Source organism: Acipenser ruthenus, chromosome 22, assembly GCF_902713425.1.
Source record: "Acipenser ruthenus chromosome 22, fAciRut3.2 maternal haplotype, whole genome shotgun sequence".
NCBI lineage: Eukaryota > Metazoa > Chordata > Actinopteri > Acipenseriformes > Acipenseridae > Acipenser > Acipenser ruthenus.
The window spans coordinates 6,050,892-6,339,249 of NC_081210.1; the positions used below are offsets into that span (position 1 = coordinate 6,050,892).

Here is a 288,358-nt window from a genome sequence, read left to right on the forward strand (position 1 = left end):
TGTGCTCCAATACTTTCTCAGTTTTTTTTTGGGGGGGGGGGGGGGGAAAGCTTGTACAGCCTGTGAAAGAGACTTTGTTCAGAACTCCTGAAGTTCTCAAAATGACCCGGTTTTGCTTGTGCCAGCTGCAGTTGTTGTTACATCTGCATTAGTTTAAATGTGATTGTTTTGGAGTCAATTAAAAGAATGGCAGATTACATCTGTGAAGGCGCTTGGCTGGCAGGAAGTGAGCCAATTGCAATCGGCTAGGGGGCCACGGCTAGGGGTAGCTGTTCAGCCAAAGCAATTACGCTGAATGTATGGCACAGGCGTGAGCTGGGCCATGCTGGCCTGTCACTGGAATGCGATAGGGTCACATTTAAAGGAAGGACGGGGCATACCATAGCATTGCATTCCAGTGATGATTTGAATTCCACTTCCTCACAGAGCAGCAGCTTGTTTCACTTAGTTATACAAATGCCTGATTGGAGAGTTTTATAAATTAAGCACATACACTAACTCCTCGTGATTCACAGGAAAAAATCAAGGTAACATTCAAGGGAACCAATCTGCCCCCCAACATCCAAACACTAGAGTGAATTCGATAGTCACCCAGGCCCCAAATCCTAGAAGAATAAGACTGGTTAGTCATAGAATAAAGGGCTTTGTCTTTTAAACTATGTATCCATCTGCACATCTCAGAGTGAGTGATCGGATCAGTCCCCAATTGTGTGTCCCATGCATTCCTCTTCTTACCATACCACTGTTTAATGTATAATAACTTGGTCATCCTTGTGTGTTTCTCCTGCAGAGTCCTGCAGTGTGTACGGTTAGGTCATATTGAAGTCTGGCGCTATTTGATCAGCCAGGTATTTGCTGACATCCACGACCTGCCAAGGAATCTGGAATATTTGCTTTATAAGGTCAGTATACATAGTAGCTGCTTATTTGTCTTGAGAAACTAACATAATCATGTTGGGCCACATTTGTAAAGATTTTGGTCCTGTGAAAAAGCTGCACTATTATTATATGCTTAAAAGACCAGATGTTGTGACATTAATGTCAATAAAATAACTCATCATAGCTTATTCTTTTTACTGTTTGAAAAATGGAGTTGACTGTAAGAAAAGCCTAGTTAATCTGTAAAAACAAGTTCCTCTGCAGAAGGTTTATCAAGACAAAATGTTCCAGAACATTGGCTCAACACCCTAAACTCCTGTGTTTTTAGCGTGGATCAAAGCGGGTTGCCAGATCTTGATGTCTTGCAGTCGGGGGTCACGGATTGCCTCTTTTTTGGGGGATGAGGCCAGTGATTTTGCAGTATTTGTGGGTGGAGGGGGCTGATGGAAAGTTCAGCTGAATCATCCGCTTGGACTGTGCGGCTGGCTGCTGATCACTAGCAGACCCTGGCAAGCATGGGACACATGGGAGCTCCTCTACGCGCCATCCTCCCCCACACAACCATGCTGCAATGATCTCTTTGTAGGGGTGAGGGAAAAGTACACCAGAAAACTGTAGAGAGGGATGAGGCACACAGATAAAGATTTCCAGATGGACAAGGAATAGCAGATGGATGATGGACTAATACAAGAACATATTCAGACAAAAGATGATCTGATTGATTTGAAAGGACCTGATGGACGAGAAATACAAATTTCTCTTAAAAAATGTGCTTACACTGTCCAGCCACCAGGAGATTATGAAGTGGTTGGTATCAACAGGTGATTAGAAGGTAAACAATAAATTAAATGGCAGATTGATAGCTTTTTAACTCCTTGGGTGCAAAGACATGACTCATTTGCTTTGTGTCCCTCTTGATAAAATTCAAACTAATGTACTGTGCATCAGTTTGTCTCCAAGGTGATAATCTATGAATATGTTTGCCATTGCTTTTAGATTGCATTTTTGTTCCTGTTGCCTTGGTAGGTGGTTAATAAACCCATTGTGAACCAGCTGCTGACTCGGGGAACTCCGCTGTCCATGCCTCAGAGAATGCTGGGAGTTGGAGTCTTATGTCTTTGCTATTGTTCTTCTCTGGAATCAACGTCAATGGAGAGAGTGAGGGGCCACTGCTCTGCGTCTCACTATCCTGCCCGGTAGTGACTGATTCCCATCTTACTTTCAGTTTATTTAGGGGGGCATCCACTAAATGTAACAGAAGTCTTACCTGTGCAGTAGACTCAGTAGACCCAGTTCTCCGTTTCTCTTTCATTTAGTTTGCATTGCACAAAGACTGTTGAGCAACCATTGTCTTATGTGAACTGGAAAATAATAAAACAAATATTATATTTCTGGTTGAAACAAAAACCTGGTCAGTCGGCAGTAGAGGAGCTGGTTTGAAAGGCCCTGCTGTACTGGGATTAGGCCAGGACACCTTGGTTACCACTTCCTCTGTTCTCCTTTGAAATATTGCTATGGAATCTATAATGTACACAAAGTAGATAAGGCCTTGTATTCTTTGGAGGTCTCCCTTTAATGTACTGACTAATGCCCAGGGCTTACTCTGCTAGCTTATTGAGTCTGACCCGGTCCTAATGCAAGGTGATATGATGTGACAGGAAGATGTATACAAATTAGAGGACACACCGCCTGCAGGATAACTGCTCAGGAGAATGGAACAGAGTGATATGTCTGGTTTTCAGTGGATACAGAAACATCAGATCTCATGCTTGTCAAACACAGGACAAGGTTTGATGTCTCAGCTCTATAGACTTATAATAATATATACTTATAATAATGAATAAACACTGAGAGGTCTTTGTCAGAGTTTGAGTGGCGCCCTAGTGTAAGTCTGAACTGAAAAAGCAAATCCTAAACTCATAGCTGTTAGTGTAAGTGTGCCCTTTTGTTCTTAATTGTAATACGGATTTATATACAAACCAGCATAACAGACACACAGGCATACTTCAATATAATACTGTGTTTAACAGCAAGGAATTGTAGAACTGAAGATTAGTTGCTGAAGTACAAACCTGCCCGGCCTGCTGGTACAGTTGCAATCCTTGTTGACATTGCCAAAGTCTTAGCTGCTTTCAATTTGCAATCTGCTGTGTGGAACTGAGTGTCCAGACCTTGGGGGTGCTCCTGGTATGCAAGCCCCAGGCGCTTGCCTTGATCTGTCTATGCCTCGTCAGGCCAAATATTGTGGGCTGCTGCCTTTAGTAAATTGTGATTTTTTTCCAGGGATCACATGCTACCCGGTTTTGTCTAAAGATTAGGAGAGAACTAATTCTGCTGACATATCTGACAGATTGCATTCACATACCCAGAATGATCATGGGACTTATTTTTTATTATTAATAATATATATATTTTTTTGGAGACCGCTGGCCGCTGTAGATTGAAACTTGTTTTCTTTCTTCCCTTTTTAAGTATTCATGTTTTTTTTAGTGTGCCTCCTGTGTTTCACAGAAGACAGGCCTGGGAGTTAAAGAATCCTGAGAATTACAGAAACATATGGTAAGGATTTGTAAATACAATATTTTCATATCTGCCCCCCTTTTAAATTCAGATGGCCAGCTTTCATTTCATTATTTTGTGGTTGGCATAGAAAGCTGGGCTAGAAATGCAATCCAACATTGTGACCAAAGATTTAACCACAGAAAATATAGCATGAGTGTGTACCACAGTGTTTTAGAAATACGCTATAGGCTTTACCTTTGTACATCCATAACATCAAACGTAGTCATTTATTTTGTTAACGTCAGGCAGTTACAGGATAACACCACAGTAACACCCATTAATAACATGGAACAGCCAGAACATTAGTGGTAATTACCACGGTTCCTGTTTTTCCACAGTAATAAATTTTCTGCGGGTTTAATGGCCAGTAAAGTAGAATCAATGTTTCTACAACAAGGGTGATACTGTAAGTGGGGTATGAGCTCAACATGCAGGGCTACTTCTTAGAAAATATAAAATATTTGCAAGTTTATTACCATGCTATTACAATGTAAGTATGTGGCTGTTTATGCTCTGCAACTTAAAGTTATATTATGGGAATGGTAGACTTCACTTTCCTTTGAAACTGTTTCTCAGTGCAGAATGTATTTATACATACTTGCCTGCCTTTCCCCAACACCTCCCCGAAAGCCAAAAGCTCTGTTAACTAACTTCTGGTGGCTTGTTAATATTTAAAGGAGTGAGAATCAAGGCTTTAATCCACTATTATCATGAGTTATCACTGTTCCCACACAACCTAATTATTAACACAGCACCCAGATGAAACACTACATCTCCTTCAGTCACTGTGTACATCATTGTACCACATTAAGTTTCCTATCGATGTATCTATTTTATAATGCATATATGTTTTTTGCAAAGCTTTGGCAGGGCAACTTCTGGAACTCACACAAACTGTTTTAAAATATCTTCCTTCTTTCCTTCAGAAATTGGCTGGTCCAACAAAGAGAAAGAAGTTTGTTTACCAGTCCAGGCCCAGAAATAGGTTAGGCCACTGACAGTTGGATTTGTGCAGCTCTCTCTCTCTCTCTCTCTCTCTCTCTCTCTCTCTCTCTCTCTCTCTCTCTCTCTCTCTCTCTCTCTCTCTCTCTCTCTCTCTCTCCTTGCTCCTCGCTGGGTCACACAAATTATTGACAACAGTGGAAAAACTAAAACAAGCCCTCATTGGCAGGCCTTCTGTTGATAAAGAGTGGACAATCACTAGCTGATTAGAAGCTCTTTTTTTAATGCCATAACCTCTGATGCAAGACCTCTATATCCACATGAAGAGCTATCTCTGGTGTGGTTTTATTTATAATCTTTCACCTCAGTTATCTTCTGATGAAACCACGTTCCATGTTAATGCAGCGTAGATGTGAGAGATACTGTAGCATGGGTTTTTTTGGCACTGCAAATGAACTTTGATCTTTTTTGTGGTGTTTCCATGGTAATTGTTTTTTTTTTTTTAAACTGCCTAACATTCATTTTAGTATTACACTCCAGTGCTCAAAATTAATGTACCCACTTTAGTAATAAATAAATGGATAAAAAAATAATATTAAAAAGTGTTAATCTACAAAGGGAGCTTTCATTGTAAATCAGTGTTTGAGTCTATTAGCATGTCTACAGTGCTTTTTTATTCTGGAAATTATTGTAGGGGTCTCAGTTTATTTCCCTATATGTCCATCTGAAAGTTAGATCTTTAATGCCTATATGATAAAAACAGTTAAAGGATATAGGGCTATATGAAAGAGATAAAACACCTTACAAAACTAGAATCAAGCAACTAACCAATCTAATACATTCTCTTCAGCACTCTCAGTGCGTTTTTATTTCTCATTTTGAAACAGTAACATGATTTAAAGAATGGAGGAGATGCTTTGAAAGTATGGCCATTGTATTTTATTAAAACGGCATAAGTATTTTTACTTCTTATTATTTTTAAAAAAATACAATATATGCAATATGCAATGTAAAGTAATCAGCAGGACACTATTCTGACCACAATACTTACAAAAAAATAACAAAATAATTCAAGACAAATCTAAAGAACCAATAAGATGTCAGAAAGTGGTATCTGTTAATGTTTAATGAACAATGCATACTGAGTGACCGCCTGCATTTCGGAATAATCAGCTGACCAGCTGTCTTACCAAATATGTGACCAATTAAACATTTAGTTTACAGCTTTATTTAAATGACAACATTGGACCAAATCGATTTTGAATGCTTCTTTGAGTTTGTTCAGTATTGCATGAACCATCGCAGATTGAAGGTTTTAATCGTCCGTGTTTACAGTACATATTATTTTTAAAGTTGTAATGCATTTATGCGTTTCTTAAGTTATATTGCGTGTGCATATGTGTGTTTTGGGGACAGTGATGGTAAGTCCCTGCTATTTAGTATTTTGATTCCTATTTACTTTGTTTAATGTAATTTAATGTAATATGTTCAGAAAGCCATACACATAGAATTGTGAGTTTACGTGGTATTTACCCACACATAAAAATGTTATTAAGGTTTAAAGAATATGTATACAGTGGTGTCAATACTTTTAAATATGAAATGTACAGAGATCAGGTTTTTAAGCTATAGAATGGATGAAAGAGCCACAAGTGAAGTTAAGGGTGAGGTGATGAGATCAGACACTGACCCAGTCTTGCCTCTCCATGAATTACTGGATATCCCCCTGTGGCAAAGTGGTTTGCAGTAATGTGGTTGTGAAACAGAAGACAGACAACAAAGTTCACGATCTAAACAGGTTTTATTTTATAATCCTGGTCTGGCGACCACAAAGAATAATCCCAGACAATATACAGCAATGCGTATTGCACTGTTTCTAAACAACGGGTTGCAGTCCCCTTGGTTAGCGAGTGCAGCTGTTTCTCTGCCAATTTGCGGTTGCCACATCGTTTTCCCTCTGGAGTGATGACTTAATGTACCGTAGCTGTGCCCCCTTTCTAGATGGCCGACTTCCACCTAACCCTGGGAATGAATTGTCAGGCCATCCAGTCCAGGGCACTCTGTTCCCTTTACACTGCGTCCTCACAGGTCGGGAGGAAGATTTATAACCAATAATCATTCTGTCTCTGTCACACTCCCACAGTGTTATTTATATGAAACATTCTTGCATGCAGCAGGACAAATCCATGTGCTAGAAATGTGTTGCAGTGTGTCTCTGTATTCCAGGAAAGGAAACTCGGAAATAGTGAACTAGATTTTCCTGTGAAATAAGAACAAAGTTTTGAACTATACAGAATACACCCTTCCCGTTCTGGGGATTTTGCCAGCACTTGATCCAATTCTTAAATTTATATGAAAAGTATAACAATGAAAGTGATTAGGTAATATTTTAAATTATAAATAGGATTGGTACTCCTAATCCTAAATTGCAGAAGCATTCCCTTCCTCTCGCAGCCCTGGCTCGCCTCCCGTGATATAAAAAAAAAACGAAACAAAGCACAAAGCAATGTCTTATTCGTCAGAATAATGAGGCTGGGTGTGATTGCCTAAGCTGTCTCCTAGTTGAAAATGTTTTTCTTCTGAATTTAGTGCTCTTGAGGGCCAGTGACACTGACTACAGGCAGGTACCATGTGATCTTCCCCTTACCTCAGTCCTGATCTGCACACCCCCAGCTATTCCACTCTGGGCTTTGTGTAGCAGTTCTGTGATGTGGACTAATTTCCACTGGGGCTAAGCTGACAAATGTGTTGCATTTGTGACCTGAGTTGGGCGTGACTCTCTCCAGGATACCAGACATGAAGCATCGCAACACTTTCTGACCACTTCACTGGAAACACCCCCATCATTGTGCACAATGGTGGTTTCCTTCCTGCCAGACCTCCCATTGACGTGGACTGTTCCGACACCTGAGTTTCTTAAACACACAGTTCTTGTGTACTCAGAGTGGTTGGATATTTCCACAACATATGTACTCTACTTATGAAATTGTAATAATATGCAAAGGCTTTAGACCCAACATGTCTGCCTCTTTTTGATTGAGCTCTTGATCTCAAGTCCACCTTCTCTGTCTTTTCTCAAAATGAACAAAAAACTGGATGTTTCAGCTATTCTGCCTTGCAGTATTTTTCTGCCCAGTGCTTAATTTTCCTCTTCATTCTGAAAGTGAATGCCTGGTGAAAGTGGAGATCTCGTAAATGTAACATGCATATGTCTAGCGAAGCAACATATTTAACATGCATGAGCACACTTGTCCCAATGCTCATTGAAAATGTATTTAGTCCATATGGGCAGCTATTATACAATAACAGTGTAGTGAATCGCAGCAGGAACAATTAACCAGACACTGCAGTTATCAAATGGCAGCAGGAACCACTGGTGACTTTGTCACTTCTGTCTAGGTGGCTATAGGAAGATACTCTCTGGTGGCAGTGTGCAGCATGGCACACACACACACACAAGAGAAGCACCTCTCAAACGCAGAGACTCTTCTGATACATGGCTTGGATTACACTGCCTCGTATGTGGTATGCTGATAAGCAGTAGTCAGTTATATCTGCTCCTTGGCAATTGTATCCCACACTTTTACAATGCAGTATGCAACCTTCTTTGTGCTGCAGTCACAGTGATTCACGACCCCTGCATTATGGCCCTGAATTCTGGCTGACCAAGTGACCTTGTTTCCACTAGACTTCCACGTGTTTATTGCTGTGCAAATAGTGTCTGTTTCAAAGTACAGTTGACTCCAGTATTGGTATTCAGTATACTGTACACTACTATACAGAATAAGAATTCGACCATTGCACAGGGCTGTGCTAATAGCAATGTTGTACCATCCTTTTTTGCATTCACAGGAACATCCCTATATCTGCAATAATTCAATTTTCCCACTGCAGCATACTGAGAAGTGCCTTTATAGCAACATTATAATGTAGTACGATACAAGGAACTTGACGATAACAATATAGATTAGTATGTGGATTTTATACTAGGTACTATATCCATATTTAAGACATCTAATCTAATCTGAAGCAGATTGAAAAAAAACAAGTATTTGAAAAAACTGTATTCTCGTATTTAATGTAACTTTCAAATTTAAACAGCATCACTCTACCTAGATATTTCTATCATGCTATCTGCCGAAGACGGAAGCCAAAACAATTATTAAAAGATTGAGTTTTTAGATTATCAATTACTTTTCTTTTTCATTAAGTATGTCTAGTCAGTTGGATCCTGATTCTCCTTGGCAGTTTGCTGCTTTTGAATTCTCTGTACTCAGATTTAATGTAGATAATATATTAAATCTTCCCATGTATTTGTAGAAGTATCCTCAGGCAGTATGTTAATTAGATCATGGGGGTTAGTGAAGAGATCTATTTACTGTTGAGAAAACTGCTAAACAGGCATGAATGACCCTTTATCCAGGACTCGTGTGTCATTCTGTAACCTCATTCAGACTTCCTGTTAGTCTGTGAACAGACCAATCCTGCTCCTATTGACCTGTGACAAGCCCTAAATGGCAACTGCTAATTTATTAGCCTTGGCTGGAAGTAAGGTATTGCTGCTCAACAAAAAGGTGTTTGATGCAGCCGAACTAAATTTGAAACAGAACAGAGATGGAGACAGTCACTTTTTTGTAAACCTTTTTTTTTTTTTTTTACACAGCTACAGTCTCAGAGTCCTGTTAATTTATGCTTAAGGCAATTTATTTTCGTTGAGGAGAGAAATAAAAAACTTGAAAAGACATTTTCTATTTCAGTGGAAGGGCATGTTTTCATAACATGGTTGTTTTTGGTTCGGCATGTCTCAATCAATCAATCAATCAATCAACCAATCAATCAATCAATCAATCAATCAATCACAGATTAATATATGGATTATCTAAACAATCATATTCATCTCATGTATAAATACATTTTATTTATCATGGCCTTGTTCTTATAGCAGTCATAAAGAGTGATGTTTTTTTCAGTTTTAGTCTACCATATATTTGTCGTCTCTTTTACAGCTTTTACAGTGATAGCAGTGCCGGTATTAAAATGTCACACAAGACTAATTCACCTGAAGCTAACGTGTTCAAGCACACCAGACTGAAAGCGTTAACTAGGGCTTTAACACACAATGTGCTAATCGTGTCCCTCACTCAGTTCTGAGTTCATGTTTCCATTGGAACAGGACGTTACGGTGCCTGCAGTGTTATCAATCATTTTGAACCCAAAAGTGCTTCCTTATGGGTGGTTACTTCCTTCTCTGCCCCTAACTCTTAATTAGCCCTCCCACTGTGCTGGGGTGCTAACGGACAAAGTGTATGCCTGTCAAACTGAGCTGTGCTCGGTGAGCAGTAAACTTAGACAAATGTACCCATTGGCCACAATATTAGATACAGTGCTCTCCCATGAACTGTTTGTATTAGATTAATGATTGGGTAGATGAGTGGCATTAGTATGATATTTCAAATTAAGCATTTGGTTTCATCTGAATGCAAGACTAATGATCTCTATCCTAATTTTATAGTCAGAGTAGCAAATTTTGGGGATGAAAGAGGTAGCATTGGCATGATCTCTAAAATAATTACTTCCTTTGGATTAGCCCCCTGGAACCTGTTAGGCAGTATATCACTATTATGGCTTGCTGCATCTGGTCCCGACCAAGACAAACTACAACCATTGCAATTTGAATAGGCTGAACCTGGCAATTACAGCAACATGCAAAATCCTAGTAATTGCTGTACAATAAAACGCATTCTGCTGGTGTGTTGCGCATCACGTGCTGGTTGGTCAGGGCTTGTCTAATGTGGTAGGAGGAGTGGTGTAGTGACGCATGGTGAAGATGTCGAAGCAGCAGATCCTCCGAGCTGTTGAATCAGTTGGCAGTCTGCGCTTGTGTGAACGACAACTAGAAGAGACCAAATAGTAGTATTGAAAAGGAATAATAAAAAATAAAAATAAACAATATTATATGAACTTGGGGTTCAAAATCTCATTAAACTGAATTACGAAATCTCACAAACTTCTGAGTTATTCTGAAAAAAAAGAGGTTATAATAAATAAAAATAAAAAACGTCTTCCACATTGCCTCTTGTTGTTTGAAGTTGTAACTATTATCAGGTATTTTTTGGGACTGTTTCTTACAGTGACAAAAATGGACGAAGAGAGTTACGGTAAGTGATTTGGTCTGTTTCATTTCTAGGGTTTGTTTGTGTATACAATACATTTGTTATGGTCAACATCAACAATAATATGAATACAGGTCGTTGTTTGTTTATTCTGTTGTTTTACAATCTAATGAAAACTTGGCATTTCGATCGTAACTCTTGGAAATGGATCAAACATACAAATCTACAAAGAAATAGTCGTTTGAGTCTTGCTTTTTGAGCTGGGTTGAGCAAGTAACCGCGCATCTTTGGAATGTCAAGCAGCCGGTTAAATCTCGACCTGTTTAATTCAGTATATGTATGGTGCAAGCAGCTGTTTGTTACACTCTTGTACAGTATCTATGGGCTAGAGAGGTTTTTTTTTCTTCTGACACTTGGCATGGATTTTTTCGTAATGTATGTTTAGCATTTTAATTTAATTAGATATCGGGGAGGGTCTTGTGTTTTTTCGCATTTGGTTTAATTTCTAAACCTCGAGATGAATACATTATTTTCAAGTGGTACATTATGTACTTATACATGTTATGCGGTTTTTTCGATTGTTTACTATAGTGCCTTATTCTACAGTAGTACTCGTAGGCTACGCTTGTGCAATATACGTGGTTGTAGCATTAACGCACAGAAGGCATCGTTGCTAAATGCTGATTCATATTTATATACAGTATTTGCTTAGATGCTATGGGTTAGAGTACTTCGTTTGAAACCTGAGGTTTGTAATAATAATGCTGTTTTCAACAATAGTGTTGAAAACACAATGAGATACTGGCCTGTATTTTCATCATTATTATTATTATTATTATTATTATTATTATTATTATTATTATTATTATTATTATTATTATTATTATTATTATTAATAATAATAATAATAATAATAATAATGTAAACTAAATTAAGATACAAACCTCAAGTATAGTCAATTTGACATGCAATTTCACTCTGCATTGAACTAAGTAAAAAACATGTTGAGCAGTCCAGCAAGTACAGTAGTCATGGTGTGTTACACAGTACTGGATGCAACCAGTCCTACAGAAGCTGAAACATGGTATTGCGATAATGTACATTAGGGGAAAAAGTAATTTTGCTTTATTAGTCTGGGAAAGAGTTTCTAAAATGGGGGTGGATTAGAAGAGAGAAATAAGTTTTAATCAGCTGCAGGGGATTGCTTTGAAAGATTATGATTTCAAGTAAAATAAATTTAAAGGCAGGCTCAGCAATGGGTACGTTTGGTTGGAAAAGCCAGTAGCTGTATGGCATGTAATGTGAATTGAAGGTTGTCTCTTTTGCAATGAGATTCTTGCTGTCACCGTACTGTTCTACCTACAGTAGCGACCCCCTGCAGTATTTTTTTCTAGTGAAGCAGAAGAATGCATTCCTAGAGCAGTAAAATCAGAACAATTGTCAGGGATTGATTTAGACGTTTTTATATTGTGTTTAATTGTGCAGGGATACAAAGATAGATCTAAGCTTTACAAATGCAAATAAAGTTTGTAACTTTTTTTTTTTTTGCATTGGAGTCCAGTCAGAACTAGTCATTAGATCAGTCTGCTCCTTCCTCTCCTCAGTTTGAGCCTGTACCAGGCAGTGCTGCAGCAGTGCTATGCCAGCAATTTCTTCCCCTTCACTGATTTGTGTTTGTATTTTTATGCCAGTTCTTCAGTGGCATGGCAGACTCACAAAAGCTGAAAAATGCATGCTTATCAAAAAGGTTACAATACCAAGTTGAAAACAATCCATTACATAAGCTGCACTGGAGAATTCATACTAGGTTATAGAAAGCTGTTTCTGTGTAATAAACTTCTCCACCCCACTGATTGGCAGCTCTACATTTTCACTGGTGGTACAGTGCAGTCTTTGTGTTTAATTGACACTAAACAGAATTCAGACACACTTTGGTCTTGTGAGGCATGGAGAGATTTCTAACTGTGTGTGCTATGAATTGCTCTACTGTAATATAAAGACCTCTCATCAAAACGTTGACATGGCATTTACGAGAATCCGTATGATTGAGTGTTTTTAAAGTTATGGATGTGTTTGATCATCATTATTATTATGAACAAACTGTATGCTGTTGTTGATTTTAAAGTCGCTGATGTTCAGTATTAGCGACTTGTGCCGTTGATGTTTTTGTGATGTATTTTGCATCCCATTTCATCTTCTGTGATAACTAGTATTTTTTTGTAGCTTCAAAGTTACAAAGAAAGGCAAATTCTGCCACTTTACATTGCTTAATGTGTTTACTTTATGCTGGGTGTATTCTCTGTGGTATCAATAATTATTCCTGTGACTGTGCTGTGCTGTGTAAACCCACATTTATAAGTAGCTGATTGTAAGTCAAAGGGAGTTATGTAACTCATTTTGTTTGGTAAAAATTGCAGTGTGATGTCAGTTATTTCAAGCTGTGGAATATTAAATTAGCTCAGGAAATGTCACCTTCAATTTAAAAAGAATAGGGACTTGACAGCTGAAGGGTTGAAGTTCTTAATTGATGTTTCTTTTGAAAGAACAGGATCTACAGTATTGCACACAGGACCCTTGCGAAGAATGTAAATTAGGCTGTACATTACAGACACAGCTGCTGTAGGTTATACTTCGGTACCATTTCCAGCCTTATTTTATGCATTGTGAATGTCTTGTATACAATATCAAAATGCATTTACTGGAATACATTTAGAATAGCTTCACCATACAGTAACCCCAAACCCTTGTAACTGCATGAATACAGGATACATTGACAAAAAAAGAGAACACAGCTGAAATGAATGTATTATCCACTCAGACTATACTTTAATCAGCCTAAAAGCTTTGGATCATGTTACAAGTAAACATATGATAAAATCAGTAGGTTACTTACTAATGACATAGAAAACATCTGTAAAAGTGTCCGAGAATAATGACACATTCTCCTCTTTACTATCGTTATACCCTGCATCAAATAATGTATCCATTTTTCTTTCACAGTAATCCAAGTAGTTCAAGGAATCATTTTTAATACATTTGATTTATTGCTTCACATTCTATTAATAGGGCAGTTCTGCAAAAGGAAAGGGACATGGTTTTCTGTTTAGCTAATATAATTTGTGTGGTGAGCATGTTTTCCAGACTTCACATGTGATTGTTATTTGGGTGCGCCAGGAGTTATTTTGCATACAGTAGTTGTGTGTCTTGTGGTACAGTCAGTGAATGCTGTATTGATGGCTGCGGTGTGACTCAAAATCGTGTTCAGTTTTACACAAAAGTACAATCTGTCTGTAAATTGTTGATTGATGCTTTGGAGATTACACACAAAGCCAGGCCAGGAAAGATCACAATCTGAAGGGTACAGCTGAGTGATGCTACAGTAAAAAGGTATTTTAGTGAAGCCAAGCCCTGGTTACACAGCATGGTGTGCCCTCTTCACAGTTGCCACCATTCTGTTTTTTGTTTTCATGTAGTGCAAACACCCCTGCTATACCTGAGGTCGCTGCAACCTCAAGAAACCTAAGCTTATCAAATGGTTGTAGGTTTCCTTAACTGGGATAAATGATATTAACCCCACTGAAAAGGAAAAGCACTCTCAAACTGTTGACAGGCAGCTGCTTTACATTGCTCTTATTTATTTTTATTACCGCTAAGCCCTGGCGTGGAAAGTTTAAACATTAAGTCCTGCGTAAACAGTAATCGTACTGTAGTCAGCTAGTCTGCAGCATTCCAGCCCGAACAGGGCATAAGTTCAGCTCCATGCACCTTGCCTGCCGGGTGAGGGTCACAGAGGTGTGAGAAGAAGTATCGTTTTTTTTAATTTTTATAATTTTATTATGTTGATGATACTGGACCGTTTGAAGCTGGATATTTGCTCCCCAATTATTTAATTCCGCATCGCATATAATTTGAATGCGGATCAGAAAAAGGTATGTTTGTTGCATTGGATCAGGCTAATGTTATGATGTACTGTGTGATCTGACGATCTTATTACACAAAAGATTGATGATCACAAAGTCTTGGGCTCACCAGTTATCTGATATTGATGAATTATCAAATGTAACATTCTTTTTGCCTCGTGATCAATATTCATTTGCAGTATGTATTTCATTAACCCTGAGTAGAAGCCTTCAGAATAGTTTAGTTAAAAGGGTAAACAACTGTGATTGATGTGATATTCCACAGACACATGGTTTTAACTGACAGAGACGTAGCACAAGCTGTGAATTTTGAAAACTGAGCCTTTTGTATAAATGTGTAGATGTTTTTAGAAGCCTGCTGTGGCCTCTTCCAAAGAAAGTCTGGAACAGGACAAGCTTCATCAATCCCAAATGCAGAGTCTTCCACGAACATAAACTAAAACAGCTTTGATTGAACATTGTGTAGCTTCAGGGGCTTTCACAGACATCAGGCAAATATGCACCGAAACTTTTTTTTAGGGTTTAAATGGAAAATGTTTATTTTCCCCAGAGTGACCAAACCTGTGGTGAAAAAGCACTCTGAGCCAAACCAAAACCTAACTGTCTATATATATATTTTTACAACCTTTCTTAGTGGGTAGTTCAGGGATGGCGACACTGACATTAATTCTTTGCAGATTTTAACAAAGGAAAAAGCTGTGTGGGAAAAAAAGTACTTAACAGATCCTGCTAAAGCTGCAGGAAATAGGTGTATCCCAGAATCCTGGGACATGCATTACCAAGTTGAGTTTTAAACGAGCAGAGTTTCCTTTAGTTGGACTGACCATGAACTGCAGCACTTTGAAAAACAAGACTATATTTCATAGAAACCAAACTGGTTTAGAGGGGTTACAGCCATGTTATTGTGCCGGTTATGTTTAATGTTTTGTACCTGGGGTTTGCTTTGTTTGTAAGTTTTCGTTGTTACTGTATACACTACCCTTCTGGACCCTGGTCTCTCTTCACAAAGCTTCAATATTTAAAGGCTGTTAATAGTATGAGAATTGTGCCTTAGACCCCCTTGGTTCCCCTTACTCAAGCTTTTACGATCGCTCACACTCTACAATAAAAAAAAGATCTGGTCAACACAGCATTCATAATGCTCAGTCTGTCGCAGGCAGTGGGAGCTTTCATTCTCGCTGTCTGCACCCTATCTCTTTTGACCTGCTCAGATCACATGGATTGGCTATACTGCATATTTGTGGCTTTGCTAGTTCTGCTGCTGCTGATGCACTCAGATCTGTTCTGTAAAAAAAAAACTGGGGGATATTTACAGGCTTGACAAGATTTAGGCCATTGGATTACATTGACCACAGCTTCGTCTGAATTTGAACCTGTGACCTACACAACTTTATTTGGATTGATTTATTTAAGGTCATGTTTTTCATTTTAAATCTAGTGACCCTCTCAGAAACAAATGCAAAAGACAGGCAATCGTCACAACAAAAGGATGTTTTTTGGTATGCTTTCATTCTAAAAGACCATTCAAGAAATACTTCAAGGTCAAAATAAAAAGGTCACCCAACACATGTGTGGCTTCTCTTGGCTTGTGTTTGTTTTAGCCACCTGCTAACATTGTAAGAGGAGGAGTTCAGGGCTGGTTGTAAAGACCAGTGCTGAAGGTTGCAGACAGGGGTGCTTGCAGGTGAGTTTAAACCTTGCTTTTCAATTTTTTTTTCATCTGTGCTCAAGGTTTGTGTGTATTGATGGCTGCAGCCTTTGTAGGTAATTACAGGGACTATGTGTGCTGACATAAGATACAGTTATAAATCCGCAGCTGTTTTTTCTGCTCTTTCTTCACATACATTTTGTATGAATAGAGGATAACTAATGTAGAATTGCTGATAATACTGTACCTGTGAGATCTCTTTAGGTGCAGTAGCCTGTGTACTTCGTTCCCTTGCTAATATTTTTTAATGTACTTGTGTAGAATATGAAATTTGAGATATTACTGTACCAGTGGTTTGGTATTCTGCGGTGTAGTTTGGTGTACAGTACAGGGCACATTCCCCCTTCCTGAGTCATTATGGCATTATGGTTAATGGTTATAGTTACTGTACATGCCTTGCGTGTGAATCGGACAGTTCTGCCAGGGAGATGATTTCCTGATTAAAACTGAAAAAGTCATCAGCTTAACAGTGGGTTGCTGATGCATAAATAACAGTGTGAAGTGAAAATGATCTGGGATGATTTAAAGGAAGCGTCTGTTTCCAAGTAGTGTTCTGAAACATGTTCTAACATTCAGACGCCACCTTTTTTTTCTTTCTCTGTTTTCTGCTGTTGTGGGATCTTGCTGGGTAGTCCAAAATACAGCGAGTTCATCATCCCACCAGATGCTATCGCTGAATAATGAACGTCTGTTTGTTCAGTTTCTGGTTCTGTGTCAATGTATGCATAGTTGCAGCCATTTGTTCACGGTGACCCCTATCAACTCTGCTTCTGGCACGCATGTTTAGTGACATACAGTGCATGTAATAAGACTATTGGACTAGGAAAATGAACTAATTTCATGACCCAGAAAAGACCATGGGGGTGGTTCTCTGGCTAAACTGTATCTATATTTCAGTTTATCAATGTAGAAGCCAAATGTTTCTTGCTAAAACATCCTTCTTCTGTTTATTTTCTAAGGATGTTTTCACCAGACCTCAAATATGCAGCCCGGAGGGGCAGTCTGAGGACACTAGTTACAGCTGCCTGCTTTTTGGCCTAATTTTGGGATAAAGGAATAAATTTAGTCAACCCACTTTTCTTATGTGAGCTATCAAATCAAAGAAGATACTAGTGACTTTTGCAGTGAAATAAATTGATTAGGATTGACCAAAATTCATCAAGACATTTTTTTTTTAAAAGTGAACAATCATAGAAATGTATTAGAACTATCAAAGAAAGAGATACAGTACAGCTCTCCTTAACCCATTGGTACTGTAGACTGCTTTAGTTACAAGTTATACTTAGTATACAAAAACACAAGTGTGTTCTTACCTGCTATGTGACGAACACTTGATACAGGGCCACTGGTCAGTCACCGATCAAAATAACCATTTCACGATTTGAGCATTTACAAATGATCAAAAAACGAAATTAAAGGTTATTTTGGTCTTTGAGCAAATCATTTTGCTCAAACTGCGAAATGGAAAATACCGAAGAAGCAAAGAATGAAACAGAAAAGAACAGCCAGCGTCTTCGGTCTTTGTGTAAAGCGATATAATCAAATTGCAAAATGTGTTTTGAGCAAATGCAGTTCCCCAACAGATTTTTGAAGATGCTGCTCAATAGCAATTAATTGTGGGGTGTTAAAAATGGGCATCAAGTGAAATAATATATATATATATACTTTATTGAATGAACATGAAATCAGTAAATTATATTCATGAGATACACATCATTGATTCATTATTTATTATCTATGCAGGAAGTTAACCCATTGAGACTGTGGCATCGTTTGCAAGGGGGTCATGGTAAGCAATTTAGGAGGAAAGTGACCTCAAACATTAAACTTCAAGCGAGTTTGAAATAACGTTCGTAATCTTCTCGCCTTGTTGTTTAGAAAATACAGTTTTAGAGGAAAAAACGAACACAATTAAAAATCTATTGTTTTATTCATATTATAAGACTACTGTATACAAAATCAAAAAGCTGCAAAATCAAATGTCAGTCCATGTTTGTCTAATCACTGTTTTTTAAGTGAAAGAAAGAAAGTATGCTTATTAAACGTTTAATATTCTCGTAGGAAGGGGTGAACTACCACTTTTTAGGAAACAGGTTTTGCAGACCCGATCAGCACCAGACAGTGCCGCACCTGTGGAATAGAGAGACTGCTTTTAAGAAAACCTTCTTAAATGTTTTTATTTTAGAAGATGACAACTTTGGTAAATAAACATTTTCAAAATAAACCATATTGAGAGCGCCACTGGGCTACTGAGCCTCATTTTAAAACACTGTTAAAATATAAAGTGGTTATAAAGTGGTTCAATCAAATTAGAACATATAAAGAAACCACAATGAGAGCTAATTAAAACAAAATCTCAATTTAGATTTAGAAACATACAAATCACTGTGTTTTCATTTGTGTTTGCAGGGCTTGCTGCTTTGGCATTTAGAATTGCACTCAATGCCCTTACGCACACAGAAGCACTTCTTTGTTTGACAAAACTTGTTGCACTACCAAGAAATTAAGCCGCCTTCAAAATCTGTAGGAAAAAATCTGGGAAACTCTGCATTTGCTCAAAGCACATTTCGCGATTTGATTATATCTCTTTACTCAAAGGCCGAAGAAGCTGCCTGTTCTTTTCTGTTTCATTCTTTGTTGTTTGATATTTTCTATTTCACAATTTGAGCAAAATAATTTGTTCAAAGACCGAAATAAATTTCATTTCGATCTTTGATCATCTGTAAATGCTTAATGGCAGAATTATTATTTTTATTGGCGATTGACCGAATCCTGACTCTGAGTGTAACATACATATAGAATGAAAAACTGGAAAATACTTCAGGAATTTAGATCAAACGCTCATAATCAAATTTCATGAAGGAAAAAAAATCACAGTAATTTTAGGAAAACACTGGCCCTTTTTGTTACCATAGAACATTGACAGTAATGACTTCCTCTACAATCCTGTTTTAGTTTTATAAAGTTATTTCTGCATTACAGTAAATTAAGATGGTCTACATTACAGTAAATTAACACATGGAACCAATACTACAGCAATAGTGCTGGTTGTAATGTAATATAGTCACATAATTACACTAGCAATAAGAATATAGTAGCAATCTTACTATGTACTTGGTAAGATTTATCACCACTTGCTTACCAGTTTGTGGCTGTGTATAAAACAATTGGCATATAGAATTTAGTTTTGTTGTCGGCATTTAATTCCCCAGATTAAACAATATTAAAATGCTCATTAAAGTTTCAGTGTGCTTGCCCATATACACAGATAGTTGCAGTAAAGCTGAATTAGGTACAGTGCTGGACTTGAAAAGTACACAAACTGCATGCTTTGTAATTACGTTTCTCCAACCTTTAATAATGACATCTGTCAGTGGTTGAAACTGACTTTCACTGAAAAAGGTCTGTGTATGATGAAATATTTAAAAAAACATTTCTTTCTGGTAAGAATAAGTGGGAATGTTTCGAGAAACGACTGGTATTACCGGACAGAGTGGTTTTTAGAAATGCAGGTTATTTCCATAGATTTTCATAACCCTGTCTGTAAAGGTGCTTTGTTCTGGGCTGCGTGAGACTCGGTGAAACTGCCTGGTATCGCTCTCTCTGAAAAACTAATAAACATTTTAATGTCGCTCACATGTCAAATGGAGATTGGGGCTTCTGTAGTGCTGTATAGTGCACTAGTTGTTTTGAAGTTTGCTGCTGATTGTGTCACATCACCTGTTGCTCAGGTGTCGCAATAAAATGACAGGAAGGTTCATCTCAGATTCTGTTATATCTAAGCTCAGGGCTGCTGTGCAGTCTCCAAGTCTAGTAAGGATCAAGTGCAGTGTTCATTTGCAAATGGAAGACTTCTATTTGGAGCATCGAATTTGTCGGTGCCCATAAGCACCAACACCCCTGTCAAAACTGTGCTACAGCATGTCTAGTGGAACCCTGTCGAATCTGCCTTGACTGAAGATCATGCTTTTTCTTTTGATTGTGGAATGTATTCTGCTGACTTCCTTCCTGAAAAGAAATACAATATTCAATGTGCACTTCGTGGATACGACCCCTGCAAAACGTTTTTTACATCAAAGATTCCTCTTCGGAGCACATGCCCTGCTTAAATAATCAACTGTAGTATTAAAGGACACTTGGCTAAATGGAAGTTCTTTGCTGTGAAGCATGGTATTCTGCACTCATGTCAAGACAAGTGGAAATGGCTATTTATGAAGTATTGAACCTGGGTTATCAAAGAGCCACACAAGTGTCTTTCTGTTGTACCTACAGCTATTGCCAGCTTTGGATTTCGTAGTCTCAAGGCCATTTATTAACGTTTAGTTTGATTTTCATCATATTTCATTCATGCCTACTGTACACTTAAGACTTCCCTTCTCAATTTGAAGCCATCAGAGGGCTAATTTACTATGCAAATGACTAACATAATTTGAATGATCAACAGTCGGTCCCAATTCTGCCGTTTTAATTAACTATTTTTATGAGCGACTGTAACTGGCAGTTTTAAAATAAAGACTTCCACAATAAGCTATTGGCACAGGAAAATTACGTTTTAAATCAATACTATTAAACAGAGGTTTCAAGTGACTTTTCAATCTATTGCTTTCAGTGCCTTTGAACCACAGTGTGGTGTACGCAATTTACATTCCACACAAATGTAGGGTACAGCCTACAGTAGTCTTCCATTGTAGGGTAAAGAATGCAACCACAATGAGCACATTATTGGTACACTGTGTGTTTTTAATTCTTGACTATTTCTAGTGAAGCTGTAATACAAGTGAGGGGGATTTCATTAATACTGAAAAATGCCTTTTTAGCCTGCATTACTATAAACTACAGTTTTAATCCGGAGAAGAAATAATGCATCTCTATTTTATCTGCTGTTAGGGTACAGGAAATCATACCAAAGCACCCACAACACATGTACCTAACTACAATTGTTATCAAACATGAAGCACACATTGAACCACAAAGCTTATGTTAAACAAGTGAATTTTCAAATAGAAGAAAATATCCCAGAGACACATTCATTAGGACTGAAAGAACCACAACAGTTCTTTAGCTGAATGATCAGGGGGATGGTAGTGTCTGTACGCACTGATTTTAAATCACCCACATTTTTTGCATGCCATCAAAAGAAACAAACTATAGTACAGAGCATACAGTAATTGGCAGCAGACTTCACAGTGATATACAAAGGCTATGTGTGTCGGTTTGTTTTGGTTTACTCTTTCTATGGGCAGTCACTTTGATTATGTTTTAACTAGAACCCAGTGATAAAGCTGTTTTTTTTTTTTTTTTGTTATTCAACGGAATGCTCTTACTGCAAGAGATTTAAATAATTATTTCTGGTGTTTAGGTTAGTTGTAGCATGTAATCCAGCTGGCAGGAAGGGGTCACAGTGGCACAATGGCATGTACTGTAATGCTACAGTAAACTTTTCATGCACACAATGTTTTTGTTTTAATGTGTTGTACCAAACTGTGCATTAAACGATTTATGATCTCAAATTACCCAGTGTTTCTGATGTCTGTCTTGAAAGAGCAAGCCTTTCTTTGCGATGGCTGTTAACAAACAGCATGGATTGTTTTGTATTGTGTCCTGGTCAATGGAGCTGTTTTAATTGTTGGCCAGTTCTTTTAAAGTGTAGGAGGATTTTTATCGAGTGCACTTCTGGCATAATGTATGAGGCTAGTTGCACCACAGGGGCAAGCTTCACAATAAATGTATTATGCACTAGAAATATCCTATACCATTGTTTGGAAGTGCAGAATACAGTCCCCTAAAGAAAGATAATGGTACTGTACAGTAAGTGGAGGAAGTGAATGTACACTAGTGGTCATAAAACAAGGAGGTTTTGAAATTGATGCATTTGTCTAGTGGCTGGGGATAGTTCCGTTAATTGTACAGACATTATTTAGGAATTTATGGTATTTATCTCTCTTTCTGAAATGGCTTTGTTATATTTTATGCTGCAGTTTTCTAACAAAATATTTTAGAAGGTTATCAGGCTGCTGTACAGTAACACTTCACACAGCAATAGATACGGAGAACATAACCGCCTAGGATGTAGAAAATGCATTAATCTGCTTCAGCTAAATTTCAAAGTGACCTAGTTCACTTGCCTGGTTTAATGCTTAATTTGATTGTCTGAACAGTTTCTAAATTAGAATAAGCAGGACAAGCCGGGAATGTGAGCAAAGTACTGGTGGTGTTTTGGGGTTGATGAAATCTGGAGTATGGTTTCACTATTCATGACTGGATGGTGTACATTAAGCATACGATATCATATTCTTAAAGACTTAAACACGAATTCCCTTTCTACAGTTACATCAAAGTGAATGGAAAACTGTATGGAATAGAAGTGTCTGACGTTCATTTTTCCAGATGCTTGCTTGCTTGCATTTTTGGTTCCAGGTCCCTGCTGTAATTCTTTGTAAGGGGGCTTGAAATTCAATTTTGAAGTAAAAAGAAACTCAATTCCTGGAACTGAATTAATGTTGTTTTAACTACTCCTACCATCAGTTTTACACATTAAAAAGTTTGAGGCTAAGTTATGAAATAAATATTTTGTAAATGTTTTACTGTAAAATGTGTGGCTGTGTTTTTTAAGTCTTTTTTTTTTTTTTTACAGTTTTTCTATTTTTGTTGCTGAATATATTTTAAATATACTAATACAGTACATATTTTTTTAATTTGTAGTGCCTGAGGATCTCTCCCTAGATGAAAAGGAAGAACTGACAAATATACGACGTCGAAAAAAGGAGCTTTTGGATGATATCGAGGTATGTATAGTGTAGAGTAAAATGGAAAATGTTTTTTTGCTTGTATCTGTTAAAATCATTTGGAGCTGCAGTTGACATTTGTCGTCTCAGAAAAGTTTTTTCTAGAACGCTTGCCAGTGGCTATATGCTTTTTAATTATGGGCTTGTTGATTCCTTTTGGTAATCAATTTAAGAAGATGAAAAGGATACATGCACTAATGGCCATTCTAGAATCTAAAGAGCCAATTGGTTGCCAGTTTTACTTCTTGTATAAATAACTACTGTAAACTAAATACAGTTTGCTGTTAATATTCACTTTTTGTGTGATGATTCCGACCGTAGTACAGTGCTGAAGAATGGAGTTTATTTCTCATTCTTTTGCAGAGGTTGAAGTTTGAGATTGCAGAAGTCATGACTGAAATTGAGCACTTGACTTGTGTGGGGGAAAGGTGAGCATTCAGAAAAGGGTATATTTCCAACTTTGAATACAGTTGTCTGTGTTTTTTTAGATGCGCACACCCAGTTTTTTTAAATCTATTTTCATTGTTGCACAAACATGCACAAACCATCTGCCTGTGTGGATAAAGCCACTGTTGCAAGCAGTGCCTGTGTTGAGTAAAATGTTCATTGTTTTAAATTTAAAGTCATGTTTGAACAGAAGCATCTAAATATTTGCCTTATCCCTGTTCAGCTCAGACATTATAAGCCTAGTGCACCTGCTCACTAGTCAAGGCAGGTTGTGTTTGAATTACAGTAGAGAGTTCAAGCTCAGGTGAGTTACTGTGCTCCTGGATTGCTTTACTCTAGTCGTGTTAGAAACTCCACCTGCTCTGATCTGCAGTCAGTAACTGGACCACAGCCTGGAGGTATGAAATTCTACCAGCTTCTGGAGATCTACATTGTTTTTATTTTAAAATGTTGAAATCATTCTGAGGGGCAGCAGTGTAGGGTGTCTGTAGATCAATATGACCCTTTGTAACTTCTGTGATGTAGTTTAAACATTTAAACTCAGTTAATCTGCAATGCCCTGCTTGCTTGAGTACAAGTGGGATTGTTTTAACCTGCTGGGTTGCTGGTCTGCCAGAAGTGAACCGAGTGGGAACAGCAATCTGTGAGCCTTGTCATTACTAAGGTTTTTATTCATTCTCTACAGCAAAACCACACAGAGAAATAAACAAATTTCAATGGGAAGGAAGAAGTTTAACATGGATCCTAAAAAGGTAGATACATATACTGTTCAACAATTGCACTTTTAATCTTTGACAGTGGCTGTAAAACTCAAATCCGTGTTTTATTTTGATGCAAGTTAAATTGAATGATTAAAACACGACATCCCACTTTTGAGCACCAGAACTGAATAACAGCATTCTGCATTTTTATAGATATTGTGCCATGTTTGGGAAAGTGAAAGTGGGTTATACACAATACAGTATAGTCGATGGGATTATCAAAGACCATACCAACTGGCACAGCAGCTGTTATTTTGTGACCCACTCCTTTTCTGATTACTCCTGACCTTTTAGAGCATGCATTTTCACAGTACATGTCTAGAATCCTAAACAGACAGTCTTGGTTTCAGTTGATTCATGAGATATGACCTTTATTATACTGCATTAAGGATAGATAAAGATCTCCTACCCACTGGGAAAATAAAATTAGGAGAACTTTTTGAGATGAAGCAGTCAGTGTGTGACTCAACCTCGGTTTAACATGATTTCATGATAAAATTGTCCTGCTTGTTTATGACCTGTGAAATCCCACCAGGCCTCTCTCCCCCCGATTATCTACTCCTCTGAGCTCTCCAGCGGCTCCTACTGGTAGAGATGGGTGGAGGAGCATGCTGGAGGTTGTTTGTTCTTGTCTATCTACCTTGGGCCAGTAATACTGAGAGCCCCTATGGCCTAACTCTATTTCCACTCACGACAAGGTTTGGCTATTAAACTGGTATCACAGGACGCTCTTGTAAATAAGAGGATTAAAAAAGTAGACTATCGGTAATCCTGGTCAGTACCTTCAGCAGTGCATGTCCTGTCTTGTAACTGTTCCCTGTCACATAACCCTCTTTACTGACTAGGAGCTCTTAAAGATGAACAAGTAGTTCCCTGTGTCCTGCTTTTCCTATTTGGGTTAACGGAGGGGTACAGTGGCAGGGGAGGGCTCTGGAAAGAGGGATGTTACTCAAACAATGCCAAGAATTCAGTTTACTAAATAAGAATGATGTTATAGAGTCAACATAAAGTTTAAAACTCTCCATCTTTGCTGTTTACATAGATCTCTATCAGATGGTAAAATAGCAGCATTATTCTATGAGTGTTCTATTTCTGCTGCAAAATTGTTGTTTTTTTTTCTCCCAGGGAATCCAGTTTCTTCTTGAAAATGACCTTTTGCAAAACACAGCAGAAGATATAGCCCAGTTCTTGTATAAAGGGGAAGGGCTGAACAAAACGGTTATCGGGGATTATTTGGGGGAGCGGTGAGTGAGAGGCTCTTCATTATACGCAGTATAGGCCTTTTCTCTTACTTTTAGCTGGTGTAAGACGCATGTCCAAATGCATGGATTTTGTTAATGGCTTCAGGAACTGAATTGTTTGGATTCATTGAGCAAATTGCTGAACAGTTTCCTCTGCTATTCAGATCTTGCAAAACGCAGATGTTTCTTATCTTTGGAAAGCAAATGAGCCACCTCTCGAGGCAGCAGCTTACAAGCCCCCTTTCTTTTCCCTCCACATAACATGACTAAAGTAAATACAGTAATTCTTGTTGATAATTGTAGTTACAAAAATGATACTCCTGGTTGTATTTTGTATAAATTAGACAGAAAGGGCTCTGCTACTGTATAGACTTCCTTAAGCAGGGTTTTACCTGAAACACCAATAATTCAGAAATAATAATGAATTGTTTGTCTGGTAATGTCACTGGTTGAAGATTACTGGACAGGTATATGTGGCGTGGCTATGGAGTGGTACTATTCGCTACCAATTGAACATGTAAAGACCTGTGCCTCTTGCATTATGCCATAAGGAGATGTGGCTTGCTTTTGATTATGTAATTAAAGTAAAGCCGCATGCATGGCGGTGAAAGAAGGATCCCTTTCCCTTGAATTCTATTTACTCTGCATGTCAGACGTTGATTTATGTAATTTACTGTGTGTCACAAGCTTAAATATGTAAAATACAAAAATAAAAAAAAAAACTCACCCTTTTTTCGTATTTTTTAATTTTTTTATTTAATAGCGACGACTTTAACATTAAAGTTCTACAAGCTTTTGTGGAGCTTCATGAGTTTGCTGACCTCAATCTTGTACAAGCCTTAAGGTATGCCATTCATCTTTAAATATTAGAGCTTTGACCTCAACATAATAATGTTCTAAATTAACAGTGGTGACCTCACTGGATAGAACTAGATGTTTTAAAGACTATTCTTAGTGTTATTTCTTCTTCACAGTCTGGTCCAAAAAATAACAAATGTGTAAGACCTCCAATGTGATCTAAAGGGTATGGGCCTCATCTGCTGATACACAGAGACCAGGATTAAAATTGAATCTCACTGTTTTATGTTATAACTGAGAAATCTGTGTTCACACACACAGCATGCAATGCTCACAGCGTTGCTTTCTGTAGAGTATAATTAGCAGTGTGAAATGAGTGAAAAAGGCTCATGAATTTGAAAACGGGAGCAAGCAGCAGGAATCAGAGCTGTCTTTCTATCAATAGTCGGGTGGGGAAAGCTTAATTCTTAACTTGTTGTTTCTGTAACAGGCAGTTTCTGTGGAGCTTCAGACTTCCTGGAGAAGCACAGAAGATTGATCGTATGATGGAGGCCTTTGCCTCCCGGTACTGCCAGTGTAACCCTGGTGTCTTCCAGTCTACAGGTGTGTAAAACACATGCTGTACAGTAACCCATCTAGTGTGTTGGGGTCTGCCTACAGTATCTCTACATCAAGTAAAACTTTTTCTTTTAAATACTGAAAGCTGAAGACAGTACTTTCTGTGACTTTCATCCCGAAGCCATGGGATAGGATTTAAAACAACAAGAACATAGCTTGGGTTGTTAAACTTTGATTTACACCGCATCACTAATGCTCGACATATGAGCAATGCAATGGTGAAATCACTTATTGTTCTCGAAAGACCAGACTTTAGTGAATAGAATAGGTCCTGACGTCTGCAGGGTTTAATGGGCATGGAGCTGTCAGCATGAATTGACTAAGCAAGATAAAACTATGCAGGCACAGTTGCTAGCATGCTGGTGAATGACTTTCACTCCCACCAAAAAAGTATGTCAGCAACAAACAAAGTAATGATTTATTTAAGGGAAGCGGTTTTATAGGTTTGGGAGTTTGTATACCATGGTCTTGAATTTCTAAGGTTTAGCTTCATTGAAAAGGGATATGGTACCTGTAGAAGTGCTAGAAATATTATACAAGTGATTCTCAGGTTTCTTTACTTTGAGAAGGCTTAAAAACCGGGCTCTAAATATCTGTTCGTTCTTCCATCTGTTCTAGACACATGCTATGTCCTTTCCTTTGCCATTATTATGCTGAATACAAGTTTACACAATCCCAATGTAAGGGATAAAACAGCAGTGGAGAGGTTCATTTCTATGAACCGTGGGATTAATGAAGGAGGGGACCTCCCAGAAGAGCTACTCAGGGTGAGTACAGCACCTCCCTCCCTCCCTCCTCACCGCCCCCTTAAATTACAATTATTTTTGTTGTGCTCCTGTTTGAGCAGCCAGGGATTCGTGGACAAATTTTAATAAATATTTCCGAGAAACACTGACTGTACGATGTGTGGATTTGTGCATGCTTAATGAGAATTAATGACTTGGTCCCCTCCTCTTTTTTGCAGAACTTATATGAAAGTATTAAAAATGAGCCGTTCAAAATCCCAGAAGATGACGGAAACGACTTAACGCACACATTTTTCAACCCTGACAGGGAAGGTTGGCTGTTGAAACTAGGTTAGTAATCAATAAAAACACTTAAATGAAAATGATGATGGTATTGCTGTAATAAGCCTCATCGTTTTATCTATTAAAATTCCCCAAATCAAGTCGACTAACTGAAATCAGTAGTTATATAATAAGGAATCTATTTTTGATGCTTTTATACAGTACTACATTGCAATGAGGGAGAAATATATTCATATTTATGTAAATAATTTAAGATGTGATTCAATACCTGTGTGTGCTCTCTTTTATTACTTAAGTTTACAGATCCATGCTTGGGACCCAAGCTCACAGTTGATGCTAAAGCAGCCTAGAGTATACAGTCTATGCAATCCCCTGCAGTATTGCAGAACAGATTGCAGGGAGGCGTACAATGTAAACAGGCATTTCAGAATGCTGAGAAACTCTGTGCCATCCTTTTGGTATCTTTTATAAAAACAAAACAAACAAAAAAAAGCAATGCATTTATCTTTTTATTTTTTTAATATATTTTTTTGGTGTCTTTATCCCCCCCCCCCTGCATTGTATTGTGACTTTCTATTTGTCTGTGTTTTGTTTTTGTGGTCGTTTTTTATGAAGTGGTTTAAATGTGACTTCTTGTTTTCCTTATGGCCTATGACCTATTACCTTTCTGTTCTGTGACTGGCTGTCTCTGCTTATTCTGCACTAGGAGGTACGTACTCAGATGGCTACCAGCCCCTCTCATCCTGTTTCTTTTCCCTATTCATTCTGATCTTTTGTTGATGTTGATTTCTTTAATAAACATTGTAATTGCAGTACAGAGCCTCACATTTAATTGCTAAGTTACAGGAGGTTGAGGTTAACCATGACCAGACTCAAGCCAGCACATTCCTGCAGCCGCATGTGATGTCTATGGTCTGATTTTAAAATCACTGTTAACTAGTTAGTACATTATTGTCTCCGTATAGATAGGAGTTACTTTTGTATGCATAATACATACATGGAAATCGTTTGGTTTTACTTTCTTGTTTCTTACACTGTATTTTCAATGAAATATTTCTTTCAGAAATACATTTTTTGGGAGGTGTAATAAAATAAAACCCAATTCCCCTCTCAAGTTGTTCGACGCACCTGAAACAATTCAGGTTTGTTTTTAACATACCTTTAAACATGCTTACCATGTGTTTGCTCAGACTCTCTGGTGGTTTGTGCAGTTACAAACGCATTTTGTGGCCGCTCCACCCTCACAGACCCAAAAAACCACATATAGCTATGCTCCATTATAAAAACAAATACCAGGGTCTGTATTCATGGGGCATAGTCAGATGGAACAAATGAATGGACCAGCCCTGACGCATCTGGGGTGTGTGTCTGCAGCAATGTTTGCCCTCAAGGCCTGGCAAGCCCAGACCCGCGGTGCTGAAAAATCACAATAGTGTGTGTCAAGCGGCTAAGTGCTTAATTTAGTTTCAGATCGATATATTATTCTGTAAAATCACACAATACAGTTAAGTTTAACTGACATTGTGGCGATATTGAAATGAGGTCTTTCACACAGTACTTCTAGGCTGCTCTGAGGCTTAGTAATTAAGTGGAAGGCATTGTACTATACAATTATATTACCCTTTTCAACTTTGTATGGTGTTACTTTGTTCAGTAGACAACAAATTAGATGATATGTCGCATAGGCATTGCAGATAACCCAGAACAACAGTCTAAAATAGCGTTCTTGTAAAAGGAATATGTGTTAGTGCCCTGTGATCTCCAGATTAGTGCTTTGAACTTTGGAAACATATTTATAGTTATGTTAACAAATTGGCTCTTGGGCTCTTTCTACAGGAGAGCTGTGTGACAGCTACCACATGGATATTTCTAAGGAATCTGGGACAGATCTCCAAGGCCAGAGCTCATTATAAATGAAGCTCTTTTTAACTTCATTCAAGGCTTCATATAACATTGTTTGGAATCTGTGCTGTCTATATTTGATGTTGACTTCACTGCAAAATCAACACATGACTTTCTGGGCACTTAACATTATTCCTATAGCTACAAAAAAAGAAAAACATTGGTTTCCATTGGGACTGTCTTCAAAATGGCTCATGCTGATAAGTAACATGATACATGGTTAAAAAGAAAAGGGTTCAGATTTTGTTTTGTTGAATGCATCACTGCTTCTAGCAAAAAAGGGGTCTGTGTGTGTGTGTATATATATATATATATAACATGCTTACCATATATATATATATATATATATATATATATAATTTTATTTTTTTTAACTTACAGTTTATGCTGACTTTGCGAAGGACCAGATTCATCATCATATTAATAACACTAAGCTTTTTCTTGCCTGGGGTAGAATATTAGGATGGGTGTGGAACTGATAACATTTTAATGTTAATGGCTGTATTATGGTTCAGTGCATGCAATCACCCATGAAAGACTTGCACAAAAAATATATATGCATTTTTTAAAATTATTTTGTTAAATGCACTCTTTCTGCTAACAAAGGTTTAGTAGCAGTGTTTGAAATGGTTGCTTTTATAAAAGAGGGACGGATGATTTATGAAAAGAAATGCATCAGGACAATTTCAGTATTTTGTTGAGACAATACTTCATATATTGTATCCTGTTTTGACAAATTCTATGTATAATTTAAACAACATTTTTGAAAATACTGTACCTGAACAAATCATCTTCCTCACATGAAACATTTTTGTCCATCCTAATGCTAATATATGCTTTCAGGGGGAAGAGTGAAAACCTGGAAACGAAGATGGTTCATACTGACTGATAATTGCCTCTATTACTTTGAATATACAACCGTGAGTGTTTGTGTTGTTTAAATTGGTATAAATATATCATTGTAAAATAAAATGTATTGTTGTATTGAGATATTGTACCTTTTATATGCAACAGGACAAAGAACCAAGAGGAATCATACCTTTGGAGAATCTCAGTATTCGTGAAGTGGAGGACCCTAGAAAGCCGGTAAGGTGATTCTTTGTTTAACACTATGGTTGTAACACATTATTTAAACTAAACCCATGGATTGTGCATGATAATTGGTTCATAGTAGGATGCAGTTTTTTTTTTTTTTTTTAAACTGCAGGACCAATTTTGGTGAAATCACCTTGTTTCACCTTGTCCCAGTGAAGACATCATAAATATTAGTGATTTTGAAGAAAGCATAACTGCTCTATAAAGCCATCCACAAAACTGGTTTCTTAGGCAAATCTAATCTAATGCATGTCAATTTACTTTACATAATTGTGTAATACCATGTTTCCCTACATGTATCTAAGGAAACACTCCTTAATAAAGGGGTTTAGTTATTTGATATGTTCTGTACCATTGTTAGACGTACTATTTCTTTATGCTGCAATGCATTGCATTGGAGTGGTGAATTTGAGCTCGAACTGAAAAAAAAACTCAACAAAAGTCATGACTTTAGTCTAAAATGGATTAGCAGATGTTTACTCCAAGTTGACATTGAGCTTTTAAAGATGTTGTTTTCTTTTTAGAACTGCTTTGAGCTCTACAATCCTAACCATAAAGGCCAGGTGATCAAGGCGTGCAAGACAGAAGCCGATGGCAGAGTGGTGGAGGGGAACCATGTGGTGTACAGGATATCGGCACCGACTCCTGAAGAAAAAGAGGAGTGGACCAAATCCATCAAGTAAGAAGACGTTATTCTGTTGAATAAAACATACGCCATTTTACAGTACAGAACTATCCCTGTACAGGGGATATACATCCATTATAGACACAATTTAAGTTGAGCGTGGAAATCGGAGCCTTTTTTTTTTTTTAAATCAGGGGCCTTAGGATGAACTGTTATGAAGCCAGAGCAGAAGATTGTATTAAGTTCTTGTAATTAGGGTCACATCTGTTTTTGATTTCAGCAGACATTTTGAGCTGGTAATGAACAATTGTGGTAGCCATTATTGTAGCCATTTCAGTTTGTTTTGCAAGAAGAGAAACCATATTATCTAAATGTAGAGTATGCTGCAGGGGAGGGGGAGGAATGTGGAAAGCACCAGGCCATAGGTTAATGTTCAAGAGCAATAATTATGTTTCTGGAAGTTAATAACCCCCCACAATTCTAAACCTAAATGTTTTTTGAACCTATAGTTTTTGTTTAATCACCTGGTAGTCTTGTGGTAGCTTTCCAGTACAGTGGCTGTCACATGTTTTCCTGTGTTGGGATTAATGTTGCTTTGTACTTTTTATTGAATTACTTGATTTTCTCATGTTTCTTCTCCTTTCAGAGCAAGTATCAGCAGGGACCCTTTCTATGACATGCTGGCTACCAGGAAAAGGAGAATCGCCAACAAGAAGTAAACTCAACTGAAGAGGACAGTTCAGCAGTATTTACAGTGTAGACTTCAGAAGTGAATGGATTTGTTAAGGTAACTACGAAAATGGACTGGGAGAGGGAGACTAATGTTAATACTGGACCAGATATTCTGGCAAGTGGAAAAGGGAAAAAAAAAACAAGCCCCTCAATTCTGGTGTTTTCTGCAAATATAAAACAGTGAAGGCCTTTGTACTTTGAACACTATCTGGCCATTTTCTTTTGAAAATGCAAAGAAAAAAAATAAAACTACATAGTGGGCATTCTGACTACATTGAAGAAAAACACTGTTGAGCAGTGAATGCGAATGTTTTGTTTTAAGAAAAAGCAATAAGTGCTCTTAAATAACTTATGCTGTACCGAAAAAAAAAAAAAATGCAAATGTAGGTCAGCGAATGCCAATATGCCTGGGGACAGGCAGGATTTTAACTGCAGATAGCTGTGTAATCACACTTGTTGGTTGCAGAGTTTAGTTGTACAAAATGTTGACACCCAAGTGACTGGATCTAACCATTAAAATAACTTTGAAAAGTCATATATATATATACACATACAGTATATCCACTGTACTGGCAATTCTTATATTTTAAAATGTAAGGCAAATTCAATAGCTTTTTGAGTCAGCTGGCTTGACTTTTCATTATTTATTGAAAAATAGCCTGTTTAACACACTATATACATTAAGTGCAACACAGGGTACCAAACAGTTAATTAAGCTTTTCATGAATAATTCCATCTGTAAATGGCAGCATGAGTAATAGTCACAGTACAAAGGCAATGCATATGCAATGTAGTATTTTCATAATGTATTACTGTACTACGTATGAAAAGTTGCTTGCTGCCAGAACATGTATTGTAGATCAACAGCTACAGTTGTATTTCATCAGTGCTTATGTCTTCTATATTTATTTTTTTGTGCAATTGCAAAAATGTTGTGTTTTTTTAAGTTATGTGTAAATACTGTACAGATTTGTGTGTTGATTTCTGTATTTTTAATGCATGTAAAATCTCTTGGCAGGAGCTTGCATCAGTAAATAGCAAGGGGGCCACGTGATGTAAGCTTTTGTCAAAAGTTTTGTACAGAATCTCTTTTTTTGGAGGGGAGGGGGTGTTTATAAGAATTCAAAACACATTGACATGTGCATTGCATGCTTGATGCAGCCAATACCAGCAGTTTTAAGAGGGGGGGGGGGGGGGGGGGGGAGGCAGGGTGGTTACACAACCACAAGAGTAACACAAGTTGTTCTTCCTAAAGACAGAAACTGTTTTTGATGGATTTTTGGGGTTTGTTTTACACCTTGATATACTAAAAAAAGAAATAACAATGTTTTAATCTTCCTATGTAAGTGTGTAAAGTCTGACGTATGAATTAAAAGCCATCTACTAGATTGCTGAAAACAAAAACTTTTGGTTTGTGTTGATTTCTTCCCATACTTTCTGAATGATATAGATAGATAGATAGATATAATATCTATATATAATATATATATATATATATATATATATATATTATATATATATATATATATATTATATATATATATATATATTATATATATATATATATATTATTAATATATATATATATATATTAATATATATATATATCTATCTCTATATCTATATCTATATCTATATCTCTATCTATATATATATATCTATATATATATATTATATATATATCTATATATATATCTATATATATATATTATATATATATCTATATATATATATATATATCTATATCTATATCTATATCTATATCTATATCTATATATATATCTATATATATATCTATATATATATCTATATATATATCTATATATATATCTATATATATATATATATATACAGATATAGGTGCACTCCTCTTGTAATGGATCCTGTTTACAACGTATTGAGGAGGTGTGTCCCTACCAAACAACATGGGCTTTAATGGAGAATTACTCTGGTTAAAACAGATTCGTTTATAACGTATATACTGTTTAATTCGTACAGTTTTCCTGTTCCACAGGCAGATGTTTTGCATTTAATATGTACAGTGTTTGTGTTCCACAGGTAGGTCTTTTGTGTTTAATAAGTACAGTTTAATACATGGTTTCCTGTTCCACAGATAGATGTTTTTCGCAAATAAGGTACAGTCACGGCAGCATTTGTGACGTCAGGCAGGAAAAACAGCTGCTGTTTACTTTTCTTTATGTTTTTGTTGGCACAGCCGTTGTACAGTTTCAGTGTATAAGGTATACAATTTTAATTACATTTAGCGAAGATACAAATTCGTAAAATGGTACTACCTATTACATTGTACTGCCCACAGGGGCGTGTTTTTACAAATAAACTCCCGTTCTTTGGCAGTTAAGCTTTCTTGCATTGTTTATATTTAAGGGGAATGCAGAATTTCTATTTTATTTTTTTATATATATATATATATATATATATATAGCTTATTTATGCTAAAGGCCTAATTACAATTTAAGTCAAACTATTACTACATGTCAAAAACACTTCAAAAGACGGACAAAATATTGCTTGAAAAATAACAAATGCTCATTTATTTTATTTTTCTATTCAAAGTTTTTGACAAGTTTCTTCAATCATTTATTCTGCTTTGAATACTTTAAAGCAGCCATCTACAGAGCCAACAGTGGTCTAAAACAAGTGTGAAAAATTGCGGTTGACTTCTCTGTACAGTGGCAAACCTTTTTAAGGACCATTCAACTTTGTTTCCTAGATTAAGAGCAGAGGTGTCAAACCCAATTCTCTTCCAGAAGTGCCTTTTTGCAAACCCTTAAAAAAATACTATAACTGATCATTTTGATTTTACTTATTTTTTGTTAGAGAGGAACATGAATTGCTGGTACAATTAATCTTGTAGTATATAAGCTCTTTCATGAGGACGGACGACATTCTCTGAAAACAATAATTGTTGTCCTGTACCCAAACAAAAACCAAATCAATCCAAACGGTACGCTCTGCTTTAGAGGGCTGGATAAAACTGTCCAAGGCCTTGGCACTGCTGAAAGGAACATGTGATTTGAAACAATAACACTACTGTGCATTTAAGTTATATATATAATTTTTTCCATACATTTATATAACTGTTACATGCTATAGTACAGTAAGGGGTAGAAGATAGTTTTCTTTACAACTAGAAACAGGCAAATCAAACCCATGAAATAAGCATACTGTAGTACAGTTGTAAACCATAGTTGAATTAAAAAGAAAAAACTAAAAAATAATTTGTTTTCCTGATACAGGACCGTTTTTACAGTAAAATACATCAATACAGTACGGTAGTATATTGAAAATAAATTCACAGTATTTTCATTTGCAACTATAAACATGGAGATTCCCACAGAGTATTATTTACAATGTACATCCATTCCATTTAAAAAAAAAAAAAAAAGTGTGAAAAAAAATGTAATACATGATTATTTTAAAGTCATTTGTATAACATTATTGGTAATTATTATTATTATTTTAATTTTTTTTTTAGAAAACATGAAACAAGATAGATGTTCTTGAATTACTAAGGTCAATAAGGTTTATTATTTTGGTAAAGCAAAGCACCCAACTAGATTAGTCTGTATTTTAAGATGGACAGAAACATAAGATAATATCTTGACTGACCTATAAAAAAAAAGGGGATTACTGTCACAAGTTGTTTGGACGCCTTGTGTAATGAAACAAAGCAATGTTTTAACAATTCCGCAATGAAGATCGTGGTTTCTTTTCATTCTCTTTTTCTTACACATTTAAACACAAGTAGAAATTAATCCTGAGTCTGTAGTTGAGCAGCAATTGAGATGTTAAATTCCAGGACATCTTTCTTTTATACATAATACATTAATCCTATTTACATTTTACAGTGTTCCAAGTATGTTAAATTAATTTTTCATCAAGTGTAAATTAAAAAAAAGTCCTAAAAATTTAAAAAAAAAAAAAAAAGTATTTTTCTTCTGTGGTAAAAGTGAATGCAGTATTTTTACAAGGATTAAAAGCACCACTGTCAGGATCCATTATTTAGTCTTAAATATTTATGCTGTCTAGGGATAGCTTCTGTGACACTGCAGAGCAAAAAAGAAAAGTTAACATATAATTAAATAAAGTTCACCATACATCCATTTAAAATTGCAGTCTCTACTATCTGGTTCAACAGCCTTCAGTTACTATGTTTAAAAAACAAACAACTTGATTTCTGAAAAAAGCAGTGGAATGCCTGTTGTATTGCATAATTGACTGTTCCCAACTAACTTTTTTCAGTTACAAAAAATAAAAAGCAAAAGAAACTTTGTATTATTCAGGCTGACCTGTCATTAGTGAGCAGTTTCCTCTGTTGCAAATGGTTTGTCACTCCCCTGCAAAAGAAATTGGAGAAAAAAAACAGTGTTTCTGCTGTTACTTCAAAAGACTTGTAAAAAATGTATCTATAAAAAATACAAAAAACAATACAATTTAAACTTGAACTGTGTACACACCACATTAAATGAAGCAGATTCATGTAGTTAACAATTTCTATCAGTGGAAGTCACAGAAGGCAAGCCCCACAGTAAAATGAATAACACCTGCACATATAGGTCTGTGTTGAGTTCAAAAATAGTAGGGGGCTTTCTTAATGAGCAACCTACTGTATACTGAACCCTTTCAGCACCACACACTGGTGACTTTGCAGAAAGACTATCCTAGTATACCAAAATATTTTGTGTCTTGTACTGAAATATGGACATTATATTTAGTGATCTATAGCACAAGAACAGTCTACAGTGAGTGCAGTTATCATTACTAAACGTGTCTGCAGTGTTACATACAATCACATTTTTAAAATACAAAATTCAAGTCAGTCTTGGGATAGTCTAACTGGCTTCAACATACTTTGCACCTGGCTGTATCCCTGTAAGATGAATCAATTTCAGACTGCCTTCTGTTCTCCTTGCATCCAGAGTGATTACCTGTTGAAGATAATTTTGTTCAAGAAGCTTATTATTGTGCGTGTATTTTCTTTTTTGTAAGTTTTTAAGTTTTATCAAGCTTTAAAGGGAACAGCTAATCTGTTCTCATTAGGAAAGGTCCCATACGAAGAATCAATTATTTCACCTATTCCTACTGCATCTACAGTCTGCGGTTCACTGATGCTGACAATGGAATTAGGTCAAATGATTTTCTGTTTCGGTAGGAGTTTTCAATCTACCAGTCATTTCACATTTCTGACTGATATACTAGCTACATTACGCAAAACATCTGCCTACAGTATTATTATTATTAGACATGAGTTGGCTTTTCAACTTAATTTTTGTGAGTGAAATTTCCTTTCAAGTGTAATGAGAAACTTAATGAGGTGTAAAACCTACCTGTTTCAATCACCAGTCTGAGAGAAGATTGACAGTCAGCTCCATTTTCAGATTTTGCCTTTGCTTCCATGTGAACTTTATTTAAAGGATACCTGTACATTTCAGCATCTGATTGAGATGACCTGTAACCTACACAACAATAAAAAAACAGCTTCGCTGTTAATTTTCCTTTACCCAATTGCAAAATAAAATGCAACCTGTTCCTTTAATGTAGTAATATTTTGTAACATACCGTAAAACTTATTGTAAATAAACGCCGGGTCTCTATTAAACGCCGGGTCTCTGTTGCCATTGAAGCTGAGGAAGATGAGAAGGAGCTTGAGCGTAATGAACTGCTAATAAGTGACAGCAATGAAAGTGACTCTCAGGATTAATAAATAATAATCATAGAAAATCTAATTTAAGGTAGGCCTACATGTAATGCATATTTGTTTAATGCAGTTATTCAGCCTGCCATGTGTATGCATGCTGTGTATATGTCATGGCGTTTTGATTAATTGGTTATGCACAATCATTGTATTGTTATCCGGTGATTAGGAATTTAATTTAATTCCATATCATTTACATTATTTTCAAATAACAATAAGCCTTTGATCATTTTAAGCGTGCTGAAAGTAGGTCAGTAAGTATTATTATTATTATTATGCTGTAAGAGTAGCCTATTCTGATATCTACAGCGCTGTCTTTTAGTGGGTTTAACTGTTAATAATAATAATAATAATAATAATAATAATAATAATAATAATAATAATAATAATAATGTTAGATCTAATTCCATTTTTAAATACAAATTCATACTTCTGCTTGTTCATTTTCCAACGTCTTTCATACTGCATCCTTGTTAATCAATGCATATAAAAATACCCTAATAATACTTTTGCTTTATACTTGAGGGTGTACAATACAATACAATGTAATCTTGTTATAAAACAAAACTGTTACTAAGTTCCCACTGACACACAGCCTTTTAACAAAGTTGCTGGAATGTTTAAATTGAGTTACGACGTTGCGACAAGGTTGTGTGTTAGCGGCTTTAATGACCGCATGAAGCATGTGAAGCTAGTGATCTAAAATAAACGTCAGTCTCAAATAATCGCCGGTCTCCAATTCGCGCCGGGTCTGCTGGCAAATATTGTAAATAAAACACCAGAGGCATTTAATTGAAGTTTTACGGTACAATGTATTTGTTTTTTTTGTTAAAATGATTTTGTGCAGTGAGCTAGATTGATGTATGTTAGTGATTCTATCAAGCCAGGCATAAAAAAAAAAAACTAAGTTGGAGTCATTTAGACAAATGCCTGGGTTAATAGAATGTGTAACACACAGTATAAACAGTGAGTTTAAAGAAAATGTTTCAGAACCTAACCCATTCTTTCAGTTATCTGATAGGAATGACCCAACACCCCCTGCTGGTTAAGTACTGTATTACATTCAACAGCTGCAATTACAATGGTCCCACCTCTGTGCTGTTCACTGCTTGTGTAATGGCCACTCTCAGTCTGGGAATTCTTTTCTTTATGGGACAGTTCTTCCTTCTCCTCGGAATACTGTTTCTGACTGTATGTCCTGCCGACTATCCCTCTGAAGTCATTGCTCTTGGATGCCTTGTTGCTGCTGTCCGACTCATCCCCAGACTTGGAGTTCTGCTTCCTGTACTGGGAGCGCTGGGGTTTCTCCTGATCTGAACCGTCACTCCTGTGTTTTTTCTTTTTCTTGTGTTTCCATGAATCACTGTCAGAGTTTGCTTCAGAGGAATCCTGGTGACTTCTACATGCAAACAAAAATGTAATACATCCAATTAGCTGCACAATTGTACTTGCTCATTAGTTCAAAGAAAAGAACCAAAACACAAAGTAAATCGGAAGCCCTATTTAAGTTTTTGAACAAAATCAACTTTGTTTACAAATCTTTATTCATGATTAATCTTAATCTTCAATTAAGATACACAAAGTTAATTTTATTCATGTCAGTGACACTTTACTGTAAGGCTGGTTTATAAATGAATATTAACTTAAACCCAATTTTGGATACCTATAAAATTCTTATACAAGAATTTGTCTTCCCTCCGTTGTACGGTAATCAGAGCATAAACAAAAAGACAACACTGTGAAGATTTGATATGCGAGTACCATCTTTCTTTTTGAGAAAGCTCATCAAGAAAAATATGTTTCTGCCAAGCAGAACTGACACTTACCTGTGGTCCCTGTCTCTGTATTTATGTTTGGACTTCTTTTTCTTTTTTGACTTTTTGTGTTTCCTGGCTCTTCTCTCCTCTGAAGACTCGTCCCGCGGGTGCCTCCTCCGTTTTCTCTCTGAATCGCTATCTTCAGTGTCATGGTCGTTGTAGTGCCGTCTGCTCTCGTGTTTTGGATGCTCGCGCTTGTCCTTGACGTGCGAGGATGAGGAAGGTTGTAAATGATCAGAATCTAATCTGCCCTTGCTGTAATCATGTGTTTGTTTGCCAAAGTCCTTACAACCGTTTTCTTTGCTTGTAGTCCCGTCCATCCATTGGGGTTTGGAGAAAGGCTCTTCTTTGTAAAGCCAGTCCCTGTTATAGTGACTGGATGACTTCTCATAGTCCCTACTGCTTTGAGGGAACCTCCTGTCCAGGTCCTCTTTGGACCTGTAGTAAGAGTCTCTGCAGTGGTAAGTATGTCTTTCCCACCTCCGGTCCTTTTCTCTGTCTCTATAATACCTATCCCTACTACGGGACCTATCTCTGCTATGGGATTGATGTTTACAGGGATGATAGTCTTTATCGTGCAGCCTGCTCTTTTCGTGGTTGGTTGTTTCCCTACTTCTCGATCGATACCTGTACTTCTCAGAAAGCTTACTTTTATCTTCACTGTATCTCTCGTTATAAGGTGAAGATTTGTTTCTATAACGTTTTTCCCCGTCTGATAGTCTGTGTTTGTCCTTCTCAGTGCTACACAAATGCAATTCTGTGATTCTGCTTTTCTCCTCCCTTTCTGCTGAGCTGCTCGGCTGTTCACCTGTCCGAGATATCAGCTTCCTGTTTTCAGCACACCTGTCTTTCCCTGGGGACTGTCTGTGTTCTAATGTGGCTTCTTGACTTTCTTCCTTTATAGTCTCAAGATATGTCTTGATCTGATCCTTTGCTTTGTCCCGAAAAGATATATTACAATTAGTAGGGTTTAATATGACATGTTTGCTAACATTTTCACAGCTAACAGGATTTTTCAAGCCAGTGGAGTTATCTGAATGACTCGTTTGAAGCTGGACAGGGTCCTCTATCCTTGCAACGGATTGTTTGAGAGTTGTCTCCTCCTCCTCTGGAGGTTGCTTATTTTCACTCTTTATCTGGAACATCTGAGTTTCCCTATTAGGGTTTGGTTTGTTATCAGTATTACAATTAGCATGGATTCCAGGGTCAAGGGCAGAGGTTTTGCTGTTCATGGTAGTATTGCCAGCCCTTTCTTCTTGAGTTTTATCACACAGTTCAGGGGCTGGAGACCTGACTGCATCTTTAACAGGAGAGGCGGGTGAACAGTTTTCCAGATTTTGAACCCTGTCCACACAGGGATTGACAACAGTAGCAGCTGCTGGAAAAGTTGTCCCCCTTGAAGGCAAACAAGGTAAAAAAAAAAAAAAAAAAGATATATATTTTGTAAAGAAAGGCTTATTGTTATTAAATAATATAAATGATATGGAATTAAACTAAATTCCTAGTCACTGGATAACAATACAATAATTGCGCATTAACCAATTAATAAAAACACCATGACATATACACTACATTCTTAAGCCAAGTCCTACTTTACTGAATTAAATCTGCACAGCAGTTGTCATTTTATTGTAAGGTTGATTATTAGGGGTTCTGCTCTCGCTTCACAGTCACCATGGAGGCCACATTTTTTTTAACTGCTCTACAGTGACCCGGCATCTACTGGCTCTTAGGCTCAATAATGAATGCATGGGACAAAGTGCCATCATCAACCAGCTAGATCATTTCAAGTTTAAAGGAGCTTTCATGCATCATTGGTTCACAAATCCTCCTTACCTCTGTTCGAAATGGGAAGTCAGCTTTGGCTTTTTAGCAGGTCCTGGTGTATTTGTAATACTGGCACCAATGCTTTCCAGAGTATCAGGCATATCAGAAGTTAGCTGCAAAAAATACAGTAGACAGAGATTAAATTTTAAACTGGAGGTAAAATTATTCTCAAAATCTGAATTGTACTATAATGCAGACCAATTAAAAAAAAAAACTTCCATATTGTTTTTTAAGACGCAAAGGCGTACCGGCAGAACATTAACAGGAAAGCATTTTTCATAAACTTGCAAGGTCAAGCATATTATCAGGATGTGATCCATACCTGCCTAACATCTTTTTAGATTTTTCGATTCAGTCTCAGGGTTCCAATTTAACTAAAAAGTTTCCTCGCTCATTCATATTATTATTTTTTTTTTTTAAAAGGCATGAAAAATCCCCCAGCTCACCTTATCACTGTGTTTAAAACCGTTGGTTTTCGGCAAGCCATTCTCAATGGGTTTAGTATGCTTCAAAGGGCAGCTCACTGTTTCAGCCGTGAGCCTGGTACCTTCAGACTCCACTGCCATAGTGGTCAGGCCGTTCAACTCTGCCTTGCAATGAGGTACACCCGAAGGATTCTTTCCGAGGTCTGGAGGTGGAGGAATAGCACTTGAGGTCGGGAACGTGCCCAATCTAATTCCGTTAACGGTTCCATTGAGGGGCTTTGCATACCCATTCTCCTTAACCGGACCGGGCTCCTCGTCTGATTCTTCCGAGGATTCCTCTGCATATGGAACGAGGAAGTTGGCGCTACGCTTGGGGGCGCCATTCACCCTGGAACAAGGGGGCTCAGGGGGCGTATCGGCTTGCGATACTGTGGCAGGAGCCGTAGAGCTGGGTGCTCCTGAGGTAGACTGTGCAGTAGAGGAGGAGGAGGAGGAGTGGGTGACGGTGGATGTGGAAGTGCTGGGTTTGTACAGCTTGTCCAGGGGGCTGCTGTGGAAGTTGGGCTGGGAATGGGAAGGACGTGCCGACTTGCTCTGTCCAATTTGGAAGGTCAGCTTTGGCCTTTTAGTGGGTTCTGGAATAACGGTGGGCCTGTTGAGTGAGCGGTTCTGGAAAGAAGTAGAAGGTTGGCTTGACCCCATCCTCTTCAAACCAATGTTGCTGGCACTTGCCTTGGAACTGCAGGGGATCTCCTTCATGGAGCCGTTTCCATTGATATGGTTGGAACTCTTCAAAAAACAAAAAATAAATATACTTCAAATATAAAGGGATGAAACCAATCCATTCCACATTTCTACTAGCAACAATGACTTTCAGGTATTCTGCACATGAAATGGTGGTGTCAGATGTTGTGCTATAACATGTTGCCCAAGCGATTAGACTGACGATTAGCCAGTCAGATCTCCTTCGTAAAAGAGGTTTAATTTCAATGTGACATCTTGGACAAATAAAGATTACAAAATAATAAAAAAAACAATAGCCCAATTCACAGCCATTTTCATTTTTTATTACTTTTGAACTATAGATGAAAATGTTATTGCTTTAGCCGGATGATCAGATTTACCAGCCACACTTGGAAGGTTTACAATGTAAAAAAGTAAATTCATCGCTGCTGAAAAGTACAAATACCCTTTCACTTTCAGACCCTAGACTTCGTTTTGAAAAGAATTACTTTAGACTATGGTAGGTGTCAACATACCTTAGCCATGTGAGGGGGGAGCTGCGGTCCAATGAAGCCTGTTGTCTGCTGCTTGGTGCCACCCAGGCGCTGACTCACTATGGGGCGAGGGGAGGACTGTCCTGGGGGGCGTGTGGAATGATTATAATCTCCTCCGTTTTTCGTATCCGGAGACCTTAAACACACCAAAATAAAGCATTTATTTATTACATTAATATAAATAACAAAGATCTAAACATGTCAACTTCATACATAATTATTTAGGATAAACTATTTCCATGGTTTGCCTGGAACCACTTGATGAACTACAGGCTCACTCAGTAACGGTTTGTTAGCTCCTGCAATACACCAGATCAATTCACATTAAGACAGATTACTGATCTCTTGGGGGGGGGGGGAAGACAGGAGACGACACCATTCACAAGACTCAAGACTTACCTGATGTAAAACAGCACATAAGCCTGCTGATTGAGTACTGACCGGATGTCACTGGTGGATACTATAGAATCATTCATCTGGTACCACTGTCCATTACTGGCCTGAGATAATAAAAATAAACAGATTGTCTTGTTTGCGTCAAGAAAATATATGGATTTGATTTGTAAAATTTACTGTCATGCAAACATACAGATTTGTATTCATATATAAATATTACCTTTATGTAACAATAGTAGTGTCCAGCATGGCAGCTAAACCCAGAATGCACTAGAACTGCATACAGGACATATATAACTGGCTCCCCAGTGGACTGCGACATGAATGGACGAATATCCAGAAATTCTGGATACCTCACGTCCTGCAGTACCAGAAAATGTTTTTTAGAACATACACATGCAGGTTTAAAGACAACTAGGGCTGTGTTCAAAGGTTTGTTTGCTAGCCAGGAATTTGAAGGTAGTTCTAAACCTTCGAAGGTTTTTTTTTCTTCTCTGTTAACAGAAACCGAAATTCGATCCTTTGATTTGTATAATGCATATTACTCAAACAACAATCCTTATACTTAGCAACTCTATATGGTGCAGCTGACCTGTATTGGAGCGGGGTATATTATGCATAATATAGCGTTATATAGCATCTCTGCTGTTTGAATGCAAACTGTGCAAGCGACTCTGATGTATCATGGAGGCACAACCAATCTCCAGGATCACTTGACAAGCATGAGTTCATATTATTATTATTACTATTTGTATTTTTACTAGTAGTAAAATGCGACTGTGACCGATAACGTGCTTTGAATGTTGACTATTAAATAAAACTGTTTTACCTAAGTCAGCTGCAGTTCTTTTAACTTTTATCAACTATAAACTAGGAGCTATGGTGATGTCTCTGGTAAATTATGCAAATTAGTACCATCAAAGGTTCAAACCTTCCTTCGGTAATGTGTTCCGAACCTTCGAAGGTCAAAACGTACCCTTCATTACAGCCCTAAAGACAACACACTGAAAATGTAGTGTATTAATATACTTTACTCAATACATAAACTCATTGCAGAACAATTTTATTTAAAACATAAATGCTTAAACTGATTTAAGTCGAGATCAAACTGATCATCAAGGAAAAATAAAATATATTAAATACATTTTAAAAATAATGGATCCCAAGTATTTTAACAAGTATGAAATAAAAAGGTACTTCTATGTCAAACGGTTAAAAGCTTGCTTTAAAAACCGCCAATTTGTGCGTACCTTTGTGATCTTGCCCCCATTGTAGTTGGCAAAGCACTTCAAGGATATGGTAAGCACATTGGAACCTCTGTGTATTGTAAACCTTTTTGAAGCTGGAACCATTTTCTTGCACCTTAAATAATAATAAATTAAACTTCAGACTGTCATCCTTTGTTATTAGTTCTAATACTCACCATACGTATGATTAGTGCCAAAATATAAAGTTTGCTACTTTGTAGAAGTCATCAATATAACACAAAAATGAAGGCTGGCCATTATAATCTGATATCAACAACTATTCAAAACTTACCATTTTCATTGAATGGCCCTTCAGTCTTGGTATTTAAAGTGTCACCGATATACGCATGATTTGGTTTTAGTTTTGTTCTCAACCCCTAACCTTTTCTCTCCTATTTTAGTTCAAAATAACTTTTATCCACTTACTTGGTACACTTGTAAGCATTTTCTCCATCCAACTGTTCAGGCTTTACAAACTGCTCAAGAGCTTTGGTGATGCTTTGCACAGTCTGGAAATAGAAAAAAAAACAAAAAACAATGACATGCAGTCAGTGCTGAACATCGATATATTAAGAAAATCTTGTTTGATTTGGACAGAAAGGGCTCATCTAAAAAGTTAATCTAATCTCAGAATACATTTTCTTCTTTTGTTTAGTACATTGCTGAAGAAAGGAGCGCAACACTTTCCCTCCCACGAAGATGAACGTACCTTAATTTCCAAAGCAACATCCAGGTATGGATCAAAAGTGTCAGAAACCGCTTTGCAATTCAGACATTTTACTGAAATAGAAACACAAATTATTAATTATCACATGAAATATTTATAAAATCTATAAAAATATGCAGCTATGCATTTATTACTGCTGTTAACGTACCTCTGGACCGCAAATATCCTCCAAAGATCTGATGTATTAATGTGGTGGCCTGGGTTTGTCTGTCCAACCTGCACAATTCAAAATCAGATATTATTCACACTCTTTGTGGTAGACAACAGTAACAATATTAACCCATTAAGACTGGAATATGTCATGTAAATTACAATACATTAAAGCTCTTTGTCCAAGGACCACCTCTAAAAATGTGAATTAATAAGGGACTAAATAAATCACTGAACAATTTTCTATTACAATTTATTTTTACAAGATAAAACGACTATCCTTTCTATGGTATTGGCCAGGGTATGATTGTCCCAAGTACTACATTGACCATAGTAGAAAAGAAAAGAAAACAAAAAAAATGTAAAACCAATGTTGGCTGAAAATAACCAAAACACATAGGAGCAAAACCAAAGGAAGTTTAAGCAAAAATTATTAAAAGGGCTGTCTGCTTACACCGCTGTTTTAAACCTACTTGTTCCCTGACAGGCACGATTTCTGCATAGCATCAATAGTGTAGCGGAGAAATTCATGTGCATCCTCTTGGCTACCAAATCGGAAATGCTTGGCAATACCTAAAAATCAGAAACACATAAAAATAGTTTCAAGGAAGGCTTGGATAATTACTGAGAAAAAGGTCCAAATAAAATGTATCAAATCACAACACCAAACTAAAATATATTAAATATTACTTACGCTTCAGGTCATTTATGACAGACATGGGCTTTATGACATTTCCAGAGTTGGCAAAGGCCTGGGTGATATGATTCTGCATTGTGCACATCATACAGAATCCAGCCTCGTGGCCTTAAAAAGAAAAAGCAAAAAATAAATAAATGATGTATTTTTTGGGGGTTGGTAAAAGGCAAAACTGCAACATTCAGTGAAACCTGAATGCTTCTTTGTGGGTTCTGTAATTCGAAAGTTATTCATTGCCAATACCAAAAAACGTAAATTTCTTTGGCCATTGTAAAGCCCAGGCACCTACATGTTTTGGAATGCTCACGGGACAGCATGTAGCTGGCAAGGGGGGCTGTGTAGGTGAGACACTGCAGAGCCGAGTTCAGGAAGCAAGTGTTGCCCAGATTTTGGAGTCCAGCTCCAATCCGATGCATCTGATGCCACTTTAGACAGAGTTTCTCCACTGGAAATAGAACTTTCTGTGGAGGAGCGATCCCATCTCCACCCCCTGCCAAGTCTGGAATAAGCATGAGTGCCAGACAATGTGGGATGCTTGTTACAAGTAGGTCCTTGTACAAATAAAGCAGTAATACATTATTATTATTATTATTATTATTATTATTATTATATTTATATTTATTATTATTATTATTATTATTATTATTATATTTATTTCTTAGCAGACGCCCTTATCCAGAGCGACTTACAATTGTTACAAGATATCACATTATTTTTACATACAATTACATTATTTTTTACACATTATTTTTACATACAATTACATTATTTTTTACACATTATTTTTACATACAATTACCCATTTATACAGTATGGTTTTTACTGGAGCAATCTAGGTAAAGTACCTTGCTCAAGGGTACAGCAGCAGTGTACCCCCCTGGGATTGAACCCACGACCTTCCGGTCAAGAGTCCAGAACCCTAACCACTACTCCACACTGCTGCCCTTGCATCCAATTAATTCACTATTGTGCCACTTGAACACTGACAAAAGTCTATGTGCCCACACTCTGTTCCCATCATATTTCGAAACTTACTTTGATCCTTGTGTATGGTGGGTTTTGGTTTCTCTTGCACAGGTGCTGTACTTCTGGAATAAACAGCAGCTCCCGGGGTCGGTCCTACAGAAGAGGCTTTACTTTTAGGGGCGTCCAAGGCAGATGATACAGTGCCCCAACTCGCTGAGCTTGAGTCCATGTCTCCAGAGGAGGAGGGGGTCAGGCAGCCAGGGGGCTTGGACTGACCAGACTCAGGGTCAGAAGACTCTGTTGGTTTGTCAACTATAGTCATTGTTCATTACTGGGGGGGGGGGAAATAAATAAATAAAAACAACTGAAACATCGACAACAACAAAAATGACTCAAAGTCCTGGATATATTTTTTTAAAAAAATTTGTTTCATAGTATATAATTTGCATGTAGTGACAAACAAAAACAAAAAATGGGGCCCCTCCAATAACATTGTCAAGAAAGGATACACCATAGACACACTTCCTTCAGAAAGTGGGACTACATTTTCATAATGATACAGTCAACTCTTTTGAGACTGGTGTGAAATACCAGTAATTTAAGTAGGTTTGGATAAAAACGCACTTTTCAACCAACTAAAAACGCAAAAGGGAATGGTACACATTTCTGGTATTTATTTTTTGACCAGTCACTGCATCTCCCAAGGCACATGACATTCCTGTTTAAAGACATACTATAACTTATCATCATAATTGATTTTTTTTTTGTGGAAACATCCTTTGAAACTGCATCTTCAAGTTGGGTATTTTTTTTTTCAAACAGCGTATTCTCACCAAAAAATATGAAACGATACAGTCTCTCTGTTACAACTGGGATTGGTAACTTCAACAGCAAACAAAATACCGCTACATTGTGAACAAACATGAACATATAGTTAGTAGTTGGAAATGGTATAGAGCTAGCTATCACCGCAACCTATTGTGCATGTTGGGTACTGCACTCCCAACATAAAGACACTCAAAAAAAAGCGAGGGAAATTATACTGCACTACAAACCAAGCACAAATCTTACCGGCTTCCATGAGAGAAACGTAGAAAGACCGAAACGAACAAACAATAACTGATATAATTCAATTCTATGCTTTTAATGCGCAAAAGTATCAACACACATCTCATTATAATTATAAAAAAACAAAAAAACAAAACACAGAAACACTGTACCGCATCATTGACATGGGTCTGTTATTTATTGTAAAAAGAAAAAAAAAATAGTTGAAATGTATTAAAACACAATGTATATTTTATGAAAGCTACGGTAGAGGCGATAAACACGTGTATTATTTATTGACATTATTATGACAATCTTATTGTCAGTTTTACTACTTGATACTAAATACTTTTGTTTTAACCGACATGAAAGGGATTTGAGATACTGTGGTATGAAAGGCGCTATAGATAAATAAAACAAATGTAATTGAAATGTGAAAACCTGCTTAAAATCGTGGTACCGTGACAGACAGAAACAAGCATGACTACTGTATACTGACAAAAATAAAAACAAAAACGAAACCGGAAAAGCTCAACCTTTGTGATCAAACACCTGCACACGCCTACGAGGCAAGCACCCTCCCATCACCCGGCTGAGGCCTAGGTACTACAAGAGGGGAGAAAAAAAACTAACATTGTCCTTAAAAAATCGATTAGGTACTGTACCTCTTCATGCCCTCACAGTTTAAACTAGCGGCAGACCTGAGTTGTTTGAACGTGGAACCGCCGTCACACCACAAACTCCATGGCAACGCAAAACGTAACAATAAAACTGAAACAAGCCAAGGACGTAATAAAATGGATGGTCTAATCCTGCTTTCTGGTGTGTTGTAAGAAATGTACGCCGCGGGCTACAGCGCCAAAACAATATATCACCAATATTGTTTAATAGTGCTTTAGAGCAGTCAGTGGATATTTGCATTCACCTAACATCCACAAAAACCGTGTTTTAAATAAAGGAAGCCTAAGAATTTTAAATTCACCGGTGCTCCAGGTTTTCAACACAAGTCCCCGGCACCACACTAGTGTGAGGGGGTAAAGAAAACCGGTTATTAAATAAACCTGCATTTAAAATTCGGTGTCTGCTCCCGCTACACAGTAGTATTTTTGTGCTGTTGGTGGATGAAGCAATTGTTTAAAAATTCAATATAAGCCCCCTTACCTATGTTTCATTGAGGCTGTGGCAAGTCCATCCCAATACACCGTCTGTCCGGCGGTGAACAATGACGTACATTCCTTACGAGAACATCCGGGTATTCCCGAGGTTAGACGCGCAGTGAAAGGAAAACGCTCCTCCGCGCCTGTAGGGGTGCTATTGACAAGAAAGACGCCTACTGCCATTTAAGTGATAAAGTGGTCACTGAATTTGTTTTACAGTGAATGCTCTTTTTGTTATTAAAAATTGTGTTCGCCGACTCTCAGCAGTACTCTGTTTTGACGAAGCTATATAATTGCGGTCCAATCGCTATCTACGCCCCAGTTTTTTTGGCCTTGTAGCCTGAGATACATTTAGGGACCGTCAAAATATATATTGCTTGCAATTACATAAAACGTTTTATATCTCGAAGATAAACTATAATCCACCCCTGGCGAAACATAAAAAAAAAGTTTTTTTTCAGTGTTTGTACCAATATAAAACTAATTATTATTATTATTATTATTATTATTATTATTATTATTATTATTATTATTATTATTTACTGTCACTCTGTGACTATTTCATCAGATTTACGTGCGAGTCAAATTTGTAGATAATCCCTAGCAGTGATCCTGCTGTTCTGAATTGGAGCCGTTATTCCGGTTTTCAAAATTTAACCATAACAAAAGGCAAAAGTTTGTCGGTGGAATTATTTTTATTACTATTTTTTTTAAAATTTAAAACCGAAGTACGTTACATCTGCGAGTACTAGTACGACCACTACAACAACTAATAAAGTCACTAAGATAAAGTTATCGCGGACGCTGTTATGTGTGATGTTGAAGAATGACACCCTGGGATCTTTCAAGAAGCTGCTTGATGAGATTCTGGGATCAATAAGCTACTAACACCAAACGAGCAAGATGAGCCGAATGGCCTCCTCTCGTTTGTAAACTTTCTAATGTGTGCGGTGGAGACGCAGTATGACCTGCAAGTAGTCATTAACACTAGCAACCGAGGCGAGTTATAATATTTAGAAATGTTAAAATTTGGAAGAACACGGTCTCCCTTAATTGGAAAAGGTGGTGCGAGAGGCATTTCGTTAATCTACGGGACTCAATTGGCTGGCAGAGGAAGTGATCACAAATTGCGTTTGGATTTTCCCGAAGACGACGAAGTTCAGTTTGACAGTAAGTCCTATTTGTGCACTACAACATAGTCTACATTACATAGCAGGCAGATTCTATAACACTACACGTTGCACGTCTAGAGCAAATATGTGGACATTGGTTCCAACTGCCTTTCTAAATTACCATGTTTAATATGTCTCTTGATAAAGAAATAAATTGGTTTATAGGGGAAACGGGTACTACTTAGTGTACCGTTACCGTACAGCTGATGGTAATGTATTCATGCGGACTATCTTGTACAGTATATGTTTGAAAACTAAGAACGACTAGCTGTTGTGCACAGAGCACTTTAACTATCACGTCTCTGCGGCATCATGTCATTTTGATGTATTTCAAAATCGCGAACATAAAAAAATGCTGATTTTACACAATTACTTTATAAAACCTCAACATGGAAGAATAGTAGTAGGAAAATAAATACATTATTAAATGGGTTGCATTAAATCTGGTAAACAAATTTGTAGTTTATTGTTACACATATGCACATTAAGGCTGCGGTGTTTCAAAGCGTTGTTTGGGGTGTTTTTGTTTTTATCAAACGAATATTGTCAGTGCCAAAGGGTGGCTGTGTGTTGCAATATAGATAAGGTACCCGCCCATAAACGCCCTTTACCAGACAAGTCACAGTATGGCAAATAAGCCGTGTTTATGTCTAGTTTTTCAAAACGAGCATATGGTTTTTGCAAACTTTTCTCCTGAGAGAAAGTGCTTGAAAACAGGCATAACATTTCCATTGCAGTGCTCCACCAGGTATTGGGAAATAACTGAGCGATCCTTGGTTTAAAAAGAAAGTGGACAAACACTAGTTTCTGGGTTTGTTTTCAGCTGCAGATCTTTATATATATATATATATATATATATATATATATATATATATATATATATATATATATATATATATATATATATATATTATTTTTATTATTATTTGTATTATTTTTATTTTTTTTACAGCCTCGGATTTGCCTGACGAATGTGAAGTTGTGATGGGCACCAAGAAATACCCCTCGATGGCGGAGCTCAGTGCAGCGATTCCAAACCAGCTCCTCCTGGGGTCTCTGCTGGAACACCTGTGCAGCTTCTATGAGAAAGACCCACAGCGCTCACGAGTTCTGTTTAAAGGTTAGTAAATCCACAGCATGAGCTAACCATGCTCACTCTTTGTTTCCCCATGTAGGGTGTTCTTAAAGAAGACTATAACATCGACTGCTAACACATTCCCTGATTATCCGCTAAATCTCACCCAACTCCCTTTGCAGCCTGTAAGCAGATCCTTATACTGTAAGAGCAATACCATGCAAAACCCTCTGTCCTCGTTGTCATTATTACATTATTAATATTAACCAATGTTTGTTTGCTTGTTTATAGACGCATATTGCAATGTGGTGGATATTCCAGTCATTTCCCTTTGCTTTTTTTGACCTCTTTACAGAGATATGTCATAAAATGGTTGCAATGGACTTGATTTCTCCTTATGCATTCAACGATGAGTTCAGCACTGTAAGGCTGCAGCACAACCAAGCTGTTGCAGAGCTGCTCCAAGCAGCAAGCCGCACGCTACATCCACAGGTGGGGAAGCAGCCAGAACCGAGACCTTTCATGTATTGCTATATTAAATATATACAGGCTTTCTATGTGCTGTGCAATCACTGCTTCATTCTCCTCTATTAGAGTTAGATAATTCAGACAATGGGAAGTTCTTAGAGAGCCAAACATTTTATCTTTATGTTTTCAAGGCACTGACACGTCGTAGCCTGGATATGTCTTCTCTTTATTTTCACTAACTTTGAGGTAGCATTTTATGGCAACTTGTCTTTCCTTGATTTTAGGAACTGAGACTTACTGAGGCAGATTCCCAAAGCCATACGTTGAGGTATGTATCTTATATATCTATTCAATAAAATGCATGCATGACCTACAATTTGTAGTTTTAGAAGATGTACAATACAGACGAATAAAGGAAAATAAGCCGATAGACTCAATACCATGCTGTTTGGAGGTTTAAATAGAAAAGTAGATCATTACATCATTAACTATGTAGTCACATCACAAACACGTTCATAGATTTAAATAGAAATAAGTGAGTGTAGTTGCCATTGCATCAAAAGGATGAATTACACATCCCAGTGAACCAGGAATCAGTTAGAAAAAGTCTCTTTTCAATTTCTTTTTTTCTCCTTTATTGTCATAGGAGTAAAGACAGAATTTTCAAAGCACAGACATCTCGATACCTCAGTGAGTTTGAAGAGATTGTCAAGATTGGGAAAGGAAGCTATGGGAAAGTATTTAAGGTACTGCTACTCACTTTCAGTTCTATATCAGAATGTTCATTTTTCTCAGAGTTCTTGCTGAGGAAAGCAGACTGCTCCACTTTCTATTCTCTTCTTGGTTGATGGAAGTATTCTACTGGGTCTTACTAAACCTCCCCTCAAGATGAGCAGGACCTGGCAATCTTACTGTGTCACTAAGAAGGACTATTTCCATTTCAGGTTAAAAACAAGCTGGATGGTCAGTTTTACGCAGTGAAGAAGGTTATTATCGGGAAAGCTACAAGGGACGATTGTGTAAAGGTAGGATGTTATTTAAACTGTTCTGGAGAATTGATTCCCTGGTCAGTGTGGTAGTGTTGACCTCTGATAAGTGATGACAGCATGTATTTATTTCTTTTTTGGTGCAGGTTCTCAGAGAAGTTAAAGTACTGGCTGGTCTTCAGCATGCTAATATTGTGGGGTATCATACGGCCTGGATGGAGCATGTGCAGCCACTACTGGTAACAAGTACGTTTTTATGTAGATTTACCAGTACACCCAGTACACTTCTCCTGTATCAAGAGTTTTTATATAACAATATTACATCATTTTATTTTTAAATACATTTGAAATGTCTTTACAAAAGTCTTTGTAAAGATTTTATAAAGTATTCTGGCATACAAATGTCCTGCTTGACAAAATTCTAGTCTACCATGATGTAGATGCATTATTGCAGACTGAGCTGGTACTTCATCCCATCTTTGTGACCCTGTTGTAAACTGACCCTCTCTGTTCTCTGTATCTTTAGCCTCATCGTCCTGTTTTCATAAGTTGCCAGCACTGGAGAAGCCATCAAAGCAAGAAAAGTATGTAAAGAGTTTTTGTTTAATTAGACACCAGAAATAAAAATGTGATGGTCATTTTTCCAAATAAGCTGATGTTTTTCAACATGAGCTTGTCATACAAAATTAGCTAAGGTGGTACATTGTATAGTGGTATGTATTTTCTTTGGTCAGAAACATAACCATGAAAGTCTATGGGCTAGATTCATTAAAACATTGATAGCAAATTTTGAACCATTATTTTTCCAAAATGAAAAACAAGATATTCCTTTTTTGGAAATGACAGTAAAGCAGAATTATTGGCCTGACACGTTTCCTTGCCCCATCTATGCACAGTGTGGAAAACAGCAGCTCTTCTATAGTCTTCGTCAACTCCAGCGCTTCAGCTGACGCTAAAGAAGCACTGCCCAAACTAGACTGGCCAAGGGACAGTTCACAGGGTACCTCAGCATCTCAGAGGGTCAACGGGTCCCTAGAGGAGAAGCATGGCCTCCGTGGATTATCTGCACACTGTCGTAAAGGAATGGTGGAGTCCGAGGAGGTGATTCCCTGTGTGTACATTGGATCCCCCAGGACTGAAGCATTCAATGCAGACAGGAGCTTGGATGGGTCTGCGCACACAGACTGGGGGGACTGGATCAATAACAGCTCCTGCACAGGGAGCGACAGCCAGCTCTGGAGTGAGCAGTGCCCACAGAAGGACAGGCGTGTACACAGATACTCGGAGGTATGGGTCTCCACACATGCACAGCAGTACGCTTTTCTGTTAAATAAAAAGTGTACTATTTTATCTGTCAGAGTGAAGATTTAGTCACACGGACCAAGGCTCTGTATCGCCTTAAATGTCTCACAGATGCTTAAATTGTAACAAATACCATGTCTACAAATGTGCTTTTCTTTTTCCAGTGGTTTAGAGAAAAAGAGGACCTTGCTAAAAGTATACAGTGTTGGAAGTTGAAGATTGTTTTCCGTGTGTGTGTATAGATTATATGTATATATAATGTATTTTGTTTTTAGGTGCAGTTCCACCTCATGCTGTACATGCAGATGCAGCTCTGTGAGATCTCTCTGCAGGACTGGATTTTAAACAGAAACACAGGGCCAAGAGAAAATTCTGCTACTAATGGTGAGGGAGACTGCTAAATATAATTAAAATTGTATACGTTATACATTTGTTTGGCAGGGACACACCTCCTAAAGACGCTGTAAATGGAACTCCGTTTTAACAGGATCTGTTACAAGAGGGGTGCACCTGTATTTTTGTTTGTGACAAGAAGTAACAGACAGACATGTTTCCACTTGAGCAATGCATCACTTGAGCTATGTGGTTCAATGCATATTTCAGACCATTCTCTAATCTTTTGGCCAGGGAACTGCACAGTTCTACCCACTATTAAGACATTTCTTTTAATTTTCGACATATTTGCATAGGCACCTAGGCATGCTAAGAAGAAAGTATATGTAATGTAAATCAATGTATTTAATTACCAGGTCCCTACTGCCTTGTTGATGCTGAACGGACAATAAGCATCTTTCAACAAATACTGAAAGGTGTAGATTACATTCACTCCAGAGGAGTCATGCACAGAGACTTAAAGGTGAGTTATTCAAAACATATTTACTGTTTACTAAGGTAGAAAACTAGCAAGAAACAACTTGGTTGTGGGTAGCAGTGTTTAAATGGTTTCTCCGATTAGACACATGCTTGTTTTTTTTACTACTAAAATGATTTTATTCCTCTTCATACAAATATATCAGTAATTATACAGGCCATAAAGATTCAGTCTAAAATATCTTTTGTCAGCTTTTTTTATCCATGAATTTTGTCTTGATTTAGTCTGTGGTCTCAGCCCTGCATTCACAGCACTATCTAAAGTTTTAATGGATAAATGGTGACCTATCAAAACAAATTGAAGGAGAAACCTGAGTTTATTAAATGTTCTGGTTTAAATGTATTGAATGTAAATTCATTAGATTATAGGCATTATGCCAACCCCCCACCTCCAGGACAGAGGGATGAGGCTTTATTTAATTCCAGGTCTGGTCTTTATTAGTACATTGGCAGTCTCATGACACTGCTGAGTATACACGAGCAATGAGAGCTACGGAGGTGGAGCCTATTCCAGCAAGTTCATGTCGCTAAAGGTGTGTGTCAGATCTTCATGAAGTGATGGAAACGTCCCTCTGACTGGGCCAGCTACGTTCACGCGTTGGGAGTAATCCCGACAGCTGTAGACAAACCCCAACACCACTTTGGGTAGGATCTGCTTCAGCTTGTCCTTGTGCTTCTCCCCGTAACGCTTGCGGACTTCAATCCTGCAGATATCCTGCAGGTCCAAGGGCTGCTGGGTGAGGTATAGCAGGAAGTCTTTCTGATCCTGGCATTCGGGATAGAGCAGCCCGCTAGGCAGGAGACCCTCGTTATTGGTGATCTTGAGCGGGTAGGTGAGGGTGAGCAGCTTGTTCAGGAGGGATGTGCTCTTGAGGTTGAGGCGCCGTTCAAGGAAAAGGAAAAGGCAGTTCTCCCCGGCTTTAGTCTGGAGGTTCACGTCTGCTTCGAATTTCAGCAGCAGGTCCACAATCGCCTCTCTGCCCCCGCAGCAGGCCTCGTGGAGGGGGGACCTGCCGCTCTTGTCTTGCGTGTTGGACTTGGCGCCGCGATCCAGCAGCTGACGGATGCAGCACAAGTCGACAGCCAGGAGCTTTCCCGCCTTGGTGGAGGCCGTGGTGATGGCGAGGTGCAGCGCGGTGCCCCCGGAGTGCGGGATGCTGGTGTTCACGTCGGCGCCGAAGTGGACAAGCCGGTCAGTCATCTCCCTGTTCAGGATCCCCGCCACCATGTGCAGGGGGGTCATGCCAAAGCGATCCACGGCGTTTGTGTCGGCGCCGTAGCTGGACAGGATTCCCACAGCCGGGGTGGCCCCGTAGCGCACAGCGAGATGCAGGGCGGTGTGCCGGCTGTCACTCGCCACCTCAGCGTTGAGGTCAACTCCGAACTGGCACAGCACCCTCAGGCATGCCTCTGTCCGGCTCTGCATGGCCGCCATGGCACGCTGGAACTTGGTCCGAGGCTCTGTCCAAATAGCAGCGATGGTTGGCCAGTGTGCGATCACCAGGTGCAGGGCTGTTCTGCCCCTTAAATCCCTGTGGGCAGCAAACATGCATTGGTCCATACATGCATGCATTGGTCCATACATGCCCAACTAATAATACTTGACAAGGTTAATTAGAAAAACTTATTCAAATCATGAATGATACAAATCCATTGAAGGATTGCTTGGCTGAGCCTACCTGACTTCCGGATTGGCCCCTGACTGAAGCAAGCATTCCAAACTCCTTTCTTTCCGGTATGTGGCAGCCAGATGGATCGGGAGCACTGCCAGCCCCTAAAGTTTACATTTCAATTGGTCTGAAATTGTGACTTTCATACAGGAAGTGCATTCCTTAATTCATTACATTAAATACATTTGAAGAAAAAAACAGGTCAACTTTGAAACTTGCTGACTCCCAAATTAATTCTGGGTTTATATTTATATATGTTCTTTGAGAAATAAGAAATAAACAACAAAATGGACCCTGACGAGTAGTGTAGTTTAGCTCTGTACTGTGTTGTATCAGGGACGTTACCTGTGTTTGAAGCGTCGGGAATGAGGCGCAGTTCTTCCAAATATTGATTGGTTCATTCACCGGGTGAATCTTTAATAAATTACTAATGCACCCTGACTCCCCTTTCACTATCGCCTCGTGAAGCTTGGCGTGAATATTATTGGAATTCATTTGACAATCGCACAACTTTTCCTGCCGGTCAAGCATAGGCGGTCTGTAATGCTTACAGTAAGGGTTAGCACAAACCTTATTAACATTGCCCATTAAGAAATCTTATTGTTACAATTATTGAGTAAATTAAAAAAAAAAAAAAAAAAAGAAAAACAATATTAAATCGGCGGTATAGCTACAGTCCCGTCGTGGCTATGTAATTATTGAAGGGAGTGTAGGTGGTAGATTTCTTGTGAGTTTAAGCGTTTTGGGTCGTTCAGAATTATGACGTCATACATGTATCCATGTTACTTTTGTGAAAAGCACGACAATGGGGAAAAGCCACTGTTAATCTGTAATGAACATTGATGCTCTTAATTACGTTGCAAATGTGTCGTTTACCCCTTCCAAACATTATTACATATGTATATATATATATATATATATATATATATATATATATATATATATATATTTAAAGAGATTGATTATATGTATGTGTTTGTTAGGGGGAGAGGGTAACCGAAGCTGGCTAGGTTTTTATAAAACAGGTGATATAGTACCTGTGTTTGAAACGCCGGGATGCAGGCGCAGTTTTTCCAAACGTTGATCGGCACATTGACGGGATGAATCTTCAGTAAGTTATTGATACTCTCTGACTCTCCTGTTATGATTGCATCGTGCAGTTTTGCATTAAGGATGTTGTAGTTCGGATGACAGTCTATTCTCTTTTTCTGTTGCATGGATGTTCAGTAATTCTTACAGTAAGGGTTAGCATTAACCATTTAATAAACACATAAAAAAAAACTGAATGAAAGATTTTTTAAAAAAGTTTGTTTATATGAGCGATTGATGTTGGTTGTGACGGCACATCATAGTAACTGTTGCTATCTGGTTCAAAAAACATTTTCATTGGAAAGGCATCAAATATGCAAATGGTTTGAGAAATATATACACCTCTCAACGTGGATATTGTCCCATGAAGGTGTAATAATATGCAAGGTACATGGGATATTTATTTCTTGTGTACACGTTGTAGGCTGTCCTTCCCAAGAAAAAATATCGGCCATAATTACCAAACATTGTGACCAATGATATAAGGATTGTTTGTGGTTTATAGTGGCAATTGCACGCCTTTGATCTTAAAAAAAAAAAAAAAAAGTTTATATAAATAAATATGATTGCGACAGAACTGTCTTTAAAACTTAACTGTTTGTTTGACAATGACATTCGCAAGCATGATGCAAGTCTTGTAAGGATCCTGAAATCCGATGCTTTTTATGTTGAGGCTCCCTCTAGAGGCCAATATTGGTCATGGCGCGAAAGATTCTATGAAGTCACTGAATGAATGTGAGCAAGAGATGTACTCTTTTTAGAGTTGTTGCAATATATGTCAGATTTTATGTTAAATTAAAAAAAACAAAAACAAAAAAAACATTTGTTTAATCATTTCTGACCAAAATCTAAACACTTATCCCCCTTTTTCAGCCCAGAAACATTTTTCTTCATGGACACGACTGCCATGTCCGTATTGGTGATTTTGGGCTCGCTTGCAGAGATATGATCATTGAAGATAACGAACAGCTGTCTCCAACCACAGAGACTAGCGGTAAGCAGCGTCACATTCTTGCAAGCACTGTAACGTCCATTCCAGTAGAAAAGATAAATAAACACAACAATGCATTTTACTAAAGAAATGCTGCACTAAACATCCAAAAGAAGAATTCACGAACGGGAAACTGACAGTCAAGAGCGAACGATTAAGGCTTTTTAACTATTTTCAAACCTTTTTTGTTTTTGTGTACATGCTGTTAAATAAAATATCTTTTTGTTTTAAAACTTTTTTTATTATGTCTCAATGCTAGAATTCTAGGTGATGCTAAACTTTTTTGGTCATAGCTGTATATTTACCATCTATTCAGGTTCGGCACATACCTCAGGAGTCGGTACTTACGTTTATGCTGCACCTGAACAACTTGAAGGATCCTATTACGACTCAAAGGTGCCCCCTTGAATCTGGATATTGCTTTACAACTCTATGAAAGTTTAGTAATATGCAAAGTTAATGAGAAATGTATTTCATGTATAAAAAATATGAAACTGCTCAATACCACTGTACAAACTGACCAAGATTTACTTTGAACCTCATACTAGTAATATGTTCCTAATATGTAATTCTTACTGAATGTTTTGCAACAAATGGGCACATTAGTCTGAAAATAAATTTGATCACAAGCACCAAATATATATAATATGATGCCTTAAGGGTTAGGGTTAGAAAGGAATAGCTGATTGTTACATCATTAACATTAGTAGATTTGAATAGAAATAAGCGAGTGTAGGTGCCATGGCATCAAAAGCCTAGAAGTATCTCCGCTGTTTTTAAAGCACTTTCCCTTGACAAAGGTATGTTAAACATACCAAAACGTTGGGAAGTTGGCTCTTTTGATCAACAACTTATATATATATACACACACAGGAAACTACATAGTCACCAAATATTGACGTGTTTCTGAGTGCCACACCTGTGCCTGTGTCTTGCTTTGCAGTCTGATATGTACAGCGTGGGCATACTGGCTCTGGAACTGTTCCTTCCTTTTGGAACGGAGATGGAGAGGGTGAAGACCCTGACTGCACTGCGGGAGGGGATGATTCCCGGCTCCTTCACTCAGCAGTGGCCTGTTCTCACTAAACACATCAAGCTGCTGATCAGCAAGGCGCCTTCCTGCAGACCGTGTGCAGCACAGCTACTGCAGAGCGAGCTCTTTCAACACACAGAAGAGGTGAGGGTTGTCAGGGTGTGGCTGCACCCTCGCATTCCACCCTGTTTGTTGCATGTATTGCAACCTAGAATGTTATCTTGAAACATTTTGCTTTTGTTAATATTACGTTTTAATACTGATTTAGCTTTCCTGATGAACTGATTAAAAATGTTCTTGGTAGAACATATTGTAATTTAATAGTATTTTGTTTCTGTTTCCATGGCAGGTTATTCTTAATTTGCAAAGGAAAGTGGAAGAACAGAGAGAAGAAATTGTAAAGCTGAAGGAACAGATCAGTCTGCTTCAGAAAGGCCAGGGACAATTGGACAAGACTACTTAAAAGCTGCCTGAATCGAATGTATGGCACTGTAAAATGTGCTTTTTACAATTTCAAGACCTTTTTTTAAAAAAAAAAGTGTAACTATTTAAATCTGTTGCAAAATATTTAATAATTATATTCAGTTTGTTTTCATGCATGTACAGTATTCCTAGTTGTAAAGAGATTCTAATAAACATACATGGGTATACAGAATTTACTAGAACACCCTTTACACTTCTGCATTCATTTAGACCTCTCAAAACAAAATGTGCATATTACAAATAATTAATAGGGGCCAGAGGTAATAGGATGTGGCCCTTGGTACCGACAACATTTATTTCACCCAGTTGTTGGTCTTAATAGACATGTTTCTGGAAACGTTAAAATCAACAATTCTATATTTATAAAAGCAAAAAGACTAACGCCCATAACAAGTGTACAGTAAAAGTGACATCAGCCTGCAGAAAGAAGCACGGCACAAATGATTTGCTTGTAAACACTGTTTAAAGTTCTTTATTACAGAAGTTAACATTGCACCCATTAGGTAAAGACCCAAATAATTCTAAACCGGTTATTAAAACAGCACGCCGATATTGTATAGACACAAGGTCGACACCTCTTCTCCTTCTGTTTGAGACTAACCAACGACCTCAGGTTTAAATACCACAGTGTATCACCTCCTAACTCAACTCACTTCAGCAACTTGGAAGTGGCGCTGAAATGCTCCAGATTCCCACAGCACTTCATCCACTTCTGGACTTTGACAGGGATGGCTGGACTGCAGCACGGAGCACTGTGAAGCTAGCAACAATAAGCAACAACAGCAACTTCCGGTACAACTTATTTCAGCATCTCACTCCAGAAGCGATGTTTTTTTCCCCCAGATAAAAGTCTCTCGTTGCTCTCATACAGCGGTTGTCTCTAACTCCTGTCAATCTCAGTTAACGGTTGGAGGAGAAAGAAGCAGCAAACAGAGCACAAAACAGCACGAAAATAGCAATATTTCAATCTACGTGGAAGGTCTACAATAAATATATAGAACACAATGTTTCTGGTAATGGAGATGTTAATAAAGTAGCCGATGTTGACGCTGAATTACCGGGCATGCATAACATTAGAGAAGATGAATACGTGCCTTTGCTAAAGTGTCTTAATTCCACAACAGCTTTTAAAGAATCTTATCACCGATTAATAATCGCAAACAAAACATTTGCATCGTCATTTCAAAGATGCAATTTCTAAATTAGAAAAAATTAATGCTCAACATTTTTCAAAATCATCCTTGAACCATATCCCCTTTGATAAAATAGTAGATTTCATAGAATGTTTTGTAAATAACACCCTTTTGACTAACTTTTTAGCTAGTGACTTGCTTCACTTAAACATTTTGCTTGTGTATAATTGCAAGAAATGTAAAGGGCAGCCCATTGAGCACGTTAATTATAAATCTTTACTTTTAATACAACCAAAAGAAATATCCGAAGACGGGATTAAAAATATATATTATCCCATGTATCTATACAAAAACATGGTGCCTGCCAAAAATGTGGGAATGTAAATGTTGATCTTAAAACATTCCATGTATTGCATCTCCCAAAAACATTAATAATAACTCTTAATACAACCACTTCTAGACTACCTGCAAATATTTCTTTGTCTTCTATTTTCAAATAACAAACATATTATATTTCAACTATTATGTCATGCTCTGATAAATATCCATTTGTTACGATATTTAAAACAGACCAGAAACAGGAATGGTACTGTAATAATATTGATAATGTTTCCTATTCTTTTGAAATAGTGAAAAAAATGATTTCAAAATCCACATTTCTAATAGTTGCATATGATTTCATGTCATCTGATGAAATACAAAAGTATTGCACAACAGAAGTTATGCGTTATTGTTCTATTCAATGCAAGAAAATGGTATGATTTGAATTAAACCAACATATTCCTCTTGAAATTAAAAACTTACCATTTAATTTGACAAATGAGGATATAGAAATAATACGTAATGGAAATTGGTTAAACGACAACATTACAGATGCATACCTGTGCCTTTTAAGTAGTAATGTCACAAACAAAAGTGTGTTAACTATTCCTTCCACATTTGTCAGTCAAAATTTGAATAGTGTCTATTGTGATGACATTGAAGTACTGCCAAAACCCTCCGAAAATGAAGGAATTGGTGGTGCTTCAAAACTGTTCTTGTTCCTGTTAATATAAAGTCATCCCACTGGATACTTATTGCAATTGATATGAAGTATGATCCAAACAAAGCGAAATGTACAGCATTAAAAATATATATAATGGACTCATTAAAGACGTATGAAAAGGAAATTCAAAATATACTTCCCTCATTACAAAGATACGTCACCATGCAATACTTGGCACTATATGGTGTTGTTCCTAACATAACATTTTCTTTAGAATTTTGTCATAGGTGTTCCTGTTTTCAAAAGCAGTCTGACAGTAGTAGTTGTGGAGTATATGTATGTTTGTTTGCAAAAACATTGCTATTTGGTGGTAATCACACTGCACTGTGTTGCAATAAAATGAGGGAACTTTTAATATATGAGTTAGCCCTCCAAGGAATTATTCCTGTATAAATAAATTTAAAATTAATCAAAAGTTATGTTCCTCTGTGTTCCATACCTCAAAATTAATATTTCAAGTGCTTAGTTTTTTCTAGTTCTCACAGTGTTTTGTTTTTTAGGACATCGTGGATCTGATCTTCTTCAGTGTTATACTTGATCCTGTGCAAATATTTTTTTATATATATTTTTAGAATGTCCTGAAGAAGGGGGCTGTTGAGAGCCGAGGACTTCCGGAGATTTCCTCAAATTAGAAATGAGGTTTTTTCTCCCCCAAGTGCTGTTAACAGTAGTCTAGTTAGCTTAAAATTCACTTTACAAATTAAAGCACAGGTAATTCAGTTTCAAAGTGTGGTGTCATCTTTATTTTCTGTACCCCCAGTGTGTCTACATTACATTTCACCCCACTTTCATAGATGCACAATCTTTAGTTTTGTCAGGAGTGGGTCTTGAGTGTGCCCAGCACCCGAAAATGAAGGGAAAACGGCTGTTTTAACTAGACACCTGACATAAAAAGTATTGTTGCTATTACAGTGACGTAAATCTTAAGTAAGTAACTTTATTTTCTGTACCCCCAGTGTGTCTACATTACATTTCACCCCACTTTCTATATGTATATAAACTATATTTTTGTGCTGGATACGGGACTTTTATTTTGATACTTTGCCGGCCGTTTTGAAAACCGGAAGTAATCATCATATTGTTGCTTATTGTTGCTCGCTTCACGGAACTCGTGGGCAGAGCGTGCTCAACTTTTGTTGGCGGAGGACCTGTGCTGTTTACAAAAAGGAAAGGATTATTACAGCGTGAAATTAAAATACAATTTCCAAAATGGTTACTTATGTTTAGTGCAGCAAAACCGCTCTGCATTTAGTTAGCCTTATAATATGGCAATATCAGAGTTAACAGAAAAAAAGACGTGATACAAACTGTAGGTAGATTTTGCATCTCAAAACCTGCAGAAATTAACGTCATATTTATTTGTATTCTTTGCAATACAGTTTACCTATGGAGGAATTTTGGTGAGTTATTATGCAGTATTCTAGCGGGTGTAATTCATGTTTAGTTATTATTATTATTATTATTATTATTATTATTATTATTATTATTATTATTATTAATTTAATTAGAAAGTGTAGTTATTTCAATGGAAATGTCTTAATTGAGTTAAAGTGTTTGAGCGAAGAATGGACAGAGGTGCAGTGTCATATCATTCTTATTAAATTGTTTTAAGATTCAGATTATAAACCGCAAGCAACGACATGTATTTAGTACTTTGCTTACAAACAGAGACTACAGTGTGCAAACAACAATATATATAATATTTTATAATACCAGTGTAAGGAAAAATAAACCTATGATGCATACTTCGTCAGTCAAAAGAGCGAGGAAGTCAACATTGTTAGCATTCTGGAAAGCCGTCGATATAGCATGACAGAATCTATTATATCCCTGCAGTCCAGGACCAGCCAGGGCAATCAAGCCGATTGACAGGCAGTCAGTGCATCAGATCTGCTCAGGCCAAGTTGTTTTGAACTTGGGCACTGCTGTGAAGGAACTTGTGGAGAACAGCATAGATGCTGGAGCCACAAATATTGGTAAGTCAAGTGTGCTTTTACTGTAGGATTTAAAAAAATAAAAAAAATCCAATTAAAACAAGAAAATATTTTTTTTTTTACTTCTAGTGGAGATGCCAATTTACCGTTTAGACAGAGCCAGATATTACCCCCTAATCCACACTTTGCATTCTTTCAGATATCAAGTTAAAGGACTATGGTGCTGAACTTGTTGAAGTCGCAGACAATGGTGGTGGAGTGGAAGAAGCAAACTTTGCAGGGTTGAGTAAGTGATAACCCTGACAACAGTTTGGTGTGTTTAATAAAAATGCCCACTTTCAGTGTCTCTACGGTGCACTTAATGTTTTCCTCTCATTTAGCTCTGAAGCATTACACATCCAAGCTTCAGGAATTCGCTGATCTTGTTCACGTGGAAACTTTTGGATTCAGAGGGGAAGCACTGAGCTCGCTCTGTGCATTAAGGTACAGTTGTTTTTTAGGTCATGTTTAATTTTTTTAAAGCTGCAGTATCCCACAACCGTTTCAATGTGCATTTTCAGTTTGATTCCTTTCCCTGAAAGGCAGCCTGAGCACCGCTGTGATTTTGGAAGTGTCATTTTTCTTGTGTCCTGTTGAGTCCAACACTAGGACTGAACACTTCTTGATAATCAAAACTTTAAAGCACGTGGTCAGAGCTTGTCTTTTGTATAGCTATAAAAAAAAACAGCAGAGACAAGAAGATTGAAGAACTGATGCACTTAACCCTTTATGCTTCTTTCAGTGAAGTTTCTGTTGTGACGTGTCATAAGTCTTCCAAGGTGGGAACGCGCTTGGTGTTTGACCACAATGGGAAGATCACTCAGAAGACGCCACACCCCCGCCAGCAGGGCACCACAGTCTCCATCCAGCAGCTCTTCCACACGCTTCCAGTGCGCCACAAGGAGTTTCAACGCAATATTAAGAAGGTAAGGCCAGGGGCTGCACTGAAGGTCTTCGTAACACTTTAGGATCCTACTGTGGCTCACACTCACAGCTGACCTGAACGTAAGTTAGATTAAAAGCAGTAAAGGTTCACATGTGCTAGGGTGTTGTTATTGAACGAGTCTCTTCAAGTTTGCTGTGTGTTGTGACAGGAGTATGCAAAGATGGTGCAGGTGCTGCAGGGCTACTGCATCATCTCCACAGGTGTGCGAATCAACTGCACCAACCAGGTGGGGCAGAGCAAGAGAAACCCAGTGGTCTCTACCAATGGGAACCCAGGCATGAAGGACAACGTTGGTGCAGTGTTCGGAGCAAAACAGGTAACTGTATTCCATTTTTTTTATTATCATTCATATTTTTGTATACTTGGAATGTACCTATAGCAGAATTTGCATACATCTTCTGCTTTTTTTTTTCTAGCTCCAGAGCCTTATCCCATTCCAGCAGCTTCCTTCCAGTGATGATATTTGTGAGGATTATGGTCTCAAAAAGACTGAGCTTCCAGAAAACCTTTATACGTAAGCATTCAGATAATCTGTTGCATGCGGTGCACCAGTGGGTGATGCAGATTTTCTGGTAACCACAAATAGCGGGCACAAATAGAAGTTCAGAATGCTGTTTTATGCAAATAATAATAAATGCATGCAGTAGCTTACCATTAACACCGGGATATTTCAGGATAATTCCCTTGGTTTAACGGTGTGCTAGCAAAGGACCTTAAATAATAAATGATGCATCATATAAGACACAGGTAAATATATTTCAAGCAGTTCAGTATGTTCAGTATGTTCTTTATCGATTAATAACTGTATGTCGTGCTCCAGTATTACAGGCTTTGTGTCTCGAGGAGACCATGGTGTGGGAAGGAGTTCCACAGACAGACAGTTCTTCTTCATTAACCAGCGGCCATGTGACCCGCCAAAGGTAAAGTCCTGCAGTGTTCAGTCTTCTCTGTGCAGGTGGGGCTCTAAGGCTGGTTTCACAGACCCGGTGTTCTATACGTTAGTGACATGAAATGAAAAGAGATAATCAAGACATGTTTTTTTCTTTGGTATATAGGTTTCCAAACTTGTGAATGAAGTTTATCACATGTACAACAGACACCAGTATCCTTTCGTTGCCCTAAACATTTGTGTTGCTACAGGTGAGTTCTAATGATTTGTAATACAACCATTATGACTGTGCCATGTCATATCTACTGGGTGCTTCGTAAGACACATTTCGAATAAAGGCCCGACGCCTCTAAGGACTCGAGTGATTGTTCTGAATTTTTCAGACTGCGTTGATGTGAACGTAACGCCGGACAAGAGGCAGATTCTTCTGCAGGAAGAGAAACTTTTGCTGGCGATTCTGAAGACATCCCTGATTGCAATGTATGAGACAGGCGTCAACAAAATCAGTCTCAACCAAAAGGTGTTTGAAATGCCGGGTATGAAGTGTCTATTAACAGTATTTTAGATATAATTTTGCCCCAGTGGAGTATTGATACAGGCGACAGGAGTTATAGAATATATTAACACTACAATGGAATAACCACACCATCATGTCTTTCACACATGATTTGATGCCATTATTTATTCTTTCCTGCAAATAGATGTACTCATAAAGCTTTAACTCATGACATATTTGTCATATAGATTCAGTATTTTATTTAAGGTTAAGTGAAATCAGAATGTTCTGATCCTCCCCCTCAAGATTGTTTTTGTTGGTTGTCAAAAGTTTTTATGCACCGTATCCACCTTAATATCAGCGTATAAGAAGGAGGCACTGTTGTGATTTTTTTTTTCAAAAAAGGTTTCTGCAAAAGCATCTCTGAGTCCATCACGGATGAAAGGGAGGCATTAGAAGAAAGTACCCTAGAACTGTCCGTTCCTGAAATAAGGACTGCTCCAGAATCAAAAGCAGAAAAGGAGAGGTCGATGAGCATTGCCAGGCTGAGGGCAGCGTTTTCTCTGCATCAGACAACCACAGCTAATACCAGCACCAGCAGCAGCCTGACTCAGAAATCTCCAGGACAGAAGAAGCTGCACTCCTTTTTCAATAACTCCAGCACCATAAGCGCTGCCAAATTTTTACCACGGGCCCTAGTGTCAGATTCCAGAGACTGCCCTGGGACTCCGGATTCACCCACAAAAGACTTTCAGTCTGGGGTTCGGTCGAAGGAGGGGGAGGAGGAAGAGCAGAAGAAGTCTGACAGCGATGCTGACTCTGGGAAAGGCAGCATCCCCTCTGGCCTGGACTCTACTTTCAGCACTCCGGATATTGCAAGTGACATAGGCTTGGAGAGCTCCCCAGATGAAGCAGAGCTCATGTCTGGAGTGGACAGTTCACATCTAGGTATTAAAACAGAGACTAAGGAAGATGACCTATCTGAAATGAATTCAGACATACCTAGTTGTAGCAGTGGTAAGTTAACTCAGGAATGTCTGAGTCCAGAGGCGAAGCGATCCAAGGTTGAGAGTAATTGCTCTGGGGTCACAGAGATAAAGGACTCTGTCGACACTGTGGGTCCCTCGGCTGGAGTGAAGCTTGATTTTCCAGTACATGTTGTGAAGAAGGTTGTCCCCCTGCCGTTCTCCTTTGCCCAGCTTGCCGGGAGGGTGAGAATGCTCCGGCAGCAGCAGGAGCAGACTGAAGAAAGTGAAAGGTTTAGACGCTTCAGAGCAAGGATCAGTCCTGGGGAGAATCAGAGCGCAGAGGAGGAATTAAAAAAAGAGATCAGGTAGTCTTTTCAAATGGGCAGATTTTAAGCAATATTTTTTTTTTTCCTGTAAGGTTACATTGTTCTGAAGGTCGGAAAGGTTCTTAAGTATGTGAGACATGCAGGTCACAACTTGTTAAGTGGTCAGCTACTGCTAAATGTTAACTTTATTATGACGACTTATTAATGCACTCAAAAATCATGTTTTTAAAACACGGGAGTTGAAGTCTAAAACTGTACAACTCCTCATACATGGCTTTTCCTTGATTACACTGTCCCATGCTCACTGAGCTGTAACATTTTTGATGAATCACAGCCAGAAAAAACACAAAAAAATAAATGCTGATCTGCAGCTTTGTCATATATGTACATTTTAGTAGACATGGGGCTGTGCTGGTAAAACTAAAAACTGCTGTTTTCTTTCCGCAGCAAGGATATGTTTGAGAAAATGGAGATCATAGGTCAGTTTAACCTGGGTTTCATCATCACCAAACTGAATTCTGATATCTTCATGATTGATCAACATGCCACAGATGAAAAATACAACTTTGAGATGCTGCAGCAGCACACTGTGCTCCAGGGGCAAAGACTTATAGTGTGAGTAACCAGGGCTTCCACATTTTCACCCTTGTTCTCTCTAGAATGTTTTCCATTGATGTGTATTTGATGATTTCCGTGGGTATTCCTGTTTATTTATAGCCCTCAGAAACTTCATTTAACAGCAGTCAACGAGACTGTGCTGATCGATAACCTGGAAATCTTCAAAAAGAATGGATTTGATTTCATCACCGATGAAGATGGTAGGTCTCAATTAATTAAAGTAAAGTAACATGGTTTATAATTGTTTTTTGAAGTTGCAGAAAAGGACAGGTATTCTATCCATAAGGTTTGCAAGATATAAAAAAAAAAATAGATTGGGTGGTGGGCAAGTGAAATTGCCCATCCATGGATAATGGGCCTCACTAAGGCTGCCTGCAGTGACAAGCCAAACACAAATCAGAAACAAGTACAAAAACAGACTGAAGGAAAAGCGTTCATGTCTTTCTCTGGTTTCCATGTTGTTTGTTTCAGCGCCTGCCACAGAGAGAGTGCAGCTGGTCTCGCTGCCAACCAGCAAGAACTGGACGTTCGGCCCTCAGGACATCGAGGAGCTCATCTTCATGCTGAGTGACTGCCCCGGGGTCATGTGCCGGCCGTCCCGTGTGCGCCACATGTTTGCCTCCAGGGCTTGTCGTAAGTCGGTATGTGCCAGTATAACACAGAACGAACTAAGTGTAAGGTCAGGTGCTTCAGGAGTTTTTATTTTTTTTACCCGAGTCACTGGAGGAAGACTGCTGTAAGGCTGTACCCAAAAGAAGCTTTTTCCATGATCCAATGTTATAAATGTGTCACGTAGAAGAAGTTGATATGGTTACAGGAGCCTAATTCATAGACAAAGGCCACGTGAGCAGAATAATGCAACAGTTTTCAGTATTTTATCTTTCAGAGGTAACTTTTGAAAATGATGGTCTGTAAAATAACAATTGGCACCAAGAGCGATTATCAGCATTGTCAGAACCTATTCTGAGTCACAGTGAACCTCTGTCTCTGCCTGTAGGTTATGATTGGAACTGCGCTGAAGGTGAGTGAGATGAGGAAGCTGGTAACACACATGGGGGAGATTGAGCATCCCTGGAACTGCCCGCATGGGAGACCAACCATGAGACATCTCGCAAACCTGGATATGATCTCTCAGGACTGAACGACTGTACAGAGATACTCTTTTAAATGCTTTGCCTTGAAAGCTTGTATATACTTTGTCAAATGTCTTTGTTAAATATTTGTGTTTGTTTATCCAATATGACTATTGTTTTTTTTGTATTCAATTATTGTCTAATTCTTAAATTTCATATACTGCAGAGTAATTTGTGTGTGATTGCATTGAAACCTTTTTTTAATACAGCATACTGTTAGCAACAGCTTTTCAGTTGTATTGCAGAATAATTTATGTGCACTGGAAAGCAATGCAGAACAAAAACTAGACTCTGGGTTTGCAGCACTGTAATACTGTGTATTTTTCTTCTAATAAATCAGTAAAACTGAATATTGTGTCTTGGTTCAATGAGGGCGTCTCTAGGAAACGTTTAAATATGATTGTTGATAGGCAGCTGATCTGGCAGTAACGCTTGCCCTTCTAAAATGCGAATGCGTTTTCCCATGTAGTTTGACACATACGCTATACCGTAGACGACTGCCTGCTCTGATACTTCCTTAGTAACGCAGAAGCAGAGTCCCGTTGCCAAGGTGGTGGTTGCTGCAGCAGATTGGAAACCGTTCATTTGGAGAAAACAAACTAAAAAAAAAGTTAATATCATATTTTTTTAGCACCGGGAATTCTTTTGAACTGGGATGTAAATAAATTCAAATTGGTATCAAAATAAGGTATGATATTTGTGCCTCCCTAACTATAAATATTGGAGCGATTTCTTTTTTTTTTAAATCCTGTAATTCCTTATAATATGGGTTTCCAATAGCCCACACAAATGTACTTTTAATTTTTTTGTTACTTTTCACAAATTATCATTACAACAGGTTTACTATCACTGCACGGATTATATTGTATTATTACTGATTTTTAGGCTGAATTAAATGTGAGAAGCTGCAAAAAAATGGTTAAAGGAGATAAAAAGAAAAAAGCAGACAAGTCGAATCTCGAAGTTTCATTTAATAAAATAATAGAAAGTAGTTACACTACCGTTTCCTCTGAGGCTGCGCCAGCGCCGCCGCCACCGGTCACCGCGACGCTGCTGGCAGTGGGAGAAAACCTGAGTGAGCTGAGTTCTTCACCTGACGAGTCACAGCCGCCGGTCACCGAGCAAAACACAGAACCAGAGTTCTACGAAGAACCCATTCTCACCCTGCTGGTCGTGGAAAGGTAATGTGATATGTTGTAACAATTGTAATCGCCCTGAATAAGGCCGTCTTCTAAGAAATAAATAATAAGAAGAATAATAAAAGAAGGAATGACGTAACTGTTTATTTCTGTTCGATTATTATTATTATTATTGTTTATTTCAGGGCGACTTACAATCGCAAGCAAATACAAATACATTCAAGTGTTACGATTAACTTTTGACATGTTTTAAATACATCTGTCTGAGTTTAGATTTTTTTTTTTCTAGAAAAATAAAAGAAAAACCTAAATCTGAGAATTGGGGTCAGTTCAGTTGCCAAATACACAACTGATGTGACACTAAGTCCAAATTAGTAGGTTTCCCCTACGAATTGCTCCAAATCTGTTATGGAAAAGTTTTAAAAAATATTTTTGGATTCAGATGATGTGCTGAATTATCTTTACTTTTTTTTTTTTTTTTTTTTAATCATATAGATACGAGGGAGAAAAATTCCATGGACTCTATGAAGGTGAAGGAATTGCATATTTTCAAGGAGGCAATGTTTACAAGGTAAACAGAATATACCTCTTAGTTATTTTTCGGGTTTAAATGTACACTAAAAGTAAATAACCCCCTTTTATACTCCCGTACTGGTTGTATACTTTGAGAAGGGATGCTAATACATTATTATTTAGTCCCTTTGTAACATAAATAACAATGTTCTTGTTAAATATGCTGAGAGCTATTTCTTTTTTTTACAAGGGCATGTTTTCAGAAGGGCTGATGCATGGGAGAGGGACTTACACATGGGCTGATGGTGTTACATATGAGGTAATTCTGATTGAAATTATTACTGAGGTTTGGCTGCCTTCACTTGTAACATCTGGGATTGGTGATTCTGGTACAGAACACTGGGAGGGGAGAGGGGAAGGAATCAATTGTGATAAATTTAGCCTGTATGTATTTCATAGGGTGATTTTGCAGTGAATGTGCCTATGGGACGTGGAGCTTACACGTGGCCTGATGGAAGCAGCTATGAAGGGGAGGTGCACAATGGAATACGCCACGGATTAGGAACATACAGATGTGGCTCTAAACCAGTTTCTTACATAGGACAGTGGAATCAAGGAAAGAGACATGGAAAGGTAAATATCTGTATGCCTGTCAATGCATCTACACAATCCACTTTATATTCCTTTACCATTACTATCATCAAAAATAAAACTAGTTCAGTGTATAGATACATGGGAATATAGTTAAACCTGCTTATATCTACAACTCAGGAGACCTGAACGTTTTATTTTAGATTGTGTTCAGGGTACAAGTGATTTAACATAGGAAAGGATTCATCCAAAAGGTTTTTATCCAGATTTCACTACAGATATGACTACCACACTGTAAAATAGTGGACTGACACGGCATCTGTTCTACTTTTCTTTTCTTTTTAGGGTGCTATATATTTTAACCAGGATGGAAATTCATGGTATGAAGGAGATTGGGTAAACAACATCAAGGAAGGATGGGGTATAAGATGGTACGTAACTTCTGAAGGCAATTGTGAGCATTATTATGTTTTGTTATTTATTTATTTTTTTAAATTAATTTAGTGCTTTGAATGCATGCATTAAAGATTAATTGTATAATTACATACTCAACAAACCTGAAGGTACAGCTCTGGAAATGTATATGAAGGACAGTGGAAAAATAATCTGCGCCATGGAGAAGGAAGGATGAGATGGCTGGCATCAAATGAACAGTATAATGGACAATGGGTCAACGGGATACAGGTAAAACCTGAACTAAATTATATCAGTTACAGACACTGTCCTTAGGATATGGGCAGGGCTAGTGTCCATCATGAAATCAATTCAAGTGGATAGTCTTCCCTCGGGGCAATCATTTTCCACTATGACCCTCCTCTCAAGTCCATATTTACTATATATATCAAACTGTTTTTGCTCAAAGAAGAAAAGTAATTGATAAACTGCAAAAGGTACTGTCTTTACATATTTTAGAATGGACATGGGACCCATACCTGGTTCCTGAAGAGAGTGCCCAGCTCACAGTATCCTCTGAGGAATGAGTATGCAGGAGACTTTCTGAATGGCATACGGCATGGCAATGGGCAGTTCTACTATGCAAATGGAGCTTTATATGATGGAGAATGGAAGTTTAATAAAAAGAATGGAATGGTATGACTTATTCGTTTAATCTAAATTTAATTTAAGTGAAGTCAATATTTCAGAGCTCAAATCTACGCAGATCATTTTTTGTTTTTGTTAGTACTGTGGGCACAGTACAGTAAATACAGTATAGATACACAATTTTATTCAATACTTTTAAATATTATTTACTCTGTTTAAATAAAGGAAATCATTTATTAAGAATGAATTGTGTTTCATACATCAAAACATTTTGAATTCTAGGGAAAGTTCATTTTTAAAAATGGACGCATATTTGAAGGGGAGTTTATCGAAGATCACATGGCTGAGTTCCCTAACTTTTTATTCGATGGAAGTAGCACCCCTGATCTGAGTGGCATACGCACACATTCCCCACCAGGTGCTGGTAAGTGGCACAAATTGAGTATATTCTGCAATTGAAGTGCAAAAATCATATATGTTAATAAGTGCTAACTTGGGTAATAACTTTCTTTTGCTGTAGACGAACCAACCAAAATATCCACAAGAACTAGTGGTGGCTCATCCATCCTAGGGCCTGACATGGCTCTTGATCTCCATGCAGTGCGCAAGAATTTTCCTGAACAACAATGGGACAGGGAAATAAAACAGGTAAGCACCTTGAATAAACAGACACAGAACCGAGTGTCATAATTCCCAGATCTAGTCAGCTCTTGTTTTGGATTTATTTCAGGTAGAGTTTGCCATTCTCAGACACATCACAGAACTGAGGCGAATCTATAGTTTCTACAGCAGTCTGGCTTATGAGCACTCTTCCGACAACACCTTTCTGCTGACGAGACTGCAGTTTTGGAGGTTTCTCAAGGACTGCAAAATTCATCACCACGGCTTAACTTTAGCAGAAGTAGATAGGATTCTCTGTGGTAAGTACAGCTTTAAGTTCGTACGAAACATTCTGTTTTATATGACATCATACAAACTGGTTTGTGTAAAATACTGCTTTGGGGTTTAAACCTGCGCTGTATCCCAAGCCTAGTAATTTGTAAAACTTAAAACAAATATTTAAAGAGAAACCCCAAGCCATCTCTGTCTTTCTCATGTTGTATTATTTAAATTTTTTCCAGCCGATGTGACAGCTGAGGAGATCCACTCCCCTTTTGACACCATGCTTCTCAGGAAATTTCTCAGCAATGTTGTTGTGCTGGCATACCACATGTACTATAAAGAAATCCAGTAAGCATTGCAAAATACACTCTTCTACTGAGGTCTAGTCTGTAAGCAGTGAAAAAAATACATGCTTTACATGCCAAACTTAATGGCAAGGCATGTTAAAATTAAATTGCATAATTCAAATATCTTACTAATCTGCCAAGAACATATTCTGTAATAATGACCTATGTCCAGCAGCCATAAAAATAAGTCCTGTACAGAGCATGAACACACGACTCCTAAAACAGCTGTGACTCCTTTCGCTCAAACAGGGTTATATTGAAACGTTACTTTATCTAAACGTAGCTTCTTTTAGAATTACTGGGTGTTATTAATAGACATTCTTTTATTATCACTCGGATCTGAACGTTGATTCAGACCAGGTTTTAGAGTAAAATAACAGTTTAAAGTGTGTATTAATGTATTGCAACAGCTAATCTTGCAGGAACCAATATTTTGGTTTTGTTTTATTTCAGACCACCTAATCATACTTTAGTGTCATGCTTTTCAAAACTGGTGGCAGAGAATATAGTTCCAAATGCAAGACACATAAAAGGTAAGTGAAAATCTGGAAGAAAAATAGATTTGGAGTCTATTCTTTTTTTTAAACACAGTTTTGTATTTGATTTAATATAGGTGATTTTTTCTGCAATCACGATCGTGCTGTAATTGCTGTGAATTACATTGAAAAATCCTGGGAGATACACAAAGTTTACTGCAGGCAGAATTCCAAGCCACCAAACGAACCAACAATGAAAATGAGGCACTTCATATGGATGTTAAAGGTATGTTTTCTGCATATTTCGAATGGCAAATTATTAGGTTTCTGTGGGTTACTATCAGGTTTTGAGCAATGCTAAACATTTTTGTTATTATTGCTGATGATTTTTTTTTTCTTTTCAAATTTAGGATTTAAATGTATTTACCAATGAGTTGACAGCTGGAAAGGTCCTGGAAATCCTTGCTAAAGACAACCCTGCAGTGCATGATGAAGCCTTTAGTAATCTAGAACTGGAGGTAGGCTGTGGTTGGCTCTTGTTAGGTAGCAGGGGTGTAGCGCCTCTTAAACATAACCTTTATATCATATAAGATATGACTTTATACTTTATTTAAAAGCTCACGATTAACTTTGTAGCTTTTTGTTAGCAATGTGATTTTGTACTTGCAAATTTCTGGTTCATGCCTATCATCTTCGGTGATACATTTTGCTGTTCGGGGGTGTAAAGTGAGATTAAGTAAAATCTTAAAATCTGCTAAAATATAAAGCTGATTTTTGCTCAACCTTTGTTGAGGACAACTACAGGGACATAATTAGTTTAAGTGTTTTACATTTAGGTATTCTGTCTGTCTTTTTAGGGTTTTTTGAAATATTCTTTTCCCACTTGTGTTCCAGTCTTGCCATGGTATTGCATTTAAACGCCTTATTTAACAACATGACTGAGAAAATACAGATAGTCCTATTTTGTTAACTTCAGTTAGTTTTATTTAAAATTAGTTTTATTCCTCTCTCAAAACGTGTCTCGCACTCAAAGTATCTCATTTAACATATAGCATCTTGGGAAGACAAGCCTTGTAATACAGCAACGAACAACATCTTTAATAACATTCTGCTGCTCTGTTTTATTCAGATTACTTTCCTGGAGTTCTTTGAGGCCTTGCTTGGATGTGCAGAGGTGTACACTCCTAGGACAGTGAGACCGTATTCTGTCACAAGTTCAGAACATTTGGGAACAACAGAAACACCATCTGAGAATCCAAGAGAAGACTCTGCAGAGCAGATTCAAGAAACTTCCATTCCGGTATGACTAGCTGTTATTCTACTTGTGTGGTTTAGTTAATCTTATTTTACATTCATCAATGGTGTATGTTTGAGAAGAATATTTGTCATCTGCATCTGGTCAAGCAAGGTTTGTTAAAAAAAAAAAATTCAGCAGGTTTAATTTCAGCAGGTTTAAAAAAAATGTACAAATATTTTAGTGTGTTAAACAAAATCCTAGTTTTAAAGTTTGTCTGTGCATTTTTTCCCAACTGATTTCCATAAGGTCAGAGTGCCAGACAGCACACCAAAGGAAGACCATGTCAGCCCCAGTGGTTACTTAAAGTCTCCCCATAAAAATCTTGCCTCTGACTCCAGTAGTGTGAAGAAATCTGAGGTTTGTTGACCAATCAGTATTTAGTGAGTTTGATGTTTTCTTAACATCCTGTTAACACGTGTGCCTTACATACCTACTTCATTAAACTATTTTATGACCAATTTTATGAATTGTACATAATAAAATGCTTTTGGAGTTTAGTTTCAGTATGTGATAGATTTAGCCAAAATATTACTATGATCGAAATAGGTAGCTTTTCGAAACCAAATTGTCAGTATTGATAATAACAGAATACATGTATGGTCTCTTTAGCCAAGCAAGTCAAAAGAAATCATCAAAGTGGTAGTATCTGAAGAGAAAACCCCCAAGCAAAGTGAAAGATCTACAGCAAAAGGAAGAGTACACTCAATACATCAAACTAGTGTCTGTAAGTATAACACCACCTAAACTGTAGAAAAACAAATGCTAACAAAAAAATAAATAAGATATGGTTAGGCTCAGAGTGTTTTACAAATTATAAGAATGTTTTTCAGAGCTCAGTAATTAATTTATCCAGTATTCCACAAGTTTTTCAGGCTGCCAGATTTGAAATGTGGTAATTAAATTGCTAGGGTTTTGACTGCTTCTGTTAAAAAACGTTTTACAGTCTGACACACTTTCCACCCAAAATCTGAATGGTCCTTTTGTACATATGCAGATCTCAAGTTAGGGCTTAAAACTTTTTTTTAATCTTTGGTGTAAATCCAGGTGCAACAAGCGGATCTGTCCCCCAGTCGGCACACAGTAATTCAGCTGACAGCATCCAGCAGGTGGCAGAAAGCAGCGAGATTATTGTGCAGTCAATGCCCGCACTGGACCCAGAACAACTATACACTCAGCAGGATCAACTCCCAGGTAAATTCAAACTGCGCATGGAAACATGCTGTTGAATTGCAGTGGGTTTGCCCTGTATGTTTTAAAGTAGTCATCACTTCACACTATTAAAAGGAAAATTACAATCCTATTCAACTACAAACTGCTAATATAATATTTTTAACAGCCTGAGCTGTAATCCCCTTATGCATATTTCTTGCAAATGTAATTATATCTGGCTAATGGGTGAATTAAATGTAACGAGATTTGCATGCCTTTATTTTATAGAATGTATTTACAATTTAATTCCACAAGAAGGCAATGCTTGTCATAGAATAAAAGCTTGATCAGTATTCAACATGAATTCCTCTTATTTTCCAGACCACATTTAACCTGGCAAAATTGGTTATGCTGACATTTCTCTTTAAATAAGTTTGTCGATCTTAAGCTGTCTAAATGTCCTCAATATGATTCACTGGACACAGATCCTAAAAAGAAATTGCTCTTTTTAAAAAATATATATGTTAAACACCATGTATTGTAACAGTTTTAGTGGTCATCAGCTCATGATCATTACATAGCATTGTAAAATGTAAAAGTTTGTAACATATGTGATCAGTTCACTAATTTATTTACTTACAGAAAAGGCTGAAGAAACAGTAATTGAACCAGAGAATGAGCTTGATTTCTGGATTCATCAGATCTATGCTTTCTTTGCTAAAAAGTTTTTCCCATCATACGACTACAACCTGATTCTCAAAAAGGAAGCCGCGGAGGACCGAGTAAGACAGGCAGTCCTGGCTCGGATAGCAAAAGTCAAAGCAGAGGAAGCAGCGAGGTACAACTTTAATAAATGACACTGTAAAGCCAGTTTTACTCTTCCACAGTGATCTACTGTTGAGTGGTGGATGTGTGGACAACACTAGCACCTTTTCTTGGGTGTACACCCAGCCTAATGAACATTTTCACTAATGTCTTTCATTGCAGGCTAAAAGAACAGAGGGAGGCAGAGGAAGAGAGAAGGCATGAGCAGGAGGAGGCAGAGAAAGCAGCGCTTGAGGCTGCAGCTGCGGCTGGACTTCCAGAACCCCCAAAAGAGGAGATCCCCCAGAGTCCTGAACCAACTGTGAATATAGTTACACAGGTCATCATCAGCAAACCAACTCCTTCCGGGTCGAAGAAAAAGAAAAAATAAAGTGTGCCAAGCACTGCTACCAGACTGTGATTCTGCTGGCAAAACCCCGAAATATATACGGTTACCAATAATCTCCTATGTAGGATGTTCAGTGACACATTAAAAAATATATTGTGTAAAAAAGAAACAAGCATTGTACTTCGTTTACTTCAGAGCAATTAGGTAGGTCTTTTTAATCTTTTTAATCTTTTTAATCACTCTATTTATAGCTGATATCTGATAAAAAAAAAAAATACGAATGATACCTGATTCAAAATCGAAGCGATGTCCGACACCGGAAAACAAACCAGAGGAATGAGTAGAACTAAGTAAAGGCATGTATGACACCTGTTATGAGGTTTGATGTCTGAAGATATGCTAATCATGATGACAATTGGTAAACCACCAAGCTCTTTATACCAGTGATAACTCAGCAATGTAAGAAATTGTTGTTTTGTCCAATATGTAGTGTTTAAAATGGTTGACAGGGAGGAAACAGGTAAAATGGAGTCACAAAAGAACATTAGAATTTCTCCTTTCAAAGTGCTTGGCAGTTTACAAACCATGAAGTGTGAACATGATGCATACTATCTAACAAAGGGCTGTTAAAGTAATGAAATAGAAGTATCCTGATTTTTATGAAGTTACATAATGTCCTGGTCTTTAGAAAAACTTTCACAAACATTTTATTGCAACCTTTATAAGTCACACACACACACACACACACACACACATATATATATATACACATATAAGTAATTTTCGAGTTAAGGTGGGAGAAAGCAGTAACTGTAGAATTATACATTATACAAAACATGTATGCAGTTGCTGTACTTTGACTTTTAAAACGCAGTGAATGTAGAAGCCTTTTGGCGATTTTCACGCATTTTTATTGGCTCTTGTAATGCTGACATACACAATTTTGAAATAAAATGGAATTTAATATTTTTATTTTGTAGTAAAATCTTGATATTACAGAAATGAAATGCAAGCCAGTTAGCTATTAGTTAACAAATAAAAAACAAAAAAATGTTTGTGAAAAATTACATTTATACAATGTATCCACAATAAGTCCACAATGCTTTTAAATCATCAATACATTTCTGCTCTTTAGTCCGAGAAGAAAATATTATTGAATTGTGTAGCACAAAGTTTCTTCACTTCCTCTGTAAAACAAAAGCAAAATGTTACAAAGAAGGACATTAAAAAAAAAAAAATTCTGTTCTTCAACTTCTGCTTGGTTTCTTTTTACTGAATCTTGAATACTCAAGTCAAATGTCAACAAGCCATCAATAATTCATTGTCAGGCAAAGTCTCCAAAATGTGCATACAATCAGTGTGTTTATATGGCCAGTAACATTCCACTAGTATTTGGAATACTGTATAATCCGAATATATATTCCGCCATGTAAACCGCATATTTGGAAAAATTTCTAAAGAGCCACTCACGTAAGTATCAGGGCACTGTATAGATACAGTATAAAATGCTCTTACAATTTGAGTACAAAAGAATATACAGCAAAGAAATATCAATACATGCTGTAAATATACATCTAAATTAAAAACAGCATACATTTATTTATTTATATAAATAATAGAAATTCTATCAAATGCTCTTTGAAAAAGCAACTATGCATGTGATGACAATTATATAGGGAATTCTGCATGCATATATACAGAGCTTTCGGAATATTCTAGTATTCCAAATACTTAATATTCTGAATACTTATGCCATGTAAACGTACTGATTGTCAGCCTTTGATCACTGGTAATGTTAAGATCTGGTTGCACCACCAGATCTTCAACAGAAACTAATCCTGTTGATATGCTGCCAGCAGATTAATGCTTTTCCTGTCTGCTGCTTTTTTTTGTCACACATGACACCACAAATTAGGGACACTGAGCAAAGATGATTTCATGCAACTATTAATTTCTTATAAGGTATGTCCTGTAAACAAAAACGATATATCATAGACATAAAATAAAGCACAAACTAATAGCAGTGGGTGGAATCAATAAGACTACCTCATAACACTGCAAAACACAGACCATTTGAACACATGGATAAACTGCAAATTTTCTAGGATCAATTTAATTATTAATAGATTATGTAGCTATGCTGATTATCAAGATCAACCTTGTGCTTATCACATGCATACCAGTCTAAAAAAACATCTACTATTTTGTATCAAGTAACTTACCATTCACTTCAATTAGGTTTGTATTTTTCTGATTCAGAATGATGTACAATTCCCTCTGGTCTGACTTCTTGCCAACCACCCAGTAATCAGTCATTGCCCTTACTATGAGTTCTTCATCATCATTATCAACCCTATTGAAATAATTAAATGAATAATTTATGCATACACGTGCAATTAACATTTTTTTTTCTTTCTAAAAATGTAGTAGTCGGCAATTAATTTTATCCCGCTTTTCTCCCAATTCAACATATCCAATTGTATTTTTTATTTTTTTTTAAGCTCAGCTCACCGCTACCACCCCTGCGCTGACTCAGGAGTGGCAAATATGAACACACGCTGTCCTCCGAAGCGTGTGCCTTCAGCCAACCACTTTTTTTTTCACTCTGCAGGCCTGCCATGCAGCCAACCCAGAGCCACAGTGTTGGAGGACAACGCAGCTCTGGGCAGTCTAAAGTGGTCACTGGTGCGCAGTGAGCCGAGGACACCCTGGCCGACCTAATCCCTCCACCCCCGGGTGGTGCTCGGCCAATTGTGCGCCGCCCCCAGGGAGCTCCCGTCCATGGTCCCCAGTGGAATAGCCTCTACTTGAACCAGCGACCTCCAGGCTATAGGACGCATCTTGCACTCCACGCGGAGCGCCTTTACTGGATGTGCCACTCGGGAGTCCCGCAATTAACATTTTTGGGGTATATTATTAGACTTGAAATGATTTAAGGATATACATTTATGTTTTGCGTAAATGGTTATTTAATATACAATTCATACTGTAGTATTTATAGTCTTATTAATCTTTAAATTTGTAATATATTATATACTCTAACAATTACACTTTTTGATAACGCTATGAAAATCAAAAACCCAGACCTCTTTGCTTCAATTATCATCTATATTTGAGTTTGCCACTTAAACTGGTTGTCTCAAAAATAAAACGTAATGTAATGTATCAACACTCAAAACATATACTGTATATATAGATATAGATATATAGATATATTAAATAAACAACTTGCCTTGAAAAATCGCTGTTAATATCCCCTAGGATCTTCATAAGTTCTGGATGGACGGAGGTGAGGGAGACACTGGCTGTTTTCCGCATGTGGATGGTACTCTTCTCAGCCAGGTTGGTGTGGTTAAAGTAGATGAACTTGAATTGAGGCTCCTTTTCTGGTCTGCAAATAGGTTTTTATAAAGCAATTACTACAGGCTCTGGAGTAGGATGATCATAAATTGCGAAGCCAAGCAGAATGTGTTTACACTAGCAAGAGTCAGCGGTGTTATAAGAAGTGATAAAAAACATGAACCATGTTAGATTTTGGTTAGTCACAATTAATTTTATGACTATGTAATTAATATACACAACGTTATATATATTTCTTAAAGAGTCTTCCAAGAAATGAAAAACTTTACACAGTGAAGAGATGCAGTCATTTAAAGTTAGCGCAGTTCTTCAATATTAAGGGACTTCTGTCTACGAAGATTAAAAAATCATTGATGTCAAGAACATGTGTTTTACAGGTCAACAGAGCCAATGAGCGATACTCGAGGTAGCATATCAATTAACAAACACAAGACTTAAGTTATGTCTTGTGTTTTTATGCCATTTCCCGATGGACACAGGTGTAGCCTATCAGTTAATAATCAATGGAAGATACTGTGTACATTAAAATTTTAGTCAGACTTAATTAGTAAGACGAGCCTTGCACTACTCTCACTTCTCTAGTTTTAGTGACAAAGCAACAAAGCCATTAATAATTTAGCCTAAAGGAACAATTACAAAACGGATATTGCTGTGTCTGTGACTCCTTGCAATCCATGCAAAAAGATAATTGGGTCCATAGCAAAAGACTATAAGAAAACATTACTTATTTAGGCTATTCTTCATGTGGAAGATTAAAAATGTCTGTCAAATCTTCTGAGTCCGAGGCTTAAGTTACATTCTCATAAGCTAGCAATGTATTAAAATCTCAGGTCTTAAGTGTTGCATTGCTTATGTAATGCCTGCAAAACTATTTATAACAGATCCTTTTAAAAAATGTAAATGGTTCCAGACAAGCTCTAATTTGCTTGCATTTTCATTGCAGCTTGAGAAGCTGGAATAAAACTGGCATCAGGCACCTGTGCAAAGTGCTATGGCTGATATTTTTATTCTGATGGTGATTGGTGCAGAGCAGTCGCTCACCCCGATATCCTCCTGTTGATACTGTGCTGCTCACAGATGTCTGAGGCTAGCAGAGTGAGCTGAGGTCCGACCAGGCTGTCGAGCTGCTCACAGAACTCTCTCGTCAGCTCCACAGAGGCTGCAGCAAACAAGAACAGGATCACAGAATCAGCAACCTAAAATATTACTACAATAATATATTACTAAAATATCCAGTCACCACTGAACTGGTTAATGGAGCAGTAATCCCTACAAACTGGCATGCTTCTGAATAGCAAACAGCGGTTCTCAGTGTTAAAAGTAAGTGCTGGATGCCGTAGTATTAGCATTACAAATGTCTTTTTGCTGGTTTATTTTGCATTCAGTGAACAAGTCTTTTGCCCTACTGAACATCTCAATTTACAGGTGATGAAAAGATGATTAAAAAGTAGGATAGATCTTACCATTGATCATAAAACACACTGTCGCACTCATTGCCTGAAACAGATGTGTAAGAAACACTGTGTTAATGTACTACAATGATCTACTGTCTCTATTTACACAAAACAGGAGGATAGCGAGTTGGGAAATCCTAGAGGCTTGTTTCTTAAGTCCTTAACTTTCAGCACAAAGTAAGCTTACAGTAACATAGTATAACTAATGTAATAGTTTCAGTGTCTCATAAGAAAAATAAGTATAGAAGTACATTTTATATTAGATTAGATTACTGGTCTGCTATTTTGAGGAGAGTGGTGTTTCTATATTACTTGAGTGGTCTGCGATCTGTGAGTTCTCTCTCCTAGATCTATATACTGTACAGGGACTGGCATTGAATGGTCAAGACTAGATACAGGGCTAGTCAAAAGGAGGGTGTCTATTTGCATGCAGAAAATGCCCTTGAAAACCTATAGTACAAGAACAAAGCAGACCATAAGACTTATGGCATTGGTCTTCTTTTGCTCGTTAAATTCTTTTATTTTGGATTCTGTGTGTTGTCCAATCACAGTAGTACCCTAAGAAGTGGATAGGGAATAATTCAGCATGACAGATGGACAGATCCCAGCGACACCTGGATAACGAGTCTCCCTCCATATGTTTGCATATGCTTACCTTGTATATAATCAAATTAAGTTCTTCATAAGTGTTTTCTGTGTTCACAAATATTTTGGGGAATATAAATTTTGCTTCGGGATCCTTTAGATTAGAGGATCCTGTAAGAAACCTACAGTATATAAAAGAAGAACTTATTCAGATATCCTGCAGACTCCACATCTGAAATCATCCAGTAGGTGGCAGCAAGGTAACAAGGTCAAAGAACTTTAACAAGATATATTCTGGTAAAAGTTTTAACATGTTTCTAAATAGGAAACAAACTAACATGCTGAAGGTCCCACTAGAATTTAAATACTTGCAAAAACTATTATTGCAGTAAAGAGTGTCTCTTATACCTCCCATAGTGCAAAAGATTTCCAGCCATTTCCATTCTCAGTGGGGAATCTCTTCCAGCCAACTTGGAAAAAAACAGATAGAGATAGGAGGAATTAAGACACCATTTACTTTTAAAACTCCAACATCAACACTTAAATTACTGTTGTCAAAAGATTGTGCCAACTTCAGAGCGCCCTGCCAAGAGGAACGAGAGAAGTTCTTAAACTAGATCAATATAGATGAAGGCAGGAGTTTGCTCCCCTACCTCAGGCTCTGAATGGCGTGGAAACAGAGATGTTGTCAGATATTTGTACAGGATCCTCATGTCATCTTGTTCCAAACCACTCCTTTAGGGGAACAAAAGAAAAATTATACAACTAAAGATATACATATAGTGGTGGCCATATGTATGGATGCCTTTCACTGGCCAGCATGCAAACAAAATTACATTGATCAGGTATTTAGATATATCAAGCTTCTTGACCCATGGTGAGGTGTTAACTATTATTTTGTACTTAATAAAAAAAAAAGGAATGACAGCTGAACCGCTGACTGATTATCTATCTACAGGGTTTAAACACACCACTGAAAAATATTAGAGGCACAAACAGGATATGAATCTGAAACCAAATAAACGTGATTCACATGTTCAGGTTCATGGAAAAGTGTTTCATTACACAGGATCAGCTTAACATGTGCTACACAGAGGTTGCCAGGCTTGTTTTCACTGGACCATGCACTTAAAAATACAATGTAACCCAGTGCTGGTAGCAAGTGTGATATAACAAACAGACAGACACTGTGAAGTAGCATGTCTGTCAGTATTAGCTGATACTGCACTTGTGACTTATGTTGCTTCCCAGTTCAACACAAAAATGAAAAAAACAATTTCTAGGTCACCAAAACCCAGTGTCAAAGCCTGATGATGAAGCACAACTTGAATGGCTATATCTGGATCATTTACATAGTTATTAAAACCAATAATGTGTCCCAACACAACACATAAATATACACTCTTGCTTATTTGAACCAGTTGGGATCAGATCCAGATTAACGAGAGTCTTCTATATATAAATAAACAGGCTGCGAGTAAAAACATATAGGAAAGTTAAAGCAACCTCTCATCTATTTCTACCTTTAAAATGGGAAGTTGGTCATAAGGGAAACTGTCTGCCACGGACAGCTGTGATGTGTCAATAATCACTACTAACAATCAAACACACCTGAGAAACTGTTGCCAGGTTTAAATTACAGTGATTCTGCGTAACCTGTGCTCTTTTTTTCTGGTGTTAAATATTACATGGCGCTAATCTTACCTAGAACGCATTTAGGAGATGAACTACTGAAAAAGCGATCAAGCCGGTAATATGATTCACAGTGGCATTAAGAGGATTTGAGAGGCTCTGCTGCACACAGTATCTAGAGACAGCAAAGTCTAACTGTGCTGTACCTGCAATGGGGACTCAAGCCACTGTAATATTGATTTTTATCCTATAAAATGATCCATGCAAGTGTAAGCCAATGTGATAACCTTGATTAAATGAAAATGCCTTAACAAACACCTGTAACTGCATTACTTATGCTAGTATCGGTAAGGTTAATCTTTGTGTATCCATACTCATAAATAATAATTTACATTTAATAAAAAAATTGCATTTAAAAAAAGAACACACCTCAGGTTGAGTAATGCTGACAACGCTTAATGTATTAAGTAAACTCAGCCAGTAGCCTCAAATGAGAATGCAAAGTAATCATATTTGACACTTTTTCTATGCTGGAAATCATTGAGGCATCTGCGACACTCCAGCTTGCAAGGACTGATCCCTACGGCTTCTGAGATTCCTATTTGTAGCTATTTATAGACTCTCTAGACAGGCAGGCACGCACACTCCTTTCCAGAGGCCATTTCACTCATTCATCCTTATCCAGTGGGGAAGAACTCTCCAACTCACTGCATAGCAGTTTGATCAACTCCAACAGCAATACAAGCACAGGCTGATGTACTCAAACTTCACATTTACACTGGTCTCCAGGTCTTTTGGGTCTTTCAAGGAAGTGAATCCAGATTTAATCTGAAATATGCCAAGAAGTAAAAATTGCTGAGGCCCCCTGGTGCTAAACCCCTCCCATGTGACCTGCAGCACGGCAAGCAACTCTATCAGGAAGAAAAAGGGTTTGATTTAAAAAAAAAACAAAAAAACAACAATCAAATAAACAAAAGATATTTAACACAAGGAAAAGGAGTCCAGTGATGATGCTGTTTATGCTGATAACAAATGGGAGTTTAAAATCTTGCTTATCGCGCCTTTAATTTTTGTTCTGCGTACCATATTAGCTGATCGTTATAGAGGAATGTTGTGTATTTGACCAGGTTCAACTCTCCTCCATCCTGTTCACAAAGGACAGGATTTTCAAGTATCTTATCCAGAGGGAAGATGCTGATTCCACTGAAAATGTCCAACAGATCACAGGACTGCAAATGTAGAGTTTGCAGGTACTGGAGAAAGAATAAATCAAATACAGACAATGCTTTCAAAATAGATGGATTTTTTTTTTTTTTTTTTTACATTCTTGGCCGGTACAACTTTAAATGTAGAGCAGATTTATTTGAATTTATTAAAACAAAAAGAAAAGTGTTTTAAAAAAGAAATTGTTTAACATAAAGTTAGGTATTAAATGGCTAAAGTTTTTTTATCCACGTTTATGAATCTCCAGACTGCTTTTAGGGTTTTCCCTTCACTAGAAATACATTATTTAAAACAGTAATTACATCTCCAAGAACAGACATTGTTCTGCTGGGCGATGATTAATTCCGACACACAGTAATGGAAACTCTAAGCAAGCGATTAAGTAGAGCTGTTCACCATTACCAAGAGAGCCACATAAACCAGCATCTTAATTTCCCCCAATAAATTGAGGCCTTGCTATGAATCAGTTCTTCATTTAGATGTAGCTCTTTTATGATCTGTATTCATGTCGATTTCGTAGATAAGCATGGAAACACACCAGTGACCTACCCTGTAGAAGAACTTCTCAAGTCTCTGTTTGAGCAGGTCCACACCTCCTGCCTCCATAGTCCTAGCAAAGGTGCTGTTAAAAATCTAATAAAATAAACAGGAGCCCAGTTCAGACAGTTTGTAAGATAAGGTTTTAATAACATATGCTTTTCTCTAATTGTGAGATATTTCTCTAAGCTTTCAGCTGCAAAGGGCTGTTATTATTGACTATGGTTATCTTGTGGTTCACCTAGTTAGCTCATTACAAATAATAATTGAAAGGAAAACATAAAAAACTGACATTCGATTTTAAAAGACAAACGTGCAGCATGGATACTTTTAACAAAGAGAAAAAGACACAGAGCATTCGTAGACTTACCTTGTACATGTTGTAGCATTGCAGAAGTACTGTGCTGTAAACGGGATCCTTAAAACAGTGAAATAAAGTGTTAACAAAGCTCTTATTTATCTGTCATGGGAAGTCTACTGAAAGCTGTGCACTGGTGATTTATTTTTTAGATCAGTTTAAATAAACCACTAACCAGTATTTCTTCCTCTTGGTATTCCACAACAGGTCTCCCATCCGTGTTGTTTTCTATCATGGGATTCTGTACAAACTACAAATGATTGCATAACAACAATGAAAAAGAAAAGAAATACATTCCCCAAGTTTGTTACTGCGCAGGTGTATCACATCTGATAGTATGTGTAGTTTATTGGGTATTTGGATCCATTCTGAACCTAAGTTTCAAAACTCAGCTGCACAAATGTTTTTAGGACCCCATGGGACAGATTTATCAAGGGCTGAAGACTGTTTATGGTAAAGCTGTATTTGTACCATGTTTTGTGAAAGGAAAAAACAAACCAACTGTTAATCTTACAAAACTAGCAAGCAATTAAGACACAGATTTTTGTTGCATTCTGGAGTAAAGACCATGATAAAAACAATCTATTTTGAGAGTGCTTATATCAATTTAAAAATGAGCATGAATGGCTGTTGTTTTGATTGATAAATAAGAAAGGTTTGTAACAGTACCATCACCATCCAAAAACGCTCCTCTGGTTCGCAGAAAAACTGTCTGTTCTTCTGAGTATGTAAAGATTTGGCAATCTTTGTTGGACAAAAGGTTCTGCAAATGAAGAAAGATTGTTAATTTAATCAGGAGATCATGGGCTCCCTTCTACCTGTATTCCCTCTTTGCAATCTACATAGGAAGAAAGTAAAAAGTAAACACCACTTTGAGTAGACTGAACAGATCTTCCTAAAAGAAACAGGCACAGGTCCAGGTTAAAGTGACAGAAATATTAGCAATCAGAATTTGAGAAACAATTAAAAATTAAATGATTTTAATCGTTGCTAAGCCAAGACTTAATTACTGAACAGAACACCTAGGATAAATTAAACAATTGAGAACCTGGTTGGAGCAAGGCTCTGAACAGTTCCATTTAATAATTCAAATTATATTTGGAACAATGAAAGATATAGTATACCAACATTTACATTACTGCATTTTAAAGGTCGAATGGTCTAAAGCTGGGGTAAATTAACATTCAATTATTATACAGTTTTTTTCAAATGTGATTGACTATTACCGCATGTATATATATATATATATATATATATATATATATATATATATATATATATATATATATATATATATATATATATATATATATATAAACAGCTCATACCCAAAAATACCCAAACTTCTGTATGCCTTGATATATACAGATTTTTCATACAGTATATATATTATATTTATAGTTAAACTGCAGAGTAATAAAGGTAGCCTATAGATTATAACCACTTTGTTTGATTCTAGTGGTTTATTGCACATACCTCACCTTCTTTTGATCCAAATTTTGTGTTATAGACGAAAAAATTCAATAACGACGGAAGATACTGTTTGTCTTGTGTTCCTGTTGCCATTCTTGGAATAGGATTGAAAATATATACATATTAGATTATTTTTAAGCCAATATCTTTCTGTCCTGTCAACAGGATATAGCATTTGTTTAGCATTATTTATTATTTTTTGGAGAGACTGTTCTGAACTCTCCTGATGCCATACTACAGACATTTGTTTGTAATTCTAACTTGACCCGAGTCACTAGACTCTGGTGAGTCCACAGACAGGTCTCACCTGATTGTTAACATTAGTCTGGCCTGGTTATGCTGTCTTTACTTATAATCCTGGTTACCATACCTTATTTCTATATGATGAGAGAGATGTCAGAATAACAGTCTTCTAGACATACTCTTAAGCTGAATTGAGAGAAATAACTGCAAAGTTGCCCAGAGATTTATATCGACAGAAGATGGAAATATGAATACAACTGCTTGCATCCAATTCAACGTGTCCAATGTAAAAAGGGCCTTGTGCATGAAATAGTATTAATGTAACCGCACATGATGAAATCAACTGTACATACTGTATAAGTAATAATATACTATATCCCACAGGGTCTCAGTAACGACTACACCTGTAAACGCTTCTAATCTAACACATTCCAGAGTGTTTTCCAAAACTGCACCACCATCCATAACCCTGTCTGTCAGTTTTGTATGAATCGGAATAAAAACATGATACATAAAATAACCAAAAACTCCAGATGTATGTAACATGAAAATAATCTGTAACATGTACAAACATTTGGTGATAATCTGTAAATTCACAACAATTAAAAAAATAAAATAAATAACCTTTTTTTTTTTTTTACAACCTTTTATACCACCAGTAATGATACAATTGCACATCAAGGTCAGATATACTCTCAATGTGTTACTTCACTGTTTAATTTATTTAAAGGTAGGGAGATTGACGACCAAATCCCTCCCATTTTACCCGGTTAATCTCAACAACACTGTATATTGCCACCATATACCTTCTTAAGATTTAAGCTTGTGACAGTTCTTGCAAGTCTTCGTCACTTAAACTCTACATTACACACGCAAGTAAGTCAAGTGAACCTACCTCTTTGGTTAAAGTAAGTACACAAACCTGGTTATGCCTTTAAAATCACAAGTGAAGCAACTAAACGTCACATATCATTCTTAATTTTTGACAGCAGAGTACACGAGCGCAGCTGTATAAATGACACGTTCTGATCTAACAGATTGTGAAAGAAACGGTATGTAATGACACTTTCCATAAACAAACCAACTTTAAAGTCTTACGTATTCGTAATCTGTTTATTCAAAGTTTCATTTACAAAAGTGAATTTCTCTCCAGTGAATATAAAGCTTGCGAATATGATTCATAGTTTTTGTGACTTTGAAATGTATACATATTAATTAAAGCAGCTTTATCTTGTTATTTATTGTCACAGAATTGTGACCTAATGTATTTGTATAGGAAAAGAAAATCATTTAAAAACATGCTAAAACATACATAGTGTCATCTGTCCCGGTTCTTGTTTATGCCAGTAGATGGTTAAGTCTTTACTACCTTTCAGTGGAAAAAGTTAATGATCTAACAGACATTGCTTCCTTCATAGCCAAGCTTCAATCACCATGGCATTAATAAACAGTCATCTAATTGTTCAATAAAGACCTACACACTCAAGTAAAGTAGCCTCACGCCTTCTAAATAAACAAACGTCACACAAGAAAGGGGCCAGTAATTTCATATGTGCAAATGTCTTACATAAATACACAAGCAGGACAGGTGAGAAACTAACAGTGAACTCCCAGTTTCATTCCCATCCTCTTAATTGTCTTCATGGTAACCCTACCCATGAAACTGTGCTTCGGAGGCATTGGGTGGCGTATCCGATGGTAACCCTAGTCCTTGTCCATTGTGCGATATCATGTGACCGCTTGGCAATGGCGTTAAATATTTACAGGCAACCTGCACACACGCTGTTTTTAAGACTCCTGAGAAGAAGCAGCTTTTTCACACTTTTGGGATTGCGCCTCTACTGCGCCAACTCTTGAACAATATAAATTGCAAGTACCCTAAGCCAGTGGTTTTCAACCCTGGTCCTGGAGTTGAAATGATTGAAATGATAATTTGCTTAATTAGACCCTTTTAATTGTTTTCAGCTCTAAACAGTTGCAGAGTTTGTTACTTATAAAATGTTATAGCTAACTTGAAATCTGCAACTGTTAAGAGCTGAAAACAATTAAAAAGGTCTAATTAAGCAAATGATCAGTTCAATTAAGGGTCTAGTTAAGTAATTGAGAGCTCACTTGGAATGAAAACCAGCAGACACAGGGGTCCAGTGAACAAGGCAATCAACTCAGAATCACAGATGTATATTCATTGTACAAAGAGAGTTTGTTTCAGATCATAATGATTCTCCACTGAAAGGCTATGTAGTGACTTTGCATTCTTCTTTAGTGCAGTGACCTTTGCCCTTTACCCTTTGAGGCTTTGAACACATGAAGCGTGGGGTTTTGATATGACATGCAAGAGTCAAGAACATGCTTATAGAAATTGATATTTAGATTTCAATATGTGTTTATGAAGAAAAAACGAACATATATTTAAAAAAAACTAAATAAACAAAAAATGGAACCCACTGTAGAAATCTACGTTCAAGTTTCCTTAATTCACGTCTCTAATTCCAAAAAAGCATTCTGTAAAGAAGACAACTCTGTAGTTTCTGTTTGTTTTTGACTTGCATTAGAGCTGAACTGAATGGTACAATAATACAATGCATCAAGTTGACCATAAAATGTTCATGACACTTATTTTTTGGATTAAAGAATGTGGTCCACAAGTCACAGAACCCTATGATGGAGCACTGCAACCATTGTTTGGAGAGTAGCCTTGTGAATATAATAACCCTCTTTCAGCAATCTGTTCCATCTCATTTCTGCTCTATATGAAGTCCAATGTATTAGTTTTGTAAACATAAAAGTATTTGAATTTCCATGAAATACACGAGAGGCTGCCAGCAATGTTTAAGAGGACCCTTTATTACTGCTGGACCCAGACAGTACAGCTTTATTCAGCAGTCACTAAATTAAAATGTTTTGTGTTTGCATGAAACAGGAAAAGGCATGTCAGTCCAATTAACCTGCAATATGTTGACTGGTTTCATCTCCCTACCCCTTGCCCCCCTCTTTCTCGTGACTCTTTCATGTATTGGTGTAACACATTTAATATTTCTGTCAATTTTACCCTCCCTTTTTTTTGTATTCTATCACTCTGCTATATAACGTTCCTATAAGACCCTGTTAAACCCAAGCTGGATTCCAGCTTCAGAAAGCTTACCAGGTTATTTTAACTCCTGATAAACACAAGCATCAAGACACAATGGTAAGTTGTTTTTTTTATTGTGGTTTTAATATATTTAAATACATTTTCTGAGGAAGGTTGGTGTATACAACATATGCAATCACACTTTTCAGCAATATATTCCAAAGGTCGTATAACATGCTATGGTGGGCAAGTCTTCCAGAAAAAAAAATCCAGCTCAGGAAAGGACCATAGCCTGGAATTCTAACAGGAGAAACGGGAGAGAAAATGTTAATATAATACTACTACGACTACTACTACTACGACTACTACTACTACTACTACTACTACTACTACTACTACTACTACTACTAATAATAATATCTTGTTTGCTTTTTCTGTTACAAAAAAACCTTTCTTTTCAGTTCATCAAAAAGTCCACAGTCTCACTGACAGTTCCGAATAATTACATGTTTTTCAACCAAACACTCTTTATTGATGTCCTTTTCTTCTCTCTTTGTGAATATGATATGCGCATACAGGAACACATTGATCACACATTGATCACATGCATAATGGGAATTAAACCCAGGAACTACAAGAAGCTCAGAATCCCATCTTAAAATCAATCAATCAATTAATGAATCAGTCAATAACTGAAAATCACCTTCAGCTCCGATCTTGCCATCATCATCATCGTCTGCAGCTTTTAGGAATGCCTTGGTCTCGGCTGCAGTCAGCACTCGTGCAGAAGGGGAGAACCTCTGAAGAAAAAACCTGCAAGGCACAGAAGCACACATGATTTCACATGCAGCGCACAGGAAACACTTTCTGAACAAGCTATTTACACCTGGGCATTTACTGGAATGATAGTAGTTGAATACAAAGTAAAAAAAAACATCAACCCAATCACTGTATTGCAGCAACACAACTAACTTCTGTCACGTCAATATCATATGAGCTTCCCTGTATAAAAACTTATTGTGTGTATTCCAAAAGATATTTCTGTTTTTTACATTAACTAGCATGACATGTTGGACTTTAGATTACAGAGCGTGTCATTACATTGTTATAACTGGTTAACTACCCTATAGATCCTATTCCTGTTGCACTGATGCTGGTACATTCATAGGACTATAGGATCTTAATCACAGTTTTTTTAATTGCTATAAGGAGGCTGATTGAGTCTATAGTCTGAATCAGTACGATGTCTTGGTGAAAGTTTACTTCAATTCTTCTTCCTCGATGAAGCCACTCTGGTCGTTGTCCAGGATATGGAAGACTTCCGTCACCTCTTTGGGGGTTTTCTTGCACAGTCCGCAGATCTGGAAGAATTTTTTTTGACCGAAGCTGTCTGGAGCTGCGCAGGAAAAAGAAAAATCTGTATAATAAATACGAGTAGAACACAGTCTTCATACATTATTGATTATTCCAACCCTACCTTCCTCACCATACAGGGCTCCCAAATGTTTAAGAATTGAACACAATCTTATGCATCACTGTTTTTTTTTTCATTGAATTGTTTGAGAATATACTTATAACATAAGCTTCATGTTTAATTCCTGAAGGTTTGGGTTTGCAGTGACCCCAAGAGGATATTGTCAAAGCTGTTGTCTGCAGTTATCTCTGGTTGTAGTTTACTATTATTTGAATAGCATAAAATGTTAATGTTTATAGTAACAATAAATAACAAATACAAGCAAATTGCAGACTAGAGTCAAAAGGGTTAATTATTATGAGTGAAAATGAACACAGAAACACCAGAATATTAATATTTGTACAGCAACTCTGTACAGGTATTAATGATGTATTATGGATGACATAGGTCATCTAGATTATATAGGCTTCACATCCCATTGTTACCTGAACAAGGTGAATTTTCAAAACACTAGACTCTAATCTCTCATCCACAAATCAACCTTTGTCAGCCTATTATATTCTGCATGTGTGTCAATATATTCTTCCGCACTTGAATAGTTTATAACATGAGTATGTAATACCTTGACAGTCTTTCAGGGCATTAGCGATGTCAGCAGCAGAGAGAATGGAAGTGAGAGTCATTGTAATCCTGTTGAAGGAAGGAACAGTTTATTGTCGTTTTATAAAATAATAAAAATGGGTAAAGTTTAGTGGGTCCACAAATGAAAATATCTCCTTCGGTCACGATTTTTTATTTACATTTTTTAAAAAAAATTTAAACAGTTTGTGCATATGCAAAAAAAAACCCCATAAAAACACTGATACATAGACAGGAAACTTAACACGGTACGATTATAGAAGCAGTGATTGAAGGGGATATATATCAAGCGCAAAAAAGTATATCCCTATTGTTATCTAAAACACGACCAATTTATTTGATAAAACAGTAGCAACAATAATCTGTCCTTTAAAGTATTCGCCTTTACTTTTTTTTGGCGCCTTCAATGCAAATAACCCAAACTTGACTAAACAATGTATTTGCATTGTCGGCATTTAAAATACAACGGTACAAATATGTTACCGGTAAGATTCTTTGTACCATTATATTTTAAATGCCTGTTTAATATTGTATGCAAAATAAATTATACAGGAAACATTCGTCTAATAACTGACTGAAGACACAAACTGGAGAACAGATGCTTCACCACAAAGATACAAAGACACGGCACACTATCAGAATTTACCTGCTCGGGGGGGTTGCTGAGTCTGAAGATGGAGGGGCTCGGATAAGTCTTTGCGGTGGCTATTCCTTGCCAGCCTTGGTTTATATAGGTTAGATTGTAATGGCAATAGGCAATACTCGAGTTACCTTGCTGTGTATCAAATGCTTGCTCCAAGACCGGACTCAGATTTCTTATCTAACTAATTAACGTGTACTATTTATATCACCGTTGAGCTGTATGCAGATAGGCTTTGGTAATAGTCTTGCATGTATATTAAGTAACATGATTTTTTTTTTGCTTCATAATAATAATAATAATAATAATAATAATAATAATAATAATAATAATGTAATCTGAGATCATATTTTTAATTACCTAGAAAAAAGAGAAAAATATAGAACTATATAGAAATACAAATACATTTTGTGGGATTATTTTAATATTCAAAATAATCCCATCCAAGGTACAATAATCTGCATAATTAGCATGGAGGAATACCGAGAATAAAATAGAACTAGAAACAGAAATCAAACATACATTTTAATAAGAATTCACCATTGTTCTATTACAAATATAAATAGACTCCACGCTGTTTATTGTTATAGATGAAGTGTAGGCCTACTATAAAGGCACAAAATTGAAACAACATTCATATTCTTTCAAATAAACTCCCCTCACAGTCTCCCAAGAGAAACACAAGGACGAAAAATAAAAGTTCAAGGTAAAATGTAACGTAGCACAAAACAATATGTGAAAGCATTGTAACTGGTAACCAGGATAAGGAGGTATGATAAAAAAGGACGCATAATAATAATAATAATAATAATAATAATAATAATAATAATAATAATAATAATAATAATAATAATAAATTAATTAATTAACACAAAATGCACAATAGGCCGATTTGCATTGGAAAAACATTAGAACAGTCTTTAACATAATAAAAATGGGTAAAGTTTGGTGCATATGCAAAAAAAAAAAAAAAAACATTGATACATCGACAGGAAACTTAACATGGTACGATAATAGAAGCAGTGATTGAAGGGGATATAGATCTCCCTGTTCATTAACCCTATTCTCTAAAACACGACCAATTTATCTGATAAAACAGTAGCTGCAAGGTTGTGCTAGAAGTGTAACGTTTGTTAGAAATACACATCATGTACGATATATTTGTATTCGGTACACAGGGGACATAAGAACATTAAGTAAATAACATATGCATAACCCACTTTAAACAGATTTGCAAGCACTTCAATCAATACTCTACTAAACTTGATCGAGAAAATATAAGAATCTTGGATTTAGCCAAAACTATATTCCGTTTCTTGAACAAAACACATTCCCCCCTGTCTGGCAACACATATTGTACAGGCCTATATAAAAATATAGACAGTTGGCTAAGCATTTTATCACATGCAATACAGAAATAGGCATTATGGTCCCGAGGCTAGAATTGAATGAGACAGACTCTTTGAATAACAACCGCAAACGTGTCGCTGTATTCTCATGTGTATTGCCCAATGTGATATTCATGTGATATCCAACGTGTTCCCCTTTAATCATGCCTATAATCTGTAAAGCGAAAACTGGGTTGCAATTTCTGTTTTTTGAATCGCGAGAAAGGGTGAAAAAGACACACGCATTAGGATAACCACATTTCTATTTATGTTGATACATATCTTCTGAATTCGTGCAGAGTTACAGCGAGTCTCGATCTGGCTGTCTAGAAAGGATGCGGGCCTGCGAGACGCGAGACAGAAATTGAATAGGTCACTAATCCTGTTTGATAGCAGGGTCACGAAATCCAACAGGTAGGGTTTTCACAGCGAAGCTGATGTCATTGTGCATGGTAATATACTTCGGGAGCTCTACTGTTACAGCGATGATTTATTCATTCCCATTTGATCATTGCATCATTGCATTACATCCTTGCCGTAGTTACTGAGCATTTCCAAGACAACAAACGGGAATCAAAGAATTTTCGGTAACACTTTATTTTAGGTATCCGTTATAAGTGATTATAAACAACAGCAAATAAATACATAAATACACAAAACAATGGCAAACGTGTATTATAACTGTATTGCTAAAGCAAAGCATACAATTGGTGACACAGATATAGACAGACAGACCAACAGACAGACAGGCATAGAAAGACAAAAAGACCTTTGAAACGAGAATGCAATACTCTGAAAAGTAGTGTAACTACATGCATGCAAGTCTATGTGTTTTATTTCATAATGCAATGCTCAGAGTTTGCAGGAAAGGATTTGGTCACACTCAATAGTCTATATGAAGCATATATAAATACGTAAAGATATTTATCATTATTAACATTAATACAACATTATTGTAATATAATATTGTAGCCACAGAAAGCCCCACCCTATGTAATGAAATGATTGTAAGGTCTCCAATAATTTAGTATGTTACACATCCAACACTGTATTATTATTATTATTATTATTATTATTATTATTATTATTATTATTATTATTATTATTATTATTATTAACCATCCAATATTCATTTTTAGCAACATTTATAACACCTGTATTACTACATATTTATAACAGACCCTTAAACTATGTGTTAACCCACTACATTACTTTGTTCAATTGATACGTTTTTGAAATAAATATATATATAACAGCAATGGATTGAATCGCATATTTCGGTATAAATGTGATATGCTAACATTAAAAAACACAATGGCGTTCATGAAAAACTAAAACGGCCATATATTATTTTGTCATCTCTTTATATAGTGATCTGCTTATTACAGTATCCTTTGTCTTTAAATAGACAACCATGGGGGCCAGTTTACACGTGCGCGTGCACGTTCGGGAGAATTACTCGTGTAAATCAGGTTTGTGGCCGAAAAAGACGGCCAAAGAGGGATAGGGTAAATCTCATTTAGCCGTGTAAATGACGAAAAACACGGGAAAATCCACGCCCAGTTTCGCATGGAAACCCGCATTTCACGTGTAAATGTGAATGAGCTTATTATCACTATAAATATTGCAAGGGAGCTGTAAAAACTACGCTAAATTTAAACACGAAGAGCAAGTGTGCTGCTTAAATGTGTAACTGAATTAATTCCCGTCCTTTTTTGATCCCAGCTATGTCCGAAGACAACGCGTGTCCGCCCTCCAAGTTAATAAATATAGTTGGTGAACTAACTGGATGTCATGAGCCAGCTCGATCGCCCAAAACAGCGCAGCAACATATCTACAAACAAGTTGTGATGCCCTCTCAGCAAATGAACGTAATAATTGTGTTTTATTTGTTTGCATCATTAATATTTAACACAACAGTAAATCCAACACAACTTAAAAGAAAGGAGAGAATCTCTGACAGCACGAGCCTCCTCAGATCGCTGCTGTCCAACTGAAACTGGCGGTTGAGGTAATCTTCACAGTTGCCAAGTCCGCGTATAATAAGCGGGATTGGGCTTGTTTTTCTGAGAATCGCGGGTTGGAATTTGCAACACTGGTAACCTTCCCCGTGTGTTTCACAGGCAGCCTCCGATTCCTGAACACATTATTTTGTTGTTGACAAGAGTTTGTGCAGGATACAGCAGGCAGTGGCAATTTTGGGAACGAGCTAATGCAATTCAGTCCGTTTCATCAGTATCCGCCACCTTCATTTCTAGTACCCAGGCAGTATTTGCCCAAGCGTGGTGCTGAATGCTTCCTCAGCAGCTGTCAGCCGTCCGGACGGGTAGGGTTTCTATGCAGCATCACCTGATCCCCTATATGCTGTATTGCCTGAATGAAAAGGATATATATTGCCGGTTTTCAGCCATGGCGATCTGCAATACCTGTTGGTCAGTTTCATTTTATACCTCCGAGTTCATTTTTAATTAATGAGTCGTAAGATAAATTAGTTGAAACATTATTCACTACTAACGACATGACACATCATTAATGACATTTGAAAAACAATTTGGGCAAGAGCAGTTAAGCACATTATTAACCAGCCAGGCACGAGGTATTTTGCTTTATTACAGCAGCTTAGATTCACTCGTGTACCAGTTCTCTGCACACTGAAACCACATTTTCACAAAATATCACTAGTAATCTTCAAAAACAGCACGAGTACTTTATGCATAGCTAATTTACACCTTTCCCATCAATTTGCATGACCTCGGGTGAAAAGCCCGGTTTACTCGAGTAAAATAAACTAAGCGAATGGAAACCCAAAAAAGCATTTACACGAGGCATTTTTTTCTCGAGAAATGTCTCGAGCTATATATACAAAAAAAACACAAGCGTGGAAACCCCACTGATGTTGCCATCGCCCAGATTAGAAGGCATAACACTCGTGCTCTGAACTAACACATACACGCTGGTAAGAGCCGAGTTAGTGGTCTGAGCTGGCAATGCTCCAATTAACCAGAGGGATTAAACGGGGAGTGCTATTAATTGAGTTTAAATCACTTGCTATTATTATTTGTTTAGCCAAGGCGATTTACAGAGACTAGGGTGTGTGAACTATGCATCAGCTGCAGAATCACTTATATCAAAGTCTCACCCGAAAGACGGAGCACAAGGAGGTTAAGTGACTTGCTCAGGGTCACAGTGAGTCAGTGGCTGAGCTGGGATTTGAACAGGGGACCTCCTTGTACAAGTCATTTTCTTTAACCGGTGAACCACACAGCCTCCTAATTTAGAGTGCGTTGAGAAACGGATGAGTAAAGCAATGCGCTTTGTTGTGCTCTTCTATTAAATATATTGACTAATACGATCTGTCCATCAGTGGTAAACTTGCTTCTTTCAAGAGATACCAGCGCCCTCTAGAGGAATACACAAATATAACACGTTTACAATAGTTCCTCTGTAGTTATCTTCTCTCCAGTTTTTGGGTCAAGAGGCAACTAAACAACTATATGGTTTGCAAAAAAAAAATAAAAAATATCCACAGTTTTAGCACATTCGTCTGTTTATTTAGAATATTAACGTTTTCAGTCAATTGTGTTACTTTGATTTAATACATCTAATTTAGAAGCCCCACTATTCTGGCAGAGTGGAGGGTTACTGTAAGGGTGATGTATGTGTTTTGAGCATTATCTAGTCCACGATTCACAATTAACTGTATACAAATGTGTGTTTGATGACCCAAGGAAAGCAATCATATATAGTAATAAAAAGACACAAACTAGATTTTCTATTCCAAAAGAATATTTATTCCTTTCTTATCGTCCTTTCTGAAAAGTGCATCATAGATTTTACAATTAGCAAAATTCATAATTAAGACATGAAACACAACTCAAGAACATTTACAAATCTTGTTTTGCACATCGTGCTGCAAAAGTAGAAGCAGTCGAGACATTTCATAAAGCAAATATATCAAAAGTATTTATAATTCGGATGAGAGAGGCAGTTTTTGAAAAATGTTGTTCCTTGAAAGCAGTGTTGGGCTTGGTCAATTGGTATTTATGCCTTAACGAGGGAAGCAAACTCTGTAAAATAAAATACAAAAAATGATAAATAAACATTATAAAGAACAATTATATCTGGCAAGCAGTGGAATTTGAAAAACCTTGCTGCACACTATTTTAAACAATGGGTATTTAAAAAAACGCAACATTTGAAGAACTATTTCAAACTGCTCTTGAGTCTAATGCTCACTTTGCACGCTCGTTCTTTGTCTCTTACCATCAATTCCGATTTTGCCGTCACCGTCTGAGTCGCCAGCGTTCAGGAAAGCCTTGGTCTCAGCGTCAGTCAGAACTCTGGCGCTAGCGGCGAAGTTCTGCAGAAACAGCCTATAAGAAACGGGACCATCGTTACTAGCTTGTCAGTAAACTGTTTTACTGTGTGTTTAGATTAATTGTACTATTCGGTACGTTACAGTAACTGCTGCAGAAGACCACTTGCATGTAAGGGTGGTTTTCTGCAATAGTGTCCCTACTACTACAGAATACCCTATTCTGTATCGCATTGCGTATACCTGTTATGTTTTAAACGGCTTGCAGTCAGGTGAGAATCTTACTTGAGCTAAGGTAATTTTGATGAGATAGACTAGAAAGTTTGGGACTATGATCGTGTGTGTAATATGGGTTAGCATATAGCACAGTACACTTGAAATGAAGACTCTTACTTCAATTCATCCTCCTCAATGAAGCCGCTCATGTCCTGATCCAGGATTGCAAAGGCTTTCTTCACGTCATCAGCAGACTTGCCGCTCAGACCGACCTTGGCAAAGAAGTCCTTGTAGTTGAATGAGTCAGCGGCTATAAAATAAAAAAAAGAATGGTTTTCTGCCTCAACACAAGCCAACGCGACTTGTGTGTTTCTTTTGCTGTTGCATTTTGTTGTGTTTCACACTAAGAAGTGTTGGACCCATTCCATCACCCGCATTGTGTTGAGAACTACACCAAGACATTCACATCTTTATAGTGCTTTTTCTTAAGGTTCATTTTGACACACAGTTCAGTAATAATGTCAGAAGTGTAAGATTTAGTTGGTAATACCTTGGCATGCCTGCAGGGCGGCAGTAATGTCTTCATTCTTAAGAAAACCGACGAAGGCCATTTTAGCTGCGTGAAAAAAAAAATTAAAAAATAACCGACATTAAAACACATTTCATTATAAGTGAACAATGGCATTGCAATGCCGCTCTCCCTCACGGGTTCTTTGCTTATCTTTTTGTATTAACCTACTGAAGCCTAATTGCACATCCCTTATAAGGAGAAATCAGTTGATATCACACGTTGCGTCTCTTATAAAGACTTGGAGGAATACGCCTTCATTATTCGCAGACCCATATGAACGTTGTATTAAAATTCCATTGCGGCTGTTCTGTGTTCTGGGCTCCGTTCCAGAGCGGGTGTGGGTCGCAGTCCCATTCCACTGGTTACTCCAATATCTGAATTCACAGGATGAACATTTTGTAGGTTGGCATCTGCTTTTCCATCCCAGCATTCAGAGCGTTGACAAACTGCAGCAGACCTAGGGCACATAGATTGTATTCAGCTAGCTCCAGTTCTGAAGCCTCTTGCATTTACTCACCTGGATTCTCTGAAAAGCTAGGGGAAAATCTGAGGAAACGAGTCGAGCAAACTGCAGTACTCACCAAACCTGTGCACCGTGCTTATATACTAATCTTCCGACCCGAAAGGCATAAATACCACCTGCAGTGTGGCTGGTTTAGAAAATGTGTCCAGTAGTCAACAAAGTTCTATTTTTACCTACACAGCCAAAGATGCTTACAGTGTGCTAGTTAGCAAAAATTCTTACGATTCGATAACGCTAAGAATACCCGATGCTGATTTAGATGAAACGTTTGTTGCTGCGCCCAGTGACTCTACATAGGCACATTGGAAAGGCACCGTGCCATACCGGAACACTCAGCCACAACGTTTCTCGATGACATTAATTTCCCGAGCTCCCAACAAAACAAACTTCCATCCCTGGTAAAATATTTTTTCACTTATTTAAATGCCGAAAGTTTTGCATGACCTAGAATTTCAGGATTGAGACATAAGTAAAAACAAACAACAAAAGCAAAAAAAAAAAAAAAAAAAAAATTATTTATTTATTTATTAACATCGTGTAATCAATCACGCTATGATATCGCAAAAGTCTACCGGAAACCATAATAGTAGTACAGTATTTCATGTTTGATTTTGAAAAGTCACATTTTCCAATTTGATATCTGTTTTTCGTTAATCATATGTAAAACTACAAATCAATATGTAATTCAATATGTTAACGTAACATTATTCAGCAGGTTTCATTGGACTTTATGAAGCAAAATAAGCTAATTCTATAGTGTGATGCAAAATCTTTGGCCATAGCTGTATGTATTTCTATGTGAATTTGAGCTGTACAGATTGTGGATAGTGTATATTTTTTAATGATTAAAAAAAACCAAAACGTTTTAATCTGTTGTCTAATTAAGATGACCGAATATAATTTGTTTGAATGTCATGCTGGCAGATATGTGGCACTGCATACAAAAAATAAAAATGATCTGAAGAATTAACTTGTCATTTAAATTTTACCGCTAGGTGGCAGCACTACCCCCCTGATAATCCAACCTTTTTTTTTTAAATACTGCATGGACAGCATTCGGTGCTGAAAGACCCTTATTTCAACCCAGGTTTCAACTGCAAAGTTCAGCAGTAAAAATGTAGCGAGTTTATGTTTTAAAAACAACACCACAAATAATAAATATTGTATTATTATTATTATTATTATTATTATTATTATTATTATTATTATTATTATTATTATTATTATTATTATTATTATTATTATTATTATTATTGTTTTAATATAGTTTGGGAAACTCAGTAGTGATTTTTATGACAAGAATTGGGCCTTATCAAAAGATTTCATTTTTCCACGGGTCCATTTCTGCATTTGATAACCCCTTGTCCTTTGCAACACGTTTTTAATTGATTCTCTTTTACTGCTATTGAATACTAATTGAAACTTTAAACTTAATCAAAACTCCCAATTAAAAAGAGCTTTTGAACTGAAGCCACACGTATGTCAAAGACTATATGAATAGATTACACAGTTATTAATAGTTGTTGTTTTTTTTTTGCTCAATGTTATAACACTTGAGGTAGAAACTCAGATTATATTGTCATACATCATTTCAGCTATTGAAATTATTTTTTTTCCCCAGTGCTGTAATACGCTCTGATAGGATGTAATGTATCCAGGTGAGGTATAGGTTAATCAAATCAACCTCGTCCTTTCCTGTAAGTTTTACTTCTTAATGTTCGATTGTTGAGCGTTTACTATGTTATGGATGGAAGGTTTAAGTATACATTCTATTCAAATGGTATTTGACACACAGGTAGGCATATGCATGTTTGGGCTTTGAATAAGATGTGTTTTCTACAATACGGCATCTAGTCTCAAGCACACAACTAATATTTCACTGGTGAGTTGAGTAATGGTGTGCTCTATTCAGATGTATCTGGCGTGCGCCAATATGCAATGATACTTGAAATTCTAAAGACAAAAGCTGCTTTTTTCATTAGTACATGTATATACATTATAGATCCACTGAGTTGCAATATATATGTCTGGAGACACCCTATAGAAGTTTCAGGACATAGACTGACCACTCAACCACTGTCTCTGTTAAAGCTGACCAAAACTTCCCCCTCCCATAAAACCCCTGGTTAAACTCAGGTTTCAAACCCAATAAAAGACAGATATCCACCGAAGATGTTCAGTTAAACCCCCAAATATCTTCACTTCTCTATATATTACGTACAACTGCAGAATTCAACATAGTGTTCATATTAAGTATTTCTAATTGCACTGTTATTACAACGCAGTTGCTTCCTCTTTATACCCAGGAACTCGAGAGCAGATGTCAGCCAGCTACCGGCAGCTGGAGGACACAGGCCAGCCCTGCAGGTGTCCGATCTGAGCTCACTGGGCGTCTGGTCAGCTGGGTTCGCTGTAGCGCAATGAGGAAAAACAGTGCTGTTACCCCATAAGCCACTCGGGGTACCCCTTGTTGTTACATTCTTACTGCGTGCTCTCCTTTGAGTTTAGCCTCTTTCCTTTTACAAACATTGCACAAAAAGAGACAGCACGATCATAATTAAAACTCCCTGGCACTACTTCTGCTCAGAAATATGTCGCCCTCTAGTGGCACGAATGCAATAGCACTTAATCTGTATAATGTTTCACTGTTGGGCCAGTAGAGGAGAAATGAGGTCACCTGCCACTCACAACTCACACACTAAAAAAGTGACATTTAAACCTCCTGATGTGTAGGTATACGTATTACATGCACACAATAACTTTATACAATGTATTTATTGTGTAGTTTGTAATATTGTATTTGAGCACAACACGTGAATGTTGAGAGATGATATTTAAGAAAATGCTGATGGGATTCCATTTGTAGTTCCTGTGCAACGGTATAAAGACAAGCATGCTTCAGTTGGGCTATATGGGCTGCATTGTCATTTGATAATACACCTGTTAATTTGTGCAAATGGGTTTAATATAAAACCAACTAAATTATTGCATGAAATAGTGTGCAAGCCCTAGCCCTGTATAGCACTTCCCATGAACAAAACCGCCGGTATTCCAAATACACAGAAAAGAAAAGACAGACCAGTGCTTTCCAAAAGAAGATTTAGTCTTTTGTTAATTCACCCTTTCTGAAAGTGCATCGAAGATGTTACATCAGCCAACTCATATTTAAGACATAAAACACAACCGTGCTACATTTACAATGATTATTATTATGTGGGACAGTGTTGCTGCAAAGGGAGAAACAGTGTGCAGGCATTTCATAAAGCAAATGTATAAAAATTCTGTGTAATCTGGATGAGAGAGGCAGGTCTTGGACAACGTTGTTACTGGTTCCTTCAAAACAAGAGAGTCGGACTTGGTCTGTTTATGCCTTAACGAGGGCAGCGAACTCTGTAAAGAAAATAATAATAATAATAATAATAATAATAATAATAATAATAATAATAATAGGTTTATAAGTAAGAAAACAAGAATTCACCATGTTACCATCAAAAAAAGATACAACTTTCTAACATAAATGTAAGATAACAATACAGTAGTTACTTGACACTAGCACTGCTCTAACGCAATATAGGCTTTTAATCGTAATGGGAAAAATTTATTATCAAAGGCTATTTATAAGAAATCTCTTACCATCAATTCCGATTTTGCCGTCACCGTCGGAGTCACCAGCGGCAAGGAAGTCCTTCGTCTCTTTATCAGTCAGAGCTCTGGCGCCTGCAGCGAAGTTCTGCAGAAACAGTCTGCCAAAAACAAATCGAATGAAAATGCTTAGGTTGAGACTATCAGAGGCCAGCTGACCGTTTAGGAACTTGCATTATGGTACATCGTCTTAACTGGCTTAGCAAGAGGTGTCAAAAGCAGTAAACTAATTCGTTTTCTTGCTAGTTCATCCTATTTATAGCCCATCCTATCGAGCAGCTCTCCAGATGTAATCGCTACTCCGACGAGTGTATAGGCTGCTGGTCTAAGTTTGAAGTTATGATATCGGGTAGGAGTTCTAAAGTAAGATGTATACACTATATTATATTACCTTAAAAGTGCAGTGAGAGGTATTCTGATAAAGTAAACTTACTAATAGAAATCTGAAGTTATGATACCGAGTAGAAGGGTTATGTGTCATAGTGACAGCTGTTTTGTGTAGCTATCCCTAAAGCTATCCCTAAAGAAAAGCATCTTATCTCGGCTATTCTAACAAAGTAGCAGCACTAAGTTTGGCGCTATGATCGCGGGCATATTATTGTGCAGTTGAACGTGACTCTTACTTCAATTCATCCTCCTCAATGAAGCCGCTCATGTCCTGATCTAGGATTGCAAAGGCTTTCTTCACGTCATCACCAGACTTGCCGCTCAGACCAACCTTGGCAAAGAAGGCCTTGTAGTTGAATGAGTCAGCGGCTATAAAAGACATTATTATTATTATTATTATTATTATTATTATTATTATTATTATTATTATTATTATTATAAATTGCACTTTATGATATTAAATACCAGACAAGTGATCAATTTTAGTGAAAAACTAATAAAAGCTAATAAATAAAAACATCACGCCATTAAAGGTAAGTATCCGAATAATTTTAAAACAAAATATCGACATTGGAAAAAAAAAAAAAACACATTAAAATCCCGGTAAGTTTACATCAAAATAAACCATGTTGGTATTATCGAGTCCTTTATGTCACACGCCTCGTTCTCAGGGTGTAAATGTCACCAGTAGGTAAAGGGACGTGGTTGGTACCTTGACACGCCTGCAAGGCTGCAGTGATGTCTTCGTCCTTAAGGACACCCTTGAAAGCCATTCTTAGCTGCGTGGGGGGAAAAGCGCACATTAACATACTTAAACAGCACAATGCATACGTGCTTACAATGTCATCATACATTCCCAATAACAATAACGTCTGCTTTTTAAAAACAAGGTACAATTTAAACTTTAAAATTGACAAGAGATTAGTCTAATGCCTTCATCAGTAAAAAAAAAAAAAAAAAAAAAAAAAAAAAAATACAAAAAAAAAAATTTGGACAAACTGTAAAGCGAAAAGGTTGGTTCCACATTGCGCACAAAAAGCCTATAATCTCTAGCCCGGATTGCATTTGTTCATAATTTCAGTTCAATGGTCCTTTGACAGCAGCAGTCCCATTCCACTGGTTATTCCAATAATAAACTGAATAATCAGGAAGCAAAGTTGTAGGCTGACAGCATGCCTTCCCATCCGCGGCAGGTTTCTTTTTCTGACCAGATTTACATTTCAGAAGAATCACCAGTTCTGAAACCTCTTCAAACCACTTGCGTTCGTGTTAACTCACCTTGGTTTCTCCTGAGGTTAAGGGGAAATCTGAGAAATTGAGTCGAGCAGCGGCAGTGAGACTGTAAGACTGCGCGCTCTTTATATACCTTCCCTCCAAACCATTTACAGCAATCGGAGACACCGTGTAATAGATACCATGAGCGTTGGATAAGATTGCTTTCTCAAAAATGTGTCCAGTAGTCAGATTGATCTATTTTTAGCTTTATAAATGAAGATGCTAATAAGCATGTGTCATCTATAAAGAACGTTCTGAATATTGGTAACTCGGTATTCTACAACCTAATGCTAAGATTCAGATGAATTGATCGTTTTTGGTTTTTGAAACAAGTTCGCTGCATGTTGGATGCGAAGAAAGCCCCATGCATTCATCAAGTTCACCTGTTGCCTGGAGCGTTGATGAACAGTGTTAAAAATGTACTTCAAATATGGATTTAAGCGCATGGGTTTTATTCTAAACTTCAATAATGGTTAATGCTTGATGGATATTGATGGATGTCGCAAATATTACATTTCAGTTTCCAACGTAGAATGCAAACCTTTCACATGTGACTTTCACTCAGCAGATCGGAGGCGCTGGGGCGAGAGAGCGTGCAAACGCGTTATTAGCAGCACCCTTTAACTTGTTTTTATTAGTGATTGTGAATGAATGTGTGAATGTCTCTCTTGCTATCCCCATTGCTCTATGCGCAATAACTTTCCCTGGGTGCAGAGACTGTAATGATAACAAGGTAAGCCCCATCCACACGAAATAATCTTAAACATTAAAGACTATATCCTTAATTGAACTAATAATGTGCTTAATTAGACATTTTTACTTGTTTCCAACTCTTAAACAGTTGCAGTTCAAGTTACTTATCAAATGTTATAGCTAACTTGAAATATGCAACTGTTTAAGCGCTGAAAACAAGTAAAAAGGTCTAATTAAGCAAAGTATCTGTTCAATTAAGGATCTAGTTAAATACTTGACAGCTGGGTTGAAATGAAAACCGCAGCCACAGGGGGTCCCCAGGCCCGGGATTAGAAGCCCTGATATAAAAACACCATTGCCAGCAAAGGGTGGAATAGACACTCCTTCTAACAGATGAGCTGTTAGTATTTTTAAAAAAGCAACCCGTCTGCAATGTAGAAGTGACAACCCAATAAGGATAGCAGGGGAGCTAGAGAAGCGGCGCTGCTGTTTTAGCCTCCAAACGGACTTCTATTGTCGCTTCTTGCAGCATTTCGGTTAAGATGCTTTGCCTTTATTGTAAAAAACCGGAATTATTCAGTAAGTCCTATCGGTACTAAATAATGCCTTTAATAAACGCGCATACTGTCGATATAGGTACAGTAGGCCTATATGCTTAATCCCGCGGCTGCGTATCTAAACACACCAAGGATCGCCAGAACAAAGTGCTTTGATATTGACAGCAAGTCATGAATCTACCACTGACTCCAGATTTATGCTTTCCAATGCCTGATAACTCTAAGAATTAAAACATAAACGCCCGTTAAGGTTTAAATTGCTTAATTAGTCATTTTTAATTGTTTTCAGCTCTTAAACAGTTGCAGATTTAAAGTTAGCTATACGCAACTTGAACTCTATAACTGTTTAAAAGCTGAAAACAATTAAAAAGGTCTAATTAAGCAAATGATCAGTTCAATTAAGGGTCTAGTTAAGTAATTGAGAGCTGAGTTGGAATGAAAACCAGCAGACACAGGGGGTCGCAAATAGAGCGGAGCCACTGGTCTAGTATAGTATAAAACAATTAAAATAAAGTCAGGGGTCCACGAGTGGCTCACCTGGTAAACAGCACGGCCGCGTGGTGTGAAGGGTGAGCCACACAGCCAATGAAGTGTAGGTTCCTGGCCGGTTTTCCTTGGGGATTCCAGAGGGAGCGTCGTTTTGGCTCTAGCGCTCCCGATGGTTAGGGAGGCAAAACGGCAGGGACTGCCTCTCTTCATCGCGCGACACAGCGAACCCTGCTGGCCAGGTGCAGGGCTAGCCATTGTAGCTCGATGACATCAGCTTGAGTTCCTTGTAGAAAAGAAAACTGTGGTGGGGTCGGAGGACGCCCACTGAACCTTCAGTTCTCCTGAGCTATGTGAGGGGAAATAGTACGCTTGAACAGATGTTGGTATTTATTTACCACCACACAACCTACAGCTCTCCCTTTTCGAAAGCGTCATTTCTGGAATCCACAGTTTTCAGATGAATTGGAAAATTAGAGGACGGTAGACATGTTTATTTGTAGTTTCTATACCATTACTGCGCCTTGGCTATGTCTTTATACTACATTTAGATTATATCTGCCCCAAGTGTCCTGCACCCCATTGTGCCCAATGTAGCAACAGGCACTATATTTATTTTATATTTTCAAATACATTGTTTATAAAGTTGTGCATTAATTTTAAATATTTTTTTTAATGTTTTGACATTTTTTAAAAAATGGTGTTGTTTAATTTTCTGTAGCCTAATGATGTTTTCCTATCGTATTAAATGTTATCTGATAATCTGAAGTTTCAGTTTGCCCTTGTTGTAAATTGTACACCGATAATACTGTATTCTGTATGACCACAAAAATATTGTCTAATAATGTTTAGAATAAAGAAGAGAAACATACAATGATCAGTTCATTGTCTTTAATTTTCAATTGTAAATGATATCACAAAAAGAAAAACAAGGCAATGACATTTACAAATGCCAGTAACTGTACAAAAAAAGCATAAATAAATAGTCCTGCATCATACAAAGCTTTTGTTGTCTGTTGGCTGTGACTTTACTTCACCAAGGACTGGAATTCTGAAAAGAGAAAGTGAAAAGATTGCATCAATTGAATGTCATGCCATCTCTTCCTTCATAGCTTTATGTCTATGCGATTCTAATTCAATATTCCAAAGTAAGGACTGAGATTAGAAATTGCCCTTGCAGCAGCAGCAGGCTAAACTAGCACATCTATAATCGAGAAATCAATGTGTTCCCAATACTTATAGTATAGTTCAATACCATCAATTCCGATTTTGCCATCACCATCGGCATCGCCAGCTGCCAGGAACACAGCGGTCTCTTTATCAGTCAGAGATCTGGCAGCAGCGGAGAAGTTCTGCAGAAATAGCCTAAATAAAGGAAAACAATGGAGGTGAACAACCAGAATATGCATTTTTAGTAAAGATGTTGGTGCTTTCGCCATTGCAGCAACGTATTTTAATTAGGACTGTCCATTAATCGCAATTAACGGGTTCCGTGATAGACTGGTGTCAATGTATATGAATGTCATTAGAATTTTAGAATCATCCTATACCCTATGTTTTGAAAGGCAATGCTGCTTTTTTCTTGCAAGATTTGGCAACACTGGAGTGTAATCATGTCTGAATATAATTAGTCACTGAACCCCATTATGTAGCAAAGCACTGAAACTGAAGGACTTGTGAATGGGAAGTTTATTTTTTTTTTTTTTTTTTACTTTCTTAGGGTTCGTTGGATAGAAATTCAGGATTGTTGCAAACCCATGAATCAAGCGAAGTATGATACTATAACCAGTACTGGTGGATAGCTATGACTGGAGCCCCTTAACATTCTGACTTTATTTCAATAACCTAATTTATTTTATAAATATGTTATTTGCAGTTATGGAGGATGTAACAGTTACTCAGTGAATGTTTTGATTTATTTAGACAATTTCAAGTTATTAATAAAAGATAATTTAAAATTATTATTATTATTATTATTATTATTATTATTATTATTATTATTATTATTATTATTATTATTATTTCAATGGCAATGAAAAACATCAGTTTATGAGTGCAGGAAACTGCAAAGGAAACAGTAATTGTATCAATTAAATATGCGATTAAATCAAGATTAACTGAGATTATTTTTTTAATCTCCAGATTAATCAAGGTTAATTTTTGTAATCGCTTCGCAGCTCTAATTTTAATGTTAAGTGCATGTTTGTAGATGTTCATTTCGTTAATAATCCATACAGTAGCAACAGAAGAATTCACGATTCGTTTGATTCATACAGTATGCATGTATATATGTATCCCACTTACTTCAGCTCTTCTTCCTCAATGAATCCGCTCTGGTCCTGGTCAATGATTTTGAAAACTTTTTCTGTATCTGCGGCAGACTTGCTAGCCAGACCAATCTTGGCAAAGAATGCCTTGTGATTGAAGGATTCCGGAGCTGTTATGGAAGTACATCTTTATGAATCATATACACTATTGCCGGCTCCCATGTGTTCCTGTCCACTCCATCCCGTTCATCATTATCAGTTTACACGCTTTCTTATATATATATATATATATATATATATATATATATATATATATATATATATATATATATATATAAACATTTTTTAGACATTTTAAAACAGTTTGTGTGAACTCTATGGAGTTCGAGAAGTTGCTCTGACAAAAATTTTAAAAAACCCAAAAAACATATGCATTATAAAATAGATACATCGATAGGAAACTTAACGTGGTACAATTATACACACAGTGACTGAAGGGGATATAGAGCAGACATGCTTTTTGTAGTTGCCTACTCTGAAAATAAAATGCCCCTAGTTGTCCAGTTACCATTTCAATATATCAATCTACATAAACTTAACCAATTGTCAGTTCTATTTTTCTATTTCTAAAGAAAACGTAACCTATATTGTTGTCAGTATAAAGTCTCTCCTCTCTCTCCTGCTCTGCAACCTGGCCTCCTTGTAAACAGCCTTGTAAACGGCGTGCTGTGCGTCCTCGAGGGCTTAGCACTGTGAGTAAAAGTTTACCTTGGCAGTCCTTGACGGCTGCGTCGATATCCGCATCATTCAGCAGTCCGGCGAAGGCCATTTTCAAACTATGAGGAAAAGGGAGAGGTGTGCTGTATTACCTGGCCCATCGGTAGAGGCTATTTGACTACACGCTGTTTTAAACGAATACAACAACAAGAACAGCAATTATAACAAAAAATAATAAAAAACATACATTATGCCAATGCCAATCAACACGTTCCTATAGGAACGTGCCGCCCTTTGAAAACAACAATTATTAAATAAATAAACAAATTAAAAAAAAGGAATCAGACAATTGGCAGTTCGACTTTCATCTAAAACAACAATAATCAATTTATAAATGTAGAAGTAAAAGTCCTGTGTCGATAAGGCAAGCCCAACATGAGCGCTTGACTTTTGCTTTGAGTTCCAACCGGCTAACCGCGCTTCATTGGGATACAGCCGTTGCGCATCAATAAACCCCTTGTTGGTAAAACACTTCACAGTTTAGCTCCCGTTTCGACATCAGTTTCTGAACTCACCTCTCGGTAGTTCTTGGCTTGAGTGTTTAACAGAAAACGAAGATGCTGCTGTGCAGTGTCTAACCCTGAGATGGCGACCGCTTATATAGCCTATAGAAACACCACCGTATTCATAGTATGGATGGGTGGCTCTAGTTTCAAAACATGCTAGCTAAACAGATTCTTCAAATAATATCCTATATCCTATAGGAATGTGCGTATGGTCTGTAAACACATTGCAGGCCTTATATGTAAAATGATATTCTGCACGGTGGATCCAATTCAGAATTATGAACCTATTACATTTATCAAATGTCTTGACGAGCAGTCAAAAATAGCACTCCCCTTGTGTGCAAAATAAGTTACTACATACTTATGGATTACCTCTGACCCCACGATGCGTTCAAATTCTGCTCACTGCACAACTATAAGAAGACGATGACATGACTGTCGGAGCATAATGACTTTGCAAACAATTCACCAATAAAAGCTGTAATTTTCTAATGGGTCATTAAGGCAACGGAGAGCTGGCGTATTTGATAATGTATGCTTTACAGAAAGTGTCATTAACGAGATAATAATAAATAATATGATCTGGTTCATTATTATCCAGTTAATATTATTTAGGAAATAAATAATATTGTAGCAGCTTGTCATAGCTACCCACATCTATTTTGCCTAACTAGATAATAAGAGATAATGGCATAGAAATAGGAAACTATAGTAGGATACGGTGTATTATTTATTTCTTAATATGCAATTATTATAATTGTTACAGAAGGTCAGTGTATGAATTCATACTGTGGATTTAGACGATAACTGGCTTTACACGCCAGGTGGCGCTGTCCGCGGAAAAGCAAAAGGCTACTCGACCTGTATTTGCATTTTGAACAAAACATTTCCGGGCTTGCCGGCTTTGTTGACCCGACCTTTGTACCCGCTTTAGTCAGAACGTGTATTCATGCTGTACTAAATAAACACGTAACAGTCTAAATGTCACTGTTGAATAATCTTTGAGAAGCGATTCATATTAAATGACTTTATTTCTAGGGTTAAAAATACATTCAAATAGTTTTAGTCGGCCTACAATTTATTTAGTTATACATAGGAATATATGCATACCTCATCATATATATAGTTCATATATAGTTCAAGTATTATTTTTCTTGCAGTAAATAATCTTTATGACCCTGTGATGATAGGCTTACGGTAAATGATCTGCTGTATGACCTATATTCTCGACAAAGTACATAGGGGCCACTGCAATGAAGCCTAAATATTCAAATATTTAATGTTTTTATGCATGGTTTAGATTTATGAAAAGTGTACATGTATTTAATTCTATTTCTGCAAATATAACAATACAAATGCAAAATTAGTTTAAATAGTTGTCACACTATAAAAATAAAACATATACAAATAATATATGTGTTTGATTAAGAGCAGCACAGTCTATTTTCAGGGACACCAGTGTGCATTCAACGCGAAAGGGAAATATTAGCGCTTAATGTTACAGTCTTATTTATTTTGTCATTTAACATTTAATCAATGTGTTCTTAAAGATAAAAACAAACTATTAGAAACAAGTAGAATTAAACATACATATTATGCAACTAATTAAATACATTGTATAGCCTATACTTTACAATGTAATGTAAATATATTCGATTACAATTAACAGTAAGATCTGTTGCATGAGATTTATTTAAAAGTTTCATAGTATAAGCCTACATTATGAAGAGGTAGGCATACCATAAAAACACACATTACTTAAATATACCTGAAGGATTGGATTGCTGATTCAGTTCCTGTAGCAATTCATTTGATCAAAATAATGCTGTGAACTGTAGGCCTATTTGGAAAAATATCCCTTATGACATTGATCTGTTTTAGTAAATTTGTGGTCTTTATCACCTAATATTGACTCCATGCCAACTTCTGTTCATTCCAAGATTTTGCTATTTCAAATCTTTTTTATTCATTAATTTATTCAAAATCCACCCATCCATCCATTATCATTAACCGCTTACTCCTTTACAGGGTCGCGGTGAGCAATTTTTTTGTGGTTTTGTACTCATCTGCTTGCGTTTAGTCCGGGATTAACTTCCTAATGTGTTTTTCATTGATTTTAGATGCTATGGCTGCATGCTTTGTTATTCTGGAACCCATGTGGGCGCGTCAGGAAAAATCACATGACCAACGTCTATGAGCAAAATTACCAACCTGTTTTTTTTTAACACAAGATGGAAAGATAATGATAATGATAATGATAGCACAGTAATACAAGGCAAATACACGGCTGCAAAAGTTTTTTTTCCATTGAAGCAAATTATAATACTGTTATATTTGACATAATTTCTATATTATGAAACCATGGTGGCTCAGTTTTACCGGATATACTTCAAATAGATAGATAGATAGATAGATAGATAGATAGATAGATAGATAGATAGATAGATAGATAGATAGATAGATAGATAGATAGATTCTCAACTGAGGCTTTGCCATAATATATGTTGGGCCGTGCATACTAAAACAAAAATAAGAAGTCAGAGATTTTTTTTTTTTTTTTGCAAAAGTATTTATTTTTTTCCCTCTTCCAGCCACAATTGAAACATTGTGTTTGGACGATATCACAGAGCACCTTCCATATTAAGACATGAAACAATATGGGCTAAAACACCTGCACACAGGTGGAAATCTGAAATGGTTCCAACAATGTAGTTAACATACAGGGATTTTAGGAATGGCATTGGTCTATAAAAACATACAAATATGTGCCTTTAAGACTGCGAGGTTTGTGGGGGACGTGACGAAAATGGAGAATCCGTTGATCTTGGTCTTCAGCTATTTATTTATGCCTTGACCAGGGCGGAGAACTCTGTAAATACAAAAAGTGTTAGCGTTTTTAATCCTTTTGAAATGCAATTGTTTGCAGTAAAACAACAACAACAACAACAACAACAACAATAATAATAATAATATGTGTAACATTTCTTTTTACATTATAAAAAAATAATCTGAATGCAAATTTTTAATAGATAACCAACATTTATTCCAGTATCTTTGAGTCATTGTATTTAGCCATTTGTACCCCAACCGCATTTAGCAAGCTATGCTGTAGACCTGCAACCTCTCATGATGCACCCCATCAAAGCACTTTATTGTGCTTCAAATAAAATGGTATATTGATAATGAACGTTTTGCAGAAATAATTCCAAATATCAGCTGTCAAGGTCAATTATATACAATATACCTAATGTTTTATTAAGATCTCGTGTTATTTTCTTGGCACACATCAGAATTGGATACACTTGCTGCCCAATTTTGGCTTTGAAACACGTCCCCCATTTAGTAGGAATTAGTCGCTCACATTCTGACATTACAGATGCAAAAAATATCAGAGGTACCCTATCGAAATCTTCTGACGTCACAACCCTTTAGAATGGACATCTTAATATTTTACAGTTTGCTAAATGAGGTTCTAATGGTTCTTTCCTCTCTCTTACCATCAACTCCGATTTTGCCGTCACCGTCGGAGTCACCAGCGGCAAGGAAGGCCTTGGTCTCAGCAGCTGTCAGGACTCTGGCATCTTTTGAGAAGTTCTGCAGAAACAGCCTGAAAAAATAAAAAGCAAATCAGAAAAACAATAAATGATTGGGTATTTTACTTTGAAAAAAAAAAAAAAAAAAATATATATATATATATATATATATATATATATATATATATATATATATATATATATATATATATATATATATACAATAATAAATTTATGTGTTCAGCTTGTTTCGATATGATATATGTTTTTTGTTTTTTTTTTACTGTTATGTTGGTTGCGAGATATCTACTTACTGCAGCTCTTCCTCCTCAATGAAGCCGCTGTTATCCTGGTCAATGATTCCGAAAACTTTAGCAATATCACCCGCGGATTTCTTGTGAAGCCCAACGGCAGCGAAGAAGGTCTTGTAGTTAAAGGAGTCAGCAGCTGAAAACAGAAAATAATATATATATATATATATATATATATATATATATATATATATATATATATATATATATATATATATATATATATATCTCAAACAAGCTCAAAGAAGCAGCGGTAGGCTAAGTATTAGTAAGAATAACGAATCGATCAATTTTACAAACTGGTGCCTTAAACTGTTTGTCAACAATGACATGCATTGAAATATGACGTTGTCGCACATCGACCTGTATGTAACTAATTTAATAGAGCAGTTCATTAATTTCCTTAACCCACGCTTCCATAAAGTACAGCAAAGTAAGAGGTTTACCCTGGCAGCCGCTCAGAGCAGCGGTGATGTCAGCAGCGGCGAGCACGTCTGTAATGGCCATTGTGATGCTGTAGAAAGAATAGGTGTAAAATGATGATTCAAATTTTGTATTCCTTGGCCCGCTACTAGACGATCAGGGCTGGTCTTGGAACAGCACACCGCTGATGAATGGTTATTCACGGACCACGTTTTGTAGGCTATGCACAGAAACATATGTCATTAGCAGGTGCCTGTGCTTCAACCACTTGAGTTGGGTCATCTTGTCACAAAGTGAAAATATAGGCTACATTTATGGCAACTTTGCACAAAAGCTTATATGATCATAATGTCTTACTTTATTGTATTATTGCATCGTCAATATGCACATAAAAGCCAATACGAGAATGTAAGATACTTAGTAGTTTTAACTATTTGTATTATTTAATATTAAGTGCAGCACTGCGTTGAATGATCAGTGCACTGAAATATTGATCTTAAGACATTAGTTGTAGCTTACGTTTTTTGAGGTGTTGACTGCACAGGAGGAAAGCTTGCTGTGTTCAGGGAAGTCGCTGTGCCGAAACTGCAAGCCCTTTTTGCTTATATACGTTTCATTAGGCGGATCATATACAGATTATAGGTTTCGTCGTCATGAGGGCACATTGGTGTCCAATTTCGTCGCCTAACTGAATAACTTGAACTATTTTTATCTCCGGGGAAAACATCTCATATTTTCAAACGAAACACTATATATATATATATATATATATATATATATATATATATATATATATATATATATATAGTTACAATATTTTTAAAATATTGTAAATAAATATTGTATACCATATGCTGAGAATGGAATCACAGTAATATATATATATATATATATATATATATATATATATATATATATATATATATATATTAGATTCATGTGATGTATGTGTAATGGGGCCTATACTGGCCTAACATGAGGTTTGTGTAACTGCCAGACTGTATTCCAAAAGGTGTTTGGCACCAGCATTACTCTCGGCACACTGACAGTGAAAGTGGCTTTTGTTTGGGGGTGGATTAACCAATTGAAGTGAAGCACAATAACAAACAGTAAATCACTCTGAATTGTGTTCTTGTTTCAATTGTAAGTCATATATGGCTTAAGGCAAGCAATGCCTTCATTGATCAAGATAGGTAAACAGACATTTAGGTGGCCTTGGTATGAGCCTATACTTTTGGGGTACCGTTTTCAGAAAATGGAAACCCATATTTTGCTTATGTGACTATAATAAAATTTGCTAAAATCAAATTCAATAAAATCCCACCTGGCCATTTGTAGACTGGAATTTAGCACAAATTAAAAAAAGGTAAATTCAGTGCTCACATCACATTGGACATGATTTATAAAGAGTTCTTCAAAAACATGTTTGGCCAAATTTTATGGCATGTGTGGGTACAGTGAATGTTGACATAAGGTGCTTTACTGTTGGCTTCAGGCGCTCCTGTTGCTAAATATATATAAAACAAGTGCTGAATTGAATTGTTCCTTACTTGGTGTTAGCATGGAGTGATTTTTCACAAAAGCAAATTGTGAATTAGTTTTCCTCCCCAAAATGGCCGAAGCTGTACCTGTGTGCACTTTTGCAAACACACAGCCACAGATAGACAGAACTTATTTGGGAACATTTCAAATGTATCAACGAATGTGAGTGTTCAGCTTCTCTGCTGGTGTTTTTGCTATTAAAGGGCATTCCATTCCAAACTCTGGATCAGATGTCCTTCCCCGCAGCTGCCCCATATCCCCAATGCACTCTTTAGCACCATGCTAAGCAAAACGTCGTACATTACAAACGGCAGTACGGAGGCATCGCGTTAATAAACTTTATACATGTTTAGATCTTTGCAGTGGACCTTTCCTTCAGAACGGGTGTGTTATGTGTGACACACCGGGCATATTTCATGCAGGAAAATGCCATAATACAAACTGCTTTGGCTTATACCTTCCTACTGACTGGTTATTAAAGCTGGATAATTTGCCGTCTCAGGCAGTATCCAATTTGGCGCCTTCCTCCATCTTACTCATCCTTTGCAGTAAAAGACTGGGGGTTTACTTCAGTTTGGCACTAAATGACAAGTGCAGCCGTTCCAGCTGACGAAGGGATCGCTAATGGTATTGGGTTACTGTCTTGTGCAATAGTCCTGTACCATTCGAAAATTAGTATGGCTGGATATACTGTTTTTTCTGTTGATGGAGCTGCCTTATACTATAACAAAACATTTTTTAATAAAAATAAAAAACTATATTTACAAAAAACTATATTTTACAAACTGCACGTTAATAAGATACATAGGATTTAGGCTTAGATTTTATAGTTGTGTTCCAGTCAGGGTGTTCGAGATGGCACACAGTGCCTATGAGGGCTTGAGTTGCAATGGCTCAGCCAACCAGTCCTGGGACTTTCTTTGTTTTTAATTAAAGGGAGTTTCATAGTCATCACTGCATGACTTGAATATGTGTTTATTGAACAGCTTTGGTTGTGATTGGTTTTACAGTTATAACCAAAAGCACTTCGTTTTGATGACTTACAGGGCCATCGTACATTGCAGTAGAGGCTTAAAACACATATCGCTGCATGCAGTGCTTACAAAGGTACCACGAAAAGTTCCTGTCAGGACACTGCACTCACAATATTATTGTTAATAAAACAATGAATAATCCTCTCCTACACTGAAACCATAACCTTAAGATCAGTATCTTATACTGCAGTCACATCTAAAGTAGATCATGTTTGGCAGTGAATAGGCGTTGTTCTTACTTAAAAAAAAAGTGATCGGAGTGTGCTGACTTCCGCAGTTGTCCTGGCAGAAACATTTCGTGGTACCTTTGTAAGCACTGCGATTCTTTTCATATGACATCACTGAGAGGGGCATTTGGTATCTAAAGGGCGGAGACAGTTTACAGCAGCCAAGGAGAGACACGAACATAAACAAAACATCACAGGAACTTGTTCAGAGCTAATAAGAAAAAAGGAGAAACACTGTAAATCTGATGTATTTGACTTATAATTATATCAGAACATTTATTCGGTCTCGTGTTTATATATATATATATATATATATATATATATATATATATATATATATATATATATATATATATATATATATATATATATGTTTTTACAACTTTTATAAATATCAAGAAACGAGTTTATATAAGCATATACCATTTCATGAACTAAATGTATAAGGTAAGATTTTTTTACTTATTACTGATAATAATGAAATGAATAACTATTGTTTTATTTATAAATATTTATTTTTAGAAAATAAATCGAGAGTAGTGTCCATTATTGCTTATAAAGACTCTGAGAAACTTTATACTGTTCCCCAGTGTTCTGAAAAAAAGGACACCATTACCAATATGCTACTGTAAAAAATAATTTTTGTGAATTTTTATAGGAAGAAAGTCAACTACAGCCAAAAAAAACTTCTGAGCATCCCACTGAAAAAAATGCTTGCCGTGAAATTAAAACTGCCGTCACGTGTGTAACTAAATAATCAGTCGCATTGATGCGTTCTGGAAGATGGATTTTATTCATGGTTTCAGCGTCAGGTGTACTTAACCCAGCATCAGGGTACGAATGAAAAAGGGATAAATAATAAATTGAGTGTAGTACTTAAGTTAGGGATTAATGCCAACCTGGGCTCTATTGTGATTATGCCCAATTTAGCTTCCAGAGCGAATATTTGGAGGGTCGGGTTATAAACACATTGTGCTGTTGAAACATCACTATCAACCTATTCTGAATCCAAATTGAATTTGAATAATTTAAAGGGACCTTCATAGGACTCTTTGATGTTATCAGCGTTGTTGAACTTAAGTACCGAAAAAAATGGAATAGTATAGCAATAAAATAATAATTATAAAGTATTTTAATTGTTATACGTGGCAGTTGTAAATACTGTGCAAGCTTGAGAAAAAAAATACATAGGATTTTAACAATTCGATCCGTGTGCAAACAAATCACATGTCAATGTTTATATGTATTTATGTAAGCTACATTTTTTTCTTTTTTTTTTAAATAATCTTGAGTATTGCAATTTTGGGAAAAAAAAAAAAAAAAAAACAACCCCACCTTCAGGCCATGGAGTCATCAATGTGGTTAGGTCACAAATGGTTATCATGCAGGGGAAGGCACATTTTGCTCTTCCAGTCCAGGTCTTTGATCCAATCATGTCCTTTATTAATATATTGAAACAAACAAGAACCCTTAATATCATTTGCTGAATACAGTGTACAACACAAGCTTTGCAGTTTCCAGTTTTGAACACTAGATGGCCAGAAACTCAACATTATGACCAAGTCAGCAGCAACTAATACTGGTAAAATGTACAATCTGCTCAGACTTCAAAATATGTCAAGCACGCCATATGGTGGAAAAAAAAGACTTTCTAGGAACATGCAGTTTCCTAGACATGACACAAAAGTACAACGGTACATAGACTGACTAGCCAAAATATTATCTGCTAGGCCATAGTGTTTTCGCATAGCTAAAGGACACATCACAGGACAACACTAATTTGCATACATAAGATGCATTTACATTTCTATACAACAGCTCGGTAGTAAACTGACTTAAAAAAAAAAACAAAAAAAACATTGAAGGTTTGTAGGTTGATTCCTCATATTTGTCATTTATTTTGATAAGAGTTCCACCTACAAGCACATTTTCTTGCATAAAAGTGCACCCCCCTATATATATATATATATATATATATATATATATATATATATATATATATATATATAAACCCATCAGCCTATTTTCACAACCATATTGTAAAACTCCAAAAACTCCACTCTACACAACACAGCATTATACTACTGTAAATTCATGTGGTAGATTCTTAATTTCTTTTCATGTTAGGGCAGTTTTGTAAGTGCTTAATAACTTACAAACTTAGACTCACTTATACCATAAGCGTTGCGTATATTAAATGACCTCAACAGAGATGATTGTAAAGAAAGCATTTTAGAAAAGAGTGAATTAATTTTCTTGCAGAGCTATGGAGATCACAGAAAGCTGTCAAGTGTCACCTAAGATGATAAGAACATAAGAACATAAGAAAGTTTACAAACGAGAGGAGGCCATTCAGCCCATCTTGCTCGTTTGGTTGTTAGTAGCTTATTGATCCCAGAATCTCATCAAGAAGCTTCTTGAAGGATCCCAGGGTTTCAGCTTCAACAACATTACTGGGGAGTTGGTTCCAGACCCTCACAATTCTCTGTGTAAAAAAGTGCCTCCTATTTTCTGTTCTGAATGCCCCTTTATCTAATCTCCATTTGTGACCCCTGGTCCTTGTTTCTTTTTTCAGGTAAAAGAAGTCCCCTGGGTTGACATTGTCTATACCTTTTAGGATTTTGACCGTTTGAATCAGATCGCAGCGTAGTCTTCTTTGTTCAAGACTGAATAGATTCAATTCTTTTAGCCTGTGTGCATACGACATGCCTTTTAAACCCGGGATAATTCTGGTTGTTCTTCTTTGCACTCTTTCTAGAGCAGCAATATCCTTTTTGTAACGAGGTGACCAGAACTGAACACAATATTCTAGGTGAGGTCTTACTAATGCATTGTAAAGTTTTAACATTACTTCCCTTGATTTAAATTCAACACTTCTCACAATATATTCGAGCATCTTTTGGCCTTTTTCATAGCTTCCCCACATTGTCTAGATGAAGACATTTCTGAGTCAACATAAACTCCTAGGTCTTTTTCATAGTTCCCTTCTTCAATTTCAGTATCTCCCATATGATATTTATAATGCACATTTTTATTGCCTGCATGCAATATTTTACACTTTTTTAAATTAAATTTCATTTGCCATGTGTCTGCCCAGTTCTGAATGATGTCTAGATCATTCTGAATTACCTTTGCTGCTGCAACAGTGTTTGCCACTCCTCCTATTTTTGTGTCGTCTGCAAATTTAACAAGTTTGCTTACAATACCAGAATCTAAATCATTAATGTAGATCAGGAATAGCAGAGGACCTAATACTGATCCCTGTGGTACACCACCGGTTACCTCGTTCCATTTTGAGGTTTCTCCTCTAATCAGTACTTTCTGTTTTCTAGATGTTAACCACACCCTAATCCATGTGCATGCATTTCCTTGAATCCCTACTGCGTTCAGTTTGAGAATTAATCTTTTATGCGGGACTTTGTCAAAATGAGTCTGCTTGGCCAATGCATTGCATTGGACTCTTAGTTGAAGAACAACGTTTTCTGTAAGTAGTATGGTAAGAAGGCAAGTACTGGTAAGTGCATGAAAAAAATCTCTCACACATGTATTTTTCACTAATGAAGTTAAAAGAATGTTGTACTCACTAATTTCTATTGCTCTGTTTACAGTAGCAGATCAGTATTCTTGTATCTTATGTAGAATGTGTAAATAATCTATCACATTTCCATTTGAGCCATGTACTAAGAAAAGTGCTCATATGATTTTGTTTTAAGTTAGGAAGCCCTCCTGTAATGGTTGACTGCATTGAAATACTCTCCAGTTCTCCAGTTGATTTAATAGGCAAACCCATAGTCCTGTAGTGTTAGCATGTTCCCTGAGACATTTTGACTTCTTCATTACCTGCTACAAAGTGCACAAGCCTGTTACAAACACAATAGCCTTGTCTGGAGCTCCTTGAGTCAGTGGGAGCTGACAGTATTTGTTAGTTCAGGGAAAAGCTGACATTGAGGAAGCCTTTAACATCTTTCTTAATGACAAGGTCAGACAACGTTTGACATACTATTTCTGTCAATTCAAATGTGTACATTTTGTAACACGAAGAATGGTATTTATCATCTCTCTTTGTAAGTATATTGTATGCACATTAAGAGGCTGATGTAAGGATACGTGCAAAGTGATTTGCAGCTGCAAAAGACCCCCATTGCAGCCAGAATCTGCGTTTTGCACCCGCAAACCATGTTTAGCGGCCATAAAGTGGGACTTTATCGGCCGCTAAAAATGCGGCGGATGTAAAGAATGGTTTTCTCCTGCCGTTCTGCACCCGCTATCAAATTAGCACTTTGCCATCATTAATCCATTTAAATGGTTTTCAAATGTATTCAAATGAAGGAATGGAATTGGGCGGGGATCTGAAATACTAAGTGGGTGCAAACATTATAATGTGATGTAAGGATTTTGACTTGCACTTGGGCAATTGCTGACCCTCCAAAAACTTTGCACTTCTCTTACAAGTTGCAAACCATTGTAGAAGCGAGTAATTAAGAGCTGTATAAAACCACACACCTTTAGAGACCTGTCATTGGCCTCAGGGTGGCTGCTGTGGTACACTTCCTGATGCTGCAATGCTTGGCTCTTGTTGAGGACAGGCAGGAAAACCTTCAGAGGAGAAGGGCAAGACGGAGAAGACCCTGCATATTCAAACCCTGGGTCACTTTGCTTGGGCTGCCGGAGGAGGCGGTGGTAAGGCGTTATCATCTCACTCCACATCATCCTAAACCTAATCTGGTTGACTATCCTCCTGGTAACACCAACAGCATGGACTTTCTTCACTATAGAGGACCATATGGCCTCTTTGGTAGCATAACTTATGTTGGCTGAGGGTTTTCCAAATAACTCAATTTTATGCTCTCTCAGCTACTCCTCAGAAAACTTATTTTCTTTTCCGTGCCTCAAGATGACTTTGCTGCCTTTCCTCTGGCATATCTTTTGGTTTGGTTTGATTTTTATGTTCCACAAATCTCATACAGCACCTATTGCTCTCTGTACTCCTAACTCACCTCACATCAGCCCCAAAATGTGTGCTTAGAATGTATTGTAAACATTAACAACAGGGGCAGCAAATATTCTAGAACAGTACATGCATGATTCTATTACTTTGTTGATGGACAATAGAAAAATAAAAAAACACCCTAATGTTGAGTTTTAAAAAAGAAAGCCAGTGTTTTTCATATCACAGGGCAGCAGGCTCAATATTGTGTCTCTTCAGAAAACAGAGTACAGTAGCACATTATAAAACCTTTACTCCTATCGCTTTAATGTATATTTACATTTTCAAGCCCTTTAGGAATATAAATAGTGCTTATATTACCATGCAGGAGAGACACACTCAACATGAAATCAAATAACCAAAGTATAATAGTATATATTTACAGAATAACTTGAATCTATATTTCAGTTGCATTGGAACTTTACAATGACATCATAACTACAGATGTATTTAATGCATGACTAAGATTTTGCTGTTTGTATTCCCGGTTTAACAAATAATCAACATGAGTGAAACCAGTTCGACTGCATAATTTTCAGACAAACCCACATCAACAGGAGCTAGTTGATTACAATCATTGGATGATCACATGGTATCAACATTTTATAGTTTGCTTTCCAATGTGATTAAGATTGAAAAAATACAATCTGAAGAAAAAAGACACTATTTTTTTTTTACAGTTACATTTGTTGTGTTGAAAAATAATAAACTGAACTCAAGCCAAACTGTTTTTTTTTCTTAGCGTTCCTTGTGATTGTAAGAGTGAAAAAAAAAGAAGAAAATTTTGGTAATTTTTTGACAACAGTTTGTGCCAAATATAGACACCTCTCAAGCAGACAGGTAGTGTGATCTAAGAGAATGCATGTGAAAGCATTGTTGTGTTAGGGTGCTTTCTTCATAAGCAAAGGGTCCAATAGAAAATAATTTTTCCTTTTTTTTACTGATTGATGAAAATGCATGTTGTTTAAATGTGATGACGGTGACCGATAATATAAGATGGGAGTAAATAGATGTTGGCTGGCTGTCCGTCTGGATATCTGTCTGCAAGTCACACTTCCGATTTTACATTTGTCTCCAATTAATTCAGGATAGGAAGCTGAGGGCGGAATTCTATACTAGTTAAGTCTGTTCCCCAGAGTGGCCCATAGTCATCACTTTTGAGACCTAGAACGTGAGTAATGAGTGCAGTCTTGGAAACAGAAGAACTTGCGAATCAGTTCCCACTATCAGCCCTTGGCTCTAGTTAGTGACTGGCACATGGAGATGCAGCCTTTATGTATTACAGGATACATTTCCATTTGTCTAGCCAATGCAACCAAATCGAACTCACCCATTTGTTTGAAAGGTACCTTATAAAAAACAAGCCACGACAGAGCTGCTACTGTCCCTCTTTGTGAAGAATCCCAAGGGAGAATGTTTAAACATGTGGAAGCCCTATCTTGGATACAAGTCAGAACATTTAAAGAACACATTCTTAAGATTTTTAAATAAAAAAAAATAGAGTGTATCAGCACTATATTTACGCACCAAGAATGCAATCACGGGGCACAGGTGAAGGAAGGTATAGCTTCCAATTGAGCACTACGTTTCAAAATGTCGGTCAAACTCAAGTACCGCCGGTAACCAAATGACTCCCAGGGAACAATGGTAAAGTAAAACTATGGCTTACAGTACCTAATTATATAATAATAATAATAATAATAATAATAATAATAATAATAATAATAATAATAATAATAATAATTGCTGGACCAGAATTCTAAATATCGAGAAACTGAGATACATTGTGTCAATACACAATTGACGTGTTGCTTTTTAAACTGACGGCTCTGTATACCTCTTAATGTCGGACAGGTTCCTGTTTATGGAAGTGTTTTTAACGCTCGCAATACCTCTCCTCACGAAGCTCACCTTTCCTGTTGGGTTACACACCCACCGACTGCATACCTCAAGGTTGATAGTGACTAACTCCGTAGCGTCACCGAGCCCCGAACTTGGACAGTAAAATAACGCCCATAGTACTGATTGGGTGGTTTTAGCTGGTGGAGGTATCTCATTCGTCCATACTGCTATCATTCTGAGGCGCTTGAGCACCGATTATTAAGTCCCTCCTTTTGAAATGACGTATAACAACATGGCGCTCTCGGGGAATGTTGGTGTTTGATTGTGTTACACAGTTGATTTAAATGTTAGCTTTCACGTCGACCGTTTGGTCTTTGCTTAACAATGACTGTAATCCACGTCTTAGCAAAAATGTTAGCCCAGGAAAGGTCCTTTCTTTTATCAGAAGGACGATGAGACAAGAGTGAAGCGAATCTTGCCGTATAAATATATATATATTTACCGGGAGAACTCGAAAGGCAGACGCAAAACACCAAGAATGCGTTCGTCCTTGTTGATCTAATTTAATATTTGTAACACTACGTTTGTAATCCTGTAAATATCTGTATATGTGGTAGTTCTCTGTCGAGGACTCGGAGAAGAGACGAAGAACTAGACTAAGGATGGAAAATCGACATGGATATTTTGTGTTGCTGGTGGTTGTTGTTCTGCACTTGGCGTTGTTAATCGAAGGGGCTCCACTTCCGGAGTACGGTGCAGGTAAAGAACCACAATTTGATTTCAAAACAGCAAATCGATTAACGAACCGCCATTGTACTGACTCAGTATTTAACAAACAATCAGTTTAGTCTGAGTGGTTGTCAGGGAAACATTACTAATATTGTCTAGATAGCTGCCTTGTTGAACTGAGAACCCATAATGAAACGCTGGCAGTCAAGTTTTATTGATCACTCGCGTTTAATTTGTCTCAGTGGTGCAGTATATTGTTGACAGATACTGTGCCGGTATTTATTGGTGAACTAATACTAGAAATCCAGTTGTGTGTAAAGCGAAGTACTGTTGGCTGATGATGATGATGATGATGATGATGATGTTGTTGTTAAATAAATTATACGTTAACAGGAAAACAGAAGTAAAACCTAAACGATGGTTAAATCTCAATTTGTGCATTTTATTAGCAAGCATTTTACACCAGCAGTAAATGAATCAGGGAAGCGTTTATGGATCGTTGCTCATCAGTGATGTCACTCACTACGTCAGGTCCAGTTAGCTTAATACATTCTGTCTGGCTTTCAAATGTCGTGTTAGCTTTCAAGGCAAGACATTTGTTAAAATACTCTTATGGCCAGTTGATGGTAACTGGGCATTTGGCATAATCATTGCTATCGTGTTCCTGCATTAGGTGAAGGGATGGGGATATTTAATATTAATTTGCATCAACATTGTAGCACTGTCTCCAGCATGGATTTTGCACTGATAAAATGTAGCCTTTTGGGGGGGAATTGCATCTTTGGTGAGAGCTGTCATTTTAATGGTGAAAACAACACTTTTTGTTATAGAAAACCAGTTAGAGTAGATAACAGGAAGGATGATTGTATGTACAGGCAGGGCTGCTTGTGGACCCTTTTTGTCTTATGATATAAACTACAGTCTGTGTCGTCCACAAGCCTAGATCACATATAGGCAATTCCAATCCTGAAATAACGTCAATGCAAGTTTAATTGTTATAATTGAGTTATTGGTTCCATGTACTGTAGAGAGTTGGAACAAAGTCCTGGCCTGCAAGTGCAGATGCTGTCGGCCACTGGCCTCGACATTACGTGGGAAGTGGAAAGATGGACAGAAAAAAACATTAGGAATCTTAGCAGTATTGCTAAACTGTAGTGAATGTTCATCATCAGAAATCAACAAGCATTAAATACTTTAGACTACCTGCTTCCACAGTGGCACATCTGTTTAAATGTCACCTGTTTATGTGTTTGAGGCTGTGAATGTCTGATCAAAAATAATTCTGGAATAGGGACAGGCGCTATGTTTTAATTGGCACATTTATTAATACATTTCGTGGTTAGCAGAGTGCAACAATACATAAGCAACGTTTATTTTTATTATTTTTTTTAAGTTCTTGTGCAGTCACAAAAAGGGGATGAAACACTGCTGGTTTCCCATGGTGCTTTGTTAGAGGAGGCTTAAGGATTAAAATAAGAAAATTGCAGCAAAATGGTGCTAAATCACTGCTCCTCCATACTGCCTGGCTTCTTGAGCCCCCTGTATTGTGATTGTTGAAGAGTTTTGCAGTGAAGGTTGTTCATGCTCGCTTTGTAATGAAACTCCAGTTAATTTTATAGGATGCAAGGTTCAGAGGTCACTTCACAAATATCCCCAGGTCCCAACTGTATGGTCTTTACAGAGATCTCAAGCTTGTGAGATTGCTAGTTCTTACTACTTTTATTGCCCAATTCGTACACAAAAATAGCTGAAATGGTGTATTGGGCTGTAACGAGAGGCATTTCAAATGTATTGATGTTTTGTCGAAGGATGTTCATATAGTAAAAACTTCACTCCAGAATTTCTAAATCGGTCTAGTTTTAAGCCTTTATAATAATGCAGTTATGTGTCCCAGGATGTTACATTGAATTTGGTAATAAAGGCTGATAAGTGATCTGCATTTTAAACAGAGTACTGCTAAGATATCCCACTCTACCCTGATGTTTATCAGATGTAAATTGACAAACATCATTCATTTTACAAAGTGCATCTTAGATCTTTATGCAAACGGTTTAGTGCTGTTGAGATTCACAGCAGCTTTAAGCAGCATCTAAGATCAGCATTTCAGACTAAAAGGCATCCTTATGCTTATGACATTCACTTCTGTTTTATCAACAAATAGGAAAATCCTGCAGTTCTGGTTTTATACTGCACAGTGCTGACTTGATGAGTCAGTGTTCCTTTGCAATGTTGAACCTCATGGGAATACCCTAATTAATTATTACAGTATGTCTATATCCAGTGGTGGTATACATTTTGTTTGTCAACCAATGTATGCTTCTCCATCTAAAGCCCCTTTCACACTGGCATGCTCTACCTGCGTCAGAACCTACCTGGGTCAGGACCCGGTGTCATGCGGGTCGGGTACGCGGGTACCTGGGTGACAGATGCAAGAAAACATTATGCTTATAAATCCCCCGGAAGCAGCTTGTTACAGACGCTTCCATCCAAGCTTCTCTGGATTGAACCGTTGGCCCAAATGTTGATTAGAGCAAATGGTTCTTCACCCGTGCTGCAATCTGGATCATGGTGTGTCTCAAGCAACACAAATTTGGCTGAACAGAATAAACAAAAACGTTTCTTGCGGAAGTGAAACCTTCACGCAGGTGTGGCTGTTTGGTTTTTTTTTCGGCTCACGAACGGCCGTCAAGCATTTATTCTCGCTCAACCCGGGTCAAAGCGTGTCGACCCACATCCGGAGGTGGGTTGTTGGGACGTGGGTTAACCTGGGTATGACCCAGGTGCGTGGTTTCACACTACGTGGGATTGTGAGCCGGGTAGCCAGGACCCGGGTAGGAGTGCCAGTGTGAAAGGGGCTAGTCTTTCTTTGTTGTTTCGACTTGCGGTTGGAGGGTGTTTTGCTGTAGACACTTATTGATTTTTGAAGTTGCCTCAGGGGAACGGTCAGTTATGCAATGCACTGTAAATGTTTAGGATACAGGGGCACAGTGTACTTTGATGCTGCAGCTAGAAGTGACCAAGATCCCACACTGCAAAGATGGAGCTCCAGGTTATTTTAGGACTTTGGGTTAATTCTTTGGGTATTATTATTATTATTATTATTATTATTATTATTATTATTATTATTATTATTATCAAAAACAGATTATGGGATCTGGCTATTTGATAATTGTATGCTGTATTGTGGGAAAGGTTATATTGATAGGAAAGCATATGAAATGATTATATAACAGGTTAATACCTTTCATGAGGGGCAGCTTTTCTCCAGCCTTTAACACAGAGTTTTAAATTAAATTCGCTTTCCTGTGAAAGACAAACCTGCCTACAGACATAGCATTGCTGTTTCCCCAAGTACCTTGAGTAGCCTTTAAGTATACAGTGGAGTTTTGTCAATCAGATTGATGTAGGCCTGTGAACTACTAAAGTGAAAATATAAAATATATTCTTTCAATATTCCTATTTTATTTCACGGTGCAGGATAATGTCACACTCAAACTGTTAGATGTTTTGCCTGTAAATATTATTGTAATGCAGTGTTCATTATTTCCAGGGTTCTGTTTATGCTGTACATTCATGGCAAATGAATTCTAGAATGTTAACCTTCCCATGTGTTGTCTAACCTTCAGTAAGATCATACAGTACTGAAATAACTCTTATTGTAGATTGTGCAAGAAGCTTGTATTTTTCAACCATTGAAGCAGTTATCTATTCTGGTGGTTGATTATTAACTACCCTTTCTCTTAAGAAGACTTTGCTTATCTCAAGAATTGAGGGCTAATGATCAATCAAGCAGCAAAGTTTTAGCATACTGTAGAATTCAATCCAAACATGGTTTGTGTGCATAAAACGGACTTGTCATGTGATAAGTCTTGTGACATTTGGACTAATTTAGTAGTAAACAGCACTTCTATGCTATAACCCATTTTAGCTGTGAATAATCCTGTTTTAACTATGAAGTTACTGGAAATGTTTTGTAGTACCTGTTTCAGTGGTTCTGTCGTGTGTGTGAAAACATGTATTGGTCTTGGAATAAATGTCAACCAAGGCATGATGTATATGTGAGAGGTTTAATATTCTGTAGCATGGTATGAAGTGTGTGTACAATGTCTATCTTTTTGCATTGTGTAAGTTCAAAACTGTGGAATTTCTTTGATTTAACCTTTTTCATGTGATACTTTTTAATAGAATAATTTTTTTGATATAATGAAGTTCTTTTGCAAAAATACAAAAAAAAAGTCAACCAGGTAAGTTGCTGTACAATAACATCATATGGTTCGCATTCGGTTTTAATCCATTACAAACCCTGTCCACTTGTATTTTAGCACTTTGTGGTTAAGTGTGACCTGTACAGTGTCTGCTTGGGATCTTTTCATTCACTCGTGTCTGAAAATGTAAACAGTCCCATTGCAACAAAAGCAGCATGAAGCGAATAAGGTAAGACAGAAGGATTTCTGTCAGTGCTAGAGAAGATGTTTAAACTGTGGAATGAAGAGCTTCATGCAAGTAGGATACGAGATGTTCCACGGTTGTTGGGGTGGGGGGTGGTAATGTCCAATTAATCACATGTCTTTAAAAGACATATTTAAGAAGAGCCTCTTTTCATGACAAGACTTAGGCCTAATTTATGTAAATCCAAGCCGTCTACTTCAGATGTTAAGCTACTTAATAAATTGCTCATTTGCATACTTTCACATTATAGGTAATAACATTCTGTTGCTTTTCTTAACCAGATAGCCTGATCATGCTGTCAGAAGTTGCAGTTGATTAATCAAGCAGACTGACACATTTTGCACATTACAGTACTGCAGATAAAGGTCTCAGGATGTTGGGTAAGATGCATTTCCTGTCAGACCAGCATCTCCTCAAGAATCGCTCACTGAAATATTTTAGCATGCAATGGCACCTTGAATTTTTTTTTCAAAGGCTTAACGGAGCATAATAATCAATCTGTTTATTCATCATGTTTTGTGTTTATTAAAATAGAGAATGTTGTTAAATAGCCATTTTAATATATTGGTACTAAGCTACCTATATTATCCAAATGCCTAGTTATCCTGACTAAATCAGTGTATCTGCTGGTATTGGGAATATTGTGTCTCTACTGTATTCTTAGCTGCCAACAGAGTGGCATCCTGTTCCTATCTTTAAACTGGAAAAGTTAGACTTGTGTAGCTGGGGCTACCTTGTTTAAGATCTGTTGTAGAAAGTTGATACCATATGAAATGCACTGTGGTGCATTCGGTTCAGCAAGAATTTACATTTTAACTGAAAAGTAATACGAAAAAAAAAATCAACCCTTTCCCACTTCTCCAGTTTGTTGCACGTGTAGGCACTGCATGGAAGTGTGTCCTGCAGAGCCTTTCTGTGACAGGCATTCTGAATATTCATTAGGTGCCATTTCCATTGACTTTCCTTTGGTGAAGACATGGCTTTGGAATGCACCCAGCATGGCATCCCTTCAGCTTTCACTGCAGGATACATGACCCCAAAATGCAAGTGAACCACATCTGGCTGTCCACAGAAAAGGCACTGGATTGCTCTTTCCATCTAAACCTTTTTGCTGAGAAATGAAGAAAGGTTTCTTTTGTCCTTGGGTCGGGGGGAGAGCAGTCCTGCTAGTAAGTGCATTGTTTAATACGAGCCCAACAAGTTACTGTAGAATGGGAACACCATGGTTACAGCTGACTGGCTATAAAGCTTACTAGATCATCACATACAGATGTAATGCTTATTGTTTAGATCAAATGAAGACTAAGTAAAGAAACACAAAACCAGACTAAAACAGTAACAAATTAAACCATACTGTCAAACCTCATCATGTCATTGTCATAATGAATTCCCTTTATTGCTACCCAGTAAATCTGTCAGGGACATACATTGTACAGTATTGAACGAAGAGGACTCAAAGGTTAAGTAGAGTAAAGTATTCTGGTAAAGTAGTGCTGAAATGGGGTTTCTGTTATTGTTTAGCTACTGTAAGCACCTTTGTTTCAGGGATTATTTTTTTTGAACTTGTAGCTACATTTTAAAGCAGTGCATATAGCTGATAGGAAAAGAGTTGAATAATTTTATTATCTAAAATCATCCAAGCGTGTAGTTTCAGAACCGCTAGAACAATAGAATACTGTAGAACATTTTGCTTTTAAGCAGGTGCAGAGCTTGATTTAAGGGAAGTAATTGTCACAATTCATCTGTCAAGTATAAGTTTTTCACCCATTGATATAGATGTAAACAACCCATGAACCCTTCTCATTGGTGGAATAACTAGTCCTTTATGAATGTTCCTGGTGTAGGCTCTCCTCTATACATTTCATTTCATTGAGGTAAGGACAACTGCTTCTGTATATGTCATAGTTTTTTACAGATTGTAATGTGAACAAACCACAGTAGGCCCCTGTGGTCACAAAATTGCAAAACAGGCTCGCACAACCTAATATACTGTAAGAATTCTATTAGTGGGGAGGGGAATTCATTTTTGGGATCTTGTAATTTTCATGACAGACCCCCTCCATCCTTCATCGTGAAATTAAAAAAAAAAAAAAAAATGGACATGCATCCAAAGGTGACCTGTTAGTTTTTTGCAGTAATGGCAATGCTGAATTTCAGTTTCATTAATCAAGTTCAAATCTAGTACCCCCATGTAGTTTTTCATCAGAGTTCAACAGGTAATTGATTTTGGGGGGGTGTTTGTGCATTGTTAATTTATAATGCCAAATGAATGAAAGTGAAAACAGTTGAAGTTGGACATGGAGTCACTCCTGCAGTTCACAAATCCCACAACTGAGGATTATATACCATTTTCTATATCTGTGTGCACCTTGTGTCTCCCAACCACTTACTGAGCTTGTTTACAGATCTGTTGAGGTGTTCAGAATCCAAGGTGCTGTAATGAAAACGGCTGTTCTGTTGGGGTCGGTGTTGTCTTGGAAAGGTAAAGGATCAAACCAGGCTGGTGCGATACAGTTCCTACCCAAACAAAGGCACTTAATGTTTAAAAATAGACTCATTCTAACCCATGGAGAGTTTGAAGTCACTGTAAAGAAAAAACATCTTTAATTTATTTATGGAGATGGAAACTGAATGGGGATTTGTTAACCAGAAACAATAGTACTTGTGTATAAAAAACATAGAAATGCATACAAGAAATGCATACAACTGAAATTGCGGGAATAAGTCAACCTAATTGAGCTCATCATGCTTTGCTGCCTGTTTCTGTCTCCTGTTTTTGTCTGTTTTCCATTTGAATGACTCATTGCAAAGACTCTTTCTAAAATACTTTAGTATAGGGCCTTAACCTACCATCAGGTCCTGTCTAATCCATGGACACTAAATACAGTACCAGATAGCAGTCTTTCAATCCAGGGTTCAAATCAAAGAGCACATCACACTTGCCTCCTTACTAGTTTCCCCACAGTTACTGTAGTGTAGTGTCGGTCCTTTTGCTCCAGGGGTGAACCACATTCATTTGTCATTTAATATTGTGGGAGCCTGTGTGTGAAGATGATATATCGTCTCTTTTATAATGAGTTACTATTACAAGACAACTGGACACTGGTTTCACCCTCTTTACTGTACTCTAGTCATTCAGGGAAGTAGTGGAAAGGTTTTTAAATTTTTAGCGACATTATGCTTGGCCCTGTTTTTTGTTGATTTTTTTTCGTTTCGTTTTTTATGCTTTCTGAAGATTTCGATTGACTCCTGTTCAGCTCTCTAGAGCAGTGGTGTGCAAAGTGGGGGGCACGGAGAGTCAGTAATGACTATGACTACAGGGGCAGTTCTGTAATTGATTGATTTATTTTTAAATGAGAGAACATTTTAAATAAATACATAAATGACAGCTAATTAGTCAAAGTTCTTACTTTTCAAATGAGCCGTTGACGATCACTCTAAGATTTGTAGAACCGGAGAAATTATGTTTGAAGTGGCGAGTGTCAGTGAAACTGCAGTCAACAGAGCCGAAATGGTGGCTTCCATGTATGGGGCGACAAGTATGTTGTTTGTTTATTATTTGTTGTTACATTTCTTTATCCACGCAGACTTACAGAGACTAGGGAGTGTGAACTATGCATCAGCTGCAGAGTCCCTGCAACGTCTCGCCCGAAAGACGGAGCACAAGGAGTTTAAGTGACTTGCTCAGGGTCACGCAGTGAATCAGTGAGTGACCCAGGATTTGAACTGGGGGCCTCCTGGTTACAAGCCCTTTTCTTTAACCACTGGACCACTGACAGCCTCCTCTGTTATCTTCAGATAAACCGGTAGCTGGCAAATTTTTTTTTTTTTTTGTGAAAACGCAGATTTATGTTTTCAGATTTATTTTCTTAGATTTAATTGCTGAACAATAGATGTTTTTCAGATTTATCTGTTAGCTAAATGTTGAATTGCCAAGTTTAAACATAAAACAAGATTTAAGTTACATGTATTTTTTCATTGATTTATTTGTTAGAAATTTTAGCTAAATGTTGATTTGCTAAGTGTAAAAATAAATAAATAGATATATAGACTGATTTTAAATGGTGAATTTGTGATATGCTTATGTATTTAGCTAAATCTGGACGTTTTGCAGTTAAATCTAAGAAACAATATGCGATTTACATTAAATCTGGAAAAAAACCCCACCTGTTAAAATATAAAGTTAAGTTCTAACGTTTTAATATGTGTGTATGCTAAGTAAAGGGGGCGTCATATAAAAAGTTTATGCACCACTGCTCTAGAGCAGGGCTCTTCAACCTGCGACCCGCGGGCCACATCCAGCAATAAAATATAAAAATGAACAAAAATAAATATGGAAAATATAAAAAACTAACGTGCGTCTTATTTTTGTGTCCGGCAAAGCAGTGTGCGCATCACACCACCCCTTTCTAGCCACTAAACCTCACGCAGCCAGTTACATTGCGTTACGCTTTGCGTACTCCGAGGGTGATTTTAGCTTTTTACTTTTTTTGAAAGTGATAAGCATGGCTGTGTCTACAGCTAGTAAGAAGAGAAAAGCTGATGAGGAAAATCGTAGATTCAACGATGAGTGTACCAATAAATACTTACTTATTTTACCAGCTGTACCGAACGCAAAGCCAATGCTTTTATTGTGCAATGAATGTGTGTCAGTAGTTAAGGAATGCGATGTGAAAAGGCATTTTGAAAACACACAGGGCTTTTGGAAATAGGTATCCAGAGGGCTCAGCAGTTATTATTATTATTATTATTATTATTATTATTATTATTATTATTATTTATTTCTTAGCAGACGCCCTTATCCAGAGCGACTTACAATCGTAAGCAAATACATTTCAAGTATCACAGTACAAGTAATAATACAATTAAGAGCCAGATAAATACAATGACTTTGGTTCAAGCAAGTACAAGTGTGACAAAATACAATTCAATAATACAGCAGATAAGTGTCAGTGATAGTTGCATCAGGATATGATTAAATACAAAATACTACAGATTAAACACTTGGCAGATTACAGTACTCTGAAGTACCGGATTAAATGCAGTGAAATAGGGGGCAGATAAGAGCAAGTAAAGTGCATTTAAGGAAGGGTGATAAGTGTCCCAGGGGAAAAACAGGAGAGTTCTACAGGTGCTGTCTGAAGAGGTGAGTCTTAAGGAGGCGCCGGAATGTGGTCAGGGACTGGGCAGTCCTGATTTAGAAGAAGCTCAGATTTAGTTAGAAGCTCAAAAGTAGAGGCGCTGATCTCTTCCTACCAACATGCTTATGCAACTCGTGTGTGATCTTGCACTCATCGGTTGTTTGAGATTCATTAAAAGGTATACCATCCAAAAGAGATTAACGGTTTGGTCAGAAAAATCAAATGTCATTAACTGGGAAATTTAACCAAACCGTAAAACCTTGATTACATCGATTTCCCACATGCTACTGCTGTCCCTTTCCAATGCGACTATCCTTTTTGCTGAAGAACCCTGCTTAGAGCATTACAAGGCTCTTGCTGAAATCACTTCATTTCGTGTCGTGACCTGATTTGTATCGGGAAGTACCAGCGACCTTTACTTCATTGATCTAAAGTCAAAGTCTGTATCGACACACCGCAAAAGGAAATAATTCTTTATTTTTTAAATGGAGTCTCCCTTAGATAGTGTTGGTGATCATTTAACCCTTAGTTAACATTCCTTTGTCAGATGTAATCTCAGTGTAAACATTTATTGTTATGTGGAATTAAGCTTCAAAGCTGGGTAATACGTAACTAAAGTGTTCATCATGGAGGCATCTTCATTAGAGGTATTAATAGGGTAGATTACACCTTCCTGCAACAAGTTTATTTAGTTTACCACCTGAATTTATATTTGAAATGGTTTAGAGATTTATTTATAGCAACCATTGGCAAGAAGAACAATTCTAACCCATTATATGATGATCTGTTAGCTTCAATGCCTAGAAATAGTGCAGGCTGAGAAGCATTAATCAGCAATTTCTGTGAGATTCCTTGTTAGACAGTTTTTCTGTTTTTAAACTAATTGGCTAGTTAAAATACTGTTGTTACAGTGCCTGGAAATAACATTGCAACACTATTTGCATAAAAAAAAAAAATCAAACATGCGCAATCCATTTTGCTAGGCAATTTTTAGCAAAAAACCTGGGCCCCTAAATTGATATCAATACGTGTTTTTATCTCTTACTGAAGATTCCCACATTGCAGTGTTGTCTGTGTCTGCTGGGTAAACCATTTTCTAAAATGTCTTTGTAAAGCACATTGCACATTTAATTTTAAAAAGGTGAATAGATTCAACACAGAATACAGGAAGTGCCAACCAGTGGAACACCAGTCACCCAGACGTTCAGAGAAACCCAGATCCACAGGGAAACATTGAAAATGAGATGGAAACAGGAGAACATGATGAAGCTTGCCAAGGGGTGGCATGAATAAAAAATATGTGCCTATTGGGAACAGTTGGAAAGGAAATGGAGGTTAAATGAAGTTTACATTACATCTTTTTTTTTTTTTTTTTACTTACTGCATTTCATTTACTTTAAATCACAAAATCCTAAATGAAATATAATTCAGGGCTGGAAATAAGACCCATTGAATAGCTGTTTATTCCATTTCTGTTTTTACTGTGAGCTTAATAAGACCCATCTGAGCTTGTTACCTATAATCTGTGGGTCATCAAGTTCATGGTAAAACCTAAAATGGGTGAAATTGCTATGCAAGAAGTCTCATTTCCATCCCTTTAATTGACTGCCACTCTGGCCTCGCAGCACTTTCAGCTTCCTATTTAGTGCTGACAAGCTGAGCTATCCAATAAGACACAAAGTAAATGATACCCTTAAAAAAACGGCCGCTTGGCAGAAATAGACAGCTAATCGGAGCATCCTCAGTACAGCACGTGAACATGGAAGCTGATGCTTGCTGCCTGGACCTTATAATATGATTATTATTATTTTTTTAATTTTTTGGTGAAAAATGTAAACTGCTGTTCCCAACAACAAAGTTTGTTTTTAAGTGTTTAAATATATCTGAACCTTCAGGTTGCAGGTCAATACATTGGGAGTTAGTTGGACCATATTTTGATGTTTGCCTTGTTGCCTGGCTATTGAAACACAGAGTAGAGTGTGTTCAAAGAGGACGAGGTGGTAGAAAAGCAAATTTTCATGTTTTGGGGACAGCGGGGCTGGTGCGTGCTAAAAGAGATCATAGAAACTCAACTTGGACACTGAAGAGGAAGTAGTTCAAAAGCTGCTCCTGCTTTGAGCTTCTCCAGTGTAATCTGAGGAGCCCACGATCTGGTGACTCTTTACAGACTGCATGACATGCTTATAACGCAGGGCCCATTTTAAATGTTGCAGTGCTGGCATCACACCTATAATAAAAACTCCTGCTTTACAACATGCTTTAGGTTAAATTGTGCACTGATTTACCGAATCTGTGAGTGAGTGCCACGGAGGGATTGTGGGGTTGACTCTTTCAATGATAGCAAAGCTTGTAGTTCACTGTTGTGTTTTTATCACTGTAATCAAATCTGTCATCCAAAAGAGCCTTCCCTCATTGCCTCCTTAATTGTTTCCATTCAGTAATGCTACTGATCAATCAATTGTCAATCAGTCCTTTGTTTTCATTGATGGGCTGCCCTAGAGGTTCACAAACTACAACAAAGAAAAATGCAATGACCCTGAAAGTAAAAGAGCTCTGAAGTGGAATGTCTGAATTGTGAGGTTAGTGTAACTTGACTGGGTTGGAATTCTATTCTATTTTAATTTAAGAAATATAAAATGCCAGCTATTGGTAAAGAGGTTGACATTTTCTAAAATTGCCAAAGCAGCACAATTCTCTTTGTTTTGTAATTTCTTTGAAGCCTGCTAAAAGGATAACTTTATCAAGATTTCAAATTTAATCCCAGCCTCTGCGCTCTTCGTAATACCGCCTGTGAACTTCCAGAGCTGGAAAAACACTGCCTGTGACCGCGGCCTTTAAATGTTTCATTCACTTTATCCATTTTTGAAAGAAACATTGCTTGTTTCATATGGTACATAATCCTGTAAAAACAAAACAACAACAACAAAAAAAAACATTTACTGCTGTGAGCAACTCTTTACCTGAGGCAGAGCGGTCCAGTGGTTAAAGACAAGGGCTTGTAACCAGAAGGTCACCGGTTCAAATCCCACCTCTGCCACTGACTGACTCGCAGTGTAACCCAGAGCACTTAACCTGTAATGCACAGTTCACAGCCTACCTGTGTAATTATATAATTTGTATGAAAAGGCCCACATATATTGCAAGTAAGCCTAGTTATCTGCCTGTTGGATTAGTTCACATCCAGCACAGTACTGTATAGCCACAATAACCAGAGGGATATCTCCCAAATGCAATACATGTCACATTTAATTTAGTTCCTGAATCTCCCTAGAAGGTTGTTAGCATCCTTAAAAGTGCAGTGCAGTACCCAGTTGAAAGCATTTAACATTCAGCATAATCTTTCAGCAGTCAGACGTCCCATGACTCCAATAACGGTAAGGTTATTGGAGTCATGGGACCACAAAGGTCAATGAATTCTTGAGTTATTTTGTATAGTTCTCTGTTTACAGGTCAGTTTATGAGCTAGGATGTGGTTCCATTGGTACACTGATTTCAGAAGCAGTGTGGCCTGAAGTTCTATGCAAATGGCTAGAATTCAGGAAATCCTAGTGTTCAAATCCTACAAATCCTCTATGAACTGAATCTAGGTCAAGCCTCAGATGAAAGAGTGTATTTCATAAAGGACTGTAGTACCCTACTAAATGAGGGAAAATAACAACTTTGTTTCTATAATTGTTTAGTAGGATAATAAAAAGTGATTTGTGACCAAGATCTTTGTACCCTGCATCCCTTTGTTCCTGAAGTGTGATTAATAGTTCTACTATAAATATGGTTAAATACTGGATAGTTCTTGCTTGGCTCTAATGCTATTTCTTGTTTTGTGTTTCCCACATTTTATTAGGTATACAGTCAGGTAATTATATTAATTTATTTTATGCTTTACGACTAGTGTTTGCTTGCCAAACATGGAGATAAGAAATTAAGAACCAGAAGCAACTTGGAACAGACAGGGCCCCCTGTTGATAAATTACAGTAATGCAGGCAGCTTGAGGTATGATACTGCAAACATCTTGGTATTTGAAGTGAGATCCAAATATAGGCCACACATGCTATTTTAAAATCTCAAAGTTGTTCATTAAAAGCTTCAAACTCAGTCAGCCTTTTTTTCCTATTCCAGCAAAGGCTGAAACCAGGATTGGTCAAAAGCTGCTGCAGCATAATCTGAAACGAATCTGTCTTGGGTTGCTTGTTTACAATATGTTTAAATTCACTTCTTAGCCAAAATAGTACAATTTATCTTCACAGCATCTCTACTGCTGTTTTCTTTAGTAGTTCGGTGTAAATGAATTACATTGTTGACTCCAAAGACACTCAAGTCACAGAGTTCTATTAGTAAGCTTGCTGGATATATGTGCTTATATTTGTGAAATTCCTCCAGCCACTTTGATTGCAGTGTGATGGCAGACCCCTACAAAGTAGTAATGGTCTGTTAACAGGTCAGATTGACAATTTAAAACAACCCATCAAGAAACAGTGACGGATTGCTTTATTGTCTATCAAGAGAAAGAAATGTCTAGACTAGAACAGCATTCCTCTTGGCAATTGCTTATGAATCGATCAGGCTTCAGTTTACAGTATGCGGTAAGGTTCTCTTGAGGATAACAGGCAGGGATCAGCTGAATGTGACAGAATTAAGGAAACCAACAAAAAATGTCAGTTGATACTTGAATATCCTTCCTTGTTATATATAAAATTGGCTTGTGTTTTGGTATGTATGTGGAAGGATTACAGAACAGCAAATGTATTTTTATGATGCAGTGGAGAATCGGGTATGGAGAGTGTAGACACCAGCATTGAGTGCATAAGGATGCATTTTTAAGCAGTTTTACTTCAAAAGCACTTCAAATGTATTACAGGTTGTTGGCAAGTAAAACTGTCATTGCAACGGGCACCTATATGTAAGACCCTCTGAAAATCACGGACATTTTCTTTAATACTCACGGCAGTGTCACAGGTAAAGTTTCGTATTTCGCGGAAATCACAGATTATTATTTTTTTAAACAGCCAATATACAGATAAATTCACTGATGTCAAAATTAACTTCAAAGTTATTCAAACACTTTGCAATAGCTTGTGAAACGGTGTTGTAATTAACAGCCTGTAGGTAAAGTGTATCTGCAAGGACAGCTTTCAGTTCTAGTACGTCAGATGCATGTTCACCATTTAGGTCTTGCAAAACAAATACAATGTATAACCCATACTGATCTTGGGCATCAGTTGACTTGTCAGTGACCACTGACAAGCAAGCAGACTGTTACCAATTCCATAATCTCCTGCTTGTGATACTTTCAACTTTAAGTAAGTATTCACGTCTCAGCTGGGCTGATGAAGCAATCGCTCCACCATTTGCTACACTCTGTCTGAAGATCTTTTGGTTGTCCAATTTTTCAAAAGGGATATTCAAATTTGGAACATGGAAGTCACCGTTTTTGGTTTCTTTGCAAGTAAAGCAGTTGCAGTACTGCTCTGGATTTCCGCCTTTCTCTTTCAGTGAATATTTGAATCTAAATGCCTGTCAACATTTAGGTCTGGCAAAACAAATTAAATGCCCACGGAAATATGTTAATTTCCACGATTTTCACAGTTTTGGTAGTGATCTACAGTAACGTTGCAGGACGTCTAGAAGAGCAGACATTCATTTTCTTGTCTCTGTATTTGAATTTCATTTAATCTTTCCTGTCTGCTGTTTTTGTGTTTTAAATATAGAAAAAGGAACTCAGTATTGCACAACATTACCACATTACCAAATCAAGTTAAGCAAACAAAAAAAAGCTTGTTGTAAGACATTTTTGAAATGTGAACATATTTTGATAGGTCTATCTCAACTCAAAGTTTTGAGTTGAATAGAAGTTCGATATTTTGAATCCTGAGTGTGAATTTGTGTGTCATTTTGCAGGGGAAGCAGCTGCAGGCAAAGTTCATATATCCTCTCTGGCTCTGTCTGTGTCTGGATTGGTTCTGTTGATAATCCTGGTTGCGAATTGTGTTTCCTGCTGCAAGAAGCAAGAAATCGATTTCAAGGTAAGGATTAACTGAAAACACAATCTCATGATTTAAATAATGTGATGCATTTCATTATTGGAAGTAAGAAGACTGGCAAGACTTGGGCTGCTTGGAAGCAAACCTACCCAAGACAATAGTATTGATTACAGTAATAAATTATTGTCCTTTTGAAGCCATCTGACATTTCTTATTTAGTCATCTAAATATATGTATGAAAACATGGTCATGTGCACTGCATCTTATGAACAACAGGAAATATAGATTTAGATTATGGAACATACATAACCATGTAGTAACAAGTCAATAAATGGGTAGCTACCAACAGTTAGTGTGTAATTACATTGAAATGTAGCATGGTGTTGTGGCTGCACAGTATTTAACACAATAGCAGGAACCATTGGTAATTACCCAGTTATGACAATGTAATTGTCACCTGAAATGCAACCTAAATTTAAAGCACCTCATTAAATGTTCAGTGAAGCCCTGTTTATAAGACTTACCTTTTTTTTAGCTATCCCAAATAAAAGTTACAGTAAGATTGTTTCCATTGAGAACCACATTTGTTAATTACAAAAAGCTGCTGATTTTAACATGTAAAAAGTAGGACTTCTCTGTATAATCTTAGCTCATGGTGTATCCAGGTAGCTGGGAATGGCATTGTTTTCTTTTAATGGAGTATGCAATCTGAATTTTCAGTCCATCTAGAACCTCACTCCCCTCCTTGTCTGTTCTACAGGAGTTTGAAGATCACTTTGAGGATGAGATTGATTTCACCCCCCCAGCTGAAGACACTCCTTCGATTCAGTCACCTGCTGAGGTTTACACACTCGCTGTCTCCCCTGTACTTCTGCCTGGACCCCCTCACCTTCAACCACCCAGGATAGCAGGTACGCCCCAAAACTCCTAGTCAAACACACAGGCACAGACAAGTGTGCATACCTATAAATATACGATCCCGATATTCATGACTTTCACTATGTGTAATACATCTGCACAGAGGGATATTCCAAGTTCAGTCATAGGCTGTCTAAGCAAAACTTGGAGTCCTTACACATTCCTATCAAACTCAGAATCTTGGAGTGAGTGGTAACCAAGCAACCTCGCAATGTTTTAACTGCATATATAAAGGTTTATGTAATGCACCATGGTCTCCAAATTAAAATCGAGCTCCTGGGGGAAAAAGACATCTGTTAGATTAAATTTTTTTTTTTTTTTTAAAACCAAATAGTGACAAGCTGACTTTCTGCATTTCATTCATGGAAGGGGCCTCCTGCACCTAGTAAATATGTGGTTGGTGTCTAATTCTAAAGCTGGCTGTCAAGTGATTGACATACTAAATTTAGTGAATGGGCTAGAGATCTCAAAAGCAGTATTGCCTGCCTTCTTGTCTTTACGTTAGTAGACCTCATTGCAACACAGATCTGCAATCTGATTTGAATTGGGCTTTTGAAAACAATGTGTTCTTTCTCTAAGCCACAAGGTTTTGATTTGTGCTGTAGAACGTCTAACATTGGGGTGAATATTTAAATACTAAAATGAATTTGTATTTAGGGGAGTTTAAAACTGACAGAGGCAGCCACGGCAGCCTTTTTGGCCCATTTAGAGTAGTAGTGGCAAGCACTGTTTTCCCTTGGAGATTAGATTTGTATTTCAGTTCAATGATAAGAGATAAAAGAACAGCTAATACTTCGTTTACTGCTTGCTGATGTATTTCTGCTGAGCATGTGCTGCTGCAGTGCGGTGCAGGGTGGTGTGAAATGACAAACCTGGTGCCATGTAAACAGGGAGCAGCAGGTTATATTTGGTTTGGACAGATGTCTGTTTCTTCCTTTTACAGCCCTTCTTCATGAAATCCTTCAGTTGGCGCTGTGCTCGCCAACGTGACCTTTGGCAAGGTTTCTTTGTAAACATCCTGTTTTGCACGCCTGCCACTTTTGGGGTTTCCTGCACTGTAAATAGGATGCAGTGTGGATTCACGCTAGGCAACACACTTTCAACAGCGTGGAGCAGATTGATATTTAATGATTGGGGATACCTGCGAGGTATCTTGTTCTTGATTGCAGTACGGAGATTAGAAACGAGAATTGGGACATCTAGAAAACATGAGGTGGGCGATCCCTGAGCAGGCACAAGATGACCCCAGTGAAGCCCCTATGTTTTTGGATTTTAGTGCTCTGCATATGCATATCTGCAAAATGAAACTACAAACCCGACTGCACTAAACAAACAAATCTGACTACCGTAATTGCAGCGATTACTTGCACAGTAATTGTGGCCTAACCCTAACCGTAACCCTGGATAAGGGTGTCTGCTAAAAAATAATTATAGAATACTACACATATTTTACACTAATCTAATCTCTCACTATTGCTGTTAGATTCCCTTAGTTTGATTACTTTATTATGTTTTCGGCGACTTGCAGGGATGGAAATTAGGCTCTTTTTGCGTAGCAGTTTCATCCATTATAGGTTTTACTACGAACTTGATTAGCCACAGTGTGTATGGCTAACAGGATCAGGTGTGTCTTAATAAACTCCTAGTAAAACCAGGAATGGATCAAACTGCTATGCAGTGGGGGTTTTATTTCCATCCCTGACTTGTGTGTTTTGTTTGTCATTTTGTTCAGTTCAGATTTATCATTTGCAGACCCTTATTACCTTGCCTCTCTGTCTATAAGTGTTAGCTCAGTGACCTGCTGTTATCTGTAATGGAGTGCCAGAAATGTCCCCCGAGCCCCCACCAGTTAGAACTCTTGTCAGATTCTAATTGAGGACTTCTGGCACAAACAAGAAGTCCCCAGAGTGGTAAAATATGTTCAGCCACTACATCAGTTTCTTCCCCACACTTAGCAGAATTTGGCTGGGTCACTGGTTACCTTGCATAACCTTTTCAATAAGAACATTGTAAATATTGATTTATCCTGGAGATTCAACACAAAGGTAAATTATTTTCTAATGACATGTTCTTGGCCTTAATATTTAATGATATGCATTATTAGGATTTATAGAAACAATAAATGCACACAAGTCTTTATAAATGCTGCTGTCCAGCATTAAAGTAAAATAACTACTAATTTCTCTATTTTACTGTTAAAAGATCATTTAAAACGTGACGCTGCATATTTAAGTAAACCTTAGTATTGTGGATTTTATTTTTTATGTTTTGAAAAGTGGTGACCCAAATCTAACTAGTAAAACTAGAATTGTGTATCTTGTGGTTGTTGAAGGTCTTGTCTTAAGTGAACATTTCTGTAAATGCAGCAATGGAAACGAGACTACTAATGCATAGCAGTTTCACCCACTCAAGGTTTTAATGAGCTTGATTAGCCACAGTGTATAGGTAACAAGCTCAGGTCTTATTAAACTCATAGTAAAACCAAGAATGGATCGAAGTGCTATGTTATGAGAGTCTTATTTCCATACCTAGAAAAGTATAAATTATTCAAAAATTCTGGTTCAGTTTTTAAAAACAAAGTTGTTAAATGTTGAATTATTTTTTGTGATATTAACTTTGGCTTTATCTTCATTCAGTGTCTGATATTCAAACGTCTGTTTATTTTCCCCCCCCTTTTAACATAACAGATGGATCTACAGCTTCACAAGTTACACGTCACAGTCTGAGTTATATCCAGGAAATCGGAAACGGCTGGTTTGGGAAGGTACATATTCCTGTGTTTTTACAATCATGTGGTTAGCATGGAAAGAAAGTTAATTATTTATTTAGTTTGTCAGCACAAATTGAGACATCTTAAAATATTTTCATTCACATGTGCTGCATTAGAGAGACAAGTGTGATTCAAGTTTTTTCCTGTGACGTCAGTTTCCTCGTGCCTTTTCCTGAGGATGGAGGGCGGATGACAACAGTTTTCTGATGTGAAATTGGTGCACAAGCTGAAAAACATCCTTTGTTATACCTGCCTCAGTGTCCTTGCCCTGTTTCACATTCCATGCTGTAATCCCATTGTTTAGAGGAAGCTGCAGGTTTCCTGTGTGACCAAGGCCAGACTCTATATAGCCATGAAACTGTGCCTTGACTTGTTTTTTTTCCTCGAAGGTTCTTCTTGGTGAGATCTATACGGATCCCGGAGTAGCCAGTGTCGTAGTGAAGGAGTTAAAGGCCAACGCCAGCGGCAAAGAACAAAATGAGTTTCTGCAAAATGGAGACCCATACAGGTACATTTCGTATGACGCCTTTTATTATTATTTTCTTTATATTGCAAAGAACAAAACTGATGGTCAGTGGTCAGCAACCTTTGCTCTTCTAGTTCATTCCATTGAAGGGCTTTAATATTTTAATTTACCCCGATGATCAATTATATACTTAAGGACCTGGTTTCAACAAAGTCCTGGTATTTGCCTACCCTCGGTGTAAGTGACATAAAATTAATACCACAAAATGTAAATAAAAATGAAACTACTGCAAAATGCATTCTGCAAAATAATACTGTACCTTTTTTTTCATTTAAGGATTTTCATTTCCCCCCCCTTGCTGACAAATTGTTTAGTTTAATTCATAACATGACACTAACATAGCATCCAGTTTTGTAATGCAGTTATGGTATTCGTTAAGACCAAATGGTGTTTAATGTTCACCATGATCATGATTATGTAATAGTTTAAAATGAATTTTCATTTTTATTGTTAATGGGAGTGTGAATGGATTAACTACAGTTGTTGTGTGTAGCTGCAGTAATGAAATGGCTCACTATTTTTGTAGTCCAGGTCTTCTCTGTTTTAGAGCATATGCAATTGACAAAATCCACAAACCAGTTCTACAGCACCCCCTCTCTGCAAACTGAGGGATTACAAAAGGTCTTCAGAGTTGATCAAGAGCATGATATGTTACTACTGACTCTACATATCACTTTGTTGTTACATCTTTAGTAATACAGATCTTCAAATGTTGTTTTCTTAGATTCTCCAAAGCATCTTCCTCTATTTTTCAGGGGTATTTTTTTTATAACTGGAATGGGACTCTTTGTCCAGCAGAGAAGCATGGAAACTCTTAATATGTTTGAGACAGCACTGATGGCTGTTCTATGGTGCTGCGTAATTCTGGACTTGCACAAGTGGATACAATGTTTTACAAATTAAAATGGAGCTGGAAAAATGCCAAGGGGAGTGTAGATTTTAAAACCTTTAACGTATGCTACTGAAGTAATTACAGATCCCTATTGCCAGTCCACCGTGCCATCCAGAATATGTCTTTTACTTTTAAGTATGGATCAAGAATACACTTTGAAGAGGAAGCTGCAGACACTGCTGTCTGATTCTAATAGTATGAATAGTGAATTGGAGATTTGCTTGCTTTTTCCAATAGGGTTTTGCTGCACCCCAATATACTTCAGTGCCTGGGGCAGTGTGTGGAGGCAGTCCCCTTCCTCTTGGTCTTCGAATTCTGTGAACTGGTAAGTCAGATTTGTTTTGACTATCTCAAAGCACATGTGAGAGAACCAACCAGTCACTGTTCAGGATTTGCCCAAATTGTGTATAGATGTTTCGTGCAAAAAAATATAGAGTACGAGTACAGTCTTTGTTTGTTTTATGTGACTTTGTGTGCAGTGCGTTTCGGTTGTAATGGACATCATTTCACACAGTTTGAGCTGGCAGAACTGCTCTGCTTTGATTTGAGGTCCTCTCGCCCAGACTGCAACTTGAATTAATACAAAAATCCAGAACAACCATATAAATAAAACATCTGGTGGTTGTATAGATCTACTGATACTGGATTCTGAGTGCATTGCTTATAGAACTACACCGACTGAATGAGAAATTTAATGTAATCACAAAAAAAAGTTGTTACTTTTGTTTTTATTTTAAAATGCATGTTTTTGATTTGACTGTTTTGATTGTCGTACTGAAGCTTAGATCACTCTGGTTCGTGGATATCCATTTATATATTTCATTCTTCAGTTTAAAGAGTTTTAGAATTTAAAAAAAAAAAAAAATTCCGTGCATGCATCCTGCAAAAGGGACTAGATTTGATACATTGTGAGTTTTAACTGCTCAATTTGGAACAAAGATGTTGTATGACTCCCTAAGACTCTAGCACAAAATATGATTTAATTCCTCCAGGGGCACCTAGCTTTGTTTTAAAGGGGGGGGTGTGGGGGGGGTGGCAGGGGGGAAGGTAAAGAAGCTCTGGTAAAACACATTTTTACTGTGCAATCTTTTTCAGGTTACTGTTTTTGTAATAATAAACCCACACAATTGGACAGGTTTCAACATAAAATATAGAATATTTACTAACTCAGCTTTTATTAAGTACAAACACAAGCAGCACCAAATGGCAGAACCAGTTCCAGTGGCATATCTGCACACTGCTGTACAGTACCTAGAATTCCAACATGCAGCTTTTAAAGGGAAATGTACAACATGTTATAATATGGCTTGTTTATTGATAGATATATTGCCATATGTATGTCAGCAGTTAATATATTCCTTTGTTTTAATTGTAGTGCTGGACGGTACAGTTTTCCATGTTTTGCCATCAGACTTTACTGAGCTCAATTATCACAGCGAACCAGCTGCTACGAGACTTTAAGTAAACACTCCCTACAGCAGCGCAATGTGGTGCTGATAGGTTGAAACCATAAGAACCCCCCATCACGTGCCCCTTCTGCCCCATGAGTTAAGTGATTATGAGTTGCTCCAAGGTCAGCTGTACCTCATGCCATGTCGGTATTTAATGTTTTCCTTGTGCTTAACCAGTAGGTGTCTAAGGGACTTTGTTTAGTCATCACATACTGTCAATAACCACCTTCCATCCCTGTTTGTTAGCTTTGCCTCTTTAAAAGATTTGCCTTGTCAGAGAATTGTGAAGAAACTACTTGGCTATTTCTCCAAGTCCTTTGGCTACAGTTACACTTGACCTTGTTGGATTCTGGAAGGCAGTAATCCACCCTGAATATGGACACTGTCGGCAATCACAGTTAATTTCAGTGCTCTGTGTGCCAGGTGCTGATTTCTATAATCATACAGGGAAACAAGCTGTGTAGACAGGAGACTATCCCAGTAAAGAAGTGTCTGCTGCTAGTCAAAGTGCTTTTGCACATCCAGAATAATGCAACAATTCATATTTTATCTCTTGAAATGAAGTTTGAGAATGCTGTACTGTAAAGTATTTTGTGAAACGTTGCAGTCTGACACTGCAGTATTTATTCTGAATATATTTATAGCAAATTGCAGTTTCCTATTGCACCACTGTGCTAGTTTAAATTACACACACTGGATTTGATCATAATATTGGGATAAATCCATGCTTAATGAGTTTGTAAATTTACTGAATGAGGAAACTTGAATCCTCATAGCCGATCTGATATTGCCACAAGGCAATGAATCAGTATGCCTTGGGATTTCTCAGTGACTATGAATGTATTTTGGGGTGTGAATTGCTGATTTCATTTTCTTGCTCCCTGCTTGTAAAAGCGAGATGGCAGCGTGTCAGTGAGCCCTGCTCCTCGGGATGATGCCATCCCTTCACTTATTGCATAATGTCACATGGCTATTAGTAGCAATGAAGGTTCGTTGAATCCGTGATTTTAACTGAGGGTTGTCATTAGTCATTTAGATGTGTTAATCTAGAACAATGTTTTTCAGTAATCATTTTAATGATGACAAGTAAATAAGTATTTCCCTGTCCCAGTATAAGATTGTGTAATGTACATAGTAAGTTAATTGAGTTATAAGTTAAGATAGAATTATGGTCAAGAATACCCAAAGTTACTGACTTTTGTGTATTAAGTAAAAAAAAAAAAAGGATTAATTTTGATAATCTTGTTTTGAGGTGCCTATGAGAAGTTTTATGTAGTGCGTTGCATCCCAAAAAGTTTTTGCTCTTCATCTCTAGTATTCTTTTGTCAGCATCTGGGATACCTTTCAATAAACTGCTTTTAAAATGTATGGGCTAGATGTTTTGATTAGGTGTTCACATGAATACTATATGAATTAGGTTTTGTCTTTTTATTGGCTTTTTTATATTAGTTTTATGTATGTCGTGTTAAAAATAAAAATCTATTTCTAGAAAAGCTGTGAAAACTGGGTAATTTGTGGAATGGAAGATCATTTGATGATTTACGAGTGTTTCCCCATGTTTGAGCTGTAACCATGAGTACCCCTGACTCATTGCATTTCATACACATTATAGGAGCTCAGAACAACTGGAGCATACTGCAGAATGCCAGTTGCCGTGTTGCTGAATGACAGCTTCTCGTTTAAGATTTGGGACTTGCAAATCTTCAAGGCTTCCTACTGCCATCTAGAGCACACAGAACTGCATTTCCAACAGCAAATACTGATCTGTTTCTGGGCTGCTTAAACCTTTACCGACAGTTTGGGAAGTTGGATGCGCTACAGTACACATGTCACCTCTTTACCCAAGTGGGTAGAAAAGGATGCAATACTCCTAACGTGGTGGTATGCTACAGTTTCTACGACTATTGGAATGAGTGATAGATGTTCGATAGGATTCAGATCAGGACTCATAGAAGGCCACTTCAGAATAGTCCAATGTTTTGTTCTTATCCATTCTTGGGTGCTTTTAGCTGTGTGTTTTGGGTCATTATCCTGTTGGAGGACCCATGACCTGCGACTGAGACAGAGCTTTCTGACACTGGGCAGTACGTTTCGCTCCAGAATGCCTTGATAGTCTTGAGATTTCATTGTGCCCTGCACAGATTCAAGGCACCCTGTGCCAGGCGCAGCAAAGCAGCCCCAAAACATAACCGAGCCTCCTCCATGTTTCACTGTAGGTATGGTGTTCTTTTCTTTGAAAGCTTCATTTTTTCGTCTGTGAACATAGAGCTGATGTGACTTGCCAAAAAGCTCCAGTTTTGACTCATCTGTCCAAAGGACATTCTCCCAGAAGGATTGTGGCTTGTCAATATGCATTTTAGCAAATTCCAGTCTGGCTTTTTTATGTTTTTCTGTCAAAAGTGGAGTCCTCCTGGGTCTTCTTCCATGGAGCCCACTTTCGCTCAAAAAGCGACGGATGGTGCGATCAGAAACTGACGTACCTTCACCTTGGAGTTCAGCTTGTATCTCTTTGGCAGTTATCCTTGGTTCTTTTTCTACCATTCGCACTATCCTTCTGTTCAATCTGGGGTCGATTTTCCTCTTGCGGCCGCGCCCAGGGAGGTTGGCTACAGTTCCATGGACCTTAAACTTCTTAATAATATTTGCAACTGTTGTCACAGGAACATCAAGCTGCTTGGAGATGGTCTTGTAGCCTTTACCTTTACCATGCTTGTCTATTATTTTCTTTCTGATCTCCTCAGACAACTCTCTCCTTTGCTTTCTCTGGGGTCCATGTTCAGTGTGGTGCACACAATGATACCAAACAGCACAGTGACTACTTTTCTCCATTTAAATAGGCTGAATGACTGATTACAAGATTGGAGACATGTGTGATACTATTTAAAGAAACGAATTAGTTTGAAATAATCCAATTATTTATTATCTTTTCTAAGGGGTACCAACAAATGTGTCCAGGCCATTTTAGAATATCTTTGTAGAATAAGCCATAATTCATCTCTTTTCACAGCTGCTTTGCTTTATTCTATGACATACCAAAGGCATGCAAGTATACATGATAAAATAGCTTTTAATTTCATCACTTTTCAGGAGGAATGAAGCATTATTTCAATGAGCTGTAAGGGTACCTACAAATTTGAGCACGTCTGTATATCTAAGACCTGCAACTCGGGGAATGAAAACAGTGTTAGCTATTTCACAATGAGGACTTGTTTCACTAACTAACACGACTGTAGGCAGGGCTACTTGCTTTCAACTGCATCATGATCTGCACTGTATGATGTGAAATTACATTTTTTGTTTAAGAAAAGCTTTGGTTGCTTCTTTCGTTGTGTGACTAGACAGGTGTTTTCTTTGTCTTATGAAGTGATTATTTTGTCATCAACGCTGTCAAGCCCAAACCTGCCAACTTAATGATATGAACAAGATAAAGAAGCCAAACTGTTTAGGAAGTGATGCATTACATTAGCTAACTAATTCCATTCAGTCTTTCTGTTTCTGTAGTTTTATCAAGAAGAGTTTTGTAATACGATATTTTTCTCTGTTATAGGTGTTAAACCCCAAGATCCTAGACAGCTTGATGGTGTCCTATGTTGTAGATTCCAGGTGCCTGTATCCCGTCCTGTCGTATAGTGCTATGTATGCTAGTATCTCTTTCTGTGATAACAATGCTATGCCCAGTCCCTTGCTCTTGGGATCTGTAAAACATGTGCCCAGAGGACATACAATAATCTTTTAAAGCTCTGCTAGATTCTAAATATTTGTTATGCTTTTTTCTGTAGTATTAAACATATGTGTTTCCTGTGCGTACGCCTGCGTAGTGATCCGACCAGGAAGAACACATTTTTGGCTCCGTCCAACTATAACACTTATGCCAAATGACGCATATCCTTCAAATCCCCACTGCAGTATAAACATATAAGCCTTCCAATGAGTTTATATTGAATAAAAAGCAGAATAGAATCTTGCAATCCCTAAATGAGACATACTTTTGATAGTCGGTGCAGTATACATCTGTTTCAGGCTGTGTTTGATGCTCGTGTTTTGTTTAATGTTAATTCAGCATTGGGTTAAACTTGGTAGCACGATTTTAAAACGAACAACCATTGACATTGTACTGTATCTGTCAGCAGCTCAAGCTAGCAGCTGCTTTACTCTATTTCATATTCAGCAATTACCCAAATGTTGATCCAGTGAGCACTAGCTCTAGTGAGCTAATTCTGCTTACAGCTGCTGGTTGTCATCTGGGTAATACTCCTAATATGTCCCTGCCAGCCATGGGAGATACCACCGTATATTTAGTGGTTAGTTTAACATTACATAAGAATTAAGGGCTACGAAGTTTATTATAAAAAAAATATTAGAGCTGTGGATCTCATACCTTATTGTAAGTTAGGGAAGAAATACATTTCCGTACCTGGGGTGTGGAATATTCATCACCTTCAGGATCTGTGTAGATGCGGTTCACTAAGGTTGTTCTAAACAGATTTGAATATGAGGATGAAGAGAAAGTTGCTTCACCAAATTTGGATTGAAATTGAAAGTAGTTTTCCATGCAATAAATAAAAAAATAAACCACTATTATGAATGTAGGTCGATGTGTTGACTTTTAACTAACGGTTTTGACTTCTATTTCATCGTTTGTGCATTGCCAGCTGTTGTCGTAACTCGCATTCAATCAGAATTGAAACTAACATGGGCTTCCTTTTTATAGGCCGGAGATTCCCTGAGGTTCTTCTGCAGTCCTGTAGTGTGTTGATTTCCAGTAAGAATGATTTAGGCTTCGGAATACATCGTGCACAGGATATAAGTTTTTATGTTTAGATGAACATGGCAGGGTTGAAAAGCGAATCCTGAAAGTGCAGTGCAGCATGCTTTAAAAATGTATTAGAGACTGGATGCCGAGAGACAAAATATAAGAGAAGTAAAATAGATTTACATTTCAAATGATGTTGTGGGTAAATACATTATCACTAATTCACGTATATTTCTAATTGCTGTAAAATTCCCTCTGGTAATACAAGGTTAATTGGTTGCTGTCTGATTTCATGATTTTGCTGTTAGATTGCAATAACACAATGCTAAATCAATTCCACTTTCATATATCCTTATTTGGCTCAGGATTGTGCACAGTGTTCCTACAGGGTGTAATGAGGTAACTGCAACATCATGCTACTTGACAGAACTGAAAGGAAAAAGCCTCTGTTGCCACCTTCTGGAAAGATTAAATATACATTTTGATTCAATGGCCTTTCTGTATCCAACAGTAAAGCTAATGTTATGTGAAATTCTGTGTCTGAAGAGTGAAGAAACAAACATAGGACACAATTGATCTGTTTACAAGACATTGCTTGTGGATTCTCAGTGGTGATTATTATCATACAAAGGCTTTCTGTATAGTACCTGAATAAATTGCACTAAACGGCAAAAAAGCTAGGATTAAAATGAATGTGGTGTATTGATGATGTCTGTGTATATACATTACCAATTGTTAGTCCACCTATTAAACCCATGTGTTTCATTTGTGTTTTGGGTGACACTGTAGGTGCTCTTCACTTTTGTCAACATCTTTTTGTTTCGTTTTCCAGGGTGACCTGAAGAGCTATCTGCTGAGCCAGGAGGAGCGGATCTATGGGAGCTCGGAGCTTCTCCAGCTGCAGAAGATGGCCTGCGAGATTGCTGCTGGAGTTGCCCATTTGCACAAACACAATTTTGTGCACAGGTATGCTTGCCTTAAACAGGGCTTTCTGCAGCAAGAGCTACATTGAGTTTGTGCTCAAGGATAAGAGAAACTAGGTAAATGCACAGTCGTGATATAGACTCCCAACTCAAGATTAGGTGTGGATTTGTGGAGTCCATTTCCCCCTGTTTTTAAAATCATTCAAGTTAAATATGAGTTTAAGAAGCATGCCGTATTAAAAATAAACGTAATGGAAAAGTAAAAGGAAACTGAAATGGGTGTAATTACAAACAGTGTGATTTTTATAGCATCACGTTTTGATCTTGCTAAATTAAATCAGTAATGCCTCATCACCGCACAGTGGACAATAGGACCCTTTGTTACTTCCAAATGCTACACCCCAGAGTTAGCCTGGTGATCTTCCAGGAGTTTTTTTGTTTTTACAGGACAAGAATATGTATATGTTTTTAAATCAATACGAGAAGTTAACATGTAAATTATTTCATTGGTTGCTGGTCGGCCAAATAATTGAGCTTCTCAAACTGTGGCATGTGACTGCAAGCTGTTTACTGTTGTTGACTGCAGCTGTGTGTTTTCTTGTAAAGTCTCCTGTGTTCTAATATTCTCAAGCTCACTTCAATTTCTTATACATCTGAAAATCCAAATTCTCTAGTTGTTTCCCAGTTAAGCATGTCTGGTTGTGCTTAGTTTTGTTTCTACTTTTCATGCTTGATTTTCAGTTTGTTTCCAATCCATGTCGTGTTCAGTCCATTGAACTGACAGTATACCACCAGTATTTATTAAGACAGTCTGCTGTATGCATTAGTTCATGTTGACAACGCCCTCAAATTAAGGTCAAGGGAGTGCAAATGAAGACACAAGAGCGCAAGTGAAGCATTGAATGATCAGAACATAACAAACTGCTTTGTGGCTTTTCTGTGCATTTTAACTTGTTTGTTCTTGGAATGCCATCATTTCTGGCAATAACTTTCATTTTGAAACAGTGTAATATTATATTACATGTCTGTGCATTTATTTATTTAATAATACATTTGTTTTATGTAAGTTATTTTTTAGTTTAAAACATCAAGTGCCTTAAAATATCCAAATAAGGAAACGATAGTTGAACGGGACCATTTCAATTTTTCATTTTTACCCTGAGAGATCCATGTCTCTGTAACTGGGGACATGGGTGTAAAGTAATCTCTGGTGCTCAGCTAAACTCTTCTATTTTGCATGCTCAGAATAAGACTAAGCATATTGAATTGCACAACTCTCATGGATTGTTGGGTGTCGCTTGTCAACTGTTGCAGGAATATGATGATTCTGCAGTTTTCATGTAAAAGGATAGTTACACACTTGGATTTTACTGTGTTACTACTGAAAAGGTGCAGGGACATTCTTGAGTTATTTACATGCCTACTGAAATGATCCTGGCTCCCGTTGAGCGTTGACTTGATTTATGGTGGTGCACAAAGTCCAACAGTATCGGGTTCATATGGCTAACTTTCCCACATGCTATCTCATTATCAATGGGAAGTCTTAATGCCCATATTCGAAGTATTCAATTAAAGCACATGGTAGATCACGCCTGTTTTAAAAACACTTTATTTTTTATTGGATTCATTTAAAATAACAAACTGATCTTCTGTTTATCCACAGAGCAGGTGTAACTGACGCAGAGGGATGTGTATAAACTAAAGACACTTTCCTTGTAGTTGCGTCAACACTGTCTATTGATCCAGTCCTGTTAAAACCACATTATTTATGGAGTGAGAGCTGTAATATTAAAAATAAAAAAAACCCACATAGGTTTGTCTTGCCTGTCCTGCCTTATCTAAACTCTTTCAAAGAATACCGTGCCCTGTGAGAAGGAAAGAAACATCGAGAAGCGACCAAGAGTTCTGTATTGTAGTGATTAAAGGCAAGCAGAGAAATTTATTGGCTTTGTTGTTATTCAAGTGAGTACAAGTGTGTTTTGAGGCCAAAGATTCCTCAACTGTGATTTATACAGTTATTTTTTCAGTATGTGGGGTTTAGAGTTCTTAAAGTACTGCCAGGACTTTTACCAAATTATATGTAAAACATGTTTCTTTCCTGTTCTCCTGTATACTTAATAAAGTATACTTACTAATTGAACTTCATTTCGCATTCTTCAGCTTGACAAAATTTAATTCAGGACTGAAAGGGTTAAAATAGCTAGAAAAAAATAAGCCTGGTACTCTTTTTAAAAGCAGTTATTGCAGGTACTGTATGTAGCCTATTGTACTGGGTGGATTACGGGATTGCACTATTTTTCAAGTGAACCGTGACTGCCAGTGGTACTCCCCACATGCTGCCCTGCTCTGGAGTGAAACCAAAGGATGAATGTCCCATCCCGTGCAATCCTCACGCTGTTGAGAGAGACTCCCTGGAGAGGTTTCAGTTTATTTGTTGGAATTGTATTATGGCCACCAGCTAAGACTCCAGCAACTAGAATTTCACAGGGGCTCAAAAGCTGCCAGTTTGAATTTTGTATTACAAGCGAGTTTGGCTCGAGAACAGTGTCCCTTTTTTGTTTTTGTTTTTTTTCTTTTGTTGGTATCTGGGATGGCTAACTGTTGGTCAGATAAACACATAAGGGTGCAAATAAAAAAAAAAGTAGAATAAAGTTGAAAAAGAAAATGTGTGCCAAAAGGGATGCTAGAAACGGTGAGCGTAAAGCTTATTGCATTTGGACGCAAGGTTCCCGTACACAACCTAAAAAGATGCTGAATTGAATCTGCTTAATTTGAATTCCAGGATCCACCAGCGATGACAGAAAGTTTAACACGCCTCTCATTCTAACATTTGTATTCATTACTGCTGGGACACATATAATGCTCTCTGACCAGCGCTGCTGTTGTCTCACATTTTGCCTTTTAGGGAAGAGCTGTTGGTGTCCCCCTGCTGCACAATAGTATGTACTCTGCAGATGCTATAGAAATGGTTTTAAAATACTTTATCCATTTGTCTTTGTAAAATTAAAGACACTGACAGTTTCTGTCTCATTGAGAGACAGCTTGAATCAGCTCTTCAGTGGAAGAGGTGCGTTTTGCTGTGATGCCAGGGTGTTACCCAATCCACTGTCTCCCTGTTGGGCTGGGTGGAGAGTGATGTGCCATCTGTTCCCGCTCAACTATGTGAAGACACAGTCTATCCTTTGCATTCTCCTGCTTCTTGGACCAGCCGGCTTGCCGTAACGAGTATGTTCCTCTCTGGCAACAATATCCTGATGCTGTCTGAGTATGTTGGGAAAAGCTCCAGCATCAGTGATTTTGTTGCTAGGGGAAGAATTGAAGCAGCTGGACTCAGTTTCCTTCACCTGTCATCATTGGTTTCTGTGATTTACACAGTGCTGTCCTTGATATTCTCACGTGTTCCAGAGCTTCAGGACGCACAGGAAATGTCAGACTGTCAAGAATGGTGTCTGCTTGTGGGAGAGAGCCAGAAAACTCAATGTTAGAAATTTTTTAAATGCCCTTATACTAAATGAAATGCACACACAAAAAATATTAAATTACTGTAAGGTTCTGTCCTACAATTTGCACTCTGTTTGAAAAAACAAAACAGAAAAAAACAACCGCCCTGGAGATGCAGAGCATTGTAATGTTTCTGTGTAAATGAAATAACATTTGCAAACATACACTTGGCTATTGAGCAACATTAATATTCCTTATGGGTTATATCAGTAGGCAACCACACGGTGGTAGCAAAGTGGCATTAATAGCTGAAAAATTTGATTAGAATTTAGTACCTACTAAATCTCATGGAAACATGGATCAAAAGAATATTATACAGGAGTAGAAAACTACTTGCCCAACACAGAACATAATGCTCACATTTAGCTTCATGTTTCATTTTTTTTTGTCTTAATGGCTTTGGTGGTTGAAATTCTTATCCGATCCTTCAGTGTCATGACAGCCCAGAGCTGCATTACTGAGGCAATACCAAGCTGAGCGCAGCCTCTTTAATGACTTGACAGGGATATGAATAATTTCCTCTTCATTGATAGCCCCCAATGGCCCTGGGGGAAGGGAATGTAATGCTCAATTTATTATAACATACATTTTTACATACATTTTGGAAAGCTTTGGAGACCTAACAGTGACACAGAAATTGTACATTGTCCTTTGTGAATTTTAATGTGTTTTGGATTTGGTGGAGGACAGATGAGAATTACAGAGCTGCAACAGAGTTCTGACTGAATTATTCTCCGTCCTGTTCCATTATGAGGATTACTCTGTTACTTTAGCCAAGATATCGATCGACCTTGCGCTGTCACGTCTCATTTATTTTTTATATTTTTCTCTTCCCGTCTCTCTGCTCCCTTCCCTGCCTAGGCTAGCTCGTATTAAAAGCAGTTGTTTATTCTCTTATGTTTTTCAAGTGACTTGGCTTTGCGGAATTGCTACGTTACCACAGATTTGACTGTCAAAGTCGGTGACTATGGAATAGGAGCCAGTAAGTACAAGGTAAGCTGTCTGGTTTTTCAAGATTTTGGCTATAATGTTTATTTTACCATTCAAGGGTTAGCAGTTTTGATATGAGGCAGTGTGGTCCAGTGGTCAAAGTCCAGGTCACCAGTTCAAATCCCCCCACTCACTGACTTACTGTGTGACCCTGAGCAAGTCACTTCACCTCCTTGTGCTCCATCCTGCGGATGAGATGTTAAATCAGTGTCCTATTGTAAGTGACTCTGCATATAATGCACAATTCACAGCCTACCTCTGTAAAGTGCTTTGTCATGGTGGCCCACTATGAGACGCTATATAAAAATAAAGATAAAGAAAGACGATGGAGCGTTCAAGCCATTAAAAAAAATTCCAGTCAAACTTGAATACGGTTTGTCATTTAGAAATATTTTTTACAATGTTTCCATTTGAAACTTAAAAGTATTTTTTTTTATTTTTAAATCAAATATAAAAGTAACTTTAAATCATAAAATCATATTGAGAAAACAAATGTTAATGATGAACGATTATGAATGGAGTCCTGTGTTTTTTTTTTTTTAAGTTTTTATATTGTTCTGTACAGCTGTATTTTAGTTTTTTCACATGTATCACCCTCCGTTGTCTACTGCTGCTAACTGGTAATTTGAATTGATCTTTCTCTCTAGTATATCAATGAGCTGGTCAGGACCAGGAACTTGTATCAGTGAAAATGCTTTGGCAGATGTTTTTCATTTACCTTGAAATTTCCAGTGTTCAGTGGTTCAGATTCACTTCTAATGTGTTGAGTGTGCATCAAACAGCAATCGACAAACAGCTAGCTTCAACATCCTTTAGTCTCCTGCCCTCTTCAGGTGGAACTTAATTTATGTTTTGGCCCTTCAGCGACTGACTGAAAATAACATTGTACTTGTTTTGTGTTATAATAACTTGACTTCAAGAATACATTATGAAATGTATGTTATGCGTATAGTAAAACAGGGTTATGCAAGGATAAGTATGTCTCATGTCTTCCCCAGGAGGAGTACATTATCACTGACGAGGAACAGGCTGTGCCCCTGCGCTGGACTGCCCCCGAGCTGCTGGGAGAGATCCATGGTGGGGTGGTAGCTGCAGATCAAACCAAACCTGGCAATGTGTGGTGGGTCCCCAGTATTAGAAATACAGGTCTTAAAAACTGTGTATTCAGCAGCTTCGTATGCTGATGCTCCCCAGTCTAGTGCCATCTGATGCTTTGACATTCACACTGTGTAACAAGTACTGGATGCTGTCCCTGGGCTCTGACATCTCATAGAATATCTACTAAGTACAGTAGAGTAATAAAGTGAGAGTGCAATAAAGGGCATACTGACATTCGAAAACAGGATGCCTGTCATCTGCCTTCCTGGAAACGGTGTAGACGCAGATGAAAAACAGGACTCCAGATGGCTGTCTTGGCACCTTTCCAGCTAAATCTGTTACTCCTGTGTGTTTTATTTACATCAGTGTCTTTTTTCACACAGTTTAACTGTGTGAAGAAAAAAATATGACCTGCTTACAAAAGGTCGTAGCTTGGGAATCTAAAACTTTTCCAGGCCATGTAGATTTACATGTGAACTGTACCTGATTTTCTAGTTAATCCTTATGAAGTTTGTAATGAAAATCTGAACTGCAGAGCCCAATCTTCCAAAGCCGAACCCCTCAGACGAGCAGAAATCTTGTTTACAAAGGGGCGGCAGATAATAATGTAAACTAAAACCGGTTTGAGCTTGGATGATGAATAGAATAACCATTTTATTTCCTGCTGTTTGGTTCAGGTGTGATGAACAGGTGCACCTGGTTGTTCTGTGTCCTGATTAGTTATCAGGAGGCAGTAAAGCTGACCATTCTGTTAGCTCTGTATCAGTGAGATGTGCTGATTGCCTGCTGTATAATCCTCACTCTGTTTCTTTAGGGCCCTGGGTGTCACACTGTGGGAGCTATTTGAAAACGCCACCCAACCGTACCCTCACCTTTCAGACAGGGAGGTGCTAATCCATGTCATAAAGGAACAACAAATTAAACTCTTCAAGCCCCAGCTGGAGCTGCCTTACTCTGACAGATGGTAATCCTCTGTTTGTACAATGTCCTACGCATGGACTACAGAAATCAAATCCTTGCCTCTGTGCCTGTCTGCCTGCCTTGATTTTTAATGAATCACACAAAGGCTAATAGGGGGTTGCTTGGTAACAAAAAAGTGAAATGCTTTTTCTATTGCGTACATCGTAATGTACCAATATTTAATCATTCCTTAAATGTGGAGGACAAAATGAATGTAAAATCATGATGTCAACGTTTGTCAAAAAAGTGGAATTCATGGTTTGAAATTGTATTTGTAATGCAATTATATAAAATATTGTACATAAATAGCATCTTGCATTAATTACACCTGTTCACACAGTGGTTTCTATTTAGTTCTTGTATTGCTGGTACAAACCTGTTTTAATCCAGTGTAGATGGCAGAATTTTTTAATTCCTTATTTATTTCATTGGTACCTTCTCTTACTAAAATACACTAAATCATAATAAGCATATATACATGTAGCATTAGACTGTTATTAGTAAATGGCTTTTTTTATTATTATTATTATTTATTTCTTAGCAGACGCCCTTATCCAGGGCGACTTACAATCGTAAGCAAATACATTACAATCGTAAGCAAATACATTTTAATACTTCCAGCTTGTTCATGTTTCAACATTTTTGACCTCTGTCTTCAATTAAAAACATGTTCTAGTATATTTTTATGATTTTTATATTTTTATGAGATTTTTATACCTCTTGCAGGTATGAGGTGCTGCAGTTCTGCTGGCTTTCTCCAGACAAGAGGGCCACAGCTGAAGAAGTGCACAGGTTGCTCACATATCTCCGCATGCAAGGCCAGAAGGAGTCCGAGGAGGACTTTGAACAGAGGTGGAACGCTCTCAAACCAAACCCCAGCAACAGACCATCCACCATAAGCCACTCTTCTTTCCCCATCCTGGAGCAGTTTGTGGACGACGGGCTCCACCGCGAGATGGATGAAATCCTGACAGTGACGGAGACCAGCCGAGGGCTCAGTTTCGAGTACATCTGGGAGGCAGCCAAGCTAGACCACTTTGAGGACCAGAGCCCCTCCAGCATGGACACAACTATGAACTACCACAGCATGTTCTTCCCCGTTCCCCCCTATGAGAAGCCAGTCTTCTCCGAGCCTGGCACAGTGAAGGGGGGTGATGCAGGGAGGCGGGCTTCCTCTGCTGGAGTTCCTGGGGAGCTTCCTGTCTTTGACGCCCACAAACCAGCAGTGGGGAGCGAATACTACATCCAGTTAGAGGAGCAAGGAGAGAACAACCTGGAGGTAGATGAAAATCAGTGTCCTACAGGCCCACAGGACAACAATCGAGAGGTTCCCCAGGACAAGCGTTCGCAGCAGTATGTTGTCCTTCGGGATATACGCTTGGATGAATCCAGCACAGATGCTGATTTCTTCCACCGGAGCATAGACTCCAAGGACTCAAATTTACCAGAGAGCCAAGTTGGGTCACATGCTTCCAGTGATCTAGAAAGCCCCTATCACACTAACATTTTTAGTGAAAGCACGCAATTGGAAGATGCATCCTGGAACAGGGGCTTCTTTGAGCTACCTGAACTGAACGTGAATCACCTACAAAGGACCTCTGGCACCCAGGAGTCTGGCTTAGAGTTCGGAGCAAATAGAAAAGAAAGAGACTTCGGTTCCTCTTTTTTAGGAGGTGATCAGGAAAACGTTTACATGGAAAGTATTACAGAACAACCTAATGATATGCGGTTACTGAGTTCTGAAAAACTGTCAGATAACTACTTATTTCTCAAGGAGAAAAACTTAATGAAGGATCCCTCATCTTCCTCTAGAAATAGCATGGACTTAAGATCCGAACTTTTAGATGCTGATTCGAATAGCTTCCCAGATATCAGTTTTAAAACGGATTCTGGGGACAGTTTAGGTAACAAAGATTTGAACCTTGATGGGCCAGCAAGTCATTTAATGTATGGGAGTGTTAAAAGTTTCTCAAAGGAAGAATGTTTGAACTTTCGTCGTAGTCCAGATTTCATAGTTCAAGAAACACTGTTGCCTTCATGTTCACCAGTTATAGCTGAAAGCTGTAGTGACACACTACAGAGTAGTAACTCCTTCAATGAAGAATGTGTTTTACTCGAATCCTCGAAAGCGGGGACTCATTTTCCTCTCAATTCTACCTCTAAGAGTGCTGATGTCTCAGCAAGTCCCACCAACGGCCACGAATCCCCTCTGTTTCGGGAAAGTGCCACTCATGACAGTTCGTGCAACGATGCCAAAAATCACAGCCTTCTAGAAGGTGTACGAATGTCAGAAGAAAATGCACCTGAAATTGTAATCAAAGAACCTGCAAAGAATGCAAGCCATGGGTCAGATTCTGCACATATCAGCAATGCTGGCTTGGAAAATGGCCTTAAAATGAGTTACAAGAATGAACACTTGATCAGCAACATGGTTAAAGACGTTAAGAGCAGCGGCGTCCTGTCTGCAAATTCGCTGCTGGAACAAAACAACGATTGCTCATCTGAGCCGTTAATAACCTTCGAAACTAACGATATATCAGAAGATGCATCCTCGCATTTGGCTTCTGCTCCTTTTTCGGACCAGATAAGCCAAGACAGCCTTCTCGATGACAGTGAATCAACGACTCTGTTGACAATCGAGCAATCGGCTGAAACGCCTGACTCGTTGGATTCACTGGACGTTCATGGCTTAGTTGGTCCATCTGAAAACCTGAATGCCGTTAATCAGAAACTCCAGCCACCTTATAAAACCGCGGACAGTGGCTATGAAACTGAGAATCTGGAATCTCCTGAATGGAATTCCCAGTCTGTTGGTAAGGGGCCTTCTCCCGTTGAAACCGTGCTAAACACAAATGTAGAACAGGTTCCTGCTCCTTTACCACCTCCAGCCATCATCATTTCAGAGGTGGATACTGTAATGGATATGGATGTAGAGGATGCAGAGAGCAGTGCACGTCAATTCCAGACTGGGGCTCCACTGGAATTGTTCTCAAATGCCAGCCAAAACTCATATCGGGACTCTGCATACTTCTCAGATAATGATTGGGAGACAGATAAAAAGTCTGAAGACATCAACAGTAACTCTAACTCTAATGACACTACCCTCCTCACCAGTGAGGACAACGGACCCAGTGTACACACTGACACTAAAAACACCTGCAGTGTCGGAATTATGGCATGCCCAGAAGAGAAGATGCAAGCATCAGAAGTTCTTGTCTCTTTGCAGGCACAAGAGGCTGAACCAGTTAACAGACTTCAGGAGCAATCAGCAGAAGTAAGGAATGCAGTATCGCAGGTCTTAGACTTCAAAGGCAACAGTCTGCCACGGCTGGTACACAGAATGGGAGACGACTTGAATGCAGAAGCTAAGGTTGCTATTGATGGCAGTGATGTGTTGGACATCAAGACACCAGAACCCCTTGCTGATGTTGAAGCCAGGATTCGGGGCAGTACACCTGAACCTGTAGACGTGCCAGCTGTCTCAGTCGACATGCAGCAGTCTAACTCATCAGGGGACAAGGTGAATAAAAAGTTGGTGACGTCCTACCAGAACGAAGGTCTGAAGCTTAAGGAACCTGATGTCGAAGGGAAATACTTGGGCAAGTTGGATGATTTGGAGCACTCAGAAGCTGCGGAGGATGGGATTGATGCTGACGAGGAGGATGAGAATAGCGACGACTCGGATGACGACCACCAAGGTTTTAATCTGCTCAGCGAGAGTTCTGAGAGCGACGATGACACCGTGTATCCCGTCCCCATTGTGGTGACCGAGAACGATGATGGCAGGGACCTGAAAAGCCTGTTAAAGCTGACGCCTCCCCTAGCCGCACAGTCAACCAAACAGACCCATTCTGAACCAAACAGAAGGGCTGTGTCGTTCTTTGATGATGTCACTGTTTATCTTTTTGACCAGGTAATGTATTTAATGCCAGCGCAACTAAAAACAAATAAAAGAATAATTCCCATTGCGCCAAGCAGCAGTATATTACAAAAAAAAATCCTTTTGTTCATCAAAGAAAGAAAACCACTGAGTCATTCCATGCTCTAAAAATACCTGCATTTACAACTTGAGGATGCATTTAATGCATCATAGGACCACATAGGGAGATGCTATTGTTACATTAGTATCTCTTTTTGATGGCTAAGGTTTTGATTTATGTGTGAGTCAGAAGAGAGCGATGGGTAAGGCTTTTTTTTTATCCTTGAAAGAACAGTTAAATGCCTTTTCAGAACCTGTTAGTAAGAAAACAGGTTGCTGCATTAAAGGGGGCTCCTGAATGGTGCATCCGGTAAAGCCGCTCCGCGTGGAGATCGACGGTTCGAGTCCAGGCTATTCCACTGCCGACTGTGGACTGGAGTTCCCAGGGGGCGACACACAATTGTCCTAGTGTTGCCTGGGTGTCCTCGGCTTACCGCAAACCAGCCACCCCTGTAGACTGTCCGGGCGCCTGCGGGCCTGCCTGTAAGTTGCCCAGAGCCGCTTGGTCCTCCGACACTGTAGCTCTGAGGTGGCTGCATGGTGGGAAAAGAAGTGGACGGCTGACGGCAAACGTTTTGGAGGATACGTGTGTCCGTCCTTGTCTCTCCCGAGTCAGCACAGTAAATTGGGGAGAAAAAATAATTGCCGATTCCAAAGAATTAAAAAAAAAAAAAAAAAAAAAAGTTGCTGGATTGTTTGTCCTGTATTACCCAATCTCCTATGACTTGGCATTTATAGTATTAAAGATGGGTTGACTGGTTGCAGAGATCCTGGGAATCCCTGTGAAATTCCTCAATTACATTAGCTGCTGAAAATAAATCCAACATTCTATCTAATAATATGCTTAGCCATCAGCTATGAGTAACCTTTATTCTAGACCATTTACCTTTTGTCTCTCTCACTCCAAGGATACTCCAACAAAGGAGCTGGGTGACCACTCGGCCAGTTCAAACAGCCAAGTGTCTGAGTTCAGCAGCCCTGTACCCTCTTCCAGTCCTGGTTATCTGAACCGCTTCACCCACTCGGAAAGCTCTACAGATGAAGAAGGTAAGTGTGTGTATTAACACAACGCAGTCCAGCTGAAGTTAAACTCAGGGCCCTTATACAGGTAAGAAATAGATTTTAGTTTGAACCTTGTGTAACATGTTTGTTTATACATGCAATGATTGCTATCTAGTATGATAGTACTGTATTTACAAAAATGTGGATAGATAAAAAAAGAAATGGTTCATATTATTCTTTTTGTCTTTGATGTTGTAAGAACTTGATTCTTATGTTCTTATCCCTGATTACAGATGTGCATTTTATTGTTTTTCATGTGCTGTAGATTAATTACTTGGTTATAAACTCACATGCACATGCTTCTGCTATTCTGTGAAACTGGTTTTATGTGCTGATTTTTTTTTTGGTTTTGTTGCCCTGTGCAGGTGGTGGCTTTGAATGGGACGATGATTTCTCTTCTCCGGAGCCCTCGTTCATCTCCAAAGCGGCCAGTCACCTGATCATTTCCAAGGCGTCTTCTCCAGTGTCGTCCCAGTACTTCTCTCCCCCGCCACCCCCTCACACCACGGAGCAGAGCTGGGCGAGCTCCTCCCCATACTCTCGCTTCTCCATCTCTCCAGCCAGCATCGCCAGCTTCTCACTCACACACCTCACCGACTCCGACGTTGAGCAAGGAGGCGAGTTCTCCAACCTCAGGTTACTCTAGAGCAGGGGTGTCAAACTCCAGTCCTTGAGGGCCGCAGGGTCTTCTGGTTCTCATTCCAACTTAAGCTCTCAACTAACCTAATTGATCTAATTATTTATTCAATTGGACATGTTTTAATAATCTTTCAATGTCTTTTATCGTTGAGGATTTAAAAAAATGCACTTGATTCAAGGTACACTACCTATGAAACATTTTTGAGGCCTGGAGAGAAGTGTTACGTTTGTCCAATTAATCAAATAAGTAATTGAGAGCTCGGGTGGAACAAAAGCCAAAAAACACTGCGGCCCTCCAGGAACTGAGTTTGAGACCCCATCTCCTAGAGCCATTCTGATCCTTGTTACAAAATGCTAGGTTACCAAAAATGGCAGGTTCTTGAGTATTCGTTGGTACACCTTTTTTTGTTGTGAACCAATATTTTCTTTGGTACATATTGTGGTATTTTAACCATATGTATGTAATAATCTTCTTGATAGGTTAAATATTATTATTATTATTATTATTATTATTATTATTATTATTATTATTATTATTATTATTATACTATGGATCACAACTGCTGCAGTCACTTACAGTAGGACCTCGGTTTTACGTCTCATCCGAAAGACGGAGCACAAGGGTTTTACTTATAGTCATAACTTTTTTCTGAAATGAGAGCTGTTTTGCTGTGGCACAGTACAAACTTTTAATGAGGTAGTAAATGGCTTACTACATGTGGAAAAACACCACAACAGCTGTAGGTTCAGTTTTAAAAAGGACGACTTCATTGTCATGATGACATAAGATGCAATGCTTATTTTAGTTTAATCTGTTACCTTGAACACATGGAAACAGTGACTTGTGCCTCTTTCAGTTTTATGATTTCAAATGAGTCATTGTTTAATGGATAGCACTCAGGGCTTTAATGTTTTTTTAAACAGCTGAGGAACATCTGCCATACAGTATGAAATAGTCAATAGACATAATCTCCAGTTTCTCAGAGATGCAGGTCCATTGATTCATTTCAGAATAATGTTCTTTTTAATTTGACAGCAGTTTAATTTTGATCTATAATGTAAAGCATCGCGAGTGGTAATTGTATGAATGAAAAATAATTAATATTGATCTGATTTTATAGGCATTTCTTATCTATAACAGGATTTTACAGTGGTTCTAACTATTGGCTTTTCTTTGAGGGAGGGTTCAAATGGAACTGTAAGATATTATCGGGTAAATGTATACAAGGCCCAAGCAAATTACCAGTCAAAGACTATTGAGTGCAAATTGAGAAATAAATGTGCATCTCCCAATTCAGTGTGCTTTTTGAGGCCAAGTTTTTCTTTTTTTTTGCATGGAAGTAGTTCAGAGGGAAGATTGAATACAGACTTTTAAATTGCAAACAGGTGCAAAAACAATAGATAAAATATGTCCTTGCGTCTTGAATCAGCGTTAAGTTGCTGTGCGGAGAACACATTTGCACAGTGATCTGACAGGTTTAATAAAGTGCGCAGAATTAAAACAGAAAAAGTAACTTGAACAGTCGGGCAGCATTCATTTGGTGTCAACTCTTGGACATGTGTGCTGAGTTTAAAAAGACCCAAGCTAAATGCAGATTTCTGTGTGATATATCAGGCACACACTTAGGAAAAGTCAATGTTATAACAAGTTTTATCAGCCAAGTCTATGTTTAAATACAAATGCCCCTGGGGTTTGTTTGATATTTAAAATGCATTTACAAATGCTGAAGGTAGGACACATTTTGACTGTGAAACCACAGTGCACCACAGATGGATAAGATATGGTCTGTGTGGATGGAAAATATAACAGGACAACAAGACTCGTTGCCTGATTGCATTCCACCAAGGCCATGGCTGTGGAGACACACACACTGTGTGAAATTAGCAGATGTGCATTTGCTGAGAGACCTGCAGGTGTCAACTCGGATCACAGCATTAGAGGCAACTATGTATGGTATGCTGTCATCTGACTGGCCAGTTTTCTGTGCCATGAAACCGAAATGCCTATAAAAATAGGAAGCATTTATACAAAAAAGGAAGGTTCAATATGCCTTGGGCTTTAATTCCAAACATTGTGTTTGTTGTTCAATTTATTATTATTATTGTTATTATTATTATTATTATTATTATTATTGCTGATAATTTCTAGTGAGTAACTGTCCTTGTAAACTGTTTTTAAATACATAGATATCTCTGTGTTCATCTTCTTTTCAGGAAGCAGTGAGGATGGAGAAAAGGACTAAATGAGAGATCTGGGATTGAATCGGTCCGTGTTGTCTACAAAGGAAGTACTAATGCTTTATTTTGAGATGTAAAACCCCTTTTTAAAAAAAAACTAAACAAAAACATTCTGAAGAAGAATTCTTCCCAGTTCTGTCGTCCTCTCGTAAACAGCACTTGCTGGCGTCTGTGGGTCGTCAGTGCTCGAAGGGATGCAGTTGAAGTGACAAAAGGGAACAATGGAGATGATGCAACCTCAGTTATCATGATCTGATTAGTATACATTGGTATACATGCATTTCCAAAGTAATCGGTGAAATTAACTGATTGATTAAAAAAAAGAAACTCTTTAAAGTATTATTTTGTAAAAGTAACTGTACAGATAAAGGATATTGTTCTGCATTTCTGTCTCTTGCTTTACATTGCAGCAGCTGCTTGACAGCCAGGCTTTTTGAGTATTGCGCTATGTCTTTATTCTGTCAAAAGCATTAGTCCTTGGCTTAGTTTAACGTAAACATTTTATGCAGCCTTGGCTTGCATGGGTTAACGCGCTACATAATAGATTAGCTTATAATGAAAAAAAAAAACTTCAGCAATAAAAGTGATAGAAACCTCATTGAGCATTCCCATTACAGTAATATCAAAAGCGGTTCGTTTTGGTTTTAGCATGGCGCTTTGTGTGAATGAATTCCCTGCAGCTTTAAAAAAAAAAAAGATTTGGTATTTTTAAAGAAAAAAGCACTGGAAACATTTTGCACAATCACATGTTTATTACTGTATGTAATTGAGCAGATTTCTGCCATACACGATTTAACAATAATGAATGAATACACTGGTATGGCATTTTCAAACAGTTATAACGGACGCAGTCAGTCATTCTAATTTGTGTGTAATAAGTGATGCTCTTTAACTGTTTCAACCACAATGTAATTTGCTTTCGTACTCTGCAGAAACCTTGTAAGGGAGGGTGTTTATTGCATTAGGCTAACTGGGAATGCTATTTCAATAACTGTGGTTAATTTGTATGAAACAAATTGTAACATTTGCCCTAAATATATTTTCTAACTGTGATGAAGATAGGGGCAATATAGCATTTGTCTCCATTAGTGTCCATATAAGTTAGGGTTAGTCTGTACTTTTTGAGCAGTTCATCGGTTTCATGCATTATTTTCTGTTCTAAAAACATTTTATTTTAGACTGTAAACTGCTAGCAAGACAAGAATGATCTGCGTAGTGGTCCTAGATAGAGGTCCACACAGTAGCATTTGGTAAATGGCTGTCCCTTAGCTTATCGCCTTTTCTAAACTGGTTGTATAGATGTGCCTACAAATCACAAAACATAGCACTAAATTTGACATGTTTTGTTCTTTTTGATAAAATAACTAAACTGCTTATCATGCTGTTCAAGAACGACAAGCAAGTACAGCAGTTTGTTAAATATATTTTCTATTCTTTAGAAAAAAAAATTAAAGTTTTGTTTTATTAAATACGTGAACTGTAGGATCTAGGAGCTGATGTATCTTGGGAATGCTGTAAAATACCTGAATGTAGTAAGTTGATGGTATTTGTGGAGATATTGTCAGTGCAATGAAAATGTTTTTTTTTTTGTTTATTTTTTTTTTTTTAAGTTCATAGGAAGAAGCAGTCTTATGGCAGCAATGTAAAAGCATTAAAATGAATTTGTGTTTCTATAAGCTGGTGCGTCATAAGTGTTGTGATACCTAAACGCATGTGTTAAATAGAAGGAGAATGGAGGGAACTTGTTTGGGATACAGGCAATTGATGGTCTAGAAAGGAGAGATGATCATGTTTTTATTTAAACATGGTTCTGTATTCTGTGGTTCCTAACATCAGCTACCTTTTTTGTCATTGTTTTGACTAAACCCCTGCCCAGGTCTGCAATGGCTCAGAATGTCTGCTTCTGCTGTTGTATGAGTTCTGTTCAGCAGGTAAAACAAGCAACCAAACCCTGCTTTAGGTACATAATATATTGAACCATGCAAATAAATCATACTGGCCCCACTAGGGCTGCGTTTAAGCACAATGAACACTACTTTAACACTATTTTACTGTCAAGTCAATCTGGTATCGCCCCAGAACATGGGCAGTACTGACCACTCTGGAATTAAAATGTGTGGCTAATCCGTGTACACGTCAAAGAAAAGGAATCCAAATGTAACTTTTAAAAGGCTAGTTTGTCTTATTTTGAATATGGCGTTTGCTTTTAGTTGGTTATTTTGTTGAAGAAGCCCAGAGATTGTTTTATAAGCAGTAACTCTTAAGAGAAATACACATGTATGATTAGAACCCCTTTTTATTTGAGTACAGTAATAACTGTAATTATGAAATAGTAAATATTTGTGATGCCAGCAGCCTGTGCATCAGATAAACTTGAAATTTTATTTAAAAAGTCTGCGGTTTTATTCCATATACATTTGCTTAATCTTGCACATTTGAAAAGTGTAACTTAATGTTGAATGGTACTGATGTATATAAATGTTTAATTTTGTCTGTAAATGGGGAATGATGTAACAGAGTCCTAGGTATGAGGTTTTCATATTGTAATTTAATAGATGCATAAAGTTAATGGCAACATATCATGGTAAAAAGAAGAAGAAATTCAGGTCATCCTGTCCTTTTAAAATGTGTAAATTTTTTAAATTGTAATATTTTTACTTCACATTGATGATCATGCACAGTGTAATTCAATGAATTGTTTATAATCAATTAAATAAACTATGCCTATTTAATATTGAGAATAAAAGAAAATTGACTTGTAAAAGTTAGTTTTTTGGTGTGTTTTTGTCTCTTACTTTTCAGATGAGCTGGGTGGAATGTAACAGGAAATATATCTAGCAGTACTAGACTGCTAACATCTTTCAAATAACAATCCTTTTTTAAGTACTCTCCTTTTTTATATATAGTGTTTCTACATTTTTTTTTTTTTTTTGAGTAGCTGCCTAGTTTAGAAAGGCCTAATATTTAAAGCCATAAAGTCGGAAAGGTTCAAGCACACACAAAGCACGAATGTTGGATTTTACAATGTGAACTTCAGTCTACAAATTATAGCTTTGTTTTTTAATCTTTTAACAACAAAAATCAACATGACCAAACCCATGCACACACTTAAGAACAAGTACACCCTGTAGATATATGCAAATGTACCCAATGCAAATAATCGAAAGAGTAACTGGAAGAGCAACTTTACTGGAAAGCAATTAACCATGCAAACTACCCCAGTTTGAACATTTGTTTAATCTTTAGTGGTACATCTGAAAAAAAACTAATAACAAACCTTACAACTGCAGAAGTGTTATTTGTGAAAGGTAATATTGCTCAGCACAGTCGTTCCCAGAGCAGTTTAGCATACAACACATGCGCATAGTGGCAGCTTTAATCTTGCACAGAGCACATAAAATGATCGCTAATTTGTCTATAATAATCAGAAGAAAATGAAGAAATAAAAACGAGTGGTAGCTGTATTAGACAAACTTTTGATTAAAACTTTTGATACCTGGATTATTTTTACAGTTGGTAATTTTTTTCGGTCCCTGCGTTGAATAATGAATCTGCCCAGTGTGCAATCCAACAGTGATACTTGGGTTGTGTCAACATAACCCATTGTGCATGACAAATGGGGGGCACAGAAATAATGATCATTTTTAACACAACAAGCCAAGCTCCTGCAGGAAAAGAGAATGTTGTTTATTCATTTTTGAACAGGGATTTGGTTTCCCTGAATGTTATTTTGTCCAACACTGCATTCCTAAAAACAGATATTTTTCGTTTTGGTGGCTAAGTACACAAAGGTAGCTTATCAGTTATCACTTTGCCACACGTTGTAGTGTGAATGCGTCTTTATTAAACAGTGGTAGAATTTACCTGTGTCACAGTCAGATCTCAACAAGCTAATAGGTCTCCACACACTATTTTGAGCCCTTGGTAATTAATAAATTAGTGACGCTAACCTTTACCAATGAATTACCTCCAAACAATTGTTATATATTGTATGCATAATTGTAGATCGTCCCTTTAACGAGATGTTTGACCAGATCTGGTACAGCGGTAGCCTACTTTCTGGATCACAATAAGCGAACTGTGATTGGCCGTTGTTAAACGTACGTGTACAACCCACAGTAACAGGTAGGTGCACTCTGTGTCTCGCACTGATCAGTTATCAGCCCTCGCCTTTCAACTCCAGCTGAAGCAACAAAACTGCAACACGGCTACAGGTGTCCCGTTTCTCCAGGGCAATCATCCGTCATTTTACAGTAGCACACAGTATAATCTCAACTGACAAACTCTGACTGCTCTTCACTATTTTCAGGTAAGCAAAGTTCCACATATTAAATGGAAGACGTGCTGAAAGTGTCAGTAGCCTATTTGCTGCGGAGATACATAATCGACTGAAAAGTCCCTTTTTCATTACACTAATTTATGGAAAATAACAGAAGCTACGGGTATAAGCGAATATAATAAATATATTATACATGTTTAAAAGTTATTTTTCTTCAAAATCTGGTGATAGTGATGTATTAGAAAAAAAGAGACTATAAGGCATAGTTTTACAATATGCATGTTTATTATTATTATTATTATTATTATTATTATTATTATTATTATTATTATTTATTATTATTATTATTATTATTATTATTATTATTATTATTTATTATTATTATTATTATTATTATTATTATTATTATTATTTATTATTATTATTATTATTATTATTTACTGACTTTATACCTGTATTTGGGCCTCGACAAAGTGGAATTTCAACCATATATTCTCACTATTTTAAGCTAGTTGAAGAATTGATTCTAGCAGGATACGGTATAGGTAAATATGGAAACCTCCCATACAGAATTACTTTATGAAGGCATCAAAGCAGTCCTTTGTGCCTGAGTTAATGTTTATATATGATAATCAGGCGCTTGTGTTTACGCAAAGCAGACTTCATTACGATATGTGTCTAACTGCAGAATTTCAGAAGTTATTTATTTTAGATAATGTTGTAATCAATTCTACCGGGACCTCTTGGGGTAGGACATTTAATGCAGTTTGTAGAGCTGACCTGTTCTGGGTTGCAGGTGGATTGTATTTTTATCACCTTGTGAAACTCCCTGTTACAAATTCTTACACTGGATTGTGTTGGTGGTGCATTTCATTTCAGGCAAAAACAAACATGAAATCCAAAAGAAAAGCTTCTAAGCGCAACCGCAAAACTTCCGTGGAGAATGACCAGGAGTTCCAGCTGGAGATGGAACCCGCGTCCAGTGACCACGAGGGCTCGGAAAAGTCCCTGAACCTCGGGGGGAAAAGCAGAAAGAAAAGCATCGACAACGGCATGGCCTCGAGCGCCAACAGAAGGAAGCAGTACCCGGGTGTCAAGGGTGGAAACGTCAGGAGGTTGGAAAGCAACGAAAGGGAACGGCAGAGGATGCACAAACTGAACAACGCTTTTCAGGCGCTGAGGGAGGCAATACCACACGTCAAGACAGAGAAAACGCTATCGAAAATTGAGACCCTCACCTTAGCCAACAACTACATCAAATCCCTCACTGCCATTATTTTGGGTATGTCAAGCGGGTGCTTGCCGCACGCAGAGGGCGAAGAGTCGTCAAACACATCTAAACTGTTTCAGCACTACCAGCAGCAACTTGAAGAGGAGGACGATGGGAGCTTATCAAATTACCTTACACAGATCCACAGCTTCAGAGAAGGTAGTTAAAGACAGATGTGCTTTTTGTGCCAACCTTGGGAAGGTATCTTTCAGCAATTACTTCTTTAGGATATGAAGACTTTCTGCAGCCTTATCACAATGGGAACAAAGCCCTCCTGCACCCAAGGTCACAGTTATATTTGTATGTACTGTATATTAAAGTTCTGATATAAAACCATGAAACAATGGTATCTTAAGATGCTGTATCTTCAGATAGACCCATTCAGAAACACATTCAATTATGAATTGCTTGGTAGATTTTGGAACTGTGACAGGTTGTTATATTAAAGGTGATATTGGATGGCCCTGAATAACCTGCTTCACCATGATCCTATAGTTGAAACCTGCAGATAATTACAGAGACGCCAGTTGAATAACACATAAACAATTACTTTATATAGGTTAAGATTACTGAAACTGATGAAATAGTAGAAAATAATTAGACACTGTTTAAGTATTTTCGTGCTAAAAATGTTAGTTTTGTTGCATGTTGCCCTCCAAATACTGTGCCATATCATGGTGCTCCATGAGCCAAGTATGCATTATACAGCCCCGCTGAAGTATAATAGTGATGCCAATAAATGATGCTGTAATCTAATTTCTGTGATTCACTGGCCATGCCACCTTTTAGAATAAATGCAACACCCACCAGTTTATATTTTCAAAATGGGCAATAGCAGCCTCTGCTAAATAAAAAAAGGGGTTAAGATTAACACAACATGTGTCTAAATGTGGACAATAAACTTTAGTGCAGTATTGCATTGTGAAGATCTTGAGTTCATTTATATTATGAAATATGTTATTGGATTTGCTATGTTTGTGCTGTTATCAGAATCTAAAGGCATAGAAATTACAGCATAACAAGCATACTTAGGGGCTGAGTAGCCTGTACCCTGCCAGGATATACCACAGCTGGATCATTTTAGATTATTTTACAGCACTGGGAATAACCATGGATGAATTCCAGCTGTGGCTTATTTGCATGGGCAGATCAGATTACTCCTTTATATTTTTAATGCAAAATGAATAATTGAAAAGTTGAAAAGTTAGCCGTGGTTGCATTTTAGTTGTTCTGCTGCCAGGGTCACAGTGTAACTGATGGCCAATAAAGTTCAGATTTAAATCCTGTTGTCTTTCGATGTGTTATTTTGTGTCTCCAAAATTCCCAGGAGAGCTGTTCTTTGACAAACAATTGCAAAATACAGGGAAGGATGCTGTCAAACTAAGTTTCATTATTATGAGATTTTCCAGCTCTGTTATCCACCTTAAAAAAAATGTAACAGTGGTTCTTAAAATGACAAATTAGTGTGGACAATGAGCAAGTAAATATATTATACCCCAGACTATTCAAACCAATTTGCTTAATCCGAAAGTCTTTGTTTGCTTCTCTGATGTTATAAACCTAGAACCACTGTATAACCCCAGACAGGAACTTCATGTGTATTTATAAGCAGTAAATTGAATACAGAATTTAGTGTGGCTGGTTACAGCTATAGCATCGAAAGGGCAAGGTGCTGATGTTAGGTAAACAGCTATAAAATAACACAGTTAGGTTTTGAAAGTTCTGTATATACATAGAGGTAGAACAGAAGTTCAGAGATACACATATGCAAAGTATCTGAAAGGTTTTAGCATATACATTACTGGAAACTACTGCATTGTGATAAATTATATATATTTTCAGAATTTACCTTTATTTTTTAAGGCTGACTTTTTTAAATACAGAAATGACATATTCTGTTGTCGACTGTGTGTGCGTGTGTGTGTATATATATATATATATATATATATATATATATATATATATTTTAAATGTAACCTTTTTTTTTAAATCACATTTTTAATTAAGGGAAATGGTCAATTATCCTAAACTTTTGCACCTCTTGTTTTCTAAATGGAAAATAAAACCTAAGAAGACATCCAGTGTGAGAGTGTTGGGATCCTTAAATGTTCATTTTGTGTCTTTTGTTGTGTTTCCACTGGAACAAAAGTTCCTCTGTTGTAATTGGTTGTGTGCATTAAGGAGGCTATTGTGCACCAGAAATGAAGATTTTATAATGCAAATTTAAAACATGGCAAAGGCCATTAATGGATTTTCCTGTACTGTAACCCCCCACCCTTTTATTCACCTGCCATTAATCCGTTTGAACTAATGTTGTTGCGACAAGCGAACTGCTCCTTTTGGCTGTGGATAGTGCTTTACTGTGTATCTTGCAATGCAACTGCTTTTCCTTTAGTCCATCTTCACAAAAATGATGCTGTATTATTTTGAGTTACTTGTGCTGAACACCCCCCCCCCCCCAAAAAAACAACCGAAACAACATTATAAACATCCAAATAACCCATGAAATATCACATGCAACTGCATTCGATCACTCGCCCCAACTGTACAGAGCTTATGCCAAGCATTTGGACACTAAACAATGTTTATTGAGAAGACATCATTCATGCATTTATTTCCCGGAAAAGTTTACATAGCACAATACAGTACTTGACACTTTCTTTTTTTTTTTTTAATATTTTGTTTTTACAGTATAGTTAACAGTCTATCTATTACAATCTATTTGTGAATCTTAAGCTTTCAAAAAAAGAAAAACAAACTAAAACAATTGAACCAGTTAATTTATTTAAACTCACATTTCATGTGTGTTTGGAATGTACAGCTTGTTATATACTAAAGTTACTATTTTTCAAGCTCTAAAGAGAATTGACATTGCCTGTGAATATTTGGGTGCATGGGGGGGGGGGGGGGTTGGGGGACATGACCAGTTTTGCTCTCTTAGTAGTTCTATGCTCAACAGCCAAACAGGACTGACCGATCTATAAATCTGATATTGTCCAAAACTATAAAGGAATATAAGCACCATATGAAACAAGAGAGTATTTGACAATATATTGAAAATAAAAAAGGTAATAATTTAAACTTTAAACAATAAATAAATACTTGTCTGACAAATATATTAAACTCTTTAAAATCATTTTCCACAGTTTGCCCGTTTTTTGCCAGTCGCAAACAGAAGCAGGAACGGTGCCACCCATGACTTGCATACAACTGTATTCCTGTAAAAAACATATATATATATATACACACACACGCACACGCACACACACTGAGCATCAAAAGAAACTTATCACTTATATTTGGATAAAATTCACTAAATGTGATAAAAAAATTACAAACTCTGTTTTAAAGCAGGTGCAGTGACTTTTTATTGTGCTGATTAACAACTGACATCATGAAGATGCTGCAAAATGATCTGTCGATCATTGTCTTCCAGTTTGTGGCCTGTCATTGACAGAGTGTGTCTGGTTATACCGTCTGGTCAGGTTTGAAGTCGCTGGCTGTGAGCACCCAAAACGGCGAGCCACAGTACGCTGACCTAGTCCAGTCTCCAACATGCCGATTACACGAAGGCGGAGCTCTCTTGACAGACGTGGCATATTGTTTTTTTTCTGTGATTTTCTTTATTGCTTTTATTCAAGCTTGCAATTCAACAGCTGAAATCACTCCAAGTGCATATTAAGTGCATATGCTTCAGTCATAGTCACTCAAAACATTTCGGCAATGTCCATCGTTTATATACCTTACTTTTTTCGAAAATAAATGCATTATAATAGTGATAAGTTTCTTATGATGCTCGGTGTGTGTGTGTGTATATATATTATACATTATATATATATATATATATATATATATATATATATATATATATATATATATATATATATATATATATATATATATATATATTCATTCATTACAAACTTGTTTTATTTAAACTTCCGGTCAATTTGTTTTGGTAAACACTGAAACAGAATGAAAGTAAACATCAGTATTGCAATATCATTAAACAATGTATAAAAAACACAAATATTTCAGCTACATTTTAGTTATTATTATTTTTTTTTTTAAATAATGTGTTTAGATAAAGAGGCTGTAGTAAAGATTGGAGATCTGTGATTATACTTTCATTCTAACTTATTTGTTTTTAAGAAGCACATGGGTCTGTACAAAGGAAGAAAACGGCCAATGCATTGGTTTCAACATTTCATTTGCAAGTGTTGAGACTGAAAAAACCCTGCCTAGGTGTGTCAGAAAATACACCCAGGGGCTATAAAATGGGTGGGTCCCTCTTACAAGCATTTAAAATGCCTTCTTTCTTATCAAACCGGATAAAGTTACATCTCCTGTAAGTCTGGAAGCCAGGATAAAGAGATAAAGAAGGAACAGTGATATATCTTACAGTATTTAGTGGCACACCAGAGTAAGAGAAATATCACAGTTCACGTGACCAAAGCCAGCCTCCTGAGCTGAAAAAGATTACCTACTCTTAATTCATTCAATATTCCTTTCACACCACAGAAATATACTCCATCTCATTTTGGAATTACTTGTTGCAGTTTTACATTTTGGTCGCAATGCCTCGTTTGACTGTGACCTTAGCAGCCTCTCACCCTTATTCATCTATGCTGATTTCCGTTTTAGGACTTATTTTAGGTAATAATATTCAATGTAACAGAAAACACAACAAGATGTTGATGAATACACTGAAATAATCCTGTCTATGACATAGAAAGAATAAAAACGGCACTAACACAGAGATGTAAAACCACACATACACACACATGTAAAGAAGTTGTGCAAAATATGGGCAGGTGGTCTTCCATAGTTGTGAAGTAATGAAGGACGGAAGGAATAACCTTTGAGAAGTTCATGTTAAGAGGTACACAAGGGACAAGAGAGGAAGCAGGCTAACAACTCACAGCGTTCCCATTCAGTTCCTCTTCTTTGACACCGAGTACTGAGCTGATGGAAGCGGTCCTGCCCCCATCTCCACCGCCCTCCTCTGCCACACGGCCACTTTTTTCCAAAGTACTTTCAGCAGGCACTGGCATGACAATCCTGGGGGCTTCCTGGGAGTTCCCTCTTATCGTAATGTGTTCCCATCCACCCTGGAAGAACACACCACACCAACACAGAAGCCGGTTATGCTATTCTTAAAATTCAGTTAGAAGTACAAAAAAAGGGAGGAGGTTCCATAACATTCAAGGTTTTGCCAGATCCTTATTGGTCTCATGTGATTAAGGGATCAAGAAAATTGCTTAAAAATATGCTGTACAAGCTCAACAAAACATTACTCCTATCTGTATTAAAATACATCTTTTTTTGAGCTGACTTACTCCCATTCCATAGTCCCATGAATGTCCTTTAGGCTCCATTGGCTGCACCCCAACCCGATGGCATACAGTGCCACAACTCAGACTGTGGCTGCCTTGAACTTTGTCAGCAATTATCCAAACCTAGAGAAAACAGCAGCGAGCATCCTCTTTAATAATGGCCTCAGTGAAATAGTCACAGTTCAGTGACACATTTATGATTAATTGCACAGGACAGTTGGAGAGAGCAGGGCTGGATACCTATTTTCAGTGTACACCAAATTACTGTTAATCTGCATAATAATTCAGGTCTAGAGAAGACGTGTGGTATTTAGACAGCACAGGTAGCACACCCTTTCCGTATGGGCTTTAGTCTAAACTGAGATATTTTATAGGTGTTACCTACACAAGGGTATTTAAACTGATTAACTTTGATTTTAGTATTGTCTCAATTCACAATAGCGCTGAGAAGTGACTGGTCTGAACACTGTATATGTACAATTTTAAAACAGTCAAACAGTATAATCAAGCTTCTTAAGAGATATGCCTACTTTTGTAAATAAGATAATATGAAACTAGAGTGCTTTATGGGACTGTTTATACCAAGTGCTTCAATTTCTCTCTTGTGCTTCATTGTTCTCTCCCAAGGTTTATTTTGCAATCATTAAATAATGGTCTTCTGACAGCACGATCTGCAGTTTGCTGAAACTTGAGGCCAGGCGTCTAACAAGTACTGCACTAAATCATCACCTGCAACTTGGTAACTGGGCTTTTGACTGCTCATTCAGATCACAAATATAACATACACTAGCCTCCAGTAAGACCACTGTGACTGTCGCGGTTACATTTTCCATGCATTACATGCAATAAAGGAAATTTACATAGAATCAGTAGAGACTCTTCACCCACCTGGTCGAGAGGTCCCACACACACTTTGCGGACGTTGTTTGAAATGTGCTCCCAGCTGGACCCCTGCGGGTAGCTGGGGGTCAGGCCCTGGCGGTACCACAGGTTACCTGGACAGGTACAGAGGAAAGGAGAATAAGGAACATTGCATTTCAAAGCTGAAGGTAATAAACTCCATTTCTCTCCCTTGTTCTGATCCAAACTGTGTTACTCCATACAGAACAGTCTTACTGTATTGACTTGACTAGGGTTTGTAACTATGACAGCAACCAAAACAGATATAATGTTTAATTAACAAATCTACAGTTTTATAGTGTTAATGCCTAATGCCCATGTCCTATAGATAATTAAGTCAGTAATTCTGTGAAAATATAAGTGTAGTTTCAAAGGTAATTCCTATAGTTATTATCAGCTAACAGAAGTATTCGTACATTGATAGGGAAAAATTTAAGTGCTGCTTGTATCAAGCTTTACAGTGTGAAGCCCATAACAGCTAAGAAAAAATAATAAGTGAAGTCCATACCGTTTTCATCCACAACGTATACAGATGTGCGCCCCACCGACACCTGTTTCAGCTTCTGTCTGGGTGGAGAGGGGATGTGGTACCAACAATCTCCTGTAAACAAAAGAAAAAAAACATGCTGTAGACATTCGACACAAAGTCAACTGAGGACCACTACATCAGGTTTTATCACAAAAATGCTTTAAATACCGGTCTGCTACATTCTAGGTCAGAAGAGATGTCAATATAAGCATTGGCATTGTGAGTTGCATTTTCTCATAGGTGACCAGGGGGAGGGGTGTACATTCTTTTATCTTCAGATAAAGATAGAGTGCATGTGTTACCTGCAGGGTTCTCAGCAGAGACAGATCCGCGGTAGAACGTCGATCCGTTTCTGCTGATCGCCCAAACCTGGTAGCCACCGCCTATGGAGATAGACTTGAAGGGCTGATCTGTCCCAATGTGAAGCCAGGAGGTACCCTGAAAGGTAAAGTTACGATTAATGAGGTTGCCCGAGTAATCCAGAAATCTTGTGCTTTCAAAAGAGGTTTAATAGTTGCTCCAATTACCAATTTGACAATTTGATATGATTGGTAAATTAAAACACTGGGCTCCTTAAATCAACTTCAGGTTTTTAAACACTATGGCAGCCTGGCTAGGATCAGAGACTCACTGCAGGGCTCTGCTGTGTCACTCCAATCCGACACAGGACATCTCCCTTGTTGCTGATGCCCCAGAGTGAGACCTCCTCCACGGAGCTCTGAGAGGAGCAGGGCAGGATGGTGAGATCCCACAGTGTGATGGGAGGAATTTCCAGCCATGGGCCAGTCGTGGTGATTTTACATTTCCTGTAAGGAAAATTAAATAAAAAAAGAAGTGCCCTGCATAAAAATTCTGGAAGTTTAGTATGACACGAGCAAAATTTTAAAAAGAAATGCAAATGCTATAAATTAGGAGAACTTCACATTACAGTTTTATACAAATTAAAAATAAACAAAGCAATTTGGCATAAGGAGTAGTTCCACTGACTTGCCTTGCCCAGCGCCTCCGCCTCACAAAGTCTTTCATCGTCTTGTGTCCGTGATAGGTCCTAAAAGACGACAAGAAACACAACTGGAGCAAAAAAAACGCATACAAAATCAGCAGGTCAAACTTAAAGAGTAGATAAGCAAACATTCTGCAAATAAAATAAAAAACTACAGGAGTGTAACAAACAGCTGCTGGGTATACCAGATGTGACTTACGCTGGAAAATCAGCAGCATACTGCCAGCCCTCCATGTCAGTCCCACCTGAAATATTATAGTCAATGCACCAGTCGGACACCTGTCAAGGACACAGAATGCATTCAAATTGAGTTCCTTTTTAAAACACCAATATATTTGTGTGACTGATTATCCTATGATACTAACAGGTGAGTGATATAAACACCCACTGCAGCCAGAGGGGGGTCCAGGATAAAAACCGTTAATTAAGGTCAGCATTTAGGTCTGCAGAGAAGCGAAAAGAAGACAGACCTACCCAGGTCCACTGTGGAGATGGAGGCTTAGTGCTTGATTTGGTACATTCCTGCAAACCGGACACATCGCTCCACATGTACCGGTCTGTGGGAAGACCTCTGCAGAGGAACACACAGTTAATGATCTACACATGATGTACACGTCAAATAGGGAAACCCTGGCATTATGTCATTATCTAAAATATCAAAAAGCCCTAGCTCTAGTTCATTATGAAAATGTGTGGTTCCACAATTTGCAACATCTGACCTGCTACTGTAGCCAGTTACTGGATTCCAGCGCTGATTTTCATAAATGTAAACGCTCTTGACGTCTGTCTGTGTATGGATATTATCAGTGCTGCTTGCTAGCCCTGGGGAGATAAATGGGAACATCCCTGAATTAACCACTTACAATCCTTTTTTTTGTAATCATACTCAAAAGCGACTAAAACTTTACAGAAACTTACCCTGGGAGAAACCACCTCCATAGCCTCCAGTGTACACCCAGGCTGTGTGATCATATCCGATACCCCATACGATTCCCAGACTGTTACTTTCCACCAGGCGCAGGTGCCCTCCGATCTGTCTCCAAAACCTGAAGCACAAAACTGAAGTGAGTGATAGCCATGTACATTGTGACATCACGTTTAGAATTCCAGAACAGCGTGAACACAGCCAACACAGGGGAACAGAGCGAGTCTGTGAACTCATAAGGCACTTACATTTGATCACAGGGCAATGGATAGGGAACCGCCTCCAGATTCGGAGCGGGCTCACAAACATAGATGTCACCCTTGCATGTAGTGGACCAAATCGCCTGCTTAGAAGGAGGACCATGGATCCCTCTTGAATCACAGCAGGATAAGTTCAGAAGGGCAAGCTGTGGGGCAAAATAAATCATTATAAAACGATATTCCTGTACCAGTAAATATCCAATACAATTGTGAAGTTTGCTGCTTATGCAGAGCCAAGTCTCTATGCCTCTGTAATTAGGGCTTCTGATTTTCAGTTTTAACCAATAAGATGACCATAAAACACCCCAGATAAGTGACATTGGTGCATAGCCAATAAACACTGGAAAAACACTGGAAATGGTTACTCAATTCAAGCTGACTTCACCCCTTTCCCATTAAAAAAATAAGCCTACTATCAAGAAAACAAAAACAAACTACTTGCAGTTGGGCAATGTCCCTCCTTCTTTTACTCGTTCTGAATACTTTAATCCCACCTACTGAGTGGCTGCAAATACCTACATTTCTATTGGAGACTCTGCTTGTGAGATTTAAAATGAAATTACAATTAGGCGACTTGTTCACAGGATTTAAAGCAATATTAGTTATAGGGATAATTTAAAACATAATTGCAAATTGTGCTGAAACGTAAGGAGGCTTAGTGGGCCAGTGGCTAAAGAAAGGGCTTGTTACCAGGAGGTTTCCGGTTCAAATCCCAGCTCAGCCACTGACTCACTGTGTGTGACCCTGAGCAAGTCCTTGTGCTCCGTCCTTCGGATGAGATGTAAAACTGAGGTCCTATTGTAAGTGACTTTGCAGCAGCAGTTGTGATGCATAGTTCACCCCCTATCCTCTGTAAGTCGCTTTGGATAAAAGCGTCTGCTAAATGACTAATTCATAAGGATTTTGTTGTGGAAGACAGCAAAGGAAATAAGGTACAACTTAAGTCTGCAAGTACTGTTGAGTTACTATACATATTGTGACAGAGAAAAAAAAAAAAGCGCCCATGAATTTTGGCAAGTAACCAAAAACAATAATTTCATACATTATATAAAAGGCAAAAGCCCAGAAAAAAAAGATTTACATAAAACTCACTAAAATAGCTAAAAATAAGCACCGGAAAATGAAATGAATAAAAGCAGGAGCCCTATCTATAACTCCTGAAGTAATGGAAGTTAATATAAAATAGAAGTTACCCAGTCGTGCATCTCCTGTTCGGTAGCAGCAGCCAGTCGTATTGGCCATCTCTGTTTGGTCCTTTCCGGTGTATAGACAGCGAACGTGTGTTTTGTATCATTGAGAACAGGGACCAGGATAGTAATCTCATTTATAAATGCATGGAGGTACTGCGGAAGGGGGGAAAAATACCGCTTTAAATATTTATAACAAAGCTTGTTGACAGCTGCAGTAGGTTAAGTTACTAAACGCACAAAATGAGGCCCTGAATATACAATAAACAGACCCTTGGAGACACCATATATTGCAGTGAACCAGTCTGGCCAAACAACCTCTTCTCTTTTCCAGCAGACACAGGTAAATATATGGAAAACATCAGCAGCAGCCTTAAAAGCAATATTAATATCATAATCTGCTTTTGTCAATGCTCAGAGCTATAGATTAGGTTTTAGTCACAACTGGTAGAGGGGTGGAGTGGGGATATACGGGACACCCCCTCATCCATAAATTAAATACGCAATCATACAATGCTAAGGTAAAACTATATGGATCTGAATCAAACAGCTAATGCCTAGATCACAGCTAAATACAGTTTTAAGTGCATGTCCCAGAAATGTAGCCTTTCCTTCATTGAATATATACTTTTTCAATCTATGCCTTGTGGCACACTGTTCATTTTTAATAATACTACTAATTATTATTATTTATTATTATTATTATTATTATTGACCTTCTTTTCGTCATTGAATGTGTAGTAAATGAAGAGGATGCCATCTCGATTGCCGTCGCTCCCTGAAAATTGCTCCAGGGCAAACTGGACATCTATCCACTTGTTGGGTTTCCAGTCTCTCCACCACTGCATGATGCCCTTCTTCACCCACACAGACTAAGCCAGGGAAATGAAATGGTTATTACATGGCTTAAAAAGCAATAAATGCTGCTTGTCAACTTTTTTAATCATTCACCCACTGACACCATGGCTTTAAGAGACACATTCCACACTTTAGATGAGAGTGGAACATTTAGATAAAATGTATATCTTTGAAACAAAAAAACAATACATTTGAAGATGTTGAAGTATTTTAAAACACACCTTTTTTCCTACCAAGCTCCTTTTAACTGGACTAACCTGTTATCTGAGCTGAATAAGTCTCAACCACAAAATTAACTCTACTTTATTTGTTAACTTGTGTTTGTCTTTCCATGGTCAAAAATGTGTGTTTTTCTCACCCTCCTCCAAGAATATCCTTGTTTAAAATGTCTAAATAAAAAATAAGCAGTCTCAGACTCATACCAACCTAAATTAGGGAGTCAAAAGCACAATTTAGAACAAACACTTCAAATAGGCTGACTTGAATTTAGCTGAAAAGTTTCAAAGCTTTGAATATTACGTATTGCATATACAGTAGAAGAGTATCTGTACCTGCTCAATCGCTTGCTCATAATGTCTGAAATTCTCCAGCTCTCTCTTGGACCGCTCGCTCAGCTGCTCGAAGATCTGTTTCCGCCATGCTGCCGTTTGTGCCGGGGTGATAGACAGGGACATGGACTGTACAGAGGAGGACACACCTGAAGCACAGAAGAGACATTGTTGCCAGGGACAGGAAACACTGCAAACAGACCTACTGTATTACTGTGCCTAGAAAACAGAAAAAGAACTTCAGCACGTTAATTGACACACTATATTAAATATACCACTTCATGTTCCAAAGTGGTTAGAGGAACACTGTAGTAGGCTTTCTCCCATTCAGTTGATGTTCAGCCTTAGCTGTGATTGAATTTCTGAAACCAAGACCTGCACTCTTCCACGTGAGCAGGCCATCCTGATCATGTGACTGTTACTTACAGGCTAAAGTGTCTAAAATCTTCTGGGATGTCTAAGCTAAACAGAGCTCCATTTTGCTACAACAGCCATGCCAATAAATCATATATACACATAGGTATATACACTAGCTCTTTGCATAAACACATGACTTTAGACCCTTGATATTTGTTTATATTTTTTATAAAACGTTTTAACATCTGCAATGTATTTACCTGTCGAGGCACTGAACCAGTTTAAGTGGGTGTGTGAATCCACAGCACAGCCCCCTCCACAGACCCAGGCCCAGAGAGGGTGCTCGTCCACCCCATACTGCTCCTCCAAGTTGTAGGTAGCTACCGAGGACAGGCTGGAAGTTTCTGTGGTGTCTGAAGCTGCAGCTGCCAAGGGGGTCTGAGCTTCTTCTAAATCCACGTTACTCCACTGGGAGTCTCGGGCCCCCAGCTGGCTGGAGGACTGTGAGAGCAGCTTGATGGATGTCTCCTGGGGGACACTCTCCTGGTCTTGTTCTTGGGGTGCCCCCTCCTCCTGGTCATCCCTCCCGTCCCTGCCTGGCTTATGTTCTTTGTCGGAGACCAGCTCTGAGATGAAGCTGTCACTGGTCACTTTAGGGATTCTACGCTTCATGGCATCAGCATGCATGGGCGAGGTGGACTGTGCAGCCTGAGACCTTTCTGTTTCAGAAGATGACTCTGTGTCATTCATACAAGATGACTGCGACTGGACCCTCACCTCCCCGCTGAAAAAGCAGCCGGCACTTGAAAGGGGAGGGGGGGGGAGGAGAAAGAATGTGATCCTACATTTTAAAACATTCAAGACTCTGCAGATTAGATCAGCTTTTGGAACATTAGATTAAACTAATAAATAGTCTCTAAATCAGTTTCACAAACTAAAACTGATTTAATTAAGTAATAAATACATTTTAAAAAGCCCCATACAAAACAGTCCTTAAAACAATCCTTAAAATTGCAGATTGTTGCTTGTGCATGGGATGACACTTGTCATAGGTTTGTGAAACTCAGATACCTAACTAGGCTGTTGGCGGTTTCAGAGTGGGACCTGTTTTCATCTCTAGCTACAACAATGGCTTTCCAGGTCTTTCCACTGAGTTCGCTGGACGTAACCCCTTGACGGATATGCACAGCTCTGTCTTCACAGCTGATTCCCCACACCTGGTGTGAGACACAGACAAGAAGACCCTTTAGTGAAGAGGAGTGTCCCAAATGGAATTCAAATTCTGACAACACTACCTCATGTATTTTTATTTTCAGCTCTTAAAAAAAATCTTTATACTACAGCTTATTGCCGACTGTTTTTTTAAAGCCTTTAACTTTATCCCCCTTTTTTCTTTCCAATTTTTAAATGCCCTGCTGGAAAGCTGCCAGAAAATGTTTGAAACTGTTTAGAGAAGTTATATATAAGTTTAGAGAATGAATGGCAAACCATACTTAAAAAAAAAGAAAAAAAAAAGAATGTATTTGCCATACTAATGGATAAACAGGATTAGTAACACAGCTACAGTATTAATGCTCCCACCCAGCTCAACCAATCAATGTTTGGGACCTCCCACAGACCCATTAAGATTACCTAACAGAACTGTAAATGTAACCATTAAAAAAAACTAGCAGGTTCTCTTGTTATATGGCCATATCACTTTTCCTTGTATATGCCCCTTGGCCCTGATGTAATTTTAACAGAAAAAGACCATAGGAGCACGCTTCTCGATATGTACTTATATATGGTGCAGTATGCGGTTTCCAGATGTATATTGATGCAGTGCCAAAAATACAATTTCAAAAGTATGATTCCACTTTGAAATGTTTTACCATGCTTGCAACTCCTGGGTGAAATTCAGTAGTATGGACTGCAGAAATACACAGCAGATTACAACTGGACACTGTCTTGTAGACAGGGAGTTGAAATTAATTTTATATTACGGGATCTCAAACCTTAAACTTTAAAATTACACAATGAAAAATGAAACTTAAAATTGGCATAAATATTATGATTAATAATTATAACCTGAAAGTTGAAATAAATGGTCTTCAAAGGGACTGCTTAATACAGATGTCTGCTAAAAAAAACAAGTTGTGGCTGGAAAGAACAGCTGACCTTCATTGCTTTTAACGGAATAATTCCTCTGCTTTTTCTAAAGTCTCTTACCTGGTCGTTCAGTCCTACATTCACCATGACCATTTCTCCTACCATTCCAATCCAGCCCGTTCCACAGGGGTTGTGGGAGTTTACCCCCCGGCGAAACCACACCTGAAACAGACACAAAATAATCTTCTTGGCTAATTCATTGTGTGGACGTTATGAAATTAAACCAACATGTCACGCATAACAAGAATAAGAACAGCCTCTCTTTTCAGTCAAATCAAGCAATAGATAAACAATGCAATTTTCATACTAACCTTTCTGTCCTTGGTGACGGCCCACACGACATTAGTGCCCACTGCTACGTGAATTGCACCAACTTCTGTACTTGGGGAATCAACCACCACCCAGGAAGAGCCTAGAAATGGTCACATTGACAAATAATGAATTCGTTAAACGATTCACCAAGAATGAATTGGTGTGCCTACTACTTGCCTCTTACTTAGGAATATTTATCATGGTACTGTACATAAAACCTATAATTTTTACAGCTACTGTATTCACAAAAAAAAAAACAACGACATATAATATAATTTAAACAAAAGATACTGAAACTACATTTATATTGGCACAAACAAAATATATAATGGGGCAGAATATATGGAATTACGGACACAGGATCATAGTTGGTTAATGTATTAGCCTTTCTCCGGCAGACATGCGCGTTCACATCCAACTTGAGTTTGGCAGTCTCAACTTTGACTTGGTGGACGTCACATAACTGTAACAGAAATTGGTACTGTTGGCAGCTTGGTCAAGGAAGCAAATCAAATCCAGGGGTATGCTCTGACCTTTAGGGTTCTCTCTGCTGATCCCCTCTCTGACCAGCAGCTGCCCCTCCCACAGTACAGCCCAGAGAAGGTCACTCGGCCCACAGCTGATCTGAACCACCTCTCCCGGGGTCGTGACCTCTGTCCACACAGAGCCCTCAGGATTGTGATGGTGGATTCCTTCTCTGCACCACACCTGCACACACAAGAGAATAACATCAGTTCATATACTGTAGTATAGCTGTATCAAAACCAATTATTAGTGCTTGATGCCATCTCCGTGTCCACATTATACAGTGTCCTCAGAGGCAACCTGGAAAAAAGACAGCTATGTAGACAGCAATCTGTACGGACTGGATTCCCTGCTGTGAATAGGTACTGTAGCTTGTGTAAAAATTAAGAGCACTAGTCACAGAAGCATCTCTCCTTGAGCCATTCAGACTCAAACGTGATCTAATCATGTCCTCTTGTGGTCAGGTGTTGGTACTGCTTTTTCCAGGGTCAGATCTAATATTTTCTGAAAACGATACAGCAATTGTAAAAGGTATCATTCTAGCAAGAAACAAGTTAGTTTCAGAAAAAGAGTTCATTTTTTAGTTGTTTCTTGCACATTTTATGCTGTTACAATGGGTTTATCAATCTATTAAAAAAATGCCTATGCACTTGCTTCCAAATGTTTTTTTTTTTTTTTTTTTTTTTACAGCACAGTTTCCGTACAACTTTTAAATTCTAAAAGATTATTATTTGTCTTACCTTCCCTTGCAGTGAGACTGCCCAGAGTGACAGGCGTCCCCTTGGCTCATCTGTGATTTCCCAGCCCCCCGCGCTGATGTCATTGAAGGGGTCTGGTAGAGGCCCAACATCCTGAGAGGGGATCTGCAGACACAAAGATGGAAATCACATTTCTTTCACAATTACACAATGGTGCAAAATTGTACTGGAATATTGTAAAGAGATTATTGCATGAATTTATATTTTAAATAAAAATAATAATGCATTTTCTGAACTAATATTTTGCCAATTTACAGGACTAATTATATATATATATATATATATATATATATATATATAAGTGCTGTAAATTGGCAAAATATTAGTTCAGAAAATGCATTTTTTTTTTGGCAAAAGCTGCCTCTATATTTTTAATTGTATAAACTGTCCTGTGTGGCTACTGGCCCAGGGCAGTTTATTTAAATTTTTTTAATTATACAGCCTCCGTGCCAATTGCGTTTCGATTAAAAGAAGTAAAATGAATTCTCACAGCAAGTCAGACTCACAAAGAGCAAGATACCGCAGCATAATAAACAAGTTTTGTATTTGTTCCCATCCTGATAAAAACACAAAGGATCAAGCAAAGGCATAAATTCATCTTCAAAGCTAGAGCTACTTCAAGAATAAGTAATAAAAAAGCATTTTGTTTTAACCAGTAATGTTATAAAAAGGTAAAATATAAAAAAGGGGTATCAATTTGCTCACTCTGTTTCTGGTATACTGAAAGTGCTGAAAGATACCCTATTTGATAACTATATAACCAGTCCCTCCGCGCTTGATTAAATCAACAGCGCCTTCGCATGGTGACAGTTTCACTCTTTGGAGGAACACAGCTGTCATCACTGAGCCCACACAGAGAGCAGTTCAGCGCTTGGCATACAGGGGTAAGCTGTGCACCAAGAGGTGACGAGATCCCTGGCCAGGAAATGAAACCTCCCCAACAGCAATGCGGCCACTTGGATTGCTGTTCAATTTGAATAGCATATATTCCACACAGTTTAACATAAACTAAACTCAGAAATATCGTTCCAGTGCGTAACATACAAAATGCAGAGGCGCTGTGTTGCATTTATGGATAAGAGTTTGGTGTTCTTGAAACCTTTTAAGGCTATTAAATAAGCCTGAAACAGTCTAGAGCAGTTTCCTTAATACCGAACAAGGTGTATCTAATCCAAACAGCTCATGGGGTGAAGCTTTGGAAACAGGCACCATAGCATTCTCATGTTACATGTCATCTTGTTAGAAGAAGAGGGAAGAGAATACCTTGGCCCACGTATCCCGTGACTTGTACCTCCTGTATCGGATCCATCGCCTGCGACGGACACAGGAATTCCATTTCTTATCTTTTGTGTAGGTGGCAGGGAAATCGATGGCGTACGTCCAGCCCTTTAAAATGAAATGCTGCATTAGAGATTTTTATTCGACGAGCATTTCAGGTCAATGGTATTTAGTTTGTCTCACTCACCCCCTTCTCTGTGGGCTCCCCATCAATGCTCTCATCAACGTACCAGTCTGCCTCCCACTCCCAGTGCTCCGATGGCAGCCTGAAGCTATCCAGGGTCTGGTGCTTCAGGCCAGTGACATCACTCCACTGCCAGCGGTCGCTTGGCAACAACTTCTCACAGAATCTGTCCACAGGGTTCCAGCGCTGCCAGACACACACACACACACACACACACACACACACACACACACACACACACACACACACGGAAATAGAGTGAAACGGATTACTGTATAGCCAACCCACAGGATTAAATGACCCGAGTACTGAAAAATCTGGTGGATTTTGCATATTAAAAGCACCAGTAAAGGTTAGGTACACATTTACTTACTTAGATAATAACAGTACACTATAATACTGGATCATTTATTCTATCAGCTTTTCCCACATTGTAATAGGGTGCTATTTCACTTTACACTCTAAATTCCACTGCAAAAAATTAGACACCTGAAAGTTTTTCTGTACCCTTTTGTTCTTCCTATAATGTTTTTTAAAAGATAAAATTTGAGAAACATGCATTTCTATTATTATTATTATTATTATTATTATTATTATTATTATTATGGCATGCAGGAACATCCTGTAAAAAAAAATTGAAAGATTGAAAACATTTTGTGACAATAGTGCCACCCAGTGGCCTTAAATTAAAGGGATGCAGAGATTCTGTGTCATGCTTGTATAACCTCTAGGCTTGACTGCTGTAATGCTTTGTATGCTGGACTGCCTCATAAGCGTATTCATCGTCTCCAATGAGTGCAGAATGCAGCTGCTAGAGTCTTGACTGGATTACATTTAAAACCCTTTTGTTAACATACAGGGCTTTAAACGGCACCTGCCCTGCTTACCTCTCTGCTTCTGGAGAACTGTGTTCCTGCCAGGTGTCTCAGATCTAGTGCACAGAACTACCTTGTGGCTCCCTGCTTCTGATGTGCGACTTTGGACAGGCGTTCCTTTGTTATGGAACGACCTCCCCATAAACATCAGAGGAGCTGACAGTTTAAATGTAAACGCCTATTAAAAACCCATTTCTTCAGTGCAGTTGTAATATAATCTGAGGTGAACTGGGTATCTGTTTTTACTGTGTTATTTATTGATTCTTATATTGGTCTTAATTATTAAAATACAAATTTGTACCACTTTTAAATGACTGTATATATTGCTTAGGATACATTATTTTGTTGATACTTTCAATTAAATCATCTTCTCGTCGTTACCTGGTTTTCATAGGTTTCCTCCTGACACCTGATGGGCACGTCGCTGCAGTGCACGTACAGGTAGACCTGATGATCGCCCACGATTCCCCAACAGCACTGCTGGACCGAGGTGAGCCGCTTGAACTCCAGATGTGCATCTTTGCACAGCTCCCAGCACTGCCCGGCAGTGGACAGGGTGTGCACTCTCCCATACACGTCCACTGCCCACAGGAGGGAGCTAGACATGGCAGGCTCTGGAAGGAGAAACCACCTTTCGACAATGACTCTGCCATGATATTAATTAAAGCTGTAAATCTACGTTAAGTACTAGATAAAGCCTTTTTGACTAAACAGTGGTTTGTCATTTAACTACAGTATCATACATTTTTACTAAAGAAAGTATATTCTTACTTTATAGTCATGTAGTTCAGTTTCACATTTATTTCAAATTGTACACCCATTTTGCCAAAAAGTATTCAATTACAGAGATTTACAATGTATCAATATACTGTATAAAAGGATTTGAAAAACACCAGAATAATCTACGAGGTATATATATATATATATATATATATATATATATATATATATATATATATGAACATAATTTAGATATTTTATTTAACATCATGTAATCAAATAAACTACTAAATTATATTGCAAAAGTCTACTGCAAGCCACCATAGTAGTACAGTATTTCATGTTAGATTTTGAAATGTCACATTTTTTCATTTTTGTCAGTTTTTCGTTAAGTATATGGAAAACTACGACACAACATTATTCAGCAGGTTTCAATGGAATGAGTTTAACCCATTTACACCAACTAATTAATCAAAATCTTTAATCTGCACATCAATTCTGCACGCAAATACAATATTTTTTTCTGTTAAGTGCTCAGACCTTGACAGCCTCCAGTACAAAAATAAACTCATCATGGTTAACATTGTTTTACCATGGGTGCTTATATCTGTCTATCTATCACATGGTCAGGGCAGCAGTGTGGAGTAGTGGTTAGGGCTCTGGACTCTTGACCGGAGGGTTGTGGGTTCAATCCCCAGTAGGGGACACTGCTGTTGTACCCTTGAGCAAGGTACTTTACCTAGATTGCTCCAGTAAAAACCCAACTGTAAAAATGGGAAATTGTATGTAAAATAATGTGATATCTGTATAATGTGAAATAATGTATAATGTGATATCTTGTAACAATTGTAAGTCGCCCTGGATAAGGGCGTCTGCTAAGAAATAAATAATAATAATAATAATGGTCATATCAGGAAAGAAGAATTCAATGAATCTGTTACAGAATACACAGTATCCTGAAATTCACAGCTAGGAGTTTCAGTGTAATGAAATGCAACCAGTGTGATGATCAATTGATCTAAACGTTGGCGGATTTACAGCATTTCACATATTTGTAAAAGCAGAAATGCTAAAAAAACACAACTTTGCATCTACTGCAAAGCTGAGGGAACCCAAAGCCACTTTTTCAGGAACAGTGTATCGAAACCTGGTTCCAGGAACCTTGCTCTACATATGAAACCTCGCCTCCCCTGATGTGCCAAGCAGTGGCTGAAACATCATCTGAAACCAAGGTCCAAGCCACAAAGTGGCTTCGTGTTCCCTCAGCGCTAGATTTTTGTTTTTTGTAACCCTGGTTTCAAGTGTTATTTGTCTTTGTGGTAGTATTTAGATCTGCTACTGCTAGGATCAATTGAATACACCACAGTACACCTGTCCCACCAAGGAGGGGTCAGTTTGTTTAATTCAACCTTCTCTTTCTTCTCCTCCTTTTTGCTGACATGTGATAAATCATGAACAAGCTGATGCTATCAATGAGTCCTATGAAAATAGGGCATGGTGTTTTAAAATCAATTTCAATATTCCACACAGTACATGTGGATTTTTTGGACACTCCCTCCCTCCCCCCCCCCTCTCTCTCTCTATATCTATTATAACGTCTTACCGAAGTGGTCCAGTGGTTAAAGAAAAGGGCTTGTAACCAGGAGGTACCCGGTTCAAATCCCACCTCAGCCACTGACTCATTGTGTGACCCTGAGCAAGTCACTTAACCTCCTTGTGCTCCGTCTTTTTGGTGAGACGTAATTGTAAGTGACTCTGCAGCTGATGCATAGTTCACACACCCTAGTCTCTGTAAGTCGCCTTGGCTAAAGGCGTCTGCTAAATAAACAAATAATAATATCACACCGGTCTTGAATTTTGCACTTTACAAATCAATCACTCATTATTAAATTACCATGACGCACTGAACACTTTGTATTTGTATTGGTAATACAACATATTGCTAAAGAGGACAAGGCTGACTGCACGATATTTATCACGATATAACCTGCCTGTTCACTGCTAATTGAAAGGTGTACTAGTATAAAACATCAGGTTAATGATGATAGAGCACAAAACACACTCAACAAACAAATTCAGCAAAACAGACGGTGAAATTGAGCACCCACTGGATTCGAATCAACAACATACAGTAGTTAAACCTAAACAGAATAACTAACTGATACAAGCAGCTGTACTAATATGACCTAGCCTTAACACTGACCAAAGGCAATAATGCACACCTGCATTTGCAAGAGAGCCAGCTAACACAACACGTACCATCTCATTAATAACTCCGTCACAATGCACAGCTGAAACTGTACATGTATATATGTGTTATAATAAAATAACTCACCTTTTATGCCTTGTCATAAACTAACTGGTTAAATAATATTCCAGCTACTTCCAAGGCAAACACAGCGAACGTACTTTTACAGTATATTTACTGAATGAGACAGCTTCCAAATCCTACAGAGGAAGTCATGTTCTGGCGATTCTGATTGGTTGCTTGACAGCTGGTCCTGACTAGATTCATTTCGCTATTGGTAACCTGCGCTGTCGCTCTCCCATCACAGCTCTACGACTGAGGTTTCAGTCTTCAAACACCACGCATTCAGAAAAAATGTTATTTTTCACGGGAGCTTTATAGGGCAGATCTGAGAAGTTACCGGTATTTGCCACGTCACACGTACCTACTGTCATTATCTTGACAGGCAGCTAAGAATTGTGTGTTTATCGTGTCCTTACCTTTTTTTAAAATGGGGTTTTAAAAAGGATACATATTTATACCAATGTCAATGTTGTTCAGAAAATGTCTGTCGGCTCGATATAATAATATACAGTACCTGTACACTGTATTACAAGATGTAAGTTTAATAAGTTCTTAATACGTTTTATTTTTATTTTTCTGAAGGGGGTAAGGCTTATTATTATTATTATTATTATTATTATTATTATTATTATTATTATTATTATTATTATTTATTTCTTAGCAGACGCCCGCCTTATCCAGGGCGACTTACAATCGTAAGCAAAAACATTTCAAGCGTTACAATACAAGTAATACAATAAGAGCAAGAAATACAATAACTTTTGTTCAAGTAAAGTACAAGTTTGACAAACCACAATTCAATAATACAGCAGGTAATAGTGATCGTTACATCAGGATATGATTAAATAGTGATAGTTACATCAGGATGTGATTAAATACAAAGTACTACAGGTTAAAAACTTGGCAGATTACAGTATTCTGAAGTACAGGATTAAATGCAGTAAAATAGGGGCTGATAAGAGCAAAATAAAGCACATTTACATGAAGGGTGATAGTGTCCCAGGATACAAACATCTGGTTAAGTCAATGTTACAAACTATATAAAATCCTTTATTCGTTTAAAGAATGAATGGCTGAAAACGAACTAACAAAAGAAAAAGATATACAAAACTAGGTACTTTACTAACGTAACATACTGTGCAAATCCTCACAGTGGTAATTAAAGCAGTACCATGAAAAAGCAAGTGACTGATCTGCTGCATGAGGAAGGTAATCTTATACAAAAGGCTCTTGTAAATACAGATTACTCAAAATCAGAAAATGCTGGTTCCAAATGAAAAGCCTAGGTAAAGGAACCTCTAATAAGATCTCAGAACAAATACCACTGCGGCCTCATTACAATCTACCAAGTGGTGCCCATGATAAAGCCTTCAATAGCTTAGCCAATCAGATGTCACTACCATGCAAATAGGTCACAATGACTCGCTCCACAGCATGTACGTGAAGTTTCATCAGAATGATTTATGTAAGGGAAAGGGTAAGGGGTATCATATGCAGTCCGTCATTATCAGGAAAATATAATGTAACTGTATTTGTGTAACTCACGCAACGTGAGTGTGCTGTCAAACCAGAACACTGTTGTTTTCTGACACTGTTGCTTTAAGAGACTGTACTCTTGTCTTGGCAAAGCAGGCTCGACATCACATGACTCCAGTCTTGTGACTGGCTTGACATCAGGCAGGAAAGCATTTTTTTTTTCCAAGATAGTTTGCTGCAGTTATGGGAAACCTTATGATTTGGGGTCAAAAAGAGGAAAATTAGATAAGATGACGAAGATATAAACCATAATTGAATTCCGGGTGCTTGCCGTCTCGGTTGTTGCCGAATCAAAAAGCAGGGATTTGGGAGGGGGGAAAAAAAAGTTTGCCGCAGCACATCTAAGACAGGCGTTGATTGAACTTTTACGTTCTTTTGTTTTTCTTTGGTCCTTATATATAGATTTTTTGTTTGCCAAAAAAAGAAAAGAAAAGAAAAAAAAAACAACGAAGACTGAATTCATTCTTGTGCGCCAGTATTTGAAAAACCGTCATTCATGGATAGCAAGCCACTTTTGCAAGAAAGACCCCCTGCTTATGCCTCCGTGCAGGGTGGTTACGACTATGGGCAGCAGCATAATTATGGCGCTATTCCTCCGCCTGCGCCGGCTCCACCACCGCCTGTCTTCCATGAACCACCTCCTCCGCCGCCATATTACACAGGCGGTCAGGGTATGTTTTCGTGTTGTTACAGTGCACATTTAAAATTAGATATAACTGGAAGGCTTCCGATTATTCGGAGGCTGCTTTATAATAGAGTCCAGCCGGTAAAGTTAGCGAAATTTCGATGGGCTGTGAACGTTAACATTAAAAAAAAAAACATGTTTAGGGTCACAGTAAGTCAGTAACAAGTACAAAATCAGTGGAGGCGACACTGTACTGCATTTCACAAACTTTTACAATTATACATAGCTTGTCACACGGTCTTTAACAGAAATCACAGATTCGTAATTCTAACTGCATCTTCAACGGTATGCCATTTAAGTGACAGCTGCAGTCTGGTGTTATACAGCAAGTGTACAGTTTGGGTTTATAATGTCAGTGGCACTAGTAAAACATGATGTCCTTTCACTATAGACTCATCAGAGTTAAGGCTAGAAGTCCGTAAAATGTAACTAAATATCAACCGTTCTGTAAGAAAACACCTCCAGAAACTATTGACTGTGATGTCACTGCACGTGAAGTCCTTTTGAATGTTCTAAAATTCTTAATCTTAATAATAATTCCAATAAGCCCGGGTACAATACAAATACATTTTTGCTTTTCAAAAGGTGTTGGATTTAAAAAGCAGTCTTCAGTTCTGAAATTTTGATTACTTTTGGAAACAAAGATTAGGAGTTAAAAGTATTCAAATGGTATTTAAATGGCCGCTCTAGTGCACTGGGGGTTTGAGATCTGTCTTCTAAATCACTGCAGGAAGGGAGAAAATTATCCTTACACTATCAGTGCACTAGAGCGGCCATTTTGAGCTTTGAAACAGACTTTAAAGATTACAGGTACGTAATCCCCCCCGGAAATCTCAGTACCATAACAGTAACACCTTATTCAAAGAGCAGCAGGGGTTACGTAAATAGAAACTTGCGTTTTGTTTTAAAAATGATATTAGCCCAAAAAAATGTTTCCAGTGCAACACATGCAACTTCCTCATGCTTACCTGAAAACAATGCTGCTGTTTATCATTCATTACTATCAACCTACATTTTCTACAGCGAGGGGTTGACGCACAAAGCTTTAGTCAGATGATTTGCCCCAGGTTATCAGTCACTTGGAACCCATGATAATCACCAGGATTCTAATCACAGCATTGCAATATGTGGGTGTAAAGTATGTACTATACTATGCTAGATTCTCAAATACCACTTTAATTTCAGTACTTGGACAACAACATTCTATCCACTGATCTCATGGTATATCAGTCCATGTTTCCTTGCCTCCCTATAGCCTATATGTAGTAGTTATCCATGCAGTGAGTCATCTCAATGTCTTTATTTATACATTGCATTCTTCTGTTTAGTCTGTCTATTTCTCTATCAGTCTGCACAGTACTCTCTGTGGATCGTCCTATCTGTACTCTGTGAGAACAAGATACTGCCAATTTGAAAATATGTGTCGTTGCCCATTTTAAAATGTAGACATACTGTTTAGTACTTTCTTCTTTTAGTATGTCTGCATACCCTGCCATTTTAATGCCAGTGTTCTCATATGGGGTTGTGTTTAACAGCTTGTGTAAATCCTTGTGTTGAAATTCAACCAGCAAAGGATCAAGAGCCCAATTCGTTACTGTAGCTAAAACTGCTGTAAATTTTGCTCCAATTAGCACCCTTTGTAAACAATAACTTTTCAGACAATCATGATGAGACAAACATACCCTAGCATCCAGATTTACTATAGTGACTCAAGCTGTCTGTCTTTCCTGTGTTTAGGCTAGCTGCATGTTGGTGTTTTAAATCACTGGTACATTCTCAGTGAGGGCATTTTCAAAATAAATAAATAAAGCACATGCCCCCCCCCCCCCCCCCCTTTTTTTTCTCTTCAGGCTATGCCCAGCCAGCTGCAGCCCTGCCACCTGTTGCCCAGCAACCAAACTTTTCCAACACATATACCATCATCCAGCCCTCCGTGGTGGTAGTGGGGGGCTGTCCTGCATGCCGGTAAGTGCAACCCATTCCACACCATTGGTGTTAAGAGATGGGAACAGGTACAGGTACAGGCAGTTCAACTGGTCATGTTTTTTTTTTTTTTTTTTTTTTTATCAGAAAAAAATAACACCCAACTGCGTTTGTCGTACATTGGGGGAGAATTATAATTGGTAACTAACATTCCCCATGCAAATGCTTTAGCTAAAAGGTTTTTGGAATGATTGGAAAAAAAACACTTTTAGCCTTGCTGTAACACAAAAGTTACTGTACATATATTGTTTTCCTGTAAGTCATAATCTGTTAAGAGCTGTTCTGTAGAATTTTGGAGTAAAAAATGACAAACTTGTGAAAAATGTGAGAATCATTTACAGATATGATAGTAGCAAAGAGAAGCAAGATTTGTATACATAGTTTTAGTAGGTAAAATACATTTTGCTATTCATGAAACAGTTTACACTCTTTTTAGTTAACAGTGTAATTCATTGTGTAATTCAACACATTATTTGTGTTTAATGTGGGCTGGTTTAAGTCGCCTTCTGCTTGTACTTTAGTTTTTTTTTTCGACACAGGGTCAATTGTTGAAACTCGGCAGTGTGTTTGTTTTATTTTTAACTTTCATATTTGTCATGTGACTTACTAGAAATGAAAGGGAATTGTGCAGCAAAGTACACAAGACATACCTCTTAAGTCACGTGCACATGCAGAAATGCGTTGACTGTTATTATTGAACCCATAATAAATCTGTGCGCTGAGCACCTTTTGATTTATATTCAATAAAAAAATAGAAAACGGCAGAGAAGCAATTAGGAAGTCTGGATAAGCAGGATGAATACATCGTAGAATATTTAAACACCTGCTTACTGTCAGTTACACGCTTGTGTTTCTGCATATGTGGGCAATGGAAACAATAGCTGACTAGTGCTTTATTTTGTGTGAATCTCCAGCTTGAAAAAGGATGTCATCCACAGTGGGAAGTGAGTGGGTTGTCTGTGTCTGTAGTGCTTTATTGAGGGGGAGGGGTAGACTGGAGGTGAATGCGCCTGAGGAGCTGAAAGGGCCGTGTTTGTTCTTCACAGAGTTGGTGTGCTAGAGGATGATTTCACCTGCCTGGGGATCCTGTGTGCCATCGCCTTCTTCCCAATCGGAATCCTGTTTTGCCTGGCGCTGCGTCAAAGGAGATGTCCAAACTGTGGCTCTACCTTTGGTTAATAGGATCAAACTGTCTCTCCTGACTCGGAGTCAAGCTTTAGCATACTATGTTATTCTTTCCATTTTTTTTTTTGGTTTTAATTTTTTTTTTTTTTACTCTGAATGTATATTGATCATGATTTTCATGTAAATGCCATGACAGTTCTTCCTACGATGTTGTCTCAAATAGCTGTAATGGACATACAAAATTGATTTCATGTTTGTTCACATGCATGTATAACTGATTTTCTTTTTTTTTTTATCTTTCAATAATCATGAATTCCTGTTGAAATCAACACATCACAGTGCAAGTTGCTTTTGCAGTCAAAGGTGCCTTTTGAAAATGTACAAAAAAAAAAAAGAAAAAGCAGCTCTAAGTGCTAATAATTTTATTTTATGATTTATTTTGCCATTTAGGAATCATGCCATTATGTTGAATATGCAGTGTAAATGTTTTTGATGGCACAATGATCTTGTGGTAATTCCCATCTAAGATTTTTTTTTTCCCGCATATGTTTAATTTGTATTAAGTCTTTTGATTAATGTTTAATTTCAATTCCGTATTTATTTCATGTTAGAATATTTTCTTGCTGTTCAGTTAGAATACACGAGTTGTATCCCTTGGGCTGGTGGTCATATAACTCAAATTGCATGAGTTGCAACTGTTAAAAAAAATTATATATATATATATATATATATATATATATATATATATATATATATATATATATAATTCAAGATGGTAAAGAGGAGCAAATTGCTAAAACTTATGTACCGACTGAGTTCGGCTGGGGCAAATGTAGCATTCACTGTGCAAAGTTTACAAGTTATTGATTAACTGTGCAAGCTTTAATATAAAAAAGGGACTTCTTGCATTAACTGTTTTGCAAACAAGATATTTTTTTCTGTCTTTAATGACACCTCTTGCAAATCTCAGGGCTTGCGCTGTTGGAATCTTTGAACAGCTATATGTGTCCCAAACTGTTTATGAACAAACCAACTACTGATTTTACTGCTGAAAGTTGGCCCCCATTACTAGAAAACCTCTCCTCTCCATTGGTAAGACAGACAATCAGTTTGCTGAAGTGGACTATAAGAACAAATTGAATACACACTATCTAGCAGCTTGCCATACATATGCATTGCTGATGACGTCATGATGTCTGTTGATGTTGTATTTATATGTATTGTCAAAAATAACAATCTGCTTTGCCTGTTGCACACTACATGTTCTAAATAAAATATCCATTTTTCTATACACAAGTAACAAAAACGATGTAAATAAAAATCATAGAAGCATCAACATCCGTTTGGAGTGTATTTGTGTGTTAGGATGCTGAAATGACTAACTGTAGTGCTCAACAGATTTTATTTTTTTCACTTTATTGCACAAATAAGCAGTGCTCTGATAGGGCTGGGTGAATCCAGCCACTGTAGAAAGATCCAAGGATCCAAACGGGCATTGGAGGCGATGCCCAGGATATTTCAATTACATTTTTATACTTTGCAAGGATATAAGGATTAGTGTTACATACACCATATGGTGGGTAGGTTAATTGTTAATAAGTTGTTTAATTAAACATTTGGATGGTCAGCAAACAAAGTTACAATAGATGCACAATGTGTACAAACTGAAGAGTCTGGTAAATCAAACTTTTATTCCAATAAAATAAATGTAATGTATTTGTACATGGATAACTAATTGCACACTATTCTTTTTTTTCAAACATCTGTCAACCAAAGTGTTGTTTGCACTGTTTGATACAACTATGAAAAAAACAGTTTTTTTAAATTTAAACCTTAATATAAGAAATACAGTTCAGAACAGAACAGCTCTTTATTTTATGGACAATCACTGGTTAAAATGAGGCAAACCTGTATTCATATTCCCCCTGCAGTAAAGAAAGCAGAAATCATAAGCAGCATGCACCTTCATTTACCTTCAGGATTACAGCCACCTGAGGGACTATTTACAAACGGTATCAAAAAGTAGAAGGAATTGGCTTAAATTGCTGGGACGATAATAAGCATCTTCAGTTTTTTGCCCGTTGGTTTCATAGAATAACCATTTAACAACTACGATTTTCAAGATGATAATGTAACTACAACGTATGCAGTATCCTTCAATAAAGATAAAACCTAATCAGGTGGCATGCCTGTTGCACTGTACTGTACAAAAAGTGTATTTAAGGCATAGGACAAAAATGTATGCAAACCTCTTTAAAATGCTACCAACCTCGCATTTCTGTGTCGGAATTAGAAGAATCCCATGTAGAGAATAATGAAATATCACACAGTGGTCAGGCCAATAGAACAGCAAATACAATGTTAACAAGAGAAGCAAAACAAAACAAAAAACAAACAAAAACAAAATTATAATTATATATATATACATATACACACACACACTATACCCCACTCCCACCCCCCCACACATGTTCAATATTATATATTAAAAGAAAATTGTACACAGGCCTGTTAAGCATGTAAAAGGAAAGTATGGGATCACTTCAGGTATATGGCAACAGTAACGCCAAACCCCTTTACCATGAACCCAAAGTGCAAAGCTACTGTATATTCATATCCAGGATTGTTTCTGAAACAAGGTCAACAGCAAATCAGACATTGATTGTTCATATTTATGAAAGAAAATAAACAATATTGTATCAATGCAAATACTAAGTACAAGTGTGTGCTTATCATCCTATGGCAAAAAAAAAACAACTTTTAAAACAAGCAGAGGTTAAATACATTCCGTCTGAATGATTTTTTGTTTCTTAAAGTGCACAGTATTGAAAATGCAGAATGCCCTGTGCTTATAAAATTTGCAACAAAAATGTTATATATATATATATATATATATATATATATATATATATATATATATATATATATATATATATATATATACTCTTGGATTTGGTTTGACAGTTACTAAAATGAACTCTCTCTGAGATCTATGTGCTTAGGAAGACTGAAGACTTTACAGAACGCAGACGTGGCATATGAAGAAATCCAATCCAATTCCTCTGGGTGTGGATCTCAGAAACTTCAAATAATGGGTGCTGATCTGTCATTGGTTACCGTTGGTCGAAGTTTGACGGTCGCGAATGGATTTTCACCACTGTAGAGAGGACAAATAAGTATATCACCAATAAAACATATCGTTATTGTGGCAGTAAATACAAAATGAGTATCAAGCAGTTCTCTAGATACATAGGTTTTTCTGTGTATAGATGGACATTCATCCACAGATTAATACCCTCAGTAAAGTGCGCTTTAAAAAGAAACACAGTACTTACCCTTCAAAAAGTGACTTTACAATCCCATTCGGTTTCTGGCTCTGCAAAAAAGAGATACAAATGAATAACTTATAACAATTATACAGTACTGAAATAACCATAATGTAAGTACAGTGCCTTGCGAAAGTATTCGGCCCCCTTGAACTTTGCGACCTTTTGCCACATTTCAGGCTTCAAACATAAAGATATGAAACTGTAATTTTTTGTGAAGAATCAACAACAAGTGGGACACAATCATGAAGTGGAACGAAATTTATTGGATAATTCAAACTTTTTTAACAAATAAAAAACTGAAAAATTGGGCGTGCAAAATTATTCAGCCCCCTTAAGTTAATACTTTGTAGCGCCACCTTTTGCTGCGATTACAGCTGTAAGTCGCTTGGGGTATGTCTCTATCAGTTTTGCACATCGAGAGACTGAAATTGTTGCCCATTCCTCCTTGCAAAACAGCTCGAGCTCAGTGAGGTTGGATGGAGAGCATTTGTGAACAGCAGTTTTCAGTTCTTTCCACAGATTCTCGATTGGATTCAGGTCTGGACTTTGACTTGGCCATTCTAACACCTGGGTATGTTTATTTGTAAACCATTCCATTGTAGATTTTGCTTTATGTTTTGGATCATTGTCTTGTTGGAAGACAAATCTCCGTCCCAGTCTCAGGTCTTTTGCAGACTCCATCAGGTTTTCTTCCAGAATGGTCCTGTATTTGGCTCCATCCATCTTCCCATCAATTTTAACCATCTTCCCTGTCCCTGCTGAAGAAAAGCAGGCCCAAACCATGATGCTGCCACCACCATGTTTGACAGTGGGGATGGTGTGTTCAGGGTGATGAGCTGTGTTGCTTTTACGCCAAACATAACGTTTTGCATTGTTGCCAAAAAGTTCGATTTTGCTTTCATCTGACCAGAGCACCTTCTTCCACATGTTTGGTGTGTCTCCCAGGTGGCTTGTGGCAAACTGTAAACGACACTTTTTATGGATATCTTTAAGAAATGGCTTTCTTCTTGCCACTCTTCCATAAAGGCCAGATTTGTGCAGTATACGACTGATTGTTGTCCTATGGACAGAGTCTCCCACCTCAGCTGTAGATCTCTGCAGTTCATCCAGAGTGATCATGGGCCTCTTGGCTGCATCTCTGATCAGTCTTCTCCTTGTATGAGCTGAAAGTTTAGAGGGACGGCCAGGTCTTGGTAGATTTGCAGTGGTCTGATACTCCTTCCATTTCAATATTATCGCTTGCACAGTGCTCCTTGGGATGTTTAAAGCTTGGGAAATCTTTTTGTATCCAAATCCGGCTTTAAACTTCTCCACAACAGTATCTCGGAACTGCCTGGTGTGTTCCTTGTTCTTCATGATGCTCTCTGCGCTTTAAACGGACCTCTGAGACTATCACAGTGCAGGTGCATTTATACGGAGACTTGATTACACACAGGTGGATTCTATTTATCATCATTAGTCATTTAGGTCAACATTGGATCATTCAGAGATCCTCACTGAACTTCTGGAGAGAGTTTGCTGCACTGAAAGTAAAGGGGGCTGAATAATTTTGCACGCCCAATTTTTCAGTTTTTTATTTGTTAAAAAAGTTTGAAATATCCAATAAATTTCGTTCCACTTCATGATTGTGTCCCACTTGTTGTTGATTCTTCACAAAAAATTACAGTTTCATATCTTTATGTTTGAAGCCTGAAATGTGGCAAAAGGTCGCAAAGTTCAAGAGGGCCGAATACTTTCGCAAGGCACTGTATGTATGATTTAACATATGATTTTCTATTGAATTGAAGGACTGTCTCCAGCCTGCTGTAATACTGATGCTGTTTCCTGTTTCCACAGCACCATTCATTCAAATCAAGGTGAAGCTGCCGGAAAGTGTTCAAAATAACACACAGAAGACTTTCTGGGAGTATTCAGCTAAGCCATGATTTGATGTAGCCAGTAGGTTACAGCAACAGATTATCAAGATATTGTATTTACCTTGAAAAGATTGTGATTTCATTTACTGCAAATAATGTCTGTTGCTAATGTGTGCTAATGCTCATTGATTATTATAATGCTACATTGCTTCGAGAGAAATTCCTCCAAAATATTGCAATGCCAGAATTGTGGTCGCAAATATTTATGGCTTTACAGTACACATCTTGCACCAAAGTACCAGTTACATGCAAGCACCAGAAGAGGGCACTGCAGCTCTTTATCAACCCTGCTGTATTGTGCACTTCCAACTTTGAACAGCTAGATACATTTACATTTATTCGGATGCTGACTTTCCAGGCTGCCATATTGTTGGGTTAGGCCCCTATGCACGGCCCTGGGTTTTCAGAAACTAGACAATCCACCTGAAACGGTATGGCATGGTGGACCTGGCAACACTTTGCTCTTTGTATAGAAGTGTTGGATATGTGACCCCCTCATATGGAACCAGTATTATCCTGGGACTTGGAACATAGAACACAATATTGAACTACACTGTTATTGTCAAGACTTTGGAGCATCACCAAGTCGTATGTCTGTAATAATGTGGCTTCTTTAATAAAAAAAATAAAAATAAATAAATGTTACTGTGTTTTGTCTTGCATTCCAACAGTTTATACAACAAAATAAATATCTTTACACAGCCAGTCTGATAAATATGGAGTACTTTACCTGAGTCCTAAAATATGCAATCTTCAGATTAGTCACTATGGGCTGTATTTGTTATTACTACACACCAGTGCAGTTTCGGTAAAGGATACTGGCAAGCCTTGCAAGGTAGTGACTGGCTAAGGGCCATAAAACCAGAAGTTCTTGTCCTGTCCATTTTAAACATTAACTAATAGCTTGTTGCTTATTATTAGAGTCAAAAAGAACAAAGTCACCTCCCTAGAGTCACGTGTTGCTGTAGCAGAAACAGTGTATTGCTGTGCCTGCCTAGCCCCTTTCTGCCAAGCCCATATCTTACAAACACTGATGAAACAAGTATAGCTAAAGAAACAGCTTAATCTTAAAATGATTCAGCTGTCAAACTTGTGTTGCAGGTAGGAATAAAAACAGTAGAGGTTACATATATATATATATATATTGAAATGATTGAATAGGTATGGAACACACATGGTCAGGATTAGTCTGGATTGTGAGATTTGCTTACCATATAGCTGAAAACCTTGGCCTATCAGACCTTCCCGTTCCAATGTATTGTTTGTACAATTGTCTCACAGAAACACAGTGACTGACGCTCCGATACGTTCATGTCCATTACAGGCATTTTGTAAACTGATAGAACTTCACTAGGCGGGGAACTGTCATACTTAACAAACTAGTTTATACAACCTGGTAATAACACACTTGTTTTAATTCCACAAGCCTCTTTTCTTCTACCACATTGAAGGTTCTATTATTTCATATTTATTTTATTAATACTTTAGATAAGCTGGTATCGTCTAACAGGTGTGCTAAACAGGGCCTCTAAGTAGAGTTTATGGCTGACACGATGACAAAGTGGATTACCTGAAGCTAAGGCTTATCGTTCATTACCGAGCGCGTAGAAACTGATGAGTGGGCTTGAATTTCTTTTCCTTTTACTTTCATGTATATGCATGGCTTTCTAAAAGGTTTGACAGTGGCTCTGGTTATCCGGCACACAAGTAAACCATTATTCTGCAGAAAAGCCCTGTGCTTAGTTCACAGGTAGGAAAGGTGAAGTGTCAGGTTAAGCAGGAGTGTAATTCCATAGCCAGAGAATGCCAGTTCATGAAGTGGAATGCATTGTGGCTCATCAGAACGAACAAGAGCTTCCAAGACTCATAAATATTTCACAAGGTGCTCAAAAAAGCAGTGCAGTAGGGGTGGTATCGTCTTTCAAGGCTTCCCACTGACTTCTGACCTACATCAACCACCATTCCAAAAAAAAAAAAAAAATGGTGCACGTTTTCAAAAAAAAATCTTGTCGTTTCCAGCAGATTTGAGTGTGCAGCACCGAGACATGTTGGTGTACTCACATTAAAACAGAGCTGCCTGAAAGGTGGTGTATCAGTGTGGTACTTAACCTTGTGGTGTCATGCTTAATCGAAATACAGAAAGATAAATATTATCTTCTACACAATACAAAAAAAAAAAAAAAAACACAAGTGACACAACACCACATCAGGATAACCAAGTTTATAGGGGTAGCCTCTTAAAGCCTGTTCCCACCTTACAAAACATAAAAATTAGCAGACAACCCCACTTTAAATCAGTTTCCATCACAACCACACAAACTACCCATGGGAAAGGAAGTATGGGCTCAGAATTCTTAGGATAGGTTTGTCCAAGACACAGAGAATGGTCAATGGGGGACACATCAAATCATCGCAAACTCTTTTTATCCTTATAGACTTCTGGATTTGTATTAATGCTCACAGTTTGGACATGGGTGGACCAAAGCCAGTACACAGTAACTAAAGAAATACGTTTCTTCTTTAATAATATATATATATATATATATATATATATATATATATATATATATATATATATATATATATATATATATATATATATTAAGCAAAACTTTATGAAATAAAATAAAGAAAATGTCCGATAATGCATTTTCTTAATACGGTTAAATTACGAGTCTGCTGTTCCATTTATATCTAGTAGCAGTGGTAAAATGTTTTGGATAATGTCATATTGTAAATGAGTCTGAAAGAAAACAGCTGATTTTCATAAAGACACACATATGTACGGTCCAGTGAAAATTCCCTTAGTTCCTCACGCCACAAGACCGTACCCCAGCCTTAATGTATTAATGTAGACTAATGTGTGTATCATCTGAAGCAATGTCATTAAGAAAGTGGAAGTAAATATGCAATCATATACTTACTGTATGCTCAGGGGAAGTGTTTTTGTTGACAGTCCTCGTTGGTGAAGACTCAAAGTAATCTGGAGCGGGCAGTACCATGCTCCCCTTCTCTTTCTCTGCTAGGCTGGCTATGCTAATACTCCGGACTGGCATAGAATTGCTGTAGAAATTAAAAAAAATAACTCAATAAATAAAAAAATCTCATAACTTCCAACCATTGTTGACATAATGTTCTATCCAGAACAGAACAATGAAACAGACAATTGGCAGATGAATTCTGGTGTGTATCAGTCACATGGGATGAAAGGGAGAGGTGTGCCTCGCACAATGCAGTGTATTTAAGGGTTCTTCCAGTTGAAGGGAGGAAGGGAAAAGGGATACACACACCAGTAGGCATTCTAGGAACCTACAAGACAGGCTTTCGGGTTAGCCTTTTCATCTTCAAAGATCTTCACTTTCTAACAGAACCTGTTGAGACAGGTTTGCTTGCACCTTTACCTACGGTTTCGTTTCATTCTACACTTTTAAATGATTATGAGAAATTCTTAGTTGTCAGGATCTTTAAAATACTGATTGTACACTGACTGGCGAAAAAAATTGAAGCAAACACTGAACACACGTTTACACACACTGGGAGCTGTGCATTGTGGGCTTCTGTAACTGGTATGTGAATAACAAACATGTTTATCTGCGTGGCTCACAACAATAACACACTGTATTAGAAATAACAACCTCATATGACCATAAAAGGTGAGTTACACTCATGTAAGATCATTGGCATTATGCCAATATCCGCCTTTGTCGTATAAATTCTTCCCAAATCTAAATGAAAAAATATGTGAATAAAAACAGATAACAAGGTCAGGCTGTAAATGCAGTTTTTATCTGGATGCTCAATTAACATGCCACTAAAGTTTGGCTATTAAATTGGGACCAAAGTTTCACAAAGTTAAGTTATAAAAAGAATTAGACTTTGACTTTGCTGGGCAGTTGAGTAAGTATCATGACCAAACTGAAAGCAAACCCCCACAGTGGTTTATACGTGTGTTCCACACCTTGCTCTAATGGTTTAGTTATTTCATTGAGGAGCACTGAGAGTGGAACATTACACATAAGAAAGTAATCACTTGTGGACTAGCTACCAATGGGGATGGAATTCAATAAGGCTCAGGATATAACCCTGTTGCGCTGGAGGTTTTATCAGGCAACACCTCTATTTGCAGTTCTGACTGCATCTTCTTTTGATCAGTCACAGAAGTAATGGCAGCAAAGGTAATAACTTTGATGAATACGATCCTGCTACAAAAGATGTTGTAATGCCAACTGCACCTTTGGAGGTAGTGGTGAAAAGGGTGAAATAAAGACTGCACATTTAATGGAATGTTTTCTATAGTGCCTTTAATCTGATGAGATAAAAAAGTGTTTTGCTTAAGAACTGTTTAAAAATGAACTTTGGAAGCCCTGAAGAAATAAGTACAGATTCACCAGATAGATTATTGTCTGCTGCAATTAACAATAAACGTTATATATCTGTTGCAGCTTCAACTGATAGTTGACTTTGGGAAAGGTGTGCATTTGCAGGTGTCTAAAGCCTGTGTGCTAAGCATTTGTCAACAAAGTGGCTGTTGTGTATTGAGTTCTCATCTGTCTGGTGCTTAACAACGGCACTCTACTAAAACAGAGCTTAATGTCAAGGGACATGATTAACGTCAATTTAGGGAATGCCAAGTGAAAGATCAAGGGGGGTTGAAAAAAGGTGGTTCAGTTGATTCTCAATGACTGTCTCTCGGAAATTATCTGAGATTATGCTCTATAATAGCATTCCAAATTCTACAAATATTTGTATTATACAAAAAAAGAATGAATAATAACAGGAAGTGAATATACTATAGATTCCGGTGAGACTTTTATGGTGAACTTTATTACCTCTGTTCCTGTTCTTCCTCTGTATAAGGTCGGCAGTATGACGATGGAAACCAACCTTTCCTGTAAAACAGCAAGAGAATTACAGTGTTGTTAGTTAAAAATAGAAATAGTATTATAACCTCTAAAGGCTTACCGGTTGTAGCATAGATCTTAGACCCAAGAGATGCTAGCTCAAATGCATTCCGTGGCGTTTCAAGCAGTTCCTAATGTAAAATCACAACCGCAGTTGGCACAAATGAGAGCTGAGCATCACTCACTGCCACTTCGAGGGAGTGTCCTGGAGACACACGGGCAGGGTTGTGTAGTATGTGATGAAGCTTGCAACGCCAGTACTGTACCCACTACATGGAATAAAGAGACTTCAATCCAGCACTATTCATAAACTCTAAATTCACAATGTATCATATTTTTTTTAAAAAGGCAACTTTAAATGAGAAACGCAGGAACAGCGATACCCTGCGGTGTTGCCGAGACCCTTCAGGTCACTTTCACATTGTTAGAGGAAATATGAAAGGAATGTGCAGACTCTCCTTTAGTAAAATTAGGTTGCTAGGGGTGTTGGTTATTGTTTCACCACAGTTCTAGCTAATCTCTGCTGTTTCGGCAAAAGCAGTTCTATTACAGAAGCTATTAAGACAGAGGCAATGTTAAGCTTGGAGGCCGATTTAATAAAATTAATTGCATAATTCACATTTGACTTTTAAAGTCTCTTTGTCACGACTGTTAAATATATAATAAATTCAAGGTGCAGGATCAACCTTTGTCATATAGAATTATAGAGATAGAGTTAAGAAATGTGGATAAACTAAAAAGATGATTTACTAGATTATAAAAATAGAGATAAAAAGGTCAAAAGAGTCCCATTAGTAATGACTTACTCTAAACTTTTGCCTAAAATTTCTAAGATAGTTTGGAAACACTTGCGAATTCTACATAATTCAGACCCCAGTTGTAGTATTCAAAAGAGAAGCTAATTTAGGTGATATTTTAGTTCACAGTAAACATAAAAGAATAATTGACAGAATAGGTTCTACAAATACTTGCACTAGTACATGTAAAGTGTGTAAATACATGGACAAAAGTAAAAATATAACTAAACATAAGAACAATAGATATCCACTAAAAACTAATACCTACTGTAAAAACAGCAATGTTTTTTTATTGAATAGCCTGTGAAAAATGTGATGAAATAAAATGTTGGAGAGACTGGAACAACTTTATATAAAAATAATTCAGAACCACCTTTCATTAATTAGAAATAAAAAAAATAATGAACCAATAGTACAGCACTTCACCAGTCAAGGACATGACCTAAATGATGTAAAGTTTGTAGTATTAGAACAGCTCAAATTAGACAATGAAACATATAGAAGAATCAACGTAAATGGATAAATATACTAAACACGATTATGCCAGCGGGACTCAACAGAAAATAACGAACTAATTAACTCCAATAAATATATATTTAAATAAAAATAATAAAAAACATTATTCATATAAAACAAAATTAATTCAGTGCATGCTTGTGCGCTGGGGAGGCCAAATCAAGGCTGATCCTCAGAGCCATCATTGCATGATAACAGAAATATAAGTTTATATAAACTAATGTTAATTAGAATTCATATAGATTTAAAAGATAGAAGAAAAAATGATGTCACAATATACAGAATACCATTACATCATGTAAGAATAAATCATGGAGTTGAATAGAAACAACAAGAACTAGTTGTCATGCAGTCAAAAACCTATAAATACCTCCAATGTTTTGATTCAAACACAGGCTCCCTTGAGAAAGATATGTACAACATATCGAAACGTTGGGCAGCTGTCTCTTTGAGCTAACACACACACACACACACACACACACAAAATGACAGAAAAACACTCCAGAAGAAGTTTAAATAAATATTGCTTAACAAGGCAAAGTCTCCGAGACCTCTTTGTGCTTCAGTTCCACCTTCTATTGCATTTGGTTACGTTTGTGCAATATATCCTTGCATCAACTTCAAAGCACAAAGTAAACAAAAACAACCAAAAACACACAATGTTTAATAAGCAAACCAGACCTTTATGTACTATATAAAATAATATAACCAACATCCACAGCATGAAGGCCCAGATATTTGAAGCGATGCGCAATCCCCTCGCAAAATTTGTGCCTCGCAAAAATGAGTGCTTTTGCACAACAGTTGGAAAATAGCATTTTTTTGCTCCATTTGCAAATGCGTTTGTGCCTCGAAAAAACACCTGCGCATTCATTACCAATATAGCAGAAATACACAAGAGCTACACGGAATACTACCGACAATAGACTGTTAACAATATCCAGCCAAGCAGCTATCATAGGTGTACAGTACATACCAATATTGCACATGGAATGCAGAATCAAAGCTCAACACACATCGGTAGCATTGACACCCCAGTTGCATGTCCACCCCCACAAATATATAAATAAGCTACTAAATGGAGAAATGAAACAATGGACCACAGGATAGTGTAGGCTATTCAACATATAACTTAAATAAAAATATATTGTAGCGACTTGCTAACTAGATAAGTGTCAACATGAAGGAGACAGACAGAATATCTCTATAGCATCAAACTTCACTCTTCATTTTACAGAATCACACCTGTCCGCCGTTGTTCTAAGTAGCTCCGACCCGTGCTACTTACACTATACATAAACATATTTACAGAAGCTGAAAACACTACTCTATTCAGAAGCCCTGAAGACAGGAATCTCAGCATGGAGCCAGCCAAGAACGCTGCCTGTGGATGCAGCCTGCACATATGTATCCCTTACTCATGCTCTTGCTGAAAGCCCCTTCCAACTGCCCCCCACTCACCACGCACCCTGCTCCTACCACACCTGTATGGCATAGTCAATAGCATGGAATGCAGATCGTGGGTGTCAAGGTATGCTTCTGATATCAATGAGAAATAAATAACAATACTTAAAAAAAAAAAAAAAAAAAAGTCAGCTGTGTCCTTATACCCGAGTGTGGAATTACCGGGTGAGTGGCATGAAGAGGAAAATGAGCTTTCAGAGAATGCAACTACAGGGATATTTTACGGATTGAGCCCTTGGGCACTGCGGCCCTTTGCCAATGTTGCGGAGGATAGGGCACTTAGCTCAACGCATGTAATGGAAACATGCTGCGCATTGCAAGCCTGTCACGCTTATCGCAAAACGTAGCCATTTTCATTCAAATTTGGCTTTCGGAGCAATTCAAATAATTTTGTGCTTAAGCATATGAACTTTGCACACAAGCATAAATTTGTATCTAATGTTTATCGTAATCACAGGCATAAGTATGGCTAATAAGAGAAATATTTAAAGGGCCATCACATATTCTACGGAATTCAAACACATGTATCTATGCTGCGCTGTTTGCTGGGAAGTGAGTTTATGACTTCTCTACTTCTGTCTCCATAATTGTGACAGGTGTCACTCAAATATGAGTACATGTTACCTATTCTTATTCATTTACATTTTTTTACTTTTATTTTCAGTTACAGTACCATCCATTTTTTTTTCTTTCTCAGTATTAGCCGTGATCCCGCTTATCAAACCGCTATTGCTCCGTGTCTGGACTGATCTGATTTTTGGATAAGGGCGTCTGTTATAAGAAAATACATACATACATACATACATTAACAACAACAATAATTAATAATATTAATGATCCAGCTGGAATGACCTCTTTTTAATGGCATGTCATTGTTTGACTAACCGCGGGGGTAATTAATTGAACTTAAATAAAATGGACTGAACAAGCAGTGGAATAAGAAAGGAGCATCTTTCATACATTTTACATTCAAAACAGCGATAAAATTTACCAATACAGTAATCAATAGCCTAGCCTACTACTGTATAAGCAGTGTCTTTGATATTGAAATCTATGTGAATGCAAGGTAAGGAGGTGCAAACTGTTGCTTGATTGATCTAGGGTTGATATACTGCTGTATGTGTCTATTAAAGTAAAGCGTTCCTGCATTACACAGGTAGTTGTTTAGTATCTGCTGGCTCGGTCTATGTTACACACAGACGGTATGTACTATGATACCGCGCTGTACTCGTGATTCTGTTTTGGGAGTTATTCTTTCAGCACCAAGAAAGCTGCTTGGGAAAGTGATTAGTTTTCTTTCGATCCGAAAGAACGGTCATGATTGCAGCTTCCCTGTTTATTTTTTAAACATGTATTAAAACTAGTGATGCTGCTATCACAATCGTTCTTTTGAATCATTATATAGATGTGGATGGAACCAGGAGGTCCCCGGTTCCAATCCCACCTCAGCAACTGACTCACCCTGAGCAAGTCACTTAACCTCCTTGTGCTCCGTCTTTCGGGTGAGACGTAATTGTAAGTGGCTCTGCAGCGGATGCATAGTTCACACACCCTAGTCTCTGTAAGTCGCCTTGGATAAAGGCGTCTGCTAAATAAACAAATAATAATAATAACCTTGTATGATCGATGGGTGTTTTCCTTTGTTGTAATACCTAGGAAAGCGTCTGCACTTCACTTCAGTGATTGGGTGAGTGAGTGCTGGAGTGATGTGCGTGGAGCTAAGGCTTGCTTTTTAAAAGCATTATTTTGTGCCTTTTATTACTAATTTGTTTTCTTCCTTTGAAGACTACTCCCTCCACATACAAAAAGAGCAGGAAGAATGGTTGCTAGGACTACAATACTTCCTGGAGCAGATGTTCTTTACTCTGAGAGCTGGTCATGGTTTTGTTTGCATACACCTACAATCAGCACAAACACATTCATTAGTTCATGTTTGGTTCTATTGTGGGGTTGTCATAATAATTGCACGTACAGCAATCTACCCAAAATGATTTTGTATTTCAATACCATTGCACTGAAGCAGAGATCCAGCAGACAACAAGCTTGGAGCTCCTCAGTATTTAAACACTAAGCAAAGCAGATTCATTTATTCAAAACCAAAATAGCATTTGCTCCAGTGGAGCAAGTTTGGAACACTTGAAATAAAACAAAGAATTAGCATACTAATACAAAATACAAGCAAACAAGCCATATTTTCCCCAAAAGCAATAAACAGCTAATGCTTAACGATGGTATCTTTCGACTCCCATTCCAGCCGACAGTTGCAAAATCTGCACATCATCAGCTGCATACATCCCCTCATGCTCAAATTCTTTGCGGCGTTGTTTAATTGTTATGCGCGGTTTAGGCATTTTAAAAACAAATGTCTCATCTTCCATCACAATTTTAATTCCCAAATCATACATTTGCACAAGTGCTAGACAGAGCTTCCGTTTTCCTTCAGAATGCGTCTATGGTAACGGCTGAGCCTTGACAACTACGATTGCAAGTATTTATTTAAAGTATTTTCTGAATAAACCTCTGTATTAAAAAATGTAATTCTAAGTTTGCTTTATGATGATTTTTTTCGTTTTATATGTTGCATTTCATTTTATTTTGTGTTATTTTATATTTTCAAAACACACAGGACTCTAGACATGCATAACCATAGAATAAAATGGTAACACCTTGAAACACTGAAAACTTGCAATGGTTCCTGCTCTAACTTGGTCACTTCTGGTAGAATAAGTGTGTACAAGGAAATTATTTGTAACCATGTAATTACACTAAGTAACAAAAGGCCATTTCCTTGTAATTACACAGTATGGCTCATGTCAGAGCAGAAACCATTGGTAGTTATCTAATGATTACAGTGTAACTACATGCCTATTCATGAGTATTGTTATTAAACAGGTGTGTATGTATAACAACAATGATTCTTAAATAGCAGTAACAGTTCAATCCTTGTCCAAATAGCCAATAACTTACTGCTTCAACTGCTCATGCTCTCCATACAGCCAACCATCTTTCTCCTCTGGTAAAAGCAGAATGATGATGTCACCTTCATCGAAACTGAGCAGAGTGCTGTTATTCCCAGCAGTATGTGGAAAGATGGTTTTCATCTTTGGTCTTTTAATCGTGTTCACTCCAGTTGCAACAGAGACAGACTTGGGCAGATAATCGCCATTGTTGTAATCTAGAAGTAAACACATTTATTATTATTATTATTATTATTATTATTATTATTATTATTATTATTATTATTATTATGCAATGTTTACAAAGAAAGTGAATCTGTAGTTGCCTGATTCAGCAAAATCTCCTCAAAAAGAAAAAAATGCTGAAAAGCAACAGATAATTTTTGGAGATGGGACAGAAAGGCAAAGAACGATTAGAAAACTTGCCGGAATGCAGACTGTTCCTCTGTGTCATGGCTGGGGCCTTCGGGGAGGCAGGGATGTTGAACATCTCTGCAAGAGGACTTGGGTGTGCTTTTATCTGCGGTGCGGGAGGTGGTTTTGGTGGTTCTGTGTTGTGCTATAAAGAACAACACAGATATTAAAATAGCTTCCGACTGGGGAACGGAATCATTTTGAAGTACTGCAGGACACATTTTGTTTACACAGAAGCACAATCTTTCCTTTAGATGTTAACATGCACGGAAATACAGTACTGTACAGAATAATAACCAAGACTGCTCCCCCCCGCCCCCTCCCCAATTTGGAATCAAACATCTAAGAGCCAAGATTACTGTCTGGGTTTTTAGCTTAAAATAGCTCTATGCTATAAAAGCATTTTTGTTTTTTCAAAGAAGCCTTTCTGACTGCCCTTAAATATTCATATTGGAATAGAATGGTTAAACACCCTGTCTCTCTGCACCCTAGTTCTTACCATAATATATCTTTCTACCATCGGCGATGGCTGTGGAGTTCCTGAGACTGGAGTAGATCCTGGTGTCTTAATGTCCTTGATCAGGGTCATGATGGTATCTGGCACCTTGGTGGCATCAGTGCACTTATCCTGCCAGCTAGGCAGATTTACATTAAGCAGTTCTTTAGCCTAGAATGGAAATTAAACAAAACCAATATGTCATCCAAGAAAAAAAACTAAACAAAGCCTGAATTCCCAGTTTTAGTTTTGTGAAATAAAAGCAAATACATTAGGTGAAGAAGAACAAGGGGGAGTAGCCACTGGCTCTTTCAAATGCACAGACTCTCCTTCCTGTCTCTGCCCAATCCACAAGCCACAAACCACATCCCTTAGGAAAGAGGTTGGTCAGCCGTATGCTGTGAACAAATCTATTTAACAGGGCTAAAATCACATTCCCTTTAAGTTGTTACTGAATACTTGAAACAGTGCACTGAACACAGAGGCTTTAAAACCAGTGTCTTATAAGGTTTTAAATGTATTTCATTGCCATAGTCCTTACTAAGCTATGGTACAAATATACAATTGCATTGATGAAGAAAATCAGATTTTAGCGTTTGAAGTTAGGAATGAACATGCCTGTTTAATTTATATAGAAAGAGTGGAGAAAAAGGCTTGTGTAGAAAGCTGTGCTATTTACTGTATATTCAGATTTGATTTTATAAGACAACTGCAGTACACTGAACTGTTTGAGACCAAATAAAAGTTTGTATGTTTGTATATTTGCATGTCAAAGCAGTACTGTATGTGCTACTTAATTATGCAATACATAATTCATTAGCTAATTAATTGATCAAGCACTGGGTATGGCGTTTGCAAGGTTTCTTTACCTTCCCAATTGGCAAACTTGTCACAGTGAAGAATGGAAAATGTTATTTGGAAATTGAAAGGCAAATACTGCTGGCAGCTTTACAGCAGGTATTTACAGTCTCACGCTGTGCACATTACAATGACCTTGTTGTTCCCAGGTGAAGCACAGAATTATTCCAAACAGACTAGTGCAATATTGAAAATGTTTTCATTTACTTATACCCAAGACCAGTGTTCTGCATGTCTGTCTATATCTGGACACACAACACATGATATGAATCCACTGTATACACAGCATAACCGATTATCAGATACCTGTATAGCATCATGAATGTAAATATATAGATAAAGGCAAAGTACTACAATTATGATTACTATTATCTAAAGAGAAGAGAATATTGGTAACATTGCAGTAATTTAATAATAATAATAATAATAATAATAATAATAATAATAATAATAATAATAATAATAATAATAATATGTAAAAGACAGAAATAGAATCGTATTGTTCAATCCACTTTGTAAAGATTGTGTATGCAAACAATACATTTGTTTAATAACCTTATCATGGTAGCTGCAAAGATGATAAGAAAATGTGCAGTGTTTGTCAACAAGGAAACAGAAGCGCCTCTTCTCCTCCAGCAAGGCCTCCCGGCACCCATCGGCGATGAACTTCTGCATGTCGGTCTGGCGGGAGCTCACCGTCTCCAGATACTACAGCAGCAAATGCAGAAAGAAGCAGAAGTATGTATATTACACATATACATACATACATACACACACATACATACACACACATACATACATACATACATACATACATACAGGACAGGACAGGACAGACTTGACAGTCATTGGATCTAAATCTTGTCAAGCAACTGTGGGATGTCTCTTGTGTTCTTATTAAGTTCTTTTTACCCAAGTTATTAATATCCACAAAACTGGAAATTATAAATGTCAAATGACCCACCCGACCCACAACATTGCCCAGCATGTTTTGTTTTCTTCCGACACACTACAGGTCCTGTTCCTGTCTATTAAATACAAGTAAAAGACCAGGAAATGAAATAAGGCTTTGTCAACCAAAATAAATAAAAACAACTAACATGGAAACAGGATGTAAATAACATGGAATACAGACTGAGGAAGTATCACACCACTAATCCTGCAGCTTCTAAAGCTATGGGTTCTCAATTCATACACAGCTCCTAGCAATATGAACAGCTGCTGTGTTGGAAACAGTTGATCAATTTGCACAGTCAGTATGGCGTAGGATACTGCACATGTCCTTCTACTTTTGTTTGACATTGTATTTTACCTTTGGTTTCATCTGGCTGGCATGCTGATGCAGCATTTTGTCCTGTATTGCGCTTACGCTGTGTCCAGTACAGTACTTATATTAAGTACTATCCAAAGCTGTCAGATGACTAAAGCAGTTCTATTGGGCTGGGATGCATGAACACAAGCTCACAGAAGCACATTGAATACACCGTGCTATACATCTGAGAGCCCACCCAGGATATTTACAGTTTTGTTTCTTTTCGCAAGAACAAGATTGCAGGCCTTAGAACATGTCAACATTTTAAAAGCCAGTTCATAAGCAATCAAAGTGTTTCTCTAATAACATTAAAGAAACACTGATGTTATAACAGCTGTAATAACATTATTATTTTATTATTTATTTATTAGCAGACGCCCTTATCCAGGGCGACTTACAATTGTTACAGGATATCACATTATTTTTACATACAATTACCCATTTATACAGTTGGGTTTTTACTGGAGCAATCTAGGTAAAGTACCTTGCTCAAGGGTACAGAAGCAGTATCCCCCACCTGGGATTGAACCCACGACCCTCCGGTCAAGAGTCCAAAGCCCTAACCACTACGCCACACTGCTGCCCTCCACACTGCTGCACATCAAAGATAGAAACTGAACAGGCAGTCACACTGAATGCTTGCTCACCGCTGACGAACACACTGACTCACTGTTACAAGCTGTATGTTACACTGTATCCTTTACTTCACCTCTAGTTACCACATCAAAATGAAGAAATATCTATGCAATTACAAACAGTATCCCACGCTATGGATTTCATTAGTTGTTCCAGTAGCGTATTTTCATCAGTCAAAGTTTCAGAAGTTTTTGTTTATTTATTCAACTTTTTTCATCCACACACACTGTATATATTATATATGTATGTAATGACCTTCACATTTTGTTAGGTTTTAATTCATTTGGACTATTTTGAAACACTGTGAAACATATGGTTACAAAAAAAGAATACTACAAAAATTGAATCATATTATAAAAACATAAAAAAGAAAAGCTTGGGAAAGAGGAGGGAACCTGCTTTTCAGGTTTCTTCCCCTCACCACATCAGATCCAACAATGCCAGACTTAACACTTTTACTACAGTAGACTGGTAACTGAAAACTCTCAGTTCCTTAGGAATATGTAACTAAGAAGTTAAGAAATAGAGTTAAGACCATTGTCAAAACAACAAGGAAGCAAACATAAAATTATCTTTACAGTAGATAATCTCTGCTTCAACACTACCTGCAATACAATCTGAAATGCTTTCAGTTTAGGCTTGGTTTCCATGCCTTTATACAGAAGACACATCAAAAGGCTAAAAGGTACAAGGTGTCATTCTGCCTATTCATGGATTCACAAACATTTCAAACACAAATTAACAAAACTGATGATGTCTGATGTATTTGTGGAACTAGTAGATACAGTAGTGTTTAGAATCTACAAATACTGTTTGCCTGTTTTAATCAAACTATGCACATCCATAACCATATAGCCTTCTTTTTTTTTCAAATTAACTTTGAGGAAAATGTATACAAATTGGTAAAAAGCTGTTCTTTTCGTTACATTGATCAACTTCAGTTCTGAAGAGAGAAATCAAAATTTACTGAAGAGTAGATGTCTAGGAGGCACAAACTACTGACAACTGCAGTTTCTCCCCTCCCAGTTACGTAACCTTACTGGTACATACACATTCGCTGGACAGGTGTAGCCATACGCCTGAAGGAGACTCTTTTGTTTCACTTTCTACTTGTAGTATTACTGGAAGGTCAGAAAACATATATAAAAAGAGAAGTAAACTCATTTAAAAAGTACCTTATTGATTGCCTTTATGTTTCACAAGTTCAATTGAATTGCACTTTATAATACTACCCGCACAAGAGTTCCTCACTACTTCTGAAAAGAATGATTGGAAAAACAGAAATGCTGTATATGCAGTAGCTAAGAATATTTTAAAAACAGAAAAATATTACTGCAAGTATAAATAGAGCCACGCCCTTATAATACAGTACATTACCATCCACACCTAGCTGTATTATTAGTATAATTACTGTGCATATAAATATGTTGTATACTCACTTCATTTTCTTTGGTTTCATACTTTGTCACATTCTTTCCTTGACTTTTCCTTCTCAGTTTTTTTAGGTCGGTTTGAGATCTTTCTAATGAGTCTAACTTGCTTCTGTGCTCCGTCTGGTATCTCTTCAGGGTGGCCTGCAACACAACACTTCTTATTAGCGCAAGTGGGAATTAAATTTCTTTACCTGCAAAAAATGACTTTCAGAGACCATGACAAAGCCTATGTACAGTAGTACAGTGAAGACTGACCTTCTGTAATCTGCAGAGCATTCTGACAATCAGAGAAAAGCAAAATAGAAACAAAAGGGCTTTTAAACTTTCGCATAGACCAGCAGTTCAGGTTTAGTCAGGCTTATTTTTAAAATAAAACTAAAATCAAAAGAATAAATACTCACATTCATGTACTTCTGATCCAGTTCAGTTTTTCGTTCAAGTTCAGCAATTATATCTTTGTGAAACTTTTTAAACTGAAAGTAAGACATAAAAGAGGAAAATAAGTATTTGTCTCCCTCCTAATTAGGAGCACTAATCTACTTTACAAATAACTCCATTCCCCTTAAATACCTGAGGGGTAACACATCACACATAGCAAGTCTAATGCTTTATGAATATAGCATCAGTACCCTTGAACCCACTTCCATTCCAGGAAACATTATTATGTCATACTTCAGGTAAAGTTGCTGTGCCCAAAAAAAAAAAGATTTTGCATTCCTAAAACTATAGCACAACACAATCAAAAATAAAAAAACAACCAAAGAATGACACTTGCCTATCTGACTCCTGTGTTATAATGGTTAGTTATCCCTGACTAATTGTGTGTTTTATAATAACAGCAGCAGTAGCAACTGATTCTGTGGTCAGAAGTCACCATGAGGTGAAAAATCTGCAGTATCTTCCATATGGAGGCATGTTCAGACTTGTTCTAACAGCAGCAACACAACAGAAAGCGCTCATCATTTTTTCATCTCCATTTACCAGGTATAATGAGAAAAAGCTTGTGCTAATAATTAGGTCTTCATCACACCTCAGCATAATACAAAACTAAAGAGAATTTCCCTAGGCCCCAATCACCAACTTTAAGGTCAGGTTTTTTGGAAAGAAGACATAATAACCAAACAAAACAGCGCTTTTTAAAAATGAGAACGAACACGTACGTTTTCTTCTAGCTCTACGTTCAGTTTTTTCTGTACGTCTGAGATTTCCATGAGAACGACCCCTGAAAAGAAAGAAAAGAGAAGACATTTCAGGAATACTGGCTCATATACTGTTAAATATTTCAGACCAAGAAAGAAAAAAATCAGCACTTAAATTTAACTCTTTAGGGTCTGCCCAATGTTAAAAATCCTGCCGGTCACCTGGCTCTTTAAATCTTTTTACTCATGCACTGTAGGAGACAGCCCTGCTTACATGGTACGGTTCGAAAGAGGAGATTCGGGGCTTTAAAAATGATGTCCTATTTGTGTACTCTGGGATTGGAGCCTGGCTGTCAGCTGTTAGGGTTAGGTTGCCATGGTCATCAAGTAGCCACAGTGAATAGCTCAATCTTGCACCACATGATCAGGGTCCCTGGCATGAATAATTTGAATGTGTTTTTTTTTTCCCCTGTGGTTTTTGTTATCTGTACTAAACAGGGTGAGTCTCAGACCATTTAACTTTTATAGTTAAAGAGTTATAGGCACAAATCTAACAGTAAAAAAAAAAAAAAAAGCTGGCAAAAATAGCTTGGACCCTAAAATTTAAACAGGTTCCACATACCCCGAATAGCACTAATCTTAAGCCCCTTTCACACTGGCACACCGGACCCGGGTTCTGGCTACCCGGGTCACAATCCCGCTTAGTGTAAAACCACGTACCTGGGTCGTACCCGGGTCCCAGCGACCCACCTCAGGATGTGGGTCAACACGCTTTGACCCGGGTTGAGCGAGACAAAATTCATGACGGCGGATGAAATAACAAAACAGCCACGTTTGCGTTAAGATTTCACTTCCGCAAGGAATGTTTGTTTATTCCGTTTAGCCATATTTCGTTGATCGAGACCCACCATGCACCAGATTGCAGCAGGGATGAAGAAACGTTTGTTCTAATTGACATTTGGGCCGACGGTTCAATCCAGAGTAGCTTGGATGGAAGCGTCAGTAACAAACTGCTTTCGGGGCATTGATAAACACGTTGTTTACTTGCGTCTGTCACCCAGATCAACCCTGTTTTATTAAAAGCATTGTGAAATCTCGTACCCGACCTGCATGATACCCGGTCGTGACCCGGGTAGGTTTCAACCTGGGTAGAGCATGCCAGTGTGAAAGGGGCTTTGGACTAACTAATGTTATCTTAGGTGAGGCAGTCCAAGACAAGTGCTAATCAGTCTGTGAAACCACCTGATAATGTAATACATTAAACCCACATATCTTTATTTTCAGACTGGCATCACTATGTACAATATAAAGCACATCATGCGTTTACAGAATGATATACCCACCCTTGGGCCTTGCAATATCCCTTTATTATTATTATTATTATTATTATTATTATTATTATTATTATTATTATTATTATTTATTTCTTAGTAGACACCCTTATCCCGGGCGATTTACAGTCATAAACAAAAAAACATTTCAAGAATCACAGAACAAGTATTAATACAATTAAGAGCAAGATCAAATACAATGACTTCGGTTCTAGCAAGTACAAGTATATGACAAAATACGATTCAATAACGGAGCAGATAACAGTAGTTACATCAGGATATAATTAAATACAAAATACTACAGATTAAATAACACTTGACAGATTACAGTACTCTAAAGTACAGGATTAAATGCAGTAAAATAGGGAGCAGATAAGAGCAAGTAAAGCGCATTAAGGAAGAGTGACTTTAGCTGAACCTCTTCCCTTGAAGTATGCTACAGCAATAAATCATGCATTCTTGAGTTTTAAAGGCCAGTGCACCACATGCTTGACCTCTACATGTTGTTTAGATGACCCTATTTTAAAAAGGTTGGTTTAAAATGTTGGCACTATATGTACTTCAAAGCCATTAGGTCGAACCAACAAGAAAAGCCGGAAAAACAACTGCTAAGTTTTCTAAGCCGCTTGTTTACTTTGCATTTTATTGCTCCGTGAGAACAATTTTAGGGACAAGACTGTATAGTTTCTGTAGATTAGATATAGACATGACTCAAAAATAGTGATAATAAAAAAGTGCATTAGTGACAAAAGGTAACACAGAAGTGAGAGGTGAAAAAAACAGGTGTGTTGCTATAATGCTCGAACACCTACAGTACAGTGTTAAAACTGCATGGGACCTTTAAAGTTAAATTATGAGACAGAATTGTAAACTTGGTTGCTTTTCTGGAAAGAGAATCCGCCACTAACCAACACGTCAATAGCAAGCGCATAAAGGCTCCGTGTGTTATTCTCCCATGTCGCGTCTTTTGTTTTGGCCTCTCAGTTACGCGCTGGGAAGCCGAAATGGGAGTCGCCCGCTTAGAGCCTGGAGAAAGGGCTACCCTCAGCTACGGATTCGCTGAGGTTTGCCCCTATATAAAAAATGTAAAATATGTGAGTAGGGGGGTTTTCCTTACCTGAGTGCTGAGCGGTTCGTATTTAGTTCTGCGGGGGGTGTGGTCGGGCTGGAGAAACTGGGCTCTTTCCCACAGCACAGTCATGCTCGGGGGGACGGGCCGTGTCTCAGTTGCTCATTTTCATTCATTTTTAAATATTTGGGGGGTAGGTGGTAGTGCGCCACTGTGGGGTGCGTTAATCATTTATTATTATTTTCCATTCATGGTTTGGCGGCCTTGTCTTTTTGGGGGGAGGTGGCCACAGCCACTTCCTATCCACGGCACTGGGATGCATGTAACTGTTCATGTTTTTCCAGCCGGCCTTGCGCAGGTAGCCGTCAAGCACCCACGGACAAGGCCTCCAGCCAAATGTATCTTTCACTCAGGCCCTGAGCGCCCATCACAGTTCATTAAATCATCTGCAATTGCAATCAATAAATCATTCATTCATTGCGGATTCTCCGTGCTGAAATCAATATCTTGATAAAATAGAGTAACTTCTTCTATCCATCCATATTTCACCCAAATTCAGGCAAATGAATCCCAAGACACTGCTTTTTAATCCAACCAATCACAAGCTATAAAAAAGGCCAACAAGATTTCTCGGATATATTGTGAGAAGTGTTGAATTTAAATCAAGGCAAGTAATGTTAAAACTCTACAATGCATTAGTAAGACCTCACCTAGAATATTGTGTTCAGTTCCTTCAAGAAGCTGCTTGATGAGATTCTGGGATCAATAAGCTACTAACAACCAAACGTGCAAGATGGGCTGAATGGCCTCCTCTCGTTTATAAACTTTCTTATGTTCTTCTTATGTTCTTATACAACTTAGGTAGAAGTAGGTCTCCAAAACCTTTATTCTGACTACCTTAAGAATGTATCCCAGAGAATTTCAACTGCAAGTTTAATTATCGATTTGATGAGCGGTTCTCTAAATGTACCGGTTTCTAAAACATGAAGTGTAACATACACAAGATCGAACATAAAGACCTACTTCACACTGTGCTTGTGTACAGATACCTCTCATATACCCCAACACAGGGAAAACAGGTACAGTACATTGAATACCAGTCAGGAGGAATTAGTAGGGGTGGATATTAACAGCTGGCTTCACAAAGATATGACCTTGTTCTATGGTATATTCACAGAGTTGCCATGCCATCCAGTGTACTATACAATAATCTGTGCCATAAGGTATGTCCTGAAACTTTGAACCTACCGAAACAGAGCATTTGCATTTGGCCTAATGTACTTTGCATAGAGGTTATGACATCACTGAATCTTTTCTAAGCCACCACAATGTTTATCCAACACACCTGGTCAGGTGTTCTTTGTAGTACCAGTCAACAAGTAAGCCATTCAAGATGACATGCACAAGGAACAGAGTAAAAAGCAATGGGCTTTCAAATAAAGTACTGTACTCAGCAGTGATCACAGACCCAACACTGCAAATCTGTAAGCTCTGCGATAAATACTAAAACAGTTATTTTACTGCAGAGATGAATTTACTTATATACAGATCTTTATCAGTACTATGTAGTAAATGAAACATTTACATTGGTAAATATGTACAGTAATTATATACACCCAAGTACAACAGGACTGCTTAATACTCCTTTTAGAAAAGACATACAAAACACATCAATTGTTATATTGATTTTACAGAACAATGTTTCAACTGAATTGACTTTATGCAGCCTGCATAGAGCAGGTGTAACCAAGTAAATAATGAATGCAGATTATATAACACATGCCTCAAAGTGTTGCTAGACAAGTAAGTATGTCACACAAGGAACAGCGACTTGAGATGGCTTCATGGAAAGCGCAATGCTAATGTTTTTGAATATTTTATAATATAATGAAAAAAACTCCAGCAGCAGATGCATGCTCATTTCACATATTTACAACACGACACACGTGACTGTACATCCGGGTAACATTCTACACTATATTGCTGAATTGAGAAGGAAAAAAAAAAAAAAGTTTTTAGAACTGACAATAACTTGATTGTGTGATGCTGCTGCACACTTTAATGTTTCCTTTCTCCAACAGAGAGGGAAAAACAACAGCCTTCAGATGTGAAACTTAATCCTGTCATGATGTCAGCTCACTGATCATTTGTCTTGTCATAACAAAGGGTGTTGGATGCTGACTAGGCAGTAGAGATGTGACTCTACCTAGAGGCTAACCTGAACACATTGGTATTGGTTTTACAGGGGAGTGAACATTGTGTTTGCTGGCAGCCTTACACACATACAATGCACAAGGTGTGTAGGACCAAACCAAACATAATGAAAGAATATCTCATCCACAGCTACAGTATTCGAGCTAGGGGTTCCTCCATCATATCCTTAATGCCATCTCCCACAGAGGTCAAAACAGCTGGATGGAGTATGTTGCCAATAACAATATCTATTTATTCAAATTGTTCAGGAATCGGGAACTATGGCATGGCAATAAGGTGAGTTCATGTTTAGCTAGCTAGTAAAAGCAGCAAGTTAATCTGTATTTACCTTTAAAGTCAATTGGCAAATAACACACTTCAATAGACTTTCAAAAGCAATAACCAAGGTTTAAAAGTGTTCTAGGTGTGTACTAACACTACCACAGAATGCAGTTCTGCAGTCATTGTACGTTTCTTTTCCTGCAGCTGCTTGAACTCTCGTTTCATGCACTTTTCTTTTTGCTACTGGCTGCAGATTACTTGCATCACTAATCATTGTGACATTAAATGTCAGGAAGGAGCCACACAGTCTGGGCCTGCTGACATTTCCTACAAGCAGGTACAAATACCTGAAGTCAACAGTGAAGCTCACCTCAACATTGTAACAAGCTAGTAAATACTCCCATTTAATTACGACAAGCACACATGCAATATGCCTACACCTTGTTTTAAGGATTTGAAACTCTGCAAGGAGAGGGTGCAATCATATTAAAATTGTATTTCAGAATAATTAATAATTCCCACATTAATCCTAATGTTTTAGCTTGACACTATTCAGATTAAAACGTCCCTTGTATACGTAAACTCTGTAATTTATGTAGAATCGGGTATTTACTGGGGGTGTTTGAAAATAAAATGTTACAACTTTAATGCACGTTCCTTTGAAATAGAAATAATTTACTAAATAAATGTATTTACTAGTACAGTACATGTTGCTGTAGCTACAATAGAGATAATTTATTCCAGCAATTGGCTTGCATCATTGTTTTTCAGTACTGGTAATTGTTGAACTGGATAACAAAATACAAGCTATTTTTAACAAAGTGAAGACAAATACGAGAAAACACAGTTCAGTATTTACAAAGCAAGCAATTTACCAGCTGCTGATGGGTCCAAGCAACACTGCAGGAATAGCAGGGATTGGAGCAAAGCCAAGTGTTTGTATGCAAGGTACAGAAACTCCAACCTTGAACTGCAGAAAGCATCATAAAAGCATGATGTTTATTTTCAAAACACATGCATACTGGCTGATAGTGATAAATAATATCAAAATAAGAGAACTGTAATCTCACCAGTTTAGAACACAAAGGGTTTCCCCATCAATTAAACTCATTTTGTGATGTTTAAACTAGTCTTACTGTTGATTCCTCCTCTGTTCTACATATGGCTGAAAATTGCTCTTTAAACTGAATCAACAATTTCCTGTTTTCTGTGCTACAACACGAGAGGTGATTGAGAGAGGGTCTGTTATGTAAAAAGAAATATGTAGCAATAACGTTCATGTAGGCAATAATTGTCACAAAAATGCACCTGTTCAGTACGTGGTTGGGATGAGCTCAAATTGAATGCAGCATTTACAAATAAAGCAACCACTTCTGCATGCTGAACAGATGCCTCACAATTGTAGTTGAATGTGCATAAATGGTCACATCAGTTATTTGTTCAAGGAATAGATGGAGAACAGACAACCAAAGGAATACAGTCATTAAATCTGACTGTTTGTATTTTGTGTTGACCCTTCCAGCACTCTTTCCGTCACACCTGCGTGTTTGGGTGAATCTGAAGTAGAAAAGGCAGAGCAGTTTAAGAGAGCAGAAGGATCTCAGTGATGACATGGACCATAATTTACTCCTCTCCAGAACAAAAGGTCAGAATTCGGTCACTTCTGTGTGGTCAGTTTCACGGGCGTGCAAAGGCACAGCATACTGAATCACTTTAACACACAAGTTCACTGAGCAGAACATAAGATTACATTGAAGCTGAAACCCAAGTTTTGAGAATCAGTCCCATACAACTTACCCAATTCTCTGGACACTGGCGACACCGTAGCTATCTCCCCGATTTTGGAAACAGCATCATAGTACGTTTTTCCTGCCAGAGTCATTGCTGATGCAAATCAAATAAATACATAAAAAAGAAACTGACAGTTAGCTGGCACAACCAGATATAGGATTCATTCTTATTATACAACCTTAACATTTTTTTAAAGTTCTAATGTGATGTGTAGATACCAGTAAATGCTTACCTACAACAGCTTTTTCATAGTTTTTACCCAGTGTTACAAGATTTCGTAAACCGGGATTGAACTGTTCCATAACATTCTGCAGGTAGAAGACGAAACAGACATTTATGAATATTTAAATATCATACAGAACAGCTCCCTGAACATGCTCTGTTTCCTCTTTCACTAAGCAAAAGCTCTGCCCACAAGCAAAACAATGGTGTACACTATGTCCCACTGTCAATGAGTAAAGCAGAAATAAACTTGGGGCTGTGTCACTTCAGAGTTGATAACGTTTTCAAAAGTCTGGGTTTATATATTTATACTAATCGCATGCTATTTTAATATGGCATTATTAAGAGTTGGCTTTCTTGAAATAACCACATCTTAAAGCAATGAATCATCTTCCAACCATTAGTCACTCGAAAGCTGTAAAGGCCTGCTGACTGCTTTTAAATTGACACTTGAGTTGTAACACATTAATAGAAGTTTATCTCCAGAGATTATGATCTTGTTTTTTTCAACTTGCATAGTTTCAGCATACTATAAATGTTTGTGTTGCAGTCTTTGAGCCTGATATTTATCCACCACTTAGTAAACGTTTTGCATCTAATTGTATCTGATCACAACAGATTTAGTCCAGGTACACTACATTTATTTTGCAAGTCTGGTGATCTGTGGTGCTTAAACACAGGTTTGGTTATGCTGTATTAGAGAAGCGACAAGCTTCTGCTTTTAGGTACACTCCTAAAAAAAACATTAAAAATCCCCACCTTAAACTACACACACATGTTCCTCTTTCAATACTCAATACACACCCAGTCCTTAACAATAGCTGAGCAGGTGTGTCATCTACACCTAGCTACAGACAACAAACAGATGCATCGTAGGCTGAAAACAAGTAGAAGCTGGCAGAGGAGTTAACTACAACGCTGATCCAAATTACCACAGATTTTCATTCTTCTCATACGTGGTAAATGTATATTTTACTGGGGGCTTTGAACCCAAAATTGCAAGTGTTTTTAGTTACCTTGTCTTTGCTAACCATAGAACAGAACAGATGATGTATGTCTCAATGGATCATCCCCAGTTTCCTCGTGTTACAATAACAGAAAGTCAGAAACATCAAGCTAGTCTTTCTCTGTTTAAACAAGCAGGACATCAATTGCTTCTCGATGGCACAGTGGGTTTGTAAAATAAAATCAGTTCTCAGTCCTATATATAAATGTATACATATTGCAACATACTGACTACAATGAGACCTCTGTCTATTCACAACTTAAACTCCACACAATGTTTTAGACTGCAACACAGTTCTGAAATAATTCTTCAATTCCATGATCAAAGTATTTCAAGAATGGCAGCTACTGTACATAACTTTATTTCAAAGTATGCAACTAATAGCTATGTAGGTCTGCCTTAAGTAAGCAAGTTCACTGAGTTCACACTTGGTGTGTTAATGAAACTGGCTAAGTTTTGAGTTTACAGAAGCAGGGTTAATCAAAAGACTATTCTTCGTTGTTTGTTTTTTTTAAATGTACATCAGTTTTTTTTTTTACTAAACATAGTGAAACATATTTAAATAAAAGAGGATCTTGAAAAATGCCAACAGGTGTATGTTCAAAATTGTAAATACAATGTAAACCAACCCTTATCAAAGTTTCCCATAGTTAAAACATAGCAAAGTGTAATAAAGCATAGTGAAAGCATGGTACAGCATAGATACAAATGGTAAAGCCTATTAATAAACATGGCAAACCAGAATAAACTATGGTAAATACATAGAATAACCATGGGAAAATTATGGTAAACTGCAAAAACACTGCACAAATACGCCATGGTAAACTTTTATATGGGTATGGTTGTTTTAGAGGACAAATTGGTCAGAGAAAATATAGATTCAGGTTAAACATGAATACTGCTTATCCCATACCAACCTAGATAACCAGCTTAGCTATCAATTCAGTACATACAGTATTCACAGCTTACTGCTGTAAAATATAGGTGTTGGTATATAGAACAGGTTAATCTAATAATGCTTTAGGAAAAAAAATGAAGACACAATACCTAGAACTATTTTCTGTTCAAATTCCCAAGCTACACTGCACCCATGATAATGCTGAATTGATGTGCATGTTAGGCACATTGTAGTTCTAATTAAGTGAAATGTAGCTCCTTTTGATAATATATTATAATAACAAATAATGAAGTGAGTGTAAATTCAGTACCCCAGTGTGTTTGGTAGGTAGGTGCTCTCCGAGCAGAACTTACCTTGTAGGTACTTTCGGTGAGTTTATTCACCTCCTCTGGATCACGAGACATTGTGGACTGTTGAATCCCTTCTATTAAAACAATACGCAGTTTGCTATTGTAGCCAAGAAAAAAAGAAAGCCACAGGTCCCTGCTGTAACTGTTCGGGGCTCTAACCCGTGTTATTGGGGATTTCAGGTAGTCTGTGATAATACAAAAGCGATCAGTTTATTTCCTTGTCCAAAAGGTGTAGCAAACGCACGAGTGAGTCTGCAGTTAGACTGTGAGTAAACTAAACTGTCAAACTTCTCAGTCTGACTGTGCGGAGGCTGTGTGGATTGTCGACGTCATTGTACCTGGTCGAGTGTCTCAATCCCAGGTGCGGACTGTGTTGAGAGACGTGGAGCTTGGGGGCTCTCCCACAGTGCGGTAAGAGTATTTACGACTTCCTGCATTGCTGTTTACCTTTCTCTGCACTGCCACCTGGATAACCAAATCAGCATCGCACCGTATTACCCGTTCTTTGTATTTAGGTAAATCCGGTTTAGATGCTATTGGTTTAACGTTCCTGGCAGGTATGACGAAGCAGAATCTGTGCAAATCGAAGCCACATTTTTCCCAAGTTTTGCTAGTACTTTGCGAACGTTTGGGCGATCGCTGTGCTGACGGAAATAATAAGGTATGAACATGACACCAGCACAAAACAAGCCAGGTTTATTCGCCCAGACATCATAAAAAGAGAAGAAAATAGACAGAACTACGCATCAAAAATCACACTGGACATTTCCATCAGTGTGTCCATAAGTTTACTAACTAAAGCATCACCATTTTCTGTCAAATATTTACGGTTAAGATTGTCGGTGTTAGGCAGTATTTTAGCTGATGGACAGTATTGTCACACGAAGTCACCAATACACACCTCTCTGCAATAAACAGTGTCTGTCCAGCACAGCACAGAGCTCTGACAAACTCATTAACACAGTCATTCTTTTATTAAAGCGCGTGTAAAAGCAGCATATATGGATTGCTTGTCTCTCAGTTCACTATTATTATTTTATTATTTTAGTTAATGTGTCGCTTTTTTTCAGTATGTTCTTTTATTGTCAGTGCGAACATGTACCTCAATGCAGCAGTATTTGCAACGCTATGCATCCTCTGCCTCATCTGGTCCACTGTTGCTATGTTTGCTTTTTGTATACTTCAAAACATTCGTTTTCTTTTGAATATTCATAAACTGATTTACGTTTTCTCCCCATTCCTCATCCACTAAATTCGTGTAAGTATTTCAATTTAGTTTTTGATCAAGCTAGTAGTTACTACGCCCAGCAATTGCCACAATAATCAGACTTTGATTGGCCAACATAACCAGGTGATAATGGGTTTGTGAAGTGACAGAGAATCACGTTTGAACATTATTTGATCCTCTGACTTCTAAACATCTGTTGTATCCTAGGATACAGTGTAGGGCTGCTTATTACAATGTCGGAGTCAAAATAAAACAGCATTTTAATCAAAATATTGTGTGTTTCCTAGAAAATAGTACTGGGAAAATATTGAATAATAGACAAAAATCCGGCGTAAATCAGTAACAACCGACGTCGAGTTAAAAAAAAAAAAAAATCCTCTAAATTTTCGGTAAAATTCAGAATAAACCGGAAACGAAGAACACTAATTATAGTTAGAAATTAAACCCCTGAAGAGAGCACGTTTTTCTTTTCTCTGTCTTGCTGTTTGGTTTTTTTTAAAAACCTCGAAACAGTCATATTTATATTGTCATTCTCTATCCACCCGCCACAGATAATCCTTTGAGGTTACTATTAGAATAATACCATACACAGAAATTAAACAATATTCTTAAACGTTTCCTCTTAGACATTCCATGTACTTGATTTATGATTCCTTGTATAAATGTTTACTGTGGTATACTATAATAAAACCATAGCAATATATACATATATGATAAAGCACAGACAAGCAATGCGACAAGCACAGTTGTTTATTTAGTACAGATATTGGGAACTGTTCCTGGCTGTTTAAAAAAAAAAAAAGCAAACAACATTGTAGAAATAAATCACAATAGACGTCAACTGATCAGTACTAACATAACAGCATAGCATAAATCATCTGTACTGCAATATACACTGTAGCCAGTAGATGGCAGCCATGTTACATAAATGGCTTCTTTGATGACGCTTCCTTCAAAAATGCCAGCAGGTGTATGTTCAAAATATGTACCAAAAATTGTAACTACAATGTAAACCAATTCTATTAAAAGTTTCCCATACAGAACTGGCAGAAGGCACAGGTGTCGTTGTCCATTCATCAACAGTCCAAAGCACCTCTGACCACTGTTCCATAGTCCAATTTCTGTGTTTTTGTGCATATTTTAACCTTTTAGTCTCGTTCCCCTTTCTTAACAGAGGTATTCTTACTGCAACACATCCTTTAAGTCCTGATTTCAAGAGTGACCTTCGTACTGTTGATTTGATGGATAACAACACCTGTGCCTTCTGCCAGTTCTGTTATCAATTCAACGCTTGTCTTCTTTCTATTCCTTAAGGGTATTATCTTCAAGTATTGCTCATCCTTGTTAGTCAGCTTTTTGGGTCTTCCAGTCATTGGTTTGTCAATTACAGATGATGTTTCTCTGTGCTTGTTGATTATGCTTTGGATACCACACCTTGAAAATCGAGTGATGTGAGCTATTTCACTCAATGTTTTTCCTTCTTTATGCAAGTCAAGGTTGTTATAATAGTAGAAAATGCTAGTGGAGGCTTTCAGTAAATTGTTGATTCTCATAATGCATCAGAGTAGAAAAATGCAACATGTCTAAGACTTTTGCACAGCAGTGTGTGTGTGTGTCTATATATATATATATATATATATATATATATATATATATATATATTGAAATGTAAAAAGTAAATAAATACAGTATCATAAATAACCAACAGTGACATTCAGAAGTAATATAGAAGCATGCTTACTTCCTGGCTGGGAGGATCTCATGAGGACATTGTTTTTGTGTCTGTGAACTGCATTGTGGGATTACCAGCTTTGTGTACCTATATTGTCAATATAGGAATCAGTGGCACTCATTAAAGCAGATCTAGTTCCCTATTATTACTCCAGGTCTGGTAGATCCCTCCACTCAATTTAACTCCCGCCAGTGAATTCAATGCAATTTTGAAATCACAACAACATTTTTATATATGATATATGGCACAGTGAAGCATGTTGAGCATAGTATAAACAATTGGAAAAAAAGCATTGTAAACTTCTACTATGGTAAATCTTTAATACAGTTTTAGAAACCCAAGGGCAATGGTCCACAAAATATAGAGTGCTCTCAGTATACGTTGTTGCATATGAAAGCACCAAGCAATGGGAAGCTACAGCACTCTTACACTAAAAGTGTGAAGCTTTCATTAATCTGTAATTCTCAGATGACCTTGATGCCAAACTGAAACCACGTCTCTAAGCAACATGTTCTCTTGCTGGTTAGCGGTATGCATGGACTGTAAAATTAAATTGCACTGTTTAAATACTCATCAAAAACCTGTTTTACTTTTACTTATTTCTGAGTTTACCAGGATGCTTAATTAGTTGGTCAGGGTCTGTATTGTAAATGATGAATGGATTTTGCTTGTTGACAGATGTGTGTGTGTGTGTGTGCGTGCGTGCGTGCGTGCGTGTGTGTGTATAAAACATCCCATTGTGGCTCACTTCTGCAAAAAGCTCCTCATCCACAATGCACCTAATTTTAATCTGTTACTTATATATTAGGCCCTTGTCAGCTCTGGTACGGCTGATGTGTTTATTAGTGGCATTAGTAGCCCTTTTTATTTACCCAGTCACTTTCTGCCAGACTGTAATTACCGTCACCTACGCAAAGACTTTGCCCTTTTTATAAATATATAATCAGTCCTTCTGGAAATGTTCCAGAAAGTTCTGTGGGTGTGCAGTTGAGCTACTACCATTTACATAAACAAACTCCCAATCCACATTCCACCAGGGGTCAACCATGCATGACTATGTTCTCAACTACTGTATGTGTTGATCAAAGAGTCATCTTGATTTACTTCACAGTACTAAAGTACTGTATGCTTTTACTATGGTTTACTTACATTAAATAAGCTTTTACAAGGAAAGAGAACACTTCAGTATTACAACATTGATTATAAATAAACATATAAGGAAAGTCCAGTAGATAATGTTTCGAAATGAAAATGCAAGCTCTCTTTTAAACCCTGTGCAACTGAGTGGTTTAGTAAGGAAGCTAAATGCTTGAAGATTCTTCTGAAAAGCTAAAAAAAATGTCTGCCTTTTGGAAAGAGCATTTTTTAGTCCTTCTATGATGGGTAATTATGATTATTGGCCATTCAATAAAACAACGCAACATCCAGCACTTCAGCTTTCTTTACTGGAAATGCTGCTTGGACCATTTTCCTCTCTTAGAATCACTAGAACTGTTGTGGATGGTGCATTGCTTTCGCCAGCTGGGAGATTGCATTTAGCTGTTATGTTTCAAGAAGGCCATGCATTCACATTTCTGAACAACTCAGTGGGACTGTTTACACAGTGGCTTTGAAAATCCATGACGTTCCAAAGAAAATCGGTACGTTTTATTGAAACCGCCAACGCAATCATTTGTCAACGTGGGCTCCAATTCATGAACATTTTTGCTTTCCCTTTAAGTACAATTGATTTTCAACTTCATGCCAGGGACACTGTTATAAAGAAGTGAATACATTTGACAGTGCATAACGAGTGACACATTGCAACAGTGTTGTTGTTCAGGCTCACAATCCCTTGTTAGGCATTCTGGGTGGCTCATGGATGTGCTGTAGTCGTACATTTCAAGGTATAATAAAGCAGGGATGGGAGCAGGATAAAGCAGATTCCCCAATACCTGCTGTTACGAATTCAACTCTTGTATGAGCAGTCTGTCTTTTGCCTTGTCTTGAGGTGTTCATGAAAGGTGCTATAGAAATGAAAATCGTATAGCATTAAAAGGTACATGAGAAATGGTAGCTGACCTTAATACATAGTAACTTCTACATTTAACAAGCGAACCTTTCCTCCTGTGAGGCTGCTCAGTTCTGTACCTTGGTTGTCTTCCAGGTCGGCTGATTGAATTATCCTTCATTATAGCATGCCACTCATTATAACATGCTGAATGTCAAATACAGTACATACTGGAAATGCTAGCATCTGCAGCTTGTTGGTGTCCAGGAATTGAAACATATACCCAGCTGCTTTATCAAAACACCAGACAAACTCTTTAACTTCCTGTGGCAAAGTGGTAAGTGGTATGTGCAGGTGCAGGGGTGATGCAGTTTTTATTTTTATCCAGGTCTGGTGACCAAATAATAATCCCCAGCAATACACAACAATGTGTAGTGCAAGGAGTAAATAACAACAGGGTTACAGTCCCAAATAATAAACACGAATATCCGTCCCACAATATACTAACACGGTCACCAATCCTGGGTGCGTGCTGTAGTGCTTGTGGTGGGTGATACAGGTTTATTTGTGACAAAGGTGCAGTGCTGTCCGGTTTCATGCTGGCCCCTGGCGACAGCTCCGGAACTGTGTTAACTGTCTGGTAACGTACAAGACAAGACTATTACAAACAAACAAAAACACAACACTTACGATTTCACTTTAAATTGGTGTACCGTCCTTCTGGCTCTTTACTCACTAAAAACCAATGCGAAGGAACCAATTACGATTCTCCGTCCCCCTTATATGCTGTAAACGAATGCAGCTGCCTTTACAATCTGCGGCTGCTACATTGTTTCCCTTCCGGGTCAATACGTTCTTGCAACGGAGTCTCGCCTTCTTTTTTCCAGACTGACCGACTACCCGACCTGGGGAAAGAACTGTCAGGCCAGCCCGTCCAAAGAACTCGGCCTTTGCTGCTTAGCGCCCTCACAAGTCGGGAGGGAGATTTACAACCAAGATTCATTATATTTCTGTCACACTTCCCCACTGCAAAACTTATGTAAACTTGTTGTCTTTTGTTGTTTTTTTTTCTAGCAGGAATTGTTCTGAATGACATGAGCTGACGGTCCCATAGCACTTCTCAGAACACACTATTACTGTATCAAGACGTCAAAGGATTTTTGGATGATTTTGTTCGTTCTTGCTTTGGTGTGTTAGGAGGAGAGTCTGCCTTGTCTTATACAGTAAATTGAAAAAGCAATAACAAGACGTGAAAACATCAATTTCCTGCTGCATCGTGACCACTGTTTCTTAAGCTGGGCTGCAAATCCTTGATAATGAAAGAGGGACAGGGACCGCTGCAGTGCAAATGAATCTGACGCATGAACGGAAAACTGAAGGAGCACAGCACATTACAGCAAGTCGCTTTAGAATTACAACAGGACTTGTTCTTTAAAAAGAATGACAGTTTTACAAGGAATAAGACAACAGTTCACAAGGCCCAATTATAAGTGCAAAGGCAAACGACTAATACAATATGCACAGTTTAACAATAGGAATTAATTTCTCAGAGAAATAATTTACTCACTCCTTGCTGCAGCTAAGCGGTTTCTTGCTTGTGTTACACCTTTAAAATGGTTTTATTCCTTTCTGAACATTTGCCTTTGCCCTTCCATACAACAAGGCCTTGCTATAATTACCAGTGGCACTCCACTGCAGGGGTTAGTCCAGAAATCCTAGTAAATGTACATGTTTAATTATTTCAACACACACCTATAGAATTGCAAATAGGTTATCAAAGCATCTATAGGACTGTTGACTAAAATGATTATGCTAAGCTAGAAGGACGTATTCCTGTCTTATTTACTCTTTGAAGGTCCCTCGCAGTGTGTGAACAGACCTCAGCTTTCAGCCTTGGTCTATTCACTTCTATTGTGCCGGTATTATCTACAGATGTTCGCCATCCTATAACCCTATATTGTATTTCATTTTTACAATGTCATCTTAACGAGTTCCTTAAGCTATAAGACCTAATATGAGTGCTCAATATTCCATGCTGAAATAATACATTGTGTGCATTTTGTGTTTCATTTATATTTTTGCTAAGGGGGTAGGAGAGGATTTAATAATCACAATCATTTTGCATTTGGTATTGTGTTTTTATGTATATATAACTAAAAATTAAAAGATAAAATACAGTACAAAGACATTTTCTGAAGAAGCATGTTCTGATTTTTCACAATTGAACTGAATAATTTGCAACAGAAAAATTGCATTTTGTCAACAAATAATAATCAAAGGTGACACTTTTTTTCCAAACAAAAAAAAATTAAATTCTGTAAATGTGCAAAGCAAGGCCTAGGGGAGTTTAGTAGACTTAGAAGGAAGGCTGGCCTTATGTAATACGGTATTTGCCATTTTTGGCAGTTATCCATTCTTGATAAAATCCCATGTCTTAGTTAGAATTAAGAGTGGTCCCATGAGGTTTTTCAGGATATGTGAAGCAAATGTTCCTAATTGAAAGACTAATCCGTTGCTTTATCCCAGCATATTTTTAAAGCTGGTGTAAAATGGCATGTAGGCAGATGGCCTTTTTTTCATTGTGCACACACTGTACTGCCTATATTTAAAACCAGAGAATGCTATTTGTATACAGTAACGTTCTATGTACAGTAGTTACAAGTTGCTGTGTAAAACATTTAATATTCACTAAAATATAGGGTGTGCCACTTGTGCATAATGTACATATCATTATGCTGCTGGAAAGTGTCATCCATCATCATGGATAAGATCCTAGGAACCAGGTGTTAATCAATAGTAATTTCAGTTGATGTTAAATCTGAGTGTCATTTAATTACCAAAGCCCTAATTGAATGTTAAAACAGTGGCAGGATCATTTAGATTCATACTTTCCTAACAGCAGTCTTAAGGGAACAAAGTGCCAAAATGAATTTCAATGCTTAAGAGGTCAACTAAATTCCTAAATTACTATTAGAGATATTTAATTCAATGCAATAGTCTAAGGAGGCTGTGTGGTCCAGTGGTTAAAGAAATGGGATTGTAACCAGGAGGTCCCCGGTTCAAATCCCACCTCAGCCACTGACTCATTGTGTGACCCTGAGCAAGTCACTTCACCTCCTTCTTTTCCTCTTTCGGGTGAGACGTAGTTGTAAGTGACTCTGCAGCTGATGCATAGTTCACACACCCTAGTCTCTGTAAGTCGCCTTGGATAAAGGCGTCTGCTAAATAAACAATAATAATAATAATAATAATAATAATAAGCAGTGTTGTATCTAAATTATTCTGTGCCTTAGGCCTTGGGCATGGACTGATTACCACCAAATGTCTTCTGCATCGGCGATATACACACACCTAGAGGAAAACACCAAAAGGGGGCATTATTTAGATCCACTGTTTAGATTATTTAAAAAAGGCTTTGCTAGACTACATGGTGTTAGGTTTCCTACTTATTTTTTACAGGTATACAATCCATTTACATAATGATACACTGCAGCTGAAATTCTGTCTTGGCCACAGGGCATCTATTCAATTAACCCTGGAAGAAATGTAAGCAGCTTTAGAGATATAGAAATATCTGTCTCTATATTTAGAATTGAGCTTGGATAAACTAACATCCAGTTGTTATAGCTCCTACCTAAGAAAAAAAGTAAATATAAATAGGATTTCAGTGTGGAGTAGTGGTTAGGGCTCTGGACTCTTGACCAGAGGGTCATGGGTTCAATCCCCAGTGGGGACACTGCTGCTGTACCCTTGAGCAAGGTACTTTACCTAGATTGCTCCAGTAAAAAAAAAACCAACTGTATAAATGGGTAATTGTATGTAAAAATAATGTGATATCTTGTAAGTCGCCCTGGATAAGGGCGTCTGCTAAGAAATAAATTATTAATTATTTTATAAAAATGAATATAGCAGCTGCTTTTATCAAAACCAAGGGAAGCATCTGCCTGTTTTTTTTTTTCTAGACACTTACTCAGACCATGACACCAGAAAGGAAAAATCACATGTATTTTGCCGAATGTGGTTATAATACAGTACATTTTATGTTATTATTTTTGTGTATAATACAAAATGTCCTGAAAGGGTTGCATGGAAGGTACGTTTGTTATTGCTTTTCTATTAATAATATTTATAAAAATAATAACTATTTTAAACACACAAAGTATAGTAAAGTCTGGTCGAACCCATAATACAGTACATGTTTACAACTGCACAACAACATAGGAAAAGCATTAAAACAACAAATCTACTATGGTAAGCTTTTATAAGGGGCGACAATGTGTAAAAAAGGTTGTTGTGTGCTCTGTCGTATACAGATTGATTTATTTCTTGTGTGTTTTTGTTTCAGCTTGCACTGTATTACTTGCACTGCATTACTTGTACCCTTGCTGGCCACGGCTGACGCAAAGGAAATTATCAAAGGAACACATGTGCTTTGCTGTCAGTATCTGGACCAGGTAGTTTAATTAGCCTCAGATTTGTACCATACAAAATCTGGTGTTTGTGCCAAGGTGAGAAATTGTGAATCAATAGAAAGGAAACGATAATGCAAAAGCTAGTTTAAACCTGAACAAAGCTTATTAGAATCTGACACTTCTGGTGGATCTAATTATTTGATTCTAGCTGTGAAACTAGAGGAGGCCAGTGCTTGAACAGAATCTTTATAATGAGGGGCTCAGTGCAATACAAAGTGTGACTCAACGAAAGTGGTCAAGCCTGTGCTCTGAGCTCCTTTTGCTTGTCACTCACTCATTCGCTGACAGAGTGTAATGACCAGATTTGTTAAAAAAAGGAAAAATACACTAACATTTTATTATGACCTTAAGAAACTTTCAACAGGGACCATGAAGGTATCCATTTATTAGGACCAATTCTCCTTTAAGAATATTGTAACCAGTCCATTAAGTGACCAGAGTAGATTAATTCAACTGTATTCGTGACAAAAGGAAAGTAACCAATGAAATCCAGTGGTATAGTATTATTGCAATGTTGCTGTGGTGGACATTTCTAGGTTGATTATAGGAACAGTCTGTGAATCTTCTACAGGGTATACAAGCTCTTCTTCAGCAAAATTGTAGGTATGTTTAGTGGTCGTTGTTCGTCAACAAAATTGTCAGAATATTCAGTGGTGGTCCTTCTTTAGCAAAATTGTAGGAGTATTTAATCGTTTAAAAACCAGATCCATCAGTCCTGGCCTTTTTGTCCCCTTTTCTAATTCCGTGCAAAGACCCTATCGGAATTGTAACACCACTTTTGTAAAGAATCTGTCTGCTTGGAATATTCATTTTTAAACATGTTATAGACATGCATAGGAACCTGTGGAGAATAAAGCAAATAACTGATAAATAAACTAATCAGGTGGGTGAGCCACCAGGATACGCCCCTGTCCCAGCATCAGCACTCTTTGGTATCAATGATTCATCACAGATCGCTGTAATGTTTCCGGCAGTCTTGCACACTGCTTTAGCCTTCATCCAGAAACTGTTTTAATTACTGAACCCTGTGGTTAATCCCAGCCTGAATCAAAACAGCCACTCTGTTTTTTTGGTTGTGGTTTTAGTGAGTTTGTAAAAGTTTAATGCTAGTTTAGTACATATTTGGTAAGGATGTACTAAATTTCCAAACCCATGATTGAAATAACTTTCATCTTAAATTGAAATCTTACATTTCTCAAATGCTGTAAACTAATATATATATATATATATATATATATATATATATATATATATATATATATATATATATATATATATATATATAATCGTCTTTTAATGAACACTTGAAACAACCAATCATAGCAGGGATCTCGATTTAGCTGTCCATTCAGAGAAGAGGGATGTAGTTATGGGGAGTTGCATTGTGAAAGCTCTGATGCTTCGCTTCCCAAACTGAGTGCGGATGAGAGGTGTTGATGTTTGAAAACCATTACTTAAACGTGAGTTTATAAAACTACATTTACTTAAGCATTTTACTTAAAATAATGTTTTGTTTCCCTCAGTTATATCCTTCTGTAAATACTGTTGTGCCGTCAAGCTAACATGTTCAACAACACTAATATCAAGTGTTTTCCTTTTTGCTTTTGAATCCCCAGGGCTGGAATTTGGTGAGCGTGGGTTTGTCAACATTTAAAAAATATATATATATATATATATATATATATATATATATATATCAATCCCGGCTATCAGCCTCAAGCCTTTCTGCCCTGATGCATATTTATGTGTGTAAGATGACCACTGAAACCTTTGATCCTGAACCCATCATCCTTGACAGGGGTGCAAATAATTTTGAAAACTGGTGCTAAACTGTTTTAAAAGTTTAGCACCAGAGAGCCAACTGCCTTACAAGACAGCAACCTTCTCTCCTGTGTGGATGAGTGTGGGTGGGTCATTTGAGTAGTGCAAACCCAATGAGAAACTATCATCATCTATGGTTGCTAATGAATAATAATAATAATAATAATAATAATAATAATAATAATAATAATAATAATAATAAATTATTGCCAGAATTTAATATGAGGTACCCTGGCGCTGGAATGTAGCCCCAAAATTTGCGCCCTTGATCCTTGACATCCCAATTGTTTCTTTTTAACCCTCTCATCAACAGCTTTTCTCTCAGGTAACTCTGAATTTTGATACAGAACATTATAGATTATGGTTTGATTTTCAAACTATAACAAAAAGTACCTCAGATCCAGAGAGGCTGCAACTGTAACTGATCGCAGTTTAAGGATCCATTAACATGCATTTAAAACCAACTATTGAAGTTTACACACTAAAGTTGTATTTGCTTACAGCATTACTCAATTAGGCTGCGCCAATCCTGGCCAGTTAACAAGAGCACACATTTACCCAAATGTGGGCGGTAGACTGTTCTCAAAGCAGTGTGGATCTCCAATTCTCTTTGATGAGAAACCACGGCGTGTTCTCTTAGTAATTATCCTCCACTTCACTACTTTCGTTTGAACCATAGCGTGACATAGACATCATGCTAGCATTCTGACTTAAAAAAAAACTAAAGGTCTTTCCTTCAAAAAGCATATTCTTTATAAAGCTTTAAAAAAATGATGATAGTCCTCAGGGTGTAACAAGATCATTAACAGATGTCACAATAAACCATCCCAATAATAGCGGCTGAGTAAGTATATTTCACATTTTATTGTAAAATGCAGACTCAGAAAAAAAAGTTACTTTGTGCATTTTTATACTTGCTGAGGCTTGTCTAGCCGACATAGAGTGATGGATTTTAGTACAGGCACAGAACAATTCGTAGGAAACACAATGCGATATTATTAAATCCCAGGCAATTTTTTTTTCCAGCTCTGTGTTAAAATATATCCTTTGTCCAGTGAGATTCTAGTGGATGTAAAGGTTAATTGTGCATCTTCTCTTTTTTTTTTTTGTAAGTTTTGATTCCTTTAGTTTGTCCTTGGGTCTTAGAAAATAGGTGTGCTCTGGAAGACAGCTTCAAGTTCAGAGTGACCCCAATCTTCCTGACATAAATCACTGTTATATAACACCATCCATTGTAGATCACTGGCTGCCTCATATGAGCACTTTGTTATTGATCGTGTTCGCACAACCTTGAAAAAACCAACAGCTGTATAGTGTGGTTCAACAAGATATTTAAAAGACAAATCTACATGAGAAGTAAGGATTTTTAGGGCATCTTACACCCATCAATAAAGTTATGGTTTTAAGGCATTCCATTTTAATTGAACATGAATAGATACTGTAGCAATCCTGAAACATTTCGGACTGCTGTATCGGTGCCCCTTTGTTTGTCATTTTTGTGTATTGTGAGACCGCTCACGCCATTAGGGGAAATTTAGGAGGGTGGGGGGGGGGGGGGGGGTTGTAAAGGTGTGTATGCGGGGTGGGGAAGATCGTTTGGGGATCATAGTCAGGTGCGTGAGTGTGTGTAGGTATGCTGGTGTGTTTGGGGGTAAATGGGAGAACGAGTGTGGGTGAGGAAGTAGCTGAGGCTCCCTGTGACCCCCCCCCCCCCTCCCCCCTGTCTTCAGGGGCTGTGGTAGTTCCCGGGTTCTGAGGTTAGTCCGAGTCCTTGGTCTGTTACTGCGAGGAAATAAACCTGATCTCATTGATGCACTACAATCCTGTTGTCTCCATGTTTTGGTTATTTTATGTTAGTTAAGTTTAGATAGCACACCTCTAATGCTACAATATTAATAACCAAAATGACAGCTTTTTGATACATTTGCATGTATTTTAGTTTTGTGTGCACCATACTTTATTTATAATAATAGTATGTTTATATTGTTTCCATTCAGTCTGACCCCCCAAACAGTTAAAGGTATGGTTTATTGGATACGGGTTCATAGACACCAATAATATTAATTTCTCAAACCAAACTTGTCTAGAAACACATACAGATATCCTTGACTTTATTTTTCTTTGGCTATTTATTTGTAAGCATCGCTATCAGAAACTTTCTTGGCCCTGTCTGAGTGGTCTCGCCCTCTGACAGCTACTGGAGCTACATAGCTTTCACAGTGCAATTTCAAAACCTATCATTCATTTGGGTTTATACTTTGCAATACTGGAGCCATTGATGCATTTTAGATGAGGCCACACTTGTTACACACTGTCTTTTAAAGGCTGTATAATGGAAGTTGTCTTTCCAATTTCCCACCACAGAAAAAGCTATTTAGTGCACTTGTCAAACAATCAACCTCGTGTTTATAAGCTCTTACATTATACATTGCTTTGAAAAACAGATGGAAATTCAAAACAACATGAACAAAACAGGATCTATTTCACTAGAATGACTTGTACATTAACCTTGGACGGCATTGTAAGTTTAAAAAAAAAAGTGGAACTTCAAATTAGGATGCAGTTTAAATGCATTTTTCAAGGTTTATGTGAAGTCTCAAATTGTGAACACTGCATGTTAAGCATTTAAGTTAGATTTAATAGGAGAAAATGAACAACTAAAATAATGGTAGCAATTAAGGTGAAATGTGTGTGTCTCATTGTACTGTAATTGCAGTGTAATTTTAGGTGTGGTTATATAGTAATTACAAAAGATACTAGCAACTGCAAACATTTGGTCATTAAGCATTGCATTGTGACTATGCAACCATATGTGGAATATCTATGCAGTCCAGTTAGAGACTCTTAATAAAGTGTTATCAAATTAAGTTTAGCTTAGCCCTTAGTAGGACAGCCAACCAAAGTATAGGTGACTTTGCAATGATAAGTACCAATATTATTATTATTTATTTCTTAGCAGACGCCCTTATCCAGGGCGACTTACAATTGTTACAAGATATCACATTATACATTATTTCACATTACATAGATATCACATTATTTTTACATAGAATTACCCATTCATACAGTTGGGTTTTTACTGGAGCAATCTAGGTAAAGTACCTTGCTCAAGAGTACAGCAGCAGTGTCCTCCACTGGGGATTGAACCCACAACCCTCCGGTCAAGAGTCCAGAGCCCTAACCACTACTCCACACTGCTGCCCTTGCTGCTCTCTTCTGTTGATCTTCTTATGAGATGGCAACAACATGTATTTTTTTAGTTCTACAAAGAAACTGTTAAACTCACCATCTACAATCACTTCATAGTTCTGGAGTTTGAGTTCTGAAGGTTTTTACTTTATTTTCTCTGCAAATGTATAAACAGTTTTGGTTGAACTGTTATTAACAAGCAAGAGTGGTCCCTTCTAAGAAAGAAAGAAATATAAGTGGACCTTGCATAACAAAACACTGCATGGGCATTCACTATTTGACTACAATAAAATGGTTAAATACTGAGGGTAATGAATGAATGTCTTCTCTCTCGTTACAGCTCATACACCACAGTGTAACCATTAACCTGCCTCCCTGCAACACACTGCCCCCCTGTAACAGTAAGAAATACAGCATGGAAAACTGTGATCTATCAGATGTACTCAGAGAAACATGCTTGAGAGCTTTCTACATGCCATGGAGGTGCTTTACAACCCATTTTCTTTTTCTAAGCTTTAATAGGTTCATTTTAATTGACTTGCTCTGACTGTGAGACAAGTTCTATTACTTACTACAAGCATTGCTGTAGCAGAAAGAATAGTTTTATTAAAATGGGGAGCAATGATTTTGATGTGAAAATCAAAATGATATGCAAAAAGTAACTAACCTTTAACACACTTAATGACTCCACTGCAGTTATTGACTCTCCAGATCCCACTGGTAAATTGCATGTTTAGTCATACTAAAAGCTCCAATCGTGCAGATGAAAAAGGTTGCAATATGCCAGGAAGGAGCAGCTGTTCAAAGGTACATATACCCCCTGCCTATAGAGACTGCTCTAGAAGTCAGTGCCATCATGAGTCAGTTAATTTACTATCAAGGGCATCAGTGGAGCAGAATGCTGCCCTTTTCACACCCATAGCTTTGTTCTTTAACACCTACAGAACTGAAAGGTACAATATTCTTCAGAACTTTGTTACAAGGAATGCACAACCCTAGCCCACCCACACTGAACAATATGGTAAGTGTAAAAATGTATTCTATTGCAGTTGCTGTAGTACAGTTCATGATTTCCCTTTCTGCTTTAAACATTCTAATCCATTGTTGATTTCTGAAAGTTCTAAGGTTGACTGTGGATGTCTTTGCTGCCGTATAGTAGTGTATATGCTATATATGAAAGCAGTGATAAAACAGAACGTTTGACTCACACACGACATTTTCTACTCTATTAGCTACTTTAGCTTCTAGTCAAATGTCATTATAAACAGAAGGCACGTTTATATAAAAATGATCCATATCTACTGCAACAGGGAATCCAATTCAAAGGAAAATGATCTAACTTGTATTTTAAACTTTGTGTTTTTCTCAGCTTTTTAAAGATTATCTAAACAATAAAGATGCTAAAGACACAAAAGGTGTAATAAAAACACCCTTCAACAGTATCTCCAATCCAGTTTGATCCTGTAAAGAAATAAGGGCCTCAAGACTTGAACCACCTTCTGTTAAACAGAATGTAGCTAAAGCTGTCTTTCAAGGTTTAATAAAACAAATATGGACTTCTCCACTCTACACTTCAATCCCAGTCCTTATTGGTAAAATATATAGACCTGTGTGTATGTATATATATATATATATATATATATATATATATATATATATATATATATATATATAGTCAATAAAATATTCATAACAAAGAAAGATTTGCTGAATAAAAAAAAACAATTTTATATTATAGAGCTGTCTGTGCTCCATTTTACAAATTTGCACTTGAGGTGTTATATTTTCTAATCACTCTTACTGTACTGTGCCAGAATAAAAAGGGGATATTACATTATGTAATGACAATATAAGATTAAGGCTTACTCTCTGTAAGAAAGAGAGATGTTAATTTACAATTGTGGCTTGTGGATGCCAGAGGCTAGTTATAGTAGTAACCAAGGCTTTCAAATCCATCTTCTTCAAACCCATTGTACCTGTACAGCTTTCTTTTTCTTAAATATGGGATAGGATTTCTGGCAAGGATCCCTGACAGCAATGTGAACATACACTATTTTTGTTGTTTATTATACTTTTTTTATATATATATATAATCCTTCCACATACATCACTATTTATTTGCTAACTTCTAGCATTGCATTTAATTTTGTTAATACTTCCAATGTCTTTAGTGATACCTTCAGCTTCTGCACAATGACGTTCTTCCACTCTATTCTTCACACAGTGACACACTGCCGATCCCTGCTGCATCCGGCTGAGAGAATAATTCATTTTCCATGCTTAATTTATCAGTGTCTTGGCAGGAGATCTGACCAGAATGGCCACATCGTTTGTGAGGCATGAGGACTTATCATTTTTTTGGTAAATTATATATATATATATACACTGCTGTGCAAAAGTCTTAGACATGTTGCATTTTTCTGCACTGATGCATTATGAGCATCATGAGAATTATGTCATTGTCCATCCATCAACAGTCCAAGGCACCTTTGACCATTGTTCCATAGTCCAATTTCTGTGTTCTTGTGCATATTTTAGCCTTTTAGTCTTGTTCCCCTTTCTTAACAGAGGTATTCTTACTGCAACACATCCTTTAAGTCCTGATTTCAAGAGTGACCTTCGTACTGTTGATTTGATAGACAACGACACCTGTGCCTTCTGCCAGTTCTGTTGTCAATGCATCGCTTGTCTTCTTTCTATTTCTTAAGGATCTTATCGTCAAGTATTGCTCATCCTTGTTAGACGGATACCACACCTTGAAAATCGAGTGAGGCAAGTTATTTCACTCAATGTTTTTCCTTCTTTATGCAAGTCAAGGTTGTTATAATAGTAGAAAACACTAGTGGAGGCTTTGAGTAAATTGTTGATTCTCATAATGCATCAGAGTAGAAAAATGCAACATGTCTAAGACTTTTGCACAGCAGTGCTGTGCAAAAGTCTTAGACATGTTGCATTTTTCTACTATGATGCATTATATATATAGATTAATTATCATTGTCATGAACTAATACATTTCCTTGGGATGGGTTACCTGGGCTGGTGGTATACCATGTTTTTGTTTTTTTCTCAGCTTGGTACCCTTTTAAAGTGATACTGAACATGCTATAGAGTTAATTATAAAACACCGGCTTTCCACTACAGTTGTTTCTGATTAAAGCTGGGATGACCCAGCATATTCAGTGACGTTTAGATAGACAGGGTGATACAAGCAGGGTGACATCATACAGAAATAAGTGGTCAACACTGATTTATGTCCAAGGATCTGGTAATAAAAATATAAAAATAACTGTGATTATGTTGAGAAACAGATAATAGCAATAGGTACAACACAGCAGGCAGCAATGGAAAGTTGTGTGTTTTGTTATAAACTTCATGGCACATTCAGTAAGATTGACAAACCCCTTTTTTATAGAAAGATCAATTTTTTGACTTTGAGGAACAATAAAGGAATCCTCAATGCTCACATGCCCTTTTGCAGTCTGACTGTTTTCTCTGTTAAAGTTCACTCTGTGCTTACATTCACTTTGTTTTTAATGTGTCAGTCTATGGGCTGTTCTCCATAAATGAAGAAAACCCTTCAAACCATTTCTCACCATGTGTAATTTTAAAATATTTTCAGTATAGAATATACATTTTCAATTATTATTTTTTTTTAATGTCAGTATACCAACATATCAGTATGACTTGGTTATGCATGTATAAATTCTATTATATTTCAATTATATGAATTAAGAAAGTATTTATTTATATTTTGTAAGATCCTGCTTGTGCATAGAGCTATGCACAAAAGTTTTGCATTACCTAGAATTTTAGGATTGAGACATAATTACAAATAATAATAATAAAAAACTATATGAATATAATGTAGGTGTATATTTAAACATTGTGTAATCAAAGAAACAAACTACAAAGTTATATTGCAAATGTCTCCCGGAAGCCATAATAGCAGTACAGTATTTCATCTTAGATTTTGAAGTGTCACATTTTTCAATTTGTGTCATTTTTTCATGAGGTATAGGGGAAAACTACAAAGCGGTGGTATGCAATTCAATATGTCAATGTAACATTATTCACCAGGTTTCATTCGACTTTATGAAGCTAAATTAGTTAATTCTATAGGGTGATGCAAAACTTTTGGCTATAGCTGTAGGCCGAACAAACCAGATCGCTATTGCTGCGTTCCATAATAAATATATTCAAACATTATAATAATCTAACTATGTAACAAGATTAACAAGTTCCAGAATGAATTATCTTTCTGTATGAGTTTAAAATAAATACATGAAGAAAAAAAAAACACATGAAATTCCCTTGAAGGCCCAAGAATGTATTTGTCATGCAAGTATAATGGAAGCCCAGGAGGATTCTGAAGGCAATGGAGGCTCTTTGAAACTTTCCCCACTCAAGAGTTTTCGTCTCAAAAGGTTGCATTTGCATTATAAACACTGAGGGAGCAGACCTTTTAAAACACAATCCTTCAATCACAAAGGGAACCTCGACAGGATATATCTTGCACAATAAATGTAGTAAATGACAATCAGATTTTTTTTAATAGATTAGGTTACAAAGAGCCAGGGCGGCACAGTGTAAATGCCCTTGCTTATCAAACTGGTCGTCACCTGTGGGTCGTGGTTCAAATAATGAAAAAAGAGAAGAATTAATTCAGAAATGAGTATTTAATTTGAGATCTGGTGGACTCTGTCAGGCTCTGATTTGACATTGATCTGCATCCCAATAGGCAATTAAACAACAAGTTCACTGGATTATTCATAAGCATGTGATAGTTACTGTAGTCCATAACGTGAAACTAAGTCAAGTAGTTACAAGTTATGGCTCTAACATGTTGAGATGTTTTACTGTATATATATATATAAAACATTATGATAATTGTTTTTCAGTTTTCATGATAAGTGCATGTCACAGATAGGCTTTGTGTGGTGATGTCTCAGACCAGGAAATGCAGAGACGCAGTTTGGTGAGTGAAGTACTGCTGTGCAGATTGATTGAAAACGTTTAAACACAAAACAAAACACTCAAAATAAATGGCACGATGGCCAAAATAGAGTGACAAGCAAGTATCATGCTGGTCCTTCCAGCATGAGTAGCAATTGCTACATTTTTTTATTATTTATTTCTCCTCTCTCCCATTCTCCACTGCAAGCACACCAACCCCAAGTGAGAAATTCGTGACATTCAGTCATTCAATCTGGCCTGGGCACAGTCTGCACGTGAACTAATTGTGACATCCCCGTGCCCACATACCAACATACATTTGAACTCACCAATGCCACATAGCCCACACTATATGCAATAAACCCAAATACACCCAGGGGAGAGGGTGACCCCATCACAGTGCATTATTGTTCAAGTTTATGCAATGGTAATGGCTTTTGATAAGATTTGATTAGAATTTGTGTTCATCAGGTAGGTCAAAAGCAGATGCTGGTCAATGAAAGCAGTTATAAAACATTTTACTCTACTTCACTTTTTCAGTAATGGCTTTCTTTGTACTCTTATCGTTTATTTATCTCAGGATTTGTTATATTTTTTTACTGGCTAATTTTTATTCTCTGGTCCTAAATAAAGTTTACACTGCATCAGAGACTCATTCGGGGGGGGGGGGGGGGGGGGGGGGGGGATTCTTTACAGGATCAAAGCCAAGCTGAATATTTCATTCATGTTATTAAGTTTGTTTCTGGACTGGAGAAAAAGCCTCAGGTACTTAAAATGAGGTCAGGTTTCAAATCAACAGACCACGAAGCACAAACACAGCTGTCATTACTCACAGTCACAGTAGGTTTGAATGTGTTTTTGGCTCAAACCCCTGGGTTTTATGCTCATACATTTAAGCCTTTTTTCCATGAATATTATAAGACCATGCGATTTTCTAAAGTGAAAGGCAATGCATTGCAATATGACCTACCAGACAGATGGGAAATGTAATATTAACAGGCCCACAGGTGTAAAGTAGCTTTACTGTGTGAAGCTTTACTGAGAATTGTTACTGTTTCTATGACTTTCCCAGTGTTGTATTTAGGAAAGTTTTGCCTTCCTGTGGACTGAAGATCTTAACTATTGTTTTCTACTCATGGCATTACAATTGCATACTAGTCACAAGTGCTTTGTGTCAGTTTTGCATCTAGTCATATGCTTGCCAACCAATTGAAAGCAACTGCATTAACATAAGGAAAAGAGCAAAAGCCCACCCCCCCCATTAGAAATGGTCCACTCTCACACCTACATTTTATGTGTGGCTCTTACTTGACATATAGGGGTGTGGCAGGGCTGAGGCCTGTCCCTGTAAATAGTATGTTTTGCTTTAGGTTTCTAAATAAAATATGGTTTTGGTTTGATTGTAAACAAAATGTGTTACATTTTGTAAAAACAAAGTGTGTGCTGGATGGCAGAGCTGGGCAGTTAGATCTCCCTGCTTTGTTTGTTCATGTTTCTGTGTACCAGGGTTTATTTAGTTTGTGTTAGGGAGAAGGTTCCTAAAGCGGATCCTCCCTTTTAGTGGGAGCAATGCTTAGCCACTGGATGGCAAACATTTGTTTTTAGCTGTTTTACCCACTGTGTTTTGTGTTTTTGTAATTATTTGTGTGTGTGTATTTCCTTCTGCACTAGGGCTACCATTGCTGGTACCCTAGTGGTGGCCACCAACCACTGCAACTGCCTGCCCCTTTGTATTAATAAAACCTGGGTGCCTGAGCAGAGTTTCAACTACAAACCCTCTGTGTCTCTCTCGTCACTCAGTGTACAGGACACCCCTGTTACAAGGGGTCTAAGACGTGTGGGCCCTTCATCCACATTATGACTATGCTTAAAACTCATGTACACACCATGAAAGCAACCTATAGAACTCAATCACATATTTTTCCACCATCAATCTGGGTTCTGTAGTCTGTAGTTTACAATCCAATCCAATACACAACAATCAGAGATTACTACATGCAGTCATCTACCTCCAAAATTTCCCTTATAGTAAAATAAATTGATAGCCTGCTGTTTCTTTTTGTCTGGAGTTCAATGTTTAACATCTAGAGGCCTTGCATTTGCATTCCTCCACGAAAGCAAGATTTGTCTGCAACTGTTTCTATTGTAGAGAAATACTGTATATTAAATCAGTGCTTGACTATACTGATTACTATGCTAAAACAACATAATTAGCTATGTTACACTAATTAATTAAGGCATGTTATAATGGTGTATAATTCTCATGGAAAATAATTACTCTCTGTTCCTCAAGGGAAAGAGTCAATCAGAAATGAGTCCATTGCGGTGATCTTAATCAAATCATTTTTGAAGCATAATTGAGCCATAATTGAGTGTAACACTGACTTAATTTGTTAGACCAAATAACCTTAAAATCATTTTTTTGCAATGAGAAAAGAGCATTGGCATCAAAATAGGTTGTATTAGTTATTATAACACATGCTCTAAGTACATTTTTTAAAGCATGCAATATGTAACTGGTTTACTAACAAGCTTGCAGGAAAACTGCTCTTTAATGCTGCTTTTGATCTGTTAGTTTTTGTCTAAAGCCAGTTGCATTTGTATGAATTGAATTGCCTGGCCCTATATAGTTTTCAGGATTAAGCCCAAAATGCGTAAATCATTGTTGCTCTACAAAACTCCTGATAGGCCATATGATGCCTACATTTGTTGCAAATCATTCTGATTACTTTACAAACTATTAGCACAAGCTCTGATGCAGTTTTATAAGGTAGACACTGATTGAATCCCAGTTCCCTGCTAAGCACTCTGCAGTCATCTTAAATAACCATTAAAAACCCCAAGACAAAGGATTATCAACACGCCAAGAACTGTGGGCTGTAAGTCTATCCTCATCAGGAAAAGAGTCTTACTGTAAACCTGTCACGAGGCGGAAGAGTAAATCAGAACCTGCTGGTGTGACACATTTACTGTTTTTAGAGTGGTGTTAATTGCACACTGAAGCAAGACTCACAACCATTTTTGTTCATACTTACCTTAATGCGTCTGACTGCTTGAATAACTTATCCACCTTCTGGGGCAGTCTGCATTCATTACTACCAGTGTAATTTTACTCCACATTACCGTGTGTAAACAAACTAAGCCACAAAGAATGCGACTTACTTTGTTTATTTTGCATGTATCATGTACGTCAAGATATGCTTTACACATGCACAGATCGAAGAACTACACTGCCTTTAGTGTGTCTATACTGAAGATAGACTAAATTGCAGAAAATGTGGGATTAGTTTCTAGTGTTAACAGAACTTGCTTTGAAATCTGTGTTTGGATACATTTGTCGGTACAGTAATTTTACCTTCTTCATGACCAGCATGCTACTTATAGGAGTGCCTATCTGGTTGCATTGCAATCACTGAGTGATTGCATACTTCCGGCTCAAAGTGGGATGTTCAGTTTGTTTGGTGTTTGTAACTCTGAGGTTCTAATCTACTGCAATAGCTATAACTAGAGGATGCTTCAATTGTACTACAGCAGTCTCCCTCAATAGTATAACATCACTCACTAGTATAACTTCCTCGGATTTGACCCACTCAGAAGACTGCCATCACCTAATACATTGCACCCTGTAGTTATCGCTTCAGTAAAGTAAAAAAAAAAAAAAAAAAAAGCTTCCCTTAAAATATAGTGTGACTGTAACTTCCACAAAGATGTGAAAATGAATGAGAGGGCAAACCGAGTTGAGAGGTAACGTGGGGCTAGCATGTAGATTGTTAATATAACTGGTGAAGGAGCTCTGGGGAACTCACAAAATGGGTTTAAACTTAAAGTGAATAGATTAATAACTTTTACTTTTCATTGATAACCGAGTCACTCTCACATTCTCCCAAAATATTCTCTTTCTGCATGCACAGCTATTGATAAAACATTTTCAAAGACTGGAGTTCTCCATTTCAATAACCATGTCTTATTACAGCTGACTGCATCATGTATATTTTTGACTGCTCACCAGTAATTGAACCTGATTTGTGAACCTTATAAAATATATTCTTTATCTCCATGGCCCACACAGAGCTGTCCTAGTGGTAAACTGGTCTATACAGAGCTACAGTGCAATCTCTTTTTTAAAAAAAATTTTATTATAATTTTTTTTTAGCTAGACAAATGACATTTTGGGTATAAGTTCATACAATAAACAGTATGTTTGGCACTTGTCGTAAAGTCATTAAACAGTTCCAGGCTTTTGTTACTTTATGACTTTATTTAAATTATTACAAAAAAAGATTTATTTAAACTTTAATAACAAATCAATTAAAAAACAAGCTGCAAAATGGACACATGTCAATCTTGGGTCAATATATTGCTTTATAATTGGTGTGCTATTATATAGAACAGACTACAGTGAATACAATATAATACCCTCTCCAAACTGAAAAATGTCCACCTGTATTCCTCCTGTATCAACCGCAATGGATATATATATATACATACAGTATATATATATATATACAACTTTATCCAAACTTACTTTGGTGGTCAGATACTTTAAATCCTGCCTGAGCAGTCTTTGACTTGTGGAATCAAATCCTTTAAAGCTATAGGGATTTATTTTTATTAATTGTTCAGGAAGAATCAAAAGGGATGAACAAATTTGTATTAAAGGTGATTTTATTCAGATTGTAAGTTACATACGCAGCCAGAGAATCCGTCCCAGGTGACATCTTTGCTGTGGAAAGCATGCCAAAGACACTGTAGAGCTTGCTGCTGACAGATCAGGTTAATGCAGTGAGGATCTTCTCAAGCTGATAATCAAGGTCATTCAAGTAAAGAATGAGGGTCTTCAGCTGAACTGGAGAACTTAACCCTTTACTTCCCTGGGTATGTTGCCATACCTATTTAATTACTATTTTCTTAATGTCAAATATTTTGAACACTGGGCTGCAAAGGGTTAACATAGTTTTACATTTCAAACAAATACAGTACCTGACACAAATGGAATACACAAATATGCCACACAACATATTTTACCAAATGGGGGTAAAAAAAAAAACAGTACAGTATCACTCAGTATGGTATGGATCCCTCATTCATAGACATCTAGACATACTGTAGACATACATCTTATGGATTTATTAGAATCTCTGTAACATGTTCAGTGGTGGCAGGATGGCTTGGTAGTGATGTTAGACCAGGAAGAAACACAGGCACCAGTACTACGGGTTGAAGCTCTGTGCGCGTATATTTGTTAAATAAAACAAATTAATTGAACAAATATAACACAAAAGCAAAACGGCACAGTGGCCAAAAGAAACAGACAAACACTACTTAACAAGTATCATGCTGGTGTAGAACCAGTGCGCATAGCAATTGTTATTTCTTTATATTTCCTCTCTCTCCTCTCTCCTCTCTCTCCTCTCCTCTCCTCTCCTCTCCCACCCCCTCTCTCTCTCTCTTTCTCTCTCTCTCTCACTCTCTCTCTCTCTCCTCTCTCTCGTTCTTACTCCCAGTACACCCCAACCCCAGTCAGCAAAAGGTGCTGGTTTTTATATTGTGGTCGAGGGATTAACTGGCCATCAATTACCTAGTTTATCCCTCGACCACATTCTGCACAAGTTTTCTCATAGGCGTGGTCGACAGCCAATCTGTCAATAAATCATTAGCTGCCGACCACACATTCTCACGAGATGTAGTCTGGCAGAGACAAGAAGCAAACATCATCTCTACCAAACTACATTAAATTATAACAATAAAACAGTACTTCTAAATAATAACAATAATAACACAAAACAACACAAATAAACACAGGGGCAGGGGTACCCCGTCACAATTATGCAGTTAGGAAGTGGGATCATAAACAGATACATGGAAATCTATGAATTCCATTAAACCAGTGCTTTCACTAAATCTCTGACTTTGTCACGCCTAATACAATGGCGGTAACCTTTTTTATTTGTTTATTTTTCTCCCAGGAGCAAAGAAATCTAATTCCTGAAGAGAGCCTGAAGAATTCTCTGAATTGAATCTGAGTCGCCATTAAATAACTTTGATGCCAGGGAAACAAGGCTTGTCTAAGACTTCTCCTTCTACGTCTATTTTTGGCTCAAAACTGAATTTCCCTCAGGCAATCATACATCTTCCAACAACTGCAAGTGCAATATAATCTCTAGTGCAGAACAGCATAAAGCAGACTGAGCAGCAGCTGACTTCAGGACAATCCAATTCACGCGATACAAACCTTAACGCCAACAACTGTCTTCTCCAAGGTGTGGATTCAAACAAAAATAGATCAGTCAGGAAAACTCATGTGATAGGAACAACATTTATTAAGGCTTACACAATAAATACAATGTTATACATATTTTCATTACATCAATGAAAATCAAGACCAGGTGGAGGTTGGGGAGGAGGAAGCGAACTCTGACGTACAGCGGGGAACAAATGGATTGAGATAGGATACAAAGCCCTTTACAGCTAATTATTGGATTTGTTGTTTATTGGGTGATGAATAAAATACTAGCCATTTAACTGACGATGTCCTGGAAATGGGGGTGGGGCTTAATAATCTATCTTAAAAAGTGAATTCCCTGCCTGAACCACTGCTTTGCTGAATTGCACTAGGATATATGACTAGATTAATCAATTGATTAAAATCTATAAAATCAACATTGGATACCCATTATTGGATACCCAAATGCAATTCAGAGGTCTTTCGGTCTACAATAGATGTTTGGAGAAGATTAATGAAAATTCAAGGTGGTTATCATGTTCAGCATGACAGATATAGACAGATAGACACAATCAGTGCAAAAATGATTTGAATGAGGATCCTTACCACTTCCTTGTTCTGCAGTATATATTGGCATTTCATCACTTCAGACTTACTGTAATAACACAATAGGGACAACCTTTCTCTAATATTCAGATCTTCAGTTTTGCGCACCAATGATGTACTTTCTATCTTTCTTTAAAAAAAAAGTTTCTTCTCATTAGAAGCTACAATCTTGGGTTCTCTTAAAGAGGTGCTTATAAACAAAGCTGAATCTGTCACATGTTTGAGATTTAAGGTAGAAGAGCATGTGAAAGTAATGATGCTGCTCTGTGACATTCTCCCTTGAATAATCGTTTTAGCAGACAAATGTTGAAAAGAACATGTTCCTGTTCTGTGTATGATCTATAATGTGAAGGTGTGATAAATGTCAGCCTACAACTACATTTGTAATCATTCAGAACTGTGCTTCAAGACTATCTATCGCCTTTATTCATAGGGATTACTTTCATCATTATTATTGGAGACAGAGATAATAAAATGAAATCTAAGGGTAAATGACCTGTCCAAATATACTTCCAGGGACGATCGCTACAAAAACAGGAATATAAAATAATTAGTTATTGGAAGTGCACTGTGGCGATGATTGTTGCAGCATGGCAGTCAGGTAGCTATAGGTGATAATTGGTTTATTCTATTGTGTTTCTGAAGATTAATCTTCACTCCCCGTTCTTCATGATCATTCAGTCTTCAAGACCTGAGTGGTGATGAGAAGCAGACCACAATACTATAGGGTTGAGTGTTTCAGTTTTTATCATCATTGTTAGGTATGTGTGATGATGAGTCCATTAGGAATTGAGCACTATAGCTATTACCGGTTGGACTGGAAATACAGAAACCATTTACTAAGATGCTATGCCCATTCATTTTCAATACTGCATTGAAACACATTACACTCACCCAAACATGTATGAAACTGAATCACTATCAAGGTGAATGCACAACAGGTTTTTAACGAACCATTAAGTTTGAGGACACAGTGATCCTGTGACACAGACTGAATCCCTCCCCGTACAGTTTGTGAGATGGAAGAACATCTTTGTATTGTGTGCTTTTTGGAGGTGTTATGTTTGATCAAATGATTGTTTACAGATGGGCGCTCGATTGAGACTTGCTGCCTGCCTGCCTGCCTGGTATGCATCCTCTGTGCGTTACCATCGTTGGTAGCGTCACATGACCCATTTGTTTACTTTCTGTTTTGTGTTTAATAAATCCTGCACGCCTGTGCCGGTGTTTCTCTCCCTCTTGCCATGCAGTTACCCTCACATGTGTCATGAGTACCTTGTCACAATACCGTTTAAATGTTGATCAATGTGAAGGAATCTTCATAAAACTACTATATATTGATGTTCAATTCAAATTTGCCGTTTTGTCATTATTCTGATACAGCAAAAAAAAAAAAGCCAAACCCTGTTATAGTGAACACCCTGATATAACGAACATTTCTCCAGGTCCCATGGGGTTTGTTATAGTGAAGTTAGCCTGTATATGGTTATAATGTTTGGAACAATTAATAAAGTATATTGTGATGTATCTTATACAGACAGCATGTCAATATTATACTTTGTTGGAATGCAGACCTCTATATTTATCTTTGTAATTCTAATGAACAACTTACCTGGTTGTGCTTGTTGTAGGCCATAAATTAGGGCACTAGGGGAATGTCCCTTGTCTATATATATATATATATATATATATATATATATATATATATATATATATATATATATATATATAGTAGATCATCCATAATTTTAAAGAAGCCTATATAGTAGCACTAAGACAAACTTAAAGAATAAAAACGTACTGTTAAACGTTTGTCTAAATGTATCACTGAGTTTCTTTTAGCACTACTATACATACATTATACAAGAAGGGCTTAGGGTACCATTTTTGCAGAATGACTTCAAGGGGAAACCTTACAGATGGTAAAGGATTTTAAGGTTGATGCAAAAAGGACACACATGTCTAATAATTACACATAAATCATATACAATAGATTTTAAACATGTCTTTCTCTTTACATAATTTACATTTTTTTGTGCATTTAAATTTCTACCTAATTTTACCTTGATGGACAGTAGCCATATTGAGCAGTCAATGAAATTACACTTCTAGCCATGGGTTACAGCTCAATCATGATGCATGGTGGTAGAATCCTGTTACCCATAATCTCATGTCTTCAGCCTACCAGGTTCCATTATTATTCACTATTTATTTTTCCTTTAACGGGGAGGAACCTACATCTGATTGATATTGTTATGGCAGGTGTTGTCCAACCCCTCTATCATGCTTATCCTCTGTGTTCAGTGTTCTCAGAGTCAGTGCATTACTCCTGACCCTGAACTGACTCGACCAGTCTGCTCTCACCTTTCTCACACACTGATTACATTTCTGTACCTCCACAGGGGGTAGTATGAAAAAACATTACTTACCTATTTGTTTTTTTCCTTCACATTGCGTGATGTGCCCACTGACGTACCACATTTCATTTGAATGTATACAGCAATAACAAAACACGTAGAAAACAATGTACTGCACAATGTCTACGGGAAATGAGACACTTTGAATGCGATACCTGTTTAGAGTTATAGATTTTGTTTTTAAAAAAACAGCAAATGCCTGGTTGGTTTTCTCATATGGCCTTGAAGTCGAAATTGATCTGGTGACGTGCTGTTTGCTCTGCTATTCAGAAAAGATTAATTTTTCATTCTTTTCTATTGGGCGAACTGGAACAGACTGTTACCAGAAATCTTTTACATCAGTAACCCCTTTGTGGTAAAAAAAAAAAAAAAGAATTATAGTTGAATACAACTAATATAAAAACTATTATGTAACACCTAATAATTAAATGCTTTAAAATATTTTTTGATATTGATTTATATTTTCAGTTTCTCTTTCCTCTGTTGGCCCTGGGTGATTGATGGTTTGAGCAAGTGTGATCAATAATTTATAGATTAGCAGTAAAGATAAATAGCCTTCTATAATCAATAGAACTAGCATAAAAGCAGTAAGACCCTCCAATGTAATTGGCATCAAGGGCTAAGGGTTTTTTCTTAAACTGATTTGTAGAAGCAGAAATAGGCACTCAGCCTCATGATGAATTCAGTGAGGGGAGCTGATGTTACGTCAATGTAAGGGCTTCGCTAGTCAGAGGATGCCTGAAGGCTTGGGATCTGAAGAGTGAGAGGGCTCAAGACTCGCCTGACTCCAACCCTTTGATGAATCAGTGAAAATGTGAAATACAGTGAAATGAGTGGCTGTTCAGAGATGAAAGCTAATCCTCTTGTGTTGTTTTTACGAGACTTGCTGCTGACATGCCCTGTCCATTTATCATAATGAAGTTGAATATCTAATAGAAGCTTTAGAATAAATCGATATACAGTGACACATGCGCTCCGTCTTCTGGTAAACAGTCGTGACTTGTTGAGCATAGCAGAGTCTCTGACGGTTTCGAGGTTTGAGTCAGACCTATAGAATATGAATTACTTTAGTCTATATTTCTTTGCAATATCACAATTTTGAATCCCCCTCCCACTTCATGGCACATGTGTTGGTTCACAGGTAATATATAAACTCATTTTCCATTCTTGTACTTCCAACATGTGTGCTTATGATCCATTACATTTCTTTGTTTTCTCAAAAGGGGGAAAGGAAAGAAAATGTCACATGTGCTCATACTAGGGTGCACTGTATCCCATTTTGTAAAAGGATGCAAGGATGTTGGCATTTGAGTGAATATAACCTCCCATTCAATCATCATCTAATATTTGTTTATTGTTCACTGCTGTTCTTGGTACCTTTATTGTGTGTTTGCACTCAAAGAAGTCGATGGGGTAAAATAATAAAGAACCTTAAATATAACAGATCTAAAATGGCAGTATAAAGTAGGATAATAAAGCCATATATATTTAGTAGGGTAATAGGAAGTCATTCAATGTACTTGTTAGTTATTAAATATTAATATATAAAAATGTTTATTTAAATTGAAACACAAAGTAAAATGATATAATGCAGATAGGTGAGCTGTGTGTTAAAATCATAGAAATGAAAAATCTAAAGTGATTAAGGTAACTGGCCTGAAAAAAAAAAAAAAACTCTCTGGAGTACCCAGTAATGACTAAGTCAAACTAATGCATATTCACAAGCATCTGTCTGTCCTTGACTTAATAATTAAATTATAATACTGAGATAAAAATCCTTATAGAATAAAGCATACCACTGATATGTTTACTCTATGCAATAAACAACATATACTAGTGTTTACTACATTTATGTGCATGTGTTTATGACCTTCATATCTTTTACAAATTCTAAGTTTCTAACCATTGAAACATTATTGTACAGCTGTATAAATGTAGTGCAATGAATATATTGCTTCAAATAACAGTCATAGATGTAAAATCTGCCTTTAGACTACCACTCTCAGGTATTTACTCTGAATCGCCAGAAGCACAATTTATGTCTGAAAGAAAAATAAATAAACTATTTAAATCACAAGCCCCTAGGTGACATGTCTGGGTTGTTTATTTCTGTGTTGGTAACGATGTTGGATGCAATTCTGTTATCTGAAAACATTGTGCTAATAACAATTTGGAGTAAATGGTTTTGAGAATCTACAGTAGCCCTAAGTTTTATGTGACTAAATATTTTTCAGACTTTAGACACAAACAGTAGACCCTAATCTCGACGCTTTAACTCATTTGTTATTTATAGGCTGGTTTGGTGTGTTAACTTAAGTTTTGTATGCTTTAAATCTTTTTAGGCTGCTCTTAAATAATCCAACAACAGTCTCGAGCAGTTTCATAAATATCAAACTTCATTTAATTATTCAAAGCTGACTTTTGTCTTTAATACTTGTCTGTAATTAAAAAAAAAAAAAAAAACGCTTAACTGACTGCCCCAGATTCCTGCTTGCAAGAGAGCGGCTGGATTTGTTCATGTGACACTGCCTGCTGTCTTCAGACTCTATTTTTAAAAGCAGTTTGTGTCCTTCACCTCACCGTCACCTATAGGTGACATGTGTCAGAACAAGTCCCATGCCCTGCTGCGTTTGTACAAAAACCCTGCCACTGTAACTGAGTGTGCGTCTTTGTGAGAGCGGCTCCTATGCATAGAGCTGCCTCCAAACAGATGGAGGTGTCTTCTTGGCACTAACTGCACGGAACAAGACAAACTCTTGTGTCTTTATCCACCCTGTTAAGCACTCTGAACGAGGGAGCAGTGGGATTGTTGAAGTGATTGATGTCAAAGCTGAAAAGGCAGCTATGAAGCATGGTAACCTCCCAATGGTATAGAAATGAAATAGAAATGCTTTTGTTTCTGTAACATGGAAACGGGTTTGGGATAAGGCCATACTGTACATACATTCACCTGTTACTGCAAATGTATTAACCTGAACAAAATGACATTGGTTGACATCAACCGTCCCATGGTATTGCTATGATACCAATTGGCATAAGTTTCTTCTAGCACTATGTAGAATACAGCTAAAATTTTAAATTCTAAATTAAACTAAACATGACTAAACAGGAAAAGTAATGACATTAGGATATAAAATCTCAGAACATGTGGCCGTGCAATTAGAAACGTGAGTGGTTGGTGTCCATTGGAGTAGAAATGCATAGAAGAGCATCCCCGAGCAACACCATAAAAACGAAATGTAAAACAGTAGTCTTGCCATTAATACACATACTGCGATTATACAAACACACATTGATACAAACGAACAGGAGTTGGCAAAATAGGCCTTACAGTCCAGGCCAGGTCTTGGTCCCAACCAGGTTCTACCAATTAAACCCCTAGCCAGGTCCTAAAGTAGTCACTTTTTCATTTTACCTGTTACATGGAGTGAAATGGCTCTTCAGGAGCAGAATTGGACATCCCTCCTAGAGAAGGTACATATAACTCATTGAAGAGAATAATCATTTATGACTATTGGACTCTTGTAGTAACCTAATAAATGTAATTGGAAATCTAGTGAAAGGTATAGGTTTAAAAAGGTCGAGCAGGTTAAATCTTTGATCACTCAGGAATGAGCTTACTCAAACTAGCTTATAGCATAGCTAAGAGGCTTCTTTACGGGGTCTTGGAAAGGCTTGGAATGGACATGCTCTTAAGTTGGTTTCAGTTTGCGATTCAGTATATTAAGATTATATATACCCTCCACTCCCCATTTGTAACTCAATGTAAAAGTGCTTTAGTACAAAAGACCTGCTTCTTAGTCTTAAGGTAACTGGTAATTGCTTATACAGGACAGACTTACAGGACCACTCTGAGTAAAAGAAACAAAACCAGAAGAGAATCACATGGATCAGGATTAGCTCAGTAAATGACATAACACAATCATATTGCTTATAAAGCATTTTTCATATTCTAAATAGCTCTTACAGTCTACTCTCAGATATGGAGAATGCTTAAGCTGTTTAAACTTCTCTTTTGGGCTTGGACAAGAGAGTGAACACTTTCTGATTCTTTGTTTCAACCTTGCATCCAGTTATTTAATGGAGACTTTTAATCATCTATTTAGGTCCCAGTCCCTATTAAGAACCATTTAGCCCCACATAGAACTTTTAAAAGACAAGTGTAGCCCACAGGTACTTTATTCTGGTTGTGTAACTGTCCTGGAAAGTAAGACTGTTATATAGAGTTCTATTGAGTTCTATAGAGCTGAAGCGGCACTTTGTTGCTTGATGTATGGTTTCTCTAAATCTGTGTCTTCACTGCATCCCCAAGGCATTTCTTAATTGAAGTGGGTTGCCTTCAGTGTCTTCTGGGATTGTTTGACATACAGGTGTTATTCTCTGCTGTGTAACATTCATAAGAACCACCAAGCACGCTGTGATTAGCCAGCTATTGTACCATAAACTCAGGGGCTTGACTTCTATTAATCAGATTTAAGGACTGTTTTTACCATGCTGTAATGTTTTTGGTACCACTCATTGTTTACATATGAGTGAAAATATAGAAACAGAAAGTTGATTCAGTTTTTACACAGATTTTGGATACCTCGTAATGTACATGGTAGATAATACAATTGCAATCTATGGTTTAGTATCGGGGTATATTCCCAAAGCTCGCGAGTTATTCAAATACATCCTTTTTTATTTTGTATTTCAAAGTATGTTTTTGTGAATGAAATAAAGTCTTACACTCATGAAACTGTAAACAACCCAACAACCATCTAGAACAGTTTCATGCTTAAGTAAAAGTATTTTATTCCTAAAACAGAGAAAACGATGGGACTTAAAGAAGGAGAATAAACGAGCACGTCTTGGCATATTCTTAAACTGCAGCGACTGTGACAGTGTTTAACTGTCACAGAATTAAAGGGTGTGTTAATTCCGCAGCTTTAAATCCCATCTGCTGCTAAAGCCTGGGCAGTGTGGGCACGGTGGCTGATCTTCTGAATCCCCACATTGATATTCCGAATAAATTAATCACGCAGAATGTTAATACAATTACTATGTGACTTATGTCATAATAAGTACAGAAGTTTTTTTTTTCCACAAAACGTCTAAACGGCAAATTTACTGAAAATTCAATAAAATAATTTCCATACAACATATACATTTTCTTTATGATAGTGTGGCAGCTTTAGACCCCCAGCCTCCTCTCATGTGTTCTGTACAATCTAATAAAGCCGTGCAAATGTAGAGCTGCTAGTAATTATGGGTAATGATTCGTGAGGCAGGAAGAGGGCTCTTTACCCTCCATTGCGGGGTCTCTGTTTGTGATGAGGTCTGGTAAAGGCTGGTAAAGGACACAGGTTAAGCTTCGCTCTGGGTACAAATGTTCATTTGTCCCCCTGTATTCCAATAAAGGTTTTGAAAATGTGCGTTTCCTCCGTGCGAGTCATTGCAAAACTTTGATTCGCTACAATAGCAAAGATATTATATGCACCACAATGACCGATCTACTTTTGTGATGGTTACATAATAGTAAGAAAAAAAAAAAAACGAAAAAAAAAAAAAAAACGTGGTCTAGCTAACATCACCTTGAAGTATATATGTAGCTTTGTTCTTTGCTGTATGGTAAGGCGGCTTCTTCACTGTATACGGCAGACATACAGATCAAATCTGGTATTGTATTAGTCAGCACAACTATTGCTGTGAGGGTGCATTAGGATGTGCAGATATAAAGCCAGTGTGCGTTTTTTTGCATTTTCATTCCAACAACCATTTACGTATATGTCCACAGGTACATGTAAATAACTACAACAACGTGTTAAATAACTTAATAAAGGTCTTCTTCGTGCGTCATGTTGGTTAACCTGTTGACTTGTGATTGCTGTGTCTGCTGTGGTTGAGTCAAATGCCGTTGTGGTTTATTTCAAAGTTTCACTAAAAAGGCGACACTCAAATATACCAGGCACGCTGGAGAATCAGTGTTTGATGATCATGCATGAATCAGTTATTATTTCCTCTACACATTGCACACTAAACTGTTATTGCAGCAGTACGAATGTCTATCTCCGTCACCTCCTGCAGATGTGTAACCATTAGTCAATAAGATCGCGTGTATTCACCAGCACCTACCTTCTTTACTTTGGAGAGGCAGATTACTAACAGCCAAACACACTCTTCAGGGAGCGAATGACGCAAATACACGAGGTAGCCAATCCGTATGCACTGACTGCGGCGCCAAGCGTACTAATCCACTATATACTGCGAAGCTGTCTCTTTAGAGCCACAACCGAAGGATCGCAGAGGTAATACTGCTTCGCTCTCTTTACCCTCTAAACTTCACTTTTTTTTGCTGCTTTTATTATCTTTCCATTGCACGTAATAGCACTGCGGAGCTGGCTATATTTATATCTACCATCATCAGGTATTACTTTGCAAAGACATTTTGGCAATTGTAAAGTTTTTCATTGGCCTATTCTTTGTTTTGTTTGATTTTTTTTCATGTTTAATTAAGTCCTGGATATATTTAATAGCAATGTTTTTCTTTCTTCTCTCATGTTACAGATTACAACGATCACAACTTAATTTGGGCATTTAACATTTTGTGACTGACTGTCCGAATGTATTAGAAGCTATAAAAGATTTTGTAATCTGAAATACTTAATTGCAATCCTATTTGCCGGTATGCTTGCGTTTCTTGCCGGGTTGATGTGCTTTTTCGCGCTTGGGGGAGGGTCTGTGGCACGTGGCCAGGATGCCAAGGGTACCCGCTTTGTGTGCACATCCATCCCCATTGACGCTGATCCCAGCTGCCATCTGCCACCTATACCCATGCAGAGCACGAGCCCTCAAGAGGACGACCTTAGGAACACCGTGATGCAGCTCCGGGAGACAATATTGCAACAGAAAGAGACCATCGTGAACCAAAGGGAGACTATCAAGGAGCTTACAGGTAAACTGACCCGGTGCGAGTCTGCCTCTGAGACCACAATACTAGATGCCAAGTACAACCAAGGGTCGTGGAGAAAGGACTTCAGTAAAACCAGTGGCAAAGACACCATGGGAGATCTTCCACGGAACCCGAGTGAGACCATCGATAATCTCGGTAGGACAATGCAATCATTAAAGGACAGGCTGGAGAATTTAGAGGTAAGAAAAACATATAAGCAAATGCAGAGATCACGTTATGTACTGTTGATGGGCTGGTGTAAAACTGCAAGCAATACAGACTCCTTTAGTCTTTTTACACATGTGCGGAAAAGGCAATAAAGATTTGGAAACCTATTCAGAAAGTTTACGCGCCGCGAAATCAACAGCACAGAATTGTAGAAGAAAAAACACTACTCATTTATCTTCTGCGTTTCTGGGGACGCTGTCCGTACCACCTAAACCAGTTGTACTCCTTCGCTAACCCGATTTTACCGCAAACTTGATGATCCAGCATATAAAAGCCACTTCATATTTCCCTTGTGTTGCGTTGCTGTAGGCGCTGTCTATGGTGCTGAACCCAACTGTACTTTTTCAAAATTTATTTTGCTGTATAACTAGATGCCCCGTTATCTAAAGCCGGTGTAATTTGACTGAGCTGTTGTGGATGACGTTAGGTGGTTAAACCAATTGCAATACAAACACGTAGTTTGTACTAGAAAATACAACGACTGAATGCGCTCTGCATGTTTTAATGAAATTAAATTTAACCCTCGTACCTTTAAGCCGGCACCCAGTACTTTACCATAGGAGAAAGGGATTGTAAAGTAGCGTGCACACATAGCCCATATGCTTGAATTCACGTTGGACAAACTGAAAATAGCCACAGAATTGAATCTACCCCTTGTAAGAGGCTTTAGTTCCATAAATATGCGCATGTTCCTTCCCAACCAGAGTTCTTTGCGTAGCGTTACTAATCTCTAACACAAGATGTACCTTTAATACAACCAAGCAACAAAAACTGGAGTGGCGCTGCTTTTGTTCTCAATATTTTTCAGTCCATTGCAGAGCATATTATTAGCACACTGTAGTCATTCTATTAGGGTAGTGCATTATCATTGTAGCTTTCTCCCATAAAGAACGAATTAAATGAAGTAGTTTGTATTTACCTTTCTTATCAAAATATTTGAAACACATGCCATATGAAGAACACATTTTTGTGTAAAAGGGAGATTTAACACAAGACGGGGTACTTTATATCATTCTATTCTGTAACATGAAAAAGCTTCATCTTCCTCTTTCAAATCTTTTTTTCATGTCAGAGTGGTAGTGTGTGGTTAAAACATTCTCAGTGGCAGTACCTTGAAAATGTACTTCACTAATAGCTGCACCCCCAGTATATAGAATAACTTCCACAGATACCAATGCAAAGTTTGATCCTGTTGGAACAAGCAGTGCTGTACATGCCATTGTTAAGATAGAAACCATGCCTAAATACAAATGTACAGAGCCCTCTGCCGTATCCCTGGCGACCTGGGGTTTGCATCCCTCTGGAATAATCATGTTCACCTTTTACAAAACGACGGCATCAACTTTAATTGGAAAAATGTTTAGATTTAGTCTTGCTGACAGACAGAGTTCATTCATGAGAACCAGCTCCTGCATTTCAATAAACTGGTAGTGCAGAGATTGAGATGACTGTCTCAAGAGATCTCTGGATCTCTTTTTGGCAGATTTCTGAATGTTAAGTATTTAGAAATAAACGATGTTGTAAAATATGACAATATGAAGACACACAATGATGTTCATTCCAATGAAAAGGATCTTCAGTGCAATGTATATGGACAGATAAGTCATGCTTTTGTTTCTTCTTCTCTTTCCAGCAACAACAGATGCGAGCCAATATGTCTGGTGCAGCTTTTCCTAATGAGCTTCGTGACCTTCTACAGAGAAGACTTGGAGATTTGGAAAATCAGCTTTTGAACAAAGTGTCTGAACTTGAGGATGAGAAATCCATGTTGTACAATGAGACCGCAGCACATCGCCACAGGACAGACGCTGCCCTGAATACACTGCTGGAACGAATTACTGAATTAGAAAAAGGTATTCCGAATGAGCTGTTATAGGTTTAAAACAAACATACAGCAGTGGAATATGACATTTAGCTGTCCTGACTGCATTCATAGTGAACATCAAGAGAACATGCACAGGGAAATGTAAATATATATATATATATATATATATATATATATATATATATATATATATATATATATATAATACATGATATAAATCATCAATGAAGGAAGCCATTCAAGCAGACAGCATGGACCACTTATAAACCTATATACAGTATGAGGCATAAGCTTGATGGGGCAAAGATTGTACCTACAATTCATTACATTTCTTTTTTTTTAAATATATATATATATATATATATATATATATATATGCTTTTGTTGGTTAGGTATTGGTAAGCATATCTTGCAACTGAAAGACATTGCCTCCAAAATGTGTATCCAACCATTAAAAAATAAAATAAAAATAATAATTCTAAAAAAGATAAAAAGAACACATTAGAAGAACAAAACCTTATAAAAGCTTACATTGTATCTCAGCACTCAGCATGCAATGTAATACAGGTTTTTCTCGCCACGTTTGCAGGTAACAGTGGATTTAAGTCTCCTGAGGATTTCAAGGTGTCTCTGCCCCTGCGCACAAACTATCTCTATGGACGGATCAAGAAGTCCCTCCCAGAGATGTACGCCTTCACCGTCTGCATGTGGCTGAAGTCCAGCGCCAGTCCCGGGATTGGAACCCCATTCTCCTATGGGGTTCCTGGGCAAGCCAATGAAATCGTGTTGATTGAGTGGGGAAATAATGCAATAGAGCTGCTCATTAATGACAAGGTAGGCATGCCACTGCTTATTGTTTTCTACCAGCCCGATAAAAGTGTGAACTGCATCAACCGTTTAAATCAGACCATATTTATTGGGTTGCTCTTTAAATGAACCCCAAATACACACGTTACACTTAAAAATATGTCTGTCAGTGTTTTGTAAATCAATGTCAATAGCCATCAGTACTTGGCTGTTTTTCTCACAGTGGTTGATTCACCCCTTGCTCTTCATCTTGGATTATTTCCACTTGAAAGTCAGTATATACACCAGTGCCACCTGCTGGCTGTATCTGCTTATATCACACTCTTTATCTCTAGCCCAAAAGAAATTCTCATAACTCTCTGGTGCTGCTACTATTTATGCTTGTTATATTTCTTGTTGGATCTACATTGAAAGAAGCAAGGATTGTGTTTTCAGCATGTGTTGTGAATTTTTATGAATAGTTTAAATTTTTGTCGGTGTGCCGTACTCTTTGGATAGAGATAGTTGCTAAGTATTTTTTTGTCTGTGGTTCCCAAATGCGTCATTTATTCATGCTAAATTGAAAAAGATTTGCACTCTGCATTTAGCCAGAAGCAAGCACTGGAGTACAGCTAGATCCAAAGGCCTTGCTTTGTCTGCTTTTACACAGACTTGATAGATTGATATGTGACTTGATTTTGAATTTAAAAAGCAAGTCTGCTAGGCAGAGGTCTAGCCTAAAATGAATATAATGAATATATTAAAAAGCGCTGCCATTGTTGGCTCCCACTTGATCCACATCAGAATCACAAATGATATGATGAGAGACTGCACTCCAAAATAATTATAACAAAGATAAACAGCATCTTGTACAAAATCTATACATTTGCACAGAGAGCAAGGTCTTATTTTACATTATTTTACTCACCAGGGGCATTTTTAGTATGGGGGCATTGAGTACATAAAATATATACATAATGTATTAAGCGTATATAAAGTGTCAATAAAGTATTCCCCATGATATTAATATCCTAGTAACAGCACCGGTTTTAGCAGGATGTGGTGGCTAGTGTGTATGCCACTAACTCTCGCTTGCATCATTTCTATTACAGGTTGCTCAGCTCCCTCTATCAGTCAGTGATGGTAGGTGGCATCACATCTGTATCACTTGGACAACCAGGGATGGCCTTTGGGAGGCATACCAGGATGGAGAGAAACTTGGCTCAGGGGAGAATCTGGCCCCCTGGCACCCAATTAAACCTGGAGGAGTTATTATCCTGGGTCAGGAACAGGTGAGCAAATAGATAGCAAACATGTTTTCCCTGGGTGGAGCCCAGCTTTAGTAAGCCATAGAGAGATTGTCTTGTCACGCAACATAGTTCCTGCCTGCCTAAGCACTTGCTGTCTTTAAAAACATGATGAATTATTCAAATGGGATGCAGTTCTGTGTACTGCCTCTATACTGCATGGGCACAGAGGTTATGCAATAGCATAAATTAACAAAAGTATTCAGATTAAAGTAAGCCAAAAAGCTCACATAGGATAAAGTCTCAGTAAACCATAGACTCTTCTCAGACTCTGAAAATACTGTATACTCAGATGAGAAAAGCTGAAGACAAATACAAATAATACATGTTGAAAAGACAATAAACAGTTAAAACCGACACGCAAAAAATTCAAAAGCAGACATGCAGATATACAGTATAATTAGTATTTAGGCTGTGTATGGAATAAAATACTGTCTGTGAGTGTTTATAAATGGAATCTGGAATCTGGAATGGAACCAGATCTTTTTGTAAGTGTGTAACTGGATATTTAAATTAGTTTCTGTCGTTTCTGAAATATATTGGCCAGTCGTCGTTTTAGTAGACATACTTAACACCAGAGTGGATACAATGTATCCTTCCCCCCCACAGGACACTGTTGGAGGGAGGTTTGATGCCACTCAAGCCTTTGTTGGTGAGATGACTCAGTTTAACATCTGGGACCGGGTCCTGAAAGCCCAGGACATCATGAGCATGGCAAACTGCTCCTCCAACATGCCTGGCAACGTCATCCCCTGGGTCGACAACAATGTAGATGTGTTCGGAGGAGCAACAAAGTGGGCCTTGGAAATGTGCGAGGATCGACTGTACGACTCCTAACCGCGGAGACCATCTCCCTTGGAGTCTGCCCCCATCACGGATTTCCCCAGATTAATTCCTGAAGTTTGGGAAAGGAATGAGGCAATGGGACTGTGGTGCGGTTGTGATGTTAGATTGATCAAATCTCTACTGTGTATTCAAATACAGTCATCCTCGGTTAACTCGACACCCCATGGGGATGCCATTTAGTGTTGATTTATCCAAGGTGTCGCGTTAACCACGGGTGCACATGAGCCATGGCATTAACATGCATATAAGTAACAGAATGCACACGCTTACAGTATTACAGTATCTACAAGTTTATTTTGCTAAATGTCCTTATGAAATGGTTGAAAGAACTGCAGTGAATAAATCAATTACAGTATACAGTACTGTACAAACTCAGTACAACTTGTATAGTTCAATTGAAATAAGAATTAATAAAATAACTACAGCATTATTTTTACGATAGTAATCCAACCACAAACTTTTGACTATACTTTTAGGTATTGGCTTGTACTGTCTAATTTGACGGCTTAAATAGCAAAAGTTAACAAATGTACTTCATACAGAATTAAATCGGTGAACTAAAACAATAAGAAACAACCTACAGAAATCAAGCAATGTCGATTGTTTCGCATGCAAAAACACGCGCTTTGAAAGTTTTGCTGACAAGCTTGTTATCCCGAATAACCTGAGCTTTAAAGCCAATTGAACGAGAACTCATTTTTACTGTACATTAAAACAGGAATCAACCATAAGCACAGAATGTCCTGAGCACTTGCACAGGCTTTCAATGTTTCAAAGATTTGTGTATTCTTTCATTGAAAGGATTTCAATGCTTCAATAAAAACAGCATTGTTTGTTGTGCTTGTGCTCACATACCCACAAGATGCACATTAACCAAGTAAACCTCACCTAGCAGAAAGCAAGAATAAAAGTTTAGGGATTATAAAGTGGTGGTGGTATATAAATAAAGGCTTGTTCATACTTCAGTTGAGAAAAATTCAATTCTAACCACCAGTCTCCCTTCGATCAATCAATCAATCAATCTTTATTTTATATAGCGACTTTCATAGTGGACCACCATCACAAAAGCACTTTACAAGATGCAGTAAAATCAAGAAAATGCATAATACATTAAATACAGTGGAAAGTGCATAATACATGAAATAGTAGCAGCAACACAACAGCTAATAGCATATATCAGGCTTAAAGAGCATGGAAAGCAGGAGAGAACAGGTGGGTCTTGAGAGTTGATTTAAAGCAAGCGACGGTGGGAGCATCACGCACCAAAGCTGGAAAGATAAATATCACGCACCAAAGATAGCCAGACAGTGACTAGAAAGACTAGACTTGGCCCTCAGTGATGTTCACACAATTGAAGTATGAACCATCCTTTAAGCTAAGGGGTGGGATGTTGCTGCACTTACCCAGATCTGCATTCTATCCACCATTCATTCATTTCAGTGGAGTTGGTGTAAGTCCACCATCGCCATCTTTCGGATATTCAGCACATTACAGCATACGGTGGAAGTATCCAATCCAAATCCTGTCTCCGGGGGGTATTTATCTAATGTATCTGAGAAGCATAGCTCAGCTTCACACTTCAACATCGGGGATGTCTTTTAATGAATAATAAGACTTATTACAAAAGGAATTCATCTGGAGAAAAGCATGTACTAACATTTCCCTAATACCAAATGAATAAATGGTGTACTGTTTTTTGGTAATCTATGTATAAAATTAAAATACTATGCCCATATTTAAATACTGTAATATTTATTAAATATTTTCAAATACACTTTTAGGAATTGCCAGGTGGAGATTATTTCTGTAGATAATCTTTTAGCTTTGAAAGAAAAGAAGGAAAAGAAAAAAAGACTAATGTATATTTATATTCTACTTGAGCTAATTTGGTTTCACATGGAATGCCTGTTTTTAAATAGCAATTCCAGAGACAATGCTTTTCATTCCTTTCTGAATGGCCTTTCTCGGTTACTAAGTGCCAAAGCGTGATTTCAAGGTTTGTGAAAAAGTAATTGTATAATTACTATAAATTGTAAATACTCATTCTGCTTTATGATTTCCTAAATGAATATGTGTTTGCTTTTTGTAATTGTACCATAATTTAGGATTACGAGATTCACCATGGGCTTAGTTGGTTAAAGTTTTATGGCTTCTAAGATTACCCATTTGTGATTAATTTGCTTATTTTTTTATACAAAAGAATAAAAAAACAACAATACAGATGAATACAGAGGCCTACATTTATAGTAGGCATGTCAGAAGAGCCGGAATATTGCGGCTGATGTCACTTTAAGATGTTATTTTTTACCTTTGATTCCAATGGGATTTTGACTCACTGTAGATTGTAATTGCGCTATTATGTTTGAAGAGATTATAAAACCTTCAAGGGCATGTTTAACCTAAATGTTGTTCACACCCCCTTACTTATAGTATATGACAACTGAAATGATTGCTTCTACTGACTTTATTAATTAATAAAGCTCATGTGATCATAATATAAGTGTTTGCATATGATTATTTATTCACACCTAATAATTTACTCCTAAAGGATGGTAAAGTAGATATAGATTCAATCATATCAGCATGACTCCTCCTTGTTTGACTATAATTCAGAGATTGTATTGGTTTTTCACTCCCTTTCACAACGCTCCAGCACCCAAATACTCTGAAAATGTCCCCCCAATTACAATCATCCAATTAAACAGGACCATCTCCAATCAATCGATTAGTGTCAGAGGGAGGAGTGTAAATAAAGTGTCAATAAAATTAAACATATCACGTGAATAAAGAAAACAAGTCAACTTATTACACAAGTAAGAATTATTAAGATTCTGGTTCCTACGAGCTGCAAAATTAGTTAAAAACAGTCCTATGGCAAAGGAAAATGGCAATCAATGTGAAAAAGGCTTGAATTCCCTTTAATTACACCAGTCTGTCCCCTGTTTCTATTCATTATACTATCAAAATGAAACTGTGGATAAATTATTATCTCCTGTCAAGAAGAGAGAGAGAGAGAGAGAGAGAGAGAGAGAGAGAGAGAGAGAGAGAGAGAGAGAGAGCTCAAGACAATAGTGTCAGCATTAAAAACAAATTACATAAACACCGGGAGAGAGCAAATCAACACCCAGAGCAAGCTGGAGGGCTACACTACACTGAACAGAGAATATTCCATCGCACAATACCTGGGGGCAATAAAACTGAGGAGGACATTGACAATGTACAGGCTTAGTGAACACAATCTAGAGGTGGAAATTGGTCGCTGCAGACAAACGTGGAAACCCAGAGCAGAGCGGCTGTGTGGGCATTGTGAATCGGGGGAGATCGAAACAGAACAGCACTTTTCTCTGGACTGTACAAAATACAGTCAAGTCAGAGATGATTTCTCCCCTCGATTCACAAGCCAGGCCCCAGACTTCCCACAGCTAGACAGACAGACCAGACTGAGAGCAGTACTGGGAGAGACCAAGGCCACAGCACAGCTGGCTGCACTATACATTTACACATGCCATAACATGAGACATACAACATTAAAAAAATGTACTGTAAATATATAAAGAAAATAATATGTCTAATTGAGAGAGAGAGAGAGAGAGAGAGAGAGAGAGAGAGAGAGAGAGAGAGAGAGAGAGAGAGAGAGAGAGAGAGCTTAGAGGTGAGTTAAAGGTGTGTGCGGCTTACAGGCCATAAACACTCAAATCATATAAAGCAGGGGGTGACCTAAAAAACTATATTCCGACATACAGCTGCTGTTGTGTGTTTTTAAAACTGACCTGGATTTACCTACTGTTCTCTAATATATAAAGTGATAACCAGATGAAGGACAAGATATAAATAGTGCAATAATAGTGGAAAATAAAGTGATTGCTGGAGGTGTAATCTCTGGTATGCTTAATCTGCCTTCAGTAAACTTCTCAAATCAGATTAAGTTATGATGAAATGCCTAGGTGAGGGGTGATGGGTGAGGGGTGAGGGGGGAGGGGGGAGGGGTGAGGGGGGAGGGGTGAGGGGGGAGGGGGGAGGGGGAGGGGAGGGGAGGGGAGGGTTGGGGCAGTTGTCGTTGTTTTTCTTCTGGAAGAGGTTTAGTTGACCCACAAGGCTTCCTTACGAACAGAAATATCTTTTTTTTGCAGTATTAATCGAGTTATATTATGGATTACAGATGATAAATGGGTTGCTTATCCAATAAAACATTGTTTTTAAAATGTATGTATTTATTTATTTTTTTATTTACCTGGGTGTATATATATATATATAGTTTTGTTACTTATTTTCCCCTTTTCTCCATTCATACATCATTCTGGATGAGTGAAACTTTGAATGGTGGAGGACTGCACTGAGACTGGATTGCTGCTTCACATCTTTAGAAGGTCCAAGGAATTAGATCCCACCTGAGACTACACTTGTATTCAAAGCTCCAGATAGCTAACTATTTGACCTGGTATCAAGGAAAGAAAATGGGAAAAGAAGACCAATCACTTCTATACATAGGTTGCAGTGTTTTGGTATCTGAGCGCGGAAAACAGTGTCATGGTATCATTGCCACAAACAGTATGAATGAGATAGTGTTATCAACCACTGACTTCCCTTCAGATGTATTGATTATTATTATAATTATTTTGTTGTTGTTGAAGCAAACCTTTAAGTCTCACAAAGTGTCATCTCTTTTACAAAAATAGAGGTTATATAATAATAATTATAAAAATAATAATTGGGTTATACGTATCCAATTTGAGAAGACAACCTTTTGCTTATTGAAATAATGTACTACTTTACATATAAATACTGTATCTGACAATATGAATATATAACATTTGTTTCTGTTCGTCAATGTATTTTCATTTTATTTTGTAACACAGCATTACATCAACACTAAACTCTTAGCTTTGTGTTCTAAACATCTGAACACAAACCTTCACTTTCAGACAAACAGAAAGATGTTGTGAAATAATTAAGGGTTCTCTTCAAGGTACCAATTAGGGTGCTATTGTGTGCTCTGTGTTTTACTGAAAGCTTAATTGTAGTGGTAGAATGCATCATACGCAGATGGCAAAAAGGATACACTGCATGCAGTAAGACAAACACTGACATTCCAATAAGTATTGAGAATGGACATATACACCCAAAATGATTGACAAAAAGCAGGCAGCATACTCTATAATTCAGAACCGATTCTAGGATCTCATGCAAAAAAAACCCCACAGAGGTTCAAAAAAGAAAAGCGATTCTTTTAATTGGAGAAAACAAGAAAAAAGCATTTTTACACAACGTCACAAAATCAATCAACAAAAATCAACAAAGCAATGTATTCTCTTCTGTCCTTTCCTGCTTGAAAACCATTTCTGAAATCATTCACTTTTCTGGGGTCAGTTGAACTCGAAGTACCCAGAAGCCTCTAGGAGGATGTGTAGCAAACAGCAGAATTAGTGAGGTGAAAGATTCAATGTGCTCTTATCCAGTGACTTCCACTCAGAAGACTCTCCTGCTGTTTGTAGCTGCAGTAAACAAACTCTTGCTTTTTGTATTGGGGATTCCCTTTCTAGGTCTACATTAAAACCTTGGTTACCACCTTGGAGTCCACTTGGTTCAAGTCTGATGTGTGACTCAGTTTCACTCTACAGCATGCTTACATGGTTTGAAACGTGCGGCACAACGGACTTGCTGATCTCTACGGGTCATTGCAATACTGCCCCTTGTTGAAACACAATGATGTGACTTTTCATTGACCACAATAGGTTTAAAGTAATGCTGACTGTCATGTGCCTGAAGCTTTTGAAGGGAAGGGAAAGGGCAGACTGGGGGTCAGCCAAACCAGTGACATTTGAATCAATTCATTTCCAGACCAATGCTCCTGTCTAGGCTGAAAAGTTTGATATTTTCATGCCGTGAGTAATGAGTTTAAAAGTAATTATTTCAATACAGTTAATATTCCAAGCACATCTTTCAAGAAACCCATATGGAAAGATATATGCTTTATATATGTTGCATATGGGTCATACTGTACATTTTAATATAGTTGGTTTTATGATTTAGAACTTTAAATAGGTTATTCATAAATGCCTGGCTAAAATAAACTACACACAGGTATTTAAGCACACAAATGTGGAGAGAAGTGTATTCTTATTGGTGAACACAAACATTTACAGCATTCAGGAAATGATGGCTCACATTTAAAACTACACCATAAACCTTAAAAAATATATTTTAAAATCATTTGTTATTAATTTGGTACTACAACAAAACTGCATGTGCTGGTACTGTACAGCTCAGTATTGTACAGTATTGTCATATGCTTCCATCAATTGTTGCATTCCAAACACCAACAGCACACAGAAACCTGATTATCACTTTACATTGCACTGCACAGCCACCAATAACTATGCAAACTAGAAGCTATAGTAAACACTTAAATTCATGTTGTTGTTGTTGTTGTGGGTACAATTGGATTGCACAACCCCTCCTGTTTTCTTGTTCTTCTTTAATAATATTTGGCAGCAGTGTGGGGTAGTGGTTAAGGCTTTAGACTCTTGACCGGGGAGGGTCGTGGGTTCAATCCCAGGTGGGGACACTGCTGCTGTACCCTTGAGCAAGGTACTTTACCTAGATTGCTCCAGTAAAAACCCAACTGTATAAATGGGTAATTGTATGTAAAAATAATGTGTAAAAAATAATGTAATTGTATGTAAAAATAATAATATTTGTGGATTTAAACATGTTGAAATGTTCTCTTACAGCTACAGCGCCTTATACAATACTGTAATTTCATGTAGATTATGCTGGTATTGATCCCATGGCATGAGTAACAAAGAGGCACCCTGTCATTGGGTATTATCAATAGCATGGCAGAGTTTTCAGCAAAGCAGCAGGCTTGCCTTGCATAAGCATCTTCAAAGCAGGTTCTTCAAAGAACAGCCATCATCTAGAATTGAAGCAAATCCAATCAGGCTGCTAATTATTTGTTCTGAGAACAATCTCTGTCTTTAGCTGAAGTGTTTATTAATGTGATCTCTAGTTCATTGATTTTATTTACAGCACCACACTTCAAACCCAGATTATCAGGGAACGAGCTGAGCTAAAGAAATCAGGGAGTCAAGGAGCACATTAGCAAGTTATTATACTATTGAAAACAGATTTTTAGTGTCACTGACATCTCTCTAAGATCTGTTTCAGTGCTGTGTGGCAGAAGTGTGGGGGTGTATGCATGCCAGGGTAATCATAAAGTACTCAATCTCCTATTAGCCCTGTTGATGTCCTCTGGGGATTATGTGCTCAAAAGATCAGATACTCCTCTGCTCAACACAATCTGTAACCAACCTTCAGGAAGGCTACGTTTCTACCTGAAAAGCACCTGTCGCTGTTTAATGAATGAATGGACTGGTATTTAGGTGATGTGCCACAGAGAAAACATTCTTCGGCTATACAGCATCAATCCTAGAAAAAGCAAGTTAATGGTTACCCAGGTCACCCTTGTAAAAAAATAAAATGACTTTAAAATATGGATTTACAGTATTAAATGGAAAGAAAGCAGAGATTGAGAGCACTATAGTGATGACTGAAGTTCCTGTGCTGCTACATCAGTATTGCAATGATCTAGATCAGCTGGAGTCACAAGTACAATAATATCTGATCTCATGAGCACATCATTTGACAGGATTTGAGGATCACAAGGATTAGAGTCACTAGAATACTTTGAAGGAGACACTTTAATGCTTGACCACCAGGGTTTACCGAAATCTGCAGGCCATTGGATAGTAAAAAGATTTGATCTGGTCGTATCTGTATTGCTTCATATGACTTGCACATCTCGTTTCTTGTGAGCTCTAATCCCACTTTATTTAACAAGCGAAAACATGTTTTATTGTGTTTACGAAACCACAAGAGAAGTTGTTGCTTGGCTGAATACATTGGTTGTTGTGGGAGGCCCATTTCTTTGAATTGTACCTACCTGTGAAGGCCTCACTGCACTTATCTTGCAATCAAATGATTAATTTATTTCCTATTACCACACCAGTACCGTATAAAAATACGTTGAAAATGCCTTGTCAAGTAGAATCTGTTTGCTTTGGTGATGTACAGTGTAAATTTAGGTCAAATAATGTCTCAGATAAATCTTCCCATCCCAATTGCAAGCATTTCTAAATCTTTAGGTTATATTTCCCAAGGCAACTTCAATGGGAAAGTAATGTTAAGGAGGTGTGTTTCCAGAGACTTGCAATCCAATACATATTCTGTACACATTCATCACATTCACAGTGTGTTTATGGACATGCAGTACACAGGGGGTTCAGGGACTTTGACAAATGAAAAGAAGAAATAACGCTCAAATAAAAGATATCATTCACATTAAATGCAGAGTGCTTTATAATCATCACAGCTTGTTTTCTGATTTCTGTGGATAATAAAAACAAAACTAATACAGATAAAAAAGAACAGGGTAATCAATAACGGGAGGATTTGGTGTTGAACAGCTGGCCAGTGGAACTAATGACTGAAGATGATAATGATGAGGATTATTTGGGATACTTTCTGTTAGGGGTGTGCCGATACTCGTATTACCCAAGTAATTGCCTTTAAGAAATTTGAAGTTGTTAGGTATTAATTAAATGGAATAAAACGTGTTAATTACTCAATGCAAAGCAATGCAGTCCCTCAGTTTCCCTTTGTGCAATTGAGTAGCAATCAAAAACAATTTGAAGTGTTATTTAAAATATAACCTGTTGTGATCAAAGTAATCAAACTCATTTATATTTGCATGTGATTATGCATCTTACCTTTCTTTTATCCTTTTGATGGGAAACCTTTTTTTCATCTTTCCTTAGTTTCCTTAAAAATGTGTCATTTCTGCAGTGAACTGTGGGATTCTAATCCTGGGGAGGCTTCAAAGACATACCCAATAAACGTTTTAACATGTGTGATCCCAGTCTTAAAAGATTATAAACTGAGTTGGGAATGCATTTGTTTGTGTTTTCTGTAATTCCTTATATAAGAGATTCCAACAGGAACATAAAAAAAGCCTTAATCTCTTATCCACAATTTCATAGAGATTTTTAAAAGCACAACCAGTTATATAAAGATATTTGTACAGACCTAAGTGTAACACACCATATTCTGAATATGTTATGTAAGAACAGTATTGTCAATGGTGTTATGTAAAACAAAACAATTAAACTAAATTCGGATGAGTACTAGAAAATGATTAACAAGCAATGGATACGATGATGAGGACCATGAATAAACCCCACCAAAGAAAAATAAATAAAGTCCAAAAGACGTCCCTTTTTGATAGCGTGAACCAATATAAACTTTGTATGAGACACAGAGGGAATCAATTTTGAATTTACAAGGTTTGAGCTGGAAGATTCTGCACTCTGAATAAAAGAGTCTCTACAACTCCCAGATGAGACAGTTGCAGATAAACATTTCATTTTTCTGTTACTCAAATAATGAAATCTAAAGGGGCAGCACACAAGATGTCATCATCACTACTTCATTTAAAACAGAAATAAATAAAACATTTGACGTTTTATTGCTTTGTTGGACTTTTTAGTCTGCCTCTCTGTGACATCTACTTTGTTGCTTATTTAGAATGCATTCTGATGTCTTTAGTCTGTCTCCCTAGGGGAGTGTTCCACATCGAATCCAGCCAATATAATTGGCTCCCAGTCAGTAGTCACAGTGCAGAATGCCTGAAAGGCAAGCAGATGTAAAAAAGGTGCATGAAAAGCTTTCTGATATCAAGCTCCATTGGCTGTCCCCACCAGCAAAAGCAATTTCGCATATACTGTATGAAATTCTAGTTTCATATAACTCAAGTTTTTGACATTTCATCTTTTAATTTCATGGTTTTTACTTTAATTTTTTATTAGTGTGATTTCTTTCCATTTACATTTTTTTTTAAAGTTACATTTATTCATTGTTTGGTAACTAACTTTTGTTGGGTGATTTTTTTTTCCTTTTTGAGTATTTCAATTTCACTTAATACAAGGTTAATAGAAAATAAAAAAAATTATAACAGTATTTAGCACCTGCACATTGTAAATCTCTTATTAATCCTGGAGAATGAATCTACATTCAGTGATGCAGTGGGACAGGAAGCGTAAATGTAGTGATTAAAATCACTTCCACCAAACTATAAGGATTAAATAACAAGGTTTGTAACCCACAATTGTGTAAAAAAATGCATAGGAGCTTTCAGTTGAAATCTTTTTAAAACACACAACTGAATCCCATATTAAGTGCCAGTTAATGTTAAAATAAGACTCCAGCATGTGCAAAAAGGGTTAACACTTTAAATGAAGTATCTCTAATTACGGTGTATTTGCATAGTAGTTACATAGAAAATACATGTGTACTTACACAATTAAAATGTTATTATGCATAGTTACAATGTACTTAACGTGTAAATCTTTTTGCATGATATATGTAAGTACACAATTGTATCAGAAAAAGGTGTCTTCTCTGGGGATTCTGAAGGGAGTGTCGTATTGGCTCTGGCACTCCTGTGGTTTAGGGAGGCAAAACCGTCAGGGACTGCTTCTCCTCATTGTGCTACAGCGAACCCTGCTGGCCAGGCGCCCAGTGAGCTCAGAGTGGACACCTGCAGGGCTGGCCTTTATCCTCCAGAGGCCGGTAGCTTGCTGACATCTGCTCTCGAGTTCCTGGGTCTAAAAGAGGAAGCTGGCTCGGTTATGGGATCGGAGGATGCACGCTGAACCTTCAGCTCTCCAATTGCTGTGGTGAGGAGCAAAAATGATTGGACATTCCAAATTGGGAAGAAAATGGGGGGTTAGGTTTAGAGTTAGTGTTAGGGGGGTTAGGGCACTGAAAGTGGTCCATACTGTAAGATTTACATTAAAGTTGTACGATCACATGTGCCTCATACATAGAGTTCACAGCACCCAGTGACTGCTGTACATTAAGGCCAATAAGCTTCTTACTGCCATGAAAATGTTCTGTCGATAAACCTGCTCTCATGTTATGTTCAAAGTCTTGACAGTGTTTATAATTCCTTACCTTGAAATCCTAGGGTTAATCACTCTTGGCAGGGCTCTTATTTTCCTATCTACCCTAACAGAGAGTTGTCTATTTCAATTATTTTGATCAACCCTTTTATCTCTTTCTTAATCCTGCAGGTGTTTGTGATGTACACCCTTAAATATCACTCAATCCAATCAAAAGTATGATAGAATGGGGTAGAATGAAAGGAGGTTTCTACATTTTATAACTGCTGTTTTAAAATCGACTGCTGTTCAAATGTTCTGTAACACTCTGTGATTAACACCTTGGATTTTAGGATTGGATATTACACAGGCATTGACCCTAACTTTACTTTTTAATGTGGAGGAACAGTTGAGCAGAACTTGGTAGCTGTTGACTTTCCTCCAGCACATCAGCCTGGATTCACATTTAGGATCCAGCAACACTTTCTATTAACCAGACAAAAAAGTTCCTGTGATTATCATTAGTATAAGATATAGTAATTTCATACTATTTCATGTTATTACCGTCAACTCCTTACATTTTTTAAAAATAATTTTTAACAGTCATTACAGTTAAACAGAGACCATTACTGGTGCAGGCAATTGTGTTTCCATTTGATATAAACCCAAGATCCTGTTGCTTTTTAACTAGAAATTCTACAAAAATGAGATCTGAAGGATGATGCAAAATCACTTTTATTGTTCCAAACAAAATCACAAAATCACCCTATATGTGTGAAGGCCCGTTCTGTGTCTTTGTTTCATGTCAGTCCAGACTCCATTGTCTCCCCCTCACTGTAGAAATGAGGTGCATTCTGTCTCTCTCAAGTCAAACAGACTCTAATTGACAAAAAGAGCATGTCTGAAAAACGAAGCACATGCAATTTTCAAATGGTATTCAGTTGTGCTTTCATCTTCTGCTTTGCCATCCTGGTTCTCGATATTCTAATTAACATCCCATGTGCTTATAAAGCCAGCCTGACCTTTGCCAGATGAGCTGCTATTTATATGTACATTGAGGTGCAAATTCACTGCAGGGATCTAAAGACTGTGTATTAAATAATAAGTGCTAATTATATTTGTAGATCTTAAGACTCTCCCCAGAGTAAATTAAAAGAAAAGGGCTTGTAACCAGGAAGTCCCTGGTTCAAATCCCAGCTTAGACACTGACTCATTGTGTGACCCTGAGCAAGTCACTTAACCTCCTTGTGCTCAGTCTTTCGTGCAAGACGTTGTTTTAAGTGACTCTGCAGCGGATGCATAGTTCACACACCTTAGTCTCTGTAAGTCGCCTTGGATAAAGGCATCTGCTAAATAAACAAATAATAATTAGGAATATGTTTACACAGCTGAATTCTTCAGATCTATTTTATTTTTGACAAGGAAGGACATTTTAGGCATTACATTTACATATAAAATGTCCTACTTGATAAAACATGTAAAAGTATCTTAGCATATAAAAGAAATGCTTTCCTGTAATCCACCGAGAACAAGGTGATAAACACACAACACTCTGTTCTTCTGAGGGACAGGGTGACTTGCCTCCAGAGGCCACAAATCACAACTCCCGCAGCTGACCTCATTGCTTTGCCAAGCTGCACCTGGAGTCTTTGTCGTTGAACCCCACAGAGAAGGGCAAGAACTTAAAAACTGACATGTAAACACATTTTAAACATTCACTTCCAGACAAAGGTGTCCTTCCCCTCCCTAGAAAATTCTGGTAATTACAATGTTTTCATACAAAGGACAGGGAAGGGGGTCAGCAGAAGGTGACATTTTCTCTTATTTGAAAAGATGACTCTTAATTTTCAGTTTTAAATACTATTTAATACTATATTGAAACAGATTTGGGACCTGAGCAAATTTCTATGAAACTCAATATAATTTACAAGCATAGATACAGGAAAAAGTTTTTTTTTTTTTTTTTTTTTAACTTTTCAAACATTGCTTTCTGGGAGCTGTTTGTGTTGGATCTGTGCCCACTCACATGCTCAGTAGCTCTCAACTGGACAGAAGGTGCAATGATTTGTTCACAAGAGACAGACGGAATAAAATTGCTCAGAGGAGTTACATTTAGCACACCATTATGTCACTTGCCCAAAGCAGCAAGTTTTGGGCAAGTGATTCATTTTGAATTCTTTTAATTAAACTTTTGCAAATGCTTTTTCCAAAACTGTATTCTCAACATGTAACTGAGAAAGCTGCTGTCTGTTTCAGTTACGTTGTCAGAAACAGCAGACCTGACAGACTTTGATAGAGGGCTGATCGCCGTTGCTTAGGTTGGCAGATGCTTCCTTGTCCAAGACTGCACAAACTATGAATGTTTGTTTCTCAAGTCACAGCCTCAACAGTGATCACCCATTCTGGAAGAACAGATTTTGCTGCAGATTTCCAAAGCCAGCTTCTCTGAAGAGAAAGGAGATAGTAAGCACCAAACATTTTCAAAACCCTACAGTTGAACCACGTTGTGTCATTCTGACTCTCCCTGGTGGCCCCACACTCTATTGACTGTCTTTTTTGTCCTGCCCCTCTTCATACCCTAGTAGTGTAAAGGTACATACTGTATGCATATCACTGTGCTGGTATCTTTCTACAGATGAAAAGATTAGTTATGACGGTACATCAAAGGTCATTCAAAAGGTTTCTGACTTCGTAATATAAAATCTACATTAGTCATAAATTGATCTAAACCCTCCCAGAGTAACCTGACTCAAAAAAGGATCATTAAAAGCAAATTGAAGCAGCATTGACAAGAATATCATATCATTATTATTATTTATTTCTTAGCAGACGCCCTTATCCAGGGCGACTTACAATTGTTACAACATATCACATTATACAGATATCACATTATTTTTACATACAATTACCCATTTATACAGTTGGGTTTTTACTGGAGCAATCTAGGTAAAGTACCTTGCTCAAGGGTACAACAGCAGTGTCCCCCACTGGGGATTGAACCCACAACCCTCCGGTCAAGAGTCCAGAGCCCTAACCACTACTCCACACTACTGATAATCATTTATTTCTCAAACATTCATTTTTAGATACTATGTGGTTTTCCTAGTGCCACGGCAGGCCCCTCTGGATGTTTCTGTAACATTCATTGGGGTGAATTCACTGCGAATGAAGGTATTCAGAAATAGTACAAGCCCATTGAAAGACAAAAGTGTGTCTAAATAAACTAAAGGGCACAGGAAATATTTGATGTTGATTTTCAGGGTGCTCGTGAGATTGAAAAAAAAATAGATGAAAATCTCTGGTTTGAAAAGAGCACACATTAAATTGTTGTCCATTATTATTATTATTATTATTATTATTATTATTATTATTATTATTATTATTATTATTATTATTGGCGACTTACAGGTGTTACAGGGCAGTACAGAGTTACAATGCAAGATCAATATTTAATACAGTAAGTGCAAACAATACTACTAAGGAAGTCTGTTCTGCTGCACACAACTCGGCTATCCTATTGTTGTTTTCAGATATTAAAAATAAAATCCAAACATCGCTCTTTTGAGACATATTTATTACAGGTTGATCGTACGTTACACAGCACTGCAAGGGAAATTATTGTTAGTGTTCATGCCTCATTAGTAAGTTTGCCTGACCAAACATTACATTCTGTGCTG

The 288,358-nt window shown here is 37.5% G+C and overlaps 18 protein-coding genes across 24 annotated transcripts; 8 read left to right on the forward strand and 10 right to left on the reverse strand.

Moving 5' to 3' along the window:
• The first annotated feature begins 10,177 nt into the window (after positions 1–10,177).
• Positions 10,178–33,353, forward strand: cyth3a (cytohesin 3a). 2 transcript variants are annotated; one of them, XM_034052865.3, is made up of 13 exons: positions 10,178–10,541; positions 22,827–22,909; positions 23,273–23,337; positions 24,042–24,108; positions 25,243–25,361; positions 26,122–26,202; positions 26,647–26,759; positions 27,393–27,541; positions 27,739–27,850; positions 30,548–30,624; positions 30,719–30,790; positions 31,324–31,478; positions 32,071–33,353. In XM_034052865.3, exons 1-13 carry the CDS (start codon positions 10,523–10,525, stop codon positions 32,141–32,143), a joined length of 1,185 nt encoding a protein of 394 aa, XP_033908756.3. In that variant the 5' UTR covers positions 10,178–10,522; the 3' UTR covers positions 32,144–33,353. The 2 variants fall into 2 exon arrangements, with proteins under 2 accessions (XP_033908756.3, XP_034782845.2); XM_034926954.2 differs by lacking the exons at positions 10,178–10,541; positions 22,827–22,909; positions 23,273–23,337; positions 24,042–24,108 and having other exon boundaries at positions 24,115–25,361; positions 27,739–27,851; positions 30,546–30,624.
• Positions 33,354–34,681: 1,328 nt separating this feature from the next.
• usp42 (ubiquitin specific peptidase 42) lies at positions 34,682–47,723 on the reverse strand. Of its 2 annotated transcripts, XM_034053124.3 has the most exons (19): positions 47,471–47,723; positions 46,725–46,934; positions 46,433–46,543; positions 46,212–46,311; positions 45,737–45,804; positions 45,571–45,641; positions 45,288–45,370; positions 44,865–44,976; positions 43,835–43,975; positions 43,618–43,718; positions 43,201–43,354; positions 41,963–42,730; positions 41,526–41,629; positions 39,699–41,084; positions 38,964–39,271; positions 37,505–37,633; positions 37,029–37,105; positions 36,467–36,514; positions 34,682–36,223 (listed from the first exon to the last, which is right to left on the reverse strand). In XM_034053124.3, the coding sequence occupies exons 1-18, from the start codon at positions 47,721–47,723 to the stop codon at positions 36,473–36,475; spliced, it is 4,218 nt and encodes a 1,405-aa protein (XP_033909015.1). In that variant the 3' UTR covers positions 34,682–36,223; positions 36,467–36,472. The 2 variants fall into 2 exon arrangements, 1 of the variants encoding a protein (XP_033909015.1); XR_004548716.3 differs by lacking the exons at positions 34,682–36,223; positions 36,467–36,514 and adding an exon at positions 37,737–37,801.
• A 2,312-nt stretch (positions 47,724–50,035) lies between these two features.
• Positions 50,036–61,723, forward strand: eif2ak1 (eukaryotic translation initiation factor 2-alpha kinase 1). The gene is made up of 15 exons (XM_034051900.3): positions 50,036–50,775; positions 51,730–51,897; positions 52,208–52,344; positions 52,605–52,648; positions 52,967–53,066; positions 53,265–53,345; positions 53,453–53,552; positions 53,833–53,890; positions 54,203–54,593; positions 54,884–54,992; positions 55,358–55,464; positions 59,111–59,231; positions 59,545–59,624; positions 60,172–60,405; positions 60,611–61,723. Exons 1-15 carry the CDS (start codon positions 50,625–50,627, stop codon positions 60,722–60,724), a joined length of 1,995 nt encoding a protein of 664 aa, XP_033907791.2. The 5' UTR covers positions 50,036–50,624; the 3' UTR covers positions 60,725–61,723.
• On the reverse strand, positions 55,984–58,365 carry LOC117431731 (ankyrin repeat domain-containing protein 61-like). The gene is made up of 4 exons (XM_058996581.1): positions 58,186–58,365; positions 57,494–57,694; positions 57,158–57,252; positions 55,984–57,010 (listed from the first exon to the last, which is right to left on the reverse strand). Exons 1-4 carry the CDS (start codon positions 58,363–58,365, stop codon positions 55,984–55,986), a joined length of 1,503 nt encoding a protein of 500 aa, XP_058852564.1.
• Positions 61,724–64,013: 2,290 nt separating the features above from the next.
• On the forward strand, positions 64,014–70,621 carry pms2 (PMS1 homolog 2, mismatch repair system component). The gene is made up of 15 exons (XM_034051735.3): positions 64,014–64,322; positions 64,759–64,898; positions 65,056–65,142; positions 65,237–65,339; positions 65,638–65,821; positions 65,990–66,157; positions 66,258–66,355; positions 66,662–66,761; positions 66,897–66,981; positions 67,114–67,266; positions 67,632–68,559; positions 68,968–69,135; positions 69,238–69,338; positions 69,610–69,779; positions 70,136–70,621. The coding sequence occupies exons 1-15, from the start codon at positions 64,309–64,311 to the stop codon at positions 70,277–70,279; spliced, it is 2,643 nt and encodes an 880-aa protein (XP_033907626.3). The 5' UTR covers positions 64,014–64,308; the 3' UTR covers positions 70,280–70,621.
• Positions 70,622–70,802: 181 nt separating this feature from the next.
• rsph10b (radial spoke head 10 homolog B) lies at positions 70,803–80,072 on the forward strand. The gene is made up of 20 exons (XM_058995900.1): positions 70,803–71,452; positions 71,906–71,981; positions 72,174–72,242; positions 72,383–72,556; positions 72,860–72,945; positions 73,078–73,198; positions 73,427–73,603; positions 73,838–73,979; positions 74,076–74,203; positions 74,286–74,475; positions 74,677–74,785; positions 75,238–75,317; positions 75,398–75,546; positions 75,671–75,778; positions 76,390–76,560; positions 76,804–76,914; positions 77,167–77,281; positions 77,602–77,748; positions 78,349–78,544; positions 78,694–80,072. The coding sequence occupies exons 1-20, from the start codon at positions 71,187–71,189 to the stop codon at positions 78,899–78,901; spliced, it is 2,823 nt and encodes a 940-aa protein (XP_058851883.1). The 5' UTR covers positions 70,803–71,186; the 3' UTR covers positions 78,902–80,072.
• Positions 79,934–91,457, reverse strand: ccz1 (CCZ1 homolog, vacuolar protein trafficking and biogenesis associated). Its single transcript, XM_058996604.1, is given in 18 exon segments — positions 79,934–80,046; positions 81,082–81,212; positions 82,092–82,250; positions 83,261–83,378; positions 83,683–83,716; positions 84,329–84,440; positions 84,667–84,728; positions 84,912–84,993; positions 86,974–87,025; positions 87,028–87,065; positions 87,067–87,143; positions 87,664–87,747; positions 88,022–88,069; positions 88,185–88,259; positions 88,679–88,774; positions 88,776–88,904; positions 89,486–89,576; positions 91,381–91,457. Coding segments are annotated over 18 exon segments (1,521 nt in total). The 3' UTR covers positions 79,934–79,990.
• Positions 91,458–92,913: 1,456 nt separating this feature from the next.
• pvalb9 (parvalbumin 9) lies at positions 92,914–95,594 on the reverse strand. 2 transcript variants are annotated; one of them, XM_034052886.2, is made up of 5 exons: positions 95,495–95,594; positions 94,832–94,899; positions 94,059–94,191; positions 93,499–93,608; positions 92,914–93,095 (listed from the first exon to the last, which is right to left on the reverse strand). In XM_034052886.2, the coding sequence occupies exons 2-5, from the start codon at positions 94,890–94,892 to the stop codon at positions 93,070–93,072; spliced, it is 330 nt and encodes a 109-aa protein (XP_033908777.1). In that variant the 5' UTR covers positions 94,893–94,899; positions 95,495–95,594; the 3' UTR covers positions 92,914–93,069. The 2 variants fall into 2 exon arrangements, with proteins under 2 accessions (XP_033908777.1, XP_033908776.1); XM_034052885.3 differs by lacking the exon at positions 92,914–93,095 and having other exon boundaries at positions 93,446–93,608.
• Positions 95,595–100,644: 5,050 nt separating this feature from the next.
• LOC117431614 (parvalbumin-2-like) lies at positions 100,645–102,637 on the reverse strand. Of its 2 annotated transcripts, none has more exons than XM_058995901.1 (5): positions 102,560–102,637; positions 101,958–102,023; positions 101,585–101,717; positions 101,140–101,249; positions 100,645–100,943 (listed from the first exon to the last, which is right to left on the reverse strand). In XM_058995901.1, the coding sequence occupies exons 2-5, from the start codon at positions 102,016–102,018 to the stop codon at positions 100,918–100,920; spliced, it is 330 nt and encodes a 109-aa protein (XP_058851884.1). In that variant the 5' UTR covers positions 102,019–102,023; positions 102,560–102,637; the 3' UTR covers positions 100,645–100,917. The 2 variants fall into 2 exon arrangements, with proteins under 2 accessions (XP_058851884.1, XP_033908620.1); XM_034052729.3 differs by having other exon boundaries at positions 102,496–102,610.
• Positions 102,638–105,583: 2,946 nt separating this feature from the next.
• Positions 105,584–107,930, reverse strand: LOC117431642 (parvalbumin alpha-like). The gene is made up of 5 exons (XM_034052823.2): positions 107,809–107,930; positions 107,243–107,309; positions 106,767–106,899; positions 106,135–106,244; positions 105,584–105,891 (listed from the first exon to the last, which is right to left on the reverse strand). The coding sequence occupies exons 2-5, from the start codon at positions 107,301–107,303 to the stop codon at positions 105,866–105,868; spliced, it is 330 nt and encodes a 109-aa protein (XP_033908714.1). The 5' UTR covers positions 107,304–107,309; positions 107,809–107,930; the 3' UTR covers positions 105,584–105,865.
• Positions 107,931–110,417: 2,487 nt separating this feature from the next.
• Positions 110,418–113,232, reverse strand: LOC117431643 (parvalbumin beta-like). Its single transcript, XM_034052824.2, has 5 exons — positions 113,101–113,232; positions 112,577–112,644; positions 111,846–111,978; positions 110,797–110,906; positions 110,418–110,592 (listed from the first exon to the last, which is right to left on the reverse strand). Exons 2-5 carry the CDS (start codon positions 112,635–112,637, stop codon positions 110,570–110,572), a joined length of 327 nt encoding a protein of 108 aa, XP_033908715.1. The 5' UTR covers positions 112,638–112,644; positions 113,101–113,232; the 3' UTR covers positions 110,418–110,569.
• Positions 113,233–115,644: 2,412 nt separating this feature from the next.
• On the reverse strand, positions 115,645–118,003 carry LOC117431613 (parvalbumin, thymic-like). The gene is made up of 5 exons (XM_034052728.2): positions 117,878–118,003; positions 117,382–117,449; positions 116,939–117,071; positions 116,589–116,698; positions 115,645–115,960 (listed from the first exon to the last, which is right to left on the reverse strand). The coding sequence occupies exons 2-5, from the start codon at positions 117,440–117,442 to the stop codon at positions 115,935–115,937; spliced, it is 330 nt and encodes a 109-aa protein (XP_033908619.1). The 5' UTR covers positions 117,443–117,449; positions 117,878–118,003; the 3' UTR covers positions 115,645–115,934.
• Positions 118,004–127,260: 9,257 nt separating this feature from the next.
• On the forward strand, positions 127,261–170,571 carry LOC117431479 (serine/threonine-protein kinase LMTK2-like). Of its 2 annotated transcripts, XM_058995902.1 has the most exons (13): positions 127,261–127,749; positions 143,206–143,330; positions 144,049–144,199; positions 146,894–146,970; positions 147,366–147,484; positions 148,632–148,719; positions 155,431–155,564; positions 159,931–160,015; positions 161,011–161,132; positions 161,925–162,074; positions 162,797–165,983; positions 166,958–167,096; positions 167,477–170,571. In XM_058995902.1, exons 1-13 carry the CDS (start codon positions 127,653–127,655, stop codon positions 167,755–167,757), a joined length of 4,755 nt encoding a protein of 1,584 aa, XP_058851885.1. In that variant the 5' UTR covers positions 127,261–127,652; the 3' UTR covers positions 167,758–170,571. The 2 variants fall into 2 exon arrangements, with proteins under 2 accessions (XP_058851885.1, XP_058851886.1); XM_058995903.1 differs by lacking the exon at positions 161,925–162,074.
• A 3,212-nt stretch (positions 170,572–173,783) lies between these two features.
• Positions 173,784–177,449, forward strand: bhlha15 (basic helix-loop-helix family, member a15). Its single transcript, XM_034051648.3, has 2 exons — positions 173,784–174,297; positions 175,147–177,449. Exon 2 carries the CDS (start codon positions 175,159–175,161, stop codon positions 175,702–175,704), a length of 546 nt encoding a protein of 181 aa, XP_033907539.1. The 5' UTR covers positions 173,784–174,297; positions 175,147–175,158; the 3' UTR covers positions 175,705–177,449.
• Positions 177,450–178,097: 648 nt separating this feature from the next.
• Positions 178,098–196,768, reverse strand: tecpr1a (tectonin beta-propeller repeat containing 1a). Of its 2 annotated transcripts, XM_034051719.3 has the most exons (26): positions 196,576–196,768; positions 193,902–194,134; positions 192,649–192,831; positions 192,447–192,569; positions 191,166–191,288; positions 190,434–190,608; positions 189,900–190,000; positions 189,649–189,750; positions 188,512–188,657; positions 187,701–188,242; positions 187,087–187,232; positions 186,394–186,549; positions 185,684–185,833; positions 184,479–184,636; positions 184,224–184,351; positions 184,025–184,127; positions 183,780–183,876; positions 183,505–183,584; positions 183,294–183,350; positions 182,934–183,108; positions 182,605–182,740; positions 182,282–182,374; positions 181,762–181,868; positions 180,877–180,996; positions 180,460–180,648; positions 178,098–178,755 (listed from the first exon to the last, which is right to left on the reverse strand). In XM_034051719.3, exons 2-26 carry the CDS (start codon positions 194,124–194,126, stop codon positions 178,621–178,623), a joined length of 3,750 nt encoding a protein of 1,249 aa, XP_033907610.3. In that variant the 5' UTR covers positions 194,127–194,134; positions 196,576–196,768; the 3' UTR covers positions 178,098–178,620. The 2 variants fall into 2 exon arrangements, with proteins under 2 accessions (XP_033907610.3, XP_058851887.1); XM_058995904.1 differs by lacking the exon at positions 178,098–178,755 and having other exon boundaries at positions 179,590–180,648; positions 196,576–196,766.
• A 1,408-nt stretch (positions 196,769–198,176) lies between these two features.
• bri3 (brain protein I3) lies at positions 198,177–203,216 on the forward strand. The gene is made up of 3 exons (XM_034052836.3): positions 198,177–198,758; positions 200,623–200,737; positions 201,802–203,216. The coding sequence occupies exons 1-3, from the start codon at positions 198,584–198,586 to the stop codon at positions 201,932–201,934; spliced, it is 423 nt and encodes a 140-aa protein (XP_033908727.1). The 5' UTR covers positions 198,177–198,583; the 3' UTR covers positions 201,935–203,216.
• A 1,578-nt stretch (positions 203,217–204,794) lies between these two features.
• Positions 204,795–233,647, reverse strand: LOC117431649 (brain-specific angiogenesis inhibitor 1-associated protein 2-like protein 1). The gene is made up of 14 exons (XM_034052833.3): positions 233,194–233,647; positions 230,947–231,022; positions 230,721–230,807; positions 224,070–224,131; positions 223,311–223,382; positions 222,916–223,050; positions 220,084–220,236; positions 218,674–218,841; positions 218,187–218,319; positions 217,771–217,978; positions 211,955–212,014; positions 210,050–210,188; positions 205,216–205,256; positions 204,795–205,037 (listed from the first exon to the last, which is right to left on the reverse strand). The coding sequence occupies exons 1-14, from the start codon at positions 233,242–233,244 to the stop codon at positions 204,965–204,967; spliced, it is 1,458 nt and encodes a 485-aa protein (XP_033908724.2). The 5' UTR covers positions 233,245–233,647; the 3' UTR covers positions 204,795–204,964.
• A 34,438-nt stretch (positions 233,648–268,085) lies between these two features.
• On the forward strand, positions 268,086–276,244 carry LOC117431404 (neuronal pentraxin-2-like). Its single transcript, XM_034052275.3, has 6 exons — positions 268,086–268,227; positions 268,368–268,952; positions 270,614–270,833; positions 271,395–271,639; positions 272,704–272,883; positions 273,508–276,244. The coding sequence occupies exons 2-6, from the start codon at positions 268,488–268,490 to the stop codon at positions 273,733–273,735; spliced, it is 1,338 nt and encodes a 445-aa protein (XP_033908166.2). The 5' UTR covers positions 268,086–268,227; positions 268,368–268,487; the 3' UTR covers positions 273,736–276,244.
• The last annotated feature ends 12,114 nt before the right edge of the window (positions 276,245–288,358 follow it).

What these genes read in the sequence shown, in the direction of transcription:
- LOC117431642 (XM_034052823.2), bottom strand. Translation starts at nt 107,303, where the DNA reads ATGGCTTTCAAGGGTGTCCTTAAGGACGAAGACATCACTGCAGCCTTG. An exon ending in AGCCTTGCAGGCGTGTCAAG is followed by an intron (nt 106,900 to 107,242) that starts GTACCAACCACG and finishes TGTCTTTTATAG; the next exon opens with CCGCTGACTCATTCAACTAC. An exon ending in ATTGAGGAGGATGAATTGAA is followed by an intron (nt 106,245 to 106,766) that starts GTAAGAGTCACG and finishes TGTTTTTGGCAG; the next exon opens with ACTGTTTCTGCAGAACTTCG.
- usp42 (XM_034053124.3), bottom strand. Translation starts at nt 47,723, where the DNA reads ATGACTATAGTTGACAAACCAACAGAGTCTTCTGACCCTGAGTCTGGT. An exon ending in TATGTGCTGTTTTACATCAG is followed by an intron (nt 43,355 to 43,617) that starts GTAAGTCTTGAG and finishes GGTGTGTTTAAG; the next exon opens with GTCTCCGGATACGAAAAACG. An exon ending in CAGACTGGTGATTGAAACAG is followed by an intron (nt 37,106 to 37,504) that starts GTAGGTTTTACA and finishes TATCTTCAACAG; the next exon opens with GTAATCACTCTGGATGCAAG.
- tecpr1a (XM_034051719.3), bottom strand. Translation starts at nt 194,126, where the DNA reads ATGTCTAGCTCCCTCCTGTGGGCAGTGGACGTGTATGGGAGAGTGCAC. An exon ending in CTCTGCTGAGAACCCTGCAG is followed by an intron (nt 182,375 to 182,604) that starts GTAACACATGCA and finishes TTTTGTTTACAG; the next exon opens with GAGATTGTTGGTACCACATC. An exon ending in CATGGGACTATGGAATGGGA is followed by an intron (nt 180,649 to 180,876) that starts GTAAGTCAGCTC and finishes GTGTTCTTCCAG; the next exon opens with GGTGGATGGGAACACATTAC.
- bhlha15 (XM_034051648.3), top strand. Translation starts at nt 175,159, where the DNA reads ATGAAATCCAAAAGAAAAGCTTCTAAGCGCAACCGCAAAACTTCCGTG.
- cyth3a (XM_034052865.3), top strand. An exon ending in TTGACTTGTGTGGGGGAAAG is followed by an intron (nt 23,338 to 24,041) that starts GTGAGCATTCAG and finishes CATTCTCTACAG; the next exon opens with CAAAACCACACAGAGAAATA. An exon ending in TGGAGGACCCTAGAAAGCCG is followed by an intron (nt 30,791 to 31,323) that starts GTAAGGTGATTC and finishes TTTTCTTTTTAG; the next exon opens with AACTGCTTTGAGCTCTACAA.
- LOC117431649 (XM_034052833.3), bottom strand. Translation starts at nt 233,244, where the DNA reads ATGTCTCGTGATCCAGAGGAGGTGAATAAACTCACCGAAAGTACCTAC. An exon ending in CTATGAAAAAGCTGTTGTAG is followed by an intron (nt 230,808 to 230,946) that starts GTAAGCATTTAC and finishes GATTTGCATCAG; the next exon opens with CAATGACTCTGGCAGGAAAA. An exon ending in GAGCATGAGCAGTTGAAGCA is followed by an intron (nt 212,015 to 217,770) that starts GTAAGTTATTGG and finishes GCTGTTTTACAG; the next exon opens with GAAAGGTTGGTTTCCATCGT.
- rsph10b (XM_058995900.1), top strand. Translation starts at nt 71,187, where the DNA reads ATGGTTAAAGGAGATAAAAAGAAAAAAGCAGACAAGTCGAATCTCGAA. An exon ending in AGTAGATAGGATTCTCTGTG is followed by an intron (nt 74,476 to 74,676) that starts GTAAGTACAGCT and finishes AATTTTTTCCAG; the next exon opens with CCGATGTGACAGCTGAGGAG. An exon ending in AAAGCAGAGGAAGCAGCGAG is followed by an intron (nt 78,545 to 78,693) that starts GTACAACTTTAA and finishes CTTTCATTGCAG; the next exon opens with GCTAAAAGAACAGAGGGAGG.
- LOC117431613 (XM_034052728.2), bottom strand. Translation starts at nt 117,442, where the DNA reads ATGGCCATTACAGACGTGCTCGCCGCTGCTGACATCACCGCTGCTCTG. An exon ending in TGCTCTGAGCGGCTGCCAGG is followed by an intron (nt 117,072 to 117,381) that starts GTAAACCTCTTA and finishes TTCTGTTTTCAG; the next exon opens with CTGCTGACTCCTTTAACTAC. An exon ending in ATTGAGGAGGAAGAGCTGCA is followed by an intron (nt 116,699 to 116,938) that starts GTAAGTAGATAT and finishes TTATTTTTTCAG; the next exon opens with GCTGTTTCTGCAGAACTTCT.
- eif2ak1 (XM_034051900.3), top strand. Translation starts at nt 50,625, where the DNA reads ATGTTAAAATTTGGAAGAACACGGTCTCCCTTAATTGGAAAAGGTGGT. An exon ending in GCCGCACGCTACATCCACAG is followed by an intron (nt 52,345 to 52,604) that starts GTGGGGAAGCAG and finishes CCTTGATTTTAG; the next exon opens with GAACTGAGACTTACTGAGGC. An exon ending in GATCCTATTACGACTCAAAG is followed by an intron (nt 59,625 to 60,171) that starts GTGCCCCCTTGA and finishes CTTGCTTTGCAG; the next exon opens with TCTGATATGTACAGCGTGGG.
- LOC117431404 (XM_034052275.3), top strand. Translation starts at nt 268,488, where the DNA reads ATGCTTGCGTTTCTTGCCGGGTTGATGTGCTTTTTCGCGCTTGGGGGA. An exon ending in ACAGGCTGGAGAATTTAGAG is followed by an intron (nt 268,953 to 270,613) that starts GTAAGAAAAACA and finishes TTCTCTTTCCAG; the next exon opens with CAACAACAGATGCGAGCCAA. An exon ending in AGCTGCTCATTAATGACAAG is followed by an intron (nt 271,640 to 272,703) that starts GTAGGCATGCCA and finishes TTTCTATTACAG; the next exon opens with GTTGCTCAGCTCCCTCTATC.
- pvalb9 (XM_034052885.3), bottom strand. Translation starts at nt 94,892, where the DNA reads ATGACTCTCACTTCCATTCTCTCTGCTGCTGACATCGCTAATGCCCTG. An exon ending in TGCCCTGAAAGACTGTCAAG is followed by an intron (nt 94,192 to 94,831) that starts GTATTACATACT and finishes TTTCCTGCGCAG; the next exon opens with CTCCAGACAGCTTCGGTCAA. An exon ending in ATCGAGGAAGAAGAATTGAA is followed by an intron (nt 93,609 to 94,058) that starts GTAAACTTTCAC and finishes TGTGCCTTGCAG; the next exon opens with GTTTTTTCTTCAGAGGTTCT.
- LOC117431479 (XM_058995902.1), top strand. Translation starts at nt 127,653, where the DNA reads ATGGAAAATCGACATGGATATTTTGTGTTGCTGGTGGTTGTTGTTCTG. An exon ending in TCTTCGAATTCTGTGAACTG is followed by an intron (nt 148,720 to 155,430) that starts GTAAGTCAGATT and finishes TTCGTTTTCCAG; the next exon opens with GGTGACCTGAAGAGCTATCT. An exon ending in ACCAAACCTGGCAATGTGTG is followed by an intron (nt 161,133 to 161,924) that starts GTGGGTCCCCAG and finishes CTGTTTCTTTAG; the next exon opens with GGCCCTGGGTGTCACACTGT.
- LOC117431614 (XM_058995901.1), bottom strand. Translation starts at nt 102,018, where the DNA reads ATGGCCTTCGTCGGTTTTCTTAAGAATGAAGACATTACTGCCGCCCTG. An exon ending in ATTGAGGAGGATGAATTGAA is followed by an intron (nt 101,250 to 101,584) that starts GTAAGAGTCTTC and finishes CGTTTCTTATAG; the next exon opens with GCTGTTTCTGCAGAACTTCG. An exon ending in CGGCAAAATCGGAATTGATG is followed by an intron (nt 100,944 to 101,139) that starts GTAAGAGACAAA and finishes TTTATTTTACAG; the next exon opens with AGTTTGCTTCCCTCGTTAAG.
- LOC117431643 (XM_034052824.2), bottom strand. Translation starts at nt 112,637, where the DNA reads ATGGCCTTCGCCGGACTGCTGAATGATGCGGATATCGACGCAGCCGTC. An exon ending in AGCCGTCAAGGACTGCCAAG is followed by an intron (nt 111,979 to 112,576) that starts GTAAACTTTTAC and finishes CTTCCATAACAG; the next exon opens with CTCCGGAATCCTTCAATCAC. An exon ending in TGGCAAAATCGGAATTGATG is followed by an intron (nt 110,593 to 110,796) that starts GTATTGAACTAT and finishes TTCTCTTTTCAG; the next exon opens with AATTCCAGTCCTTGGTGAAG.
- pms2 (XM_034051735.3), top strand. An exon ending in AAAGGTGTTTGAAATGCCGG is followed by an intron (nt 67,267 to 67,631) that starts GTATGAAGTGTC and finishes TTTTCAAAAAAG; the next exon opens with GTTTCTGCAAAAGCATCTCT. An exon ending in CCAGGGCTTGTCGTAAGTCG is followed by an intron (nt 69,780 to 70,135) that starts GTATGTGCCAGT and finishes CTCTGCCTGTAG; the next exon opens with GTTATGATTGGAACTGCGCT.
- bri3 (XM_034052836.3), top strand. Translation starts at nt 198,584, where the DNA reads ATGGATAGCAAGCCACTTTTGCAAGAAAGACCCCCTGCTTATGCCTCC. An exon ending in ATATTACACAGGCGGTCAGG is followed by an intron (nt 198,759 to 200,622) that starts GTATGTTTTCGT and finishes TTTTCTCTTCAG; the next exon opens with GCTATGCCCAGCCAGCTGCA. An exon ending in GGGGGCTGTCCTGCATGCCG is followed by an intron (nt 200,738 to 201,801) that starts GTAAGTGCAACC and finishes TGTTCTTCACAG; the next exon opens with AGTTGGTGTGCTAGAGGATG.
- LOC117431731 (XM_058996581.1), bottom strand. Translation starts at nt 58,365, where the DNA reads ATGCAACAGAAAAAGAGAATAGACTGTCATCCGAACTACAACATCCTT. An exon ending in TCCCGACGCTTCAAACACAG is followed by an intron (nt 57,253 to 57,493) that starts GTAACGTCCCTG and finishes TGTAAACTTTAG; the next exon opens with GGGCTGGCAGTGCTCCCGAT. An exon ending in GGGGCCAATCCGGAAGTCAG is followed by an intron (nt 57,011 to 57,157) that starts GTAGGCTCAGCC and finishes TGCTGCCCACAG; the next exon opens with GGATTTAAGGGGCAGAACAG.